Source organism: Scatophagus argus, chromosome 4 (assembly GCF_020382885.2).
Source record: "Scatophagus argus isolate fScaArg1 chromosome 4, fScaArg1.pri, whole genome shotgun sequence".
Lineage (NCBI taxonomy): Eukaryota > Metazoa > Chordata > Actinopteri > Scatophagidae > Scatophagus > Scatophagus argus.
In genome coordinates this window covers 6049135-6336877 of record NC_058496.1, presented here as the reverse complement: position 1 = coordinate 6336877, position 287743 = coordinate 6049135, and the positions used below count along the sequence as shown (strand labels likewise).

The window sequence follows — 287743 nt, the reverse complement described above, 5'->3', positions numbered from 1 at the left end:
AAAATAAAAGGGAATGTCAGTGTCACGTAGGATTTTTATGAGTATCTTCAGTTGCATATTGGCCGTGGGATGGCTGGGTTCAGTTTCACTCAGCCCGAGTCTCCTCTTTCAGCTGCTATCAGCCTCCTATTTTGCTCTATGATGAATTAGGGGTATTTAGTGGTAAACTGTACTTAGCCTGCTTCTTATGTTTCAGTGCGAGACAAATGGTGAAATCGGTGGGAGAGGCTTTGATTTTAAGGAAGAGGAGACACAGAAAGCCAAAGAGAGCATTGCTTCGAGCCTTTGGAGGACCCTGCCGTAGCGATTAAGTCATTTACCCATCAAATGGGACACCCTGAAATCCCCAAGGTGTGGAGCAATTCACAGCTGGCTTCCCTGAGTTTCCCCTCCACTTTTTAGGTTCAGGTTTCTTGGTTTGTCGTGTAAGGTGTGTGTGTTTCAAGGAGTGTCAGTATTGAGAACTTAAGTACGGCAATCAGTTTTATGGGTTTGTTTGACATTATCTATAAGACAAAACTTTGCTCTCACTGACATATCAGGTCCAGGAAGCAGTTCATTCAGTTTCAAAAACAATGGTCCATAGCCTTTAATAAGCCAACCATATTCACCCACACACAGGGGAAACAACGGAATATCATGCCGTGTTTTCATTTTATATTTTAAATTGCTAGATTATTTTCTCTTATTAATGAATAAAGAATCCATTACTTTTTACCTGAATGATTATTTTAATATGTAAGACCTGGAGCTGTACTAAACTATTATGCTTATGATGAGAACTCAGAAGCATTATGAGTGGTCTTTAATTTAGTTGCAGGTTGTTTGTAACATCAAAGGCTCCAAGTTAAGTCATTTATGTGAATAACATTTAATTGTGTCCCAGAAAGTACACACAATTCCAAATGACAAAAACAAGACACCCATATTTGTTCTTCAAGGGGCACATGTTTTGAAAATAAATTTTGGTGGGTATTTAAAAATAAAAGGAAAATATGCTGATATTATCTTATTACAGAATACACAATTCATATCTTTATATTTATTTATTTATTTATGCATTTCTGATTTTCTAGATTTGGTTCACCAGACTACAACAAAGATGGCAGTGAGGCCCTGTGGGAGTGTCAGCTGTGGCCCCATACACAATACTGACCACCCCCAACACACACTGAAAAGCAAGATACTGTTAATGTGTCCCAGCGCCTTAACAGTCTGCAGGGAAGCAACCCCTCACTCAGGATGACTGGCCTCCCTGACACACTCGCTCCAAGATCTCCTGAGCAAAAAAAATAGAAGAAACAATGTGTAAATCGACAAACTAAATTGTAGCAAATGGCAAAAGATTTCAGGTTTTTAAGATGAATATGATTGTTGTATTATGTCTGTCCTCTGAAGTCCAGAGCTCAGACCTCCGTTAGATCATGTCTACTGCAGGTTTGATTTAAACCTCAGAAACAGTGACCTCTAGTGGCCGGCAGGCGAGCACTGCAGGACCCACCGACTGGGTTCAGGTTTACCAATGTGGGAAGCCTAAAGAATGATATCCACTGCCATGAGATATCACAATTAAAGCATCGGCGTCTCATACCAAAACAAATGCACGGGTCTTTTGCTCAATAAAGCTGAGCGGGAAAAAGAAAGCAGCATCTGAATCTGAACGTTTCTTAACTGGCCACTATGTTGAAAACAAACATGGAGAGGACGAGGAGGGACTCACATGCATGCAGTTCTTCTCTTCTCCTCTGCTCTATGAGCAAAGTGCCCGCAGAGCTTCTCACAAATTTAAGCAGAGCAGAGGTCTACCTGGCCAGTGTTCCGTATCCGGTCCAGCCTCTCACTTGCTCATGGGCGAAGATGGAAAGTCAGCAGGTGGCGGTGCTGCTGTGGCGCTTTGAGCACCACGGGCAAAGTGAGCTTTGATTTTCGGGTGAATTGCCCCTTTAAAATTGACCAGCAAATCAGTTATGAGGCATGCGATCGTGGCGATTTGATAATTCCCAAATATAGATAAGCAGCAATGGCGCTAAATGCTGCAGTTCGTGCATTAAATCATCATGAGCTCTGCAACAGTTTGATAAGATTGTGGTTTGTGTCTTTTACTGTGTCATCTGTTATGAAGCCCACTCCACTTGTCCAAAATAAAGGATCTATCAACGATCAGAGCTCTAAGTGGCCTCAGCATCCCCCCACCCCACACCCCTGTACCCGGACTGCGTCTGTCCCTGTTCCTGTCTGCGTGGACGCGCGTCTCGGCCTCAGTCAAGCATCGCAGGCTGGCGCCGCCGCCCCTCCACTTCCACAACATCAGGTATAAAGTTACTGTTTGTTGTGGCCTCAGAACACTAATAACGCGGCAGGAAAACAATGTTGATGGTAAAGCTGTTCAACATCACCTAAGATCACTCAACCCCCGAGGACCTGCAGGCTGATTAAGTGGCTTTACTTGGCTGACCTGAAGCGTGCTTCGGGGATATTTACCCGCTTTTAAAACAGGCTAATTAAACAGGGAGAGTTTCACTTGTTTTTAATGATGCAAAAGTGTTTTTTTGTTTTTTGTTTGTTTCATTCGGTCACAAACAGATTTTTCCTACCGGCAGCATGTCTGCAAATCTATGAAAAATGACAAATGAATTAAATCTAAATTAAACACCTTTCTTTCGCGTAATTATTTAAATAATAATAAACACATTTTCAAATGTTTCCAAACGTTTATGACCCCAGCAGTCCTGTAAGAGGTCCATACAGTAATTAAAAACTCGCTCAGTCTCATTTCTTAATTAAGGCTCTTGATTGGAGACCGGAGAGCAGGCCGGACGGTGCGAGGTGTTCCTGTGTAAGGTGAGAAGAAAAGCGGTTGTGTGCGCAGGCTGGGTGTGGGCCATTCTTCTGGAGAGGGGCTACTGATACACCCCTACCTCCCTCTTCAGCTGGACCCTTGAATGATTTCAATCTCCTCGGGCCCTCACTCATCAGCCACTCATCGGTCAGCTAAGAGAGGCGTCCGGAAGCGTCCCCAGCCGCCGGAGCAAAGAGCGTCAAAAACGGACCCACATCGTTGTGCAGCTCTGACTCGAAATGGTGGGGATGCATCCCAGCTCAGCGAGCACGACGCCCTTTTCAGTCAAGGATATTCTGAAGCTGGAGCACCACCACGACTTTGAAAATGAATTCTTGACGACCAATCAAGTCGCGCCCGTGCATTATCAGCACGTGCGCGCTGCGTCCCGGAGCGGGGGACACGTCCAGGACTGCCAGCCCGAGCCGTGCATCTCCGGGATGGAGGAGAAGAGGCTCGATGCCCGCAGCTCAGCAGCAGAAGAGGAGATGAATGAGCAGGGTGAGGTGACACAGACTTGACTTTAGTGATGCTTTGTCACGTTCAGGCCCACCGACGGGCCTCGCGTGGCACACGGCGACCTGCAACATTTTCCTTTTTAGTAAAAAAAAGGTCTAAATTTGAAAGCCAAAAAAAAAATAAAAACAAATATTAACAAGAACGAATCTTTGGTAATGCAGAAGCCACCACTCACTCAACAGCAATCAACTAAACTATCAGTGATCAAGATTTCTAATTATTAATGTTCAGATCAATTATTACAACCACGAAAAGGGGCGCAGTCCAGTTCTACAATTTACCTCGCCGATAGATCAAATTTTAACTCAGGTAAAAGTGTGAAAAATAACTTTAACACTGTAATCAGGTTTTGATTTAAATCTGATTAAACTATGTCGTTTTTAAAACATCAAAAATAATCAAATTAATCTTCAAACTCAGTTCTATTGAGTGCTTCTTCTTTTGATTTCATTTTCTCAAATAAGCGGCAGAAGTGTGAAGGGTTTTGTCTTTCTTTTGTCTTAGTTTTAAAACTATAACATAAAATATATAAATGTGCTATAAAATGTACTGCAGAAATAATGTTACCTGTCAGTAACTTAAAAAGATAAATAAAAGAAAAGAAAGCTGAATTTCATTTCGATTCTGCTGTGAAAACACATGACGTCCATTTCCATCAACAGATTTATAATTTTATTATTTATTATATTTGAATGTTGGTCTCAGAAGTCAAATTGTTTACATTTTTTAAATTCAGTTGACGACGTAAGTTTGAATTTATTTGTTTGTTTTGTTTTCTTTCTCTTTTTCGTGTACAGAGATAGGAAGTCTTGACGGTTCACCTGACTGTGACAAAACCTCTAAAGGCAGACCCAGGCTGCGCAGGAAGCCCCGGGTCCTCTTCTCCCAGTCCCAAGTGTCCGAGCTGGAGAGGCGCTTCAGACAGCAGCGCTACCTGTCGGCCCCGGAGAGAGATCACCTGGCCCACATCCTCAAACTCACCTCCACGCAGGTCAAAATCTGGTTTCAGAACAGGAGGTACAAATGCAAGCGCCAAAGTCAGGACAAGTCTCTGGAGCTGGCGGGGTATCCGGCCGCACCGAGGAGGGTGGCGGTGCCGGTGCTGGTGCGGGACGGGAAGCTCTGCGGCGCGGGTTCACAGTCAGCACCTTACAATGTGACTCTTGGACATTACAACAGCGTGTTGGGATATGGAAACAGCAGCGTGTATGGCTGCAGTTACCACAGCGCGTCTCCTTCAGCCGCTGTGTCCAACAGCCAGCTGGTTGAGCTGGCAGGAAGCAGCGAGGGGCCTTTCAGCCACGGACTCTTCCAGGCTTCGTTACAGGCTGTAAGAGGCTGGTGATTGAAGCAAAGCTGTCAAATGTTTTATTCTTTATTTTGGATGGGTTTTGTATCTGTTGCCAGTTTTCTTTTGTTGGAAAAAGTCAGAGGCAAATTAAAAATCAGGTTAATAACTACAGAAGAGCAGACTCGTTATTATCTTTGTTTAACACTTTAAACTCTGAATTTTGTATTAAATTAGATTTTGGTTATCCAACTTGCATGTCAACTAGTCAACAAAAATTGAAAGGTGAAATCCTGTGGTGATTTTCCTTTTGTGGCAGTAATTATATTTTATATTTTTTTTACATGGCATCAAGGAAGATTTCCTACTTCTACAAATGTTAAACTTATCTTTTAAAAAGGTATTAATGCAGGCTATAAACCTATTAAAATGATCAAATCTGACAAAATCACTTAATGACTTGGTATTCAGTTAAAACCTGATTAGAAACCCTCTGCCTGGTCATAGAGCTGTTTATCAAAGAGGGCCATCAAAAAGCTAATGGCTGAAGTGACATCTGACCTGACAGGGCTACTCTATCAAACTGAGCTCATTATTGTCCCATTCACAAATCCGCTGATAAGGCTGGAGAGCTTGTCCCTGCCGGAGCTTTGCTTGGTAAACAAACCCGCAGACAGAGTGGCTCTTTAACTTTTTCTAACTTTCAATCAAACGGGAAACAGTTCCAGTTTGACCTGCTGCTCGCCGATGAGCCACAGATAGGACTGAACTCAGCTGCGCTGCAGGACGAATATTTCTCAGTTTCACTTCATTCTGTGCTGATGAGCTGTCTCACTAATGGTAGACTAAACCGAGCCGGTTTAATACACAAGAGAAATGAGGAGGGAACTGAAAAATGGCATCAAAAGGTGATGATAAAGCAGGGTTTAAAAAGCCCTGCATATTAAATTAACGAGCTGAGTTGACATGGAGAGCCTCACGGCCTGAGGAGGAGAAACACGACCAGGAGGAGAGAGAGAGAGGAGCTGAAGGAGCATCTCAGATAAACATGAAGCTGCAGACAGAGAGGAGACCAGAGACACGTCAAGAGATCAGATAATAGTGTGTGTGTGTGTGTGTGTGTGAGAGAGAGAGAGAGAGAGAGAGAGACCTGAGAGACTGGGTGTGTTCTGAAAAATTCATGGTTTTAATGCTAATTGTTGATTGTGCAGAAATAAGAAAGTCATCAAACTAAATAAATTCTTTTGCAAACTGCAGAGGCAAGTCAAGGCACTTTGGTGAAAAAAAAGTAAGCAAGTAGTTCACCTTAACTCTTTCACTAAAACATTACCGAATCTACTTGTGTGTGTGTGTCTATTTGTATGTGTGTGTGTGTGAAAAGGGAACTTTCACATAGTAGTTTTACTCTGTGATTTTTGATCCAGCTTCAGGATTTGGTCAGATATTCAGAGTGGGTAATTGAGGTGCTAATGGGGCAGAAAGTGGGCTGAGGTGTGTGTGGGTGTGTGTGTGTGTGTGAGAGAGAGAGAGAGAGAGACATGAATGAAAGCAGGATTCCAAAGTAAAGATGCCTGATTACAGTGTTGTGATGAGGGTCACTTTAAACAGAGGATGAGGTTTACTCAGAAAGGTTTTAACTCTGTGGTTACGTCAGCTGTAGTAAGCTGTAGGCACTTGTTAAAGCCAGACTGATAACCTGGTGTTTATGATTGGTGCTGATGATGATTCACAAAACTCAGGGATCCACCCTGTAACAACCAAACGGTGTAGATAACCACTGAGGGCGCACAATCAGACTCTCTGCAATGTAATCATTCACTCACATTGTCCTTTGTGTGGTTGTTCCTGCAGTTTGAAGGAGCTGCACGCCTGATTACTCTGCAAAATGTGGCTTTAAAGCTCCCTCTAGTGGAAGACATTATGTGGAGTCAAATACGAGGCAAAAGTAGTGGTGGGTTGTTGTTGTTGTTGTTGTATGAAGGAAGAAGACGGAGGAAGAAACCAACAGCGAGGACAAGAAAAAAATTGAATGAGGAGGAAAGGAGGTGAATGAGTAGAGAGAAAAGTAAAACAAAGACAGAGAAGAATTCAAAGTAGACAAAGAAGGACAGAAGCAGCGAGAAGAATGAATGAACAAAGAACAAGAAAAGAGGTCAAAGACTAAGGAGAAAAGTAAAAGAAAGACAGAAATAAAAACTCAGAAGTAGACAACAAAAGGAGGAGACAGCAGAACCAAGAACAAGGAAGAATAAATAAAGAACAAAGACGTAAGGATGAAGAAAGGAGGTAAAAGAAAGAAGAACGATAAACAAGAAGCTGAAAGAAAAAGCTGAGGAAGTTGAAAGAAGACGACGTGTCAAACAGCAGTGTGAAAACGGAGAGCGGCAAAGCTCGGTGTGCTGGAAAAAAACTTAGCTTGTAGAAGTGAAGAGGTGATGTTCTGCTCCTCAGTGAAACTCGTCCGAGTCTGGATGGTCCGGAAGACGTGAAACTCTTAAAGCTTCGGGTTTGAAGTGAGGCCTGTGCCTAAAATGGCCGACAGTGCAACAAGTCGGTTTAAATAGCCCGCCTTGAAAAAAAGGTGCGTTTGTTACACCCACCAGCCAGAAGAGGATCTCCTGTGGAATTCTAGCTAACAAGTTGTCTACCTGAACCAGCCTGCAGGTTGAAAAAGCTTGCAATTTGTACCCCATTTGTGTTTAGCCTATTTAGGCTTTTTCTAACCATAAGATTATGGGTCGTCTACAACCGCATTAGAAACTGACAGTCTGACCGTGTAACATATAAGATTAATATAAACACACTGCCTCTCTCGGAAAACAATGGTATGATGCTTTGGTATGAGGCTTCAGTCCAGGCTAAAATAACTCTGCAACTATTTGATGGATTGCCGTAAACCTTTGCACAGATGTCGTAAGTGCCCAGGAAATAAAGCCTAATGACTGTGGTGGTCTAGTTACACACTGTGACCCAGGTATGTTTGTGCTACTTAGCTAATGTTAGCATGCTAACATGGTAAAGGTGTGCTCATAGCAAACATACTAAACCACATGCTGTCAGTATTTATGTGAAAGCAAACTGCAGCCTCACAGAACAGCTAGTATGGCTGTAGACTCTTGGCCTTGTTTAAGTATTCTTGTGCATTTTTAGAGCTTCATTAGATGAAGTTAAAGGTATGAAAATGCTGTAGAGGTTTGACAGAGGGGTGGGCTGAAGGGCTGTCTTGGTCATGTGAAACAAACATCCCCAGCTGGAACCAGGAAGACTTCAATTACACAATCAGCAAACCACCAGACCTAAAGGATATTCCACACAAATATCAGCAGGAGCAACAGGAGTGTGATGCAAAAAAGCAGAAAAACATTGCAAGTGAGAAGGTTTAAGAGAAACCAGTAATTCAGTCGTGAATGAGAGGACTTTTGTCATGCAATCCTCAAGTAAAGTAAAGTGAAAGTGTTGCATTGTCTTAATTATGTTTAAAACAATTTTTAAAAAACTAAATTAAGCTAACATTAAAGTGTTGCAGCCTCTGACATCACTCAATTTATCATTTATTATTTATCTGTCCTCCTTTCCTTTATAATACTTGTTTCACATAGGCTACACAGCAGCATCGCAGCAGACATGATTTCTGTGTTTACTTAATGAGATTCTGAAAACCACATGCCCCTTAAAGTTAGTTCTGTGTTACTGAACTTTCCATCCATTTTTTTTTAAATAAGAAAGAATGGCTCCCTTGCTAAAGACTCCAGTGAAAAAAAAAACTTTTCAGGATGTCTTACTGGAGGTACATATGATAAGAAGGATCACTAAAAGCATAGTGCCATTGTAAAAATAAAATTTAAAAACTGACATTTCTGTGAAAATGCTGTCAATCCTAATTCAGGAGAAGATGTCTTTTTGTAAAACGTCTCATCTACTTCAATCTGTTTTGTAAGACTGAAGTATTCACTGTGCTGTGGTTATGGGTCATCCCCCGTCACTCCTTTTAGATATTTTACAGTGTCAAGAGAAAAATGATGGGCCTCAGACACATTTTACTACTTTCATTTATGCTGTGCAATGAGCAGAACCTCGAGAGGGACGAATTGAAGTGATAGCCATTCCATTTTACCTTTAGTCCAGCAGATACAAATGAAAAGCACAGAAAGCAGAATGACTAAGCTGACAGGATATGAGACTCTCAGAGAGTAGGCTTACCATGTAAAGGTTTATATTCTTGAAGCAGTTTTCCTGTGTTCATTATGCGGTGATCATAACCAAATGAGGGGTTGTATAAGCCATATTTCAATCTGGCCCTCTCTCACACATACATTCCTCTCTCACTTTAATGTATTTTTATTCTTAATCCTACATGTTTTTATTGTCATATTCATATATTTTTATATTCTTACATTTTCACTCTCATAATTACATATTTTCACTCTGCTTAACTGCCAGCCTTAGCCAATTCCCCTGACGGTATGTCCCTATGTTACAAAAAATCATTATAACACCTGGATAATTTCTCAGAGTATTTATTCAATAAATAACCGGCATTTCGTCGCACTGACATTTTAACCTGCCGGCTGTTCTGGTGGCGTCGACATCACTGAAACGTCAAACGTCATTCGTGTGGTTGTTGAACGTCACAATCAGGCATAGTTTGTTGCTCTTATACCGCAAGTGCAAGTGCGGTTTAAAACGGCTTGCTAAACAGAACCTTATCAATGTCGTCAGATTTTTCACTGCCCATAAAGTGAATATGGTGAACAGAAAGCGTGCAATCATACTTCTCACAGTACCGATGTTCCCTGAAGGCAACGTGATAGAGGAAGATCCTCAACATTCTTTGTTATGCTGTCACTCATGATTACCACGCCCCTCTACGCTGATGCCACGCCCCCAGACCAGGATCCGGGCCAAAGGTTTGAAACTGATAAGATCGGTTCCGAAATTGAACAATAAGGTTTGAAACTATAAATAAAGAAGGTGAATCTGAAAACACAAAATCTGCAACTGAACAAAATAAGACCGTACAGACTGAAATGTATATGTTATGTATAGTTAATATAAGCTAGTTCAACATGCATTGTCATACAGCAATTGATTAAAAAATACCAAAGTACAGTTTTCCCTGCTAATTTGAATCAGTATGAATGTTATGCGAACCATTTCATATTCATATTCAATAAACACAATCCAGAGATGAAGTTAATGTCTGCGGACCAGGCTACTTTGGCTAAACTTTCCACCTAAAAATTTCTTCAGATTAAAAGAGATTAATAAAGAAGGACTGGCTAGATTTGAATTAGGAGACGCTGAGGGTTTGGAATCTGAATCCGAATCCGACACTGAATTGTGTTTATTCCAAAATATGTTTTCACATAGAGCGAATTTGCTTTGGTGTGTCAGAGCCTAACAACAAAAATATTGAAATAAGAAATAAGAAATATAAAACAATAAAAGGCTTTGTTTAAATCAAGAAGAATTAATAGAAAAAAAAAGAAAAACAGAGCATGAAAATTATTTTAATATTAACAAAACCAATGATAAATACAATACAACATAATGTGACTATTAAATAAGTAGAGTTAAATAATAAGGGAGTTTTGTATACTGCTGCTCTGCTCAGATTTATGAGACAAAAGATTGACTTAGTTCTAACTCAGGTCTGTCTGTAAACCTCAAACTGACCCGTTCAGTCTGATGACATATTTGTTATGCCATACAGTACACAGAGCGAAGAACTTGTGCAATAACGCAGGTGTAGCTTACAGTATAATGCAACACCGATGATACAAATCTACAGCAGTTAAGTCTCGCCGCTCGTCATCTCAGACAAAGAAACAGCAGGAAAACAACAGAAGATTGATGGCACAACAACTTTCTGTGGCTCAAAGAAAACATCGTCAGCGCATAGCACGTAATGTGGAAGACAAATGCCTTCCTGGGCTCAAAGGTCAGAGGTTCTACTGTGTCACATCTGATGCAGAACTATGTAGCCAAATATCTGTGCAATGAATGCGTAGGACACAACAGATAGAAAAGAAATAGTGTTTTCAGCCAAGAGCAATCATGTGGATTGTCTCAGAATGAGGGCAGAGGATGACAGCATGGTTTGGTAGAGTCTCAAAAAGGCTGCTGTCATCCAACTGAGCACATGTGTTTTCTTACTCGTCCAGGTGAATATGCTTTTGATGAAGCCAAACCTGCGTTCAATGAAGTTTGAAATAAACTTTCAGTGAAATCAAAAAGTTGTTCAGTACTGTATGATCCAAAAATACACATGAGGGCTTTAAAAACAGAAAATAGACCTGCGTCTAGACTGGGGGATAAAAGCTTCCTGTGCTTACAGTTCAACATACTTTCACAGTCAGACGGTCGCAGACAAAGAACTCAAGGTGAAACATATCACACTGATGATCTTAATACTGTGTTGACAAGACAGCAGCTGGTGCTTAAGAGGAACCTCAGTAAAACAGATGGCTTTTAGAAATGATGATCATAACACAGGACAGAGGCCTATAGAGCTGTCACGTCGCTAACACAGCACTTAACATTAATGAAAATACGATCTAATTGTTGTACTTTCACAACGCAAGCGCTCATCAGTGTGACGTTGCAGCGTTGGCGACTTCTCGGTGTGTGGTTGGTTGGTGCCACAGGAGCTGGAGGAGTCAGCAGGGCCAGGGGCCACGGGCAGGATCATGTTTATCATACCTGCATTCATGTGTTTCCAAATGAAGCATGAAGTCCCAGAGGAGCTCAGACATTGCTTGTAAAGAAAGGCAGCCCTGAGCCATGGGGAACAACAAATAAACAGCCACAGAGCAATGGCTGCGTCCGTTCAGGAGCCGGCCTCAATGTGTCCAAGTCATTAGCGCTCCAGTAGGTATGACCACCCATCCTGAACCCCCACCCCTCTCCGTCCTGTGGTCTTCCTGCAGCCACACAAACAACTGGGTTACTGCACTGAGCTGATGGAGGCATGAAGACAGAAATCCTTTTAAATATCCGCCAAACATGTAGTATAAATAAACATAATATTTCACCATACAGACTTTCTAATATTTTGGACGAAATATCAGAAACTCCTCTCTGTAATTCAGTATAATGAGTGCATTTATACTTTGCACAGACAACTGAGAAAGGGTATACAGTGTTGTACAAAAACTGTATAAAAAGGGACTAAAATTTATACAACAAACTGAGTTTTATTGAGATATGAAGTATACGGTTTAAGGGATGTAAACTCTGCATTTTACAACAAATATGCGTTTCTGTGGGCATGTTATGTTCCTAGAATGATTCCAAAATAAATTTCAATATTGTTTAACATTTTAATATGATAAAGCACTTTTTGTTGAGGCACTGTTGTTTGATTTTAGAAGCTCCCATTCAACAAATGAAAGTTACTAGAAGTAAAAGTGAAGTTGGCTCTACTCGTCCCGCCTCCTTCACTTGTCGGTGCAGTCGGACTAAAACCCGCCCCTGCTCGTGTATAAATTCACACTGTGGGAGTGTGTGAGGAGACACAACGCTTCAACCACGTCTGCAGCCCCGTGGCTCCGAGAGGCCTCTGATTTGTGGATTACTCGATGGAAATGTCTGACGCAGTCAAACCTCTGACTTCCTTCCTCATAGAGGACATCCTCTCCATCAAGGACAGCACGAGACTTAGTGGGAAATGCTGCTCTCAGAAGATGGAGAGATGGAAAGAAGAATCTGAAACGTTGTCGGAGGAGCTCTGCCCTCAGGAGACGCCGTTTGGAGTGCAGACAGGTGAGCTCCTGCAGGTTTTCAACAACAGGAAATGTGATAGATAGATAGATAACACACTGAATTCTGTTCTTTTGACTTTTGATTTGCAGAATAAGGTTTTAGAAGATGGGTTAAATCTTTGTAAGATTAGTTATAGGTCTGTGTTGTAACAAGTTGCAATGTGATATAAAACGTAGTTTTAAGGTTAAAAAAGTTTTTCTGAGAGTATTTTTTGCTCATAGTGGTGGGTTGTTCACATTATGATGATCATGATCCTCTTTTGAAACCATCACTTCACAGCCTGATATGCACATTGCACCATACTGACTGTCACAGAGTAGGTCGCCTCCCCTGACTGATCACATCTGTCCTTCACAGAGTCTCTGGACTCATCATGTCCCAGCACCTCGGAGTCCAGCAGCTTTTCCTCCACAGGAAAACAGAAGCGCTCCAGAGCCGCGTTCACACACCTGCAAGTGCTTGAGCTGGAGAAGAAATTTAGCCACCAGAAATACCTGTCCGCCCCCGAGAGAGCTCACCTGGCCAGCACCTTAAGACTAACCGAGACCCAGGTGAAAATCTGGTTTCAGAACAGGAGGTACAAGACGAAACGAAAGCAGCAAACATCAGAGCTGTGTAAGGACGCGTACAAAGCAGAGAGGCTGGGCCTGAGAGACGATTTTGTCCGATCATCACTAATCACCTCCTTCTGTAAAGCCTATCAATACAGACCCTACCTGTGGGACTACAGTGGCCCCTGGGGGCCAACGTTATGGTGAAGCTGAAATGGTGTATGGTGCTGTGATTTGTTTTCATGAATCTACATTTAGTATCCCTGATATTTAGGCTCTGTGTTGATTCCATGTTGTTAGATTTTGAACCCGTGTGTTACCAAACGTTTTTGTTCATCAACACATGCTGTATTTTTTCACGCTTTAAGTCAGAAGACGTTGTGGTAATGGATACGATGTTGGTTTGCACAATGAAACTTGTCACCGAAGCTGTAACTTTTTATTCATTATTAAATTAATGTTGATTCACTTGTCTTTAAAGCTCCGTGTTAGAGATAATACATCAACTGAGGTTGTGGGGAACACAGAAGCTCAGTTAAGACACGAGTCAACCCGAAGGTTTGTCACATCCAGTCAGCAAACAAAGAAAATTCACTGTGAAGATTTAACTGCACCATAACGCAGAAAAAGTGGGAAAACTCATTTAAGTTGTTAAATTATTTGTCCAGTAAATGAACAGGTCCATTGTATATCAGTAAGTTCATAAGGTAAAAGCGTCCCTCATGTTTTCACTGCAGACATTTAAACTATCTGTGTGAGGAGTTAAACTCTGATAATGCTGCATAAGAAGATGAGACACGACAGAGATGAAGGTGATTTTGTAAGTGAGGGCCAGAGAATGAGATCTGATTCCCATAAAGAGCTCCCGACCTGATGAAAACATGGAGATAAACTGCTCTTAAACTTTCCTGAGGTGACGTCATCAGAAACAGCAATTTCTTATCTGAGTCATTTTGGGGGGTTTAGCTTAAAGTGAGTTAGTGTGGCAGTCAAACAAAAATGACTGTGAGTCCATAGAGATAAAAGGGTTTTAGACAAATCTTGACTTGAATGGGAAAACTGGATGAGTCAAATGTGCCACTGTGGAACAAACAAAAACTAACAAACAGTAACAGAGATTCAACAAAAACAGATTCAGATACTTAGAAATTTACATTTTTTTCCCCCATATAAAATGTAGAAATACCAATAAACAAAAAAAAATACGTCATTACAAGAAAAACTGCTTGTAATGAAGGTTTGGTTTGCATGCTCTGATTATTAAATATGATACCATTAAACTGATACATGTAACCGGCCTGTTACTGTTACTGAAGTACTTTTTATACAGGAACACCAGCTGAGTGGTTGTGAGATGCTTAATAGGAGAAACAAATCAGTTTTCAGGATTTGTGCTTTTTCTCTGGTCTTTTTGGGAAGATGCTGGAACTTTGTTGGAACAGTTACTGACATGAAAGCAAGTTTAGTAAGAAAAATCACTATTCAGCAGAATTTGTAACAACTCATGGACATCTGAGAAATACAGAGTGCTCTTTGTAAGACGTCAGAAGCCAAAAAGCTCAGAAAACACAGATTTAGTCTCTGATAATGTGCTGTATTTTAAAAGCTTGAAATATAACATGTAACTGAAGCTGTCGGCTGAATGTCAGTGGTTTGAAGGTGTAAAGTAACTTAAAATAGAAGCAAAACTTTACTTAAGTACAGTACTTGAGTACAATGATGCATCCATCCATTTTCTATACCGCTTATCCTTCAGGGTCACGGGGGGGTTGGAGCCTATCCAGCTAACTACGGGCGAGAGGCGGGGTTCGTCCTGGTCCGCTCGCCAATCTATTGCAGGGCTGACACACACAAAGACAGACAACCACTCACACACACACTCATACCTAGGGGCAATGTAGAGTAGCTGGTATCAGCTGGTATTGTGGGAGGAAGCCAGAGTACCTGCAGAAAAGGCACAGGGAGAACATGCAAACTCCACATAGAAGGGCCCAGACTGGGATTCGAACCTGGAACCCTCTTGCTAACCACTGCACCACGGTGCCACCCTGAGAAACTTCTTTGAGTAAACATGTCAGCGTTACTGTGTACATGTCATCCTTGATCTAATGCACATGTAAAACTCTCTCTGTCGAAAAATAAAAAATACAAAGTCATGTTGTCAGAGTTGCAGTCTTTCTGAATTAACTACCACTGATATACTGCGTTCTTCAGTATAACCGTTTGTGAAATCAAATAAATCAATAATAAAAACATGTAGGTCTCTTGTGTTTGCAGGACACAAAGTACATCTTTGTGAGTAAGCAGAGAAGACGGGGATGTGCACAAGCCTGATTAAAGCACTTGTATCTTCATTGTTCCCCCCCATACATTACTGCATGGGGGGGAAACTAAAACACATTTGTACACCATGTCTACACCTGATGCATGACAGAAAACCACTGCATTAGAGTGAATCAGGGTCCACTGACCAAAGCAGACGTGTATGCTGTTTTGTTATTGACGTCAATATGAAGTTTTGAATTTATGGAACGAAACCCTTTACTGAATCATGAGGTCAGACAGCATTTGAAAATGAGAAAAAAAAATTTCAACACATATTTGACATTTGCATTGTTGTCAGAACCTGACATCTCATCAAGATGGAGAGAATCTATTGATGATCAACTTGGACACCAACACCAGAAGTCATAATCTCAGACTAACTTTGAGCTATTTATGTCAAAGATGAACACCGACCGCGTGGCCCCAGCGGCGGCGTCACGCAGGTCGGCATGCTGAGCTGACTCAGTACAGTGCCGATAAGATGGCGTGCAGGATTTAGAGCTTTACATATTTAAGAAGGATAAGTTTGTAGTAACATAACCAAAGTGTGAGCAGAGGACTTGATGGAATTGATAGAAGGGATACTTCAGAAACCTGTCTGACTTGTGCCAAGTGTCAAAAGATTATAATCTTATTTCTCTTATTTTCTTATCCTTACTGAGGAGTAAGTTGTTTGTCACATTCACATTCTTCTGCTTTTGAATGCTAATCATTCCTCTAACTTTTAAAATCTTGCTGAGCTCTCACCCTGCCGTAGTGATACGAGCCTGAACTGTACTTTCCTACTCAGTTTATTTGTAAATTCTCGGAAATATGAACTTATGTAACGCTAACAGAGTTGAGTAAACTGTGGAATATCTTAGAACGCAAAAGCTAAGAAGTTATCAAATGTGGATATTAAATCTTAACGATTTCCTTCAACTAAAGTGAGTTCTTATCAACAGCACCATTCACTGGAGGCCCTCGGAGTAAACAGGTAATTAGACATGAAGAGGGCAGATAGCATCTGTTTTGACGGCACTGAAAATCTGACAGCGTCTCCCAGGTTCTCTCGGAGTCTCCTATACGAAGTCGCTCATCAGATAAAGGAGCTTGTTGAAGGGTGAAACTGAAGGTTAGAAGGGCTATTATTTTCTGCACTTGGCCATTGTCATAGCTGCACTTCCGCAGGCTCAAAGAGACACGGTACATTGATTCACAAACACAGAAGGGTCAGAAACAACATCCTCTCATCTGTTCCCTTCTCTGTCAGTCTTGAGGCTTGGTGAGTGAGTCTAAATCTGTCTCTGCACCACCTGGATTAACTGGATTTGTAATGAAAAGCAGAGAGGAGGAGTTCACAGCATTACAAGCTCTTATCTCATCCTTTATATATTGGATCATGGATTCTGTCATCATATGGCTGCATGAACATTTTCTGGGATGTGGAGTAAAGCAGCTTTAAATGCAATGTTAAGTCTTAGGAGTTTATCTTCCTTGTCTATACATTTAGGGATCTGATTGTGAGATGCAGTGAACGGTGTGGTCGTGGAGCCGTCGTCGGGCTCTTCAAGGTGGCCAATGATCCTTTGAAAAACAAGCAGATCTTCATAACAGATGAGGAGAAAACCAAACGTCGACCACAAAGACGTCCTTTGTCGGTGCTCCAATATGCCGTGACTGTCTGACAAACTTGTTGTAGTTGATAAGGAGGCTAAAAACAGCCCCGATCCTTTCACATGGGAACACTCGTAAACTTCCTAGCATAGTGTAACTGGATCCCACATGTTACGGTACCAGTAGAGCAGCTGCCTTTCTTCTCCCATCAGCAGATACACTGCAGCATCTAAATTCACCCGATGGTTAACATTGATTGTGTTTGTGTGTGTGTGTGTGAGAAAGAGAGAGAGAGAAGCAAGGCAGGCAGACAGAGAGAGAAGAAGAGTAATTTTCCAGTGTTCTTATCTGTGGGACAAAGATATAAAGTAGTGGGACAGTTTACTGCAGATTAAAGTGATTGTGACAAGGACAGAGGACATGGGCTGAGGGGGGCGTTCATTGTGAGCTTCAGATAAACAACCTGCCTCACGGACAAGGGCGAAAACTAAACACACCAGGGACAGCGGCGCTGCAGCACAGGTGTACGTGTCCTGAGGCATGTTGGTTTGGAATAAAGCTCAGCACTGTCTGCATCTCAATACAAAATCAGATGAGTCTCGTTTTCCTGTCATTACGTACCGTATTGTGTGCGGGACACACTTTTGAAATACACTACTTATCTTTATATAAACAGCACAATAGATAAAAACTTTATAATTACTACGTGGATAACAAGGAGAACAATATGGGGTCAATGAGGACATGCAAACACTCAGATATGCATGCATCTAGTGCTGTACTTTTAATGCAGTCTTGATGTGATGTTCACGCTGCTCTTGTGTGACCACTAAGTTGCAAGATTGATCCATAAACACTACATAGACAAAAGTACTATAATGGGGCTGTTTTTCACTTTACTTCCAGTGAAGGGAAATCTTAATGCTTCAGCATACCAAGACATTTTGGACAATGCTATACTTCCAACTTTGTGGCAACAGTTTGTTGAAGGCCCTTTTCTATTCCAGCATGACTGTGCCCCAGTGCACAAAGCAAAGCTCCATAAAGACATGGTTGGATGAGTTTGATGTGGAAGAACTTGACTGGCCCACACAGAGTCCTGACCTCAACCCCATCCAACACCTTTGGGATGAACTGGAACGGAGATTGTGAGTCAGGACTTTTGGTCCAACATCAGTGTTTGACCTCACAAATGCTCTACTGCATGAATGGACAAAAACTCCCCCAGAAACAACCCAAAATGTTGTGGAAAGCCTTCACAGAAGAGGGGAAGCTGTTATAGCTGCAAAGTTGTCTGTTGTGTGTTTAGAATCCAATGTCATTAAAGTCCATTAAAGATTTTTTTTTTTTTTTTTGGACACTTTTTCATCTTTTTGCACAATGTTGACTGTCTCTTTTCAATTAACCAACATGCTGACTTCACAACTGTCTGATGTGTTTGGCCACATAAATTTACATCCATGTACAAAGCTGTTTGTTGATGTTTCTCTCTTTGAGGTAAAACTCAGGACATTATGACATCATCATGTACTCCTATGAACTGCATGGCCCATCCAAACGCAGTGGCATGTCAACATCATCTCTATCTTCAAGGACTAATGTGTCTGTCATGACAACTTTTGAACGATACTATGCTGCCCTCTACTGGAACTGACCAGCCCCTGCAGATGCATACTTTAAAGGGTTAGTTCACTCAAATTTCAAATACATATATTTTCTTCTAATAGCTGCTGCCAATTACATCTGTAGAATCTTAATTGTTTTTAGACTCAGGCCTCTGTGATGTCTCTGTGGTCTCAACTCCAAATGAGCTGAGTGAATTGTGACTTTGCACTGCAACATACTTCTCTTTCCCATAGGTTCTATAGGTTGTATGTGTAGCAGTACTGTAACTCTGGATAATCCGTGCCTTACAGTTTTCATCTGAGCTACTTACTACTGCTGTAAAACGTTATGTTTTGTTTGTTTGTTTTTTACTTTAAAAGTTGTGTTCAAAATGAACATGAACGTTATGGCGCTGATCCCAACTGTCATTTCTTTGTATGAAAAACTAATTTATGTTAAGAGCAGTTAGATTACTAACGCCTCATTTATTTTAACACTGAACAAATTAAAATAAACAAACCAAAAATCAAAAAAAAAACCAACTCTCATCCACAGTATCAAAGCAAATATTTAATTCTATTTAAGAAAACAAGAACACAGCATTCCTCACTTGCATGTTTATTTCAGCTCCAGTGTTACATACTGTAGCAGCATTATCACAATCAGTTCATATTTGCATGGTGAACCTTTCTAGCGTTCTTCTTCTTGGGAGATGGCACAACAAAAAAAAGTCATCCCGACTCCAGTTTCAATCATTTGTGCGTAAATAGCGGAAAAATATTTACATCAACCCCCACACAGAGAACATCATCTCTCTGTATTAGAAACGCTACTTCGATATGTTTAATGTACTTGGACGTGTTTGGGAATTATGATTCACTATCATGAATCGACAAATCAAAGGAATGATGGTGGAGTGCAGGCAGTGTTGCATCGCTTCAATGCAATAAATCAAAAACTACTCTGACTGGCTTCATTTTGCATTAGAATAAAACATCTATATATTACTTTTATATTCAAGCAGACAAAACATCTTATCTGGTCATGTGAAATCCATGATGCATTTAATACAACTAGTTTATGTAGTATAAACCATCTGATCAGTGAATAACAATTAGGCATCCAAATATATTTATAATAACATAAAATTGCCAATATTTGCTGAATTGGTTGATGAAGCTTGTCAGAGAAGCGAACGGAAATGCTGAAGCAGCAACCAGTGAGGTCCAAACACATACAGGAAATAAACCCCAAGAAATACATGAGGGATAATGAAGAATTCAAGTGATTAGGCAAATTAACATGCGGAAACTGTGGGGCAAAAAGGTGGAGCAATAATTCATAGCAGGCAGGCAAATAACATCACAATTACAGGTTAAAAGTAATGCACAGAGTATAATTGCATGTCTTTGGTATATTAACAATTACTCTCATGTACACATCATGTGTTGCTTAAGGAGTTGTGAGACCACTGGAATCTGACGAACTCTCTGAACTTCACCAAAAGGAAGAAAACTCCATAATTAAAAACAAATAAATCTGGCTGCTTGCGGGATTACATCAATATCTGGAGGAATGTCTTGACTCCTGAGTGGAAAATAGTCAAGAGGCCGGAGAGAGCGGCGAGCACACAGGAAACGTGTAACTACAACAGGACAAGTGAAAATAAAAGTGACACTGCCTGCTCACCAGCTGCATTGATCGGGCTTTCACTTGCCTCATGGTAACAAAGAGTAGCCAAGGCCATTGGTCAGTTTGAGAATAAAGTTAACGTGTTATATTTTTGCATCACAGAAAGTCTGCAGCTAAGGTCTCAGTCAAAATTATGCTTTGAAAATACTTTACATACATGTACACAATCTACAACCTTTAGGTTCAAGGTCAACATGATGCACATTAACAAAAGGCCAGTATGACAGCAGTACAAATGCACATGGAGATGGAGATATGGCCGCCATGTCAGGTAACAGCTTTATCTGATCCATCGCTGTACCTGCATCACAACGTTTGTAAGAACCGGTCACCTTCAAAACTCATATTCATGTTTTTGAATGCATATAGACAAGCTGCCTTCTTTCTGCAGCAGGTGTGATTCTTTGAATTGGAACTGAATTAACAATTAGCATATTGTTTTTGTGCGTGATTCAGGAGAATTGTAGTGCTGAGCTTTGAGAATGCAAATAACTGGACCACACCTCACTGCTGAGAGAGAAAGCGGATCTCTCAGAGAACAAAAACATAGTATCTTGCACTTAAAGCAAAAAAATACAAAATAAATTAAAAAAATAAATACATTATTAAAAGCTGCTGCAATTGACCTTTTGGTGCAGACATAATGGAAAAAAAAAACATTCAGTTTAGTAAGTTCAAATTTGATTATTGCAGCAAGTAATGACATAAGGAGCCACAGTGAGATTTAAGCTTAGAATAGTGCACTTCAAAAATTAAATGTGGAAAAAAAAAAAAAACAAGATTTTTTTTTTTGTCTAACACCAGGGGGCCAAAAGGAAGGAAACGTGAAGCGACATTTAATATTTATGAGGCACTTGGAAAGCACGAGTGTTCGTCTGTGGAGTGAAAAGAAGGAATGTGTTATGATGTTTTTTTTCATAAATACACAACGAAATAAAACTAACAAACAGCATTGTGTTTCTTTCATATCCGTAAAATGGAAGGCTCGAAAAGCTAACAAAATAAATAAGAAGTTCTAATATTAAGAACGATAAACATCATTAGACGACTTCTTTTTACGATCACCACGTTGCAGAAGAGAGAGTTTGGAGGGATGTGGATGATGATGAAGTGCATGTGAGGAAGAAGACGACCTTTCAGCTCTTCTAAGTGTATCTGCCCTTTGAGGAACTGTCACCCCGGGTTGCACAACATCATCTTAATTTGAAAACACAGAGACAAAAGCGAGTGAACAATAAGGAGCGTCACTACGGGCCACTCCTGCAACATGACAACTTCCCTGTGAGACAATAACTGATGTCATTTCCTCTCACAGTTTCAGGCTGGAGTCTTGGTTCTTCAGTTCCAGTCAAGGTGTGGTTTGCTCTGCATGCTTTCTATTACATGGCTCCGGGTCCCGCCTCCGATTCCAGCTGCTGCTTTGTCAGGAAGTACTTGAAGAACTCATACACTGACCAGGCAATAGCAGTGGAGGGCATCTGGTATATAACCCGAGCTTGGACCCCTTTGAAGAAGGCTGCCAGACCACCAAGCCGGTACACTGTCCTGAAGGCATTAGCCATTCCTGTTAAGTGGCCGCTGATGTTCATGGAGCACAGTGCTTCATTCTCTTGCGTGTTGAGCAGAGTTTTACAAACGTCAAGCGGAGTGGTTATTGCTGCCGACACGGCTCCTGCTGCTGCTCCCGACACTATGTGGCTGCCGGGGTGGTAATGTCTGTGGGGGTTTAGCTGTTCCTGCATCAGCTCGTAGGTGATGAAGTGAACGGCCTGGAAAGGGATGTTCATGGTCAGCTGGGTGCTGTAGCTGCGGTAGAAGGCCCCCATGCCCTCAGTACGCGTCACTTTTTGAACACAGTCCCAGAGTCCTCGATATGGCGAGTTGTACATTTGCATCCTCTGCTTTATCACTGGGCCACAAAGGGAGACAAGGAGTCATGTTAGCATCTTCTGTAACATATAGTTTATATGGGCTCTATAACGTTTTATACGAAAGACAAATATACCCCAGAAATCATGACAAGGGCAGATTTTTAAAAAGTTTGTTCCATTAACAAAAAGACAATTATGTTTTATTTTAAGTTGTCTTTAAATTGGTTGTGTTAATACGGAAGCAAGACAGTTCGATATACGTGACGAAAGACAGAACAAACTGGCAGGTTGTTTTTTGAACAATGCCAAGGTTCATCTAAATGGCAGGTTACAACCAAATCACTCATTACATTACGTTACACTTCATTTAGCAGACGCTTTTATCCAAAGCGACTTACAGAATCACAAGTTTCAGTACAACAGAATTAGACTAAAGAAATAAGAGCTAAAACATTATTTTAAAAAAACCCCCCACTAATTGCATTAATTATAATGTACTGACCAGTACAGTCCAAGAACACTGCTAATATCTGCTGTTTTAATAAGGATAAGGACATATGGAAAAACAGACAACTTTGTCCTTTAAAAGGGAAAGGAATTTTTTTTTTCTTACCGTCAGCCGGGTTCATGACTGCATCGTGGAGAACAGTAGCCACACTACCTGCTATACCTGTTAAAACATAAACAAGTCTCGTCAAGTTTTGTCAAATCTTGTTGAGTCTAAATTAATCACTGAGTCTTATCTTAGTTGAAGCTGGGCTGAATTACCAGTTAAGTTGTTGTGTTTACATACTAAAAATTCACTGGTTTATATCGACATATCCCAGAGAGCATGTCTGAAATATGGTTTTATGCCATTGTAAACAGGATACGGGATTAAAATGACTCATCCCAGCTACATTCCTCCAGACCATGTTGCTTAGCCCAGTGCAAGAGCAGTTGTGTGACAATCAAGTGATTTGTGTCGAGACGTGGAAGCTTGTACCATTGGCTAAATGGCTGTTGCCTCCGCTCTGAATGATGTCACTAAGTGAGCGTTTGGCCTTTTCGTAGCAGGCGAAGTAGAGCGCATGGGCTGGTCCTGCTCCCATCATGGTGATGTTGAGGCCCCTCAGCGGTCTGAAGATCCCCTCCGTCCGAATGATCCTTTTCAGAGCTTCATACACACCCCTGTACTGTGCATTTGGGTCTGGCTGCAGGCTCTGCATCCTCGTCTGAAAAAACAAAGACATGCATTTAAACTCTTGACTCTTGAGAGTGGCTTTAAAGGGGGCACCTGGTGGGAGCTGAATCATGATTTTTTTGATGTACTGTTCCCTGTGACAGTGTCACATTGTTCTGACATTAAGCGTACTTGGCAGCAGTGAGGGTCTGACTGAGTGATGTGTGTGTGGCTCTCCCGTGGCAGCTCTTTGTTTTACTCCACCATGCCAAGTTATCTGGACATCACAAAGCATGTTTTTATTTGTGATGAGATCTGGGGCTGGTTCAGGAGATAGGCCAAGTCTATCTTCCTCGCCATGTTCCCATGTGTTTCCTTCCTCTGGCTTAACAATAAAATATCAATTACATTTCCGTTTGATACAGTTTTGGGAACTTGGGGCACACAGAACTTGGTAGCACAGTTTATATTTTAAGTTCGTGTGGCTGAATTTGTGCACAATAAGTCACATTGTGCTGTTGAAGACAGAAGCAATTTCAGCCCAGTTGATAAAACTGCCTAACTACTTGCACTATCAGTTTGCTCTATAGATAATCTGAAGGGTAAAATATGGTGGGTAACAAGCAACCCAGTGACAATACAGAGTATATTCTCAGACTGTGGGCCTTTCTGAGTGACAATTTTCTGAATGTCTGATCATAAAAGACATCTCATGAACTTAAGATGCAACATATGTACGTCTTCAGTAACCAAAAGCCAAGTACTTCCTTTAGCCATTTAGCCATATCTACTACATTACACTGTGGGACATCTTTCCAATTTGTGTGCATCAGTTCAGTGTTTTGGCAATTTGGCTCCGTGGCAGTTGACTAATCAACACCGCAGAAGAACAATTGCATACACACACCCTTTTCTGCATGAAGCTGATTTCAAACGTGTGCAACATCGATAAGGTCCCCCTCCTCGCCTGAACACAGGCTAGGAGGGGTTTGTTACCACCACCCACTGAAGTCTGAAATTCAAAATGAAAACAAATCTTATTAAAAGCCATCGTGCTAAACTGATCCCAAGTTTGCAGTGAGAAATTCTGAATCCTAGACTGGAAATAAACTCAGTGTGTCTCTGATATCTTAGGTGCACTGTTTTCTATACTGGCTCTTTCATGAGTTTAGATCAGTAAAATTTTAAAACAGGTTCTTTGTCAGCTTCAAACACACACTTAACAAAGTGAATGGAGACCACATCCACAGAAGGTGCTTGAAAACTTCTCAAGAGGAAGTGGCAACAGGGGTTTGTGTAATGAAGGCTCGTGTGGTAATGTGGAAACACGTCAAGGCTACGACACTGAAGCAAAAAGGGATATAATGACATTTATTTTCTCGCAGCATGTTAATGAAGTTGTCTGTTTCACATCAGGATTATCGTTAGGGCAGAGCTGCAAGCCAAATAATCAAAACAAGGCCACATTGTTAGAAAACAATAGCCGCGCCAAAGAGAAGGATTGCAGTGGCAAAGTTCACCATCAAATAAACCTTTTGCAGTTCGCTGTTTAGACACAAGCTAATTTTAACAAGCTTAAAACCAGGCAATAATCTTATTCGGTTACTCAACACAGGATTTAACTACAAGATGACACTCATTAGCAAAAACAAATCTGTTTTTCGTCGAGGCAAACACCCGTCACACGAAGTCAGGCTAAAGTCAGGAGGATTTTCTCAGTTTGTGAAATCATCTGCAGTGTTTGCATTATCAAGGCTGCTCCGACTGTTTGAAACTCTTTTCAGACCAAGTTTCAGTGAACAACAAAGGTGGAAGAAGTACTCAGATGTTGCACTGAAGTGAAAGTATAAATACCCTAAAAAGTGTTGCATTTTTCTTTTAACTGAGTAAAGAGCACATAAGTATTAGCATAAAAATATACTTAAAGTGCCAAAAGCAAAAGTACTCATTAAGCAGATCTGCATATGTGAGAATAACATTTACCAAATTATAATTTTTGATGCATTCATATGTTCATGTCTTTGATGTTAAGGCTGGTAAAGCAAGTTTAACTACTTTATGTTTTATCTGCTGGGCTGTTTGTGAATTTTGTGTCAGGGATCAGTACATTTATTTTTATTATATTTTGTATTACTGAACTAAATTATGCAAAGTGATTAGTTATTTGAACGTAGTGAGAACAAAAAGTACAATATTTACCTGAATTCTTAGTGACGTAGAAGAAAGTAAGTAGCAGAAAATGGAAATACTCAAGCAAAGTACCTCAAAAGTGTACTTCAGTAGTGCACTTGAGTAAATTTAGTCATAAAATGATCATGCACTCACTAGTTTGCTACTTTCAAAATATTTAGGAAACGCATAACATTTGAATAAACAAGAAAGACTCAATAATAAACTGAAATCTGAATCACATTTTCTCTTTACTGTTTGCAGCACCTGGTTAGATGCTAAGCCGCATTTTGCTGTGCTGGCACTTACTGTGGGCATTGACAGCACAGTTACATTTAATCTGATAAGTAAACAACTGATCATTTTAGTGATCACACAGAGATGATTTGAACCTAGTGCTGATTTAATCCTGTAACATGGACGTTTCAAGTTCTTCTGCTCAAACCAATAGTCCAACAGTTATTAACCACAAATGTATACTCTGTTACTGCACTTCAGAGTTAAGCAATACTGTTTACATTTTAAAAACTCCTTAAGATGTCTAAGGTTCGTTTTGGATTTCGGGTCAGTTTTGACATCTTTCACGGTAAAGCCAAGCACTTGACCTTCACTTATCCTACGAGTGTAACAGGGCAAGTGTGGATAGCTTGTTTCGTTTCACTGAACAGAGGAAAAAACTTTCGGGACAGGATGGAAACGTGTTTACACGCAGTAAAACGAGCTCCTGATTAAAATGAGGGTAACTTTGAACTTTACCAACTGCTGAGATGTGACTTAGTTAAATTAAGGTTACACTGGGCGATCAGTAAGTTTGCTAGCAAAGTTAATAATTATATCGAGAAAGAAGCAACAAATAGTTAAACTGCTACTACTGGCTCCTCGGTTTAGCTAACGTGGTATTTTTTTTTATTGGTATTTAATTTATGTTCGCCCACTTTAGTTATTTGCTCAGACCAGCAAGCAAGCAAGCAGGCTGTCGTGCTTGAATTAGCTAACGCAGCTAACCAAGGATGTCAAGCTTTAACATTTTACAGCTAGCGTTCGTTAGCAACCGATAGCAAGCTGTCTGTGCGGTTAGCAGCGTTTTGCAGCTAGTTTGAGCTGTGGTGGCAAAACAAGTTTGGTTTGCTGCTGATGTGCCTCTATGTGCGTTACCTTGACAGAGTCCACGGGGTACATCACCGTGTGCTCCAGTATGCCAGCCACGGCTCCTGCTGTCATGTGGGTCAGCACTGAGACATGAGGTGGCAAGCTCTCGTAGTCCCCGTCAACATTCAGAGGCTCATCGTCTTTGCTTTTGACCTGCGACATCTCCAGTGTTGCCACCACACGGTCCGAGCTCAACGCCATGCGTGGTGAGCTCTCCCCGTTGGTCTTCTGTACAAGATAACGCTCAGAGAGGCGTCGGCGGCATGTACAACCACAACACCATCGCTACTTAGTGGAGTTCCAGCGCCCGTGTGACGTTGACAGTTAGAGGCGTGGCTTACAGGGTCGTGGACCAATCATTTCCCGATGCTGAACAATTGGGCAGGCTCTTGGTCGGGGGTGACCAATGAGAAGTTTCCATGGTAGAGCTCTCTGACACTTGGATGCCCTGTTGTGCATGATTGTCTATGGGACTTTTTGAATGGGTTTGACTCAACTGTAATCGCCCAGACCTCCTTGAGCAGATAAGTAGGTTTGGTCTCCTTATCAGCTTGCATCTGGTCATTAACACTGCATAGAAACTCTTTCACAAGGATATATAGTACAATGAATAATGTTCAACCAACCATATTAAAATCTTTACACTTTTGAGCAAAAATGGTAATAACCTATTTACGTAAGTCCTTCAAAGTTTTAAGTTTCAAGTAAGAGTACAAAAATATTGACCATAAGAAAAGTACTCGTATAGAAAGGTCCATTCTAGAGAAATGAATTGAAAAATATATTGGCTTTTTATATTTGATGCCTGACTGATTATGATAAAATCTCAAAGAACTGCAAAGTAACTAACAGGCTAACTGAAGCAGTGAACTACATGAGGGGAGCAGAAACGATATTTCCCTTTGGAATGTAGTACAGCGGAAACATAGAAGAAATACTCGACTAGGGTATGAGTTACTTTCCACCACTGGGGGTAATAAAACAAAGTATTTAGGTGGGGTATACTCAAATATTTAGGTTTGTGCAAAACAGAGCCATATTACATTTAAAATCAAAGGGAAAATGTCCAATTACTATTGTTGTAGTACTAGTAAATTGTTCAAGTGCTTTAACTAAATCCGCTGGAGATCACGATTTTTGAAAGGTGCTGGGGAACCTCACAAAAAAAGCTGCAGTGAAAGATTTTACTGTCTAAATGACAAATCAGAAGGAAAAAAAAAGTTTAAAAGGTTTTTAAAATGAAGTGAGCTTCACAACACCCTCATAACACCCTCTCTCTTGTGTCCAACCTGTCAGTCCTGCAGTCCTTCATACCATGAAATAGTGAACACAGCTGCTGAATAAGAGCACCAGTCATCTTAATGAGGCTAATTGCATGCCTACACATTTTTCTCATCACATCTCTCATTCTTAATAATTTATCATTTGCTTTTTGGCTGTGTCATCCAGTCTCTTGTTGCAGGCCAGAAGTTTGAATTTCACCTTGTTATCCAACTGGATGCCAGTTTGTGTTTAAGATCTCATCTGATTCAACAGAACACACTAAAGATTTTGTCAAGTCACTTTCTTTTTTGAGAGATCTGAACTTTCTTTTTCTGTTGGTGAAAAATATTTTACTTGCAAATTTTATAAAGAAAAAAAAATCACTGTATTTATGTTCATTCATGTTAATATCATTAACTGTTCTATTGCTGAGCTCATTTGGATTATCCATTTTGAGTGAAAACCAACTGAGAATACTTTCATATACAGTATTTGTATGTTAAATATTTGTAAAGAAACTGTGAAACAAAGGTGGAGAGCAGTACAAGTTGAACTAGATTCTGTAAATATGTAGGTATATTCACAAACTCCCACGTGTAGTCAATAGATAATCTGCAAAACGTCCACAGGCAAAGAAGTTGAATTGTGATGTTAGAAATATGTGAACTCTCTGTAGGTGGACTTCACAAGCAAAGTGCTACCGATAAGGTGGACTTGATTAATTAGCCATTCAGTGTCACTCAACATTGGCTGAAACATAAGCTGTACACGCAAAGCACACTGCAGTAACTGTGGGTGTGTCGGTGAAGCAGTGTGACATATCAGTGACTCAGCATTATAGAAGCTCAGCACGTTAAAGAAGAGCGAATCAGCGTTGTTACAGCTGGTTTTCACCTGTTCAGGTGAAAAACTACACTCAGAGCTGAGACTAATTCCACCTTTTTAAAGGGGGAAAAGCACTGCAGTACAGCAACCGCCACTTTCTCATGTACAATTTCACATCCTTTATGTATTAATTGCTGTTCTTTACTGTTACTTTCATGGCTCAATATGTGCGATATATTACCTTTAATTGGATCATTCAGTCACACTTTGTATTACAAGACAGGCATGCATGTTTACAATATAAAAATATCCTCCCATTCAGGCACCAATCTGGAGGAGCAATTACGCACTGATTTAAAACGGACCAAAGTTCTTTTATTGTTAGAGGCACAATGTATGATGGTTACCAACAGCGCCTTGTGCAGACCACACAGGAGGGTCTAGTGTGTCCCACATGCAGAACGCATCAAGTATTAACACGTCTCACACTCAGAGCTCAAGTGCTGGTTGACTGAAAACTGTCCTTGATCATTTCCTATTGCACATTTGTAATTTTCTCAGCAGTTTTGACGAATCTGAATACTGTAAGAGCTTAGAGGAAGACATTCATTCATTTTTTCCCACACTCATGACTCTCACGCTATGTAGTTTAAATTATTACAATCTCATTTGCCCAATTTCCATTACCAGCAGCCTCGCCTTGGGTTACATGTGCAAATGAAAACACTTTTACAGGCGGTGATCTAACAATTATCTCAGGATGCCTCTGCACAGCTGTGACACACCATCCAAATGTGACAGCACCTGTGCAGTCTGCGTGATCATGAGAGGCTGCATGTAGATTATCACAACTGACGGAAGCACTCATGCAATGCTTCAAACCAACTTCTCAGAGACAGAGAGGTTGGTGCTTTTGTTATACTTTAAGAACAAGACAAAGACACCATGTGTTCAGTCTAATCTCCCCAGTAAATAAAGAGCCAGACACGTATACCATAAAACCTTTATTACTGAATTGCAATGTGATAACATGTATTTCACATTGATCTGTGCAAACATTTCACAGGACCATTTTCATATAAATAATGGGGCTTCTCATTTACAATCCCCTCACAGCAGTGATATGACGGCTTCCAAAAATGAAGCCCAACGTAAATATATGCAACGGTATCCAACTTAAAAGTCAGATGACCCAACACAAGACTGTCAGCAGGGCTTTAAGAGAAACTGATACCCTTGTCAAAAGAGCAGATGTGTTCTGGAGACTTGCCCCAACAGTGACAAGACATGTATTGCACTGGTATTGCCTTTAAAAGGCTACTTGTCTTGTTGAGGCATAACAATTTGATAAAGACACACACAAACACGCACACAGAAAAACAAAAAAGAAAGACAATTCCAGCTGGGAAAAGCATTTTGACTGCATTACAAAGTGCTCTGTCCACTACTTAAAAATCGTATTGCATTTGAGGTTTCTTTAGAAATGGAGAGTGCTTGTACCATTTGACAACTATAAAATCAAAACAAAAAAAAAAAACCCCAAAAATGATCATATACTTAGAAAAGGCATAAAGAAAGGGAGAAAAATCAAAGTACGGACTACATATTCATTTGAGTACAGAAGATTAGCTAGCAAGCAAAGTACCTTTGTGTTTGGCAAGAACATGAGTTAAGGAAAATAAAGACACGTCAGTCCTGAACAAAAACATTTTCATGAGCTCAGGTGAGCCTGCAGACTCAACATAAGATCAATCTTCCAATTCTCACTACTGTACTTGTTGTAGGGAGGAGCTCCGCTTTTGTGGTAGCAGCCTTCAAAAGCCCCCTGAAAAAGCAGATGAGCCTCTGAAAGAAAAGGAGTGAACACTGGCACTGGAAACGTCCAGACGTGCTGTCCAGACTTTATGCTCTACAAAGTTTAGAGGTTGATAGGGAGTGTGGGTGAGTCAAGGCCCTCCTCCAGCCACGGTACAGAGGAGGGGGAGCAGCGCTGGGCTGAGCGCCGATGAATGCGGCGGAGTCGCAGTAAGTACAACATAATGGACAACAACACAATGAAGAAACAAGCCAGAAATAAGTAGTGGTTGTTGACAAAGGAGAAACTGTGACGCCAGTGAGAGTGTGCTCCTTTCAGACTTTCCTGCTGGATGTCCCTGGAAGAGGTAACAAAAAAAGCCCCACACATATTACACCGGCTTTGAACAAAGAGATAAAATGTACACAGCAAATCAGTTCAGAGCCCGGTTCATCACGTGTTAAGATATAAGGAAGTTTGGTCTAACAAGAATCCCGATCTTTCAGTTCTTGGAAGGCTTAACTCTGTGCAGCAGAAAGGAGGAATTTCTCGTCTAAGCAACGTGTCATTCAGCTCAAACCTGCCCAACTGCAATCTTATACAAACTAAACTGGTCAGGAACACGTCTTTGTTTTCCACCTTTAACGCCACATATGAACTTATCTTGACATATGAATCCTTTTTCCAAGTGTAGTCCATTAATCACCACGATCAAGAGCTTGAAAAATTGGTAAAATGTTCGAGACCAGTTACATTGCTCAGCTTTACTTTATCTCTGGCTGCTAAATGCAACAAAAAGCCACTGGCTCTGCTTCAACTCTTCACTGGTGTTCAGAATGAGAAAGTGTTGTTAACGATAGCTATGAGGATTAATCAATCATTCCTGCACTTATACTGAGGAACAGAGATTTCACCGTCTAACATTACTTGAGGCTTAATTAGTAAAGTGACATGTGTGAGAGGAAATCTAACTTACCTCAAAGGCAGAAATCGTGTTCTATAAAGAATAGCTCCAAGAGTCCATTGGACCTCCTTATCATAGACCAGCAGAGCAGTCTTTAGGTTTTTGTAATTGGTTGGGAAAGAGAAGCCCGAGTGCAGTACTTCATACATCCATGCTGATTTAAAACACTGGTACCTGCAGACGTAAACATAAAGCCATTGATAAATGGATCATTTTTTTTAGAATGTGACCAACTCATTAGAGGACCTTAAACAGCAGTTTGTTGATCCTGCGTGACGTACTTCAGTCTGTGTAGATCAGCATGTGAGGCATACAGGCCGGAGTCAAAGCGTTCCCTCAGTGTCTTCCACTGGGTCAAACAGTAACTCTGTAAATGACAACGATGGCATTAGTAATGTTTCCAATAGTAAAACACCAATAAATAGTGCATTAAACTGTTTATCTCAAATAACTATACTGTTAAAACTACAGTAGCTTTCAAAGGTTTAGAACCATCCTGAATCAACTGCTGTCTGCCTTTTACATCAACACACAAGGTGGGGTTGTTTTAAAATCCTTATTTCAAATGGTACGTTAAACAGTTTGACAAAGAAAACACCGTGTTCAAAACTCTGAAATAAAACTAGCCAGTGTGATGATTAGCTGTTTGACAGCATTTTAACTGCACATGGAAGTTAGATGCAGCTTTCTGAAAGATGTAGTCTATAATGAGTTACTTATTGAGGATGTATCTGACATGCTTCAACAAGCAGATGTGATTTCTCTATGCAGCAGTTACCTTGGCAGCCCGGGCATATTTAGAAGCGTTATAATCCCCGCCCATGCGCAGCACATCCTCTGTGCAGTAGTAGAACTCAGAGAAGCCGTAGAACTGACTGTTGCTGTAGTCAATAGCCGGCTGGTAGACCCCACTGAGGGATGTTTGGGTCTCGTTGGTGCGGTTGAGGAACGGCTGGAGAACCTCTCTACACCGGTCAAAGTCTCCTGTGCCTCGCAGATGGAGCTTCTGTGTGGGTGGACCGATCTCATCCTGCAGGTCTGAGGGCAGACAAGGGTCCAGGAGAGGGGACTCTGCCGTCTCACCGGTATGCTGATCGAAGAGCCTGGAGAAATCAGCAATGCAGTGTAAATAAAAAGCGCAAAACAAAATGAGACTCAAGCAAATCGTTCTGGCTGCCACTCTCACTTGTTTCGAGTGGCAGTATTTCTGATGAGGCTCTCCTCGTATCTTTGGCGTGCTGCATTTCCTCCAAAACCCAGGAAAGTGGACACATAAACACGATAAACATGCTCTGTGCGATGTGCATCACATCCAAGGTTGAACTCGGCCAGTAAGTTCTTGGCAACCTCCTCCTAGGGAACAAACAAAAAAAAATCAGCCTGGGAACGATGACAAGCTTCTGTTATGGTGGCCGAGAGAACTCAACGCACTGCTTCTTAAGAAAACGCCTTCAATAGCGCACAGGTGGGTGTGGCAGTCACTTCACACACATGTGCACAGTACAGCAGCAGTGTGATGTCAGCGGGCAACATAAATGGATGATACACGGACCAGACTTCAGTCACATCATGAGTCACGAACCTTTTGAAACAAACTCAAGCTCAAGCCATTTTCAGCACTAATGTCCTCATGATGAAAAAGAACCTCCATTGTCTTCATCTGCAACGTTTATGTAATATGTTATGCTGCAGTATTTGCAGTGCGTTTGTGTATTTGTGTCGTATGCATGTCAGGTTTCTAAAATTTGGCTCATGCGTTGTAAAAATCATCAGGAATTTTTTCTTAACTTGCAGTGCGCTGAGCTCTCTCAGCCACCATACCATGGGTTTGACATTTGCAGATGGCAGCAGTGGTGACATAAAAAATATCACTATAGATTATTATAGCAGGTCGTCTGTTATGTCCAGTTTTATGTGTTTCAAAACATCAAAGAACAAAAGCTGAAACATTTAGCAAGATGACAGTGGAAATTCAAGTGAACATCATGTGGTGGGAAGAAAAAAACAATTAGAACTAAGATGACAAGCTGTGTATGTCAAACCTGTCACTTTACATGAAATCACTACAAAACAAACAGAATTCTTGACATGGACAACTCCCATTGTACTTGGCTTTGTCTGCATAAATGACTTCTGATGTTCTCACTCCAAAAATCCTGCTATGGAGTCATGCAGCAGGCTTACAGTGTGCCTTCAATAGTGATGAATGGAGAGTAGATCATCTCCACCGGACAAAAATGGTGGATACAGGTTTAACCAGGGAATGACAGAGGTTGGAAGAAGGGAGAAGAACAAAGGGTGAGTGACAAAAAAAAAACAAAGACAGCACAAAAACAGAATTGGTTGTGGATAATAACCTGCTGTGGAGAAGCAAAGCTTACAGTTTTGGGCACTTCGTATGCGATCTGCGTGGAGACGCCGCCCATGTCCAGGACACCGGCAGTCCTCTTCCTCACCAGCGCCTCCTGCTGATCGCTGCCTGGGACATGTACCTCCACTACAGCTTCCCCATCTTGGAAGGTTGAGTGATAGAGTCAGGCAGGGAGCCTTGTCATTATTCATGTTATTATTGTGTGACTACATAGTTGTTTTTGTGGCAGAGTGGAACTGGTTGATTGATTAGTCAAAACGTATCGTATTAACCATTTATTGGCAAAAAACAAAACCAAAATTTGCTTTTTAAAATGACACACTGTTGAAATACTGTTGCTTGGGGCTTACCATTGTGCACGTGGTTAAACCGTCCGAGGACAAAGTTTATCCCAATCCATGCATAGACACCTAAAGCCAACGATGAAAATAGTTAATATATCAACTTTTACCACCTTCTGCAGTCTTGCACAAATTTTAAATTAGAGTCCGCAATACAGAAGAGATTCTACTCTGCAACTTAGCAAATGCAAATTTGTTAGAAATGATGATTCACTTTTTGCACTAAATATATTATAATCAAAATGTTCTATAAAGTCATGAATTCTAATAAAGCTGCAATGCATTTTAGTCGAGCAAACTAACTGTCATTCCCATCTATTTTCATTACTCCTTTTATTCACCTTCCTGTTTTCCAGAAATCACTTCTACGTGGGAATCAGAGAAGAGGAAGTTGAAGTGGACTGGGATGTCGGTTCGCAGATCCTCCAGAAGTGCTTCTTGTTGACTGAGATCAAACAAAAAAATGTCTGGCATATTAAACATCAAAGCTTTTTAGCTTTCAGTGTAACTTTGTGCTGTTTGAATATTACCTGCAGTTATTTACATCTGGGGCCTCTGAAGGTACTGCAAGTTTGCATGAGAAGCTAAATACGATGCTCATTAAGCCCAACTGTACCTTTCAGGAAGGATTCTCATTCCAGCTGTGCACAGGATGTACAGGGGTGTTTCTTGGTGCTTATTTTTGGGGATGTGTTGGGCAGCAAAGCTCAGCAGTGGATAGATATAATCACTGGCTTTCTCAGGTGTTTTAGCCAATTCAGAGATTCCTACAAGGGAAAAATATTCAAACCAAACACATTGTTTTATAGTGAGCAAATTTAGCTTACATTACATTTAATTCAGAGTCAATAAAGAAACAGCCGTAATTCTTCTTCTTCTTACCTGGTTTGATCTTCATGACAACTGGCTTGCTGTGTTGATCCCTCATTTGCTGTATATCCAGCAATTCATGAGGATTACCATTATGCCGGGGCCAGCAGTACACAAACACCCTGGAGCCACTGCTGCCACAGTCCACCACCAGGCCGTAGTTGAGGTTGGGATTGCTTATATCTGTCGCATCCACATCAGTCACCCTTGCCAAGTGCCTTTTGGACAACAAATAATTGTTCAGAACATCGCTTGTGCCCATTTTAACATAAGCACTGGGAGAGAGGTTGTTAAGTTTACCTGTGGAAGTGATTTTCTTTTCTGATCCAGCTGGCGTGTCCCTTCCCAGTGATGAGCAGTAGGTAGAGCAGTCCTATGAGGCAGAGCACCAGGCCGATGAAGAGCAGCTGTCTGAGGGAAGGGATCAGGAGCCGAGGAAGAACCTGGGATGGCAGGCTGAAATGCCATGAGGCTGGGAAAAGGCATGAAAAGCTGATCCTGTCAACAGATTAAAGAAAGGGGAGTCTGAGCAGATATGTCACACTTATGAGTTCACAAATCAGTCAACAGATCCACAAGTGGCAGTAAACAAACCTTCCCATGATGCAGACTGTCTTCTATTTATTGGTGTGCTTATTATGAAACAAGAATCAGTCTGCTGAAGGGCTTGTTCCGAGTCTCCATCCCGTTTTCTTCACTTATCAGCATGATCTTTCGGGAGAAAATATCGGACATTTTAACATTATTTGAGTAAGGCCTCACATTGGAAGAAGTGTTCTGACTTGTGAACATGGATAGAACATTTGTGTCATAACTGTCATCTACAGACGGCGTAAGGGGCAATTTTAACATATTTAAAATGTAAACAGAAAAGAGACAGACTGGAAGGCCGGCAGAGAAACATTAATATTAAGAATGCAGCAGGTATCTTAGCTAACGTGAGTGTTTTGACACGTCTGTGTGTGTGTGTGTATGTGTATGGGGGGGGCTATCGTAACGTTAGACGTTTGGTTGTAGCAGCAAGCTAAAAGATCTAAATTTGACATATTTTGCTCAACGTCATGATAAACACATCGAGGTTATACGTTCGTAGCATTAAAATACGCCCATACTTACTTACAAAACAGTGGCGCCTCCATCATTTCTGGAAAAAACGCATTTCAGGGCAGCCAGATGCTAACCGCTGGCTAACAGGCGAGTATGTGGCACGTCTCCGGCGAGTGACGTGAGGGGCCCGGCCAGAGTGTGTTTGCTTTGCACCTCCGCGTTGGCCGGACGGCAAGCAACAAAACAGGAGAACCGCCCAGCGCTACTCTTCTTCTTTTTCATTTAACAGTGAGTTGTAACCAAGATTAAGGTCACATTAACGCCATCTGGTGGCTGGAATGTGGGCCGGGCTCAAACAACACGACAATCCACCAGTTTCTCTCAAGTAACCTAATAAACTGCTGTAGATCATATATATCCGCCTTTTCTGCACTTTTACTCTTCCTGTTGTGCGTCTTAAGAGTCCAAAGTATTGTTTTATGTATTACCGATATTAATTTATGTCTCAAATTATCACATAGATTGTCTTATTATATATTTTTATTTGTATACATTGGTTTATCTTACATTACATTTTACTACAGTGGTGTGATGCATAGCGATGCAGCTCTATGGCATGATGTGAATTTCAGATTAGATGCAGTTTTGTTCAGTCTGCTGTGCTTCGGCCTAATCTTACGATGTTCTCTTCTTTGGTGCTGCAATGGCACAATCACTATCAATACACCAAACTACTGAAATAGCACTTAAACAGAAAGCAATTTGCCTTCTTTTCAGTCAGTTTTGAAATCAAAACTCTACAAATGCACTCCTTATAATATCCTAGGTGAATTATGCTGAAAGGACAAGATATAAACACCAGAGTGTTCCTCAAACCTAAGTTACATGTTATCTATTCAATTCATCAATGCCTTAGAAAAACATGACAGTAAAAAGATTCATTTAAAATAGTACAGAGGACACAATCTGCAATTCATTCAAGGCACTAGAGGAGCATGTCATTTTGATACAAGATAAGTATGAAGAACATAGTGCAATTTGTTAGTGCAAAAACAGTCTATAATATCAGCCTGTGTCAGGTTATGAGAGATATGAATGCAATGCACAATGTAAAAAAGTGTGTAGTGTATATTTATTTTCATTAGTATTGCTTCTGGACCGGAAGCAGTCCATCTCCTCACTACAGCCAGACAACCTTGACTTTACTGAACGTCTTGAAGTCCAGCCACTCATGCTGACTGATTTGCCAGCAGTAACACACGTCGACGTATTGGAGTCTTTTGCTCCGCTCGATTATACTTTTCACTGTCTTCGTATTCACATCTGTCCGCGGAAGTTCAATGTGTTGTATCCGTCCAAGCGGCTTGGGTAGCAAGTCTTTATACCAGTCCTGGTTCGCTACGCGCAGTACATCCTGTAAAACACCGTTCAGAGGGCATGGCAGGGAAACCAGAGACACTTCCTCCAGAAAAGGAGAACCAGCCAGGAGACACTTGAGCACCCTCCTCAGGGACATCCAGGACATGACAGGCTTCATTTGGCTGTGCTCGTAGGAGAATCTACAGACACAAAGATGAAGAAGATTAGGAAGTGAAAGGAAAACACACACATTAGTGCTCATCCCCTTTTCAATATGCTTTGGAAAAAATTACATTTGAGTTGCTAAGAAATAAAAAAACATATATTCATACATTATTAGTGCTGCTGACAAATGGCACAAAGACAGCCATGAAAAGAAACAATAACAGCTGCAGGTCAGTAGTTCCTTATTTACAACCACTTCCGTTTGCTCTTATGAACAGATTAGATTCTCTTTATTTTAGTACTAACAATAAACAGTAATGGTCTCTGATTCTTACTTCCCTTTCCAACCACCCAAGCGAGGCCAGGGATCAGGGTCAAATGTATGACAGTTTCTGTGGGGCTTGTTCAGTAGGGTCGATGTTTGTACACAAACTGTTTGCATTTAAACTGTATTTTACTGATTGTGTATTCGCTAAAAGACAAAGTTCCCTTGCAAAGCACGCACAGCGGCATCAAATACACGACTACATCTGCAGGTAACAGTAAATCCACCACGTTGGCCATTTTTTGATCAAGACTCACAAATAAAGGCTCAACAGTAGCCTTACTTGAGTGTGAGAGAGCAGAGGTAAGGCAGTCGTGGAAGATCCAAATCATCCCGCTGATTCTCCTCGTCTTGCTCTTCCTCTGCGTCCTCTACCTGTGCCGTGGTAGGAGGCTCAGCAGAGATGAGCAGGTCTCTGAGCCTGGGACAGGCCTTGATGACCTCCAGTAGAGGAGAGTAAGGGCTGGTTTTCACCCCCTCCAGGGTGAGAGAGAGTAAAGACGGGCCTGCAACTTGCAGGGCAGGAAGGACATCCACCAGGGGGCCCATGTGGTGTACTGAGAGGCTCCGCAGCTGGCCTGACCACGCCTGGAGGTCTGCAGCTAACAGAGACATCTGACTTCTTCCTCTGGCATCTTCATAATCATCGACGCTGACAGATATGTAGTGGATGTCGGGACATAAACAACTTAAACTGTACAGGGAGTCACATGATAAGGCCTTGACGTCCTTTAGGTGCAAGACCAGGCCTTCATCACCCGACTGAGATGAATCTTTTCTCCTCCTTTGTTCCCCTGCTTGGTTCTGAGAGCAACTAGGCCCTTCATCTCTACTCCCATCTTCCTCACTCTCACTACCATGACACTCAAACAATATGCTCTCATCCTCCTCATCTGCTGATGCACCTTCTCCTTTTTTCCTAAAACTGTCCATGCCCTTCCTGCGCTTCCACTCCCCCCACACCTCTGCCAGCCTGGGAACTCCTTCTCGGTCAGTGAACTCCTCTGTCTGGTCAAACTCTTTGTGAAGGATGAGACGGCAGGCTTGAGTAAGGCCATCCAGGGCCACCCTCTCCAGGTGGGGCAGAGAGAGGAGGAGGTAAGCTGCTGCCGCCACAGGGTCTCCCTCTTGTTCCCCAAATCCAATATCCAGAGCGAGCAGACTGCAGAGGGGGGACACAGACAGAGGTGCAGAGCAAGAAGGAGAAGGGGAAGATGACCCAGAAGGACAGCCAGAGGACGAAAGGGAAGCCCCACCTCCAAGAAGAAGTAATGCAGCAGGGGAAAGGAAATGACAGCGGGATACATCCAGATGGCGCAGCAAACGACAACGATGGACAATTGTCTTGATTACACTTCTGTCACAAGGTGTGCCAGCCAGAGACAGCGAGCGCAGTTCAGGTAGACTGCAGAGGGTCTCAGACAGGACCTTTGAAGGCAGCTGCTGCGCTCCAGACAGGTCCAGACTCCACAGACCCTGAGATGAAAAGTAGGAAATATAAAGACACTGAGGAGTAATTGGCTGCACACAAAATATCAAAAGAAACAAATCAACTCTTACAATCAGATTTTAAAACTGTATCTGCCACTGCTGTTTACAGTGAGTTTGTGTGACACACCATCATCAGGGAAATATCCTGAATATAATATAAATGAGACGTGGAGACCGTTCCCTGTCTGACCTGACAACGTGCAGCAATGTGGGGACAGAGGGCGGAGGTGACCAAACCGGGACACCTTTTCAGAGACAGGCCACGCAGCTGGGGGACCAGAAGGAGATGAAGGGCTGCCCGGGACAGCTGCTTTCTGGCACACAGCAGACATGTCAGCTCCTCAACCAGCTCACCCGCTACACGGAGAGCAAAAGACAGAAAGAGAGACAGACGAGGACACGTTAGAACTGGATTAGAAGTGATTGATTACAGTGTAAATATGTAGATTAAGGCACATGTCAAGCACACCTGTGAGTGTACGTGAGCAAACAGTTCAAGAAAAACATCTGCAGACAATTTCTAACTTGTTCAGTTGTTACCTGCACGATGGGAACAGAACACATGATCATTATCTGTTAAATCAGCTCTCACAAACTCACGCAGCAAGCTGAAAGGCCCCATTATGTGTCTGAAGGAATAATGATCCAGGTAGTTGTCAGCATAGTCTTTCACCCACACTTCCTTCATGTTGTCGGCGAGGCTCAGCAGACACAGCCGTTTCAATGAGAGGACATCGCCGTCTTCATTTGTCCTCCCACAGCTCCCCTTAATTTTCATTTTCCTCACCCTGCTCTGGCCAGGCCGAGCCTTCGCCCCACCGCCACCCAAAGCCCGAAAGAGAGGCATCGCTAGGCGGGCAGCTGGCTCTGTGTGATGACGAGGCTTCTCCCTGCTGCTGGGTACCAAAAATCTGATGATTGACAGGAAGGAGAAGGAAAAGAGAGAGAGAGAGAGAGAGAGAGAGAGAGAGAGAGAGAGAGAGAGAGAGAAGGGAGAAAAAAAGAAAGTATGGCTTTTAATTTTTCTTTCAAAGGGAGACAAGCCAAAAATAAAAGACTCACTGGCACAGACTATTATACATATAATGGAATTGACATGCTGTGATCACCATCTTCTTCAAATATATCATAAAAGTAAATTATCAAAGTCCCAAGGAGTTCATAAAGACCAGTTTTCCCCTCCTTTCATTGTTTCAGTTTTTGAGGCAGCAGACCATGCTACCTAACTTTTATATTTACTATTCACAACTACAACTTGGCCCATATCGAGTCAGTTCGACAGAGAGACAGGCCAAAAGAGCGAAACATAAATTAACGTGCATCGTGTGTAATATCTGATAAAGAAGGAATATGCTGTGACCTACCTGCCAAATCAATTAAATGTTTTAATGCTCAATAAGAAATAAAACAGCGGTGTGAAAAAGAAATCTGTAACAACCTTTGCTCTACGTTGAAGCAGCACTTCCTGGTTGTCTAGTGGACATTACCGCCCTGGGTTTGGTCTCTCAGGCACGACTTCCTCTCAGGCTGTGCTGGCTGTTGACTGTAACCAAGGGAAGGGCAACCTCGAACCCCAAACGTGATCTCAAACCCAATTCAAGCAATACCAGAATTTACAAATGCCTATTGGCAGTTTGATTGCTTACTCCGTAAACAGCCTGAGGGGGTAAAGTGTTCCTTAAATAAATCTATCTGGGGAAAAATGTGCTTCCTTAAAGGCTGATATGAAGTTCAAACACGGTTTATACTAACAGTTTGCTTAATGATCCACAGCGACTTTGAATGTTCATTGTTTTTTATATAATGATTATACATATTTTCTCACTTACCTTCAACGGTATGAAGCCATACTTTGGTTTTATGCAAAATGAAAACAAAAGACAACAGACTTGGTTACCAGGGGAAGTTCATAGGCTATTTTTATAGCTACTCCACGAGGATCAAAGAGTAAAGTCTTAGTGGATTTTATAGGTTTCTCTCCCATTTTCAGAAAAATGGATGAGACCACTACTTGAGATCACTGTGTCAACGTACAATCAACATAAAGTCTCTTCTTTTAACCACAAATACATGTAAACTATCACACGGGAAATGGAAATTTAAAATTTTTGAGTTCAAGAATACAAAGTGACTTAGCCATTTCCCTATAGGCCAAATTTTAATTAGAAGAAATAAATCCAAATCTCAAATTCAGTTTCTGCAGTATTTACGGCTACACAGAGTGTAAAAACACCACGCCCACACACAAGCCATTAGTCCTTGTTAAATAGTTTTTCTATCATTTGAAAAAGAAGAGAAATATGAAAGCATGTGGACTGGAAATAAATATGAACAAATTAGATAGATGCTGTCTTATTTCCTAGTTTTGCTGCAGGTTTGAGAGGATAGTTTTCCTGTGCTCTAAGTCCGGCTGGCAAACTACCTTTGCCGAAGCTACAGTCAGTCTTTATCCTGGGTGGCTTTATTTTTACTTCTACCCACTGAGGTTGGTTGAAGATGGTATGCTGTAGGACTTTTTATAGGGCAATTCCAAAGAAAGTTTCCTCACATCACATGCTGTAATGGTCTGTTTGAAGTGGAGCAGAGGCCTCCCTGTCAGGAGGACATGGCAATAGCTGTCTCTCCCTGTCTCACCCTGTCTCAGAGCTGTCTGGCCCAGATGGTGAAGACTGCCTATTAAAGAAGCTGTAGGTGTGTGGTGTGTTGGTGGAAGGGTCAATGGGCCTTTTGCAAATACTTATATTTTGATCAGTAGCTACACGTTAAACGACTCCACACGAGAGATAAACGGCACAAACAAATCAAAACAGGCGTGGTGATGTTCTTTATTTCAAGCATCCATGATGGGACAGATCGGTGAGTTCGGCAGCCTTAAGCATAAACAGTCTGGTATCATAGAGGGATATATTGTCATAGAAATTGGCTATATTTCAGTTAAAAAAGTAAACTTGTCTTTTACATACATTATAAAGACAAACATTTTCTGCAAAGAGTCCATTTGATTTCCCTTAATTTCCCAAAATCTTGTAAGGCAGTTTGTAATGTTATTTAATTTGAGTGAATATTAAAAAGCAACTGTCTGAATAGCAAAACAGTTTAAATTGATGAATAACTGATTTGGATAATAAGACATCAGGTTAAGTACAATTTAACTTTCCACTCTGTTTGAGTTTGTGTCATGAGTCTCCAGTTTCACCACAGTGAGGACTGCAATTTGACCTTCTGAAACAAAATAAAAACGGAATGAGTCAAATCAACTCAAGTGAATACTATAAAATACTATAATCATGTACTAGTATCATTTTAAACACCTCAGTGGAGTGTGCAGTGTAAAAACTGAACTGACTATAACTGATTATAACTCAAGTCACGCATTTTATAGTTACACAAGCACTGAAAATGAGATCGTCAAGCTGTTCTCAGACCAGAAACTGCGGCTACACTGAGCATCAAACGTCTTTATGCCTTCAGCACAGTGTGCTATGTTAATATGTCACTTAACTTTATGGATGATTGTCTGCTTTAAATTTCTTGAGGTAGCGCAACGTGATATGAACACATTCCAATGGAGGAGACTTTCGGGACGCCTGATGGAAGCATGCAACCATAACCCGAACATCTAAAGTAAAAACTGCAGTCACGTCTCCGCTACAGTATTTTGTACAAAGGTGAGTTCGACTGGAGGTGTATTTTCAGCAGCACAGACGCCACAGAATGATCACAAAAATATAATAGGAATACTACAGAACTTCTACTGGGAGCTTTGTGTATACAATTATCACTTTGATTGTGAAGATGCCAAAACTATATGGACTAGAAAGGCTACAATATAGTATAGAATTGAGTATTTATAGTACATATGGTTCCCAACCTTCCCGACCCTCCTGTCTGATCAGCTTGAGTACCCGTTCATCAACATCATCAGTTACGCTCCAGATCGGTGCATTTGAATTAACTTTAAACTGGATGTTATTCTACATTTAATCAGATTAACTGTTCAGGCCAGTCTGGTCAAACTTGCTGTCATTCCTGTCATACCATTTAACCATGTCTTTTAGATTCATGTCCTCTGCTTGCTTGATAACCTTTAGTTGCAAGAACAACTAAATCAACTGTTATAGCTGACTCAATATGTAGTTCTGCTTTTTTAAAATCAAAGCATAAATTCTGTTTTGTTTTTTTAAAGTCTTTCCAGGCAGCTCTTGGCAAGTGATTCCCCTGGTGGGGAAATCACTGGTTTAGAGGATATTATAAAGGCACAATTAGAAATCCATCTGATACTTTAGCACCACAGACAGCACCACTGACTTATCAATACACAACACAGTTAGCAAGTTAACAAGGAAGGTGTCATCACCCATAAGCCCTTAAATCCCCTACTGGTTGTGACTGGCAAACTCCAGAGGCTACCATCACCCATACGACTTAATAAAACAAACAAACAGACGAAAACTACAACAATGTGCATCCAAGCAAAGAGAGCATTAAAAAATAACTTGTCAATTAGCAAGCGCTGGTGCATGAATATGCAAACACACACACACAAAAACATAACATGCTCCTTATTTCCTGTTTTGAAGCCCAGTAATCTTCATGAGAGAGTTAAAAAAAGAAGACTGATTCAGCTGACAGAAGTCACGCATGACAATCATCGCCTGTTCTGTCCACTGAATTTCACGATGATAATTCATTTTCAACATATTTGTCTTAGCTTCAAAGCAAAACGGTGCAGCAAAAGGGGTGTTTCCAGCCGATCATTCATGTGCTGCACGTATTGCATCTCTCAGATGGTCTGGAAGAGATGAAGAGTTTAGAGCGTTGGTTCTGCGAATGGCACCACCTTCCGACCGGCAACAAACACCTCAACTATGTTCCGATCATCGCCTGTCAAAGAGGAAGTGACACAGACAAACATTAAGTAAACGGTGAACGGCACATTAGAGTCTGAAAGGTTTGGACAGATAAACTGAAATCGACACTCACCCAAATTCAAGAATTTTTCCACAAGAATCTGAAATTGAAATGATGATAAATTAGCATTTCACTGACATGAAATATTGTGTGACAGACAGAAACAGAAGCCCACTGCCAACCTTTGGTCCGTCACACTGGATCAGGTCGATGGGTCCATCGGGAGCAGCTACATTCACCCTCAGGGCATCGAAGTCTTTGCCCACTTCAAAGTTCCCTATTTGGTCATCCAGGGACAAGACTATAGACAAAACACACCATAAAAGAAGCTGTTGTATTCCCTCCCCTCATGTGATATTCACATCAGTCATCATTAAAAATATCTTCCCATAGCTACTTCAGTACTGAATCAAGGTTTTCTGCTGCAGAGCTCTGAAGACTTCGACTGGGCAAAGGCACTTCAACAAGACGTGTTGGTGGAGAATAAAAAGAGACCCAACACTTGATATCTCATACACAATACGACCTCTGTTTCGCAGTGACGGCTGAGTTGTGTGTCTGACCTTGGCTGCCTCCCAGTGTGGCCAGTCTGAACACCTCCTCGAAGGTGAGTGTGTCGTGTTCTGGGTCCTGGATGGTCAAGACTTTGGACGTGTCCAGAGCTCTCCTCACAGCATCAAGCATCGAGGCCGAGTAGCCGCCCGCCACATCTAATGCAGCACGACAAGCACAGACGAGGTGGGTCAAATGAATACAAGCATGCAAGCACAAGCACTCATAAACATGTACTGTGGTTTTGATGCCAAGTCAAGCATTTCAAATTGACAGATTTCTGTGACTCTGAGGCGTGAAATTGAAAGCCCCTTGACCTCAATGGACTTCTATCCAGCAAAATCCAAAGGAAGCGATCACCTGATGGTCAGACATCGTCTCTCTGCTGACTGCACTCTCTAAAGCACTAAAACAATAAAATGACCTACTGCTGTGAAACATGCATATAACAGCAGGCCCCACTCAAGATACCAAATAACAAACTTGGTCAGAGGTGGTCTGACGACACACAGAGGTGAAAACGTGCAGAGAGATGCTCTGCTCCCACCTGTTCCCAGCCCCAGCTTCACTTTGTGCTTCAGGACATTGCGGACGTTCAGCACTCCACTGCACAACCTGGGCAGACGGGGAGGGACGGGTGATTAATGCAGTGAAACAATGGTCACAATTACTGTTTTATTTTTCTGTTAAGCGACTGTTTACTCAAATCTTCATGGGATTTGCCTTGAGAAAAAGAACCAGACACTTACGAAATGTTGGAATTGGGACAATGAGACAAAGAGGCTCCTGTCTCTCGGAACAGATCCAGCTCTTCATCACTGAGGTGGCAGCCATGGGCCATCACTGTCTGTGAATCATTGTCGTCATCACAGATAACTTCAACCATGTTCAGGATTTTTATCCACATTTGTATTTTTCAACAATGTGTGTGTGTGTGTGTGTGTGTGTGAGAGAGAGAGAGAGACTGCATCCTTACCTTGTCAGTAAGCAGGTTGTATTTGTGATAGATGTCTGTGTAAGACTCTGATTCAGGGAACAGCTCCTTTACCAGCTTCACTTCCTCCACATTCTCACTGATATGACTCTGTGAAGAGTTAAAAAAAAAAAAAAAAAAAGAAAGTACAGACATTCAACCATTAAGAAAATATGAGACGGCTGACAAAAACTGTAGACAGCCTGAGGTGTGGCAGCACAATTAAAAGTTAACTAAGACCAATACTTATTTTTCATCCTTCTCTGACAGCTGAAGTCTTTGAAAACTGTGCGAGAGTCTGTTTGTGTATATTAATTTCAGTGTTCAAAACCCCACGGGGCCAGCACCAGACGATCTCTATGGCAACAGTACCCTGTAGAGACAGGCTTGTTTGGTTGCCACAGTGAGCTCACCTGAATGTGCAGGTTGTTATTCTTAGCGATTGCTCCCAGCTGTCCTAGCAAGGCTCCTGAGCAGGATGGAGCGAAGCGGGGGGTCACCACTGGCTTCACGAGCGGGTACTACCCAAAAAAATAAATGAAAAGAAAAAGGGAAAAAAAGAAAAAAGGATTATGGGATGGAGGATATAAAATCGAGAAAAAAAACAGACCTTACAAAGTTTAATTTAGAATCTTACCTTTCTGTTCAAGAGCTCTGCAATGAACCTTGAGGATACAAAACAGTGGATGTTATTCACTTTGGTGGCAGTTGCATTTACAAATTTCAAAAGGCCCAAAATTGTGGCTGCAAATGTTTCTCTAAATGTATTTGTAGCAACAAAAAGAGAGAAGTTTATGAGGCAGTTATCACTTCAGAATCAGATGCACATTCTCTGTATGTCGCATATGCGTGTTTAGAAGTTAATACCTAAGGGGAAGAGTCAAACAGAGAAGTCAAGACATGCACAGACAAGGGTTATGGCATATTCCTCATTCAGAGAGATATATATGACTCCCTAGAAGCCTCATACCCGGTTTGAATATACAGTCGATTTGAATGTAATTTCAACAAATCTACTGCACAAAGTTTAGCTAAAGGAAACACATGCATGAAAGCCTTCCAGCACACGTGCTCGATACCATACTAAACAGCTGATACCCACCGACGGGTTTCCTCTTGAGACTCCTGATTGGTCTCTTTGTAATGTTTCACCGAGTTGTTCCTGTCCATGCACACCTTGCCCACCAAGGCACGCTGTCCAAAGTCATCTGCATTAAAAAAGATGGCTGAGTAACAAGAATATGAGCCAACATTACTCCATTAAGTCAGTTTGTTTTACTGATTCCACCTCATGTACTTGGCTTATGTAGGAAGATCTGTTAGAAAACTGTAGCCTAATTGGTTAACTGGGTTTTGAGCTTACGCCAAAAAAAATACAACACAATTAGACATTAACTGATAAGCTGACTCAAACCTAACTTTTGAAAAGCACATCCGTGAGGTCATACAGACTTGCTGCTGCCCTCTCAGAAATATTGCAAGAATACAACTAATGCTGAACTGTTGCAACGGAGGTATAAATCAGAGATCAACAAATAGAATCCAAAAAGCAGCAGCAAGACCCCCCCAAAAAATCAAAAACACATAGCTTCAATTATAATGTCCTTACATTGACTGATCTGTTTGTGCTATCCCCTTCCTTCCTTCAAAGGCCCTGCATGGACATGCATGTAAACTTCAGTGACAGCAGTGACTTTGAAGGTCCCACACACCCATGGCAAACCCACACAGGTGATTTCACTTAGCTTGGGCTGATTAAAGGGCTCCTCAGGACAGTGTGGGCGAACACAGACAGTCCTCTACTGTTTGCTTTGTTTCCCCTCTTTATGCTTGGACAAATTACACCTTTATCATAATTAGACTGCATGAAGGGGGGACTTGAGAGAGATCACACTCACCCATGTCATATGCAGTAATAGAATGTAAATTTACTCCTCAAGTACTGTACTAAGTACAAACTCAAGGTGCTTTTACTTTGCTTGAGTATTTTGCTTCTTATGCAGCTTCATACATGCACATCACCACATCTCAAAGGCAGATACTGCACTTTTTACTCCTACATCTGTCCTACAGTTTTAGTTAGATGACACTGACATTTTTTCATACCCGTTTCCAAATTTGGTGTTTACAGTATTTATATATATATGAAGTAGTTAAAATGAGGTTGACCATAAACAAGTACAGCAGTAAAATGTGTAGATTTGAACGCAGCAGGAATATTAATCCAAAAACATCACATATAACAGTAAGACAGCAACTCTTTTCTGCAGAATGAATACTGTGGGAGCTCTGTGCCACTGTGACCAAACAATTTCCAGTGACATCAGGCAGCAAATATGCACCTTGAACTTTGGATCTTATGTTACTACGCCTCTGCTGAGAAAATACAGGACACTGGAGTGTGTGTGCATTCGTTATTCTTTAAATAAATCCTGCAAACTGATAAATTCAACACACTACAGATAATTAAGCATGAGGGTGTGTGCATGTGCATACACTTGCATCAAATAACATTTTGTTTTGGTTTTTTTAATGAAATGAAACTGCTGCTCAGAGGACAAATTTGAGGGTTCAACAACCCTGACAGGACAAAATTACTGGGTGAAACTGCCAATTCCAGGGCTCTAGTCAGCATGACTGAATCAGTCATGATGTGTGTGCGCACATGTTCAGTATTACATAACATCACCACCAAGAGATGATAAGGACGAGCCATAAAGGTGAACAAAATAAGTGTGTTTCTATCAGGAAACCAGGAATGTTCTGTCTTTACAGAATTTAGACAAACACATCATCAGTTATTGGGCTTAATCTGAGGGATTAATTTGTCTCATTGTATTCTGTACCACAGTCAAACAAGGCAACAGTGATTATACGGTCTGAATAAGTCAGACAAGACAGCGTCGACTCAACTTCTCTGTCTTTGTGCGCCACATCACTGTGAATATAATGTGACTTTGTTAGTGGGGTGACGTACACAGAATTTTCCCATATTTTTGCTGACTTTTCTTTTGCAGTAACTTCTACATTTATCATCAGGGTGGAGCCTTCAGTCACCTCCAACAACCACTGACCTCAGGTGATTGTTGTGAGCTGGATATTTTACATTATTATTGCCTATACTAAGACTGTGTTGCCTCAGGACACTCTCTACATTCTGACTTTTTGATCTGCAGTTTATAATACAGATTGCTATGAAGACCAGAATATACGGGTTGTTTGAGTGTAGGACTTCTTACTTGCAGTCTGGCCCAACAGAAGAGAGGCATCCGTGTGTATAGTAGCAAAGTAGCATGCGGTGGTTGTTCCATTTCTCAGGGTCCTTTTCTGTGAGGGACAGAGTTCATGTTACAGGATTTAGAGCACATTTGTGTCCACACCCTTCTCTAAAGCTGTGTGACAATGGAGGAGACGTCAAACCTTTCAGTGTGTCACAGAGGTCGTGTTTTTAGTTCACAAGGCACACCTTGTGACTGACAGCAACTGTACAGATTTTGACGGCCACTAGCAAACTCACCACCACCCGAGTGTAGACCCTGTGGGCAAACTCTAAGTCCTTGAAGCGCGACTCCACAGGAAACGTGTAGGTGTTGAGCCACTGCAGCAAGGGCATGTCCAGGGCTGTGCCAGCGTAGCTGTACTGTGACGCGTGGATGTGGGTGTCCACCATTCCGGGCATGAAGAACTCACTGCCAGGAAGATGATTTAAATACACAGTTCTGTCTTTATGGCCCATCCAAGAAATTATGAAATGATGCACACTCATGGTTTACATTAAGATGGTTTAAAGAGTTTAATGTACCAAGTCATTTAATATCCAACCCTGTAATACTCTTGCAAAATGTTATAAACACACATATTCAGCTTACTGTTGTGCCAGTTGAGTGATTTCAGATGGACTGAATCCAAAGGTCTGAGACAGTCTGTCTAGCTCTGCACCTTCCCCAATGAAAGCAATCTGATGACAGAATGGAAATCAGTCATTGGAATAAAACATGACTCCAGACAAGTGTTTGCACGTGCAAGACTGAGATGAGATGAATATAAGCTCAATTCTAGCTCTTCGGGTTCTCCTCCTCGTCATCTACAGCTTCTCCAATAGCAGTCATGCATTCAGCAGCCTTTCTGTGCACATATGCAGACTTGAGTCATGCCTCTAAGTTGCACAATATCAACATGATGTATTTCCTTTCTGCTTACAGCAGAGTAGGAGAGACTGTTTTTCTCCGGATGTTTGAAGGATGTCCTATGAATTCTAGTCCCACTTCCTGTATTTAGAGAGGCTACTTCAGACTCTCTACTCATCACACTCGGGTTTTTGTGTGTAAAAGCTTATTGGGGGCCAAACTGTTAAAGTTGTTCAGCAACAGCTCACTGTAGGAGGTCAAAGTAAGTGTCAAATTCACACATTATCGGTTTACAAGATATCTTTTATACCAAGGTGCCCCAAATTTAACCTTTTCCCGCAAGGATCAGGGTTAAAGATACTCTTTAACCTATAAATTCCTCGGTAACAAACAATCCATACGCAAACGCATGAGTCAGATGTTTTGTTTTAAAAAACATAAATAGCTTTTTTATAATGCTTCTAAATCAAAACCAAAAGCTGTTTTACATATTTTGGCAAACCTTTCCACGTGTATCAACTCCCAGCAGCGCATCCTCCAGGACCTGCAGCGCTGTTTCCTGGGTCGAGTGAATAAATGTTCCTCTGAAGACGTGTCTAATTTCGGTGGTGGGTCTGTTAGAGTTTGCCATCCCTTCCACGGATCGGTCGGCGTCGAGCAGTGAGGTACACGCAGCAGCAGCAGCAGCAGCAGCAGCAGCGCACTCGAGTTTTCAGAGTCCCTTGATCACCAAATACGCACCAGGACTCACGTCTCCACCTGACCGCAACTCTGCAGCCAATGAGAAGATCGGGAGAAGGGAGTTGTCAAGCTGGTATAAGTACAGTTACAGAGTCCGCAAAACTGGATGAGGAAGCTGTAGAAGACGTTTCCGGTTTTGTTTAAAGTTAACTCCCACTGAAAGTGTCTTTGAACTATACCCTTTCGGTTCATCATCAGATAACATCAGACGTTACGCGTTAACGCAACATATGTTAATTAATTTTATTGCGCAGTTATTTATATATATTTTTTTTAATAATAATTATTCCGTTGCTATGACTGCTATAAGTCCGTTGCTCACTAGCTATCTAACTGTTGCTCACTAAAAGAAAGCTGCGTTAATTAATTACCGTTTAACGCGTTGACGCTTTGACAGCCCTAATATGGATACCTTGAAAGAGGACACTGCGCACCATCTGTCTGTGAAGAGTGACTGCAACAGACCCTACAAGAGGTTACGCAAAATAATAAGAACATTTTGTCCTGAGAGTTGCCTTGAATTTTAAGTAACACTAATGTAAATTGGGCCTGTGAGGCAATCTGCCAGTCAGCACATATTAACACTCCTGTTGGGTAACTTCTTCAGTTTGGCAGTGCACTTTGTTCATGTTTTTCAATATGGTGCCATGTTGAGAGAGATGGTTCATCTCAGTTCAGAATGGAAATCCTTCTACTGCTTTATCACAACAACAAGGCCGAGAATTTACAAAGGGAGAATTACAACAATACATGATAAATAAATTTAGTAAATTCCAGTACAGAAATAATCTAAATCTAAATGAGCAGGGTTGGTCCAGGTCAATCTTTAGGGTCTAACAGATGTGTATCAAAACAAGGGGACAGGTGATGGTGGTAATACATGTAATATATTAGCTATAATACATCAATACCTACACAGGTGAAATTTGTCTACACTTACCTTTCCAAACATTCCCTCCTTAAAGCTATCAAATTCATTTTGGACAAACCACCCATTTCTTCTTCATTGCTCTTTTTACATTCACTCAACAGACACCAAAAGGTCTGGCTCACAGTCTCCGTTCCAGTTCATCCCAAAGATGTTGGATGGGGTTGAGGTCAGGACTCTGTGTGGGCCAGTCAAGTTCTTCCACATCAAACTCATCCAACCATGTCTTTATGGAGCTTGCTTTGTTTACTGGGGCTCAGTCATGCTGGAATAGGAAAGGGCCTTCAACAAACTGTTGCCACAAAGTTGGAAGCACAGCATTCGTGGATCAGCGGTTAGGGTGTCGGACCCGTAACCGGTGGATCGCTGGTTCGATTCCCCGTCCCGGTGTCCATGGCTGAGGTACCCTTGAGCAAGGTACCTAACCCCCACTGCTCCCCGGGCGCTGCACGCGGTCGCCCACTGCCCCGGGTTTGCTGTGTGTGTGTGTGCACGTCACTTGGGTGGGTTAAATGCAGAGAACAAATTTCGTTGGAGTGAGTTCCCTCCAATGACAAAATATGTCACTTTAATCTTTAATCTTTAATCTTGTCCAAGATGTCTTGGTATGCTGAGGCATTAAGCGGAAGTCTGTCCTTACCCTGCAGTCAAATGAGAAACTAATATGTGTAACAATAATCATTTTGTGGTGTTGCTGATCTTGTCCCCACACCAAACAGAACATCCAAAGTGTGACAGTAATAAAGGTTTCTTGTGATATACCCCATGTAGACTCATATAGTTTATTACTTTATAATTTAAAAGAAACAAAATAGAGAGTACAGTACAGTGTTGTGCCTCATAGCACTACTGCGCCGTAGAAACTACTGCACACAAAACATTTTACGTTACATCATAAATTCTTTGAGTTTCAAGACATTTATGTTCACAGAACTTTATTTTAACATTTTGATTTGAAATTACGGGTTTGTTTGCGCTTCCTACAAAGACAATTGTATGTATTGGAGAAACTGTAGACAGAAACTGGCACAGCTGTTTCCAGATAATCACTGTGTCTCTTATGTTTGTTGAAATGAAGTGGAAACAGGTCATCGTTTTGGCAGGCTGACTCGTGGTTATTACACAGAAACTACTACAAGTGTGGTGAATTTTCAGTATTAAATTATGGTAATTCCCAATTTTGGCTTCCCAGAATTGTCACGGTTTTTGAAGGTATTACGCTAATGCATAGTTGCCAGTAATATTCTGAAAACATCCACCTGTACTACCTCATTATTATCAGGTTTTTACCCCATCATTGTCCATGTGTGGGAGGTGAGGAGGTCCGTTCAACGCTGCTTGCAGCTTTAATTGTAGTTATATTGCTTCCTGTCACTGCCTAATGTTATCTTCTGATCACTGCTTTAATTTACTGTATAAAAGTGCTTACATTTAAGTCATTGTGGGTCAATTCACCAAATCAGGTCTGTGTCTACAAGCTGTGCCCTGTTTCAATAAACTCATATCACAACAGCAAACCTCTGAACAGGACTTGAATGATTTTTCTTCAACACAAGTTGCCCGGATCGTTCAGGAAACCAATTAGATGTGACAGACTCCGAGTTAACATCAGGAGAAAATGCTGAACTCCCAGTCATGAGTGTGTAAGCAGAACAAAGCCATGTGAGAAATACATCACACGCTAAATACATGGGAATCCTCATGGATTAATCCATCTACATGACATGACATCTGATGTTCTAATGAGGAAGTGAAGCCTGAAATATTGCCACATTCATATAAATTTCACAAGCCCACATGATGAATGAAAACATGTGTTCACTTCAGAGGGAAGCACTCTTTTCGATGTAACTCTCGGTTATTCTGGGATGGGACGCGTGACAAGCTGCAAAGGAGAACTTAATGTACAGTCATTTTCTGCAGGAAAAATAATCTGGTATATTTACTATCTCAACGCACTTAAATGACTAACCACAGAATACATTTTTTGTTATATTAATATGTTTCCAATATTTAGCCTTTCTGTAATCACTCATATAAATGCAGTCCAAAAATATTTCTCATCATCACACAATACAATTCAACATCATCACAAGCTCCAAAGCCTCCAAAATGACATTACAGTTCAATGAACAGTTTCAGCAAAAACTGAACATTATAACCTTCCTGAAGGCTGGATTTATTGCAGGGCTGATCTGTGCAGACTGCATTCGTTTTATTTAGGTGCACCTAATAAACTGGCAATTGAGTATAAATGCACTTGACAGGGTCAATATTTTAGAATTGCTGCCTGATATCCTGGCAAAGACTCCACTTTTGCTTTTAGTGTAGCTGGCAGGCCTCTCTTAGCTCAATTATCATAAAAGGAAATGATAGCCGGGATTATGAATTTAAAATAAAGATACACCATGTAAAATCTTTTTAATACATCACACACAGACACACACGTATGCACAGTATATTTCAAAGCACTTATTCATCTTACTTGTTTTGCACATGTTTAAAAAAAAAAAAAGTCAATTTGTAAAAAGAGTCCATTCATTGTCTTTAGTCCTTAACGTTGACTCGAGAGACATCTGGGAGCACATCAGACTTGTTCTTTGGTTCTGGGTCATCATCAAAATCCTCTCCTTCATCATCATCGTCTCCAACGTCACTTAAGTCATCATCATCATCATCACTGTCCAAGTCATCCACGTTCTTCCTCTCCCCCAGCCCATGTCCTTTATTTCTTTGTCCACCGTCTTCTTCTTTCTGTTTCTGATCCACTTGTGAGTTTACTCTGTAAAGTAAGCGTAAAACAAAATGAGGTGGCGCCATCAAGGGGAAGCAAAATAACAAAACGCATAGCCGGCAAGTTGCCTCTGAGCACCCATCACTGTTGTTTTGATGTGGCGCTGCAAGATTTTCAATGGCGCCATTCAGCTACCCCTCAGGCCTCGTTTTTTATGTCATAATGTAACTAAAGAAATACATGAAATGTAAAAGACAGAAGCTAAAGTGCTGTCAGTAATTTAAGTGATTTCTATGAAATGAGTTGTAATGTATCTTGTTGTCCACAAGAGGGCAGAGTTGCAGCAGACTTGCATACTTAACCGTCAATGCCTGACTATGATGAAAAATATAAATCTTGTAAACCCCATGAAAAGATTTGATCCTGCCTCCAGATAAAAAGCACATGTATCACAGTTCTTGCAATCATTTCCTTCACAATGAGAGGGAAGACTTCATATGAATGGATTCTTAACGAGTCACTAATGACAATGTGGGCAAAAAAAACCCCGTAAAATTGGCTGCATTAAAAGCAGATTTTCTCAGTATTAAAGAGAAAGGTTAATGATTGAAGTATTATGCATGTATGAATCAACACAAATCACACACTCACGGGATAACGATGTCCTCTTTCTTCCCACACTTGCAGCAGATCTGTAGCTGAAGAGAACAGGGCTTGCAAATGATGTGATACGCATCCTTCACAGCCTTTTGAGAGCACTTGACACTGAAAGAAAAAGAATGTATGCACGAATGTCATCAGCTGCTTTTGTCCCCGCATTAATTAAAACAGAAATAACACATGCAAAAAATTTCACTTTACTGCACATACAGTGTAATACACCTGCAAAGCCTGAATGACTCTGTACTCTTGCTCCTTTTAATCAGAGTCTGCCTCACTGAGAAATTCTGGGAGCATAAAGCAATACCTTAAATCTTATAGCCCATAATAATTTTATAATGATATAAATGGGGGAAATAAAGCAAATCTTAGCTGTTGCAAAATTGTAACTTGCAGGTGTCCTGGCTGAATTACAAACAGGCTGCCAAACTATCTGAAAAGTGTGATTGTAACGCATGCTGATTCTCCTGCTTTGTCGATTACTCATTGATCACTTGCTGAGATGAAATTCATGTTTGCTGTACCCAACAGAACTCACCATTTTCTGGGCTGTGTGAGTGACTTGTATTTGTTGTACTTCACTTTCCACTCAAGAACATCCTTACAGTGTTGACAGAGCCCATCATGGGTCAGCGATTTGGCCTTCTGCAGTTAGGATCGCATAATGAGAGACATGGTGGAAATAGTAAACCTTAACGTGAACACACGGCTTTGACAAAACAGCAAGTTGTGAGGGCATTATCACGGACAATGGTGATGACAAACTGCTTGAATTAGAAATGGTGTCCTTTTAGAATTGCTATGGACACAGAAAAGTTAAAAACCTGCTTTTTTTCTCTCCACACAACTCTATGGCTATATGCAACGTCACATTAATTCAGTTAAGTTCTTCATCTACGCAGGCTAACGTTAAGCTAATAAAAGTTTCACACACACCTTCACTTGAGCAGTCGCTCCGTACTTGTCGTTTTTGAAGGCAACGGTGTTTTGATGCCTCTGGCCTCGCGACCGAGATATATTACCTTTCTGAGAGCTCATCTTATTTTCCAGTCTTTAGTTGGCCTCCACATATCATGTGGGTACACAAATCCAAAAGCATGCCTGAGAAAGAGCGAGGATACTAACCCGGAAGAAGTACGAGCACGCCAGCCAACGTCATTGACGTCAAAACAGACACACTCCACTTTGAAAAAAAATAGTTATAATAAATCAAGACAAAGAGTTGTTTGTTGAAATAAACATATGAAAACGGATCTCAACATTTTAACACATTGACAAACACGCTTAATAACAGTTAAAGGTCAATGACGTCACCTGATTGGACTTTAGAAATACCTTGATCGTTTCTGATTGGACTGAGTCTCTCAATAGTAATTTTTCATTGGTTCTTCTAAGCGTCAATCAAAACATTAGGTCACCACTCTCAGGCGCGTACAGCAACCACCCACAAATTTCCACACTTTGTGCCATTGGTTGACTCGTTTCAGCAGTCTGTTTTCTATTGGCCCACACAGCTGTCAATCACACCCTATCCGTCTTCAGGAGTTAAGATAGCAAGCAGAGCGATATTCACAACGAAAGCGGTGATGTTTGGGAGGTTGGAGACACTGCCGTGAACTGTTTGGCACCGCCACGGACGTGTGACAAGAATTAAGTTAATTTTATACCTTTATTGAATTTTTCCATGTCGCTGCTGAGCCGCATAGGCTTGAGTGTTTTGCATGAATCGATCTCGTTATCATTCAGGACCATATGTTGAGACAACCGAGAGAAGGAAAAGAAACAACAGTTTCGGAGGGTGTCTGGACCGGAGGACGAAGCGGCTAGCTAATAGTAACTCACAGCTGTGGTGCCAAGAGGGATATGCACACGCAAAGTGACATCGCTTACTAATAGGACACGGAACAGAGGATAATCTGGCCAAGGATAGCTTTGTCAATCTCCTGGCGTCGAGAAGAAGATAAATTAGTTGTCTTGGTGCGAAGATAACGCCTAACTACGGCGACGGTGGCCAGTACTGTCGCCTCAAAATAGAAAGAAAACAAAACAACCGTCCAGGTAATGTTGAGATCATTTCTCCGTTCAGTGTTCAGTGTTGATAAGGAACATCCGTGTGTTGCTGGCTAATTGGCCGGTAACACTTGGCAATAAAGTGTGTCTCGCCACTGGATGTTAAATCTCCACAAACCAGATTCATTGTAATTTCGCTGAACACATTTCTGCCTCCACCATTTTACAGTAAATCGCTGCTGGGCTCCATTCTGTCTCCGTGGCTAGAGATTATGGACTATTTCGGGGAATATGGGAAGCAAATACCCTCTACTGTGTATTTTGCTGTTGCGTGCTCCTTTGGGATGCCACAGCATCCTGCAAAAGTGGCAATCATAGATTACAAGTGGATATATAAAGTGTTCACCCAAGATCATCTTTAGATGAGTGACACACACAGGTAATTAAGCTGATGTGACTGTGTAATCAAGAAGTGATTTTTGGATTCACGTGTGTGTTGAAGTGGCCAGCCACTTTTATTGTAAAACTGTTTCTCATCAAGACAAAGGACCATTCATAACAAAGTTGTTGAAAGTTGCTAATCAGGTAGGAGGCTAAAGTATGGACCAAGAGGCGGTTGCAAAGCCGTACCTCATTTTGAGTTGGTATAGATGGCATTAGAGGCTGTCAACGTTTGCTACCTATGTGCTTCATTGTTCATAGTTCATTAGAGGCTTTTAAGTCACATCCCAACAGCATAAAACTGTCATAACTTGACCGTGATCTGCTTCCATCTGTTAAGAAGTAAACGTGTAGCTACACGGACTCAAATTCCAAAGCCACCCATCATGAGAGCTGGCCACTGTGATTCAAAAGCCACTGGAATATCTAAAAGGTAACCTCAGGTGGGGCTCCAGGTGCAGGGTGAAACCAGAAAGCCTTTTAAGTCAATATGTCTGAGTGCTGGTGGAGCCAGTCAGGGTAAGGGCTTTTTTTTCGCTCTTGTTTTATAAATCTCGCTGAAGAGAGCAATCCATTATGGAGTGAAATTGTGATAGTGTATTTTAAAAAAGGAACGCAGCCTGGCTATAGCCCTCAGTCTTGGAAACTCCCTGTTTTGAGCTTAACATAGACAAGTGTTTATATTCTTGAAGAGAACATGATTCATTCAAGACTTCTGTGGCATCAATTTGCTCTTGTGGTATTTTCCTTGTGATCAGTCTGCAGGGGATGCTGTGGCAGATTAGTTTGAGTTGTGTGAGAGGAAAAAAAGAGATGTAGCCTTTCAAACAGCATCTGCACTCTCTTATTCGTAGTTTTCAAAGGGATTTCTTACATCTGATATGCTGTTGAAATGTGTTTCTTTCTTTTTTGACCATCGTCACTCTATCTGTCACAGTGTTTTGAGGATGAACCACTTATCCCTCAGCGAGCTATGTTGCCTGTTCTGCTGTCCACCGTGCCCCAGCAAGATCGCCTCTAAGCTGGCCTTCCTGCCCCCAGAGCCCACCTACAGCCTCATGTGTGATGAGAGCGGCAGCCGATGGACGCTGCACCTCTCTGAGCGGGCCGACTGGCAGTACTCTTCCCGTGAGAAGGACGCCATTGAGTGTTTCATGACACGTACGTCAAGAGGGAACCGCATTGCCTGCATGTTTGTCCGCTGCTCGCCCAACGCCCGCTACACACTATTATTCTCCCATGGAAATGCAGTGGACTTGGGCCAGATGAGCAGCTTCTACATTGGCCTTGGATCACGTATCAACTGCAACGTCTTCTCTTACGACTACTCGGGTTACGGGGCCAGTTCTGGGAAACCCTCTGAGAAGAACCTGTACGCTGATGTAGACGCTGCCTGGCAGGCACTCCGGTCACGGTAAGGACAGATGATGATGATGGAGGGAAGAAGGGAGAACCTGTACACAGCTGTTGCCATAGGCTGTAGAGAAAGGATGCAGCGATCGATAAGTGATGATCTATGCATTGATATTAGATTAACTGAATAGCAGAACCTACGCTGAATACTGGTTGCAAAATAAAGCCTAAATGTAAGTCCTTTAGGCAAAAAGGAAAGTAAAAACCTTCCGGGACAGTGCACAAGAATAGTTCTAGTCGGAGTAGTTTTTGTAATTTTTCCTCTACATGTTGCAAGTCATAAATTAAGCTGTCAGCTGTGTACACACTGAGGACAGTAGTATTAATAGCAGCTATCTGTGCACGTCATTCTTGTTAACAGCTTTGCATTTGCAGTTAGATATGATGTAGTAACGACAACATCAACCCTCCTTTGTTTTCTTATGCTGTGAATGTCTACAGCTGTGGGGGGATTTGGCAAAGTGCACATGGACAGTTGAAATACAGCCTAAAGAAACCAGGCTGATGTTGGTTGATGTGGAAAATCACAGACATGAAGGGATAACAAAAAGAGCTGGGAGAGGTGAAGATGTGAAGAGCCTCCTGAAGGAGCTGGGCGGAGGAACAGATTGACTGGGCCTGATTTAAAATCTTGGGTGGAGATGAGGAATAGTGGGATGACATGATGTTCTCGTAGGCGATAATAAGGAGCGTGGTTTCTATGATTATGTTGGCCAGCCATATGTAGGTGTGAGTGGGTGCTCTTCTGCATCTTTTTGCTCTGCAGGCTGTGAATAGCCTGATATTTATTGGCCGATATTCAACCTCAGCTGATCTACAATCTATATCTGTGATTGCCCAGCTGATAAAATGTTCATATTCAGTGTTGACGATGTTTTAACCAAATATATAGATATTATAACCAAACGTTTGTTACATTGATAAATAAATAACAAATAAATCTCTTAGTATTTGGCAGTATATCACAGTTTTTAAGTCCTTGTGATGCCTTTTTCATAACTGGTATCTGTCCAAAATCCAATATCATTTATCACAACTTAGTGCAGGCAAGAACTCTCGGCGTCAGTCTCTCCCCACGGATGTTCATCAGTCTGTCTGTTTAACCCCATGTCTCTCTCTCTCACTTCCTTCTGTCCGTGTTTAACCTTAGCGTCATCTCCTTCTTTTGTCTTTTTGCAACACCATCGTCATTGTATCCCACGTCTTGACAGCTGGTTTTCCAGGAGACAGGCCGCAGATGTCGGCCACATACATTTAATGCACATATGTGGAGCTGGAGCATTTAGTTAAGTAAATTAAATAATCGCTAATTTGAATGTGTGATTTGAAGACGACACCTTGGGTTTTGGGAAATTGTGATAGACGTTTTGACAGTTTTCTCTCATAGATTTAATTGAGGAAATATTTTATGAAATTAAATTAAATTATTGAAAAGAACTGTTACTTAAACACGTACTGTTCATACATGTAAGATCATTTTTCTCTGCACAGAAGACACACATCCACACACACCGATTCTTACTGAGAGCAGGACGTGGAGTGTACAATGTTTATGTGTGTGTGTGTGAGTGGGAAATGATGTGACCGTCATATATGTGCCTTCTTATTTATGGAAATAGGGGTGGGGGGAGGGTGAATAAAAGTTCATCCAGTAGGCCTGGTTGTTTTTATATACTTCCTGTTAGAGGACAAACAAATGACTGAGAGAGGAGATGGGAAGCGGTGGCTCGGGAAAACTAAAAAGGCTGGAGCAGAAGAGCCAAACGGGTGTAAATCCACCACAGAAAGAGAAAAGAACCAGACTTCTAGTGTGGAGTGCTCCTCCTGTGTCTGCGCTGATGTGGGTGTTTTGTATGTTCCTTCGGAGGTAAATGAGGGTGTTGGCACTGCATAACTGCTGATGAATAACACTGGTAGGGCCACTTACAGCAAAATGTTAATGTTTCTTAGCTGCCGACCCTCGCTGTGAACCTCTCTCAGCACTTCTTTTACATTTTACACCGTCCACCAGCTCACAGAACGTACTGAACAGCTTTCTCTAAATAAGGGCCTTTATATAAGGAAGCTGGCAAGTTAAACAGGAAACTCTTGATCATAAAGGTTCTGCACACAGGAAATAGGCCACTGCTGCAAAGAAGAACCTGCTTTTCTGGTGGCTTGTTGTGTGTGTGTGTGTGTGTGTGTGTGTTGGATAAAATACATTCCATTGCTGTAGTGTTTCTGTCACTTGTGTTTCTAGTTTAGCATATTTCATCGCCATGCAAACAGTTTTACCGAAGCTTTAGTCGTGATGTCAAATGTGACTGGAAAGAAAAGAATCATTTCTTCTGAAATCCGCTCTTTCTGTTTTCTCTCTCATACACAGCGCCAGACTGCTTGAAAGAAAAGGGAGAACTTATTGCTTCTGTGTTGTCCTGTTCTTAATGTGCTTTTTGTCCCCCTTTTTGTTCTTATTTTCCCACTCACTCACAGTATTTTTGTTAATACACCAGGGAATCTTCTGCTCCCACACAAAATCGTGACCAGTGCAGAAATTAGCTATGACAATCTGATTGCGACAAAACTTAACAAATTACAATTGCTAATATGTGTGTGGGGCAGTTGGTGGTGTTCTTGACTTAAATGCAAAACCTAACTGTTCGTGACATCTCTTTATGTGCGCTCAGATAAAACAATTTGCATGGTGTAACTTATTCCTGCATACTGCGTGGCCCAGGATCGGTCTTTGCTGTGTGTAGAGATGCATGAGTTTGAAAATCTTTTACCTCTAACTCATCTATGATCTTTTGACTTTATTACAGTACAACTCTTCTAGTTTAATAATTCATACTCTAGCTGTAATGGTATGTAGATCTAAAAAACACAGATTTATTTATGCAATGAGTCTTGATCACAGTGTGATGCATGTTGCGTCCTGCATGTGATCACATGTGACTCAAGTGGGCAGACTATTAGTGGATTGTCTGAATAACTGAGGTCATGGTCCAAATCCTCATTCTAACCACCTAATTTGTTTAGACCAACTTAACTTTTGCGCCTCACTCAGATGGATATTTGCTTACTAGATTTACTGAAGGCAAGCAAGCAAACTGTTTTCGTACATGATGTTAATCAGCTGTTTGGCAAAAAAGGGAAGAGCAGACCTTTTCGGGATCAGCTTGGCGCATACAGGGTGATTGGTATAACTTGGTATTCAAGAGGACTCAGCTTGCGTGCCTTGTGGGCGAGACTGAGTTCCATCCATCAGATGAATGAGTGCTGGTTGTTTCTTTTGTTGTTGTCTCTGCTTCGCCCTGTTGTGCTTTCACACAGCTGCAATTACGCTGTCTATCAGCTTTAATAATGCACAAATACACACAGTGACCACAACGCACACTACGGTTTGGGAGCAGGTCATGAGACACTGACACAATAAAGGGTTTCTGTTCAGTTTTTTGTGTGTGATTCTTCATACTGGAGTCAGTTTTGCGATGTGATGGGGAATGTGTGAATGTTTCGACACTGTGTGCCACGGAGAGGAGTTGTTCTCATTCATGTCAAAAAGGCAATAATAGACATGGAATACACACACTGTCATCTCAGCTGTGCTGCCCTGTGTTGTCGCCAGCACATCACTAATAAAGTGTTAGTGAGGCTAAATCATCACACATAATAACACGCTCAGAAGCTGTAAGTCCGAATGCCAGTTCGTCGAGCTGTTTCTTCTTCTGCTGGTGCCACAGAAGCTTAAAACAAAACATATCTGCGTAGTGCTATGTGGGGATCTCATTTTCATAAAAGGGTAACGTTAGAAGATGTTATGACGATTAAAAAAAATGACACTCTGAAGGAAATTGAATAATTAAAATAGAAGTACAGTTTAGTTTCTCTGGATCCACTTTGCACACTTTTATGGCTTTAAGCAAATGACGAGCTTCAATGTAAAACTTGTAATATCACCACGTTGGAGTTGCTCTTTGTGTCTGCGAGGGCTCAGCTGCCCTCCCGTTACGGTATGTACTAATCTTCCCACTTTCAGGACCGTTAACACACTGCTTACGTTGCCACACATCAGACTTTCTTTGTCGGCAATACTCTGCAACTTCCACCAAACCGATGGCTTCATACCACCCCAACAGACACTTCAGTTTCAAATTAATCCTGTACTTCTTTACAGCCATTCAGGGCTAATTGCAAGCTAATAACTAGAGTTAAAATGTGGGACTTGAAGGCACAAAATTACAAGTTATGGGGGCTTTATTAACAGAAAATAGGGTTGGGGGAGTCTCATGCATATTAATATTTTTGTCCTTGCATGCTTTTCTGCTTTTGTATGTTCATAAGCTTTTTAGTGTTGGATCCTCAAAGCTTAGTGTAAATGAGTTTCTTATTATCTTCCTTTTTGACTCAGCCTTCTGCGTTTGATGGTTTGAGGGCTGTGCCAGATTCATAATTGACTGTCTGTGATGTGACAGAGAGAGGGTACAGCCCAGCTTTTTGACCCCGCAGAACATGAATCAACTACACCGTGTTTATCACATCAAAAGCCCGCTCTGCATGGCCTCACATCAGTCCGGTGCGCACATCCCTCATACACATCGCTCGTCTTAGATCAGGCGCACAGCCTGAAGAAGGCCTCCAAACCATTTCACTTTCTCTTGCTTGTTGCGCTGTGCCTTTTTTTCCTGATTATTTGATATTTTGAACGCACCAGATCCTGTCCTTTTCTGCTCGTGATTCAGCAGTCAGCAAATTCAGCTTCTCCCGAGTGTTGACACGCTTGCGTAGGCTGTGGTCACTCAACTCCCCTGTCATATGACAGAGGGCAGCCACCTGTCACTGCGCTGACAGTCTCACCACCAAATAGCTCGACTGCTCCTGCGTTGTTCCGGCTCCCATGGATGGGGCACTCCTTTCACCTGAGTCCGGAAGTGGGCCAGAGGGTTTAGTAATTGTATGAGTCAGCAGGTTTACACACTCACGCGGCCTCCCTTATCATACTAAGGATTACTCATGCTAATAGAAGAATGGGTCAGGTGTGCTGTTTGTTGCTCTGCGTTAGAAGAAATGAGACGCCATGAGGAAAATGTGGTGGGTTTTGAGTGAAGAGTGACCAAGCTGACAAAAGCCATCAGCCCACTTTCTCGCTCTCTCTCTTATGTGTGTGTGTGTGTGTGTTTTCACTACAGAATGGCACTGTATTATTTTCCTTTCCCTCTGAGGTGGAGGCGGGCCAGCAGTCAATCCTGCTAGTCTAATATTGAGTGGTAGCCTAGCAACCAATTTCCAATGAGCTTTCAGATCGTGGTCTATCCGCACAATGGCCAATGAAAACAAAAAGGAAAATCTCACTTCCTGGTCAATCATCTTGTATTGATCTGAGTCAAAAGCACTCTGTCTTCTTAGAAGTTCAATAGTGGGGAGAAATTCTCACAAACACGGACACAGGGAGGCAACCGACCGTGTCCATGAACTGTTTACTTTCTCTTCGCTTCAGTGGCAGTTATGCCGATGGGACCTGTAGACAAAGGCTGCTGTGTCTGTTAAGTCAGTAGGGTGGACTGCAATCACTCACCTGACTTTCCTTAGCACAGAGCAACTGTAGCAGCACTTAGTGATGGTACTTGTTGATTATATAATTAGACCCCAACATGTATTTATTTCCGGACATATCTGAAGTATACAATGGAAGGAGATGAGTAAGAAGGTGCTAAGCATGATAATGGATCATTGGAAAGCTTCAGTGAAGGATCCCCCTGCTGTAGTGCAGATGGTAGCCTAATCGGTTGAAAATGCCTCTACATATGTTCAGGATATCCTAAAATATCTGTTAGTCATAGTGACTGTTATGGGATGAGAATATTTTTGGTCTTCAGGGAGCAAAAGGTGGGCAGCCAAGAGGGAGCGAGAGACGGAGAAGGGGAACGAGGGAGGATGTGATGCATAATAGATTGGATTTGTGTCAGGACACTAAATTGATGAAGGTCTGGGGGAGGGGTGTAACCATGGAGCATGGCTGGCTACTTCTATTCAAGCTGAAATGAAATGGAGTAAATTGTAGGCTAGTGTTGTAGGCCGGTCAGAAGGGGGTTGCATCTTGTGTACATCTGGGTTGGTCGAAGCCTGTCGTAAGGTCGTTTTAAGCCTAGTGCAGCTGTATATCTGCACTGCAATTGTTGTCCTCTTTGCACTGCCTTTCCTGAATGTGTCAGCAAAGCCCCAGCAGTGCATCTCACAGTGCCAAGGTAGTGGGGTGGGTTGGTGGTTAACGACCTTGTTGTAAGTGGAAGGTCACAGAGTCAAACGTTGCATTATTCATTGTGTTTATATGTGTGTCCTTGAGCAAGACACTCCTACTTCTACAATGTTGCTATAAAGATGTAAACAAGGGCTGGATGACATGATAACATTTTCCAGCTGTCCACCTTCTGACCCTTTTGTTTCGGGATTTTTTTTAATACATTTCACAGACTCTTAGCTCTTTTTGGTCTAATAAACAAACAAAATAAAGTCACGACATGTCAAGAAATGGAATATTCTTACATTACACCCTGTGAAATTTTAGGGTTCTCTGTTGTACCAAACTAAGAAGAGCTGACTTGCCTTGTAAACACATCATAAAACACTGATTGTACCAGATTATTGTCTCAAACTCATCTCTATTCCCCGTACAGGGCAGGCCAGAGCAAAGAAACAGCAACTACATCAAACAACACAAAGTAAAAACATGCAGTTAGACAAGTTGTACAAAAAAAGGACATACAAAACACACACACAAACAACACCTACACACCTACCTACCGGTCAGTGCAGAGCTGGGCAGTATTTAACATTTTAATTTGGTTTTTCAAGTGCTGGGTGAAATGGGATGGTACAGCCTTGCGTAGGGGATATTCTGGATGATCTAATAGAATTTAGTCGGCTACCTGGTTAGCTTGCTGGACCAGAGTCTGTTGCAAGCAGCCACTTTCATCGTTCTTCAGATTCATTCCATTGATTTACCAAAATAAAATGATAAAAAATGACCCACCCAATAAATTAAAAACCAAGGACAACTGGAAATGGATTCAGCCAATCACATAATCAGTCTGTTTGTCCAATCAGCCTTAATGTGGTTAAGTCTGGGGAAAACCCTGCTGTATTTATTTTCATATATCCATTCACGTGATGACCAAACTGTCGGATGGTTTCGGTTTACCTTCCTTGTATTGACAGTAACATCAATGTGTGGTGAGTGTTTATGCGTCTAAGATTGGCCAGGCTTTAGTGGCCTGATATGTTCAAGTACACTGACTAGATAAGCATGAACAAAAGGAGATAAGCCCAAGCAAATGGTAACAGCAGATTAAGGATTACACTGAAAAACCATAAACAGCAGATTGTTGTGACAACAAACCTTCAGGCACTGCTTTGCATTATTCGACAATTTGGTGGAGTTTTAAGATCTAATTAAACACTCATTCACATACGTAATCGAACAACCCTCTTGCAGTTTATGGTAATGCCTCCTGGGTGGAGTTAATATTGAACAGCTAAGTGGCAGTCATCTCACAGATCAGCTGACATCTGCTGTCAAGCACGAGTGGAACTTCAGTATTGGAGGGCATATCTGTCACTTCTGCTTCAGGCACTTGAGGAAATTCCCATGTCTCTCCTGAAACACACACACACACACACAAATAAACCTGATGGATTGATTACCGTCGGTCTTCCTTTTCAGATAGACTCTACTGCTCGTGAGGGAGAAAATTGGGTTTGATTTTTACAATTTGTTGCCCTCAGCCTCCGTTATTACCTACTTTATATACATTACATTGCCTGTTAACTGAGCTTAAGCATGGCAACTGAAAGGTTCTAGACAGGTCGCCTATTTTTTTTTTCTTTCCGTCACTGTTTTTTGTCAATATAGCAAGGAACCAGGAAGAGGTAGGACTCTTGCTTGTACACTCGTGATTGGGAGTGTAGATCGTCGTTGGGCGTCGTGCAGCCGTTAAGCGATGACGCTTTTTGTTTTAGACGTCAAAACCCTTGAGGCTTTTAAGGTTCTGGGAAAAGGGCTGGACTGAACCAAAGTGGATTCTCGATAACTGTGTGTTTTTTGTTTTTTTTATTTATTCTGATGACACATCATTGGGACTGAACACGCAGATGACATTTGCAAATTGTGAAAACAGCCAGTTTTTTTTCTGGTCTAATTGGACACTTCAGAAAGGTCGTTGTCACTTTTAGTGCAGTTTGTAGCAAGTTTGAAATTCTGGCTTCCTCCTCGTCCTCACTGTCCTTCATCTCCCTTAAATAGCTATGTTATGTTGTATAATTAAGATAAGCTTTCAGTCCACGAATTGTCATGCTCAGCCAGCCTTGAGCGTTAACGGTGCTCTTAACACCAAAGAACAATCTGCATTAACACTTTCCCTTTCCGTGCCAGTATTTTCACCCCTATTTTTACTCAAAGGCCAGCTGACACACCAACAATAAACAGTTCCTGAATTCCCGCTAATGACCGTCTCTGCAAACCAGGCTGTGTGTGTTCATGTACATTTCCTGGTGCTGTCCGAAGTGAATGTTCCTGCACTTAAGCCCGTTGCGCTTTCAGTGCAGTAGGACTACGTTAATGCAGGCTGTTCCTCTGCAAAGGTTGTGTTCGACTTGTGTCTGTGGACCTCCTTAATTGTACCCATCCATCCCAGCAGCGCAGAGTTGTGTCAGACTTTGGGGTTCATCTATTGTTCCTCACTGTGTATAACAGCAGTGCAGTGGCAGAGGCTGTAATGTTGAGCCTCTAGTTTTAGTGCAGCTAATTTTCATTATGGAGTAGAGTGGAGATTTTGTCAGGCTGGTCGTGGCTGTTTTACTACTTGCTGTCCAGCAGTAGAGACAGTGATGCAGTGTTCTCACAGTAGGCTTCAGGTGGTCAGCTGACTGCCTGTGTGCTGCTACAGTGGGTCACGTTCTCCATAATCAGCTGTGGAATGTCCTCTCTTCCCATTTTTTCTTTATTTCCCTTCCTCTGCTGGTTTCTCCCTCACCCTCAGTCCAGTATCAGTGTCTCTTCTGCTCTCTTTCTGCTCGTTTTGCTCTCGCTCCCCCGCCTCCCCTATGAATCACGAGACTACGGTGGTGGTCCTCTCTGCTCAGCTGCTTCGACAAGCTATGGAAAGCCACTGAACCCTGGCTGTTTCCCATCTTTGTGTGCTTGTTTTAGAGGACCGTATAATCACTGACTCACTGTGGCATGACGTTTCAGCTGATAATAGAGTATGAGTAAGCCTCGGTTAACACACAGGTGTGCTTGTGGAGCAGCGTGTGGGGCAAATGAGAGCGTGATAGGAGAGTAATTGCCTGTGTGAGTGTATTTATTGTGTGGTGTGTAAAAACCAGACCTCATGCGGTGAACCGTGATGATTAAGTTCATCTTTTACTACGAAAAGCACTTTGATCAACTTTAACACTAAGCAGCAAATGTTTTATTTAGCAATCAGCTGTTTTGCTGGCCAAGCTGCTGTTTTTTGTAATTAACAAAAGGCCTAACTGGAAGCCTGCCAGTGCCTGGAAAAGCTCGCAGAATTCACCCAAATATCTCTGGCTGCTAGCCCTGTTAGTAGTCCTATTTGAGATTAGGATATTCAGATATTTTATTCAGATATTCCGTGTCCTTCTTGCAGATATGGGATTCGGCCAGAGAATGTGATCGTGTATGGCCAGAGCATTGGCACCGTGCCCTCTGTGGACCTGGCTTCTCGCTATGAGAGCGCTGCTGTCATCCTGCACTCCCCGCTCACGTCAGGCATGAGAGTGGCCTTCCCCGACACCAAGAAGACCTACTGCTTTGACGCCTTCCCCAAGTGAGTGCGCCGCACGGACAGATGGCGTGTGTGAAAGCCGAGGCTAAAGGCATCACAAACATCCACAGAAGGGCACACAGCCTCCCTGCACAGACGTTCACATGCTTTCACAAGCAGCATTGCATGATTGAGTTTGCATCAGGGAAACACACACACAGAAAAGAAATTGTTAAATATGAACTTTAGATGTATCAGATCAATTCAAGGTGTTTTTCTCTCCTTAATGCTTGGAATATGCTCAGCAGCTCCCTCTGGTGGTCAGTTGACAAACCAGCTTTGCTCCATTTCTCTTTTAGTTTTTTCATGTTTATGATTACATTAACTCGAGCTCAAGTCTCATTTTTCACTTTGTCTGTATCACACAGCTCTACCTAATTGTCTGTATTCTTATCTTCTTATTCCAAAGCATCGACAAGATTTCGAAGGTAACGTCACCGGTCCTGGTGATCCACGGTACGGAGGACGAGGTCATTGACTTCTCCCATGGCCTGGCGCTGTATGAACGCTGTCAGCGTCCCGTGGAGCCGCTCTGGGTCGAGGGGGCCGGACACAACGATGTGGAGCTCTATGGACAATACCTGGAGAGACTCAAACAGTTCGTTGCACATGAGCTGGTCAATTTGTAGAGGAGCTGCGGGGGTGGGGGGGCACGGAGAGGGAAGAAGAGAAGAAAGCAGTGGTTTTCAGGAGAGGTTGAATGATGGAGAACAACTTAATCTTTTTTTTCTTGTGAAGTGATGCAGGTAGAAAGTGGTGTTTGTCTGTTCAGTGCTGACGTTTTGGTGGCAGGCTTCTCTCGTTGTGGAGCACCTCTCCCCCTCCACACCACCCATCCTTCGCCTCGGCCGTCCGCTCCACACGCTGCAGCTGTGAACTTTAAAGTACCCGTGGTTTTGTTTTGCTTTCAGGTTTTCTTTTTATCATGTTGAAAATTGCACATTGTGAAAGTGGGCGGATGAAAGAGGAATTAGACAAATGCACAGAAAACATACCTTACGTGCAAGCAGTATACCTGAGAGTGTGTGAGTGTGTCACATTTTTGCTGCCTTTTGACGTGGTCCATGGTACCAAACGGAGACCTCTGGTCAGATCCTGAAGCTTTTGAGAAACAGCCTTCCTACAAACTGGACCAGAGGTGGACCAGACTTTCTCTAATCCACCTGATCTCCATATGACTTTGAGGTCAGGTTTGGTCCCTCACACTGCAGTCACCATGAATCTTTTTTTTTCTTTTTTGATTACTGTTTATTATATTTTTTATATTATACATGATATTTGCACGAATCAGCTGTCACTGAAGAACTATACAAGAAAAACTGACATATTATCTAGCTGTGCCAGTGTTGCCAAATGTTTAGTACAATATATTGCAGAGACTTAGACAAAGAACAGAAAGAACACTGTACTACAAATAACATCTAGGAACATCTCCAAAGCTCTGTTAGCTGTATTTATTCTCTAATTCTCAGTTTAGTCTTAAAATGGTACAACTTAATGTTACAATCGAAGAGAATATGATGCAAGATGGGGATCAGTCAGCAGTTCAGGCAGTTCCAGCAGTGCCGGTTTAAAAGGCTGGGCCTGTGCATCGTTTGATCCTGACCTTGACAAAGGTGTGGATTATTTCTTCACAATATGTCTTTTGAAAATGTTAAAATGTTTCCCCAGCTCTTGCTTCAGAGTTCACCTCTTAAGTATTCTTGCTGTTGAGATCAGTATCACAGAGCTGCAGTCAGTGAAATGCTGGGACAAAATACCTGGCGCCTCTTTGGAGGTGACAGGTGTTCAGCTCGGTACAGCGACTCTTTGGATCCCAGTGCTGACAGTGTTTTCTTCTGTCTTTGGGTGTGACGATGTCAAGTTAAATAATGTAGTTAGTTGTTGCAGATCTCCTTATGTACCTGAATCAGATCTTTCTAGATGCATCTTTTTATACATGATACAAATTAAACTACTGTGACAGCAGCTGACGGTCTGTGCTCTGATGAGGACTTATACCACTAATGCCAATCTGGACTGAATGGAGACATTATTAACACAGCTGATGTCGACTCATTTTCAGTTCGGGAAGTTGTAGAGACAAAAAGTGAAGATGTTGTATTTTTTTAAGTTATTGAGAAGCATTTACTCCAGTACATTTGAGCTGAAGAATGACTCCAGCCTTCTTAGTACGTGCGCTGGGACTGTGGGTTTTGTTGGCGTTAAGTGGCTCAGCATTAAAGGCCTCCATCACGGACAGATTGTTTTGGTTTTATTATATCTTTTTTCCTGCATGGTATTTTTAGATCCATTGTTGTCTGTTGATTTGCCCTTTAATGCTGAGTGAGGCAAAACAAAACATTAGCCGACTGATGACTCCATTAAGGCACTGTTGGAGCCCTGGAAAGCAAATGTCAAAGTGCTACTGCATGCCATGAATGGCTACTTTCTCTTATGTTTTATGCCTGTATAACGAACACAGAAACAAATAAGAAATCTCAATGACTCATTTTCTTGTGGGCATTTTTAATGCCCGTATTACACTTGAGCCTGTGTTCACAAAAGGGGTCAAATACTGTTGGTAAGTAACAATTAACCAATAAGCCAATAGGTGCTACTGTAAACTTTCAGGTTGAGAGGAAGCAACGACACCTTGAACTGACCAAGATCCAGATCAGGACTGGTAGCTGTTTGGCAGGTGATGGTCTATTATGAAAAACAACATTTTTTTTTTCCACAACTCATTTGTCTTACAAAACAAGGTTTGCTTTGTTTCATTTTCACTTTGTAAATAATATTTGTACCAATTTCATGTACTGTTGTCATTTTTTCTTTTACAAGCTTTTGTCATCATCTCTCAGCTCTCACTTCTCTACATCTTGATATGACAGCTGTTGGACCACGGTAGACCATCGTCTTGTCTTTTCAGATGATCTTTGTACCATTCACTTTGACTAATGTCATCTCTCTGATTTGATTAGATTCATTTTGTATAGCATATTTCAATACAGAAGAAACTTATATGTAATAACAATATTAATATAGTAATTCTAACATGGATAGAGAAAATAAAATGGTATTTGAGAAGCAACCCAACTTGTGACTTTTTTTTTTTTGCTTCATTTTTGTTTTGTGTTATAACTTTAAATTGTCTAAAGGGAGGGGACACATTATCAAACAACAGCCCTGCACCAAATATTATCTTTGCATTATCTTTGCGGGTCAGATGTATTTAAGAGGATGTGTTGTAGTATTACTGCATGTTGTTCATAATACTTCACCATCTTGGTCAGGGTAATATGGCTGAGATTTCACTATTCTGTGCCTCCTTGAGTGCCTCTTCAGTCACAGCTGGAATACGTACCATGTCAGGACCTTCCCTCCTCTGCTCTCATCTGAGGAGGGAGGGACTAATACGTGAGAAGAGGAGGCAAGGAAAGGGACTGAGGGTGTACAAACAGAAATCAAAAGAAGGATACAACTCTGTGGTGATGAGGCACACAGTTTGTTCCTTTTACCAAGTTGAATTGAAGTGATATGTCAAAGGAGGCTCCACTGAAAGGAGAAAAAGGTCAGCTTGATACTGATGGAGGTCAAGAGGTCAAATCTGCTGTTATAGGGGCAGTAACTGAATATGGATGAAGACATTAAAGGTTAAGGGTGTGTTGGGAAATCCTGCTAAGTGACTGCAGTGAAAATGTTAAATAAAAGAAAGTTAGCAGAGTTATACTCTTCATGTCTCTGACACAATACCTGCTGTATTTGTAATGGTACTGGTGTTTATAGAACTTGGAACATAAAGGTAAAACTTCTGTTAAAGCTGCCTGGTTTGGCCACCTGTCTGCCTCCATGAGACAGTTGTAATTTCTTACCAGCAGGTGGCGGTATGACCCAGGTTTAAGCCCCTCCCCTCGCCTCATGCTGCTTCAGGCGCTTCTTGGTCTCCTTGGAATTTCCTAGTTCGTTTCATTAAGTCTTAGTTGTGGGCCATGAAAGTTTTCGGGCACCTTTTTTAGACTTACAAGCGCGCTTGTGCAGGCGTGTTTCTGTCGCACTGTTTTCACTCTTTTCAATGTCACAGGGCCCTTTAAACAGAACGAAAACTATCAAATTGTAAATCAAAACATGTGGTAACATAAACATTTGCTCTATACAAACTCACTCAAAAGACATACTAAATACGAGGACACTCTGGCACAGGACTCTGCCTGCAGTATTATTGCAGGTGCATTCTTAAAGCACAAGCAGACTCCTGCACCAAAGTCACCACGTTTCATATACAGCTTTCGGTAAGTTTGTATTAATTCAGTCACCCCATATAATACACATCGACTTATATTATTTATATAAAATGACAAACAGTAAGATATATCAGCCACTATATCTAAAATTTCGCTTAGGAGAAGGCTTCATAACTCAAATCAAACGAACAATTATTTAAATTAAACAATTTATACTTTTTCGTGCTGTGTGATCAAAGTTTTCTGAAGGTGGGCGAGATAACATTTTAAGAGACAAGGATTCATCACCTCACTACTTCTCAAATCCTGGATACGGCCTTGAACTAATGCCAGTACGAGTGCAAATTCCTTGCGATAAATCTGATCAGTCTCCATTTTACGGACGGCGTGCGAATGCATCACAATTTCCTCCCTTACAAGCCGCGCCTGGTTTCCTCTCCGTGGGACAGGGAGGCTGAGCGACGGACGGACGACAGCCCACCAGCAGAAAAAAACACCATGTGAAGAAAAAGTATATAAAAAGGGTCACGGAAAGCAAACTTGCAAGGGTGAGAGCTTAATCATTTGTCTCGCCACCACCGGGCCAGCGTGTTTAACGGCTCGGCAGAGAGCGAATGGACAGAGCGGGAGAGGAGCAGGACAGTCTCATCAGTGGTACGAGCTCACCGTCCGTCCGACTGTGTTCGCTGTTTCTGGCTGTCAGCCGTTGGGGTGATAGAGGACTGACCGGGTGAAGCTTTGAGTCGGGGGGTCGTGTTGTTGTGAAGCCGCTTGGCTAATACGACACAAAAAAGTGTCATTGAACTAGTGCTTTCTGTGTGTCCAAGCTAACGGTTGTGAACGTCTGTGCGCGGTGTGTAGCTACGCGTCTCACCCGTACCTTTAACTTGACTATCAAAGTGGAGGAAAGCAAAGCGGAAAATGAAGACAGAAAATCAGTTTTCACTGTATCCATTTAACCTACTGCGTAACTTTTGTTATGTCTTACTTTTGTGGTGATGTGTCCATAGTTAGACTACCCGGCGCCCCTTTGAGTAACTTAAGCTAGTGCTTCTTTATGGTGTGGACGGGGTCACTTTGGCCAAAACAAGCCTATAAATTATCATAAGTGATGAAATCCTCCCATACATCACACCGCCTGCAACCTCGATATGGCTCGATGTGGGCAAGCTCACTCACCACATGTAGGCCTGCTATCGGCGTGGTTGTGACAGCGAAATTTCGGCTTGTAGTTTTGAATTAACACACGCAACATGTGGCTTACTGTTTGTCAGAGAGCCGCTGAGGATGATTTTACAGCTGATGAGTGCGCGGTAGTCTGCCCCGCTTTGACTGCAGAGTTTCCCCCTCCGCATGTGTTTGACAACCAGTAGCTCTGAAATCGGGGAAGTAATGAGTAAAGTAAAGTGAGTATGAGGGAGGGGATAAGGCTATGAGGAAATGCATGAGGTTCATGAGAAGGAGCAGTGCAGCCTTGTGATGAGCGTGTATCACAGAAGTTGAGTAGCCCCAAGGTGTGTCCACAACACTTTATGGCAGGTCAGTTAGTAGCAGGAGATGGCCCTTTTATGGTGAGGAATGTGAATAAAAAATAGCCTGAGATAGGGTTATAAAGACAGATGCCTTAGGGGGGCGGAGGGGGATCATCCTCCATCACAGGGCTCCCACTGGGTCTGTCTAACACAGGGCACAGGCTGTGAGAATATGAAGATCCAAAACAAAGTGGAATCAGCGTGTCGGGCTTGATGATGTTCCAACTTTAGATTTAGAGGGAGAATTATTCACTAAAGTCTAAAGACAACTGGTTGTGAGACACTGTAATGGGCTAATTCAATTTGAAGTGGGTGAAATAGCTGCTCTTAGGCCTGGCTCTCATGAATGACTGAGCTTTTGTCGGGCGGTCTGTGATTGTGCGTTGCTTTGTTTTAAAGTTGAGGACGTCTGTTGTGCTCTGGACTGAAGTGATGACTAATTGGCTTGGCAGGACAATGTTCGGTTGTGTGCGTCTGTTGGTTGTTTGTGGGAGTGTGTGTGTGTTTGTTTCTCTGTCTGTGTTCACGTATTTGTATTTGTATGTGTGTGTGTGGAAGCCGTGATACACCCTGGGCTGATTTCGAGACTGACAATCATCATGTTCAGGGTGTCTTTGGTTTGATTGAGCCCATCTTGGACAGCTGTTGCAGTTTTTCACCTTTAACAACCTTTTAAATAAGTCTGGGTCTTTCATCAAGTCATTCGGTCAGACTGTGATGTGTGAAAGCTCAAAGTTGCTGATGTTTTACATATAGTAGCAAGCCGTGATGTCATTACGGTGGTACAGGGTGTTTGTGTTAAAGAAAAGTGCCACTGAAGCCATTTTCCTGCAGTGTCATTTCCTTTACCCTTGTGTGTTTGTGTGTGCAGGTGTGTGTCCATATGACCTTTCTATGTTTGTGTGTGTGTGTGCGCACAATCATGGCTACTTTCTACATTTGTGTGAAATAAAGTGAGCGCAGACTCAAACTGGAGCGCTCGCCTCCCTTTCCTACTGTAATTGGTGCCATCTGTTTTGACTGTGTTAACATAGTCTTAGGAATGCTGCAATCCATTATTCACGACCTCCTTCGTTACTGTGGACAAGAACAGTCAATGTCACTGTGAGCCAGACGAGCCCAGGGATAAGCTGGCTGTTTTTGAAAAATAGATTTTTAGCCCTTTTTAGCACCCAGGATCTTTACCTGGACGTCCCTGAGTGAGACGCTCTGAAGGTTGTTGCCGGTTTTCCCGAGCATCAGCCCTTTTTCTTTCTTTGCCTTCTACTGCTTTTACTCTCGTTTTATGTGCCTTTTTAGTGTCTTCATCCTCCTTCTTGACCTTTTCTGTTTGACCTCTGTTTTTACTAACTCCTTTTTGTCTCATCCTTTAACACTTTTTTTCACTATTTAGCCAGCTTCTTTCATTATTTTACCAAACTTTTGATGCCACTGTGTTTCCAATTTAGGGATCTTAACAAGATGGTACCAATGCTTTAAACTAATAATTAATTAAAATAATTTCTGACAGCAAACTCTCAGTGGACAAACACAAGTCCAACAACTTCACCTCGAGAGCAAGAATCCGCTTAATAGACTCTCTTCAAAGTAACATGTAATTTTCTCAAGCTACTGTTTATCCAAAACTGTGTGTGATAGTCAGTGGGAAGGTAAATCTGTTTGAAATAATGAGTCTGGCACATTTTGACAGTGTTTCTCTCTCTCTCTGTTTTTCCATTTTTCTTTTCTCAGGTAGCAGACACGTATACAATGCCGACAAGTGATGGCCCCAGCCGCTTTCCGGTCTTTGTGGCTCCGGCCCATGCTAACCACCAGAGGTCTCCAGGTTATGTCCCCGGGCGGGTGGCTCCGGTGCGTTCGCCACCACCTGCCAAAGCTCCGCCGCCTCCACCGATAAAACCTCACGGCCCCCCTCCGGAGCGACAAGCTGCTTTCAGCCTGTCAGAGGAGAGCCAGCGAAGGGAGCGTGCTCAGAACCTCCAGCAAAGAAAGAACACGTATATCTGTTTTGGAGTGTCCACTGCAGCTTTTTTCCTCACCCTCATTCTTGTCTTTAGTCTCAAGAGTGGACATGTGTTAGATGGTCAGTATTAAAAACATACTTTTTCAAACATTAAGATAGGATATATCTTTTTATCAAATCTGTGGCTTCTCATTCCTGTCTAATGAGAAGTATGAGTTTCTTCGATTTGTTACTGATTGAGGACGTTTTGCAGAGAATTGTCCGGACCACAATCCATCCCTCAGTAGCTGGAACCCAGGCCACCATCCAGAGAAGGCAGTTGTTGTCGGGATGGGACAGCTGTTTCGACTGGATGCTTCTGCTACCTTACATTCACTGACCATCCAGTCAGGAGGTAAGCACATCAAGGTGCATGACTGAGTTGTTACACTGATGGATATGAAATAGTTTCAGTGATATCATTCAGCAGATCAGCTTCAGTTTGTGGATGTGCATGCAGCACCTAAGAACTCATGTTGGTCACATGTTTTTACAGGTCGGGTAGTTTTTGCAGACAATGCTGACGGCTCCAAGAACATAACCCTGAGAACACATCACATCCTCATAGAAGATGGTGCAGCCCTTCATATCGGTGCTCCCAAATGTCGCTACCGTTCTCGTGCCACTATTGCCCTTTTGGGCCGCTCTGACAATAAGGTAGTCCCTGAAGTGCCCGGCCTGGGCCGCAAGTTCATAGGCGTCATGCCTGGTGGGACTCTTGAGCTACATGGCACTGAGAGGGTTTCCTGGTCTCTGCTGACGCGAAGTGTTCTGGCCTCAGGTCTGGCCACAAGAGATTATGCCTTCCAGCGGAACTTCAGCCGAGGTATCAACCTGCGCGTGGTGGACCAAGACACAGCTGCTGTGCTGGTCTCTGAACGCTACGACACACACGACTCTCGTAATGACAGTCGACGGCTCACGCAGCTGCTGCGGTCCCTGCCAGCAGGCCGCATTGTCACACTGGCTGTAGGAGACTCAGCTGTCAAAAGTCTTCTGGATGAAACCAAGAAGGCCATTGAGGAGAAGCTCGGCAGTAGCTTTGTCTATGATCTCAAATACAGGTAAACAGGGCCAATGAGCCAGTGTGAATGTGAGAAATGTTGTGCACACACTAAGTGTTTGTGTGTTTTTCAAATCAAATCCAAATGAAAATACACAAAGGTTGTTTCCTGATGTTGCCCTGGTGAGTGTAACCATTGTCTAACTGAATGAAAATATGTGTCAGGGGCTTTTTGTCTGTCTGTGTTGCAGAATACGCCAGCTCTGGGAGAGGTTGTGTTTGTTCTCCATGGTGTGTAGTCTTTGCAAGTCTGAAAGTGTTTTGTTTATTCTTGGTCTCCAGGGGCTGATAAAGAAGGTTAATGTGTTTTTGTTTGATCACTAAAGTAAAACCTCTCACCCTTGAAGCCTCAATACTTGCACTGACAATATTAGACTTTTGTTCCAGGTCCATCCCCACGGGAAAAATGTCCTCTTTCATGTGTCTTTCTTTTCATTGGGGATGTTCCATTGAATTATCCCTAGTTTTTCCTCATCCTGTTTCCCCAGTATTTCCGCTATATCGTGCTCTGCCAGAAAAGGAAACGCGTACCGGATAATGGGGTTATGGTTAGAGACTTTCCAGAATTTAAGCAAAATGTGACGATTCAGGAAATTTGATGTCCATTATGCTCATTCCTGCAAAAGGCTGCATACTGGAAATTTGATATAGAGTTTGGTCCCGTCCATGACGGTTAATGGTTTCTTTAAGCTCAGTAAGCGAGAGAATTGGATTTTGGCCTTACGTGACATTTAAATCCTCTGTTAGTGTCACTCAGACAAACATTTGCGCGTATGTTTCTTTCAGTGGAAAGTCCAAGTACAGCAGCTCACTCTGAGTTATTTGTAGCTTGGCCTGGTTTGGTTCTTAGTTGGCTGAAAAGCCAAGTGCTACGCCAGATTCTCCAGTGTCATATTTCGCCTGTGGGGTACATGCCAAGTCAGCACAGAGTCTTCAAACAAACCCCCCTCAAATCCACAGCACAGTAGTTTAAATGGATCAGACACTAGAGCCATGTGTATGTACAGAGGTGCTTGTGTGTGTGTACCATGAAGTTAACGGTGTGCTCTGTCTGAATGCTCTCACCACCTATTGGAATGGGGCTTTTTGTCTTAGCTTTTTTGTGGATTTGCTTGTGTCAAAAGGAAATGTATGGCACATGTTTACAAGAGATGCATGGAGTTTAATGTCTCGTTAAAGTCACACTACATTAGGCTCAGTGATTTTAGAGTTGGGTGGGAAAGGCCTATGACCTATTTGATTGAGCATAACAGTGAAGTGTTGATCAGTTTATGACATGTCATGGTATTGTGAAGAAACAACCAGGATTGGAGATGGTGGGTGGAGGCATCATTGCTGCAACACCATGCATACCTGGGGCTTTTGTCATGAACCTCTTTAAACCTTTGTGATCTCTGTTTACAAGACATAATAACAAATAGCCTTTGAATGTCTGTAGGTCGAGCTCAGTCGCGTCAGCCATCCTTCCTGACACAGATACGTGAAATGGGTCGCTTTGCCCGCTGACCCCTCTGTCTTTAATCTTTGTCTGTCAGCACACGTAAACACATGTTCATGGCGGTCTCCAGTGAAATCACTTCTGGCCTCTGCACATTCACCATTTCCAGTCAAACAATGAGGTTGTTAAAACACTGATGAACATCAAATCAAGGTTGTGGCAGAAGGAAACGGTGAAAAAAAGGCCTTTTTTATTCTTATTCCCTCATCTCTGCGTGATTTATTAAGTCCACGCTCACAGCATAACAGCCTCAGACTTCCTTGATTTTCTTCAGCTGCAGAACCCAGAGAAAGCCACACACTGGGGCTGCAGGGACAGAACAAAGTGGATCCCCAGATGGATTCTGTTAATGTATCACAGGGGGTGCACTGTGACACACGGGGCCTCTTTCATCTACAAGGAGATGTGTTAAGTTCTGATTGTGCCAGTGGGAACTCTTATTATGAACAGAAACGGTTATTATCACAGAACCATGTTGGAGTTGATAGCATCACAAACTGCGGCTGACATTCAGGGAGGCTTTGAAGGTAAACATAGCCATTCTAAACACACCTCAGCTCATTTTTTTTTTTTTTTTACGATTTAATTATTCCAGAGATGGTCCACAGAGGAGTAGGTTGAGCATTTTGCTGCTTTTGTATGTGCAGTGGGTTGCAGACTTTACTGCAAATCCATCACAGTCCTGATGATATCGAGCTGGGTGGGTGCGTGGAACAGGCCAAGCAGTATCTCAGTGGAAAGAGAGTCGTACATTCTTCTGTCACAACATGCAACGGCAAGATATGATTCTATAGGTTTAAAATGGGCCTCTGAATGGTTAAGTCGTGTGGGAAGGTCATGCTTTTCAGAGTCTGTTTGTGTTTAAAGGTCATGCCACAGTTTAGAACAGTGGTCAATGGTCTTTCCATATTATTACATTCACCATTAGCAAAAAATGCTGGCAGCTTGTTTGGACAGCTAATGTTGGGCGGTAGAAAATGAAGCACAAAGTTAGAAGCTTTAGAAGCTAAGAGCGTGACATTTAAAACATCCAAGTTTCCAAATCCATCAGACTGCATTGTTTTAGGTCATAGCTTACGCCCTCAAAAACGCCCAATCCCTTTCGTCCCTCCACACCCACAAGCTCCTGCGCTCAAATGATCAGCCTCTCCTTCTTTATTTAATCACAGTAATCTCATTTAAAAATAATGTCCTTGAGATTCCTGCTTTATAAGATAGTGTGTACTGGAGTGAGAAGGGAGGACTTGGAGCAAAAATAAAAAGTTGGATTTGAATGAAGGTTTCGATGTGGCAGGTACACCCATTATTCCTCTGAGCCACATGAACACACTTCATGAAATCCTCTGTCCTCATTTTAATAATCCCATGACTTTTCTGATATCCTTTCTTTAGTTTTGTACAGTCTTTTTATTACATTCACTCTCATATTCATTCGCCTGCTCCTCCTCTCCTGCTTTAGGCTGATCACAGGTTTTTTCTCTGTTTTCAGGGCATTACACTAGCGTCTACTCTAATCTCCTTGTCAGATTTCCTCTGTAAGTGTCTGTCTGTTATGCTTTGTAGATACAGATATAATCAGGAAGATGTCTCTGAGTGTGAATGACACACGCACTCAAACACAGATAAACATTGTTTTGCAGTTTAGTTCAGCGGCTTAACATGTTGGATCAGTCACAAATAATACATCATGAACGGTGCAAGTTTATGTTCTTACTAATGGCATAAAATTGCAAAAGACTGAAGAGGCTATTCTTATGTGTATGTTATTTGTGTGTGTTTGTGTGAGTGTGTGAATGCACAAATGGGCCACAAGTAAAACATGTGACAATTGACATAATAATGAATCATTGATGAGTGTTGACCGTGACAGTGCAGAAACTTTCAGCGGTGCTTCAAGGTCGAAAGTCTGGAAGACTAAGGTCCAGAACTCGTCCATTGGTTGGTTATGTATGTGTGAAACTCACTTGTGCTCTGTCCCAATAAATGACTCCCTCTGCTCTCTGTCTCTTCATCCCTTTCCTTTCTCCAGACAGGCCTGGGCTTTAGTCTCAGTGGTAGGCGGCGGTAACGTGTCATGCTCAGAGGATGTTCGCGAACATGAAAACCACAACACAGGAGGGAGAGCTCTGGCAAGACAGAACTTCACCACCGTGGATGGAGTGGGCTTCTCAGTCACCGCCTACAGCGAGTGGAAGAATGGTAAGAAACGACTCGAAAACCTGCTGATCAGGTGTGGTTCAGTGTTGTCAGCAAATTATATCTTGATCAGCCGTTTATTACTGGGCGTAGTTGTGTTGTGTCTATATCTGATGCTACCTGCCTGTAGTTATTCACAACAGCACACTTCAGTGTCGTGGAAGCTGTTCAGGTGAAATGGAGCAGCTTCTCTAGCTTTGAAGAGGTGAAAATGTTTGGAGAAAGCTGACAGGGTGAGGGATGTGGTTTACCACCACCGCCAAGTGCTTTACAGCTCCATCATCTGAGCATGAAAGGCATTCTTTGTGACTCTGTTTTGTGACCATGCCATTATGACAAATGCCAGGTCTTAAGGGAGATGTAATGTGGTGAGGTGCTAACACACCTGCTGTCTTTATTTATTGCGTCTGTGTGTGCCCACACCTTGTATATTACATTTTGACAGCAGCTCAGTTGTACTGTGGAACATGAAAAGAAGTTTTCTGGGTTGTTAATTCCTGCAAGTCATTCAGAATTTGGAGTGCTTCACAATATCTCAGTGGTCAGTGAGCTTTTCAGAAGGATTTTTTTTTTGTTATTATTTTTGCTTGACAGCCCCCCCGCGACCCTGACGGATAAGCGGTATAGAAAATGGATGGATGGATTTTTGCTTGAAGGGAATCTTTGTAAAATCCTTCATGGCTAACTCTGGGAAAAAATCCTCCACAGTGTCTTCAATCTGTAACATCATGGTCATCTTTATTTAGAATTTTAAAAAACGTGTAATACATCTGTATTAATAAAAAGACATCTGTATGTGGTGTTATATTTTGTACTGTTTCTTTGAAATAAGGTGTGTCCCCCCCCCCCCCCAGGTTTCCCCATCTCAGGCTTTCAGGTGGACGCTGTGGACCAGGTGGTGCTCAACCTCCAGGATGAAGTGCAGCAGACCTGGCATCCCGGGGATCATATTGTAATGGCCAGCACAGACTACTCCATGCACCAGGCTGAAGAGTTCACCTTGTTGCCCTGCCCTCACTGCACCAGCAGGCAGGTCAGGATACAAGGTGAGAGAGATAGGACAGCGGTGTGTGTGTGTGTTTGTCTTCCGAGCGCTTCACTTCTTTCATGTGCCTGGTTTGTAGTGTGACTCCAGGGTTGCTCCATTTCGAGCTGTACTGTTCCTGTGTTGAAGGACACAAAGGAAAACGGAAGGAAGAGATATGGGAAGTACAGACATATTTCATTTCAGAAAGCTTATAAAAGAACTAAGAAGACATAGAATGTCTCAAATTCATCAATAAAGTCAATAAATATGATCAGCAGATGTGGTGCTGCTGATCCTGAGGTCCAGAGAGATCTAATTTCCTGTTCAGCTGTTTACAGTTATGCAAGATTATTGGCTAAAATCTCTAAAGAGAGATTGTGATCTTGTGTTTTGATAGGAACATTTTATAATAACCACACTGGCTGTATGGATTTACATACATCACCTCTGCTTCACATTCTCCTACCTTCTTCTGCTTCTGCTAGTGCTGTTTTCTAACAGTCTGTTTTGTTTTGTTGTTGTTTTTTTTTAATATTTATCCATCAGATGTGTTTCCTGATCTCATTTCTCTGTTTTCAACAACGTCAACTCCCTTCCTGGAGAGAAGGGTGTATTAGTGTGTGTGTGTATGTCTGTTTTTTGTGTTGCTGCCTTGAGGAAGGGCTGAGCAGCTGGAGTGCTGCTGTGTGTTATCACTAGCAGCTATACCTCATGGGCGAGGGTACTTTCCGTGTAGTCAAAGAGTTAATTATGTTATATTGTTTCATATGAATCTTATTATTTTTCTTTATTATTTTGGTTGGTTGGTTTTGGGGTGTGGGTAGTCGTTCAAATTTGATGCTGCAAGGCATACTTCCTGTGGTTGAAAGAAGAAAATAATGACTTGCTTTTGTACAATACTTTGCATTCAAATCCTTTGACCATGAACCTCCATGTTTATTCTGTTCTGCCCAGGGAAGCCTCAGTATAACCACGTTGGGGAGATCATAGATGGGGTCGACATGCGTGCTGAGGTGGCCCTGCTCTCCAGGAACATTCTCATCTACGGAGAAATGGAAACCTCTTGTTATGGAAACAACTTGTGCGAGTTCTACAGCCACGACACCTATGGAGGCCACATCAAGGTCCGATTGAGTTGGTTTGTTCGTTTAAGCTGTGCTTCACGTCTGTATTTGCTGATGTATGTGTCTGCAGTAATCTGCGTGACTGTTTCCATACCGCAGAGCTGCAGCGTTCGCACAGTCTGTATTTATAATGTCCTCCTAAGTAGGAGTAGTCATTCATGTTCTCAGTTTGTTCTGTGGAGCAGTGCTGTACCTCTCAAACCCATTCTACATGTCAAAGTTTTAGTTTTTTTATGACTGACACGTAAGAAAGTAACTTATAAGCTCAGTGACCTCCATGACATTGCTCTCTCTGCAGACACTGAGTTCACTCTAATTTGGTTAATAATGGTGCGATTTCATTCACTTCCATGGCAAATACACAATAACATTCCTCAAGCTCTAAGTAACTAACCCCCTTGTGCTAAGGAAAATAAACACTTTCCTAAAGTTATTTTTTTTCTAACACAGACGCTCTCCAACAAAGAAATATTCTCTTACATTACACAATCTGCCTGACCTCCCTATGATACCACAATAACAGGGCCATCTTGACATTTAGCACTTGTCTATTATTCTCAATCCACTTTTCATACTACTCATCTCATTTAACTCTTTTGACAGTCTTGTCAGTCTTTTTAAATTAATACGTATGTATATATGAAAGCAAGAACTCATCCATATGTGTTCTTTGCGTTGATTTATACAGCAAATATTTAGGTCCTGAAGCTTCATGTGTTGTGTACATTCTGTAGAAATAATTAGTTTGGTATCTAAGTGTGTGTGTCTGTGTGTGTGTGTTACCGTTAGCTGGAAGGATTGGCCAATACCCCCTTAACAGGAACCAGACTTTATAGGTTATGCCATACCCACAAAAAGACCTCCTACGAAGCGTTATGCAGCATATTTGTATTGGATTATTCGTTGATGTTCTCTTTTCACTGTATTTGGTCCCCGGCCCATTTGTGTGTTGCGTGTGTGTACTTTTGTGATTTTAATTTGTCCTTCTACAACTCGCATCTCTTATTCATCAAGAAGATCAGCAATTTTGGCACAGTTTGACTAACTGGAACACGATGCCAACTGAGCTATAATTCAATCCACAATCCTGGTGGGATCATAGACAAACACAAAAAAATCACACTGTCGACCTAAACCTTTAATTGGACCAGAGAGGAAAAATGGTTAGCCTCTTTTGTGGTACGAATCTTATGTCCACAAGGCCTGTGTAATTTTACTTTAGCAGTGTGTAATGGCTAATTGTTACTGCTTGGTCAATCTTAAAATCACCCCCTCTATGTCACTTATCCTCCACTGTCTTTCTCCCACGCCGGCAGATCTTTGGTAACTTCTCATCAGTGCATCTGTCCCACGTGGAGCTGAAGAGCATGGGCCAGCAGGGGGAGAATGGCCGTTACCCAGTCCACTTCCACATGTGCGGTGATGTGGACCAGAGGGGAGGCTACAGGGAGCCCACCTATGTGGACGGACTCTCTATACACCACTCCTTCTCCCGCTGTCTCAGCATCCATGCCACCAATGGCTTGCTGGTTAGTAAAGAGTGTGTGTGATGAATAAGTCTGTAATGTATGTGAGGACAATGTAAAAAGTTTACATGCAGCATGCATGTATGCTTTGGGGGATGTGACTGACTAATAAGTACCATGTGATGTTAGCTGTTGAATACTCATCAATTAAAGCTTCCGTCTCCGGATTACCAAAACAGCTTGTTTTCTTTCTTTTTCTTCCTTTCCATCTTATCTTTAATCTCTCTCTTCAGACGCTCCAAACCTGTCCCAAATCTTTCTCTGACATCAAATGATGTGTCTAGAAGTCTCTTTCCAAAGAGGTATTATAGTTTACAGCTTGTCCACTGTAATTATTCCCTTAAATTTGGACAAATGTAAATGTTTTTTATACTCACTGGATGAGTCAGATCACATGACGTGTGTTTCTGTGTTATGATCCCTCATGATGTCAAATGGTGATGGGTCAGCTTTTGTCCCTGAGGCCATAGGTTTGAAAGCATTCTTCCTGACTGCGTTGAGGAAATGGAATTTACTAAACTTTGGATAACATTGTTTGAGTCTGCTGTCTGTTTTTCCTGTCTGTCTCCCTTCTGACACAAAGACCATGTCAATATTCTCTTGTTGTGTCTTATTCAACAGCTCCCTTGATCATTCTCTACATAGCCTCAAAAGGGTTTAATTTTAAAAAAAAACACGTCCTAGTAGGATTTTTTTTCAAGAATTTGAGGTATTTCAGGAGGCAGGCACATTTAGCAGTTGGAACATACTGTATTTTCCTGTGGGTTGTTGATGATTCCAAGAAGGACCAATAAATGTTCTTAGTCCTCTTGTTTACCAGGAGTTTCTGCATATTTCCATCAGGTGTAAACTACCCATTCCTTGGTAAGGGAATGTTTGCCATGAATGAATTATTGTGCAGATTTATTTTTCCCGTCTGTTGGGAACAGCAGTAGCTCTGAAAAAATCCTCATTTTTCTTTTCATCTTTTTTCTTAACATTTCCTGGTGTTGGTTCTTTGACCCAGGTGAAGAACACGGTAGGCTATGACACCTTGGGTCACTGTTTCTTCCTTGAGGACGGCATTGAGCAGCGCAACACTTTCTACCGCAACCTTGGCCTGCTGACTCGACCTGGGACTCTGCTGCCCACTGACCGCAATGAAACCCTCTGCACCAGCATCAAGGACAAAGTCTACAAGGGCTACACTCCCTCCCCCAGCACAGAGTGCAAGTAAGAGATTAAAATGATGACCCTGCATGTCTCTGGTTAGAGAAATGAAGACACGGCAAACTGATTAAGAAATTTCTGTCTTTCTGTGAATAGTAGCAGTTCAGTGCTCAACAACCACAACAAGCCAAGGGCCTATGTTTTATTAACAAAACTGGATGGTTACGTGATTGGTGCTATCAAAGTTTGTGTGTAGAAATCATATCAAGGCATTACACAGTTCAGACTGTGGTTTATGTCTTTGTCACAGGTTATCCTGTTCCTGCAGTGATATACACAGTGCAGACTTTCTGAACAAGCATATACACTTGGAGGTCCATTTTCCTCTTTAGCACTGAACAGAGGTTATTTCTAAGTATCCTTTTTAATATAAAATGTCTAAACCGTCCACCAGCAACAGCTGCAATTCAGAGTGTGTCTTGTTAAGCATAAGACTGAGGATAATTGTAGTGGTAGATAATAATAGTGACACTGCAAAGGCACTTGCCAAGCCCTGATAGCTGCAAATAAGCCAATATTTTGGCTCTACAGTAAGTTGATGTTTTGTAATGGAAATATAATAGACAGTGAACAAACTACTTCATCTTTGAAATTATTTAACAGTCGGGCCAAATTATCACAAATGATCTGTGGTACTTCTAAATCTCCCATCAACGTCAGGAAACCTGGTTAGATAGTGCAGACATTCCCAGAGAAAAGACCATGTCCATGTGAAAGAGATACTGTAGTCAGTAATGGTGTGTGAAAGAGATATTGGCAGGAGGGTTTTTTCCCTGCAATAACAACCCCTACTCTCAACGGGATGTTTTTATTTCGTAGCAAGAACGAGAAAAGTTCCTCTTAGAGAAACGCAGCCAGGCCTGCTTCCAAGAGACTCTGTGTGTGTCTGAGTGTTGGCAGAGCTATCCCTGTCCAGGGTTTATGTTGGAGAGATAGATTATTGAGGCAGCTTCGAGAGAACCCGTGATTCTTTGATCTCTGTTTTCTGCTTGTTGGTCATAGCCTTTATAATATCGTCTTCTCTGCATGCACGTCTGTGTGAACACGTCTCTGTCTTCTCCAGGGCAGTTTCAACATTCTGGATAGCCAACCCCAACAACAATCTCATCAGCAATGCAGCTGCTGGTTCTCAGGTAATAACATCAGAGTTATATAAGAAAACAGGTCCCAAATAAGGTTTTACAGAAGATTAATTTAAAAAAAGGAGTGTCCAACAAGAACAGCCTCTTCTTGATATATTAACTGCAGTATATTACCTGAAGCTTTAGTGTTCCTTTTAACTTCACGCAATAAAAGTGGATCACTTTCATAACAAAGTGATCCGTCAATAAAACAGGATTTAAAAGGCTAATATAAGAAAGCAGAAGACGATCTCTTTTTCATTTTGGCAGTGCGGAGGTCCACTGCGGAGGCCTGTGTAAAGAACTACATGCTGGTGGGAGGATATGCATGTGATATTTAGGTTGTCTGTCTATGTCTGTTGAACTGTAAACTTTAATGAGCTTCAGAGCTCATGTGAACTCCTACAACTGTTTTTTTTTTTTCTTTCTGTGGGGCATCTGACAACTTGCCTGGTTCTGCTCTTGTTTTGTGTTTTGTGTGTTACTTCAACCCTCCATCTATGGATGATGTGTGTATGAGCTTATATGAGGATAATAAAATCGCTGCTGTTGTGCAGCTGGTGGACCATGAACATGGTTTGTCCCACCTCATTTCTCTGCTCTTCCTTCCTGTTTTCCAGGATGCTGGCATATGGTTTGTGTTCCACAGCTCATCCACCGGCGACTCTCTTGGGCTGGTGCCCGAGACCAAGGCAGAGCTCACTCCCCTGGGGATATTTTACAACAACCGTGTGCATTCCAACTTTAAGGTATCACTGGTGATGTTTATCTTTAAACCCTATTTAGTTTCTGTGTAAGTTAAAGTCAGTGTGTGATTTGTCTTGTGCATACAGTACAGAATACCAGGTTGTGCCAAACCTCATTCTAGGCCATGTGTTTTATAGACCCTGTTGACACATGGCTTTAAAATGCATTTTTTTTGGTGTAAACCCTGATGCGTGTCCGACAGAGACATAACAGGGGAATATGACATCGATGCAGGATATGATGGTTGTTTTGGTGACAGGGAGGCAACAATGAATATAAAAGAGAATCACTGATGTATGTGCATGGAGCGAAACCTGATGCCTAATCTAATATTCGTCCTGGAAACATTTTTGTTTTCTTAGCTAACCTGCGCGAAACTGATCTGGTGTTTGTCTGGCGACAGACTGATGTAATAACTGTGCACGGAGCCTTTTGACAATGACAGAAATGACGCTAGTAGTATTTCTTAACGTGTGGTCAGCTGGATACCTTGGAGAAGCCTGATAGACTCAGGTATGAGCAGCGATGTGTCTCACCTGCCCAGTTGTGTTCAAATCACCAAATGTTTTTTAAAGCCAACTGCAAACAGGGTCACAGGGGCAAGAGAAATACAGTGTTTGTAACTTGTAAAAAAAGGGATTGCACATAATCCTCTGCTTACTCACTCGGTCCTTGCCAAAAAGAGGCATGAACGCACACACGCACGAGTAGGCTCTACAATAGTCCTCTGTTGTGTAGTGACAGAAGCCGGGCAGGTGAACTGTGAGTTCTTTGTTCAGACTGACCACAGCAGCCTCACTTATAGGGGAAGGAGCCGAGAGGTTTCAGACTATACCTCGCTTATAGCACAGGACCAACTCAGAGCCCAGGTTTCCATATACGTAAGGCAAACAAACAGACATATTACATTTTTCTTGCTAGTTATTTTATAATTAATTATTTAAACATACAAAAATAAGCTATACTGTATGCTGAAGTGCATTAATACATTACAGATTCATATACATCATAAATAATTCATAGGAATTCTTTTCCTACTTTCTGCAGGAGGAAAAGTGCTGTAATTCCCAGCCTAGGATTTAAATTTAGAGCATGTATTATTGCCTGAGGTCCAACATTGTAAAATCTACCAGTAGTTTTGTTTATGTCAGTCCAACAGAAATAGACCTGTGTGGGGTCCATCCCCAATCATAGCTTTAGAGAAGGCTTTACATTTGACTGTAATCATTCTCTCATCTTCCTAGGCAGGACTGTTCATTGATAAAGGAGTGAAGACCACCAACGCTAGCGCCACAGACCCCCGGGAGTACCTGTGTCTAGATAACAGTGCCAGGTGTGTATTTTACATGTTGTGTAAAGAAATGTGAATTACTCAAAAGTTGTGGGTTTTTTTTATTATTATTATTTTGAGTAGTCAGCTGAGCATATATGGATAGTTTTCATGTATATGTTTCTGCACAAAGCATGTGACTATGTGCTGTCAGAGGGGCTGTGGTGATCATATGCATCATGGTGTATGGTTTCACTGTGTAAATATTAAGACATTTGTGGTTTACAAATGTGTTTTTTTTTATGTCCCCGCCAATAACTGTTTGTGAATTAAGTTATTTGTAGTTATATCTAGCAGGATATGACCATTGACTGGGATAGATAGCTGACTTTATACTCTATCGCTTCATTTAGTGGAAGGTCTGTCAGGTTTGTGTTGACAGAGAAAACAAGCCTTCACAGATAGAGTTTCCTCTCTGCAGCTCCCTACCCAAATACAGCCCTTGGCTAGACGGAAAAAATCTTACGTGTCCTATGAGTGTGTGAGTGTGTGTGTGTGCTGAGGGTTGAGGGGGAGGATGTTAAAATGTCCTAAGTATTAATCTCACATGAGTAAGAGGGATATTTGCGTGATTGTAAGAAACTCCAGTAAGGAGACATTAGAAGCTAAAGAACGATTAGGTTAACACTTTGGACTGCCAGAAGGTATTTTAAAATCTAACAGCCAGATTTGCATAATTTTTATAGATAGTCATGATATCCAGAGCATGAATGTTGAAGGTGAGCTTTGATCTGAATTGATCGGTGCCATTAAAATGAGCCCTGTCCATTTTTGAGGACTACAAATAATTCATTGTAGCACTTTTGCTTTTGCGTTTTGGAATTAAATGTGCAGATGGGCATAAAATCTTACTTGGCACATTCGTGCTCTGAGGGAGACAAACTGTTTTGTATTTAGTGACACAATATCCTCCCCTGCAATAGTTTGTACACTTTGTGGGAGGCAATGAGCATCAACGCCTTCAGTCTCTAGAGTTCAACGGGGGGCTGTAGACTTCTAGCATAGTATAGTAATGAATTATGTGTGTGTTGTCTTGTGCATTGACCTACATGAGGAACGCACGAACATGCAGATAGACTTTGGCACTGTGGTAAGGGTGAAAGCTTGAGAGATAAGGGATGTAGTCAGTGAAATTCAAGATAATACCAGAAACAAGCTTTTATCCACATGCATGTTTTTGTTTGTTTTTTCCCAGATTCCGACCACACCAGGATGCCGACCCCAGCCGCCCTCGGGTGGCGGCAGTCATCGATACTCTGATCTCCTACAAGAACAACGACTTAGGAGCCTGGATACGCGGAGGTGACATCGTCATCCAGAACTCCGGGTGAGACGGCTCTCAAACTCTGATGTTGATCAATCAAACATCTTTGTTAGAACTGAGTGTCAGAAATTAAAAATTCATTTAAAATTTAAAACCAACTTAATGTTCAACTCTTTCTCTCTGAACAGCTTTGCAGACAATGGAGTCGGATTATCTTTTGCCAGGTGTGTATTTATCTAAATCACTCTGCTCATACAGTATCATGGTTTTATTCATCCGTATTTGCCTGTCTTCTCTCCATGCCAGATGAACTTGCCAGAAACCTTTCATGATTAATAAATCCTGAGCAAAAGGCAGATACTTTAAAGCTCCTCTGTGGTCACAAGCCTCTTTTTTATGTTTAACACAATGCAGTTATTGTCTTCTGCTTTCTTCTCTAAATTTGCATAGGTCATGCTTACACAATATGTTAATATTTTTAATTACCACATGCCCTTATCTTCATTTTGTTCTGAAGCGATGGCAGCTACCCTAAGGATGAAGGTTCCAGCCAGGAGGTGACACAGTCTCTGTTTGTGGGTGAAAGCCGAAACAGAGGGACCATTGGAGGACAGAATAAATACTGGGGCCTTGGAGGGGCTGATGCAAAGATGAGGACGCTGCCTAGAAACAGGTGAGAGGGAGCAAACAGAGATGGATGATAAGGTGGTGAAAGGAAGATATATGTGAGTTGGCAAGGAAAAAAAAAAAGCTAACACTTCCACTGACCAAAAGTGTGTCTGCCTCGCATGACGTTGCCTCTCTCATGATGTCCTAGAAAGAACCTTCATTATGAGGAAGTTTATGGAGTCTGCAGGCTGCAGTGCCTTGTCTAACTAAGTGGACAGTCCTAATGAGAGCAGAATTTTGAGTTTTATGTCCCCTCAGGGTCTCCTTACCGTGTTCTCTCCCATTCTTTCTGAGTTTCTCTCTCATTATGGAGATTGTTATTCCAGAGGAGAGCAGCATAAACATGAGGCTGGCAAACAGCTACCTTCTTTAGTTTCAATAACTGAGGCCTGTGTCAGTTTGTGACCACTGTCACCACTGTGTACGACTTTATGGCCATTTTACAGGCTTCCTGACCGCACTGTGACTTCAGGCTCTGTCAGTTTGTCTGTCGTCATCCTGGTTTACGGCGAGACCTGCTAACACTTTTTTGTTCTTTGCCAAAGAGTTGACAGTCCCACTATAATGTGGGCATAATTTGATGATTTAATTGAAACCCTAATTCAGAAGAGCAATTAGATAAGATTACCAAGTCTGCCAAATTTTTATTTGTGTGACCTTTGCAGCACCCACATTTTAAAAAATGTAAACTGTTTAATCATCAACTAATGAAAACCCCTTCAGGAAAAAAAATAGTAAATTCATTGTTATAAAATTAGAAAATCAGTCTTATTGATTTAACCAGTAAAACTTTTTTTTCCAATATATACGGTTATTATTATGGTGTGACGCACTATATGCATTGAGACAAGATACGATTTTAAAATGTAGTTTCTGCCTCTAGGAGTCTCTCAGTAAAAACAAAACAGAAGATGTGAGTGGTGTAGTATCATCGTCACTGTTTAACAGCTGCTGTTGCTGATGATAACTATTTGACTTAACTTCAGCAGAAATGTTCACAGTCTGGGTAGTGTTTTAAAGTTTTATTTATGTTGTGTTTAGTCATGTTATTGACTTCCTTCCTCACTCTCTGACTCTCAAGGAAGATAAAGTGACAGGCGACCAAATGAAACATATCATAACTGTGATGAAAATATGGTAAATGTAGAATTTGAACATTGTTGGAAACGTTTGGGATAATACAAGTACATAATTCAACACAATATAAAGCAAAGGTCTAGTGTTTTTTAGGAAATGCTATCTATCATGTCTTATACTATTATTTATTTACGCAGCTTTAACAAACATGTTAAAGTAGCATTGACCACTGTCCTACATAACACAGACCAGTTGGAGTCATTTGGGGGGGGGACTCTTAGAACTGTAAAATTGACTCAGGGCTCAAGAATGACATGTCATGTCTGAGGCGTTTGATGTCTTGCTCCCTCGTGAGCTCATGGCCTGACTGAAACATGTTGGAGTTTTCTCTAACAAATTCTCTGAAACTCCTTTGGATTTTGAATTTTAGCCAGTTTGTGACTAAACCCTGCAGTGGGTCATTTGAATGATGGTCTCTTTATTCTGTTTGCATCATCTGTATTCTTTCTCCCATTTAATTATTGCGTGTTGTCAGTTTTCTTGCCTAATCGTGGCTTTTTCCTACTGCCTCTCCAACGTAGGACGTTCCCAATCCGTGGTTTCCAGATCTATGATGGTCCGGTGCGGCTTACAAAGAGCACATTTCGTGGATTCATCCCCACACCGGAGCGTTACACCAGCGCAGTGGGATTCAGCCTGAAGAACACTTGGCAGCTCAACCCCCGCAACAACCTGTCCCAGCTCAGCTTCCACTCCACTGTGAGTCAACCTTTAGCTTTGATAAGAAACCAAACTGTAAGCACACAGTACAGTTATTGTTCTAATAACAATGTAGTGCATGAACCTGCTGAGCAGTCAGTACTTCCATGTGACTCCTGTCGTCCTGTTTTCAACCAGTTGCTCAGCATTCTCCCTTCCTTCCTCTTTATCCCTCTGTTTCTGCATATGTCTGCATATTCACTGTTGTCACGGACACAGCAGTCGTGACCACTCCTTGGATTGAGAGATCTTCTATTAATTTTCGTCTTAACATTTCTGTCTACCTCCTTTTGTGTAAATCCTCTTGGTACACTGGCTATGGCGGTTTGCTCTCACAACTCAGGTCACAGTGTCAGAGTTGACAGCTGACACGTCAGTTAGGTAGAAGAACAGAAAGGAAGGGGGGGACCCCTGTCAGAGTCAAGCCTCAAACAGTTATAAAGCACTGGTGCCCTCTTGTGGTGGCATAGTGCCCAATTTACTGCTTATTTTCTTTTCGTATATTCATCTAATCTGATCTCTCTATGATTACAACGTACTGTAAACATTTCCAATCCTATAAATACATCCCGCTATAAAGTGTAGTTCCCCAGCTCCTTCAATTTTCTACCTAGCAAGCAGTCAAGAAAAAATGCAGTCAATAGATAGATGAAATGAGCCTTATTCTTTTAAAATGTAAGTAAAGAGCCATCAGAGACCAGTGACCTGTTATTCTGTTGTTTGTGAAAAACTGAAATGAAAAGACTGCATTTAATATTAAATATCTCACCCAGAAAAGTAAATAGCCACCGCGTCGGACTTCCAGACAAACATTCACAAGAGGTGGCACTTAAGCAAAGCAGTAATACCCTGAATTGACACACGGTGCTTACATGTATATGGTGGCCTTTACAGATCTCTTTTTAAACAATATCCTCAGGTGGGGCTGCGGACGTTCTTTGGTCGCCCCGGGCAGTGGTTTGAAGAGAACGACCTGGACGGTGACAAAAACTCCATGTTTCACGACATGGACGGATCAGTAACAGGCTACAGAGACACCTACGTCGGCAGAGTGGACAATTACCTGATCCAACATCCTGGCTGTGTGAATGTGTCCCAGTGGAGCGGCGTGATCTGCAGTGGCCGCTACTCTCAGGTAGAGCATGACACTAGTCAACACCTCATGCTTTTTGTTCTGTCCTTCTAATATTAAATGTGCACTCTTCCCTGACTCTTGCAATTCACCACATCCTCCTCCTTTCTCTCAGGTGTACATTCAGACCCAGGGAGCCCCCAGCCTCAGTTTATCCATCAGCAGAGATGAGTACCCTGATGCTCCTCTGGTACTGAGAGGGATTAACAGCCAGGGGGCGCTGTCTCAGCAGTACCAGCCCATCCTAATGATGAGCAAGAGCTACACTCTGCACTGGAGTGGACCTGCGCCCAGAGAGGTTGTCCTCTCTCTTATAAACTTTGACAAGTGAGTAACAAGAGTCAGCAGCATGAGGATATTTGTAACTCAGAGGCACAGAAGATTGTTTTGGTTCTTTGACATTAAAATAAACTGGTGTTTTTCAGCAATTCTCTGTGTTGTGTTGATAATATCAGCATAATTCTTGAGGGAAGTCCCGTGTGATGCAGTCGCTCTCACTTTTTCCTCTTTCTCCCACTCAGAGATGACTGGGTGCTGGTGGGACTCTGTTACCCGTCAGACACCACATTTCAGATCATGGCCGACATCAACGACAGACAAAGCAACACCTTTGACGACATTGTAGACTATGGCACCATGTCGTCCCTCGCAGAGCTGCAGAAGAGGCCGTTGGAGAGGAAGTACTTCTTTGACCGAACTGTTGGGTGAGAGAACAGAGTCCAGTCTTTTATCATTCATCCTTTTCTGAATGTTTATTGAACTCTGGATAACTCTGGATCTGGCTCTCCTCTCATCACACCCAGCTTGTTGTGGCTCTACCTTCGGGCCCGGCATAGTCGGGACGGTCACAGTTACTGTTCAGTAAAAGGCTGCGAAAGAGTGAAGATCATGGCCACCACGTCGTCCACACAGATCTGTAACTGCTCAGCCAAGGCCTACCCCAAATACTCCAAGACGCCCTCAGCGGTGGTGCCTATGCCGCCTTTAAACACACAGGCCTGCAAAGGCTGCGGTGCTAAACAGGTTTGCGTTGCTACGTTTAAGATGACTTCCATTCGGCCGCATAAAATACATCCTAACCCTGCTGACCAATGTGTTTCTATCTCAGCTTGTGTTTTCTAGTGAGCCATGGACCTCCTACCTCCAAACACAAGTCAAGTCTCTCTGCAACAAAGAGCAGCAGAGAGGAGATAACAGCTCCTTCATCACTGTGAGCATGCCAGGCCTCGACTACAAATCCAAACACACAATCTGATCTGTATGACCTGAAACATGAATGAGAGTTTATGTCATCTGTTTTGTTACTGTGTCACCTGCCAGGTGAATGAAGTGACCATGCCCTTCTCTCAGCCTGGGTACTTCGTTGTCACAGTGGATGCCTGCTCTGGCAAAGTCACCAAGAAAACCTCATTTGCCAAGGTGGATGCCAAGATGGAACAGTACCTAAAATCTGGAATACCAAAGGGGTGAGTCAGTCAGTGTTACATGGTGGGCGTGGTGCTCTCGTACTGTATTTAATATTCAACAAGTTTGTGAGACAAGCAAATCACGGATTCAAATACGTCGTGAACGGAGTCTTGTGATTGGGTCACTCGTTCCGTGTGAAAGCTTCATTCTTCAGACAGATGTAACCCTTTAAGTTCTTCTCCCTCCCTGCAGCGTTACTGCTTTCTTTCACACCGCACCTGTACCTGCATTTCCATGAATATTGATCCCTGCTCCTTTTCTGACATTACACCATGCAGTAAATGTTCTTGAACATTTCATTCTTGCTTAATTTTGCTGACATGTTTCGTCAACAGGTCAATAGTGCTCATGGCAACACGAGGTCGTCCTGAAGGCCTGGTTGGTGTAGCACCATATCTGGTCTCCTTTGGCTTGGCCAAAGCTGCTGATCTGCACAGTAAAGGTTAGTGATATCCTTCAGAATACTTTTCATCCGGTTTAAGGTGTTTAAATCCTTTTCTCATACACTGTTACTGCCGCCTTTCACAACAGAGAGTCTGGCACTTTGGGGGTTCCTGGGTGGGTCGCCGCCTCCTCCATGGGTTTCGCTGCAAGCAGGGCAGGCAGATGAGTTCCTGGGGCTGCAGGAGCGATACTTGCCGCTGGGTTTGGAGGCATATGGCTGTACGGCACCCGCAGTGCAAACACGCAAAGACCTGGAGCTGCTCAGAAAAGCCACAGGACTACAGTGACCAATGTGAACTCCACAGTTTAACTACCCAAAAACACTCTTGCACACAGATACACAAACACACACAACCAGCTGATGAATGTGAACTGCTGAACCTTTAATTTATTAACAGTGGCAAAGATGTTTACCAATTTCAAGTGGAGAGAAGGTATTTTAATATGGGGGTGAGTATTTTTGTGATTTGTGTGTGTGTGTGTGTATGTGTAAGCATGCGTTGGGGCCGTTGAGTCAATGCACTTTCCTTTTAAAGACACAACTTGCCTTATCAGCCAAAGTGATCAATAGGAGCTTTATAATAACTCAGTTATTTATCCTGGATAACAACAACAACAACAAAACAAACCCAAAGCAGCCTTTAACATCTACCTACCAATCCTATTATTTGTTATGGAGTAGATGAAAACTGAATGAATTGAATTTAAGCCTGAAAACAAAACACAAATCATTAGATACACACAGGCAAGGAGGAAATTATGAAAATAAATTGCATTGTCCCCGAAATGAGACCATGTTCGATTAGGAGAGTGAAGCAAGATGGATGAGATGAGCTCAGGTCAAAGGGAAATAATGAAAATAAATGCCAATCGCATCTGAGAATTAAATAACAATATTAAGCCAAGTCTTGGACATATAGTGTAAAAACAGAGCAGGGTTACGTGTGTTAGCTATTAAGATTATTTGATGCAAAACCAAACAAGCCATATTCGTATAATATTTAAATGGTTATATAGACATATGGTAGCTTGCAGTAAAAAGAATCTGGATATCTTGCCATTTTAACATAGAGAAATTATGTTAAATAGATAAGTTTCTACTATAAAAGCCATTAGTCTTTTTCCACCAGTCCTCACTCACATCTTATATCTTTGTAGTTGATGTCTAACAACTGAATCTTTGACTGGAAAACCTCTGAACATCGTGCAGCTGTGCAACTAAATACTTTAAGCACCTTTTTATGGATTCCTACATGGACTTACTGGATCTTTTATCTCATATTTTTATTTATCTCTTCACAGTGATGGCGTCTCAAGTGCTGGTCACATGTGCAGCACAAGTATACATATATATTACCTTTTCTTGTTTGTTTCTTTGCTCAAATGGACTTGAATGTTTTGCCTTTCATCTGCCTCATACGTTAACTTTTCATGTGCATTATGGCCAAAACTGTGTTTAGATACAATACAGGGTGCCTTTTGGAGCTTGTGCCCTGACTAGCCGCAAAATGTACTCAGATGATATACCAGCTACAAGGTGCAAGGCTTCATGTTGAGAAAAAGGGTTTTTGGATGTGAGCAGGGCTCCCCCACTGAGCGATACCGATCTGTGACTGTGTGTGTGACTGTGTGACCAGGTGACTGTCCATGTGAGACAGAGACTGAGAGATCCTCTGGAGGGCAATTACCTTGTTGCCTTTTAACCACTCTACTGTTAAAAAGAGCAAAAGAACGAGACAAAAAAAACCCCTTGCCTTTTGTTCAGTTGATGCTTTGAAGATGCACAGCCAGAGAGTTCTTAATGTTTTAATTAGAAGTGAGCTTTGTAAATATGTCGTTTAATGTTATAGCTCAAACTGTACATGTAATGGAAATATCAAACAGGTTGTCCTTAGTGTGTGTATTTACTGTGTTTTTGTTTTTTATCATTTGGGGAAAAAATTAAGCAGGTTTCTTTCAAATTGGAAACTTGATAACTGTTATGAGATTGCTGGTTAAATAAACATTTATGCTTTGTGATAAAATCACATTTTATCATTTGCTTTACAACAGTAGCAGGAAGAGCCTGGCTTCTTCTGTGGGGATCTGACAAGTGCAAAGTCTCTGTATTCAATGTGTTTTACACCTGTTACACTATTTCACCACATGGGGGCAGCATTGTATTTTTGAGAAATGACTGCCTTTTACTCTCAAATTCATCTCGACACAAATCCACATTTACATCTGAGGTACTGAAATCAAGTCAGTTGGGGGGGGGAAAATATGATGTTTGTAGTATGTCATTTTTGAAATGATATTTAACTCATCTTTTCCAGCTATGGTATCTCTGAATACACAGGGTCTCCATCGAACTGCCGACTGAAAATAATCATCACTGTGACCACACCGGTTGCCAACAGAAGGGATGATGCAGAGTTTTAATGAGCTGTAGAAAATCAAAGTTAACATCCTCTATCAGACATGTGAAGCTATTAGATGTAAAACATAAGGCATGATGCAGCAGTTGCTTTTATGACTACCAATTATGGATGAGGGACAACTTATAGAAAATTATCAATTCATCATGTGGAAGAAGCAGCTTGTACTAAAGTCAGCAGCTAAATCTAAACACAAACTGCAACAAATGCAACATAAATGGATAAATAAAAGTCAACAGATTCAGCGACTTGCCTCATCAAATCTGACCACACGTCACGCTGCAGCTGCCACTATGCTCATGAAACTGATTCCTTCTGTGTGTGTGTGAAGATCTTTGACAGGAAAAGGGTCCAGCACAGCCCTACAGAAATACAATGCAGTCCTAACAGACCTCCATATGACTCACAGTGGATTTACCTGTCCGTAAAGTGGTCTCTGATCATGAAGGCTGCAGTGTTGCCACCAATTAAACACCACTCTGGAAATGAGAGTTGACATGTTGGTGTGGCACAGTTTGCTGGTAAAACAGTGCACATGAGGACACCAGGGGAATAAAACAAAAACACACTCACAGTTCATCTTCCCAATTGTTTCATACAGATTGGCTCTGCAGAACTCAGTGTTTTAGGTAGACCTGAGCATATTTAAACTTTCATATTGAGACATTATTAGTGCAAGCAGGGAGAACATTTCCATCAGCCCTGCACAGCATATTTCAAAAGCTTTGATGATTATGTTTCTGTGTCCCATGGATGGACTGAGTGTTCTTTACAGCTGACTTTTAATTATGTAACACTCAGGCTTTTGAACTGTGCAAATACAATTAGAGAAATGCCAACGCTAAAAATATGGCACTACAGAGTCTCCTGTGTGTGCTGGAGTGTGGGCGGTTGCCTTTAGCGAAATACTGTATATTGTTGTCATGAGAAGCGTATAGCTACAGCAGCACACACTCTACATTGTAACAGACTGATACTCACTGTATCTTTTGCTTTTTTTGTGTTTGTATAGTTTCTAACAGTACCAGAAAACAACTACTGAATGTTTTTTCTAACCCTTCTGAAGGTTAAATAAGGAGACTAAACCTGAAGACAAATCTGCCCCACAGACAGATCATGAGTACAGATAAGATTAAGTTGAAAATGTAAGTTTAAAATTTCTCGATTGCTTGGATAAACATATGAATATGATTTAAAATCTTGATGTCTTTCAATCTGATTTATTATTTTGCAACAAAAATCATGCAGACCAATAAAATGAACTCTGTCTCTGGAAAAACTAAATGGGGGAAGGGAAACAAAGGGAAGGGAAACTAAATTAACAAATAAAATATTTGTTTATTTAATTCTTTTATATATATGATTTTATAGGATTTAGTAGCTAACCACTCCAAACTATGAACGATTTGTGAGGCAGAAGCTGAGATAGCATTAAACTAGCTAGACTTAAGTTAGCTTGGCTAGCTTTAGCACTGTTGATATTAATGACCAGCTGCTACCTTATTTATGGAAAAACATATGAAATGTTTTTGATAGCTGTGGCTATCTGATCAGCTAGCTTTAACAGCTTTTCTAGCTGCATTTTGTAGCAACTGCAAACTTCTTAACATGCTGTTTTCTAACAGATATATTAAAACAAATGTCACCAAGTCAGATTTTCATCTTAATTAAAATTTGTTTAAATATACATTTTGTCTGTTGCATTTTGGTTTTGCATTGCAGAGGGCATGTGTATCTGTTTCATGGGAGGGTACACCTTGGCTACAGGTATATTTTCCTGTAGGTATATTACTTTTTACATGCCTGAGCAAATTGATATTCAATATAAGCCTATAGCAAAAACTGGCATGACTACTGATATTGGAATGAATGGCTTCCGGTCTGCATTAGATTAGTGGATTACTGGTGTATGCATGTGCATGTTTGCATAGAAATTAACTGTGTGTGCAGAGCAGCAAATACTCATTTGCAGAGTCCACCCAGGAGCTTTTGTAGCTCACCAGTTTAGTATATTCAAAGTAAGTTTATCTGGATTCCCCAACTCTACCACATCATATAATTTTTTAATCTCACCATTCAATTGGTTCAGCAGTTCCAGTTGATTCCCCGCTGATACTCAGTGATGGCGGTCCTGAATAATTAAACAATTCTGACAGCCATGTAGGGGTCCGTTTCCATGACAACCCCTCTTCCAGTGTCCTTGCTGCCCTGAGGAGTAATGTAAATCTCCTGTCTTCCTAATGTCACACTAACAACAGCAAAGTGGCACACAAAGACACTCAGCTCGGGGTCAGTGGGAGCTTTTGATTATATGTCAGGCCTTGGTTCCCTCTCTGCTCGGTGTCGTCACTCAGGGAAGGTGTGGCGGACCTCCTCTGAGCATGTGAGGAAGAGGCTCCTGTGTTATTGTGGCTCTAAAAAGTGCTTTTCCAGAGGCCTTGTGAGTCAAGATGCACAGCTTTATGCAGATTTGATAATGCAGTTGTAAGAGACCAAAAACAGATTTTGTTTGGCCTTCTCCGGCATTACTGCATATGGCAATTCAGGAAGCATACAAACTGACCACACACAGCTTCAGGATGTAAATGATGAGTCAGTGCAGAGGTGGGTGGGATCGCTTTAAGGTCACAGAGGGAACATTTTAATGATGTCTGTAATCTTTTCTGACAGTATGTTGACACATCTATGCTTCTGAGAGTGATACTCCCTCCGCACACACACACAAAGTCTCCTGATCTCCCTCACACACAACACTACTCAGACATAGTCAATTACCCTTTAACATCAAATGCTTCGTCAGTTCCCCAGGCCATTAGACAGTGAATTAACCTTATCTACCTGTAGATGAAGAGGTATGGGTGTGACGGTTATAGACTTGTTCCAGTCAGAGCTATTACGAGAAAATGTGCCATGTACTTTCCACGCAGCACGATACCGGCTAATCAGTCCCTGAGAAATGCAATAAAAAAAGGATTATGATGCATTGTGAAAAAGTGCTTATACCTGGTTTTAATCATCCACTCAATTAATATGTGGCTCCGTGTTGTGTTTGGGGACTCAAATGGGTTGTGAGATCTTTAAATGCAAAAAACCAGCATGGAGCCTTTCAAAGCCAACCTTCCAAATTCAGTGAGTCTCAGCTGATTTGTGCACATGTGGCATGTGAGTCAGAAGAGGATTCGGACCACCAGAAATTGCTCCATGTGTATGGCAAACATTAAAAGATGCTCTCATTTGATCAAATGTGTTATCATTTTGCTGAACTGCAAAGAGACCTTGTGGCAGCCGTTAACACTCAAATGTGTTGCTTTCATCAGAATCGTGCTGTCAAGCCTGAGGACTTACCGAAGGCTTTTTCCAGCTGACGTTTATTAGAATGAAGAAAATCTGCACTTACTGAAGCCACCGTAATGTTTTCAGAAATGTGAGGTCATTAGTGTTCAGCAGTCATGACAATGATGATGACAAAAATCACTCCTGGTGCTGCCAGTCCCAATCTCCAACTAAACTAACTGTTGCTGTGAAACTTGTTTTCTTTTGAAGCTAAATCAAGCTGAGCTGTTAAGTGTGGTTACCAATCCAAGATAATCGCTGTTCCCTAGAGAAATGGTACCAGATTTGAGTCTGCTGTGACTGGCGAAACACCAAAGGTCTGCTGCTCTGCTGAGAGCTTCTGCTCCAGGCTGTCGCTGATACATCTGATCCTGTAACTGAGCTAAAAACCAACTTCTGTCAACCCACGCAGGCCCAGACTCAAACACAGAGGGATCACAGTGTAAATCCTCTGAGACGCTGTAAGTCAGAAGACGGCCTAAAGACATACAGTTAGTGAGCAGGAACCTACTTTCTCTGATAACCTTGAGTGGCTTAGTTTGTTATACAGTTGCTCAATATATGTGTGACCTGACAACACCGAGTTTTTTGTATTTGGGATTGTGTGATTTCTGTGTCTGCATGTTTTCTGATTAGATATAGATTTTGTGTGTCCTTGGGTGCGACTCCGAAGCTGTAATATTTTCTGCTTTTGCACACAGTTGATGGACTGTCTAGTGTTCCTTGTCCTTGAATCACATATGAAACCTTGAACAATATAAACATCTATTTAAACCACATTGATACAGCTGACTGTGTGTGCTTCATCACCTGCCTTGAATTGTGTTGTGGACCAGAAATGGAGCATAGAAATACATGTGAGGGCAAAGTTTCTGCTGCTGCTTAGAAAACTTCTCTGCTGTCTCATGTGCTGCACTTTTTCTTGCTCTTTTTCAGTGTTAAGAAGGTGGCCATTATCTACAGAGGTGAAAGTAAAGATGAAAATGGTTTTTTGTTCTTCGAGTTTAGTAACTTTAATTGTCTCCAGTTAGAGTTAAATGTCCACAGGAGAACTAATGTGAAACACTCAGTCCTTAGTTTTCAACTTAAGGTCAACTGAGCCTTTATATTCTCTTTGTTCCTCCACTCGACCGTCCACACTGTTCAGCGTCCTCCTCCTCAGCCTCCTCCTCACCATGCAGCTCCTTTCCCACAATTATTGTCTCTTCTTATTTGTGCCCTACGTGGCATATTTGAGAACCACCCACTCGCTGTAACACACAGTCAGGTAAATGATTGCTAATTGCTATGTTGTTATGAGGACCTATTGTCAAAGTTACACCTCCCTGCTACTCCCTTTATTGCTTTATCTTGTTCACAAGCTCTGTTCTTAGAAGTGTCTCTCCCCTCCGATTTGAATATGTTTAAGGTTTATGTAAGGGTGTAAAGCTTGAGGAGACATTTGTTTATGTGTGTGTGTGTGCGTGTGTGTGTGTATGTGGCAGGTGTGTGCGGGTTCATGATGGAAAGGTGTGGAAATGAATGAGGCCCTGATTAGTACCAATTTGTACCTGATGTGACAAACCACAATTGGATGAGCCATTTCATAATCTCACTGCTACATTGGCACAGATGGAGGAGGGGCTGGAGCTGGAGCTGGAGGTGGAGGTGTGGAGGAACATGAGGATGGATGGAAGGGACGAAGCATGACAAAGAGAAAGGGAGAAACCAAGATTTCAAGAACCAAGAACAAAGAAGAACCAAGAACAAGAGACTGAACAGTGAAATAAAAGCTGGAAAGTAGATTTGCAATGAGCCAGGTGAGACATTATGTCATGCTCATGTTTCCAGACAACAGAGAGGAATCTCATGGCCCTAAAATGATCAGCAGCTTGACGGGGGCCCCACAAGACAACTCCTCCCCTCTGTTGCTGTGGCATCCGAGTGATCTCTTTATTAATTCATAGCAGAGCGCCCAACTAAATCAGCACTCGTTAGCCACCCGCTGTTTACTTTTCTTTATTTGCTATCATTAACCCTCCTCCCTTCAAACTGTGCAGTATGAGTGTGTGTGGTCATGTGTGTGCATATGTGTGTGTGTGCAGGGTGGGGCAGGGGGGTGATGGGATTCAAGGTGGGCATCATAACAGCCTCACCTAGCAACCTGTCCCGGGGAGATGCTCAAAGGGTCCGGATCACTGGGGGCGACACACACACACTGAGTCTCCCACCCTGCAGCCCTCAGAGTGACTGTGACTCAGGTGCTTTTGTTGATGATGTTCCATCTGCCAGATGCTCATCAGGCCCAGACAGCAACCAGATCTGCAGGAACAGGTCTTCCATGACACCCCAGTTTTCATTCCCATTCCCTCGCCTCCGCTGAACACCAGGCCTCTCCAGCTTATGACAGGAAACAAGGCACAGAGTGATCGGCCGACGAGGAAACGCAGAGGAGACGTGCAGCATCACGGGAGAAGAAAGGACGGCGTTGATTCACCTCCATCACCTTGGACATTTATTCAATCTTCATCGCTGTCAGATGAGAGTTTTGTGTAGAGGCGCAACACAAGAGGAAGACCTCTTTTTCTTCTTAATCTTCATCCTCCTCCTGACATTTCAGGCTCAAACACAGACAAGGACTGACATGACAAGCGTTTAAACAAATCAGCAAATTTTAGATTATTACAATACCTGTAGTGATTGTGGAATATCTGGATCCAAGGCCCAGCTTTTCTTGTGGACATACAGATGTGTTTTAATAGAGACTGACAGCATCACACACTCACAGGCTCACACACATGTGCAGAGGCTGCGTCATGCCCTGTCCTCCAACACGCCTCCGCTAGCAGAGGGACATCTTGCCCACCTGTGGCTTCTGACTCCTGGAGCCAGCCATCTTCTCTCAGCCATCACTCCTCTATCCTTCCAATCATCTGGCTTTTACCCCCTTCCTTTCCTCATCTGATTGTGAAACTACTCAGCTTTACAACTTTCAGTGTTTTTGTTTTTGTTTTGTTTTCGTAAGAAAGAAGAACCCTTGCTCAGAAGAGGATTCAGAAGTTCCAGATTCCAGTGAAGTAAAGGTGCGAGGGAAGCAACCGGCCTCAGAGACCTTCAGAGTGGTAAGACATCGGGTCCTTTCAAGCTTGACTGCTGTGTTGGAGATTGAGTTTGGGCCAATGATGATGATGACACACACATACAGAAAGTTTAATGAAATCAAACCTGGAGGGGGGGAGTAGTAGAAACAAGGTGGTAACTTAATCTTCCTTTTGAGATCCCTCTTGTCTGGAGTCATGTGTTGAAATATTTTTATTGGGTTATGATAAGAAATGCATTATGTAAGCTGTAGTGACAGATCAGTGCTGAGAAGTCGTCGGCTGCTGGTGTGCTGAATAAATGATAGTCGTCTCCCCACATTCCTGCTCTTTCTTGCTTTGCGCCTCCATCTGTTGGCTGTTGGACACTGAAGCAACCATATGCTCTCTATGTATAAATCATCCACAATAGCCTGCTCCCTGTTAGTCTGATAAAACATGGATTTAGCACATTTAGAACAAGCCTTTGAGGGATTCTCTGTCCCCTAAACAGAGTGATCATCTTTTGATTTTTATCTATCTTTAAATCCTTTTTCCCCCCTTTGGCCTTTCATGTAATCATGTGTCACATGAGATGTTTGAGTTGAGTTTTGAGTTTTATCCCTGCAATTCAAAAACGACTGAGGACGATCAGAGCAGCTCTCCCCCTGCAGACTCGTCATTACAGAGGGAAGCTGTGTGTGTGTGTGTGTGTGTGTGCGTGTTTTGTGTGTGAGCGCACACACGCTGTGGTCTCTTCTCCATGATTCAGTGATTAGCAACTTGTCTCCAAGCTGGTCGGTGGCTGTCATTGAGACACAGATGAGCTGGCCCTCATTAGTGTGTGTGCGTGCGGCTCGGACGGAAAGCCAGCGCAAGTGAGTCATTCAAACCCACGCACACGCAAAAAATTACAAATGCGTCGTTTAGCGAGCATATTGAGAATATGATGAGTTTTCTGACTGTTGTCAAACAGCCTGCGAGTTGTGTAGGAGTTTCAGCAGCAGTTTTGGTGAGACTTCTCTACAGGAGGCTGCATCTTCTCTTGGCTCATCAAATATTATGGCTTGACAGCTTGCTGACTCTTTCCCAGCTGAGTTACACAGAGCTGCAGGAAGGCTGAAACAACGGAAGAAATAATATTGTCCTAATCTAATCATGTGTGGCTTTTTTTGGTATTGATTTTTGTAGTTGTCCTTCTGTTGCTGGGTGGTCACACAGTACATGTTGTAGCTGCAGTGTTTGTTTTGCTGATCTCTTCCTCTTTGGGCCAGAAATGTTAATTATCTGTAAATATGCACCTGACGCACAAAGCAGCCAGGCTTAAGAGACATTCACAAATTCTGGCAAACAGAAACACACATATTGTCTGTGGATGGTGTGTGTGAATTATTGATGACATCAGCCTGCTTAAAAATGCATCCCCAACCTTTCTGTCGCACAGAGAGGAAGCAGTAATTAGTGTAAGGATATGAGAGGACACATAGGCTAATTATCAATCGGGTAAACACAGCAGTGCTGGACCTTTCTTTTTTTTTTTGGATTAAACTTCATGTTTATTTTCCAACAGATGTATAAATTCTGAATTTGCATGTAATATTTTTGATTATAGTCCCCAGTTTTCATCATATGACCCAACTTGTTTGGTTTGAAATGGTACAAGAATGAGGGAAGAAGAGTGGAGGACAGGGACGACTTCTCCTTATGCATAAAATATACAGTGAAGTAAAAAAAAAAAAAAAAAACAACAGGTGGTATCTGGTTATGAAAAGGTAAATGCAGAGTTGGAGGAAAGCCACTTATCACAGATCGTCCCGCTTTCAAGGACAAGACCATCCTGAATTCATAACACCAATTTTCTCCATTGATTTGCTCATTTGAGTGAGGTGGCTATGTGCCAGACTGTGAGTATAGCACTCAGAGCAGAATGAATAAAAATACAATGGATGGATGGACGGATGGATGGACGGATGGATGGATGGATGGATGGATGGACGGATGGGAACCACTGCAGGAGTAGGTGGAGAAAGTGAAGTCAGAGGGACGGCTGTAATGAAGTGGGAGAAGCTGATGGTCAGAAGTGACAGGTGAGAGCCGAAGCTGTGCTGCAGTGTGTCACACCTGCCTCCTGCCATTAAGACGATTGATTATTTCGTATTCTGTATGGAGCCGCTGGATTTCTCAAAGGTTTAGTCTCACTCACTGGACAGTGGGGGCTCAGTTTCAAATCACAAGTCAGCATATTAATTCATCTCATCTCTCTTTTGTGTACAGTAACACAGTGATATTTGTAGTAGTAAATCAGGATATTCCCCACTGTGCTCCCAGTATGTATGTATGTGGTCAGCATAAAGATGAGAATAGAGTCTTATAGCAGCAGAAATCAGGATCATAGGCACCAAAGAAATGAATGAGAATCATATTAGAAAAAATCTGATGAGAGATCATACTAGAAAAGATAGATATTAATTCATTTTTTTACAATATTTTTATCCCAGGACTTACTTCTGTTAACTGTCCCTAAAATCTGTTTGCTGCTCTCTCTGCTTGGAATCTGGTATGAATCTGTCTGAACTGGTCTCACTGGACGCATTCAAAGGGATAGCTGGCTGTGGATGTTTTAAATGTGGATGGATGTTTCTGTCGATGTTTTTATTTTATGACTCTGTTATTCGTTCCTGTCTTCACTTTAATTGCTTTGTGTTTCTGTTATGTCTGCAGCTGATCTGCTGCCTGTCTTGGCCGAGACTTTATTGAAAAAAGAGATTTTTAATCAATCAGACTTGACTCCTTTTTAAATAAAGATCTAATAACAATAAAAACCTTTGCCAGTATGACTCTTAAATCCACATTCTGCAGTTTACCTCCTGGTGTTATCTTTCTTGGCAATTAGGGACAGTAATTCAGTGTTTCTTCGTAGCACTTTCAGCTACCTCAGATTGGAATACCTGAACCAATAACATCCTGAAAGCTAATTCTCATGTCAATTCCTTTTGTTTCAGTCAGTGCAGTTTGATAAAAATGAAAAACACTGGAGGAAAGTTCAGGATGAGAATTCATCTGGTTCTAAAATCCTGCTGCAGACCAACAAAACAGGACTTTACTGTAGCCTGGAAGACATTGTACACAACAGTTTCTATTTTCATATGGTCTGAACTTTCACGATCTTTTATAAAACATAACAATAATTAATGCAATCAATATAGAACAACTGTGATTAGATCACTTTGAGAAAGGCAACAGACTGAAAGAGCAATAAAGGAGCTCCCTTTATGAAGGAGGGAATGCGTCAGCTCAGTGTTCATCCAGCTGCCAAGAGGAGTCTGAGTAACCACACTCACTGTGCATGTTTTCAACATATTGCATCATGCTTACAGTATGGCGGCTGTAGAATAAACAGATCCTTTGTAAGAGAAGCACATATGACGGCACTAATCGATTTCAGTTTGGCATAAAAAATAGTACCAGTGTCGGAAAACAGCAAGTTTAAAAGTTACTACACTACTATTATGTCAGAAATGCCGCATAAGAAAATCTAAGAACTGAATGTATCAGACAATCTTAAAGTAGTTGCACAGAGATAAGGTAGTTAATTTGACCTCATTCACCCATTTGTAACATTGTGAAGTGCACCACATTTTCTTTTTCTGTCTCTCTGACTCTCCCTTCGATTTTGTCCTTCAAAGGAAAATGACGAGGAAATCTCACACCAGAAGAGTTCTGACGCCGCTGTGCACGGAGATTAAGGTAGGAAACACACTTCCTGTTCAGAATCTTCAACCCTAATGGATCACAAAAAAAGTGGATGACTTAATAAATGTGCATGTATTGACTGTATGTTAGTATTTGCATTAATTCTGCACACAATGAGCTGATTATGATCTGACGACTTTTAAAGCTCATATGCAAAGCTGTTTGAACAACTGCTTTTATTGCTGCTTACTAATTTCAGAAGGATGCTTAGTCATGTTACCAACATTGTGATGCGAGCCCACATTGAGGTCCATGAGATGCTAAAGTAAAAAAAAAAAAACATAACTACAAATTCTATAAAGAGCATTTAGAAACTTTTAATGATTTATGGTCTGAAAACATTTCAGTCATTTTCTTCATTTCACATTAAAGCCAGACTTTGGTTACATCCTGGAGCGCAAAGATTTCTCATTCTCGTTCTCATCTCTCGTTCTCATGTTCTGTCAAAGTCGGATTCTGTCCAGAATATCAGAAAAGTGGCTTCTTTGTGGCTGATGCAGCAATGATTTCAAAGCTCAGGTTTAGACAAAAACCAAAGCTCTGATGGATGAAAGTTGGAGAAACTGTTTTTCAGCAGCAGCTGAGTAGTTTCAAGCTCAATTTGTGTTTTTAAATATGGTTGAAACACGAGCAGAAGTTCCTCTAATGTGGTTTTCTCTGTGGTTTCGGTGATATACAGCACTTCAGTTTATTTATTTATTTTTTGGTGGTTTTGGGAAATAGATGCACTTCATCAGTAACAAGATCAGAAAGTAATGTCTTGTTAAGAAAGTTTTACAGCTATTAAATTTGTTTTGGAGATTAAAAACTAACCAACCAATTTTCTCAAGTATTTTGTTATTCCTTTAGCTAATGGCAAGTCATTTTTCAGAGGCATCCTTTGCTCTTTTCTTTCTTCTTGCTGTCACTTGTTAGAGTTGGAACTTGACACTTAACACAACCCCTGAAAAATATTCCGCTAATCAGACAGTCAATTAAAAAACTTCCTCTCCCCCCCAAAAAAAGTCACTCGTTTAATGAAACGACCTGGAATTAATGGGCATATTTTTTATCAGGAGAGCAGCTCTGTAGGTGTTGTTTTAAATATTTATTTAATATACTTGATGTTGGGTCATGTCAGTTTCACACTGGGTGAAATTGAAGAAAAATCTCCTCTTATCCTTTTTATTTATTTATTTATTTATGTTTTTTAAACAAAGTCCTCTCCGTGCTATGTGTGAGCTACTGTGGTCAACTGCTAATTTCTGGCAAAACAGGAGCTCAGCGACTGATCCTGCGATGTGGTTTGGTATCCTTGTGCACTTTGTGTGTTTGAGTATTTATAAGAGACAGAAAAACATGAATATTTTTGCAGCTCATTGGTTGTGTTTCTGTTGCTGTTGTGGCGGAATGAGTGTTTTCATGCATGTGATGGTGTGAAATTGGACACGAGCTACACATTATAATGAAGCACTGATGATGCAAGATCGAAGTTTTTCAGGTTGGAAACCATGGCAACCACATGACCCTGCGTGGGTGGGTTTGAGGTTAAAGAAAGGGGGTGTCGCCAGGAGACAACAGGAAAGCAGATGCCAACGAGTACACGTTAAGTCCAAACTTTAAACGCCACATATGAAATTTCCTAAAGGCTCCTTGGGTGAAATCTACAGCTCTTCCCCTATCACAGGGTGTCCCAATCTTTTTGACCAAAATCTCACTGTCTGAATAAATAAATAAATAAAACTTTTTTTTTTTTAAAAAAAGCATCAAAGCACAAGCTTCGGGAAAGTTGTCAAAACTTCTATGCAATTGTACGAGTGTGTGTGTTTGTGTTATGTTAATCTAGGTTTAAGTGAAGGAGGTTTTAGACCTTTCGGAGGTGAAAGCCAACTGCAATTCATACATACCCTGCAAAAATTCATGTTAATATCGGTTATGACGTATTTTAGTTAAGGCAAGTCTAGATTTTGTTTTTACACTTTGGCGACCCCTTGTGGTCGTATCAACAATTGACACCATGTCAGACTGCGCTGTTCAGGGAGGACACGCAGTCGTGTACGTGTAGCCATGTCAGGTAAGAGAAAGTCAACAATAAAGTAACTTCCTGTGTTGTTATGTGTAAGCAAAGTATTCATTGTTGTTATGTGTGATTTTGCGGTAGAGCTGCGAAGCCTTTTGCCAAAAGCAACAATTAGCATGCTAGCTAGCGATGCCAAACGCGCTAATGACGATACTAAAGACACCTGTGACGGTGAGCCACGGAGCAAAAGAGTTTCATGAACCTGTTTTTCCAAAATGTCTCCAAAATGTCTCCCAAATTTCTTTTCATATTAGTTGTTACAGCTCAGCAAAAACAATTATGTAGCATTACAAGGTTACATACCGTAGTTTAACGGTTTATGCAGGTGCGTGGCTAAGTTATAATGGGAGCTTATTGCTCCTAGCGCACGTTTACGTCACAGTCAATTTTCTTTTTAAATTTATTTTTAACTTAAGAATATGATATTGACTGTTGACATGTTTTGCTGCTTTATTTATGTACTTATGAAAAAGGATCAGAACGGTCAAATGTCAGCATTAATTATTGGTTTTGCTCCTTTTCACCATGGGAGCTGAGCTATTTTCTTTCGTAAGAAGATGTACACTTCTAGGCTCCAGCTCCCCGTGACCCTGACGGATAAGCGGTGTAGAAAATGGATGGATGGATGGATGTACATTTCTATTTTAAAATTACTTCTACAGAGCAAACTTGCACATAGGACAGACCACTGTTTGTGCTAAGTCCTAACAATTTACAACACCCTCCTCCTGGGATGCAAAAAGCACCTGATTTCATTATTATTTATTGTTTAATAATCTGAATATTTAATTATTGACAAATACTTATAAGAAATATAATTTCCCAGAGCCCAAGATGATGACGACTTTAAACGCTTTGTCTTTTATTCACGTTTCACATCATTCTCCAACTTGGGCTATAGTGTAGCACTTAATACACTTAACATTTTGCCCTTTTCCTCCTCCATTTGATATTCTTATCATATACGTTATAATGGCTAAAAGGTTAATTCCTGTATGTGTGATTCAGTACAGTAGTGAGGGCTGACTTTGAAGTCCCTGTGGTGTCGCTCTGTGTTTGATCAAAAGTTGGGATTATGTGTTTTTTACTCCCCTGCCTCTTCGTCTCCCTCCTCCTCAGCCTTCAGGGAATATCTGTCTTGCTTTTTCACTTTCCCTGTCTCTTTCACTTGCTCAGTAATACAATCTCTCTCTCTCTCTCTCTCTCTCTCTCTCTCTCACACACACACACACACACTTATGTATATATATACACATAAACATGCAGGAGCTACTCCTTCGTGTATTTGGTGAGTGGTTGCTGGGAGCGAAGACAACAATGTCCCTGGTGTTCAGACACTGTCACCTCTCCTTACTTTGTCTCCCCGTCTCCATGCCGCTATTTGTCTTGCTTTCTCTCTCTCTCTCTCTCTCTCTGTTTCTCACTCTGTCTCGCTCATCTTGTTTTATTGTCCCAGAATATTTCTCTCATCTACTTTGGCCAAAACAGAGCAAGAAGCATTTTAGATTGGCATTGAATAACAGGCATTTTTCTATCTCACAGCTGCACCTGAAGAAATTACTCACCTTGTGTCAACTCCACAACTCCATAGCATGGAGACATGACATGCATTTCAGCACAGCTGAAGGCTTTGAAGTTGAGAGCGAAAGGAGAAGATGACAAGAATCAGGAGGCTGAAACAGAAGAGAAGACCCCCATCTGCCTATTTTATTTGATATCACTCTTTATTCTTCAATTGCAACAGAGAAACTGAGGCTCAGGTGGCTTAACTCGTGAACTGTGAACCATGAACCTTGTACATCAAAGAAGAAGAAGACGAGACAGAGGAGGAGGAGGAGGAAGAAGAAGAAGAAGAAGAGACTTGTACCCGCACAGAAAAGAGCAAGCGAGTGAGACTGTGAATGAAAGCTCGGGGAGCAAGAGGAAGAGGAGAGGGAGGAGGTGCAGGTTTAGAAGCTGTGGGTATTCAAAGCAGAGTGTTCGTAGTGAAAGAGTGACTTACTGAACAGGGTGTCTGTCTCTGTGTCTCTCAGTCAGCTTAAAGCAGCTCTGCACAAAGCTCAACAGGAACTGCACTCCAGAGACTCTTGCTTGTCTCTCCGTTTTGCTTGTCTGCTAACCTTTTTTGTTTTCCTCTCTCAACCTGTCTCGCTCCTTCCTGTCATTTTTCTGCCCACTCTGTGAGCTCCTTGTTATTATTTTTCCACTGTCTTGAAACCCCCTTTCACCCGGATCTGAATATTATACATTCCAACTGCCTCCACCCTCTCGTCCTCCCTCCCTCTCTCTCTCTCTCTCTCTCTCCCTCTCTTTCACTTGCCTTGTTTCCCTGTTTCTCTCCCTCTCTCTCTCTCTCTCTCTCTCTCTCTCTCTCTCTCTCACACTCTCTCTGTGAGGAGGGAAAACGGCATCCACGGCCGAGCCACAGTAACAGCACATGCAACAGGGTGCAGACAGCACCTTCTGTTTCGCCATCTCTGCTCTCCTGACTCTCATCCCTCCCAGAGGAAGGCTGCAGGGAAGAAAAGAAGAGCCGGCGAGCGCAGCCGAGCAGGTGAGGATCTGCTGTCCCGCTCCTTTTGATCAAGAGATCAGAAGAGAGAAAAAGTGAAAGAAACGGGGAGTGAGGAGGTGAAAATTTCTCGTCCACAATCTTTCGAAGTTGAAAAAGAAGAGTTGACGAAAGAGAAGAGACAGACACTGAGCAAATCAGCGTAGTTCAGTAGCAGAGTTCAGAATTAATTGAAGATGCCACCTGTGGCACTAGTTTGATCAAACAACAGCCTCCTCGACTCAAAGTTCTGCCCAGCCTCCCATCTCTTTGACCAAATTTTCAACCACAATGGCTTCCAAGAAGAAGTGGGCTGAGCGGAGGGAGTTGCGGAGGGACCGGCCGTTCTCCACCCGGGATGATTCATCTGTTGCGTCCGGAACATCTGGGCCAGGGCGTTCCACCACCAGGGGGCGTTTCTCAGAGTCATGGAAGAGGCTCAGCTCCAGGGGGGGGTCCACCAAGAGGGGGGTGCTCAACTCTCAGCAGCCACCGGTAAGATGTTTCGAGGACACACGGCCCCCTCTACGTGTTCCCCCAAAGATTAATCAATGACTTGGGTGCTGGGAGGGAAGTGGGACAGGAAAGGCTGCTGTCAAGGTAGCGCCTTTACCTGTGAGGGAGTTGAGCTTAAACTTAACTACATAAACATACAAGCTTACAATTTTGATTCAAAGCTGTTCTCGTTTTCTAACTTTTGAACTGATGCTAGGTAATCAATTCTCATCACCTTCTGCCGGGCCACAACATGTTATCTACCAAAGGCTGTTGTTGATTGTGATGTCTGTGCTCCCTCTACAAATGAGTAAATTGACCAAAGGTCCAGTTCGTCAAAAACCCTCAGCACCCAGCTGATAAGTGGGAAAAGGAAGGTGCAGCTGTAACGTGCACTAGTGATTCAACCTATGAAGTAACCTACCTGATGTATGAACCAGAGAGAAGTGTGTGCCATTTGTGAGTTAGTCACCTTTTGAAACGCAGCTGTGTTATGATCAAAAGCGTGTAGTGTTTGAGTCATTCAGGTGTGGCCGAATTTAGAGAGGCTTGACGATCAACTTGGATTCTGTCGTCACAGAATTCGCAAAAGGTACTCGACTAAAGAGGGGGCACGTTTTTTTGTGCCGGCTGGCTTCAGCGGCATCATCAAGTGACTGGCAGCAGTGCACTGTGAAATGTGGTGTAAGAACAAAGTTGAGGCCACTATCAAGAAATATTGGATTCTTGAGAATTATTACAGTCAAATAAACATTACCTGCTGGTGAGGGCTAATTAAGGAACATAATTAAATAGCAGACAGCTGGGAGGCTTTCATCAGCTAATTTTGCCAGTGATGCTATTGTGCAGGGTGTAAAATCCCATTTGTAGAGTAGTCTAACAGTTTGAAGACAGCTGAAAATCTTGGGGAGAGACTCTACACATGTAAAACTTGTCACCTGAAGACACAGCACAACTGATAGTATTTGTGAAGTTACATTTTAAGATTTGCTGTCAAGAACTTTTATTGAGAGAAATGTGAAAGAGGAATCTCTTGACTCTTTGGGAAACTGGCTGCAGACATACACTCAGACTCTGTCACGCTAGCCTCTTCTCTTTGTTATTTCACCCCATTGCCATCTTTTTGCTTCGTCCTTGCACCTGCTTCAAGGTAAAGGGAAGCTTGTAGTGCTTCAAAATTGATGTATTCCCTTTGGCAGCATATGTCAGGGCAGTAGTGGGAGGGACGTGTCCATAGTCTTTGTGGTGATGATGAAACTTCTGTGAGTGATGTAGACCCGGGGTCCATCCCACTCTATTTTTGAAATGTAGAACTTTACTGATGTTCATGGATCAAGGTCAGAATAACTAAAGATGGCTGCTAGCTGCTCGTGGACTATCACACTTAGCCAATCTGTGGGGTGATATTTGGCAGCCATATCTCAGCTGGGAGATGTGTGGGAGACAGAAATATGCACGGTTGGAGATACAGGATCCATTTCTGGTTTTTCAGTTGTGTGTCCCAGTAACCGGTCTATTTTGTATTGCACACACATTCTGAAATAAAAAAATCTTTGAGGAACTGTGGTTCTTAAGCAAAACGTACCGTGAGGTAGTTGGCTGTCAGCCAGTTTTCTCACCAGTGTGATTAGAGATTCTGTAAATATTAAGAGATGTTGATTTTTAAAAACTGAATCAGTATATTTTAGAAAAGCAGAACAAGTGTGTATGTGTGTGTGTACTCCTGTCTCTAGCAACGTTCGTTTTTTTTAAGTGTGTGCACAAAGAGAAGCTAAGCTCGTTCCTTTGGGATTTGTGTTGCTTGGATATGAACCGCTGAGTGATACTACCACAACACCACTGCTACCCTCAAATCTCAAATTAGACACTTTGAATCATTAGTCATTTATAATGGCCAGGTGTGTGTGTGTCAGATCATGTGTTTATTTACTGAGTGAGTCTGTGACAGACTGACTGAGAAAGCGAGGGATAGAAATTAGAAGAGTGAATGAGAGATGGAGAATTACTCCACAGGCTATTTGAAAATCTAATACTCCGTTATAGTGCTGAATGGATGAGAGATGAGGAGAATTAGAGGCCAAGACAGATAGGGAGAGTGAGGGGGAACAGCTTTAAGATAATTCAGTACTGTGGATTAAAGTTGGTCTCTTTAAATCCACACTGGAAGTCTGTATGCTGCTGTAGGTGTGTGAACCTGTTCTCCACAGATAAATCCCAGAACAAATACAGTTATCCGCAAGACAAACGAATAATACAATGAGATGGAGAAACTTGTATCCTATGAGTTAAGACTGAATTTTTAAAATTTATTTTTGCAAATGAATTAAAGTTGTTGGATTTTGGGCGGTAGAAGCTACATGAAACTTTGTAGGGATGAGTAATTACTGTGAAATGCGGCACACACCCTGATTAAACTTCTGCCCTTTGTGTGGAGCCATTTATTCAATGCTACTGGCGCCGCAGAGCCAAATGAAGAGTCAGAAATGTCAGTCAGCGAACTGACCATGAACATTAATGCTTCAAATTAATGCTGTCACATGCAACTGATAACAACAATAATTATGACTCGGCTACGTAAGATCTCGGTGAGCCATTCCATTGAGCAAGTAAGCGACTGGAAACTGGGACATGTTAACAACATGCAGTTACAGTAACTAACTGTATCGAATGTGTGTTTATCCTGCTGTTACACGTTGAAATGTCTGCATTGAAAACATCTGGACAGTAACGCACAGTGCAGTCTCCACAGATGCTGTTATCACTCGCTCAACGCTGCAGACTGTGTTTTGCACTGCAGTTCTGGCATCGGTATCATCCATGTAGTGACCTTTCAAATGAGCTAGTGGAGCTTACTTTACCAGTTCTTCTTTTGACTGTAGGGGGAGTAGGGCTCATGAATGCTGGTGTCACTTGCTTCAGTGCTCATTCAGGAAACCTTAACTGGCACTTTATAACATGAGTGTCTGACTCCTCAAAAAAAGTCTTTAATTATCAGCATGTTAGGCCTTAAAATCTCTTACAGATTTTGACAGGTCTTAAAAATGTATTATATAGTAGGTTACTTTTATAATTATTAACATTATAATGTATTATCAACCAACCAATTGTTTCTGGTAATGTCTTCTAATGCGCATTGGTGCAATTTCAGCAAAATCTGGCTCCAGAACAGCATTTTTAGTGCTTGGCTGAAGCCTGCTGAAAGTAATGAATTTGGAGCCCTAATTTGGATATAATTTGGAAATTGGGATATATATATATATATATATATATACACACACACAACGTAAAGGCATGAGAGTCACATGAGAAGTTAGAAAAACATAAAGCCATATTCTTAATACTTCTTGAATGTGGAATCTCATAAATCTTAGGTCTTAAAAATGTAACCTCTTTGTTGAGATTTTTCTTATTGATTTTGTCCAAAGTTGGACATGAACTTTAGTCTGGCTGGGTAAAGGCTGATTTAAATCTGGTTTTGAATCAATGCAGTAATACGTCCGACTCTTGTATTTGTTTTGCAGTGTTAGTTCTTTACAAACCTACGGTGTGGTGCTTCACGCTTGCTGGACTTCTTGTCTGTGAGAGTCAGTAGAGATCAAGTGTGTGATAAAGCATGTGTCTGAGTTTGTTTCGTCCTTCTTTCTTCACTGCCATGTAAATGCCCTGCAGTTCAAGCCATCTGTGGATCACGGAGGCCTTCTGCTCAGTGCAGCCAGAGAAATCCCCCAGACGAAAAGGTTTTTCTTGTTTAAATTGAGTGTGTGATGTCTGTTTTGGTGGGTTTCGTGTTATTGGCTGGTTGTGTATTTTTGTGTGTGGACCAGTATGCCATGAGTACTCTCCCATGGAGAATATGGCGATTTGAGATCGGATGGTGGTGTCAGGGCCTTTCAGCTCACACCATCACCCTTATGCTTTTGGCTGTAATGAGCCTCATCTCATGTCCCCGTGGGACCACAATAGTCTTGAAAACAGACATTTTACCTACTGCGATCACCCCTGGCTTCAGAGCACAACTTCAAAAGCTCCCAGAGCCCATTTGTTCCCTTCCCTCAGTGGTCTTTAGTTGCTCTGATTAGACTCATCTGTGCTCCCTACGTGTTTCTTGAAGTTTCTTTTATGTTAAGAAAAAAAGAGCCCTTAAAGTTAGATCTAACTGCATAGAATCTTCTATTAATTAATTCCCCTGCATCCCGCAGATTCTCGATTAGGATGGGATCTGGGCAGGCAGGGGGTTCGGAGAACATCCATGTGATTGCCAGAACCCAAGGTTTTCCCGTAGAACATTGCAATGTAAACATATGATTGATGTTATTCATTTCGCCTGTCTGTGGTTTTAATATCGTGACTGATTAGTGTATATACACTGTATAGACAGAAGTATTAGGATGGGGCTGTTTTTCATGGGTTTGGCTCAGTCCCTTACTTCCAGTGAAGGGAAATCTTAGTGCTTCAGCATACTAATACATTGTGGACAATGCTATGCTTCCAACTTTGTGACAACAGTTTGTTGAAGGCCCTTTTCTATTCCAGCATGACTGTGCCCCAGTGCACAACATCAGTGCCTGACCTCACTGTTGCTCTACTGCATGAATGGGAAAAATTCCCATAGAAATGCTCCAAAATCTTATGGAAAGCCTTCACAGAAGAGTAGAAGCTGTTATAGCTGCAAGAGCAGCTCTGACTCTACTCTCAGTTCTTTCCCAATACTTTTGTCTGAATTAATAATAAACAACACTCAGAAAGCTTTATGATAAAAGTTGATATCCTGTACTTAGAGTACAAATATAACAAGCTGTCTGACCTCTGACCTCATGCTTTACGCAGAATACATGCATGCTTACATGATAAGGCATTAAGTACTACTGACTTTTCACTGCTTTTTGGCAAGAGGAAGGACATGTTTTGTTATTGAAAATTCAGTTTGTTCTTTTTAGATCTGCTGCACTCAGGGGAAAACAAAACTGAAAATGTGTGAATACTTGTATTGGATTCTCATTACAATGAACCCAAGTGTGATATTACTTCATAAGGCAGAGTTCGGAAAGGAGCAAAGCGTTTTGTCGGTTCCTATGGAAACGAGGCATGGATCAGTGATTTGTGTTGTTTTTAAAAGGGATGCTTTTGGAGCAAAGATCAGAAGTGCACAAACTTAAAAGTGCTTTCTGAAATCTGGCCTTTTTTCTTTCACTGCTTGGTAACACAATCAGCCAACTGACAACTTCTCGGCCCATATTAGTTCTGAAAAACACTAATAATAGGTACAGAGCTCTGTTGGGTGCCAGGAAATGATCTCTCAGACCGCATAGCTCAGATTTAAGCCATTTGAACGTGACAGCAATATATTTTCAAAATCAGAATCAGGTTTATTAGGATTCTCATTGATGCGAGGAAATCGGCTCTGGTTGTCAGTAGTTATGTGCTCACATGTAGCACCAGCAGTAAACATACAGAAATGAGACAGCTGTTTCTACAATTATACAACCCCAGATGCAGCCGATCATCATCAAGGCATCTGAAAATTCTGACAGAGGGGTCTTTGGAGATGCATTCACAGGTGGAGAGTGATTGTAGCTGGAAGGGGACACATTCCTGAGGTTTTTCAAGCCTCATACTGCTTCCTGTCTGTCAAAAAGTTCAGTGACAGGTGAAGTCAGGCAGTTTCTTGCAGCCCTGAAGAAATTTCCACAAGGCATTCCCCAGTTGAAGTGTTGTAGAATGTAACGTTGTTCCACGTTGGCTGGTTGATCTGTTTCTATGTAGCTGAATAGAAATACCCAAAATTAGGAAAAAAAATTGTCTGAGGACAAGAAGTTGATAGAAGCAAAATGTGACAAAGTGCAATGGAAACAGACTCAGTGAATAATAAAGGTTTTACGTAAATGAAGCATATGAATTAAACGTCCACTGAAGCGTCTGCTCCAGCGAGGATGCTAAAAATAGTGGCAGACGAAAAATACCAGACCGGTGCAGAAAGATGAGGGGATTGTATTGTTCCTCAATTTAATACATGAAACAAACGTCAAGCCATATTCCTGTGTTGTTGTTGTTTCTTTTTTGTGTGTGTCTACATCTGTAGACTGTATTGACAGATAGAGTTAAAATGAGCCAGTCAACATGGTGAGTCCAATATTGTGTTCACTGCAGACAGAAAAGATATTTCTAGTATGCGGTGTGTCAGACAACAGAACATTACAGATATCAAGTCTGGATGAAAGAGAGGTGTGAACAAAGATCTCTGCCTCTCAGTGAGCAGGAAAAATTTAATGTTAGCTGTTTTGTAAAAGTGAGAAAAAAGAATCAGTTTTGGAAATTTCTTTAATGTGCTGATCAAAACACGTAATTTGAGAATGACTGTCTGCTTTTATGTACATGTATATAGTCAGTGTAGCAATGAAAATTTATTACCAGACTGCATATGACTTGGCCAATACTTAGCACTGAAGGTTCCAGAGATCCTGTAACACTCTGGCTGGCAGGGGGTCTGGGATGAAGCTGAAACCAGATCAGACGATACATCACTCTGCTAAGTTTATTAAATCTATTGCCTCTGTGAGCATTCAATTTGCATTTATTAGTAATTTGTGTCAGCTGTATATCTTTGAGTAAAAGCACAATTTAATTATTTTATTTTTGCCTTTTACTTTTTTAAATGCACATACATTGAAGTAACTGAGAAAGAACATGTCTGCTCACAGTAAATGATTCCCCTCATCCCATGAATAAAATCCAGTACGTGAGTGAGACTGAAAGAAGAAAAGAGAAAGCTTTCCCAGCCATTATCTACTCCACTTACTGTATTTCCTTTCACCAGTAAATCTGCACCTGTAAATCTGCATCTGTACTTTCGTCCAATTTCATGCAAATTATGGCTTGTCTCTCACCTGCATCAGCACAGAAACTGAAAGAGTGGTGCTGTACCGAGTCTCCCAGCAGCCTCATCATCCTCCACATTGTGTGTGTGTGTGTTTGGCAACATGTAGTAAATGACAGTCTGGTCCCTTTGCAAAGACAGTATGATATGAGGATGAAAAAGAGGCCCTCAGGGCTCCTTTTGCTGCCTGAATACAGTTGAGAGCCTCCGTAGGCTTCTCCCTGTAGCTCTGCTTTGTCAGTGCTGTGCTGAAGTTGATGTGAAGCAGCTGGATTCGTACTTGTGAGTCTTAAGGCTGTTAAGACGTGCATTTTGCTACTCGGTCATGGTCCTTTGTTATGAAACTATGAAGGCCATGGAGAATACATTTTACAACTTAATTTAACACATTCTTTGCTGCCATGCTGACATGGGGCTTGTAGTGCCCCCTTGTGGCTCCCGCTGTGAAAGACTAAGAGTTAAGAGAGCATTGAGCACACAGTTTCTAACATGAAAATGAAATTGTGTTAGATATCAGTTTATTAGAAAGACTAACAATAGACTAACAATAGCTGTTTTGCTGACATACGTGGGTAGTGTGGCTAGCCACTGCAAGGTGGTGCTAAAACCAAGTGTGAACAAAGATGGACTGTGCAGATGGACTGGTAATGGCATTTGTTCGAATGAATCCTGCTAACACTATAGTTGTCTCAGGAAAACTTTGTGTTGTTTCTCTTCAACATTTTTTTTTTATTTATTTATTTTTGCTGACCTTTTCCTCTAGGTCTGCTAGCCGCATTCTTACTTTCATTGAGATAGTATTATTCACAGTGAGAAGCCTATTGATGATCAGCATCCAAGGATGGTTGGGTCATGTTGTAAATATTTTTACTTGGAACCAAAGATGAAGCAGTTTCGGTAGTCAACGGGCAAAGGTCACTTTGACCTCACAAAATACATATTTAACTGAAGAATTCATGTAATAATTATGGCACATTTTAAACAAACCTCTAATTGGCTAGAATGATGAAGTGATAACATTTTATATTCAAAAGGTCAATATCCAACTTCAGAAGGTCTCCAGAATCACATTTGATCGGACACTGAATTGGTAACACTGGCCTTGAAACCAAGCATTGCATAGATCTTCTGTGCCGCTGGGTTCAAGATGTTGTGAAGCATCCATGTTTTAGAATTTGTAACTTTTATGCCACAACATCTGTATTAGAAGCATTTCAGTGCACCACAAGCTCACTGGTTTTGATGAAATTCCATCGCCATTGTGTGTGTGGCTGCAAAGTTTCATAAAATTCATCTCCAGTACAACACAGTGAAATGTCTTGCCTCTCCCCTTTTGCTTTAATTAGATGCCATATAGAGATATCTGTTAGCGGATATACATACATGAAAGGAGCAGCATCAGCTAAGTTTCTGGACCTTTGTTTACATTTCTCTACTGTGTTTCGTTCACCTCAGCCAGCAGTCTGCTCTCCTGTGCAGCCAACACAGTGGGTGAATTGGACCCACAGCACATTTGTAAATAGTAAGATACCTCGTACTAATTAAAGAGAGATTAAGTAGCAATGGGAAGTGAAGCGGAAAGATGAGCAAGCCATCTGGAGAAAGGCTAGTGGGTGGGAGACAGACAGAAGGAGACAGATGTGTGGACATGTGAACACATCAGTCCCACGCCACTCTGTAACCACAGCCAGCAAAACAAAAAGCCAGAGTGACAGCAAGTTATTTTTCCTTCATTGCAGAGCAGTAAAAGAAGTAGTTGTGATGACAATTGCGTGATTGTGGGATGCATACTGTGGCTTGAACAGTTGGAGTTAGATCTTAACTACGAGTGCTTATAGTGACTGTACTTCCCTGTGGTAATGACCATAGCTGCAGCTGAAGCTGGTCAGTTGACATTATTCAGTTCCTCCACATGAAAACACTTGTCCAAACTACAGCTTTGGGCGCTTGCAGTAGCTCCACTTTTGACATAATTTTGTGTTGGGTACTTTCATTAATTAAGATGACTACTGCAAGCATGTTTTATGATTTTTATTGGACAGCACTTGAGAGCATTTAGCAGTAGGCTAACTTATCAAACACTTTTGAGCCCAGGTGCCCAGTGAGACCTTAATGCGGAAGTGTTTTGACCTCTGCTTTCTGTATCAGCTTTGAGCAACAACATGTGTAGGGTACCCCAGAGGATTGCTGGTATACATCCATACTGCAGGGGAACATTGCTTTTTCACAGGGATAAGGAAAAATCCATAGTGTCACAGCCCTAGTAGTAATTGGTCTCTCTCAATCACGCCACACTCGACACTTACACTTCACTTTTCGGTGGGGCTGAGTCATGACAAACCTGAGCCTGGCATGCCAACACAGCTAAGTCCTCAACATTTTAATCTGCTTAACACACATTTCAGTGGCAGACAGGTTGTACAAATAAGCCGGTTATTTTATGGCAGTGATGGTGGGAGAGAGTGTGTGTGTGTGGAGGGTTGACTGACATCCGTAGCAACAGTAGCTTGGAAACAGACCGAAGTATCATGTAGAGTTTTCTTAAGCAGTGAACGCAGTGGGAGGTGTTAGGTAGTGGGAGAAAACGTGCTGAAGAAACAAAGCATCTTTGGGGTGCCTGAAAGAACTTAATTGTTGTATGCGATTGTGTTTGCGTGTGTATGTGAGACAGAGGAGGAGAACGAGCGTGGAGCGTGAAGTGTGGCATGGCGATTTTCAGATGTCTAAGGATGTTACAGATGAAAGCGGCGCACTTCTACTCTGTCACACACAACCCTTTTTTTTTGTTGTTCAAGCCTAACTGAGGAGATCTTCTCACTAGATACCATTCAGAGAGATGGTGCGGATGGTGAACTTTTTGGGCAGGGGAATGAATAGAAAGGGCAAACTGAACTCTGGCCGTGAAAAGGAAAAGGGAGGGGAAAGGGAAGAAAGAGGACAGGGTTTGATAAGGTCGCATGGCAAACTTTTGTCGCTGTGGCAATGATTCCTCTACTCTGCTGAAGTAATGACCACAGTTGACCTGGCAGACATTATCTGTGTGTGTGTGATGTGATTATCTGTGTGGAAACATGGCCTGCGTGATGGAAGGTGTATTCTGACCTTAAAAACACTCATCACCATCACTGCAGTTTGACTCCATTTGACTCTCTGTGCTGCAGCCTGCCAAGTTTTTCTGAACTGTAAGTGAGTTTGCCTACACTGTCTGCCTTTGTCTGGTTGAATTACTAAAAACAGCAAAAAAAAGGAGCTGGCAGATTTTCGTTGATGAAATACCACATCATATACCACCAAGGTCTCTTCGCTTTCCTCGCGGTCTTGAAAATGGCATGCAGATGAAAACATATGTATGGCTGCCAGAAAATATGTGATCAAGCCTCATTGAAATTGTATATTTAATTGGGCTTTTATTTATAGGTTTTTTCTCTCTGTCTGTTTCATCGTTCCAATCTACAGATCCATTCACCCATGCCCCCCTTTTCTCTTTCCTCTCCATGTGATTTAAGAGAAGGAAAGGTATTATGACAGCTCTGTAATCCTTTCTTTCTGAAAGGCTTTCTGATTATTTGTTGAAGTTCTATAAGAGAACACTATGAGGGGCTAATGAATTACACTGAGAGGCTGTTTTTCATTGTATCACAGTGATGTCTTCTTGCTCTCCAGGCCAGTGCTCTGAATCTGAGTGGCAGAGATACAAAAGTGAATTTTTTTGTGCCAAAGTCAACGACTCGATGAAATCCACTCCACTCGCAGTGTGGGATTAAAACTAGTGTCTCACTGGGTTTTTTTATCTACAGTTTGCATGACACGCATACACATGCAAGCTCTAGACACACAGAGAAACATGAACGTGTAGAGGACACCAAATCACCGAATTAAAAGTGTCCAGAAGGTAATTAATCTTCTAAGATTCCTAAATAACTAAAAGAATTAATTAGAGATGTGTTCGGCGTGTTCATATTCATAAACACAGGGCACGTTGACTTACCAAAGCAATATATAGCCTCTTACAAAAGGACATGATTTGAGTTGCTCCCCTTATGGATTTGTCAGATTACTGGCATGGGTTTTGATCAAAGCTTTTTTAAACCCTCCTCTAAGCAGCCTTGCTCTGAATTCCTTCTGCTAATTTATCCTCGCTCAGACAGAGGAGGAGAGGAGCAGGAGTGGAGAGAGAGAGAGAGAGAGACGCAGACAGAAATGTTTCTGAGATGCTCAGTCATGCCTTCCATTAGAGAGATCACATTAGATTACAGCTTTTTGGTGCGCATAAAGAAATGACAAGTATTACTTTTTCTTTTCCCCTTATTCATTTCAGAAACATCTATAGCTTTGTTTCACTGTTTCTCCTGCTCTCTGTAGACGTGATGAACGAGGCTTCGTCGTCAGATCTCTGCTGGCTGCAGACTACCTTCATCTCATCTGAGCTTTAGGGTTTTATTTTTTGCCTATGTATTTTGGTACTGACTGTTACTGTTCAGAGTTTCTCCCAAGAATTGTTTACTTTGGATGCCTTGGAGAAAATACATTGATGCACACAAAACATGGAGCTACTGATACAAGTCTGTTCTTGCTACTCTTCCCTACATTTAACATTGGGTTTATAACAACTGTCAGAATTTCCTCTGACATTAGCGTAGACGCTCTTTATTTGAGGTCAGCTGTCCTACCTCCACTAAACTATGCTGTGGCCCTGGTATTTTTAGTGTGACACAATTATCAAAAATTAATGAGTAAAAAGCAGTAAGTTGTCATCCAGTCCGTGTTCACTCCTGGACCTCTAACCCTGTTGCCAAACCTAGAAGTAGTAAACCATATGATAGAGCGCTCTGTCTTTTTATGTAAATGTAGATATTCTTATTTATGTAAATGTAGACATCTCTGAATAGAGATCTGTTGATCTGAAACCTGTGTTCCACCCTCTCTTTGAACTGTGGCTTTGAAGCTCTTCTGTCTGAAGACATGAGCTTTGAGGCTAAGCCTGGTCTCCTATGTGTTTCCTGGTGTAGCGGTGTGGCAGTAATGGTTGCCATAAAAGCCATTATCAGGGGCCCCGGGGCCACTGGGCTGTGGGTCTAGCTTTATTACACCGACCTGCGAGATGGTAATAACACTATATCTTTGTTGCTACGGCAACATGATGGTGCTCAACGGCTAATGCAGAATTTATGTCAGGGGGAGTTTGGCATTTTGTTTTTATACACAGTATAGCGGGCAGGCATGCAGCGTGTGTGTGTGTGTGTGTGTGTGTGTGTGTGTGTGTGTGCACATCAGTTTTTGTAGCTGTATATTTGTGTTTGTGTGCTGCCTTCTCAGCGGGGGCTCATTTTAAAGACGGAGACAGAGGGATAAAATGGAGGAGGTCGACCCATTAGTTGTGCTATCTGCTGTTTCACCTGACTGATTCCGTCCACACAGCTGAGCACAGAGGCCTGATTTTTAGGACAACCCGGAAACCTCCTGTGCACAGGGTACGTCAAACACCCAGGAGCGTTCAGATACAACTAACCTGAACCAGACTGATCCAAACTCTTTGCCAGAGGGAAATTATCTCATCAAAATCGCAGGATCCTGATGGCTTGTGTTTGTCTTACATAAGCTAATATGTGCATGTTTATGATTAGTTTAGTAAGGTGGGGCTTTTCTCAAGATAGAAATGTGAATAAAGTGAGAATAATGTTTAATTTTCAAGTCTCTTACAGTCTGCTTCACTTTGTTCCATTTTGTTTGTCAACTTCTTAGACTGAATTAATGAATCAAAAGTCAAGCCACACAGCATGCGAATGAGACTTTGGGCTCGAAGACAGCATTTTACTCTGCAGTATTTGGGGTGAAATGAGTGACTGTTCATTATAGTGGCTTCTGACTCTAAGCCGTGTCTGCATTGCTCTGTTGACTCAGAAGATTAAATCGGCGAGCACTAAAGCTAATCTGGCATTTATAGATTTGTGTGTGTGTGTGTGTGTGTGTGTGTGTGTGTGTTTGAGAGTGTCGATTTCTCCACTGAGCACTGGACTGACAGGGACTTGGGGGCTTCAGGTATTACCAGATGGGTCTTGCACTGATCTCCTGCCTCCAGAGAGAGAGTGTCACTCTGAAGAGAGGGAGGCACCTTCTGCATGACATGCAGATGGATCATCCTCTTCTCTGACTCAAACAGAAGTGTTTGCGTGAACTCCTCAACCACCCCCCCCAGGGCATGAAACCATACCAATGCATCGTGGACCAAAAGTGAGGATTTGTTTTTAAATACTACCAAGCAAATTTAAAGTAAATGTGATCGAACAAATGCCATGAACAAAAATTTGATTGAATTAATGATCAGATGTTGTCGGTGGTGCAGTGGTTAGCACTGTCGCTTCATAGCAAGAGAGTCCCAGGTTCGAATCCCGGTCTAGAGTTTGCATGTTCTCCCTGTGCCTGCGTGGGTTTTCTCCTCCCTAATGCACATTAGGTTAATTGGCTACTCTAAATTGCCCCTAGGTGTGAGTGTGAGAGTGTGTGGTTGTCTGTCTTTGTGTGTTGGCCCTGCAAGTGACTGGCGACCAGTCCAGGGTGTACCCCGCCTCTCGCCCGTAGTCAGCTGGGATAGGCTCCAGCTCCCCCGCGAGCCTGACGGATAAGCGGTATAGAAAATGGATGGATGGATGTTGTCTTCAGTATTATACGCAAATGAAAACCTGTCGGCTTTTGTCTTCAGCATCACCTCATGTAAGCTGAAACTTTGAATCCTAACTTGAAGAGCACCTTTTCACACAGTTTGCAGAGGTGTTCTGATAAATTAAGCGATGGTTCGGCATATTTGATACAGCTTCTAAATGGTTTTCTTATCTCCTGGAAAGAATTTCATCTCCTTGCAACAATGACTACACCACAGTGCTTATATATTATAACTTCTGGAGTGCAGCAGTTTTTGAGCCAATCTTACATCCCAGCAACCACAATAACCTGTCTTCTTTAGTTAAATGTCTAGTACTGTAGATTTGACTGCACTGAAGAAGCAAATGGCTTTGTATTTGGTTTTTGCAAACAGCTTTCTTGTTATTCCTCTGAAGATTCATAAAATATTATCAAATCATATCAGTACTTACACTGTATAGACAAAAGTATTGGGAAAGAGTCAAGAATCGAGTTGGTTCCCCCGTTTGCAGCTGTAACAGCTTCCACTCTTCTGCAAAGGCTTTTCACAGGAGTGGAAACTGTGTTTTTGTGTGAGTTTTTGCCCATTCATGCAGTACAGCATTTGTGAGATCAGACACTGATGTTGAACCAAAAGTCCTGGCTCATAATCTCCGTTCCAGTTCATCCCAAAGGTGTTGGATGGGGTTGAGGTCAGGACTCTGTGTGGGCCAGTCAAGTTCTTTCACACCAAACTCATCCAACCATGTCTTTATGGAGCTTTGCTTTGTGCACTGGAGCACAGTCATGCTGGAATAGAAAAGGGCCTTCAGTAAACTGTTGCCACAAAGTTGGAAGCTTAGCATTGTTCAAAATGTCTTGGTATGCTGAAGCATTAAGATTTCCCTTCACAGAAAGTCATGGGCTGAACCGAACTCATGAAAAACAGCCCCATACCACACCTGAACTCAATAATAAAGTCCTGTCCCAGTACTTTTGTCATTTGTATGATGAACCTGTGCACATAGGCTCGACCAACTAGCTTCTGATGAATTAGCATGAGTTCTGTAATTTATTACTATTATGTCAGTATGTAATTGAAATTTCTACTGTAGCTGCTAAGACTAAACTTAAAGCCACTGAGGGACTGCATAGACAGGCTAATAACTGGTGTGCTTACAGTGGCACTCCGACAAGTGGATGGAATATTTATTGCCTGCCGTTAATATTCTTCAGCATGTCACATGTAAGAATACATAACCATTTTCTGTAAACCTCCATACAGTCAAACATTTCACCAATACAGCAAGAAGTGTTAGCCCTGCTTGACGACATTGTTTCAAAATATCCATTTTATTTAAAATATCCATCCAGTTTTAGATATGATCCAAATTGTTCTGGTAGACAATTAACGTCGCTAAACACAAACAAAACAATCTCTTCCTCAGCCTCATTTCCGAGGCTGAAGAGAGATTCAGATAGAAAATTTAATGCGAGAGTTTCAATCGCTTCAGCTGCTTTAATGCGGCCACATTATGCAAAAGAGCAATTTAGTGCTGGCATCCAAAAGTGATAGATATGAAATGAGTAAGCCACAACTTAAGTTAAATGGTTGTGTCATTTCATTTCACTCTGTCGTGCCTTGTCTGCTTCCCTCTTTTCTCTCTAATTTTCTCCCCAGTCCACTCCCCCGTCTTCACCCTTTGTCCCTTCAGACTGGTGTGTCTCAGAGGGACTGCAGAGATGTTCTCTTGCCGTGGTTCTTAGTCACACTTCTCCGCTTCATCGGTGAGAAGATGGAAATGCTAAAAACTGTTCTCTAAATGTCCTTCCTGTTAAACTTGAACATTTTAGACATGGACTTTATTTTATTTTATTTTTTTTAAGAGATTCTTGACAGTTTATTTAATAAAGCGATCTCCACCATATTTTTACAGCTCTGTAGATTAGTCTGATAGAGTCAACTCTTAAACTACAAAAGGCACAAAACAAAAGCAGCTGGCAGATGGTTTGCTAAATCACTTTCTATTTTGGATATGATATTGTACAAAAGTTTGTGCTGAATCTAATGACAGAAAAAGATTGTATCAAAACCTCATACAAACACACACAAACACTGGATGCCTGTGTCTCCAGGGTTAATTTTATTTATTATATTATTATTATTATTATTACATTTATATTATATATTTATGTTATAATATATTTTTATAATACAAATTCACAATTGTACAGAAAAGAGTAGAAACAAGTGTGTGCCAGTGCACCCTCAGTGCCGGCAGCCTGATTATTAAACGACTGCATGCACAGTATCAGTCAAGCTAAGTTACTAGTGGATGTTTTACTTGCATCTATGCAAATAGTTCACAGGCTACGTGGCACATAACTACAACACGACTCTTCTCTGAGGACCAGCAGTAGTCCGTGTACACAATTCATTTCCAATTACAGGGACAGAGTTGCCATAATTGCACCATGTGGGGTGCTGTTAATGGCTTTCTCAGTTCTGGGTGAGTTTGAAGATGCTTTTCAGTTATGGCTGCGCGCGCACACACACACACACACACACACTGTGCACTTTACTGTAATCTTATCTCTTGTGAGTGCTGTTTTGACCTTCACACATTTGAAATGTTTGGGTTGCTAAAAGAGATTAGTTTGCTTCCTTTTGGTGTATGATTTGCTTTTTTTTTATACAGAGCAGGGTTTCAGGGGGGACAGTGTCACCTTTCGCCTTATGGTTTACATCCCGGTATAACTGTTTATTCTGAGCATTTAATGTAAACTGCATTCATCTGTTCGTCTGATGTCTGTCAGGCGTATGACAAGACAAAGATATGACATGCAGTCAAAAAGTCATTCGGTTTAATCTCGTGGACAGGAACAAATGCCTTAAAGTCAGACATGAAAATAAGAGAAGCATTTACTGTGGTTATATTGAGAGTGAGATCCTTTATCTCATAATAACAGTAAACATAATGGTGCTTGTTCTCGTTCTGCTGCAATTATGCAGTCTTGACATATTTGTGGTTTTACTACTTTCTGTTATGGGGAATGCCAAATGCCACATAAATAATTTCTACTGTGGAGAAAAGAGGATTGACTCTTGCTGTTCCTTTGCCAGCCCATCTCACAGCATGAAATAATATGAGCTAAACTAAAAGGTTGAATTTCTCTGGAGGGAAGACTCCAGACTTTCAGTGTTACATTTTCAATTTCTCCTACTGTCCTTTGCCTCATTGTTAGCCTTTTTGTCCTACTTAGTATATGTGTAAATCACATGTTTAATCACAACACAGTATTATATTGATTGTTTGCAGAGCAGTGCGATATTTGTTGATGTTACAGTCTGCCTCAATATCAATTTTGTTAAATTCAGAGGCCTGCGTTTGATATGAGATGATATCATCCGTCCATGTAACACAGACATTTACAGAAGCAGCTGTCTCCTCTTTCTTTTCTACTTTTGACCTTAAAATAACAACCAATTAAGGGCAGTAAAGCTTACTTTAAACTGACTCCTCTAACAAACATAAAACATACAAGAAAGTTCATGCAAAATATAAAGTTTGGCTCTTGGCCTTTGTTAGCTTAAGCATATGGCTTTTTACCTTGCATCAGTTTTGTTGCATGCTGCAAGTTTTGCTCTACTCTTAGCTAAACAAATTACATTAATCCTTCATACGTTTGCCCTTACAGAACAGCTCGGTTGACTTTCAGCCTGCACGCGTATTGAAACACAGTAGCCAATACTGCCACAGCGAGAGCAAAAAGTTAGCAGACTAAGACGCCCCAGCCAGGTTTGTTATGTTTCCTGAGTATTTTATTTCGTAAGTGCATTGTTTGCATGTGGAACGTGTTTGAAATCCAAAACATTTCCACAGGACTGATTTTTTTTTCCTGAGATTGATGTAAATATTTCTGCTATTTTCTGATTTGCTATGGGAATATAAAAATGAAGACATACTGTATCTTAGAGGATATGGATAGACGTTTTCACTTTGCATCATTTATATTGGATTGTTGATCATTTAATTGACACATCGTTCCAGAACGATGGATCGTTCCACCCAATCTTTCACCCAATATTCAACAACCCGACTTTATTCTATCAAGTTATTATCTACTCTGTCTGCCCTCGCTCTCTTCACCCACCTACAATTGTTGCCATCCATCCTTCCTGCAGTCCTCTTACTTGCCTACCTTCCACCCACCCCTGTCTTATTAGTGTCACTTGTGTGTCTCTTACCAAACATTTAACTCTTGGCTCGAGCTCTCCGGCATGATTGATAGACAGTAATACAAAGAAATGCAGAAAGCACATGTAGGTGGAGGAAAATAAGGGCTGCTGGTTGGACAGTGAGAAATGGTGCTGGTGATGCCACAGAATGTTTTCACTGGTAACACAACCTCTTGATCACGCTGTACGTTGCTGTAGTGACACACTGATTGTGTACTGGTGTATTATAAAACACAAAATGGGAGAGCGGAGACATTTTTAATATTTTTGAGAAGATACTTTGCCCTCCACCGATGAGGCTGTATGCTCAGTTTTGTTTTGGCGGGTAAATTTAATGGTATCCGGAGGCTGACGGATCTAAATAGTAAACTTTACTGATCTGAAATAACATCGTGTTAAGCTGTAATAGCTTTAGTGGGCAGCCACTGCGGGTCATTATTTTTAATTAGTACTATCTTCTCAGTCTGTTACCTCTGTCCTAACTGATAACGCTGCTGTTTGTCAGCAGTCCTGTGAACCTAATGATAACATTTAGCCTTCCTGCAAGAGGCCTAAATGTTACAGCTGATAAATATGGGCTTCACTGCATGTGTGTGAAGACTACGTGACAGCTTGCGGTACATTTGTAACAAATTAGAGTTTATTCAGGTGAATGCTAGGAAGCATGAAATTGCAAGGAGGTATTGGTATATTAACTATCACTGAACATACAGCTCGGTGATGGATGGTGTACGCTTGTGAGTAGCAAAAAATGTGGAGAAAACAACACATTTTGAAACCCTCTGTGTGTGTGTGTGTGTGTGTGTGTGTGTCTGCGCGTGAGGTTCCATCCCGCAGGCTAATAATCATTGCCTCTCTCCAGATGGAAGAGTGTTCCCGACTCAGCAGAGGTCTTCCTGCTTCCTCAGGGCAAGAAACGTAGGGGGTTAGTAGAGAGTGTGTGTGTGTGTGTGTGTGTGTGTGTGTGCTTGTGTGTGCATGCAGAGAGAGCTATTGAACTGTCACGTACTGAGAATCCTCCCGGGGATGAGCGTCACACAGAGAAGAGAGGGAGGAAGCCAAATTAGATAGAGACTTTTGGCACCGTCGGTCTACAAGGAACAACTTTATCACATACCTTCAGTCACTTGTTTTACGGAAACAGCTGACAGTGCTGTTTTCTGCGTGTAACTGTGCATGTCTGTTTGTCAGACGTTGCCAGACGCTGCTACAACAAGAAGTTGAAGTAGAAGAAGTGGATGCGAACCCTGGAGGAAATGCCATCACAGTTATTGTATATTAATTGTTCTGCATCACAACAAGTAGGAACTGAATCAGCAGCAAACTCTATATCAACTGAATCAAAACTTTCTAAGAGGAATTTAAATGCCTGCCTTTCTACACATGCAAAAGCTTCAATTCAAGCAAAACATATAACAAGAAACAATTTCAAGCATCTTGGAACATAAATTATTCAGGAAAGATTTGTTGTGTTGAAAAAGCCTGACACATAGACCCATACGAGTTTCAAGGCACCTGTGCTAATGTTTTGCTTTTTTATTCTTCACATAGTATTTATCTTTTTCCATCTTCTATCTCTCGTGGTTTGTCATCGCACAGTCTAAAATCAAACCAAAATCACATTTATTCATCTCTTTTTGCAGTAAAAAAAATCATGTTTTTATATGGATTTTTAACTGGTTTCATATATTTCAGAAGGAAGAAGAAGGGTATTTGGAAAAATCTTTCTGTCCCAGCCAGCTGGAGTTGCTATAAGTGGTTATCTGACAGCATGTTGTTAGTGATATTTAAAAGTAAGGACCACGCCAGCATCTAACTGGACCAAAGTAACATTTTCAGGTGCGTTTACGTGCTGTTGAGTGTTGTGCACCTGAGCAGCCAATTGGCTTTCTGTTCTGTAAACTGACTTTAGCAGGGCACTTTTCCCAAGAGAACATTTGTTTGCTTGCTTGTTCATTCATGTTTGTAAGTAAGATAAGGAGATTTTAGCAGGAAATTTGATTGGTTGTTGTTCTCGTGTGTGATTGATTGCTGATTTAATTTGCTGTACCAGACTAAAGTCTCCATCTATGTAGATGCATAACTAGGAGACCCCATAGTGAAACTAAAAAATGTTTGTTCATTTCAGTTCATTATTTGACAATTTTGTCAGGACTAAAATGATTAAAATGTCCTGTTGAAAGAATAACAATAATATTCCATGAATTCTTGTGGATTTCCACTTTTTCCACAAGGCTTTTTCACATGAATACCAGCAGAGGGGATTTTCGGTGAGAGAGCAGCTTCCCAGCAGCTCTGGTTTTGCTTGAATGACAGGTGGAAATGGGCTTTCTCACTTCTGTCACAGTGCAGATGTCACAGGGTCCATCTTTAGCAGAGAAATCTCGAAGAAGCAATGGGTGATAGAGAACAACCACTCAGTGCTGTTGCACATAGATATCCTCAAACGCACACACACTCACTCACTTTTACGCACAGGAGATGATGAAATGTATTTTCCCCTCGACTACTCGTGGGTTGGCACTAAATTATTCACATATTCAGTGATACACACACACAGGCATATACATACACGTATTCTTCCATCTAAATAGTACTGCATAAATCCACATCCTTAGGCTCCACAGCAAAGTCACTATAGTTGGCACAGGGAGGTATCTGTTCAAGTTGACACCATGTTCTGTTGTGATTCATGTCACCTCGATCTCAGCTTGCTCCGAGGTAGATTACCATGTAACAATCACTTCATCTGAAAACTTACGTGACAAAACATTTTGGGGTATTTATTGTTTTGCCTTCACCATCTGACACAAGCTCTCAGTGCAGAAGTACTTTAGTAATTCACAGTAAATTGCCTCCCCTCATCCGCCAAGTTAGGCTCCCATGGGGAGAAATGAATCACTCTGAGAGAATTAAATCTCATCGTGTCTGGTCTTGTTCTTTGCCAGGGCTTTAATAACTTTTAACATTGTGATAATTAGTGTAGCCAAGAAGAGTGAGAGGATAAAACACACAGGACCCTCTCTGTTTTCAGGAGTTGTGTTGAACTGGTGCCCCCTGGTGGTTGAAGTGCATATGTTATTATGTTTTTTATTTTTGGCATAAAGACACTGCAGATTGTCTGCTCAGTATCCTGATTTAGTTGTAAAAAAACATCACTCTGGTTCTCTTGTTGTAAAGTAACTAGTAGTGTGATAATGATTCAACATGCTCACTATAGCATCATATCGGATTTGAATTTGAGTGAAGAGGTCGAGGCTGAGATGGGTATTGTGCATTAGAAGGTTGCCATCTAGAGTCATGATTCAGACAGTGCAAAGTGATGCACGCAGTTGGATATGCTTGATGCCGATGTGTGGGGTGAGATGGAAAAGTGTGAAGCAACGGGGGTTAGAGGGTGAAAGGCACAATCTCATGCTGCTCCCCTCCTACCTCCCTCTCTCACACACAATCTCACACACACACACACACACACACACATCCCGTCTCCACAGTGACTAACTGTATGGTTGACAGGCATGTCGCCCAGAGGTCTCCAAAGTCCCCAGGGGAGCCGGTGGTCAGTGAGGTGGATATTCTTAATGTCAGTCCCCGGCTGTCAGACCAGAACACCTACTTACTGTGAGGTGGTGACTCAAGAGAGCAATCAGGGTATTTACCAAATATAAATGACATATTAGAAGCCAGCATGCTGCAGTGTGAGAGCAGTGTGGCAGTGTATCACTGATGCTTTGCCATATTGTGCTGCCCTGCAGCAGCTATTGTTTTACCTTTAATTTAAGGGAGAAAAGCAGCCAGTATTTATGTGTTACAGTTTGTTCTTTATTTTGCTTCCAGGATAACACTTACAGCCTTACTTCACTGAGGTGACGTTAGCTAAGTTTGAGCTCAGTTTTCCTCAAGGTTGTCTTGAATGAAAGCTCAGACAATACTCCTTTGGTAATCTGTGTCCATGTTAAAAACTTTCCTTTTATGTGCACAGATTTAATGACTCACTGAAGCTTCACAGGTCTAATCAGGTATTTTGATGCTTAATACGGCTACATTCATAGCACCTCTAACACGAGGCATTATGTGCTGTCATCAACACTTGCGAGCCTTCATCGTTTTTATCTGCACACCGGAGAATCACATCACACTGAATCACTCCTCAGCCTGTCCGAACACGCCAAATCTATCACAGAGAGAGTTGTTAATTTGTGTTTTTCATATCTTTTGTTCTGACAAGCTTTTCGGTGTTTGGCTATTTTGAATCAGCAACTCACTGGAGACAAACAGCCTGAATGGCTAGAAATAGAAACAAAGGCTCAACAAATTCAGAACACCAATAAAGATGAAGCAAAAATAGCTGGCTCATTTTAGCTGCCCCCCTCCCCATTCCTACAGCTCTGTGGATGACTGTAACATGTGAACACTACAAAATCCACTTCTCCTTCTGCCCTAAGACAGCGAGAACAATGATCTACCCTTTAATCAAACCTGATAATCCCAGTCTTGTATAGAAATATTACCCAACTGTTACGTGTAGTTAGATGAAAATATTTGTTTCTCACAGTTGTTAATAAGTGGTGGGAAGAACCTGCTTAGATGGAATTCATTTAATAAATAATGTATAAAAACAAATTTTTATACTGTTTATTAACACCTGACTTTGAAGACATCTCTATGGGGAATGATGAACAAGAGTTAACTGATTGATTTGGCTTAAGAATCCTGTTGTCAGCTTAACATCTATGCTGATACAACAAACTGAATTGTCACTAATAGTAGAGGCAGAGGTGGAGATGCTGAGGGGCATTAAAATGACTTAATGCAATACGACAGTCACATCAACACCCATGTTTTGTTTTTTTAGTGTTCTTCTTTAACTACTTCAAAGCTTTGTATGAATATGTCTTAACAGGTGCAAATCAGTAAGTAGGTCGTACTCCTCTGTGCCGCCATGGTATCAATTTATTTCATGTGCTTCCATGTTTATCTGAATCCGCTCCTTAAGACAGGATTGACTCCACTTCACCCATTTCCCTTTTGACCACCCTACGGTGCCTCATCCCATCTCTTCTCATCCTCTCTGTCTTGCACTCTTTTCTCTGCCTCGCTCTCTCTCTCTCTCTCTCTCTCTCTCCATCACTCTTCTTTTTCCTCTTGCATCCATCCCCATAGTTTCAATCACAGCTTGTTCATCAGTTGCATTGCATCTTATTTTGTCTCCCCATTTACTCTGTCTCTTTCCATCTCTCTCTTTCCATCTCTCTCTCTCCATCTCCATCTCTCTCTCTCTCTCTCCATCTCCATCTCTCTCTCTCTCTCTCTCTCTCTCTCTCTCTCTCTCCATCTCCATCTCTCTCTCCCACCCTCCCTCTCTCTCTGTCTCTCATCTTGGAGACAGTAGTGTGCATGCAGCCTAAAATCTAAGCTGCTGCCTGTCGGGCTGCTCCGTTTATGCGCTCTGCGCTACTCTGCTCTGCTCTGCTCTGCTCTGCTCTGCACGTCTCTCTGCTCCACACATCTCCATCTCTCCTCCTTCTTTTTTCTCTCTTTTCTCTCTTTCTATACCTGCAACCCTCTCACACTACACACTCCTTTCTCTGTTGTGCATTGCTGCGCTCTTCTCCGTTGATTGGGAAAATACTGTACACTCTTGTTTTTTGTTTTTTTGTTTGTTTTTTTTTGCGCCAGAGCTGAGTGCACTTCAGCTACTGGTAGAAGAGGATTCAGATGCTCCTGGTGCTTCAGGTTTGGCTTGCCTCAGACTCTTTGGATCTGAAGGAGGGGGCAGGGAGGAAGGGGAGAGTGGGCAGAGAGCTGCCCAGGTGAGAGCTTCACCCGCTTGAGGAAGTACAGGCTTCAAGGTGGTGGCGGTAGTAGTTGAGGGTTTTCCGTCGAGGGTCATGCCCTGGGACTTGCGTGCTTTTCGGCAGTTGGAGTTGGAGACCCTCTCCCATTTTTGCCCCCCTAGTGGGGCAGCATTGATCCTGGTGCCGGGAAAAGCCACCGGGCACCAGTGGCTCCACCGTGAAGAGTGGGCAACATGAACCAGCTGGATGCACCACGGCCACTCAACTGGACCATCAGAAAACTGTGCCATGCAGCCTTCCTGCCATCTGTACGCCTACTGAAGGTAAAAGAAAACGGGGGAAGGGAGAGTGGGAACGAACTGAAAACGAGATGCCCAGGGAGATGTGTAGTAAAATATGTCAGGCAGCAGTTCTGCTGTCCAGCTACTTTTCAGGGGAACATAAGTAGAAAGAGATGTATCTTGTATGCGAGGATACAAAATGAATACTTGAATACTTGAAGAGCTGCTATTCCACATCTCTGGATGTACTTAGTACATAACCCAGTGGATGTTAAGGCAGGCACAAAGAAGGAACAGAGGAACTCTTAATGCCTGCTTTAACAAGCAAGGGAAGGGAAGCAAGGGAAGCACAACGGTTTGGAAGTATGGGAATGCGCAAAGAGGATAAAAATGGAGACGGAGGGAAAGCAGGAGCTTGTTAAGAGAGATGCACATAGACCGGGAGATATAGAAAAGGGAGAAGCAGTGCCAAAGAAAGTGTGTTGAAAGAGGAACAGGCAAAGATTAATAAATGATTGAGGGCACAGAAAATAAAGAAAGGGAAAGAACAAGAGACTGACAACAAGAGAGGGTGAAAGTAGATTGCAGGGGTCCAGTGTTGGAAATAGCAGGAGGGTTACACAAGCAGGCAATGTGAAAAGACCAAGCAAATGGAATGGGAGAATGGGGAAGGAAAGGTAGATGGCAAATGAAAGAGGCAGAATATGAAAGAAGAGAGGATTTTGTAGGGATGGGTGAGGAGAAATGTTGAATTGGAGATGACAGCAACGACTGAGGAGATTTAGGGAAGAGGTGGCTGTGCAGTATCAAATCCCAGTAGACAGGTGTTAGGCTGAATCCAACAGTGCAGCGCCTCAGCGTGGAGCCTCGTGTTGGACTGTGTGCATTTGGTTAGAGTTCACCACGTTTAGTTGGCAAACCACACCTTTTTCACGTGATCACCTGAGCAGAGGTGTGTAACGTAATGTGTCTAAATGAGCGTACGTTCATGTGTGCATCCGAGCACGTTTGGGTGCATGTGTGTTTTATAACCTCTGTAAATAAAATCTAATCTTTATTCATTCATGTGCTTTTTAAGCCAGTTACAGGCATTCTGTGAGGAGGGCTTTTGTTGGAGGTCTTGAATGCCTGTTCTTCACTCTCCTTTGATCTGGCTTTATCAAAGTGTCTCACAGCACAGTGTCGCTGTGATGTTGAACCACACAACCAGAGTGCCTGGGCTCACATGTCAGGCATTTGCATTTGTATAGCCTGGTTAAATGAATATCATTGTAATCCCTGATTGGATCTGCACAGGGTCTGTTTATATGTGTGTGTGTGTGTGTGTGTTTGAGAATGTATATTGTGCAGTTGTTAATGTGCTTTACTGTGGAACTTACAGATGTGGTTATGTTCGAGTTGTCCCATGTAGCTTCTAAATTGCACTAGGGAACGGTGAACATTTTTGTAAATAAATCTGTTAAATACATTCAGTTGATTTTTTTTTTTCGTTATAATCTGCAAGACCTCATTAGATCATGTAATAAAGTGAAACTTTTTTTGTTTCAGTGCTTTGACTGAATAAACGATTCTCTCTGCAGACTCATGGCTGCACCAAAATAACTTTTATTTGAATTTAGGGCTCTCAGATGTGAAAATCTTCCCATATTCCCTCTTTGTATCCAATAGCAGTTTACAAAGCAGCTGCAGAATTTAATAGTATCATTACCACAGTGTTGTTTTTGCCGTTTTACTCTGGAGTACTACTGGAATACTCAAATTAATTAAAACTTATTTGTAAAATATTATAAAAGAGAATTTCCAATCTGATTTTTCAATTTGAGCTCAAAGTCTACTTTTAGAGTCAGCAGCAGCTGAACCTGTGGAAGCTTCAGAGAATTATGGTGCATGAAACTGTGTTTACTGTGTATGAATCGTCCTCAGGAGACATCAGGCTGTCAGTGTGAAATTAACCTAATAGGCCCGTCATTATTGTTGGAAATTTCTGCACGACAAGCACTTTCCTCCCATGTCCCTCTGACTTAATACCTGCCCACTGCAGCCAACTGCATACTTATGCCTGAGTGTGCATGCAAGTGTAACTACAATTTATAGGCTATCAGAGATGTTTCCTGTCTTCTCTGGGCAGGTAAATATGTCTGAACAAATTGCGTGTGCGTGTGTCCTTGTGTCTGTGCACACACTTGTGTATGAGTATGTGTATTTATAATGCAGTGCTACAGGCAGCCTGCAGCAAATATCTACTAAGCGCCACAGTTTTCGCTTATGTGATCTGTACAGAGTTGGAGAAACAGGACATTTAATTAGAACTAAAACCTTTATGTTTAATTTTAAATTGGCATTGCAAACATGGATAACACACTGAGAAATGTTTGTGTCAAGGCTATCTAAAAACTATCACTATATCTCATCAAAGCTTGCCAGTAAGGCAGTCTAATCTCACGTCTTATACAAATGCACATAACCAGCCTAACCTGCTGATTCAGCCTCAGGCAGTGTGTCTAATATGATTTGATGCAGTTAATCAAAAACACACACAGACACACACACACACACATACCTGTATTACCCTTAAGGTAACCACATAAAGAGTGGAAGTGTCTGTTTGCACATGTGTGTGTGTGTGTGTGTGCCTGAGACAGAGCTACAGCATGCTCAGGTATCGATCATGTGAAGATATTATTTTCACTGTGACAAGACCCCGGAGCCCATAGTGCTGATGTGCAATAGACTCTGCTTGACATCTTATCCATCAGAGAACCGCTGCTTACAATGTGCACAGTTTTGCGTGTCTTCGAGCACAAAACTGATGTGGATTCATTTGTGTTTTTCCATTTATGATTATGAGTATGTGTGTCAAGTTCTGTGTCAGTGTGATCGGACTTTAACGTTAAAGTTAAAGATATCCTCGCTGTTTGTGTTTTTGCTTGGATGGGCAGCAGCACAACACTGTATCAGTTTTATTAATGATCCCAAACTGACGATGAATCAAGTGTAAGTACTGACATGAGTGTTCAAGTAATTAAATTCATTACAACAGCTTCCTGTTGACCTTTAAAATGGCAACCAATTGGTCAAGTGCCACTTCACTGAAGAGTAATGCCCCTATGAGACATGGGGCGACTGAGGTGTTTCCTGAACTGGGACACCTCAGAAACAAAGAGAAAGCACACCTGGGGTTTCACTCTGCTCCATGTGTTCTCATCCTGCCTGTCTAGTAAGAAAGCTCAACAGAAACAAGCCTTACAGTTTTGCAACTGCTGAAACGGTTGTATGAAACATCGACAGCTGTGAATTTTTACAAGTTTAAGCCTGAGATTTTGTGTGGACTCGGTGCAAAAATATGTAAAACAAGGAAACAGTGTCAGAGAATCCTTTCATTCTTTCATCCTGTCATGGCAGCTTAAGATAACTTCTTGCATATTCAAACAAATTCAGTTTCTTTTAGACAAGTACTTCTCTTATATTCCACATTTTGATTACTTACTTATTAGATGGAACATACTACATTAAGTTGTCTTTTGTGCCTCTTTGCTAGCAGTTAGAGTTTAATTTCACACCTGCTCACCCGATCACCCAATCACCCAATCAGACAATGTTAACACCTCTGCAGTGCTGTGAAGCAATTGAATAAAACAAACTGCTGCATACAGTAAACAGTAAAAAACAAAAACTTTTTATTCATTCCTGTCGTGAAGTTGTTCATTTTCTGCCGTTTCTTGCACTTTTCTCTGCCGAGTCCTGCTTGTCTTTTTCTCTTCCATCTTCTTTTGCGGCTCTTCCTCTTTTTGTTACAGCCTGCTCTCTCTGCTGTTTTTGTTTTTTCTTTCTCAAAATCATAAACCAGAGATACCACTCCGTCTTATGCAAAATGCATGGGGGATGGGATGCTGCTGCTGAATAAAGCAATACATCTCACTAATGCTAAAAATGCATTTGTGTTACATAAAAAGACTCTTGCAGTGTTGTATATCATCTTGTTTAGCTGTGGGGAGTGAATACACATGGGAGTTCAACTTACGCAGTCGACTAAACTGATGTTTATATATAAAAAGCAGTCCTATTGTGAATGTGAATTCTGACACCTACAGTAGACAGTATCACTAAGGAGCAAAGTACAGTTTCTCACCTACAGGTGGCACCACTCATTTTTGTATGTACAGTAGGTACAGTAAGGTAGATAGACACAGCAGATGTCCTGCCAACTCGTCTTAAAAGCCCCGGCATTTTAAAGTTTGGTGTAGATGAATGTTTCTCGTACCCAAACATCTGCATTCTGTCAATGCGTATCATATTTAAGAGTGGCATACATGAGAACAAAACAAAACTGTGTTTTCTATATGTGTCTGATCTATATTGGGGAGTGGAGGTGTGGCCTATTAAATGATGAGATATTGCAGCAGTGCAGCAGCCAACACTACAGCTTCTGCTAAAGAGTGTAATACTGGTTTGATAGCTTCGTCTGTTTAACTTCAGTTTGATATGACAGCGTGCATAAAACGTCCTATTACTGTTTTGAACTGGTAATCAGATGCAATTGATTGTTGGAGCAGCTCAAGTGTAGTAGATTTTTTTTTGCCTTTGCAAAAGATATTCTGTGCTTCATTTACACATTCTGATAAATCATTGAGACTGGGACAGCAGGGATTATTCCAATTACTGAGCTCTGAGAAACCACCGCTTATCTGATTAAATTTGCCGTGATGCATGATAATGATACTCGTATTACAAACTTTAGGATCTTGTTGCGAATTTTGTTGTTATTGAATTTAAGTGTACGTGACACAAATGACTGATGTGTTGCTCTGAGTGTTTTTCCTTCAGATGAACACAGCCACTGTCCAACGTTATTTTGTAGTATCTCTGCAGGTAAACATAAAAACATAGTTACATAATATTACAAAAACGAAAGGGCCACAAATAAAACAGTTCAGCGTGTGTGCAACACATGCACAAATAAAACTATCCGTGCTGTGTGTGTTTCACAGACACAGTACAGTGGAGGTCCATCTTGTTTCTCCCAAATTCCCCACACTCTTTTTCTCTCTCTCTTACTTCCACACTTGCTGACAGATCCCAAAGTGTTGAGAACAAATGCTCTGTGAGTGTTGAATGAATCTGGAGGAAGCAACGTGTTGTCACACACACAAACACACACACACACGCCTAAGGGAGGGTCCTTTCCCCTTTCTCTCACTCTTCCACTTGTTTTTCCTTCTTTGTTGTCTAAATAGGCCTCAAAGTCACAGGTTGTGTCAAAGCTTGCCTGTTGATGTCTCAATTAAACAGCAAATACAGCATTTATGATATTTCAATTAAAACAGTATCTCATTAATGAGCCAAAACGAGAGCATAAGCTGCCAATTAACACCTAATTCCTTTATTCTGGCACACAAAGACGTTATATTTCCTATTTGGCAGGCTTCCACACAACATCATAGGAAGTGAAACAAGCTGTTTGCAAATTTGTCTTTTATGCTTTCTGAAATATCTGGATCTTTGAACAAGAAGCCAGCTTGAGGAAACAATGTGTCACACTGTTTGTACTCTTTGTTTCTAAATGCATTTGTTCTGAATTGATGTAGCAGGTAGTACAGAATCCAGTCAGGTGCTGAATCATTTATGAGAATCAATGCAGAAAGGACCTGCACTTTCAGAATAAATGTACAATTCGGCAAACGCTTCTAGCTGTAAATTTCTTGCAAGCTAGCACACAAACATCAGTGGCGCACACACACACACACACACACACACACACACACACACACACACCGGTCCACCCACAGATCCTGCCTTGTAGCAGTAGAGTTATGAACTTTGAACGCTGACCCTTGACCTGTGAACTGTCAGGGGGAATTATCTGCTAGTGATGGAAGGCTCTTCCATTATGTATAAGGATAGTAAATCATGAATCCTCCTGATATGCTGTGTGAACACTATATACTGATGTAAGGGATGCAACACTGGTGGAGAATGTGTGCAGTACGTTTCTTGGCTTTTCTGTGTGTGAATTGCTTTGTAGCTGCTGGATTTTATGTGCAGCTTTATTCTATTGCATTTTTCACCAGACTCCTGTTACTCCTGTCCTGGTTTGAATGCACTCTTGCAGAACCTAACTTTTGAAGTATTTCACTATCACCAATCCTCAGCTTGTATGTGTGGTTGATAAAAACAACAGTGTGAAACTTACTTGAATTTAGAGGAACAGTATTAAAAAAACACAGCAATGTCTCTGTGACTGGTGAGAACACGATGAGGGAAACCATTATGAATAAGCTTAATTGTAAACAAACAAACAAAAAAATGCTTATTCACTTTTCTTTCTAAGAATTAGAAGAGAGGATCAATATGACTCTCATTTCTGTCAGTTCAGTAAGAAGCTGTAGTCGGGGTGGGGGAACAGCTAGCCTGGCTCTGTCCATATTCATTGTATGTACGCTGCAGTGTATTGTTTTTACACTTCTGTAAAGATTTTATCCCAACATGTCGAGCTGTTCCTTAAACACGTCATGAAGTTTAAAAGTCTTACATTCGAAGTATAGAAGTGGTATGGATTCAGGACCAACGTAATCAATCACATTAATTAGTTTATTTACTGCTACAGTGTGGGACTGCATAGAATTAGGAATAAAACTGTTTCATATGTGCTGGTTGTGTCTGTATATACCAGGACTCACTGTTCGTGGTTATCTTTAATGTATTATGGCACATTCATATATGCATTGATCCTTGAAGGTAATAGAGGTGGTTTAGAGCTAATCAATAGGCCAAAAATGAATCAATAAATCCATTAATCAACACATTTTTGTTTAATGACTCCCATATGTCCAAAATGACGTTAAATAAGTGCATGCACCCACGTTGAGACAGCCCAGAAATCATCATATTATCAGCTTCATTAGATGTGCTGAACTGCTAGTGCTACATTTAGAAACAATAAGACACAGAGATCTTTTTCTTTTATGGGCCAAGGTTCAGTGTGAACAGATGAGTTTCAGTCTGTGTAGAGTCTCTGCCATCCTGATGCCCACTGTGGAGCCAGGACAGCGGCCTTGGGTTTGTTGAATTGTAGCTAGGCCTCCCTCGTAGAGAGGGAGTAGGAAGCCTGTCTGCAGCAGCGGTGGTCTGACAGGGGTGTATGGTCCGTCTGTGTTTTCCTAGCCATTTGCAGCACAGCAGGTATTTACCGTTTTCACTGAATCACAGTGCAGAGGAGCGGTGTCGTGTGGGAAAACTTGTGTAGGTAGTTGACCAGGTGGGCTGCAGCATTCTGAATGAGCTGCAGAAGCTGGGCGGCACATGCAGGCACACCGACTGGTTTCCAAGTTGACATGAACCTGGACCAGAACCAAGAATATAACTGTCAAGGCTGTTAGGATAATGAAAAGACATGCAGAGGTATGAGGGGAGGATGGAAAAAGTATTGAAATTGCATCCCGAGCTCAGGAGACTGAAATAGAGGCTGTCTAATAACCAGAGAGCAGAAGCCATATTGTTACTGAAGCGTGTGTAATCAATCAAACTGTTGCTCATGTTGAACTGAAGCCAGCCAATCAGTGGCACTCTGACAGTGTGGTGAAATGCAGCCAGCACAGCTGAAGTTTCACATCCAGCACCATGGACAGCGACTGCACAGCATCTCAAAGTTCTCATACAGAGGACATAGTGAATGTGTGGTCAACACACTCAGTGTTTTCAGAAGGACTTCAGCCACAAATTATTTCCATTATTGATTAATGCACCAAGTATTTCTCTTTTAAATGTTTTGTTTATTTAATGTGGGAAAAATTCAATTCGCCACAGATGTAAGAGCCACATTCAGATGGTTTTCTGTCCAATGAGCAATCAGAAACCTAAACATATTCATCATTTTTATCATTTAAGCCAAAGAAAAGAATGTCTCATCTGCCAGTTGACGAATGACATAGTAAATGATCAAGTGATCAAAATCATTTCTTTATTATTCATAAGTGCACTGTACCTTTGATACAAAAAAAAACTTCAGCTCCACAGTATTTTAGTAATTTATCCCATGATGTTTCGTAACCAGAATATGTCTTAAAGACTGCATAGGTGGTGAGAATAATCTTTGTTTCTTTGCTCAGATGTTATTTTAAAATTCTGTAATTAATAGCTGTGACACAGTAGCCTTACAATTAAATAAAATAGTCTTGCCCAGAAGCGAGATGGGACTTTGACTGGCTATAGAAGAGTTTTTTTTTGGGGGGGGTCTTTCGGTGTGTGTAACGTGAAATTACACACTTGGCCTTATTAGAATCTGCACTGATACTGCGTCACCTGTTTAAACCTCAGTTATACTCATGGGAATGGACGCGTAGGCAGCCCGTCTGCGGATGTCTGAGCATGTGGTAGTGTGTAAATAATTCATATGGCCTTGGTAATTGTGGTGTGTCTTTGTGTGTGTCTGCATGAAAGGCTGATTCATGATATACCATCGATTTGAACCTATTATAAACACCATGCAAGCTTCTGGCTGACTGTAGTTTTTTACCCTGCAGTGTTTGTTAATGGAATTCAATGCCCAAAAAAGTGTTTTTCACATTCATTTGCCATTTATCACGTGAAGAAGACAGACCGAGAAGAGTGAACATTACTGTTTATTTAGTTGCTCTTCACATGTTGCTGATTTAATATTTTTCCCAGCGCTGAAGGAGATGAAACGCTCGGAGCTGCACACAGTTGGATCTGTTGCACGAACATTTAAAGTAGTTTGGCCTTTATCATTTTAAAACATCAAATAAAGAGAGAAATTGTTTTTTTTAAGTCTTTATTCCTTCATTTTAGGATTTTCTGCACACATGGTTGTTTCTTCCTGGCAGATATGTGGAGTGCACATTAATCATTGTTACCAGTACAGTGAAAAAAATCCTAATGTTTAAGTGTTTTTGCAAAAAGATACATAGTGAGCTTTGTGTTTTGTTGGTAATGATCCATTCTCCATGAAACGATAGCATATCTGGCACCTTATCTGTTGTGTTGGAGGACTCGTGCTACAGCGTGGCAGCCAAACGAACAGGAGTGAATAAAAGATTTTTTTTTCCAAACATGAATAGTGCTGAAAGGAAATGGGATTCTTTATGACAGGAAGAGTCTTTTAACAAAATGCTTTGATCTGAGTGTGCATTGGAACAGTACGCGCTGTCTGTCTCCATCCCGCCTTATGTAATGTCTCATTTCACTCTCTCGAGCTGTGTCTTTCTGTCTGTCCCCCCGCAGTGTCTCCCTCCCTGCTTCAACATCCATGACTATCAATGTCTCTGTGATAAGTACCCTCTTCAACTCCGTTTCATTTTCTCTCTATTGATCAAGAGAAACCATTCCATCGGAATCTACTGCATATTCATACAAAAAGCAGTTTTCATCTGAGTCAGTCACATTGACATTATTCTGTCTGTTCTCATTTAAGGTGTCTTGTTTAGACGTCTAGACTTCCTGAGTGCAGCTGGCGTATTCGAAGGAGTTGTTTAACATTTTTGGAATAATGGAGCTCTGCCACCCTCTGTCTTTCTGGCAAGAGTCAGTGCCCTCATTCAAGGGAATTTTATTTGTCCTCGTGGAACACAGGGTTGCCCAACAAAATGAAAGTTTGAAGTCGCCTTCATGCTACGCAAACAGAACATGATGAGCAGATGATAACATTTAGAATAAAATAGGATAGAAAATTAAGCAGAGCACATATAGTTACTCATATACATGTGTAGGGCGGCACAGTGGTGAAGTGGTTAGCACTGTCGCCTCATAGCAAGAGGTTTCCAGGTTCGAATCCCGGTCTGGGCCCTTCTATGTGGAGTTTGCATGTTCTCCCTGTGCCTGCGTGGGTTTTCTCCGGGTACTCCGGCTTCCTCCCACAATACCAAAAACATGCACATTAGGTTAATTGGCTACTCTAAATTTCCCCTAGGTGTGACTGTGAGGGTGTGTGGTTGTTTGTCTTTGTGTGTTGGCCCTGCGATTGACTGGCGACCAGTCCAGGGTTAGGGTTAGGGGTTAGATACCCCGCCTCTCGCCCGTAGTCAGCTGGGATAGGCTCCAGCTCCCCCTGCGACCCTGACGGATAAGCGGTATAGAAAATGGATGGATGGATATACATGTGTCTCTGTCTGTGTTTTTCTGCGACTTGGCCAGTCTGAGTCCCATTTCGTCCATTTCATTTTCCTTATGTCCAAGCTGGGCTAGTGTGGCTCCCATTCTGGTTCTCTTTGCTCTCCTCCCGGGGTGTTTTGGCTGGTCTGGTTGAACGGTGCTGTGGGCAGTGATTGTTCCAAAAAACCTGCTACTCTCAGCCCAAACCTTGCACCTCTTTCTTCAGTGCTGATGAGGTTGTTTCTCTCATAGATAATATGCAATAAAGTGGAAAAAAATACAGATTAAAACAAAAATGTAGGAAATGAAGGCGTTGCCAGCCATCGAATATGCACACACCCGCCGGCTGCCACTTAACAGCTCCGGTACGTAAATCCCTGTACAGCCACAACTAAAGCCAATGGTCGTTTTTACATTCTGTTGTGTTAAGCAAACAAGGTGAGCTTGCTGTTTCCTACTGCTTCCAGCCTTTTTGCGAAGATAAACTAATCCTCCTACTTTCTCTTGCTTTATGTTGGTATCAGTTTTCTCAAGAACCCCAATTCGCATACTTCTCAAAATGTCAAACTGTTCCTTTATTAATTTAATTCACCGTGGCAGTGATTGAAACAGGACATACACACACATACGAACACACACGCGCACGTTTTTGTCAATACTGTAATGATCTCCTCTGTCTACATAAATAATGTTTTATTTAAGGCCTTTAACACTTTTTACTGACAATCAATATGTGGTCTTCAATAAGAGTCTGGAAGACTTAGCCTCCTCATAAGTGCGCTGAGCAGTGGGAGTATTTTCCCACTCCTCTCTGTTCTTTTTTCTTCACAACTACAGTATGTGATCTTTGCTCAGGGGGAGCTCACACCTGGCTGTTGACGTTTCCTCTCTGTAAAAGGGTAGTTCATTTCTTTCTCTGTCATTTCCCACCGTCTGTATAAATTTATTTGCCTCCCTTTCCCCCTCTGTTGTTAGCTCCTTGCTCACACGGTGTGCTGTTTCAGCGATAGTGATCTCAGTCAGGTCATTAGCTGTGAGTGGTGGCATCTTCAATCATGCTGGGACAGCTTTAGTTCTCCCGAATGCCTCCTCCACAATGTTTCCCTGTGCTTGTACTTATTCAGCACACACATTAGAACCTCCAAACAAAAACACACATGCTGCCACTCAACACTCTCATTTGCGAACCAGAAACGATGTTGTTTTATTGCACCACTATGATTGGCCTGCTTTCTGTTAGGCTCAGAGTTGTAATGGTACTTTTGAATTAAGCATATTCCCTGTCCAGCATATGGATAAGCAGTCTGCACCAAGTACAGACATTCAGGATGAAATTATACACTCATGGGCACACACACACACACACACGCATACATGCATGTGAAGAGCGTGAAGGGTCTTTGAAGATCAGCTGTAACTTTAAGCCTCACTTTTTAAATCTGGTGGAAAAATAGCCTGGATTCCTGTGTGTGTCACTGAGGGCCTCTCAGGAATTAAGACCTCATGTATGCAAACTGTCCTCTCCATTTCCGTTTCCGTCTTAGTCCTCCCTTCTCTGCATCTCGGCCTTTATCTCTATGCCTCTGTTCTCCTTTCTGCATGTCCTCCCAACCCCTTACCATCTATCACTCCAACTTTTGTCCCCTTTAAATGTAATGAGCGGCTCTAAATCTCGTGGCACAGCTATAGGACAGCACCCAGGGGAGCTCTACCAGCCTCAGTCAGCGTGTATGCATCTCTCTCTCTCTGTGTGCATGTACATGGGTATGCATAAGTCAGCCTGTATGTTTCAATATAAATTTTGTTGCCAGTGCATAGCGAGGTAAAACTTGCTGTCTGGTGGAAATATAAAGGATGGAGGTGGGAACAGGACTGAGAAAAAAAGTGAGTGTGGAGGTGTAAAAGAATGTGAGAATAGACCAGTTTTATTATGTTTATGCGTGTATGTGTGTGTGTGTGCGCGCGCATGTGTGTGCTTTTATATGTACATTTGTGCATCTGTGTGTGTGTACTTTGGGGTAACACTGAATATGTGAGAGACATCAGAGGGAGCTGTGTGAGTGTGTGTGCATATGTGCCTGGGTGCGTGTCTGTAAATTGGATATTGGGACATGGAAAATGAAAGTGAACAGCATGGCCACACAGGGCTATTTTTGTCCCTCCATCCATCTCTCAGTCCTTCTCATGCTCTCTCAGTTCTGGATCCCCCTCACCCCCACCCGCCTTCTCCCTAACTTTCCTCCCTTTTTTTTCCTCCCCCTTCATTTCTCCCTTTCTTTTCCACTCCATTATATCTCATCTATCTGTGGCCATATCAGCCCAGTCAAACCAGTCCCCCCTTCTCAATACTAATATCTCTTATGGAACAGCGACACTTCCATATGAGACTGTGGTTACAGCCTCTACCCCGAAGGGATGACTGTCATTTTACATCTAAGAGGTTATTATAGCAGTGCTCCACTTTGGCTTCCAAAGTGCAGTTTTTACAACAGTCAGTCTAAAATTATCCCTGCAATCCTCTCATAAATCATTTCCACATACAGCCTTTTAAATGCCCTGCACAATTCTGCATCAAAAAGTCAAGATTTTCAATCTTTACCATATTTCTTGCATAATATCAAGTTATGTAGTCTCTATCTTTTTTTTTTAACATACTTCAGTGCTGCGTCACTACACTGAAGTAGCACTGCTACTATTCCCCTGAGGAGAATTCTTCGGGAAATTCTGCAATAGTTATGCAGGATTTACCTCCGCTTCCTTTCATCTTTTCCTTACTCACTTCTACAGTGGACGGCTCAGCTATGGTACATTAATCTGTATCTATAAAAATTGAATTTCTGCCTGTAAAAGATGATTTTCATGCATGGAGAAATTGGGGTCTTTCAGGTTGACCGGGCAGCTAGCAGGTTGTTGGTTTATTGGACAGGAATGATAAAGAGTTTGATTAAATATATTCAGAAGGTCATTTCTAGAAACAGTTGCTATTGTTGAAGATGTTTTCATAGAGCAGCTTGTTGGCATTTCAGCATAATATTTAGTGAATGGTTGTTCCCATGTGTCAACAGAAGGCACAGAAATGTAATACAAAACAGGAATTGTCATTTGTGCAAACAATCTTGTGCAAGCTCAACATTATTTTATTTACCTGTACAGCTGTACGCCTTCAACTGTGATATTTCAGAAAATTCATGCACGCTGCTTCTGTCTGTTCTTAGATACTTTGAGCGGCACATACATACAGTATGGATGTTCTAACACTGCCTCCCTCTAGAGTGTGTAACAACAGTGGCAGAACATCAAGAGGATTATACACTCTATGAGAACAACTAGAGACTTAGACAGCGCTGCTCTCTCTGCTTGCCTTTCAGCCTGATCCCAAAAGGAGGAAAGTAGGATGCATCACTTTCCCAGAAAGAAAGAAAGAGAGGGAGGAGGGGAGGCTATGATAAAGGGAAAACAAAGAAAGTAGCTAAGTGAGGAGAAATGAATGAATGAGCAGACGGAAAGAAGTAGAGAAAATAGGATGCGGTAAGTCTGTGAAATGATGAGTGTGTGCCCAGCGCACTGTGGGACTGCTGGCAGGACCTGAGCTGTGCCACCGAGCACAGCTCAGGTCCTGCCAGCAACCTTATGTAATGAAGCTTTATCCCTGCCACTCCATGAGAGTGAGAGGTGCAGCAGCACACTGGCTCCCTTCTGTGCAAGTGCCATAAAGAAATATTGAGCTGGAGATCATTAATGGAGAACATGAATGAGACTTGCTCAGCTACTCATTTTTGGCTCTCAGTAGATTGTATCTTGCGCTGTGACTCAATCAATTGTCTTAAAATGGGTTCGCTTTAGAAAAAATAACTTCAGATGTGACATTGGCGCTGCTCATTTGACTTTAAAGGTCATTTCAGTTTTAGCTGCAATTAGATTGGCTGTTGAATCATTAATATGCTAATCAGGGCAAAGTGCTGACCACTTTGACTTTTACAGATTGGGTATGGAATTACACAGTTCATATGCAGTATCTTAGCAAGTAAATTGGTGTCCTTGGCTGTTACTTACCAGATGCTTCACATGACAGACAGTTGCTGCTTAGGGTCCTACAGTGAAACTGAAATCACAACAGTAATTATTTGATATTTTTGATCTGGTTTGTATCTAAACTTTCCACAACAGCTATCAAATGTACAAAACCAAACAAAAGAAATTCTGGTAACTGGATTAGTTGTTGAAAGATCAGCAGAATTTGATTTCAGCTATATAAATCTACTGATTAACTGTGAGGCTACAGACAGTGATTTGCTTTGAAAACATGCATCAGGCTGTTCTGGAAAGGGTGAAGTGCTCTTGCTAGTTCAGCATTCTCACTTCATATTTGCACATCGTGTGCAACTGTGTATTAATCGTCTACACAAATCACTTGTAAGTGGTGTATTATTTCAGGATTTCTGCTTGCTCTCTCGCATCTGTAGTTTTGTCCTCCCTGCTTCGTATATAGGATCACCACCATTCTCACACACATCAGCACATCAGTAGTCCTCTTTGAGTCCTATTTCAGGTCAAAGACACAGGGTCAGGAGGACAGGCAAACACTGCATGGTTGAGTGGAAATGGGTTGAAACAGAAAAAACAACCCTCGTTTTTAGTTGTCGATCAGGAGAGGTCACATTTGGTTCAGCAATGTGTAACACATACTGAGGCATGTGGAAAGCCAGTAATGCACTGTGCTGGTCCATTTCCTGCTGTCCCTTATGGCAACTCACGTATGCTTTTATCTTGGCTTACTCAGTGCTCCATGAGAGCGTATCCATATTAACCCATGACCTTGGCCTTTTTCATGACATACAGAACTCAAGTTTACAAGCTCTGCAAACCCAGCTTTCTTGTCCTGAAGTCTATGTGTATTACACGTTGGTATGTATGTGTGTGAGTGTGCGTCTGGCAAAGAGGGTCAGGTGCTTCACAGTAGCTGATGCCAAGGGAGGCAGACAAAGAAAGCCTAGACCACAGAGAGGCTGGAAATGAGAGTATCTATTTGGGGAAACCTCACACACTCCCCAGCTCTGCACCACGGGCACAGAGAGAGACACACATGAGTCATTTCATTGGCAGACACCAGCTCATGAGTACGCATAAGGATACAGCGTACACATCCACTGGGACATGGGCATACATTAACGTGTGTTTGTGTGTGTGATAGTATATGTGAGGTTTCAGTTGTGTGAATTCACTCAGTTGCTCAAACATGCATGGGCACACTGACATTCACACACACACACGCACACACACACACTATCTCTCTGTCGCTCCCATATTTGCATGTTTGTATGGAGGCATTTTCCCCGCTGGAATTGGATAGATTGATAGAACGGGGCAGGTGAGCGAGGCGGGAATAGGGGAAAGAAAAGCAATTAAATTGGCAGTCAAATGGTAGTGGTGCAGCGGAGCATTGGATGGAGTCAGTCCCTGGCTTAATTACGCTTAGCCTTCACCACGAGATGTGTTGTGACGACACGCCAGAAGAGCCGGGAACATGTGGTCGGGTTTCATATTAATGTGCGAGCTGACTCCGCTGTCACCCATCTGATATGGTCAGGAAGGAGGGGGGCTGTCAGAATTATAAATGTTGGGGGTGATTTCAAAGCTGCTGAATGAGAGGAGACTAAAAGCACACCATGTGAGGTGCTGCCTGACAGATATGGCAAAGAACAGGTGACTCAACAGTTTTAGCAGCTGCTAATTGTTTGTAATCTGGTGCAGACTCTCTCAAAATCCATTATTTTTTGTTTATTGAAGTCACTTCCTTTGCGCTTGCAGTTGAATGTGAGTTTCCAGGTTCGCACCTTACAATCCCAATCAAGTGACACCACCCCGAAGTCCTCCAGGTTCCTCAGATGTTGTACCCTGCGTTTCAGCGTTTGTCTTACAGGAACACGTCTGTGGGCTGACAGCCTGACAGCTAGGGATGAGTGGAAAAAGAAAGCTAAAGAGATGTAAAAGGGAAGAGTTGAGTGCTGGGAGGTGATGAGGTGTTTCAACAGAGAAAAGAGAGGGGGAAAAAAATCCCATTTTCAGTGAGAAAGAGAAATAGAGGGGAGCTGTGGATTGAAGGTTTTAATGACTTGCTGAGAGAATGAGACAATAATGCTGGAAGGGGGAAACCAGTGAAGAGGTGAAATGTAAGGCAAAGAAAAACACCCGTGGAAGAGTAAGACAGCCTGAGAGCAAGAGCCGGCAGCGAATAAGAGAGCAGACATGTCAGAAATCGAATGTGAAAACCTGGTAATGAATGAGGGTGTGAAAGAGACGGGCTGTGAAAAAGAGAGAGGGAAAGACAGAGGTTTCACTCGCACTGATCCTTAGCCAGCTCTTTTTGCCTTATCAGGCTAGTCCAGACATGAGAGAAAAACATGTACCCACAATGCACTGTGGCTCTTGCCCATCCGCCTGGAATGAACCCCTAACCCCATCCTATCAGCTCAGAGGTCGGTTGCCAGTGCCAGTGGCTCTTCATCTCTGGATTTGGGGAATGGTTTGTGTGCAGAGCTTTCTCATATACACGCTCTCTCTCTCTCTCTCTCTCTCTCTCTCTCTCTCTCTCTCACACACACACACACACACACACACATACACACAGTAACACATATGCACCAGACTCAGCCATTGGCATTCGAAAGTTGAGTCCAGGTCACATCACTGTCTCCATCCTTGTCCATGTTGACAGGTCAGACATGAGACAAACATAACATACAAATATGCATAAACACAACACAAATACAAGGACATACTGACACACGCTTACAAAAAACATGTAACCAAACATGCAGACCAAGTAGTAGGGTGATGTTTTACTGTATGTGAATTCACTGATAAATGAGTTCCCTCTTTGTTTCACACTAATAATTATCACCTTAAATCAATTTCAGGCTGAATGGAAAAACTACAGAATGTTGCCCAGTGGTGGAAATGGAGGTTTTTAAAGAACCTAAATTGCTTTTAAAATGCTCTTTCGTTTGCTTGAATGGACACTCATAGAAATGAGCGCACATATGCACCAGTTAGTCAGGAGCAGAACTCAGCTGCAATGAGATACAACCTCTGGCAATATTGAGGGAAGCTGTTGAGAATGCTCTCTAAATGCACACATCGCTTAGTGCCACTACATTTATCACAAGGCTTATTTAGTGACATGTAATTTGAAATGAAATGTCCACACTTGTGTGCATTAGACTAGTCAGACGTGTGGTTTCCACTATGGGTCATGTCTGAAGGCCATTTAGTGTACGTGTGTGTGTGTTTCCTATGTGAACAAAACCCTTTGTGTGGCATCAAGGTATGTCTTAGTAAGTGTGACTCTCACTGATAGACATTGATGAGGTGGCTGATGAGTTCGCGAAGCCATTTCCTCAGCCGGTGGGTAAAAGCCAGTGGACTGTGTGATGTCATTTCAACTTGACACAGGCGTGAAAAATCAACATAAAAGCCTTTCGAATCATTCGTCTTCCATTTGAAATTACATATTGTGCACGGTATGAGAGCGGGAAACAGAGGGAGATGGGACACTAACTTATGCGCTGTGTGTGCAAGGGTGTGAATCCAGTGTCTTAAAACTCCCCATGGAAATTACATTGAGATGAGATGAGATTCTCCATCCGCAGCACACACACACACACACACACACACACACACACACACACACACACACACACACACACAAAATGTATTGCAAAAGTGAAATATCTAATGCAAACAGGTAACAGGAGGAGCAATGTGACTCTTTGCTTTTGCATTCTCATTATCCATCAAGATATACATTGTTTTGCTTATCATACCATCACATATTGTCAGGACAGATGCAGCATGTACAAAAAATTGGAAGCTCAAGTGTTTCAGGGTGACATTGTGAGTATTTGTGGTGCGAGTTTTCCTTTTTTCCTGTTGTTTCTGTCCATCTGTTTTAGATTAACCTGCCTGTCTTCCTGCCAACCACATGTTGCTGTGTTCCCAAGGTGCCAACCCAAGCACACCTGTTTGATACACCAGTATATGACAAATAGAGAACAAATATATCAAAGGTAACAATTGTGGACATACGAAAAGTTGCAATTATATTCCTTTATTGGTTATTTGAAGAGGATTTGCTCTTTGTAAAGACACCATTCACAGGTGCCGTAAGTGATTTGGACAAAGACAGTTGATTGTTGAGTCTCATTTGTCACATGCTGACACTTTGGTTTTGTGGAAGCTCAAAGCTCATCCAAAAGTACTTTGTCATTTGCCTACTTTTAAGAGACTTAATCGTTACTTATATGCTATGCTATACTTTTAATAAGAAAGCCAGTGTTTCTTTTAATTTGTCTGTGGAGACATGGTCTTCCATGAAAATGCAGGAGCAAAAGTTCCTGAACATTCGACTGATTTAGTTGAAATGCATGAAGTTTAAACTAATCTGACAAGACAACATGGAAAAATGCCAATCCCTTTGGGGATGGAACCAAATGGCGAGGCTGTGATGATTTGTTAATTTGATTATAGCATGATTATGGATGAAACACTTGAAAATAAATGTGTAAATAGTTTTTGACATTGGTTTTCTTGGCATTAAAAGTGAGGCTCATCCGAGCTTTCTGTGTGACACCACAGTCCAGAGCGATTTTGTATCTGTATGACTGCCTTTTATTTATTGCTGGTATTTCAGCAGTAAGTAAAGTAGAGCCGATTGTCAACCAAACATATCTTCTGTAGCTTTGGACCTCAAAAGGCAATCAGTATGAGTTAATTACATTTATTTCTTTCTGTTTTTTTTTAATTAAAACAGCCAAATGTTTGGTTTTTTTAAATTGTGCTGGGTTACACAGCATGTGAGATCACATTCATGGATCTGGATCTGAGCTGTGTCAAAGGTATTATTGTGAGTCCTGTTTGACAATGAGATGTTTTATGTGAAAAGAACTCTGTTGTCGGTGAAAGATAAATCTGTATGTATGAGACTGGATGTCAGTGGGTTCATGTGTGTCTGTGTGTGGACTTGCAGGTAAACTCTACTGCCATTTAGCTCCCACCGTGAGCGTGAGCACTTTAATAATTCTGCGTCTGCTGACCTAAAATGTAAAGTCAAGTTGTTTAATATGAAATCAGACTGTGATGTGCCCCTGCTTTTTGACACGGACCAGGTGAGGTCCACGGCAAAGCAAGACAGAGAGAGAGAGAGAGAGAGAGAGAGAGAGAGAGAGAGAGAGAGATAATACCCTCGCTGCAGTCATTGCTATGCTGAGTGTGTGTGTGTGTGTGTGTGTGTGAGATTGGGGGCAGTGCTGATTGGCTCATTATGTAGGTGATTGTGCTGTCCTCCGACACCCAGCTGGCCTGACAGTTCATTTCGCTGGGCAGTGTGAACTTGACAGTATTAATCTCACCAAATCAACATGTGTGCATTCTACACAAACTGCAGACTGCCGCTAAACGGGGGCCTCCTTTATTTTAGCCTACTTTACAAACAGCATACTTTTATTCTGTGTTTCTCATTACAACTTGAACTGAGTTTTAATAATAAGAATGGGTCCATCAGTGCTGTATCATACACCCTGTTAATTTACTATTGCTAAAACTGCGATGGTTATTCTTGTTTAATTTGTCACTGGATAGCACTCGTTCATTCATGTTGCACAACTATACAGCCAGAAACCTACTAGGTATTATGCAACTGATTACATAATACAGCCTTATACTTCTGTGTGATTACATGGCTAATTCTCTGTTTGACACTTCATCCATTGGACTGCACCCGTACTTATTTGAGTTCCCTGAGATTATTATGTTGCAACTGCAGATGGAGTCTTTGTAAGTGTATGTGAATCAGAGTTTCAAAAATACTGAATATCTGTTAGTTAATTGTCGAGCTTTCTCAGTCTGAGCTGAAGTCAGTGTTATTTCTGTCTCTCCCTCTCTCTCTTTGTCCTTTGCATCACTAATTAATAAGCGTTTGTATGTTTTCACTGCAGGAGAGTTTTCCATCTGAAGTAATGATGTGTAAATACAGGCCATTTACTGTACAACCCACTTTTTCGTTGTCCGTTTAGAGGGCATGACATAAATCCCAGCTGAGCAAGGACAAATAGCACACAAACGGGTAATTATCTGCGAGAACAGGCGAGATGCTGTTGGCTGAGATGTCATGATTGTTTGAAGAAGACCGAGATAAGGCCGGACAACAAATGTCAAAACCATGGACCCTTTCCCCTCGGTCCTCCTTTCCTGCCCCTCATGCTCAAACACAAACATAAATACATACGTAGAGATGTTGTGAAGCACATGATACTTTTTCAGAAATAAATAAGAGATGAGAGGAGGCCAAGGCAGGGAAATATTCATGTATGTGTATAATTTCAACTTCTGAAACTCACAAAAAAATGAAAATGGTCAGAGCTTTGTTTGCATCATCTGTGTGTGTGTCAGACTGTGTCAAGACCGTTGACTGATTGATGAGATGCGTGAGAAAAGACAAAAAGACAGGCTATGAAAGTGTGCGTGTGCATGTTTATGTGTCACAGACAAGGTGCAGGGTCATTCTGTGCCAGGGTTTTTGTCATTGTTATCTCGTCATGTCTGTGGTTAAGCAAATCATTACCCCTGCCCATCCAATTAGACTCAAACTGCACACCACCAATGAAACACGAACAAACACTCCATTAACAGAGATGAGGGAGGGAGCGAAGACAGCAGAAAGGCTAGATGTTCGTCCTTCCTCTAGCTTTTTTTGTATTTTTTTTTTGCAAACAGCCGCCTTTCAAGGCATCATTAGCAGGCACAAAGTTGATCAAGTCATGAATCTGCTGAGAGCAGAGATCTGAGTACCACCTCAAGGGTTTAGCCGAGGCCTGCCTGCCGTTTTCCGTAATGTTTCAAGTCTCACTTGATTGGTTTTTATGCTTGCTTGTAATAAGTAGCCTACAGGAGCTGCAAAGCAATAATATGAGCACACAAACATGCACTCCCTTTCACGGTCCCTATCTTACACACACACACACATAAACAGCCAATATGATTCATAATAGAGATAGCAAATTCTATTTGCAGTGCAATTATAACTCATTTCTTAGATGCAGTTGATACTGAAGCTGTTGTGGCAAGTCTGTTTGCAAGGTTTAAAACACTAACTTCTAATTTTGTGTCAATTTCCACCTAATTAACATGATGCTGTACTGACATAATTGCTTTATAACAGATTGTCTGTGTGGACGGACAATCGCAAATCCGATGAGTTGGATTTGAGGTTCTTTATTGTTGTGGTTAGGTGGTGGTTAAGCCTCCAGGAAATGAATGTAAGCTTAAGTAATGTCCCCAAAAGTGATTTAAACACAACTATGTGTGTGTGTGTGTATCCATGTGTTGTGACGTTGATATATTCATTCAGAAAACCTACAATGCAGGTGTTACAAGATTGCATTTCATTTACTTATTTTGCATAAAATGAAGAAGGCACTGAGTAAAACCAGTGCAGTGTTCTTCTGTTCAGGTTGGTCTGGATTGTTTAGGTGTGTTGAGCTTCTAACTGAATGTGATTTTGTGAAAATGGGAAGGTCATGTTTTGCATAAGGGACCTGAACTGGTAAAAGAATGACAAGTCAGAAAGAGAGGAGGTATGTTTTAGTTTTTTCTCCCCTTTTATTTATTCGAGTTAACTTCCCCCTTTATCTCATTTCCAAACATATTGCACCCCAATTTCCTTAAATGACTTTGTGCTGAAAGTGTAGGGGGACAAATCATTTTAATGAGCCTTGCTGTTCCTCCTCCTACTACTACTAAGCCTGTCTTTGAGGCCAAGGTTCATCTTGATTTAGCTGACAGACTCTTGTCGTGAGTGTGTGTGGGAAAAGCTGCAGAGCGATTGATTCACTGCTTCACACAGGAAGAGGAAATCCGCCTCCAGTTTGAAAAGTGTGCGCTGGACTGAGCTTGTAAACCTGCTAATGTGGGTTTTGACTGCTGATGTTCTTTAATGAAACATATGTCGCAGCAAAGCAGAGGTGAATGATACTAAAATTATCCTGAAAGCAGTTTAACTTCTACGCACACACGCACATACACAGTGTTACCCACAAGTCAAAGTACCTTACTGTGCTGAACGTTACATTGTGGGAGGATTTATTGTAGAACTGTTATATTATACTGCATAAGATTTTACCCAATTAACCAGTAAGAATTAAGTGACGGATCACGGATCTTTCAAACCTACATATTTATTTGGCAAATTGGTCACATCGTTGTCCAGTCTGAAATCAAAACCCACCAAGCACCAAAGATTTTCTGTTGGACGAGTAAACCTCAGAAGGCTGTCGTGTAATTAAAAACTAGTCTCAGCTGTGTTTTGGTGTTATTTACAGGCGAACAGCTTCTTTCCTCGCCTGTCTGTCTCGAAGTGTGTATCTTTACATGCTGTGAAATTGACACTCTCAAGCGCTCCCGGTTTTGCTGCACTGTTTTCTGTACAGGACATCAGTCTGCCTTTCTCTCTCTCTCTCTCCATGGACTATTTTGTAACTGTTGAACATTTCCCCCCATGCGTTGACTGGTCTGCACACACACACGCACACACACACACAGTGCATCAGTCATTTCTGTCCCTCTCTCACATTATCATGAGCTTAAAAGAATTGGTCTCATGTAGGCACAACAGCCCATGCACACTCTCTGTCTTTCTGCAGTCTCCCCCTCTTCTCACTGCTTGCTTGTTATTGGAGATTTTTCTCGTTAGTTTGAATCTGCTTCAGAAACTCAGTGTTTCGAGTTTTCCACCAACACCATCCTCCGCTGCAGACATTTCGGCTCCACCTCCCATGGGCTGTGTTTCTCACAGTGGTCAGTTTAGTATTTTGGCTGCTAAAAACTATGGTTGGTTGGATATTTTTACCGACCTGTCCCCTTGGCCAGCGAGTCAGAGTGTGGCAGAAGGAATAACTTGACTGGGTTTACCAGAAATCTGGCAGGTGTGGCTGAATTGGCAAAATCTGGATATGGTTGTGAACCAAATTCAGCAATAGAAGATGATGTGTCAGATTCAACTATTTGTCACACTGGATAATATTTCTTTCCAGTTTTGGAGAGAGGTAACAGGATGAGTGGTGTGGTGAAGTATGCATAAAATGCTTATTTTAATGCAAGGCAACGGGATCTAACATCTGTGAGAGTGTCTTGCATCAGTATCGTTCTGTAATTTCCCAGTTATGGGACTAATAAAGGATTATCTTATCTTATCTTCAATGGGGTCCCAGTCGTGACTCTGTCTTACTTATGAGTTGAGGAGGCAGGTCCTTTTGGTGGAAAATGGTCTAAAGCATCTTACAGTTTGCTGTCAGATGCAGGCACATGATCTAGTTGAACAGTGTCAGACTTATTTTGGAAAAGACTAGCAGTAAATAGGCTTGGAATCTTTAGACTGCCTTGTTTTTTTTACTTGATGGATGAACAAGCATCATTGAAGTGGGCAGGCTAATGAGTTGTTTTCTGACAGCTCCTTTTTGAGTCCATTGAAGAATTACCTTTTAGTGCTACTCAGACACTGTGACCTCACTGGTTTGTGACTCCACCTGTCAGAATACACACAGTGTTCCTGTTCTTTCTCCACATACTGTCACACACACACGGTTCAGGCTCATGCATTGAAATTCTTTGGAGTAAAGCAGCCACCCTCCTGATAAATCTTGAGCTCCATCAGAGCTGTCTAAAAAATTATTTCAGAAGGGAACTTCCTCCAGGGAGTTTCTCCTGTCCCATCAGGTTTAGAACTTTTTTGTGTTTGTTGCACAAATGTCCCACAATATTTGCTGCAGTGACATTGCTGTGTGCCTGGAAATGATTAAAATTACTCATAGAAAACACTCATATATCAAAACAGCACACAGTAAAGAATTTACCTGGAAAGCTGGTGCTGCTGCATATCATTTAAAAGACAGTGTAGCTTAAATGAATGGGTAGAGTGGAGTGAAAAGTCTTTGGGTGCAGGTCTGTAAACTGGAGATGAGGTGGGTGGCAGGTGGATGATTTGTGCGCATTCTACATGTGGATTTGGATGAACTCGATCACTACTTCCTCAGTTTTCTGCTCATAATTTGCTCATATACTTGGCAGGTGTTGTAATTATGAGCTGAATGAGACAGGAGGACAGTGGTGGAGACATCAGCCACTGTCCCCACCCTCCTCCCTGGACTGCATCTGTGCATGTAGTGCAGAAGCGATTGCAGATGGTCTTTGTGTTTGTATTGTGTTCGCATGCTCAGTTTTTTTCGTTTTTATTGCCTTTTCGCCTTGGTTTCGGTGCAGTTGATGCAACGTCTCATTCCTTTCAGAAAAAATCAATGAACACAGGTTTGGATGGTTTAACATGGCGGCGGTTGAAGCTCTGAAGCATTCGAGTCACTCCTAGCCCACAGCTCACGTTGCATTAGCCTGAATATTCATAAATTAGATTATACCATTACTACTCACTACTGCTTACTAAAACTGTATCATATAGAGCCTCCACGTCAGCCATTTTGGTCTTTAAACAAGATTAACTGAAACTCCTGTTGTCGCATCTTCAAAGTCAACAGAGGGTGTGTGTTTGAATGTACTCAATTGTTAGGTGTTAGCTAAGGTAAGGGAATTCGTCATCTAGAAACAGTTGTTGAAGAGGAGCCTGTCTGGCATTGCATGTGCACTGCAGGAGGTGACAGGCCCTCAGCACAGGTTTATTGATTCTTCAGTTATTTATGTTGCTTAGTCCCTGCTGTTTCTTGGATAAAAGCTGACTGTTCCAGCCTCATATCTGTATGATATTGAATGCAAAGGTTTTTGTGCTGCCTGGAGTCAGAAACCTTAACCCCTCTCTCCAGGTTACTGAAGCTTAACTTCCCTCCTGCCGTGGCATATACTGCAAACAATAGCTGTGTGCAGTCATTGATGCCTTGACCCAAAGTCCGTCTGTTTCTGGATTAGTGCCAGAAAGCCGCCACAGGGCTGAGTATCACCTGGAGATGTAAGAGCCACAAAACGACTCAGTCATCAATTGTGACAGCTGAGGGAGCAAACGCTGCTGCTCTGACAGTAAAGCCTCAGTTCCCTATGATGCACCCTCCACATCCCAGAGACCCATCTTTCTGAGCTCAGGTATAGCCCTATCAATCTGAGCCTCATCTCAGCTGCACATATCCCCTCTTCTCCCTCATTAGACACAGCAGTGGTGACGCAGGTGGAGAGCTGACCTGAAAGTGGGATGCCCTAACTCCCTCTTCACTGCAACCATCCATCCCCATACACGTATTGTCTCAAAAGTGTCAGACAACATTTCTACGGATTACATTCTCATAAAAAGTCATAAATGCATTCATGCCATTCAGTAGTGTTAGGATCTCAGTATGGGGCTGTTCAGCTGAACAAAATCTCTCCCCAGCTTTGTTTGGAGCTTTTGTTAAACAGAACAGACTGCCCTAATATTTGATGTCATAAATAAATGATATCTAACTTGTATTCTTCTTTTACAAGGGACAAATTAAGGAGGGAAGGATATTAGCCTCAAATACAAGAGAGAGCAAATTTTTCAGAAAAGATTGGTGCATCCATTGCAACTTTACTTGTATTTCATACATTTTAGCCAAGGGGTTTGACCTCCCACTTTGTACTGCATAAAGTAAGAGCCGTGTTTCCAACGGGGTGCGATTTAAAAAAAAAAAAAAAGATAGATAGATGGAACCTCACATTTGAGACATACGAGACTCTTTGGTCACTTGGACCTGAAGGTGAGACCAGGACCCCCCAGGAATACTCTGTCAGCTTTCATGGAATAGGGAAAGAGGCATGTAGATAGGGAGGCAGAGTAACAGAATGATATGGACTGTATGTGTGTGTGTGTGTGTGTGCATACATGCATAGTGTGTCTTTACATGTTTTTTTTAGTGGACCCTGGAGAATCATGTGCAGGATTTCCGTGGAGCAGGGACACCTGCCACATGCTGGTCCGTGAGCAGTTGTTATCAGCGGTCAGGATGCAGGCATGGCACTAGCACACAACAAAAACTAAGTTCAGAAAGATCATTTTACATGCCTGATGAACTTAATGTTGATCTATTAAGTTGTAAATACAATTTCTGTACTGCAATGTGTGTTTAGAATTTATTCTGTACAACGCTGTTACGCAGACTATATATATATATATATATATATATATATATATATATATATATATATATATACCCACACACAATTAGATGCAGAGGTTAGACAAGGGGCAATGTACACTCAGAGATATAGAGAGATTGGGAGAGGGACAATAGGATTAAGGCTCAGGTCCCAGTAAAGAGCTTTGTGACAGAGTAGCTTTTACCACAGATACACAGACAAAGTAGATCTGATTCACATGGATGAGTTTCTGGCCACAAGCCCTGTGCGGGAAGATATTTCAGTGTCCTCTATATCCCCAGACAACATGTATTGTTGGAAATACATGCATTAGTGAATAGGTTGTCCATAAATCATGTGTGCGATAAGGCCTTGTGAGGCCAAAAAAAAAGGGTTTTTAATAATACAACATTCCAATCAATTCAGAGAAAGCAAACCAAAAAAGTGGACAGACTGCGCTTATTCCTTTGAAAGGTTTTTGTAAAGATCATCTCACATGAGATCTGTGATGTTAAATAGAGTCATATTTACTCTGAACTGTTCGCACTTGTGACAGACAGCACCATTAATGGTCAGACAGCTTAACCAACAGACTGATAACAAATCACCATACTGTGCCATTTCCATGGAAAAGAGCATGTCTAGGAAATGTCAGCATGAGGGCCTGCAATGTCCTTTTTTCTGTGATATATATTACGCTATGAAAAAATACAGGGATTTTCACCAGATATATGTAGTCTGTCATACATGTACAGATAGAACAGATATGCAACAAGCAATCATTTTTATCATTTGGTTAGACTTTAAAAGTCTAAAGTTCAAAAGTCTTTTAATATCACAAGTTTTCCTCCTACTTCTACCACACTTGGTTCAGATTCTCTACCACCCCTTCAGAGATCAGCTTGAACTCCTCCACTTTTGGTTTCACGTATATGACACCTACATGGACAAAGCTGGGAGGGAATGGGTGGAGAGGCAAGAACACAACAACACAATGTTTTTCATAAAGCGGCACAAAAAAATTGCAGTTATGTTAGTTACATGTAATCTATCATTTCAAATAACGCTCAGATAGACAAGACAAGCAATAAATAGATTTATCTGTATGCCAACAAGATGTAAGCACATGCATATCCGGATACTGCAGGTTTTGTGTATGTTGTTGCATGTGTTCTTATATGATGGCACGAATCTGCCCCATGACAGTAACGTTTTAACTTTTAACCAGGACTGGGACAACATGATGCTGATAATAGGAATATATGCACAATCAAATAATGCATTATTATTATCTGTGACAGTAACTACACTGCATGCATGTTTACAGGCAGGTGCTATGGACATAGCTTTATTATACAGCACTTTTAAGGTGGTAGTATAGCAGAAACAAAAAGAGTTGCACACAGTGTCTTTACTGGACCTGCTTGTACAGCAAACTTTGCAAATCCTCCCACAACTTAAGCAAGTCTAGCCTACATGATTAATCTTTGAAAAGAGCAGGAGAACGAGAAAATAAACTGGAAAGATGAGACTTAAGAGACATAGTTACTTGTTCTTCATACAGCTCCCTGCTGATAACAGGATGTTTGTCCATCATTAAAATACCCCGTGTGAGTTAATTGTTTTAACCATTTTAGCGCCCCCTCGCTTGACGCCAATCAGTGTCATTGTATAAATGCTGGGATACAGTGTGATGGGATGCTGTCCCTGCCGGGCTTGTCAGATATCACCTGACATACCGAATTATAATTGATGGGCAGAAGAGGAGATAAATAGTAAAGGTCTCATCTATTGTCCCAACTTCTCATTTCCTCTCATTAATATTCACTTTTTTTCTTTACGATTTATATATTTCCATAAGCCTGTCAGAGAAATATTGTTAGGCAAATATGTAATTATTCTTTGTAACATTTTTCTGTGTGTGTGCTCTCGCTGCCGTGTCAGTGCGCTAACGCACATGGGTATGCTCCAGAGATCACCACGCCAGTTCTCAGCAATGCCGGAGGGGCTACGAGATGGGGGCACAGGAAGCACGGAGGGAGGGAGGAGGATGGGGGTGGGGTTCCTCCTAGTTTTCAGTATCCATGGTAACACCATCCTGCCCTGCCAGGATCTGTGTCAGTGGTGCTGAGCTGGGCTGCAGAGACAGGAGATGACTAGAGGGAGAGGAAAGGAAAGAAAGGGTGAAGGGAAAACATAAATAAAAGAAAATAGTGGTGGAGGGTGTAGTGAGTGAGGGGGATTGAAAGGATGTGTGAAAAGGAGGGAAAAGAAGGGTCAGGTTATGGAGTTCACAGGGATGTGACCATTGGATAAGTAGACGAATAAATAGAGAGAGGTGAGAGCGAAGAGTGGATGAAGTGAAGGAGAAAAACTGCCAAGGATCAGTGACTTGCTTGTACCTGCTATTTCAATGCACAGTAATATAGTGCCTTTTACATCCCCACATCCGACTCCCACACCCAGCACACACCCCTCTCTCTGTGACAGCAGGGCCAGCACTGGCACTACGCATTTTGGCCAGGGGGGGAGGAGCTGCCACTTCCTTCCTCTCCCCACCTCTCTTCCTGTCTACCTCTCTGTGGAGTCAGTCTCTTCTGTCTCTTTCAATTGTGGGAGTCAGATTGAGTTTACCGAGATGCCAAACAGCTTATCGATTGAGAAAAAAATCCAGTGGGAGGCAGGTGAAGGAGGAGATCTACAATTCAATACAGGCATAATGATTTGAATTTGTGTTGGTGTTATAGGGAGGCGTGGGTATGCTATAGATTTGGCCAAGTGTTTTTTTTTTTTTCCGTATGTGTGTATGTTTTGTTCCCATGTGTGTATAATACTTATGGTGTGCCAGAAGAGGAAACTTGTCAGCTGTTCCCGCTGTGCTGAGAACAACAGGGAGACAGACAGAGAGAGAAAGAGAGACAGATACTGTGTGTGTGGGTCTTGTATATTTGTGTGACCACGCTGTTTATGCCTGTCTGTGATTGTGATAAATGGATTTAGCTGCTTGTTTCTGCTTCAGCTCAGTAACCATAAATACTAGTTCTGTTATGTCGGAAAAACACTGAGACTCATATTCCACTTGTGCTGCCAAAATGAGATGTTGAAGGGATGAAATGATGTGTCTTTTGGGTGGTTAGACACAGACACGATCTGCTGCTCTTGAAGTAATTTCTCCTTCATTTATTTCAAAACAGAGCTTGTTGTCTTTTCCTTTGCTGCATTCATTTATTCCTATTACATTAAAAAAATTCAATAGAGCTATAGATCATGTGACTAAAAGTTTCTGTGCGTCACAACACATCCAAAAGCCGTTTGACATGTCTGACTGCTGCCTGGACATTGGACTTTGTCACAGCGAGGGTGTGAGCTGCGCTAATGGGAGCACATATGAATCACTGCATGACTGCTGTGCCGGTTGTCATGTTAAAAATGAATTATTGGCCATGTACACTTGACCTGATAAATGCATCCATCGTAAATTGATCAAAAAGAGACGACAAGAATGAGTGAGGGAGGACAAAGCGAGATTTGAAGGCGAACGGACCAGCCGATACGATCGTCCCTGTCAGAGATCGTCTTATTGCAGCTTTTTCCAGAATCAGCAGAATGACCCTTTTCTTTTCTCTCTTTCTCTATCTGTCTTTTCCACATAGACACACATTCAAACTCCCTATCAGCTGGAGTGTGGTGGTCACACGAGAAGCAATTTCACAGCCCTTGGCCTGAACCGCCTCTGCACCTGCAATTTTATTACATTACACTAGCACTGGTCTGCTGCACACAAAGACACACACAACTCAGCACAGTGTAGTGCAACAGCTCTGGATGTGGTCTTGAATGTGGCACTTTATGATAATGGAGGTGACATGCCAAGCCATATCGTCACTGGTCTGACAAACTGCAAATCATTCTGTGGAACAGCAAAAGCTGCAAAATAATGAGTTATACAACATGGACTGGTCTGGACAGGTGGAGATACTGTTAGAAGGGACAACCCCCCTCCCCAAAATGTCACGGATCTCTTCCCAGATCTAACCAAGCAGTTACTGTGCTAAACTTTTGTGCTGTTTCACACACAGACGCTGATGTGTGCGTCTGTATCCGACAACCTGATGAGAAAGCATTGGATTGTCAGGTTGTGGGTCACACACTGTTCACAACATGACCTTCAACACAATATGACGACAAAACAACAGTGCAACATGCCCCAACAATAAATAATGGAAACCGGTATGGCACAACAGAAAACAAGCCAACATAATAAGCAAAGTAAAGCCTGTGTGTTCTTATTTCTTTACTTCTTCTGGGCCCTCACGGTCCACCATCACTTCTTACAGGCTACTTGACAGGCTAAAACACAGCGTGATCATTAGATTGACTGCAGTTCACTGGCTGGTCGCTGCTCTTGTCATTCAGTGCGGCTCGTTGGCCCTCACTCTCTCTCTTTCATCAGTCCTCATTCTCTGCTGGCTTCTCATCTCTTCTGATAGAAGGTTTCTCACTTCTCTGCCCTCATCTTGACACAGACAAAATGGATACAGCTTATCTCTTCCTACCGTCAGTCTATTTCTTTCTCCTCTCTCTCTCTCTTTCAGCTGCTTTTCTGTCACTGTGTGCTTTTTTTTTTAAATTCCCAATCTGTTTTGACCTGAAACCTGATTTACAACAGATAGGTTCTTCTTTTTCCTCTCTCTTCAGCCATGTCTACTTCGTCTAGACCTGTGAGGTTCTGTCAGTTCCCTGAACTCTTTCCTGCCTTTCTTTCTCTTCGCCCCCCTCTACACATTTCTCTCTTTCTCAGGTATATATCATATCTCTCATGCAGCTTCAGATCGAACACAATTTATGTCACATCTGGCCACTCTCTCCCCTTTCTCGTGCTCTCTCCCCCTCCTTTCTTTCTTCCCACCTTGACCTTGCCCACCTTTACCTGTCCCTCACCTCTTATCTCCCCCACCACCTACCACCATCTCCATCTTCTCCACTCCCTACCTAACCCTTTTTTCTCCTCCTTATCTCATGTCACGCTGACGCCAGTCCCCCCCCCCTCCTCCCCCAGTTGGGAACCTGTCCCCCCCCCTCTGTCACAGACAGAATGGCCATGCCAGTGTTGATTAGAGCCTGCATGGCCAGATGCTCAGCTAGGCTTAGCGGAGGCCTGTGGGAAAGAGAGCTGCTTATTCTACCCTCGAGAGATGGATTGAAAACGACGGGAGCTAAAACAAGCAAGCATTCTCTCATTACGCTCGCACATTGAGCACAACCGCACATGCGCAGCGGCACACAAGTAAGCACGTCTACTCAAGAAGAAGACAGATGCATGGGCACGTTGTAAAATCACACACTTAAACACATCCTTCCTCGTGCATTTTGCAGTTGGTGGTGTGTTGTGAATTAAAAGTTGGCAGGTTAATAGCCGGTTTATTGCAGAGGATTCACATTTGTTTGCATGTACAATGGAAATACCTGCATAAATACATATGTTTAATGTGACGAACTTCATTGTTTTCTGGAACATTTTTTACACCAGTGTCGGCAATTTTTTTCCATTATTTAATATTCAGCCTTCGTGTCAAACAACTCATTACATATTGCTGTCCATGCAACACATTGCTCTGCATGCATATTATATTATTGTAAAAACAGTGCAAAGTACAAATTTCTTCCCCCATTACAGAATTCTGAACCTTTACTTTTCCAGATTTAACAATCTGTTTACCCAACTGCATGGAACTCACTGGGATAATCTGAGCAAGACAGTAGTAACACTAAAGACAGTTGGCGCCATAAATTAATGAATGTAACTGATAGTTAAAATTAAAATCAGTATTGGCACTGACAGTGATTTTGTGAATCAGATTGGTGGATCTCTGAGCACAGCTGATATGATAGCAGCATATGCCTCTATGGTCATGTATTTTTCTTTTCACTTTTTAATTTCATTTGGAGTTCAACTTGTGCACTTTTCTAAGTTGTTTTTTTTCTCTCCCTGTCACCGTTGAGCTCCCTTTCTCTCTTAGGTTTCTATCCACCGTTCGACTTAGCTTTACCACAGGATTTCTGTCAGTCTCTGTTCATCCCCTTTATATTGCACTCTGATTTACAGTCACTTGGCGATGCCTCAGAGCGACAAAGTGCGCTTACTTACTTACTTACTCCACAGAAAGCCATTAATGTGTGAAATTCTGAAGAGGATGATTTATTTTTTTGAGGCTTATGTAGGATTTCAATTAAATTTTACGTAAATCAAACAGTGTATACAGAGCTGAATGAAACAGAAAAGCTACTTAAAGGGTTTCGCTCCATCTACACTCCTCTGTTTTATAGGACGTTATATAGCTGCAGGCTAATCGATATATTGCATTTAAGTCACTTCATAAACCTGAGTGCAACCTGCAGTAAAGGCTGCCATCAGGATAATAGAAAACTCATTCCAGAAAAAAGGTCACCTCAAGGCCATTGAGTCGAAGGGTCGGGCACTAGTCACTGATCTGGTTATTGATGTTGTGTATGATTAGAAATCACCAAACAGACCTGAAAGACCTTATGAAATTGAGGTATAGACTCAATATAGCATCTTATGTTACCCAGTCTTCAGTTATTAAAACTAAAATTGTTGGAAATCCCTTTAAATATTAATGCAATCTGTGCCTACCTAAATGAATTTGTTTGAACCTAACCACAAAGGAGGAAAGAGTAGCCCATCTTTTAAGTGTAAAGCGCTTTGTTTTCCATTTTTTGGCAGGTGGATGACACAATGTGTGCAGTTAAGCACTAAAGAAAAACACTGAGAAGCTTGTTATTCAGCAGCGCAAGTTTTCACGGGGTCAATTTGTTTATTGTGCAGGACTTAAACAGAAACTCCCAGTGGCACTTAACAAATTACACCATTCAAGTAAGTGTTCCACATGCATCTTTAGTGCCTATTAGTGCTTGAAATATAACAATGCTGTTTTTTAAAATGTGGCTGTTGCGTGGTTCTAATTGGACGACAGAGTGAGCATGATGAAATGGTGGGCAATCGCCTCAGCAGGAACAAGTCTTCACTCTCAGTCCTGTGTTTACTGGTGTCATGAGTATCTGGTTGAAAAGTGTTGCTGACCTTCAATTTTGCACTTCTTGGGAATTAGAGGGTTGACAAAACTTGGTTTGGATTGCTCCTGGTTGTTTTTTTGTGTTGACCAATTTGCTGGCATCCTCTAGTGCAGCAGACTGGAGGAGAGCTGCTGAGTCAAGGTGGAAAAAGTTGGTTTGGATTGAGGCTTTTCTCCCAGTGTGACACCCCAGAACAGAACCTCCAGTCTGCATCGGGTTATCCTGCATATGGGCCATTTAGCAATTTACTGGTGGAAAAAGCATAGTTTAGGCTGTTAAGGCAGTCTGCACTCATCTGTATTGTGTGCTTGGTCCTTTTGCAACTCCACTCCACACCAGAGAAGAGCTGCTAACTGGAAAATGTTGGTGTGGACCGAGGCTCAGTGTGCACCTTGTCATATGAGACTTACAGGGAGCCTCCAGTCTGCAGTTATGTGTTGGCCATTTTGTAAGAATGTGACTCAACTACTGATTGATAGAGTCAAAGTTAACACGCCATTTTGACCCTTGAGGAGCCCCCACCACATCACCATCACACACACACACACACACACACAGTCACACACACAAATAAAGTTGCTTCTGTATTTCACCTCTGTTGCCGTTTTTTGGTTTATACTATTAAGTCACTCTTAAGCCACAAAATGTTGAAACCAGTGGGTGTGTGTGTGTGTGTGTGTGTCTGTGTGTGTGTGGCCCATACTCCTGCGTGCTGGCTACCCTCCAGGAACATAAACCCAGTGTTCACGTGTGCGTTCAGGTCAGTGAATGCTATTCCACTTGCATAAGTGGTTCCTCTCCTTGACAGGATTTCATTTAAAGGCAGTGACCTCATCCTTAATGCATGCAGTAACTACATCTTGCTGGCACTTTTATTTGTGGGCCAAGATCAAACACTGAGCCACAATCTAGTGGTGTTTACCAATGCACTGACCTGCCCAAGATGGAAGCCTTGTGAAGGTCATTGGATCTAATGTTGTTCATGGTTTGCTCCTGGACGCTGTTGCATGGGATTACAAATGGACTTGATAGAAGGCAAAGTCTGAGAGGAGATAAGCAGAGAGAGACAGAGGCACTCACAGTACCATTAAGAGAAGATGAATGTGTTGGAAGGTGAAAATGGCTGTGCTGAATGTATTTTAACTACAGTTCAGTTCAAGTGTTTTGGCCAGCTTGGGTCGAAAAGTAAGTCAGAAACAAAACTGCTAAACCATGTTCTGCATACCAATCTTAGAAACCTTTAAACACTCAAAGAAAAATGCTTGGCTGTCATTAGAAAGACAAACGGAGGGCTGTGGCTTGACTGTCCACACTTAGTGCTTCCGAATATTGATGATTGTTATTACAATGCCAATATATTCCCTAAAACTGCTTGACCTGTGTGTTTTGACACATGTGGGTGAGTGTCCTGGATGGCAAACATAATCTTACACCTGGAACACAGCATAGTTCGTGTGTCATTTCTAATTTCTGAACTTGCCATTTCTTCAACCCACATTGTGTAGGCAGGACGTGTACTTGCACCCATCTGGGTGCCAAAGGGCGTGTTGGTCTTACAATGAGATGTGGGAGATGACACTGATTAATTTAATTCACGTTCAGCCCAAAACACACGTTTGGTTAATTAAGAGACAACCTTTTTGCTGCCAAATAATGTGCCACTTAACTAGCCAACGTGGAGTTGGACATGCCCAAAATGCACTTGTGTATGTAAGCCGAGAATTATGCCCTTAGCCATCCTCACTGCTTTCACATAGGTGTTTTTATATGCATGCAGAGACTTGCACACACACACGCACACACACACACACACACACGCGCACACACACACACTCCTGCCTCTGGTGCCTTGTAGCATCTGGACTTTCTGGACTCAGGTGTGCTCCTCCAAGCATTCTGAGTCTGTCATGACACTGAATACATTATGCTTTCATTTACACGGGATCTGTAGAAGCATTTTTATTTCTGATGATTTTTGCTTACATTCACATTTTGTCGGTGGTGTGCTTGTGTGTGTGTGTGTGTTTTACGTTAAGTAGGATTACAGTTTTTGGAAAGAACATTCTTTTTCCTTTCTGTGTTTTTCCTGCTCTTGTGCCCATTTCCCCCCACTGCTCCTTCTAATTAAACCTGGTCTCTATTATATACAAGCCTGTTAATCCCTTTGATGAAAACAGCAAGGAAACTGTACTTGTGCTGTAAAAACGAAAAAACAGCAGGAAAATCTAACGACAAAATCTCACCCACTCAAGTGTGGGTGCTCGTGTGCATATGTGTGTACATGTGCATGCGTACGTGCGCGCACATCATTTAGGACGGGGTAGGATGGTGAGTAGGCTAGACGAATGTCATATTGCCTCACCTAATAGGCTCTCTTGCCATTCAGACTCCCCCTTTGTTCTTGATCCCTGACAGAAAAGTGGCTGAGGGAGATGACACACAGTTCACCAGCCCCTCCCCTGCTTCTCACACACACACACACACACACACACACACACACATATACAGCCTGACAGCCCAACTTTAATTTGAATCCAAAACAGGTGAGGTGCTTGTGGCAGCAGGTAATTCTCTCACTGTTCCTGGAAAATGCTGCTGACTTTTGAATATTTTGGAGGGGTCAGACACTATTGTCTCATTACGAAGATAGTTAAAGATACTTAATCAAGATGTGAGGATTTTTTACATCTGTATTTTATTTTTGGGCTCATGTATGTGCTGACAGCTGTTTGGATCTGGGAACGAGGAGGAGACTGTGTGAGATGGGGAAAGACTAGTTTTGTGGTGTTTCAGGGCCTTCTCGTTCTGCACACACACACACACACACACACACACACACACACACACACACATATACCAGCCATGCTAATAGTCCCAGAGTAGATCAGTTGGCAGTGGACTGAGAGGCGGTCTGATCAGTTTTGCTCTTCATCCAGTGATCTCAGTTTTGAGTTAGAATCATTTCTACCTTTTAAATTCTACCTTCAGCCATGCTTATGAAGAGAAGGACACCACGATGCAGCCCATCACGTAATACAGGTGAGGCAATTTTGATAGTTGTTTAACTGGACAAGCTACAATCTTCTCTACATTTTACAGAATATCTCTTAATTTGTGGACACTAACGCTGTTGTTTATTGTTTTTTTTATTTATTGTTTTATTCTTGATTGAAGAATTTGATCAAAAAATTTGATGTTATGCAGTGTTCTTCAGTGTCTTCAGTCCGATAGTATGCCTACACTCTCATGTATGTGTGTGCTCCATCCATTTTTGAGGGTAACTCTGTTTGCTTTCCATGAAAAAGCAATGCTGTCTTCTTCTACCACACAAAAAACAAAGATTTTTTTTATATGGAAATATCACTGTTTTTAGCTCTATGCTTAATTTTATTTTTACCCTAAAGGAACATCAAGTGTGTCATTAGAAGACTTTTGTAATATTCATCTTCAAATGTTGAACCATCTCAGTTTGTCTTGAGTTGTCTACTGACATGAGTTGTTTAAAAATCTTTTTCTGAGTTACGTTCTCATCCCTGATACGAGTGAAATCAAGGTGCAGAAGCAGCAGCATTTTCTTTTTCCCTTTTGTCACTGTGATGGCAGTAAAAGCAAATTTAGTGTAAAGCAATTGAAGTTGTACAGAGAGGGGAAAATAAAGACTTAATGCAACACAAGAGGAAAGGTGATTTAGCTTTTATTGCTTCTTGGATTTGATGCACCAGAAATCAAAAGAAGAGTGTTTGGGTATCTTGACTAATACGCACTGTCAAGATACCCTTGTTTCATATCCCTCTTGTTTCAGTTTTTAATAAAGTCTTAAAGATAAGACAAGCTCTATGTAAAAAGTCTACAGGCTACCTATATGCCCAAATGTATGCTGATGTATGAAAGCTGAATCATTTTTGTGAAAAGGTGGAAAAAAGGGTGAGGAAAAGAAGAGAAAGCAAAGAGATTAGGTTGTTGATTGCATATGGTTCCCAATTCAGCCCCCTGCCAGTGCCAATAAGAAAGAGGAGATACAATAGTAAAGCGAGAGAGCACAGGGAGGAGAGGGTGGAGGTGGAAGAGTTTGAGCATAATGAAGTCAAGACCCCTAACAGGCTGTCAGATGCTGCTCACTTGCTGCACAGTCACTTCTCCCACACAAACACACACGCACACACGGCTGGTATGTTTGCGTGTATGTGTGCATGCGAGTGCGCCCCGGTGATAAATCTTAATTACACAATGGAGTGCAGGCCATGTGCCATCTCATCATACCATGTCAAATCTCATAAGCAACAGCAAGAGCGTGAGAGCGAGCGTGAGAGAAAGAGATGCAACAGTATGAGGCAAAGTGAGAAGATGTGCAAACCATATCTATACAGAAAGGAAGTAGAAGCAGCATTGGAAGCTGTAGAGGAAAGAAGGATGTTGTGCAGGAGGAAGTAATTTTTTTGTCTGGGATGCTTTGGGATGAAACTGCTGTTGTCCCTCTTTGAAGGGTTTACTCGCAGGACATAAAAGGCTTTTTGTGTGTAGCATGCATGTGATTTCGCCATGAGCCCTGTCAATACCAATTCAGTTTAAAAATCTCTTCTGCTGCTGCTGCTCCCATTGAGTGGATCTACTTTGTCCCAGGATGAACTGGCGGATGGATACACAGTTCTAGCATGTCAGGGAAAGAATGGGGCTGGGGGTGTTGTTGTGGCCCGCTGAGTCATCGTGGCCAGGGTGATCTCTAAAAGCAGCCCCCCCCCCCCAGCCCCCCAGAGTAATGGTTAATCGTGGGAAGTCTGGTGTTAGGGTAAGTGTGCCAGCGTTTAGGCCGAGCCTGTTTGTGGCCGGTTGCGGTGGGTTTTGGCGTGCCGTGGTGTGACAGGGCCAGTCAGGCGGATGGGGCGTGTGTTGTTGTAGCCGTGGCAGTGGGGAAAGCCCTGTACAAGCAGCTCTCGGCTCTGCTGGCTGGGAGACGAGCTGGGGCAGCTCTCCCAGAATAAAAAAGCTAAAAAAAAAGAAGCTCTTTCCTTTTGTTTTTGCTGCTGTTGTGTTCTCTCCGCTGTGGGTTTGGGAGTCTGGTCTTGCCGGTTGTCTGTGACTGTCTCGCTGTGACATTCAGGTCCTATTCTGGACCTCTGGTGTTGTGCTCTGTCGCCACAAAACCTCACACAGACATAGTCCACTTCCTGAAAGCGTGGACTCAACCCAGGAAGTGCAACCTTTCACCCACAAAGTGCTGACTAGGAAGTAAATTTAAATGGCAGACGGTAACATTCTCATCATCACAGAGACAGAACATGTAGTGTCCAATACACCGCTGTTTTCAATGGCTTGGATTTTATTTACACAATGGATCAACATTCAGCAACTCATGAAAACATTTACTGAAAGAGGAGAATAAAAAACAGAAAGATATTGAGCTCTTAAGGCGGGAACACACATAACAAAAAATATTTAGGCGTGACAAAGTCTGTTCCAGTCAGAGTTAGTTGGCAGTAGGGAGATAAAATCGTACAGTGATTGATGTTGTGTTGTTGTCACTTAGTGGCATTTTAAACCTGTTTCATATTTATGGCTGGGATCTTTGAAGTCACCTGTAAGAGCAGGAGAAATAAAACTGTGAAAACAGTATTAGTGTAGCGCCACAACTCCATCCACCGTCTCGTCTGAATTTAGATTCTTTCTCTTTTCAGGGTTGATTGCAGTATCAATGACCAAGGCAAACTAGTTTTGATTAATCGGTCCTGTTTCAGTAAATAAACACGACAGTTTGTGCTCTCACAGGATTTTGGTTGTAGCCTATCAGGTGTTATATGCTTCTTCTGGCTTTCATGACTATAAAACTGTATATGTTGGAAGAAATAGTCATTAGCTTAAATGTATCTACAATCTATGTATTTGCTAAGCTTTAAGCTTTTTTTTGATTGCAATAGGCAACATTTTAAAACTCACTTTGCATCACTCTGCTTTCTTTTCTTTGAACAGCAACCAATGCTCTTACCCCATTTGTACTCCCATTTTCAGCTGCATAATACAGGAGAAAATTGGACAAGCATCGACAACTAAAATATATGTAGATAACAAATCAAGGAAGGGACATTTAAACTGTCAGGTCCTCTGCCATTAGTAGTATGATGCCTTTGTTAATAAAGCAAGCAGACTTCATATCATACAGCTCTGGATACAGTGCGCCTTCTTATAACGTCAAAATAGGGTTTCCTACTGTAGATGCAACAGACTGCTGTACATTGATTCTTGTTTGCATGTAACAAATATTCATGCATGCAGTGACATACAGATGTGCATTAGTCTATAACTCTGTGCTGCATGTGTATTCCAGGCTTGTTCTTTGGCTCTACGGTGTCTTTCTGCTTCGTGTCTCTAACAGGATAATTGGCTACGGTCAGTTTCTGTCACTCCAGACCAGCTGCAGATGCGACTGCAGAGCATCACACTGTTGCACAGACACTATTCCACTAGCTGAACTATGCTGGGAAGGTCTTTCCATACTGTATACAATATAGGAACACCAACTACATAAAATACCTATGCACACATTACTCATATTAATGCACATAGCTGGCTGCACATAAAAATATCTAAGGAGTGGAACTATGACGTAATTTATTGCCTCACTGCACTTAACATCCACTTTCTCTTTCCCAGAGCTTCATCTCGTTCAGTTTGGGCTGGAGTCACTGAATAGCATTAAACATTTTCTGTCTCTAGCATTTGATTTATGTGTGAGCGTCCAAGCATCTAGTTTGCGTTGGCGTGTGTGTATGCATGCAGTTTGAAAAGTGCAGTGATTTCTGTTTTTCAGACCAGGTTTGGATGTTAAACTGCTCATTTGTCTTTAAATTTTTAAGTTTGTACTTTTGGGTGATCGGGTCAAACATTTCGTTGTGTGTTCTCTGTTTGCCATACCGAGAAATGTGGAAGATAAAGTCTTTGTGCAACAGAGCTCAGACTGTATCATTTTACACTTTTATAGGTGAATTCCTCAGCCTCACGCAAGTCTGTTCATGATCTGAGCCTGTTTCTGCGGACTGTCTGCGGTCTCTCCTGCATGTTCAGGTCACAGCGGCTCCGTTTCCTCACAAAAACTGATGAGAATTTTTCTGTCTTCGTTTCTGCAGGCACAGAAATCGTGGATAGAAAGAGCGTTCAGCAAGAGAGAATGTGTTCATATCATAGTGAGCGCCAAAGACCCCCATAGGTGAGTAAGAATGAGTGTGAAGGCAAAGGAAAAAGTGCACTATATTATTCTATATACATGTAAATTACGTTTTCCTTAATTGCAGCCAGTTATTTTTGTTTAGCGATAAAGAGATGTTTTTATATTTAGGACTCAGCTGCTTGCCATAAAAGCTGCAACTTGCTCTAATGAGCGAGTTTGCTAATGTGAAAGCCCAAACATATAGCAGATGACGATCCCTGTTTCACTGCTGACCTTTTAAAACATGCCTCACAGTAATATCACGCTGGCCTCTATTTGCATCACAGGTAGATGCTCCACGCTAATGAGCCAGACACTGACATTATACATTTTGAATCCACAAATATGAAACTCAGGGCCAGACAAGTTCATGAAGACAGTAAAATATTCCATATCAGTATAAAAGGTTATTAATTTAAACCGACAGGAGCGCACTGCTAAGTATAGCCAAGTGTAACTCTGAAAGCGTGTTTGTAATGGCTATGATCAGACTCTTTACTGCAGCTGATGTTGTTGCTTAGAGCGACAAACTCAGAGAGGCAAGTCTGATTCCTGCAGTACCGGCTCTCGCACACACACACACACACACACACACAGGAAATGCCACTGTTTTTTAGATAAACTGAATTAATATTATTAAGTGGGTGGAAGCCTGATGTTCCTCAAGATCAAATCAACTTTGCTCTTTTTAGTCAAAAGCACTTGTGTTAATGCATAAGGCAGAGAGAGTACCTTTGGTAAGTGATGACATAAACATGAAGTGATCATCAAAGCCTCCTGACTTCCTTTCCTCCCAGAGCAGCCACTTCATCCTGCAATGTTAAAACACAGCACATGAAAGCTGCATTCAGTAATCTCTGTAAGCATGTGCTCTTGTAGGAATACAACAATTCGTATAACTGTCATTCTAAAAACTTAGCAGAGGAGAGCAAAGGGAAGAAAAGGACAGATGTTTATGAGGAGCAGAAAACAAAAAGCGACAGAGTCAATAAAGGATTGCATGGGCCTACGGATCCTTCCTCCTCCTCTCCTCCCAATCAGGAGATGAAAGTCAGATGACAAGCTGTCACTTCAGCCATGCCCTCCTCTTCCTTCTAGGCACATAACTGTGGCAGCTCTCACGCTCACACACTCCCCCTCCCCTTTCTTCTTGATGCTACAGTAGTTTCTCTTGGGGTTCTTGCTTCTCACGATCTCAGTTATTCTATGTAAAGGACTATGTAATAAACCAATCCTACACTGACTTTTACATTCCCCTGTCATCCAGGTGCTGTTGCGGTCGTCTGATAGGTCAGCATGTGGGCCTGCCCCCAGGCATCTCATCCAGTCAGAATGATAAGGCAGAGCGTGTGGCCAAGAATGACAGCCTGTCAGAGAAGTGGTCGATCAGCAAACACACACAGCTCAGCCCCACTGATGCCTTCGGCACCATTGAGTTCCAGGGAGGAGGACACTCCAACAAAGCCATGGTGACTCCTGTAACAAATCTACTGTGTTGTGTCATCAAATATTTTCAGGGTCCAAAAACACACATTAAAACACCTCAAGGGAGCAAGCAGAAAATATGCTACACCTGATTTTAACCTGCTGTGGAAGCACTCAGTTTTGAAATGTTGTAATTCGTTATTGAGATGCATCATTCCCCCAAATTCAGTCTCAGTCTGACGTTCAGCGTTTGAACTCTCATAAAAGATGGACAATTAGGGATTTATACATGCATGTCAGGGAGACAAGTAGCATGAGATGTGGTATTGATGTGAGTTGTCAAAGAGAGCCGACTGAGTGGTTCTCGCTGAATATATTGTAAGAAGAGGATTACAAAAGACTGAAAGCAGATAATTGAATGTGATTTGCAACTATTTTCCACAGCTGCAGTAAACTGCACACAGTTAAAGCACACAGGTACAGCGGAGGAAGGTGTTAGATGCCTGACCTGAATTCACCTCTTGATCTGGATCACCCAGTTACACCAGTAACAAAATGTTTGAATTGCCTAATAATTGCCAAGTTTTGTGAATTAATACATTTCATTCATATTCTGATTACAAGTGACATGTGTTATGGCCCCTTTGTGAAAACACAGGGAAAGAAACATGACAACAGAAGAGCTTAAAGGAGTCAAAGTGGAATAGAAAAACAAATGTTTTCTTATTATCACAAGACTCCTTTATCTAAAAAAACAGCAGGACACCAACCAATAGTCCAAGTGATTCTAAACAAAAAAAACACTGCATGAAAGTGTAAAGGGTATCTCTACTTACCTGTTGTCTTCTAACATCCCACCTCATACTTTTTTTAGTATACTTAACAAGTTTGGGTAAAACAGTACAACAAACACTCAGAGTTAAGAGCAGGAGAACAAAAAGACTGAACTCCCAAGACGGGTTTCTTTTATTGAGTGATCTGAGTGATGACTGGCCAGCTTGACATCCATCTGAGGGGACCAATGAGCAGCATGAAATGTGATGTTGTTGGCACCTGGACAGAAAACAGAGGAGGAGAAGAGAAATAAAAACACAGCAGATACTTTGTTCCTGCCTGGCACATAACAACATGTAATGAGGGCTCATCTACAGTCCTTGTGTGCCTTCCTCAATCCAGCTTGTCTTCATAACCACCGTTTGGCTATCTAGATAATCAAACTTACAGGCATCATACATGCAGAATGAGAAAACTCATCACATCAGCATGCCTGAGAACAGCAGCAGAATCAGTCAGATGAGTATAATTATATGTAATTACATATAATAATTCATTTAGAGACTTAAGTGTCGCCTGATTAATCGATCCTTCCCAAAAGAAGACTGATTGTACATGTTATTCACACTAACCATCTACAACGTGGTGACAGAATCACAAACACTGCAGCTTTTTTGGGCAATTCAGAGAATTAAGACTGAATTGTGACTGACTTATTCTCATTGTTGAATCATTAATGCAGACATATGTCAGTTTGGGTGTCTGAGGGTGAATTAGGTAGATAAACAGATGTTCTATAATGCATGCAGCTCTCCAATCATTGCAAACATCTGTTCAGTACTGTTGCGGCTTGACAGATGAATATTATACACTTAGGCAGGTCTGCAACACTCATCCATGTGATAGTTTTCCATTTCACTTTGCCTTAACAGCTTTGTTTCACACCGAATGCTTCCTGCATATGCATATGTTTATCCATGCATTATGTGTTCCTGTTTGTGAGTTTATGTCTCAGGCACTTGCAGACTTTCAGTCATCATGTGCCTGAGGGTGATGCAGATGTGCTACACCACTGACACATGTCCCCACTGTTTTCAGTATGTGCGAGTGTCTTATGACACCAAGCCTGACCTGCTGCTCCACCTGATGACCAAGGAGTGGCAGCTGGATCTGCCAAAGCTGCTCATCTCAGTCCATGGGGGCCTGCAGAACTTTGAATTACAGCCCAAGCTCAAACAGGTCTTTGGCAAAGGGCTCATCAAGGCTGCCATGACGACAGGAGCCTGGATCTTCACAGGAGGGGTCAACACAGGTGACGCACAGCACACACAGCGACGGATGTAAAGTAATATTTTACTATCGTGAAATACTCAAAAATCATTGCCTTGAACGTCAGTGTAAATATTTCCGTGCAGTGTGAAAAAATATTTCATTAATCTCACCTTTTATACAAATCCAGTGGTCATGTGCTTGTGCTAAGAGTTTGATGTGTGTGTTCAAATGTTCTTGTAAGTTAAACAGCCATTTATTAAGCCCCTCAGGGGCTGTAAAGACGTTGAACCACTGGATCACTGTGAAAGGGTTCTTTTGAAGTGCATTATGAGCACTCAGCTATACTAAGAGACACTCACAGTCAGACCAGACAGGTGAAGTGATAGCTTTCAATTATTATTTTGTGAATCTAACTGGACATAAAACGGCTTCTTATTTTTGTCGCTGAAATTCAATGAAACGGTGTAAAGTTTAAACCAAAATGTGTATTTAACTGTGCAAACTGTGTGACATAAATGTGACACAAATGACAGGGCAGGCAATTATGGTTATCATTGACTGGTATTCCATTAAAAGCAATACAGGGATTTTTTTCCCCATTAGAAACTAGAACAATCAAGGATGTGGAGACGATGGGAAATGAGAGATCTCTTTCTGGAGGAGCTGAATGAATTTGGTCTGGAGTGGGATTTTATGAAGAGCTCAGTGGACTGGATTGTGAACATACAGTGGGTGAGGTGGAAGGCTAGAAGTGTAAAAACAGCCCAGAAAGAAGAGTCTGACAGCAACAAGATGATTAGGTAACAGACAAAATGAGATGCCCACAACTCATTTTGTCACAAGCATGAAATGGTTGAAATGAATATGGGGAAAAGTCATCTGGCAGATTGACAGAGCATGAATTATGCATAACTATGGAGCATCATACATATGGAAAGCAGTCTCTGTGAGTGAAGCTCTGCTATGTTTCTGATGTTGGTAAACTATGGATAGTGGTGTTAAAGTTTCAAATTGGTAAGAGCTTTGACATGTTGCTGAAAGGAAAAAAATGCTGTGAACACCACTTGAAACTTAATATCAGTGATTACCTTGCATTGAGATTATTGTTAATTGCTATACTGGGCTGGTATAGAACACATGTTTGTTTGTGGGCTTTACCCTCATGTTTCACTTTGTCTTCAGTATAGGAGTTAACTGTTCATATTTCCCCTGTATTGCTTCACAGGTCCACAAAAAGAGAAGCAGTTTTAGCAACTTGGATTAAATTTAGCATGCTTGAAATAAGAAAAAGAGACAGTAGTGTTTAATACCAGAGATAAGAACAGACGGAAAGAGGAGATGCTGCACTGGATGCTGTGGAGTGACCACACTTGAATACAGAAAGAAGTAGAAAGTAAGATTTAGTGACAGAATGGGTGCAGAGGCAAGAGAGAGGAAGAGAAAGGCCTGAATAATGGATGGAGGGATGGATCGGAGGGATAGCTGAGGGTGGAGGTGGAGAAAGAATGAATGTCAGCAGGAGAGATGGGATAAGATGGCCTCCAGGTCTGACTGCTGCTCCCCTGAGGATGATAACAAGAGGCCTGGAGCTACATCCTGTGTGTGTGTGTGTGTGTGTGTGTGTGTGTGTGTGTGTGTGTGTGTGTGTGTGTGTGTGTGTGTGTGTGTGTGTGTGTGTGTGTGTGTGTGTGTGCGTGCGTGCGTGCGCGTGTGTGTGTGTGTTCACACTACTTACCACACTGTTATCTTCTACACCTAACAGATTCTGTTTATCTTTCACAGCAGAGTGTATCATTATCTAAGTTTAGCCTGTGAATTGATTGTGACAAAACTGATTGTGTTATCTGTTTCTCTGTCCTTCCCTCAAACATTCCTCTATATTTATGCACAAACACACCCATAAACACGCACAGGGGTGATCCGCCATGTGGGTGATGCACTGAAAGACCACGCCTCTAAGTCAAGAGGAAAGATCTGCACCATTGGCATTGCTCCATGGGGGATTGTAGAAAATCAAGAGGATCTTGTTGGCAAAGATGTAAGGACAACAAACAGAACAATATCAAACAGTTACAGAGTGGCCATTTGCACACTTTATCCCTGGTTTATGTGCATATGCATATGTGAAAAACGCCATGTGTAGTCTGCTGTTGCCAAAGCATGTAAATTGCAGTTGACACTTTGTTAACCGAGATGCTGAGTAAGCCAATCCAGTCCGTAATAAACAGACCTTCAAAGGGACTTGGACAGCTGGCAGAATCTCATGAGACTGTGGAGCACATGCTGACTCGTTCAAATCTCTGGAATCAATGTTACGTTATAGTTAAAAATTCATCAGAATGTGCTGCACTCTGTCCTACTGAGCAAGTGAAGCAGAGCCGATTAATGTTGGTGGCTGAAATGAGATTATTAAGTGCTGAAGCTCTTTTCTCATGCTCGACTGGTCTCAACGGTACGCCTGACGACCAGAGGAGTTTACCCCAGCTTGTCAGCAGATCAAATTAGCAGTGAGCAATCTGACAGTTTTATACATACACCAATCTTGAATGGGTCCACCGTCTACTTTTCAGGCAAATCGCAGAGATCGCGATGTTTAATGTGTTGTAAATAATGCAATGTTGGTTACATAGCATGAGATGACAAGCTTGATGAGATGAACTGTCTTTCATGAAATATTGTGTTGTAATGATAAAAACTGAGAAGTTTATGGGTTATTTCAAGTCTACAGCCCATTTCAAAATGTAGAAAGAAGAATGTTGATCATAATCACAATTAAATACATTTTGAACTAGCCCACCCCTAGACCAAATCCTCTTCTGAGAAACTGGCATTCATGTTGTGTGATATTTTATGAATATCGCTAACCATACTGTAACTTGGGATTGAATTAACTGGTTATCATTAAAACAAACATTTTTCCTGTGTTAAGTTGTTTTATGCCCCCATCAGCTGCAAGCTTCTCAGTTGTTTGCCCAGTTGTTGACCGTTATCTCCTCTTGGCTAGGTGGTGCGCCCGTACCAGACCATGTCCAACCCTATGAGCAAGCTGACGGTCCTAAACAGTCTCCACTCCCACTTCATCCTGGCAGACAACGGCACCACAGGAAAGTACGGCGCTGAAGTCAAACTGCGACGTCAGCTGGAGAAACACATCTCCCTGCAGAAGATCAACACACGTGAGTGGAATTTACTGTGTCCGTCCGTTATGGATCCTGCCAGGCTGACCTACTTGCCTTAAATTAGAGGAGTGGTTTTTAAATGACACAGCGAGCGATAACAGCATAATGAAACTGTAATCCTCGTTTTATCAACGACACCACTGTGGGTTAATTGGGTTCAGACTCTGTTTTATAGCTGCAACAAGCCTAAAATTATCATTACCTTTTTTATCCTGAACACATGCTGTCAGATAGTGTATTTTTAGGCAGGTGTGATATAACTCAATGAGCCTGAATGAGCTTCTCTGCGGGGGTTATTTTTTCTTTAAAAGCTTCCTGACAGCTTTGACAAACTCCTCAGATGAACTTTCATGATAGTCATTGTGCTCATGTTCTTTGATGCTACACAGAGCAAGCAAACCCGTTAACAAACACTAACATGCACATAATGTACAAGCTGTACTTTTACAGACACATAAATGAGTGAAAGCTACATTACAAGTGTGAGTATTTTTAAGGTACAGGGTGTTATAACACACTGCTGTTGAAAGGATCTCACTCTATTCCGTATTCTCATGCAGCTCTCCATGTCTTCATTTTAAAATCTGTTGCATCTAAAGTACATTATGCACACGCAAGGGCAGCAAGAGTGTATTTCAGTTCTTGTTTGTGTATCTAAAGACATAGGTGTTTATGTCCTGTGTGCATATTAATGTGTATTTGCGTCCGTACATGCACATATTAGCTGTTGTGTGGAGTGTTCATCCACCATTGAGCTCTTGTCACATTGCATTTCTCCATTTTCAGTTTCCACATTATACCTTAGCTAGAAGCCAAATGGATTTGCATGAATACAAAATGTATTTCTCCGTCTTTTTCTCTCTCTCATTCTCTTACTCTCGCCCTCCCTCACAAACACAAAGACACGAGTTCACACACAGACCTTCCTGATACCCTTTTAAACACATTTCACAATTGCCTCTCGGAGTATTGTTTAGAACGTGTCAGGGCTGGGAACAAACCTGTGATTTAGTGATTTATTTGTTATTACCTTCTTTTGTTGTCATCATAAAGCCGTTTTGTAATAGTTTCCTCAGAGTCTGGGTGACGTTCTTATATCATTGCTTATTTAATAACTGAGGGATTAGATGTAACCAAATGGATATAAGGTTGCAGTGTCAAGAACAATAACATGACTCAGACTTTGACTTTGTCAGCACCTTTTCTGATAACTGATGTTTGCTGATAGGGACTTCATGAGGGTATGTTGAACATCATTCAGAAACGACCTGGTTTTTTTTCCTTTAGTGTAACACCTGTCATTGACCTCCTGTCCCCATGACCCCATGGATGCAAGAAATGTCCCTTGGGCTTACAAGGTACCTGAATGTTCATCATCCAGTCATGTGACCTATGGACTTCCCTTTGTCATCCTATGCCTGGACTCATACAAAAGGGGCTGGGAAGGCAAAGGGACGCCCAGTCGTCATACAAGCATCTGGCTGTCGATGGTAATGTACTGTGCTATCCCTATTATCCATCATCTGACTGGCTTTTACATACATCTGAATCCTGTCTGGGATCTACTGATGAAACAATGGGACAATAGGGGACAATACTGAATACCTGCTACTGACCATCCATACTGCAAAGCTATCACACAGAGACTTTTTCACACCAACCTCAACATGTGCAGAATATGAAATATTAAATATGGTGCAAATATTTAACATGCAGAAGAACTATGGTGGTTGATGATGGTTGTCAGCAGCGTCAGAGTTGTAGTCTGTCAGGAGTCCTGGCAGTGGCCTTGCCCAGGGTTCTGCCAGCCTGAAGGAAGTAGCTCCTCTTTAACCTCTCATTTCTGGCCCTTTGATAGCCGTAGTGCTCCCCTGACCGCAACAGCTGGAAAAAGGCCAGTTTTCAGATTGTTCGAATCCTTAATGATTCTGCTGTCCTTGGTTCTGCATCGCCGGGTGTGAATATCTTCTAGGCTTGGGACTGCATCTCATTGGTATGTTCTGCCGACCTTACTGCTCTCTGCATGGCCTTGCGGTCCCGCTGGGTGCTGTGGCCACATCAGGCAGTGATGTTCCTTAACAGTATACTCTCAACAGTGCAGGTGTTGAATGTTTTGAGCATCCTGAATTTCCGCAGCCGTCTGTGGTGATAAAGGTTGCACTGCTGTGTCTTGTTTGATCAGGCTGTTCTTGTATACAGACTACTTCAAGTCCTCTGTGATGTGAACCCCAAGCTACCTGAAGTAGTTGACCCAGCGCTTTTGTTTTGCTGGGATAGGGGCAAGAAAAGACTGGGAAGGTTGTGCACTACTTAGAAAACCCCAGTTTGGATCATGTAAAAAGGTAACAGGTGTTGGTATCATTGGATGTTGAATTGGATGTTGTTCTAATTCAAATTTCACTGCTCTCTAAATAAAGGTGCGCCCCCCTTCTGTCTGTATAATGTATTGCACCTTGTTGTGCGTGTGTTTCCTTTCCTTTCAGAGCTGAAGGGTTGGCAGACAAGGGCCATTTCTTTATTTGATTACCCGTCCATGGTCAATCAAGGAGAGCATCAGTTTTCCTCATAGAAGGGCTCCTGTGGGATCCAACTATAGCCTGAGGTCCTGTCAGGGAAAGGAGGATAAGTGAAGTAAAGAAAGCAGTTTAGTTTGAGTGGCCTAACGTGTGGGTTGTGGACCACACATAACCACAAGCTCTTTTTTTACCCTTTTTCTCTTAACAAACAGTCACACACAGTGCGCACAAACACAAGATGAAAGAAGTGCAGTGGATAGATATGCGTAATCTTCCCCTGTGGTATTTTGTGATGTCTGGGCAATCCTGTAGCTAATCCTACTGTGTCTGTGTGCAATTTTCCATGCAACGGCTATCACTATGTGACTGCAGGAAATGCTGTAGCAATCAAATTGGCTCCACGATATTATAACACAGTTTTCATGCTTCTGCGCCAGTTACAGCAGACTGTTTTTGGGTCGTCCGTCTGTCTGTCTGGTTCATTCTCATGGACATGATATCTCAGGAACACCTTGAGGGGATTTCTTCACACAAACATCCACTTGGACTCATGGATGAACTGATTAGATTTAGGTGATCAAAGTCCAAGTTCACTGAACTCACATGTGTCTCAGTGTCTGCGAACGATCAGGAATTCCTGAAGGGAATTTTATTACGTCCAGTTTGACTCGAGGGTGACGTGATTAGAGTGATTATGTTTTTACATCCACCACACTACTACTGATATTGAGCTGCAGGTGCTTGTTGTTGGACCGTGTGTGGAAGTTCCTTTGTACTTTTCTGTAAAACTAGTCTCTAATATAGGCCAATGAGTGTGGACGGACAGGGATGTAAACTGAACTTGACTGGTTGGCAGAAGCACACAACCATGAGGTGATAATTCCGGTAAAATATAGCAGTTGATGTTATACAACCACACAGTGGTCTAACTGCACTCCAGAAAAAAATCATTTTGTGATATACTGAAATATATTGAAAGATTTATGTTGTATTTATGTATGTAACAAAGCTTCTATGGCAAAGCTTCTGAAACAAGACATTTGTGGTCATTTTGCACATTGTACACCATTGGCACGTGTCAAAACTAATCACTGGAACACAGTTGTGCAGTCCTGAAACCTAATAACACCAAAATTTATGATTTGATGCATGCATTTCCTCTGCATACACTCTCCTCCAGTCTCTGCTGCTGTATACTTAATGTGGTCAAAGGTGTTGCACCTTGTACTTTTGAACCCTCATCAATGGAAAGTGGACAAGAATATCTGGACAGCTCTGGTTGAGCGTAAACAAAATAAATGTTTTATGACAGGAGACTGAAGTCAGGAGGCTGGCGATTGGAGCCAGCACATTCACACGCTAGAGTAAATGCTCAGCGGTGTGCCCTGCTGTATGTGCACGGCTCTCTCGTGACTTGTTCAGCTGAACATGGTTTAGCTTGATAGAACACGGACAGAGATGCAGATGCACATGAGCCTGGATTACCGTGACAAGGATTCAGCTTAGGCAGCACAGTATGCTTCACGTGCAAACAGAGGGACAGAGCTGATGACCAGAGCTCACAAGCAGACATTTCATTATCATGTACAGACTGTGATGTGACTGTGATATTTCTCATTCAAGCGCACTCTCATTTTTACCATCTCCAGTTACTGTCAAACTCAAAAATAGAGAAAAATCAATAAAATGATTGGCACCGTTCAGCGCAGCTCACTCAACCATTGCACAGCTCTTCTGACACGTCTCCAGCAGTGGCCGTAATGTGTTTTAATCACGCACCTGCCTCAGAGAGATGGCAAGTAAAAGAGGGAATGGAGAAGAGTGAGAAAATGACGACAGAGAAAAGGGACTGAGCGTGAGCAGAGAGGGAAGAGAATTATGTAAAGAGCAAAGGACGTGTGGAGCAGCTGAGGAGCATGCAGGCGGTGAGATGAAGTATTACCTTGAGGTGTCTTCGCTGAAAAGGCAGGATGATGTGGCAGCAAGAGAAAGGACATAATAGGCTTTGTCCATGAATGTTTTCTAATTTCCTCCTTAAAATTGAGCAAGGAAAAAGATAGGAAAACACTGCATCTTATTTACTCATGCTTTTGTGTTTTTGCACATGTGAACATTGTATATTGAATGCACAATCCAGGCTCAAAGAGGAATAAAAGTTTTTGAATGAATGAGGCACCTTGAGTGTGCCCTCTTCCATTTCGTCTAAATTACTTGGAGTATTAAAATGGTTGCACAAGTACTTTATATTGAATGTGTGCAGGGGTGTGGGCATGTGTGTCTTTTAGCATCTGTGTCTGCTGTGTGACCTTCACTGACCTCCCACAGCAGTGTTTTCATTAATCACAGTATAGGTAAAAGATGAAGTAGCTGGCCTGGGGTAATTGAATCAAGAAGCCATAAGGCCTTGCGTGGTAGATTAGTTTTGACATTGTGACCTCCACCATAGAGCAGCACGCACACAAGAGATTATAGTTAAACCGTGGTTCATGGGAAGTCAACAGGGTTGTAATGCTATTCTTTCAAGTACCATAAGTGCCTGGACAAACCCCTGATTTTTCAGATAAGTTTGCCCCCTTTTATGCCGTCCAACTGTGTGACCAACTGGATTACTTGGTGGTTCTTGTTCTTTGACACATATCACACAGCTGCAGTGTTACAGTATGAATCTGTCTTACAAATGTCACCCTCTGCTGAATGTGGCTGTAACCAGTGAAGTAAAAATAGCAGGGAAATAATTTGGAGTAAAGCTGAAAAGTTCTGCTGTGCAAAAGTTAATTGACATCTCAAGACGATCGATACTTACGTAAATGAATATTAGTTTTTCATGAGCTGTCAGGTCAGTGGTCGTGCTCCCTGTGGTGGTGCTACATTGATGACTGGTTAAATTAGTGGGACTGAACTGGCACTGTGGCTGGATCTGTAGATAAAATATTTGCGGGCATGTGAAAGTTGGTGCACAGAGACAAATGTGGGGACGGTTAATGTCATTGTGGGTAAAGTGTGTTCATGCAAGAATGGAGGTAGAAAACGTGTCAAAATGATAAACGTGAACTCGCCAGAGTGTTCAACCCTGTGGTGAAGAGATAACAGAGCCGGTAGTGGGTACGCTTGGATACAAGACTTGCTCCAGATATTGTCCAAGGTTGAGGATGCGCATGGATGACAATGTGATAAGTGGTGTGGAAAGAAACTGATTGCATGATCAGTAGTGTGAACTGTGGTAAATGTCTTGGGAAAGTCAGAGTGGTTAAAAAAGCGATGAGAAGGTCAGAAATTTCCTGAGAGATAACTTATGCACACTCCTGAACACATCCTTATGAGACAAAGATCAAACAACTAAGAGAACAATTAAATTTCCATTTTTCTGTTTCCTCCTGTCATATAAATGGATTGGTTTTAATTGTTTCATTGGGCTTACGTTGACGTGACTTACTGCATTCCAGCATTTCTGATACTTGATAGATTGGATGGAGTGAGATGACACAATGTGACATTATTTATGACTACCCAGCCTGTAATGCTTGTTTTGTGATGACATGTTTACTGTTGCTTTCATGAATAATTTAATTGCATTGCAGAGCCGACATATGCATTATACAATATATCATATCTGATCAGTAGTTTTGTTACTACTGATCAGAAGAATAGTAACTATTTATAATTACTAGTTATCTCATTAAGTTGCTTTGCTACTTCCAAAAAGTAAGTTTTGAATTACTTTTAAATGCACTTAGAGATGGTTTTATTTCAGCTTTTGTTCTGGACACACCAAATGTGTGCAGTGGAGGTGATGTACTTAAGCCCCTGAAAGTTTTTCTTTAGCTCACTTTACATTTCTGCAAATTCACAGGTTTTTCCATGTCCATTAACTGGTATCTTGCTAACCAACACTCTACTCCACTGAAAGCAGTAGAGAAAAGCTGTATATTATCGACAACATAATATAAAGTTAAGAGCCTAGTGATTAGAAAGCGGCCTCGGTTGCTTGGGTAGATTGGCTTGAAAGGCTTCAAATGTGTCCTGGTCAACCACGAGGTTGCAACAAGGATCCTCGGGTACATCCCTTTAAATTTCCTTAAACTGCATCCAAGTTTCACTTTTTGTGTGTTTTAGTTCCTCCCATTGAGGGTAAATGAAGCATCACATGAAGAAATGTCCATTTCTGATGATGATCACAGCCGTCAGTTGGCTCTAACAGCTGTAGAGACTTTAATGGAGTTTGTGTCTGCACGTGTGCACTTTGTTAATAGCTTACGATTAAGATGTTCAGATCTCACGAGCAGCAGTGCTTCCACTGTCTTCCCATTTCTGCTGGGGAAAGTGTTATTATTTATTCATTATTTGTGTCTCCATTTATTGATATTCTGATTGTCGATTCATTATTTAACAACAGAGAACATGGTTATGGAGTCATTTGAATAGTTTAAATTATTTATTAAGCTTAATGTTTCAGGGAAAATTGAAATTGTGTAACATATCAAATCCAGTGCTCAGGGAAATGTCATGACAAATGATCTCAGAAGTCTTTCTTGCTGACAGACTTCATGTATCCATGAATCCATTTTAAACAGCTTAAACTGTCTTCACTGTGTGATGCAATTTCAATGACGCTTTGACGTATCAAATCAGTCCGATCAGCTGCAGCATCCAAACAATAGCTGATATCCAGTAAGGTTAAAAAAGGCTTCCTTGAAGGTGTGTATCCTCATACATGGCTCCTCAGAGATCCCTCCTTGTTCCCCATTGCTGTGATCTCCGAACAGAAATAAGAGCTTTTTGGTGACTGACCAGAACGACTTCCAGTTCAAGCAAGGACTGAGGAGAGTGGGATGGTTTCCAAGACAGCCAGCTCACATTGCCTGGGCTGTCGGCCATTGTGTGCGGTCTAACGCTGATTGATCCAGGTGACATGACACAGTGAAAATTACTTAAATCATTTGAGCTGAATCCTCCAGATTGAATCAAACTTAATCAAAATTATATAACATTTTTTGTCGTGTAAACTGTAAGTGTTGTTTCTCTATCAAAGAAGCCATTCATGTTTGATGCCCTCTGGCTCATTCGGTAAGACCAAAACTTGACTCAAATTACTGATGAAAAGGTGGCACAGACCATCAGGCTGACTCTGAAATATTTTTGATGTCAGAACAAAACCAAAAATGTAAAGTTTGAGAGAAGCTTTGCCCTTTTAGTGTACCATACCCCCTGACCTTTTGTTCTGTAGCCTGTCGAGTCATGTTGCCTTCACAGATCTGATGTTTCCTGTCTGCTTTGGTTGTTCCGAGGATAAGCATGTTCATATGTGTGTGTGTGTGTGTGTGACTGAGGGAGTTTTTATTTTTTTTTCACTTGTCGTGTGGCGGGTGCGAAGACAACGACCCACATACTGTAGCACACCTCCTCCAGTCATGCTGATACTAATTTGACACATACAAGGACAAACTCGCAGACACTCGCACACGCCCACGCACACACACACAAACACACACACACACAGGATGAGTCATTGCTGGATCCTTAATTAGGACCATTTAAGCATGTTATGTGTGTCTTGCTTACACGCTCCTCTTTCCCTCCCTAATTCCTTCTCCTCCTCGTTACTTCCTCGTCTCCCAGGCTGGATAAATATAGAAATTTGTGGCCTTAAAGCCTCATCGACCACCTCTCTCTCTCTCTCTCTCTTTCTCTCTCTCTCTCTCTCTCTCTTTCGCTCGCTCTCCTTTTCTTCTGCGTCGGCTTTTTTGCACTTATTCAGGGTAGTTTCCGTCCCAAGAGATCCGGTGTGGGCACACTGGGTTAAAACTATGTATGAGGTACAGAGATGCAAGGGAGAGAATGAGAGAGTAGGGCTTTGACAATTGTGTTATCTGATGCGTTGGAGGGTGTGAATTGTGCATGGATACAGTCAATGCAAGAATAAGGGGTGGAAAGGCTGAATGTGTTGAGCGAGTCAGAAGAAGTAGTGCAAGTGCAAAGATCAGCACAAAGTGCTTGTTCTTGAGTGCTCAGACTGACGTCCCTGTTTTAAACAAAACACATTTTGTTTTTCTGATTTTAAAAAGTCTGCTAGCTGGGGACTGTTAATTAGTTTATTTTCAAGTATTTTTTGCATTACTTTTAATGTCAATGTCAATTCACCCAAGTGGCAGCAAACTGATGTCGTGCCAGAAACAGATGTGTTCAGGTTCTGAGACGTCTGTTTGTAGTACAAAGTACAAAGACACGGTTTTGTCTACCCAAATATTAGCAACTCGCTTTGCTCTGCCTCATTTGAGCGAACCTCCCACCTGTTTGTGCCTCTCCTCCCACCTGTGCGCCATGTGCCGGGAATCAAAATACCACATGGACATGCAAAGTGAATTTCAAGGTCAGGAAAAATAAAATAAAAAACAGGCGGTTGTAGCATTGTGTGTACTGGTTGTGACGCTACCAATAAAATATGGCTCACAATCTCAAAATCCATGGTTTGTCTGTTTAACATTATACAATTATAATTTATTGTATAGTATTATATATCGTACTTTTTGTAGAGAACAGTAGAGATGAGGATATCACAAAGAACAACAGCTTCTCTCTCCCACCCACACCAAGAGAATTTATGTTCCTCCTTTATTTATGGAGAGCAGAGTCCCTCCTCACCAGTGGATTCGTAAATCTAAAGAAACAGCAGTAGAAAATGAAGTAATGTGAGAAATGGGGAGATTTAAACACAGACAGTCCACTGCAGTGTATACTCCATAACAGCTTAGCTCTACTGAAACGGGTTTACATTTGCTTTTAGAACGAAAGGCATTTTTCTGAAAGTGCCGACTCGCGTATCAACACTGCACTTAGTGTTGTGTTTGATTAAAAAGGCAGCGTTCAGACCACAAAATACACCTGCATATATCATCCAAAGGGCTCTCAGCTTTCTTACAATCACAAGATTTAAATAAAAAAAAAAAAAAAGTTTGGTTGAAGCAGCAGATTGCAGAGCTCATTTTAGGACTTAAGTTCCCATTCAAACTTCCAGGAACATCGACTGTGTGGCAGTTTTTCTGTGTCGTCTGAATTCAAGTCACATCATGTCTGTAGATCCAGAAATGGCTTCCATACATCATTATAATGCAAATGTCTATAAAACCAGAAAGAGCATTCCCTGGGAAGCTTGCACACTGAAATGACACCATTATAGCAATTACACTGCATGGACAAAAGTACTGGGACACCTGATCATTACACCAACAAGGACTTTAATGACATTGCATTCTAAATACATGGACAGCTTTGCAGCTACAACAGCTTCCACTCTTCTGGGAAGGCTTTCCACAAGATTTTTGCCCATTCATGCAGTGATGTGAAAATGCATTTGTGAAAAAGGCCTGGTTCGCATTCTCCGTTCAAGTTCATCACCAAGATGTGCGTCCCAATACTTTTGTCTATATGGTGTAAGTCCCATAACATTTTAAGGTAATTTGGTGCCAAAATATTATTTGGTCCCACAGTGGGAAGCAGGAGAAACTTTTTCGGCATGGCAATTTTAACTAGAATGAATGGGCCGCCATCTTCCTCGTCCATGTTTAATCCATCCAAGTTCCCTCAGGAATGAGTACTGTTTAGTCTTTAGTTAATTAGAAAAACTAACTGTGAATGGGAGGTCAAAAGCCATCCTAAAACGCACCCGCTGTTTTAGAGTAGGACTAGTTAGGTAAAAGAGAATTTGACTTCATTTGTGGCTTGTTTTTGTGGTAGTGTGTGTGTATCTATCTGTATTTGTGTGAGCGTATGTGTGCACAGGCAGAATTTTCTTCTACCAATTAGCCATGACACAGCTGTGCTTTCCCCTCCTCATCTGCTCCTCAGTGGGTTTCACTTGGACAATAATCTGCTTTAGATACTGCCGCGCTGCCTCCAAAGCTCACTAGTCATCAATATCAATGCTTGATTCCGACACAACTGCAAGTTCAATCACACATGCACGCACGCAGGTAACAGCAAAAATAGACATCCGACCGAAATGGAAGAATCAGATTCAAAATACGGGTCATTAGCCTGCTTCCCTCTCACATTCAGCTCTGTTGATGTATGGTAGTGTGATGTGTTGTGGCACAGTGACGTTTTACCTCTTTGAAGTAGGCGAGGCCCCGAAAATATTCTCCTTATGTAACTGTCCCTGTTGCAAGGCCGCACGAGGCTGTGTGAGGCAAAGCGTAATGGTGGTGGGTACGTTTCTGAATGTGTGCGTGCACTTGTGTTTGTGTGTGTGTGTGTGTGCATGTCTGTGCATACAGTATGTAAGCACTTATCTGTATGTGCCTGTATGCCTGAATGTTTGAGAGACAGACTATGCTTTCTTCTCCGTGAATTATGCAGACCGGGATGAGGGCACGGGGCGGGGAAGATCCAGCAGTTACACAGCTTTTGAATTAGACGAGTCAAAACACCCAACTGAAAACACAACCACATGAAAGAGAATGGGCGGGAGAAGATGAAAATGGAGTGGCTATAGAAAGAGAAACTGGAGAGAGGAAGACAAGAAGTGAGACAGAGAGCTCTAAAGGGCAGGATGGGAAGAGGAGGGTTTAGGGACTGGATTGCACTCAAACCTCTAAAAGGGACAAGAACACAGGGGGACTAAGAGAGAATGGGACTCCTGGGGTTTTACGGGGGTCATGGTGTCTTAAAGGTGACATTCAGTGGCATAATGAGAAATAGAATACAGAAAGGAAACCAGAAGCAGAAAAGGGAGCAATACGACTAAGAAAGAGGCAGGAAAGTCCTTTCATAGCTACACTACCTTCTTCTGTATGTAGTCTCACTGTGTGCAAAAAAAAACCCACCTGCTAATTATGCATAATTACCCTAAATAGCTTGTGATTAGCAGGCAAGGAGCCATTTTTGTGCAGAGCGGTAGGAGGTTTATCAGTGAACCTCTCTCTCTCTCTCAGACACACACACACACACACACACACACACACACACACACACACACGCACACGCACACGTCCATGCCACAGGAACAGAGCACCGAGCACAAAGTGGGCTGCCTATTTTTGGTACAGGCACTTTTTCAAAAGAAAAAAGAACTCTGTCTACTATAATTAGCGTACAGTCTTGACAGTAAAATCAGGAGATGCCACAGGTGCCATATTTGCACCTTCTTAACAAATTTGGATTTAGTTTTACTATTTACAGATCAAATGTTGCTGATGTAATGAAGCCTGTTTATTGACTATTCCTCTGTTTTTTTTCTCTCCTTAACTTCCCTCTTCCCTTTTCACATTTCTGTCCTTTTTCCTGTATTGTTCATTCCTGTTTCCCTCTGTCCAATCACTGTCCACCCTCTCTGCGTCTCCTGCTCCCACTCGTTGTCTTGCACAGGCATTGGACAGGGTGTGCCGGTGGTGGCTCTCATTGTAGAAGGAGGCCCTAATGTGATCTCCATTGTGCTGGAGTACCTCAGGGACACACCTCCCGTTCCTGTGGTGGTGTGTGATGGCAGCGGCAGGGCTTCAGACATACTGGCCTTCGGACACAAATACTCTGAGGAAGGCGGGTAGGCACTCTGCTGTAATCCAAGGGCGAACACATACTAATACAAATTTTGTCCAGTGTAGAAAATCAGTTACTCTGTAGAAATTGTCTTCCTGAGATTTTTTGTAATCAGAATTTCTCATCATTTCAGATTTTTCTTGAACAACATCCCTTATATCAAACATAACAAGCATACAGTTTCATATATACTGTATTGTATATGGCAGCGACAGTTTAATTCTGCCCTTTGCCTTTTTTTGGAAAAAGATGTGGTGATGCTGTCAAGGCAAAAACGTTTTTCTTAAATATGCTGACACATTACTTTAATAACACAGCGAACAGTTACATCCCTCATGATTCACACACACTAAGTTCAGGCTTGTTTTTACAGCCATCCAGTTTCATCCAGTTACTGATGAAAGTAAACGTGCAGAATCACATTTCACCAAGGACACCAAGCAGACAGCAGTGCTGAGAGCCGCAGTCATCTGTGGTTTCACTTACTGACAAACAAATCTGATGTGCCCGCTTTTCCTCTAAGCTTTTTCCCTTTCGTACCTCTGTCTGACCCCCCACACTAACACACTTATTTGTTTCACACCTCTCCGCCTGTTTGTTCTGCAGCATAATTAACGAGTCTCTAAGAGACCAGTTGCTGGTGACCATCCAGAAGACTTTCACCTACAGCCGCACGCAGGCCCAACATCTGTTCATCATTCTCATGGAGTGCATGAAAAAGAAAGAGCTGGTGAGTATCACAGACATGTGCACATACACATGCCAGCAAACACACCTGCACATGTATATTTGTGAGTATATTTGCAGATGCAGAAACAGAAAACATAGGAGCAGCATATACTGTACATATGGGCGTATCCTCTCTGAAGCAGAGAAGACTCGCAGACACACACAGTGTCTCTCTCTCTCTCTCTCTCTCTCTCTCCCTCTCCCCCCAATCACACACACACACACAGTTTAACCACTAATAACACCAATATCACCATTCACTTAAGCTTTGATGTCTCTCCTGTATAAATTAGCCCAAAAATGAAAAATATGTGACGGGGGGACAAAATGGATTTGTCAAATGAAGCTTGCTCATCATGAAACTTTTATTGAAGCAATTATTACCCCATCTTTTATGCATGACATGTAATGTTAAGTGGATGTAAATGTATTCAGATGACGTTCGGGACCAAATGGCCTCCACCTTGAGAGTCTGTACCCCTTTGGCTGTGTTTAAGTCCGTGCACATGTCTTGGAAGTGGGGCTGTCACACACATCCCTCTCCCCTGGGAGGGACTTGCAGTCTCGTTCGAGTGCTGTCAGTCACATGAAGGCAACCTTTTCTTAAAGCCTTCTGTGGAGAGGTGATGTGTATTTAAGTTATGCTGTGTGTGAAAGTGTGTGCTGCAGCAGTGCATGCAGCGCACATGCAAAAAACCACACACAACCTCGCATTCATTCACAAGATAAAAGTCTAACACATCCCCTATGATGCAAATGATACAGCTAACAACCTTTACTGTACCTTAGCAATGCGACTTATTTACCACTTGCTTGCTCTCACCTCAACAACAGGAACAATCTCTTTAGTAATGGAGGGCAATATCTGCCCCATAAGTGAAAGTGGAATTGTTTGCATACACACACCGAAGCCTGACACTTTGAAGTAAAAGAACTGAACTAAAATCAAGTTTATCATCATGAGAGTCTGTTGTTTGAGATGTCGAGGTACTTCTCATGCAATAGTCTTCCCTGTTTGTAAAAATTATTTACAATTTACAATTATAAAATATTCTAGGTTAATAGTTTTCATAAGCATGTGCCCATATAAAGCACACACACAGTAAAAAGCACACACATGCTGCTCATAGTATTTTGCAGCCAGCCCGGCATTGGTCATGGCTGTGCAGCATGAAAGTGGATTGATTGCATCCTCAGTGGGGTTGCAGTGGCTGACTGATGCTCACACTGATGGATCTTCTGAACACAATACAGCAGAGCACAACAATGGGGTGTGAATCATTCAGCAGGAGCAGCTGTAAAGGCCAGATAATCAGATGCTGCCTCTCTCTTTGAAAACTGTTGCGGCTACGTACTGAAACTGAGCGCTCAAAGTGTATTTTGGCAGAATTACAAAAGTCCAACAGCCGTGCTTCATCTTTGAATTCATATTTGTGCATTTTACAAGCCAGTTGGATATTTTTCTGATTGTCCATTTTTGCCAAAGGAAGAAATTACCTTTTTGTATACCTTCATGTAGTATGTATGAATGTCACCATGGCGATGTCACGGGACTGCGTATGTATGAGCAGCATGCCACTTTTAAGGACATTCTGCTTGTCGTTTCTCTCATTTTAAGTTTTTGCATCTCATTTAATGCTGTTTGATGACTTTTAGACATACAAGAAAGGACAAAGTCAATTGACGTTAATCATGTGACCTTTGCTGTCTTACCTACATTGTCTGTGGTCACGATTTGGTTAGGATTATGAGAAAAAGAGTTAAAATATGTTTACTTACTTATGCACCTCACTTTGTTAAAATAGGTCTCTGTTTCCCTTTAGTTTCACATGGCATTCAAACGCTGGTCTGCTGGGTGAACCCATCTACCTCCTCATATTGCCAACATATTGTGCTACTTTTTTTTTCTCTATGACACTTGATGCTACAATGAGAGAAGAGCTTAATGCAGATGGTGTTAAATGACAGGCAAAAAGGCATGTGAACTAACTTGAAGAAACTGATGTGTTATTCATACACTATTTGGTGAGACCGGGCTGGATAAGACAGAATGTCATCTTTGGCCTATAACCTCAACCATAAAACATTTACCATTGACATAAAACTTTAATAGCTGATCATGTGTCCAGTAGAAGCAGTCCTCTGCCCTGTACACTATACCTTCCATAAAAACTCAGTGGACAGTGGATACTGCAAACATCAGGGCTCATGCACCTCACAGTGAATCTCAGACAACCAGAGTTAATCATGTTTGTCGGAAAGAAAGAGTGATAGATATCTCACCTATTTATCAGGCTGATAAGCATCACAGGGGTTCCCTTCTAATTGCACTCCATAATCAGCCATGCATTGGAGTGTGTGTGTGAGATTAGAGGTGAGTAACTGCAAGGGAGGAAGGGAAAAAAAGAAAATGAGGGCAAAAATGAGCAAAATACAGAGTTACCATGCAAAGCCTGAAACATTCAGTCCGAAAACAAAAGTGGACCAAACACACTTCCCTATGTGGTTAAATGACACCAAAGGATCACTGTAGAGTCAGTGGTCGGTTTGTCTATTCTGGGCTGCTGGAGAAACATGGTAACATACAGTATACAGACAAAAATATGGGGACACACATCTTTGTTATTCAAATCAGGTGTGGTATTGGACTTTTTTTCAAGGGTTGGGCTCGGCCCCTTACTTCCAGTGAAGGGAAATCTTAATGCTTTAGCATGCCAAGGCATTTTGGACAATGCTATGCTTCCACCTTTGTGGCAACAGTTTGTTGAAGGCCCTTTTTCTATTCCAATAGCAATTCCTATTTTCGGATTATTATGAATAGAATGAAAATATAACTCTAAATATTATATTTCATTTCTGCCAAGAGATCTCAGCTAATACCTGCTGTAGAGCAAAACTATGTTAGATCTAGTGCCTGTACCATAATCCAGCAGCAACAAAAGAACTCTGGGTTTTCTCTTGTAAACTAAGCCAAGTAGTGTCAAACCCATGTTAACACCCGGGTCAGGAGCAGGGTCATGAATCCGTTGTGTTGAGTCACTCACACTGGCAGCAGAAGCAGGTTTGTCCTGTGTCAGTGCAGTGGTCTGAAACTGGAAAAGTGTGTGTTACAGGGCGAGAGAGAGGGAGAGAGAGAGAGGCATGATGAGAGTGTGTGTCTGTCCGTGGTCTGGTTTAATTTTTTCTGGCTCCGTCGCAGGAAAGTCGAAGAGTAGGAGGAAAAGAAAAAGACTAAAGGTGACTGCCTGGGAAAATGGAAGAGAAGGGGAGAGTGTGTGTCTGCTTTAGAGGGCCAGTGAAGGGAAGGAGGAAGACTAAAGAAAGGCCGTGTCTTCCTTTTATCCCTTATTTTCAGCTTGTTGGTTTATTCATGTAGACATTTTGTGCTTCAGTTATTTCCCTGTTGCCTCTGTTTTGTTTATCATTCTCAGGACTGTTTATACTTTATATCAAGAGGCAATGAACAATGTTTGTGCTTTACCAAGTGGAACAACCCTCACAGCCATTTTTATTTTTGTTTCAGTGTTTTAGGTTGCGACATGATGAATTTTATCATTAACACTTTGCTATGAAGTTAGTTAGGAATTAAACAGCAGCAGTAGCCCCACTTATCTGCTTTATGCTATCATTTGATCTAATTTAAGAGTGTGCTGGCTCATCTCCCTGTGAACAAAAAAAAAAATCTGTTCTGATGCATGATAGATTATTAGGTTCAAAGGAGGAAGGACAGGAAATAATTGTGAAGCTAACCAGGGAATAATGTGCCAGTTCTTGAGTTTTACAGAGCGGTAACAGATGTAAAGTACATAGATAATGCGTTATATAAGTGCAGTGAAAGAGAATGCTAAAAGAAAGGCCAGATTTTTATCAATTTGCCTGCATGATAAGGGAAATTATCTTCCTATATGTGAACCACTTTTCTTGTTTCTTTTATCTTCTCGACACAAAGGTGGAATAACTTCGTATGAAAGTCAAACAAGCATGCTGAAAGGGCTACAGGCTACGTGTGAGCGCTTTCAAATGTTATCCAGGCCTGTTGTCACAAATCTTTTTTTTTTTTTTTTGGGCTAAAATTTATGAATCCAGCTCTTGGTCTAATTAAAACAGATATGCCTTTCTCTTCCTCCCCCTCTTCTTCTGTGTGTGTGTGTGTGTGGGTGGGGGGTTCGGGTGCAAGATGACTGTCCTGGTATCTCCCAGCTTGGTATGAATAATTGAGCGTAGAATAGTCCTTATATGTTTAATTCGGATTAAATATTGAGGAGGAACCACCAACCCGCAATTTCCCTACGCCTCCCTGACAAGACTAAGAACGAGTGGGAGGAAGAAGAGGAGAGGAGCAAAAGAGTGACTTAAATGTACCATGAGAGAGAGGTAAGGGAGGATGTTAGGGACAGATGGAGGGAGAGAGGGGTGGTGATGGGAGGAAATAAGACAGGAAGTAAGAGAAAGGAAAACAAATGCGGTTTGGGTGAAGAGCAAATGTGTAAATGAGGTACAGTCGAGAGTCTGAGGTACAAGCGCATCAATATGCTGGAAGAGAGACAATTCCTTGGTTGAGCTTTCCATACTTTCGCTAGCTTTTGTCAGATATCAACTGCTGCCACTGCTAATGTACTGCAGATGCTGTGAACATCTCTAGACTCTGTGTGTGTGTAGTGTTTGCCACGTGTCTTGTATGTACTTGTATGTACATGCAGCAGCATCAGCAGGGTCTTTGCCTGTTTAATGAAGACAAATGTTTTCCAATCAGCGAGGGTCACTGCAGCGTGAAGAGCAGTTTTCTGATCCTCTAAGCATGAGGCCCAGCAACACTGAAGATGCAGGAATCCTCCGACAGAACCCAGTCACACTGGGAAACATTGCACTCCCTCCCCCTTTTTCATATCTCATATCCGTCTTCAATTTCCCAACACTAAATCACCCTCCTTCAGTCTTTGCACACGCTTCCTCTTTCCCACCGTCTCATCTTGCCTCTGCTCGTCTCCTTCTTTTTACCGCTCTTTTCCTCTCTCCGCTTTTTTGTGTCATTGAAGATATGGAGTGCGGCACAAACACAAGTCAGTCATCACGAGGTGGTGTATGTCAGTGTAGAGGCAGAGAAAGGTCACATTCAGCCTTTAAAGATAGTATAAGCAACAGTATTGCCCACAGCTGTCATCTGCACATCGAGGGAATCATGTACAATAGATGTGTAACTGTATGCATGACTTATAAAAAAAAAAAAAGAATTAAATATTAAACGTTTGCTCACAGTAGGTACTCGAGAACTCCTTTGCGTATTTGTGATGATGGAAATAGATGGGGCAGGTGCTGTCTGTTTACCTTTACACACACTTATTGATGGCTCTGGGGGATCGTTGGGATTAAATTAGCAACCTTGTGTTGACATAGCAGTTGGGTTGCTTAGCCTTTCTAATGCAGAGCTTCCATGATAATAGGTAGGGCATATCCACAGGGTCACCTTGGGGGAAGAGGGAGGAAGAAGTAAGGAGGCAGTGGGAAAAGATGAGTGGGGGGAGGGAGAGTCGCATGCCAGTGGGAGGTTGTTGAAAGATTAGTGGTTGTAGGTGGGAGGGGAGGGCAAAAAGATGATGGGAAATGGAGCAGAGGTATGGATGGAGAGGCCTGGGGGGTGGGAGAATAGCAACAATAGTAAACCTCTTCTGTAATCATCATTTTTCCTCGAGCACGCTGTCATCCATCTTTAGTCCTTATGACAGCAGAGAGTCGTGTGTGGCTCCATTATGCTCTAATGATACAAGATATAATGAACAAGTGGTCAGAATATGAATCTGCACTGCTTGGGTGAAATTAGCCTTACACGTGAGTGCGTTCTTAAAAACTATTTGCCCACTCTTTGTCTCTGTATCTAAAAAAAACCCCCCAAAAAACATTATCTTGATCTTGTAAGAGAGCTTTGCATGGATATTGTTTGACCTTTTATAGTCACTGTGTAAGAGCACACGCCCATACTTGGTTAGGTCAGTTGTTACAAAACTGTCAGATTAACACCGACAAATCCCAAGCAGAGAGGCCAACAACAGCAGCCCTTACTCCAGAAGTCTCTCCACTACAAATGCTGGCAAAGGTGCTTGCACAAACACTTCCTCCAGGCCAGGTGCACCTCACTGAGCAATCAGGATGTGGAACACCTCATCAAAAGCTGAGAAGACAGGAGGAGAGAAGGGACAAACGGTGCAAGGGAGCAAAAAAATTGTGTGGAAAAAATGCACAAAAAATTCATCACAAATTCCCGGAGCCCAACGTCCCGTCTTTAAATTGTTGTTTTTTGAGGGGTTTTTTTGTCCATTCAACTGAAAAATGACTGAAACAAATAATTGCTTATTAAAATAGTTGACAGCTAACTTTCTTTCGATCAACTATGCAATTAATCATCTAATTGTTGTGGTTATGCCACAATGTTATGCCATGTTATGCATTATTGTGTTACTTATGGATGGAATTATGGCAAAAATAAATGAGTCCCCTTTTTGCTGGGGGCTCCCTCAAGGACCCTCAGGAGTCCCTGGACCTCACTTTGAAAACCACTGGGTTAGATCATAGTATTGTGTGTGTGTCCAACAGATGGTTCTTTAAATGGGTTGTTAACATCTATTAAAGTAAGGGCAAAGATGCATTCTAGCAAATAATAATCTAGCCACTGGCTGGCTGCACTATCCAAACATACACAACCACGCACAGTGTATAAAGAACCACACACTATAACTTAACTCAGAGAAGCACATGAAATTACACACTGCACCAGCGACTCATCTGTGTCCTCACTCGTGAAGACCTCGATCGATACCCTCACATCCCATCGCACTCCTGTCTCCCCCGGAGAAAGACCTTTTGATTACACAGGCCGATTGTGACCGCCGCACACACATAACACACTCACACTTAGATGCTTTTGTTATTAGTGATTACATCTACAATGCATGGCTGAGGAGCCGTCGCATGATGTCTCGCTCCTCCTTTCTCTGTCAGGGAGGCGCCAACATGTTATCTGCATGTGGTGTGCAAATGATGCGCAAGCCAACTCAGTAGTTACTGTAAATCATCAATGCAATTTGAATTACTTTTATGCCTTGAAGATTGTGTGAAAAGAGAGAGAGAGAGAGAGAGAGAGAGAGAGAGCGAGAGAGAGGAGGGTTAGCCTACAACATTGCAGCATTGCCCAAGGGAAAGCAGCAGCAGCAGCAGCAGCAACAAAGCCCACAGATTCCCGTAGCTCCATGAAATGAAGCCATTTAGAGGAGGAGATGGGAAGAGAGATGGGCTGCAGGGTGGAGAGGGAGGTGGGAGGAGATGGATGGGTGGATGGAGGGATTAGAGGAATTGCTCGTCAGGCATTCAGAACACGCTTTCTCTCAGCTCCCACAAGGTGCCCTTCACACATGCACACATACGAGTATAAATGCCCACACACGGCAACATTTGTTATGTGTACATGCTTATTGTACTTGGCAAAAAAAAAAAAACAAAACAGAAAAATGGTCCAATTTCTCAGATATCCTTCTCAGTGGAGTTTGGCTTTCATCCAACGCACCATTAGTTTAGCTCACACAGGATATAAAAAATACAGCTAAAAGACATGTCAGACCACACACACAAAGGCCTAAACTGGCCTGACAGTAAAATATTTTCCTTAAATCCTCACCTGAAAAATGTTTTACACAGCAAAACTAAAAGAACAAAATGTTCTCCTGTCACGGAGCGCACCCTTACTTCATAGTCATGTGATCTCTCACTCTGTTGTATTTTTGTTCTGGTTCTCCTCTGTTGTCTTCTCAGAGAAACCCCTCATTCCCTCCTTAACAACCAACATGTTGTATGCGAGGGCTTTGTGGTGTTCAGTGCACAACAGACCAGAGAGAGAGTGAGACAGTCTGGAGAGGAGATACAGTACACTACGGTACACTACATCACATACCTCAACTCTCCTTCAGCAGCAGCGTTTTTTAATCCAGCAAACAAGAACACTCTCACTCTGGGTGTGACCGATTTTTTAAAAATACTATAAGCCCTGATACATTCAATCAAACAACAACAGAAGTAATAAAATTACTTTTAAACAGTTTGGCTTGTGTAAATTTCATGCACCTGTCTCTCACTCTTTTCCTCTGTGTCTGTCTGCCTGTCTCTCTCTGTCTCTCCCTCTCATTGTCTCTCAGATAACAGTTTTCCGGATGGGGTCAGAGGGTCACCAGGATATTGACCTTGCCATCCTCACTGCTTTACTGAAAGGTGGGTGTGGGCTTTTGTGTGTGTGTGTGTGTGTGTGTGTGTGTGTGTGTGTGTGTGTGCATGCTGGAGCATGAATGTACAGTAAGTGGCCTCCATTTCTCTGACGCCCTCCGGGAATGTTGTTATTCGAAAGTTTCTGTACATAAAAGGAGGATGATAGCGTTTCAGAAAGCACTGCTCTCACTGTCCCAGTTTAGGTGTATGTTCATAGCACAGAGGTATGTTTTTACTTTTGCAGTTAATAGCTCAGGAATAAAACATCTGTGCTTATTTTTTTTCCTCCATCTTGAAGCTCCATTAAGCGATTTTTGATCACTGCGAGGCAGGAAGACTCCAAAGTCTACTTGTAGCTTTAAGTCTTGGTATTATCTTAGCTTATCAAACAATTGCTTTCTTCCAGTATGTGCAGAAACACAGCGCTGTAGGCACATAATACTCCTCTTATCACTGCCTGTCCTATATAAGCCAGTATCTACTGGCTTGGTCCACTAATTCCTAACGAAAATGTGTCTCTTTTTGGCATGCTAAATATTTTACCACCCATAAATCCACAACATGTTGTTTTTGCACCACAGATTTGTATGGATTAATGGAGATGTGATATTTTAATTAGTGAGCTTTAGAGGTGCTGGTTTGGTAGATTCTGTTTGGACAAAGTAATGCTAGCTGTTTCACTCTGTCTCCACTTACTGTGCTAAGCTAAACTAACTGGCTGCTGGCTCCAGCTTTGTATTTATTGTGCATCTAATTCTTGAAGAGTGCATAAGCGACTTCAGAAAATGTAGAACTGTACCTTTAAATGTGAGCAGGTTGTGGCCCGTGTGGAACTCCTACTTATTAAAGTCGTTTTAGACAACCTTGCAGAGAGTTCAGGTTTCCTATTTTATATGCTAATAAAGCCCTGATATCATAACAACACCTGCAGACTAATGAATTACCGTAACATGAACACAGCTGCTCATTAAATGTTTGGCCAGAGACAAATAATTACAGGACTACACTTACTACAGTCACCAGTGTATTATGTTAAGTGTTTTTTTCTTTTAAATCATCTCTTTTGAAGTATAAATTTCAATTTTAATTTGCTATTTTTCAAATGGATTCCCTTTGAGGTCAATAATCACTTTTAAAAGGGACACGTGGCCTCACTGTGTGCTGTTAGGCCATAAGAGCTTCTCATTTCTCAGAGTTACGCTGAAGCTTACAGTGTCGCATCTGTACAGGTTACGCTACACAGCCGTAGCTACACACAAGCAAGAGGTGATTTAAAGGCCGTTTGGCTCTAGATTTCCCTTTCCAAATATCACATTGCAAACATGTAGAATATTCAATCAGCGCAATAACAGCAGCACAGACAAGGCATGCCACAGTAAGATATACAGTTAGCAGAAGCCGCAGTCTCTGTAACAAATTGTTATGCAATTACAAATAAGGCCAATGAATTGGACCAAATTGGATTACAAAATTGAAAATTTGTCAAGTGCAGACATAGCAATTAAACCTAACCACCATTGTTCCCCATCCTCTACCCTATTTCACACTTCAGAGCTCTACACACACACACACACACACACACATACACACAGAGGATTCACAGATCCATACTTTCGATTGGTTGTTCAGTAGCTTGTATTGATCATTTTTTGCTCCTGCCTCTTCAAGGAATGCGACGCTAACCAGGCCCGATGGAGTTTGCACGCATGCTCCCTCTCTCTAACACACACCTATACATGTGAACAACACAGAAGGTACACACCCGTGCACACGTACAAACAGGAGTCCTGCGGGACTGCTCAGCAATTCAGAGCATATGATTGACTGTCTCAGGAATTGTTCCTCAGAGAAACATTTCATTCCACAGAGAGAACCACTAGTGAGTTTGGAGAGGGCGCGAGTGGAAGGGAAACGTGTTTTACATAATTTATGTGTAGAGTCGAGATGTACGATTTCTCTGGCACATGCTTCACTCCCTGATCTCTGTCTTTATCTGAGACTCATGCTCTCTTGCCCCATTGCTTTGCCTACGTATACATGTCTCACGCATTTATTCTGTCGACTCCATCTGTTAACCTATCTTTCATTTCTGTTCGGCCCTTTTCTGTTCATTTCACGTTGTGATCGAAGTGGCATGTAGATAAACGAGTGAAGGGAGTGAAGTGACATCAAAGAAAAGAGAAGACGAAATGCGTAAAAGGAAATGAAAAGGAACGGATCAGAGAAGTGAAAGGATTGGGGAGTGGGGAACACTGAGAAAAGGGGCAACAAAAATAATGCTTTATGATAAACAGCACGAGGGTCATTTTATATGCAAGTCTCATTCTGCGGGCTGAGTGAATGAGACGCGTTAAGGCTTTTAGCGTGAAACGAAATCAGTCACATCCTGCCCGAGAGCTTTTTAAAACACTGGATTAGACTCCTTCGCTAAAGAACTAAGCTGCAGCCTGAAGCTCAACAAGGCAGAGCATTCAGGAGTACAAGGTGAAGGGGGAACAGAGCACGAGGATGAGTATTGAGTGTGTGAGCGAAAGAGAGTGAGATGTGGAGAAGTGGGCTCAGAGAGAGCAGGAAGGAAACCGCTGCTACAGACACATGGTGTAACAGAGGGTAGTTCAGAGTAATTGATGGTCTGCTGTCTGAGGTAGTCAATATCCTGAAGATTGGGTCCATAAAATCAGCTGGCTGCAGTTCAACCTCCCTGCAGGCAGACAAAGTGAACCCACGGGCCTTTGATAAAGCAAGGCCATCCTGCCTTTTCATAGACACATATCTTCACTAAAGCTCTTATTAGCAGAGCTCTCTCTGAACATTTAGCTCCGGTAATGCTGTAAAAACCTTTAAGATGGAGAGAGAGAGCTGTGCAAAGTGACGAGACGGAGCTGCTTGTTCAAAATTACACACAAGGGATTATTGTTTTACTTTATGCTATTCCGGATTTCTCTGAAGGCTGAGATTAATTGTTGCTTTATCTTTCTCATTCTGGCCACATCCCCCCAGTGCTCTGGTAAATTATTGATGTAAAACAGCGGGCTGCGGTTTTATGTTAGATCTCACTGGTCAACACTCACTACAACGATGAGCAGCTACAAATGCTTTTTTTTTGGTAGCATATTTACAGTGAAGTAGTGAGCTTTGATTTCACAGTTGCCCTCTGCCCCCGTTTCATTTAATGTTGCACCTGAATATGAAATGAACTGTTTAAGATCTATTCACAACAGCATCTCTTAAAGTAATAGAATACAGTAGAAATGATTACTACACCTACCTGGGCTCCATTTTATGACTATCTTTAGGCTAAGATGATCCTAAAACCCAAGAAATAATAACAGTTGACAGCTAAAATCATTTACTTATGTAAACATGGACGAGATGTCTCTACTTCTTCCTCCTGTACAAACATGAAGCCAAAATATCCCAGAGTCTGCGCAGTAGTGATCGGGTGGTGTGCTGTGGTTTGGGCAGGGTGCCTGTACACCAGCAGGGCTCAGCTGTCAATCAACCACTTCTAATAGCATACAATAACTAATAGTCAGAATATTGAATCTGGATGCAGGGTTTAAGTCCTGTACTGCAGCCTGCCTCTCATGTTGTCCGTCTTAATTTTACAGGAAATGCATGAAAGCTTTTAAAGGAAAACAAACAAACCAGTACTGCATTGCAAGTATCGCAGCAGAATTACATCCACCATTCTGTCCTTTACCAAACAGCAATGACACACAGCAAAGCTATCAAAGCAATGCCATCCAATACTTTCATTTCATCCATATTTGTCAGTGTGCCCTTGAATCTTGTAAACAGGTTGTTTTTATCATTTCCTCTACTTTATCCAGTTTTATAGGATGCAAATCAGATCTGCCACTTTTTTCATCTTTTGCTTTCAGTTTTAATGGTTTTTTTTGTCCTGTGTGTATATGTACATATGTGTACTTTTTCCTCCACTAATTAAGGTTCACCCATGTTACCTGAGGACCCAAGCACTGTAAATGATGTTTCACTGACACAGCAGATCAAAGGAACACAGTTGGATTCCAGTTATTATGCAGGGATGAGGTGGAGCGTTAAAATAAGTGATACATCAGAAACCAAGCTGTCATTCTTGTCAATGGGAAGACATCTTCTTCTCTACAGACACACAGAAAAAGGAAACATTGTAAAGCAAAGCAAATTTCCACAAAGCCTGAAGTCAGATGAAGCCTGTGCAACTCACAAAAGAAGATCTCAGCCCTCAATAAAGGGAGGTATCGGCTGTTAGTCGGCACAAAGACTACCGAAAAGAGGTCACAACTTTCTCCAAGACACTCTGCTAACCATCTTTTTCACTTCCTCCCTTCATTTAAAAGACTGAAACCTGTTAGAACCATGACAGCCAGGTTCTGTGACAGCAACCTCGCAGTCAAGACTGAACATTACTAGCATTAACAAAGCAAAGTAGATCTAATAACTAAACGACTACAACAAACTGGTATGTTGTGTGTATCTGTGTTTTTCCAGAAATATGACATTGTCTCCCGACTCGTTTGTGTCCTCTCTCAGGTGCCAACGCTTCAGCTCCTGACCAGCTGAGTTTGGCTCTGGCGTGGAACAGAGTGGACATCGCCCGCAGTCAGATCTTCATCTACGGACAGCAGTGGCCTGTAAGAATCATTAGGACTACAAACAGGAGTATCCCTGCTGTAGCAGAAATATTGACTGTATTTACAGGCCTTGTTTGTTCTTTGTGCATTGTCACTGAGAATAACGAAGAAGAAGTACTGCACTGCCTAAAAATGTGTTTTTAACACATAATGACTTTGGCATTCAGTCTTGAATTGTACCTGATATTTGTTTATAGTCTTCAAATATCCAGTATCTTATATGAGAAATGCAGCTTACAGGCTATATTCATATAGCGCTTTTATCCAAAATGCTTTATAAGATTTTTGCCACTCATTTACACACACACAAAATGTGAGCAAGCTACTGCCGTCAGGAGCAATTTGGGGTTCAGTGTCTTCTCCGGGGACACTTTGACATGTGGACAGGAGGAGGTGGGGACCAAACCGACAACCCTGGGATTAGCAGACAACCCGATCGACCTCCTGAGCTACAGAGTAGCTGTCTGTAAAAGTAATCAAAAAGAGAAAGATGATAACTTGAAGCTTCAAAAAGGAAATCTGAATGCAGAAAACAGCTCAGGATCAGTCGAGGGTGAAAGGTTCAGCAGCTGGCTAGTGGTTGATAATCAATATTCATTATCATTCATTGTCAGCATTCCCTGCAGTTTTCAAACTGTGTAATTCGAAGCTGTCTTAAAATGTCTGAAGTATTTCATTTTAACTCACTTTAGTTTGGATGGGAACTGTATAACAGAAAAGAAAAGAAAAAATAAATATGAGTGTGTAGTATGAGTTTAAACTTTATTTCCATGCAGTGCTTCTACGTAGTTTATAGTTTGTATTTCCCATCCTGTGCACTTCAGGTTGGTTCCCTGGAACAGGCGATGCTGGATGCCTTAGTTCTGGACAGAGTGGACTTTGTGAAGTTGCTGATTGAAAATGGAGTCAGCATGCATCGTTTCCTCACGCTGTCCAGACTGGAGGAGCTCTACAACACGGTAACAACAAATCACATCAATAACAGAAGTTAAATTACCTCTCCACAACACGCCAGGCAGCAGCCTCTTTTGGCAAATAGTTACTGCAGTGAGTTTCAAGGTAAAATGTTGATTGAAAGAGCATTTGCACGAAAAAAATATGGTGCAGCTAGTCAAACAGTCTAGCAGGCAGGATAATTTTTTTTCTGAGGGACTTCAGATGCTGTCAGTACTGGTAATAATGCCCCTATGTTTTGTGTTTGTTTTTTCAACAGAGACATGGACCATCCAACACGCTTTACCACCTTGTCAGAGATGTCAAAAAGGTATGAGCCTCGCTGGCGTCCTTTTAGCTCTGTGGCTGTTCAGGCACATTGTAGGGGAATGTTGGCTTGAATGTGCATATTAAAGAAGATGTTTGACTACATAGACTTTAAGTTGCTCTTTTATTTTTTTTTTTGCGGTTTGTGCTGTTACTCTGTTTGCATCAATTTTTGTGTCTACATTTTGGTAGCCCTACTTGCTGTTAACTGCGAATAGAGGCCGGCTTTTCTCTTTCAGCTGGAGTTGCGGGCTGCAGCGGCTTTGTAGAGCTATTCACGACTCGCATCCCTCTCATGATTTTTCAGCAATTTACTCTGTTCTTTCTCTCAGGCACACACTGCCATGGTAAACAAACACTGCATGTATTAAACATTGCTTTATCCACAGAGTTTGAGCAGACTGGGTCCGCAGTAGAACATCTGTGAGGCTGAGGAGGAGGAACTCAGTAAACGGCTTCAATTTATCCATTTATTTTTTTATTCGGGTGACTAACAACACTATAAAGTGTATTCTTACTGATATCCAGAATCATCTGGTTCCCTCACATACGATGGAATGGTGGAATCATCATGTAGAACAAGTTGGAGCTGCGCTTAAGCCAAAAACTGTCAGCACTTTGCAGCGTTCATTATTTTTGCTGCATATCTCCACCTTGATGATTACTGCGATAAAAAAATAGAATTTTACAGTCAGTACATGCCTGCACGCCAATTAGGAGCGATCCCACTCTTGAGAGGTAATGGACAGGTCACCATTAGCATTTAACAGTGTTCATTAATTAAAGTGTTGATGATTACGGTAATGCTGTATGCTCATCTAGGAGTCCCTGAAGAGGCTCGATATTGTAATCACTCCTCCTTTACCTCCTCTCTGTCTTTAAACACCACTCTGATCTCAAGTTGGTGCAGAGAGAATATGTAGTTTGTATTCAGCAACACCTCACCGTGCCACTTCACAAACATGCAGAACAAACACTGTAGTGCATGGCATAACACCCCCCATCTCCTTTTTTGCCGAGCTGTGTGTGATAGTTGAGTGTTCGTGTGTCACTGTTGTATCATAGTGTGATGCTAATTAGATTTAACTGCTATCCCTCAGGTATAGTTAGCCACCATGTCATTGCTGTTTTCTTTCTTTCGCATTCGTCTCTCTAGATTATTTGGTTGTATTGTTACATGTAGCAATCAAAAGGTCTTATTTGGATTTTAAGATGTAGCTGCTGTGCTAACAGCGGTAGGTGAAGGTTGCTCTCAGGTTCAGCCTGGACCTTTTTGTTAGATTGTGTTGAAACTGAGTCATAAAACAGGAACTGTCAGATTCGCTGGTGGACTGCAGCTGTCAAAGCAGAAATTGGTTTTCCTACAGCGCAAATGAACAATGCAGTTTTATGGAGGTTGGTAGCAATACACCTTGTGCCCTGAGTCTTGAATATCAGAAACGGTTTGGAGAAAATCCAGATGTAACCAAGCGGTTTTACCTCTCAGTTTTTGGTAATTAAAAGTATGAATGGAACAGAGTCATGGTTGATTTGTGTTCTTGGCAATAAGCTCACTATCTGGATTGCATGACATGATGACTGGGTTAGGGAACAGTTTTTGTGTGCTTATATTCTATCATACCTTTCAGTTTCATTATACTATGTTATAATAAAATAAAAAAAAAATAAAAAAATAAAAAAAGCAGCTTTTAAACTTGCAGTGAATGTCTGGCTATGATGTATGGAGGCAGTAAAGAGAAACTTTCAGGAGAGCAGCTTCCCCATTAAAAACTGCAGCGCTCAAAGCTCTCAGGGTGTATTCACACAAGGTGTAAACAAACAGTGATTAGCTTGAGCTTAAAACACCACAGGGAATTAAAAGAGGGCCCGGCTGACCGCTGACTGGTGCGTTTGAACTATATATATCCGTATCATGTGGAGGTGAAGCTTTGTGTGCTCACTTTGAACAGCAGATGTATGAAAAGACGAGCAGTATCTGTGGCTCTCTGTTCTTCAAAATGTTTTAGTTGGCCTGCAGGGGTTTGCCAGGATTTACAACCAGTGAAATTGAATCTTTGGATGTAAGGACGGGTTAGGGATGAGTAGTATGGAGAGAATTTGTACTATCTGTTATCTATTTCTTTCTATGTACGCTTTATTAAATCAGGAAGTCACGGTGTGATCGAGATCTCATTTACAAGCCCGAATCAAAATGTCCACCCTCTGGACTTAAACGTACATACCATGACCTGTTCACTGTCGTCACATCAGGTGAGAGTAAAAATAAGTAAATGAAATATCAGTGGCCTGGTAGCTCACCTGGCAGAGTGTGAACCCAATGCGCAGTGTCCTCCGCAGTGACCCAGATTCAATTCGCTGCATGTCCTTCTCTACAAACTCTAGTATAAAATTTAAGTAGAGTATTTATAATGAGGACTTGAGTAAAACGTAAACTTTGTTTAATCTGCCTTTAAAACAAGCTTAAGGTTAAGTATTAAAGTAGCAGTAAAGTATTAAATGAGAGCTGCAGATTATCAGTGGATGACTGAATAGAGTTTGCTGTAGAAGACAGTATTATCTGCATAAAAAAGTAAATTGCATTTATTTATGAACATCATCAATAAGATTATGAATAATAGCGTCCCTAAGATGGAACCCTGTGCAACGCCTTTAGTCATAGAAGAAGCTCAGATTTAACATCGCCCACTTTTGTACACTGCTGTCTGTCTGAAACCACCTGTAGCTGCTAAACCACCTCAGAGTGTCCATGCCACTATCTGATCATCTCTTTGGGAGTGTGACGTGATCAACCATGTCAAAAGCCTCTGACAGAGCTACATGGCGCATCTGATTGCACAGTGGGCACGGTATCATTCAAGACAAGGGCAGCAGCGGAGTTTGTGCTATGATCTGTTGTAAATCCAGACTGATATCCTGATATGTCTCTACACTTTCTCTGATACCATCTTCAGTCCCCTGGGCTCGGAGTGCAGAGGAGTGGGGATGGCATCATGGAAGGCGTAGAGATACGTAAAGTAATTTGTGTAGCTCAAAGGAACAGTGGGGGTCAGGATAATGACTGCAGGATCTGGGGTTGATGCTGAGGGCACGATGAGGAGCAGCAAGTGTTGATACGGTTTTAATTCTCACGTGAAAGGACTTCTGTTTCATTACTGATTATCTCCTCCAGCATTAATAGCTATCTGTCATGCTATTGCCCCTCTCTTCCAGGCTAATGAGACATCACCACTTTCTCTTTATTTTCCTCTTTCCAAGACTACATTGAACCTCACTGAGAAGATCTTATTACTTTCCTAAATGCAAATTATGATAAATCATTCAATTTTTTTTATATCCTGTGTAACTGTCCTCAGACAGTACGTTCTCTCTGTGAATCGTACTGCACCTTAGTTTTCATTCTCTCCTCGTTTTCTGCCCCTCAGGAAGAGCACATGTTACAGCTTGGGGCTCTGGTTTACTATCTGAAACCGGAAACTCTTAGCAGTGTTTGGTTCAGCTGATTAGAAGATGGGAGGAATGGCTCCAGATTCAAACAAAGATCGGCATAGTTTTAAAGAATTCAGAATACAAAAACATGAGCTGAACCACAGTCTGATTGAGTTTACGATTTATGTAAGAGGCTGGAAGAGAGATTGTGCCTGAGAGCTTCTCTGTATCTCGTTTCCCCTGCTCTTGCTTATCGTGATGTTTACTCACTGACATTGTGTGTTCTTTCCAAGCGAGAATATCCAGGGTTCAGTTGGATCTACTTCAAGGTGAATCCGATAATCACGTTTTCTTTCATAGCCAAAAAAAAAACAGTCTGATATGGATTTTTGTGAAGTGGGTGTATATGACTGTGTGATTTGTTTTATACTCTTTGTTTCCCTCTTGTTTACCCTCCATTATTAATCAGCTGGCATGAGTTCTTGCCTGTTAACACTGTCTGGTTTTCTAGGGAAACCTGCCCCCGGACTACCGCATCAGCCTCATTGACATTGGTCTGGTCATTGAATACCTCATGGGCGGGGCGTATCGATGTAACTACACAAGAAAGAGATTCAGAACGCTATACCACAACCTCTTTGGACCCAAGAGGGTGAGTGAATGATTCTCACCTGCATTAGCGTCCCACAATTTAATGCACTTGAACATGTAACGTCTGGAAATTTTTAATGCTACTAATCAAATATATATAATAAACATATATATATGTAAATATATCAATATCAGCAAAATGAGCCTTGTGATCAGATTAGCCCTGATAAGGCCAAGATGAATAATCTAGTAAATTTTTTTGTTTTAATAAAATGTTAATTAGGTATTGTGTATTCAAGGGCAAACTTCACCTGCTGATGCAAGTAATAAATTTGCATGTACATATAAATGTTATTAGTTGAGACCATAGCAAGTGCTGGAGCTAGCTTGACAGAACTGACTTAGAAGACACTGTATTGTGTGTTGTTTCTGCACTGCATTTGGATTCAGATTTTTCCTTTGTTGATAAGAGAAAGTTTAGAAAAATTGGGAAAATGTTTGACTGAAATGGCAGGACAGAAATCTTTTTTCCTGTCAATAAATGGAAATCAGCTGACTGCTATTTTGATTGGCTAATCTAGGAGCCCTGAGCAGTTTGTCTTCAAGGCTCAGCTTCTAGCTACTAGGATGGAATCTCCGTGTCTGACAGCCCAAACAAACACCCGCCACAAAAACACACGACTGATTTCATGCAAATCACAGTCTCCTACAGTCAGTGTGGTGTTCATCAGCAGAGGTCAAACATAAGAGTTGTCCTCCTGTTATTCTTCATTTCCACATCAGGTAGAGACCACACACACTATTATTAGCTTAATGCGGCAAATCATCCATCTATAGCAGGGGGGTCTTCATCATGTGCCATCATAACGCCAATGGTATACAGTACATAGTTAAGTAAACACTACAGAAACCCATCTCACTGATTAGCGTACCTTCAGTCAAAGTGGAAAAACTGATGATTGAAATCATGTGCTATAGTGTTTCCTGGTTGTGTACTACAAACCACACATATTGCACATTATATGGTCTATGTTCTTGTCCTGTTTTTGTAATTCTCTCATTCTCCATCTCAGAAATACTAATTTTTTTTCACTTAACTGTAGTGATGTGTATCCATCTAGATTGTTATGGTGTGAGTTGCTAAGTTTTGAAGATATCTGCTGTAGGGATGTTTGCTTTCTCTCCAGTATAATGGAACTAGGTGGCACTTGACCTGTGGTGTTGAAAAACTCAAAGGCAATTTGGAAAGTGTACATCTACTCATGAACAAGAGGCTCGAGTCGATGCGTGGTAGCATGATTGGCGTTATTGTGTGATATAAAGTTCCTACATGAGACTGCTCATAACAAGGTCTGTGGATTGTCTTGAGTTATGAAAAGAGACATTACTGTTAACTTTTACTACTGCATTTTTTTTTATTTGGGCACTTTGAGGGCTGGATGCAAAGGGCCATCCAGTTCCATTATATTCTAGAGAAGGCAGACATCTCTATGGTCTATGTTTCCAAAACTTGCATCTAAATAATCTAAATGAATAAATAGCACTACAGGAAAGAGAAAAAATACGTACTTATGATTTTGAGATTAACTGTTCCTTTAGCACCGCCACAGGTGTGATGGAAATAGACATACACACAGCCGTGTCTGAAGCACCATATTTCTGCTTGATTGTGTACCTTTGTGTTTATACTGTGTGTGTGTGTGTGTGTGTGTGTGTGTGTGTGTGTGAGAGAGAGAGAGAGAGAGAGAGAGAGTTTGAGTCCTCATATGCCTGTTTATCTCATTGTATGTCTGCCATGGCAGCAACAAAGCAGCTGAAAAGACGCAGATAAAGCTAAAGCAAAGAAACAGGGCAGAGACGAAGCAAAGAGGCAAAATGAGAGAGGAAGAGAGAGAGCGACCGAGTGTCAGTCAGATCCAATTTTACTGTGATATTCACGATGCAATAAGCGAGGGATCACATTTTCACGTGTGCGCACACACACGCACACACACAAACACATGTTAACTAAGAACAAAGCCTCGAAATAGATGCAGATATCAAAATCCCCACAGGAGACCTGAGCTATTTTTACCAACTCAGATGATGGCTCATGAATGCATAATTCATACATGCCCTGCTTTAATACAGATACACAGTACTGTACCAAACGCACAAATACTCTGTTTTAATACATGCAAACACCCAACCGCAAAAGATTGTTGCTGCATGTGTAGTATACTGTCAATCACACCAGCACAAAATGCTACCCGTCATTGTAGTTGACGTTTAATGCATTAAACTGAAAGTGAATGACTTAACACATTAAAGGATATTTCTGGTTGCATGTGAGTGAGTCTGTCTGCCTGTCAGTCCACGCTGTGCTGTGCTTATAGAGTATATTACTCTATAAAATACATCCGACAAGGTCTTGTTCTGTTTGTTTATGTTTTTGTTGCTTTTCTAGCCCAAAGCCCTGAAACTGCTGGGGATGGAGGTGAGTGTTGATCTCATCGAGGTTGTTATTCAGTCATTCCTTCACTGTTCCCCTCTCTTGTCTAAAGCACTTCTCTCTCACACACGTGTTGAGTGTATAGTAAGACCACAGAATCTCTTCAGCAAAAAAGTCCTTAAAAGTGAGCCGCGTGCCTCACAGTTTTTCAGAAGAATTTGGAGGCATATTTAATTCCTTTTGCTGGCAATCTGTATACGCTTTTGAGCCAGTTGCAGGCTTGGTGTCAAATACAGTTATTAATACATTTCACACTAACTTGTATATTATGAGTTATTTTCAGTTTACAGATTTATGAAATGAAAAAAACATGTCTACATAATTGACTTCGAACAGTAACTCGTGTACATGTCAGAGCAGTCCAGTTAAATTTAACAGAATAGGTCATAACAGATGGGATTACATGATACATGCTTTGTGTACTCACATACATCCATGCTGTACACATTATAAAGCTTTTATCACAGCATGTGTCCACAGTTTTCTCTGAGGTATTTATATCTAACGTGCATGACTGTCCATTCCTTTGTGAGTCTGCCTGTTTGAAATCCGTCTTCCTCTCGGTGTGTGTCCTCCCTTTGTTTGTGCCTGTTTAAGTCTTTATGTCTTGCTCTCTTTTTGTCCAGTTTATCTTTCAGTATGTAACCTGGCAACCTGGCCATGAAGCACATAAATTTACTGATTTTAAAAGATAAAAATTTACAATGCTGAAATCATGTCTAAATCTCAATAAAATCACAAACCTATTCTTACTCAATATAAATGACATGTCAGTGCTTAGTATTGCTGAGTGATTTACTGCCATGCCAGTATCAATATCTTTTTACATCCAGGTAATCTGTCACAAAGCAAGCAGCAATTCTGCAACCACCGAATGCCATTTCTCGCATCTCTGTCATTGATCAGCTGTCATTAATGCTCAATTCTTAAAATGAGAAATTATTGGAAATCAATGCCACTCTGCTGCCATGCCATTTAAACATTAACTGGCAGTGTCAGTCTCTCCAGAGACAGTGAGGACTTCACCTGTTCTGGAGTTATTTCTTCACTCAAAATTAAAGGACAAGCATTAAAAGAGAGAAAAAAGTGAAATCCTCTCAGAGGATTTTATTGAAACATGTATGAGATCAAGCCTCTTCTGTGTGTTTTGTGTGTAGCACTTTGTCCTTCCACCCGTGTCCTCCAAAGTCTGATTTTGCCTCTGCATTCAGCTAACTTTCATTATATGGAGGGTGAGCACTTTTAGAAAATACATTATGAAAATCTTCGCTCTGCAGCATGACCCCTCCAAACACAGTCAGTCCTTCACAGATAAAGTGATGGGTATGATTCAGATTCTTTAGTTTCACTTTTATTTTCTATTTAAATGTTTTGATTTCGTATATTCGTAAACCTGAAGATTATAACGTGGTACTGTTGTGCTGTTTTTATGGTAATAAATGTCACCCATTAAACAAGTGACAGCAAGATTGATTGATTGATTGATTGACTGATTGGTTGATTGATTTTGGTGTATTACAAATATAAGTCAACACAACAAAGGAAAGAAATCACTTAAATGCACCCATAAATGCACTCACAATTTCTAACTGATGACATGTAGTACAGTCAAGTGCTTTTACACAAGCAAAAAAACCAAAAAAATGAGCAAACCATAATAATAATAATAACAATAATAACAATATGTCTATATATATAGCTGTCTCTGTCTTTCCACCCCACTCACTTGTTATGGATCCCAACCAGGATGACATGCCCATCCGCAGAGGCCGCCAGAAGACGACACGTAAACGAGAGGAGGAGGTGGACATCGATTTGGACGACCCCGAAATCAACCACTTCCCATTCCCCTTCCATGAGCTTATGGTGTGGGCTGTGCTTATGAAACGTCAGAAGATGGCGCTGTTCTTCTGGCAGCATGGCGAGGAAGCCATGGCCAAGGCCTTGGTAGCATGTAAGCTTTGTAAGGCCATGGCACACGAAGCCTCCGAGAACGACATGGTGGATGACATCTCCCAGGAACTGAACCACAACTCCAGGTGGGTTACAAGAATTATGTACACACACACAAACACACACACACACTTTAAACATGATATTTCAATATAGCATGATTCTGCAATCCAGTGCGAGACTTATGTTGTAGAAATGCTTCTGCACTAAATGATTAATGCAAAATTGAGTGGCGAGTCTAGACAGGAACGTCTGCGTCCACAGCACATATGGGCGGATACACACACAAACCGTAGTCTGAAACTGACCTGTTTCAGGCTACTCGAGGCTCCCACGGGATGAAAGCGACATAGATAAGGAAATCTAATAATGTGCATCATCGTTAGTTAAGCATAAGCATTTGGGATGAAGGTAATCACCAAGAGATGGAAATGCTGGCGATGGAAACGACTGTTAATTAGGGGGAAATTTTTCAGATACTACAAATGCAACACAGCCACGCCAATCCCACGTCCCCACACGCACACTTACACATGGCTTCAAAGAACAGCCTTAGAGCTGGCATATTATGTGTTCACTCTCCACAGAGAGTTTGGCCGGCTTCCTTCGAAGACTCATTTAACTATATAACATTTTTATATCTTCATGTAATCTTTTATGTAATCTATGGTTGCTGTGTTTGTTAGTGCTTGTGTGTGTGTGCCAGCCCCTATAGAAACAAAAACTTATTCATCTGAAAGTGCTGTGCATCTATGACATTGTGAGCCCTTGTTTTATAAATCATCCAAACTGCAGCAGTATTGGAGCCTTGTTATACACATTCAGCTACACAGAACAGATTGCTTTTAAGTGTAGTGTGCAATATTGTGCCATAATTTGTTAGCATATGTGTGTGTGTGTGTGTGGGGGGGGCAGGAGGCTGAAATTAGACTGAAACTTGATCCCAGAGTATTGATTTATGCTTTTATTGTCTTTTATTGTTTTCATAGTATGGCTTCACTTCTCAAAGGAATATTTCATATTAGTGGTGCTGTTCTCTAATCATAACTTTGAAATTGGAAAACAGCATTTCCTGTTCAGCATGCAGTATACATACATGATAAACTGGAACATTTCTCCTTGAAAAAAAAATACAGACATAATTACCAGTGAGAATTTTGTCTCCCTTTGCTGTATGTGTGTGTTCATCTAATAAAGAAATTAGATATGCTGGTCATGTAAGGCCTTGACCATCCGTGTGAGCTACGTTCATGTGCGAAGTGTTTGTATGCAAATTTAATCTCCTTCAGAAACTGATTAGATGGTCGTTGATTCCTTGACCAATTTAATTAGATTTTTACATGTTTGGACAAAGCATATTACTGTGTCTTTTCATGTCTCTGTCTGCCTGTATACGCCCTGCATACAATTTCCCAGAGAGTTTGGCCAGCTGGCAGTGGAACTCCTAGACCAGTCCTATAAACAGGACGAGCAGATGGCCATGAAGCTGCTGACGTACGAGCTGAAGAACTGGAGCAACGCCACCTGCCTGCAGCTGGCGGTAGCAGCCAAGCACAGAGACTTCATCGCTCACACCTGCAGTCAGATGCTGCTGACCGACATGTGGATGGGACGCCTGCGTATGCGCAAGAACTCAGGCCTGAAGGTAGTAGAAGCGGGACAGATGTTTGGGATAACCTGTGAGTCAAGAAAAACGTACTTACATTACAAAATGTGCACTTCATTGTGACTCCAGCCTTTGGGTGAATCCCGTCAGACTGCCTGAGCTAAGCTGGGCAGGGAAAGTAGTTGGAAACGGGCTCACCTCTCTGAGAAACTACCATCGACGTGGTCCAAATCACTCCTGTGGCTGCGCTAAGTGGAGAGTGGTTACATATATACATGACAGCTGCCAGATGTGATACAGAGATGTGAAGCAGAGAGAATTGTTGATAGCCTTTCCATTGAAAATGTAATTTTAAAAATCACAAGTTTGTTTGGATGTGATGAAATATAAGAAGCTTATTCACTTAAAAACAATGTTGTCATTGCTTGCTTTGCACATCAGTTTATTTTAGTTTACTTTCACTTCAAGTTACCCATCGACCATACGGTGTGTGTCTGTGTTTGTCGAATACATTTGACCCTCACTGTACAGTCGCAGAAGTTTATATCCAAAGTTCTAGTCATGAGGAATTAACAAGCTAAAGCTGGGAGCGTTTAAGTCTGGATAGTTAAACCTGTGGTTTGGCCGTGGTGACCTGGTCCTAATAATGTGGAGAGCAGTGGACTGTGAAAAACAAACAGGTCACTACTGACAGTTAAAGTACTTTATATTATAGTTTGTGGGAGCCCAGAACTCGTCTGGCCTGCCTCCTGATGCAGCAGAGTCGGTCTGTGTACAGTTATATCATATAACTAGAGTTGAGACAAATCTAATCGCGAGGTGGCCCTCGTGGTCCAGCTTCATTAGTATAAACTCACAAAGCCAGAGGAAACAGAAAACCTGACCTTAATTACTTAGAAACCTTAAAATGGTGCCCCACATATTTTATATCGAGACTTATGCGGTGAACATCCTTCTGAGTCAAGGGGAGAGGCTTCATTTAAGACCGGTGGTCGAGGTTTGAGCAGTTCTTGCTCATGTGGGTTTTCCAGACGTCTGGTGGTAAGGTGATAGGAGGCAGCTGCTCAGATCAGAGAGGTTAGAGTTATTTATAATGAAGTGTTGCCCTGGGAGTTGCTGAAAGGATGGCTGGGTTCACACTCGTTCAGACACGGAGTGAGACAGGATGATGGGTCTGGCCGGCTGGATTCTCAGAAAGCAGCAGACTGCAAGTGCTTTAAGTATGGTATGGCCTTTGCAGGAGGGAGGGAGGGAGAGAGAGAGAGAGAGAGAGGGCATTGCTAAAGCAAGCTCATTGAAGCAGAAAGACAGAAAAGAAACCACAAGTGGAACAAACAAGATTCGCTGCCGCCAGGAGTTCATGATATACAGCAAATAACACTGTCAAGATGTTGTCAAAATAATATGCGTGCACATTTTTGAGTTGCTACAGTTGTGAGGGCATTCAGCTTCCGCCCTTCAACACTCACATCAGTATATGGTTTCTGGAGGCTGCAAGCGGACTATGAATTGCAAAGATTAGTACATTGATTTCTCCACACATCAATAAGTCTGGCAAACTATTGACGTCTTGGCTTTCGACCCCTTGACATGAGAAGCTGAGACATCACTTTCTGCGCTGTCCTTATAATTGGATTTCTCAGTGGCCGCCACCTCCATTCTGTCACCCTGAAACTATTCTTTCATGTATTCACTCATTTTGTCAAGTCATCAGACTCCACCGACAGTTTTGTTATTAAATTATAACATGAATTGTCTACATTTTCGTGCCAGAAACTGATCAGAAATTAATGCAAAGTAAAGTTAAATTGATTACATTTCAGCTCACTTTTGATCCAGCAGTCAGTGCGATTAAAAAAGGTTCCACTCTTCAATTAGTTAAAGACAGATGTTTCCTGGGATAAGAAGCTTACACTGCTCTCCATCTTCTCTTTCCTTTGTTCCTTGCCTGCCCACTGTAGTAACAGCTTCACTCTTGCTCTTCCTGTTTAACTGGTTTGTATCTGAAATGTTTGCAGTACGCCTGCCTGCTTTACCAGCTGCAGGTGTTCCATCCTAAAGCAGCACTCTGTGCTTTCTGTCTGGACTAACGCTTTTGTAATTGACTGCCTCAGTGAGAACCCTCACCTTGGTGGCTGTAAATACCAAGTCTTTGTCATTCAGCCACGTGCAGGCGTGATGGTGAGGTGTTCGAGTGGGTTTCACCTGTGCATGTCGCAGCTCGATCGTGAAGCTTCTTTTGTTCCTGATCCTCTGTGTACTAGTTTCCAAAACACTGCTTGTGAAACTATCCATCTTTATCACATCTGTCACTTCTGCTTCTTTTCCCTAACATTCCTCCTCCACCTCCGTATCCCCTTCCTGTCTTCATCATCACCCAGGTAATCTTAGGCCTGCTTCTGCCACCGTCCATCCTGAGCCTGGAGTTCAAGAACAAGGATGAGATGTCCTACATGCCCCAGGATCAGGAGGCCTACCTGCAGGAGAAGGAGGAGGAGGAGCCTGAGAAACCGGTCAAGGAGAAGGAGGAGGAAGACATGGAGTTCACAGTAAGATCTTACTGTGAGACGCAGTACAACTCCGTGGTGAGAGAACCCACCTCAGCCCCGCATCTCAGAACTTATACACATATTCAAACTTTAGACAATATAGACACACTTTGTTGAGATTGTAAACCTGATCAGTGAACACATAGGCCAGATTCTGTGTCCTTTGTAAATATCTTTTGTGGACCAGATTGACACAGCGTTGTGTCTGTCCGCAGTGAGATGTCGATATGAACACACATACGCACACACACTTACTTGTTCCTCTATTCTGGCCAACTGGGTCCTTCCAGGCAAATCGGCCTTTCCTGTTTCTCGTCGTCTCAGCAAACACATGGTCTTGGAGTTGTAGCGTCTCAGTCTGTCGCCGCTTGTGGGTTCCCTCGTGTATGTTTCTTCTTCCATCTATCTCCCTCTCTGTTTCTCTCTGCTTCTCCTTTGGTCCTTCTTGTTCTCTGCACAGCTCTCTCTCTCTTTTTCTCTGGTTCTTTTATTTCTTTAGTTTCTTTTACCTTCCGCTTCCTCCCTTTCTCGAGCTCTTCCTCTCTTTTTCTCTCTGTCTCTCCGAGCTCAGTTCTGATTGAGGTACAGTACTGTATGCTGGCCGATTGCTGCCCCTCACTCTCTCCCATCATGATGGTGGCTTGCTGCAGCATACCACTCAGCATGTCGGCTGCTGAGCATGGGAGGCCCAGGCTTTTGCATTATATAACCGTGTCCGCCTGCTGCTGCAGAGCTTAAATCATGCAGAGTCTGTGCACCTTCTCCCGGCTCACAGTGGAAGAGTTGGTCCATCTGCATAGACATGGATGTACAGCAGGATTAGGACTCGTTCCATTTCAGTCCAGTCAGTCCTGGAGATCATACCAAGACCCAGTTTGTGTGTTGAAATTGCAACTTTATTTCCAAAGACAGTTTTAATACACAGGCTGAATCTAAGGTTGTCCCATTAAGTGACTGAACTGAAGTTGAACGTTTTTCAGCACCACTGTACATACTCTCCATCTGCATTGAGCACAGTCAGCAAGTCAGCACAAAGATTCACAGAACGGGCCATTCTGCACTTGCTGTCCTTGAAGCAGTGAGGTTGTTAAACAAAGAACCGTGCTGCCAAAGGATACATTTGCCATGAGTCCTTCCTATTGTCCTGGCTTCTGCGTGCACAAATGCACCCTCAGATACTTATGAATCACACAAAGATTCATACAGATAAACACAGACTGCTACACCACAGAGGGAGATTGTATTGTCCTTTCCTCAGATGCTTTAGATAAACCACACTGTGATCAATGTTACAGCTTGTGTGTTAGCTTGTCTCCACTTGCTGATTGAATAATGTGCATGTTCGGTACACTTAAGGCATGGTGTGCTTTACACACTGGCATCTGAATCTGTTCACCCCAAAGGCCCTGTCTGTGTGCGCCTTGGATGAAACTTTGGCTGTATACGTTTCACATATTTGAAAAAAAAAACAAAAACAAAACATAACTCTTCATTCCTTAATGGTAGTGATTCCTTCTATGATTTTTAGTGATGAATTGTTCACTATTGTACCTATTCAGTGGCATGGGAGCTTAAGCCAACTACTCTTTTTCAAATATTTGGACAGATCAAACATTTTATCTTTGCCCAGGCCTGCTGCCCGACAAAGACAGAGTGCAGTAACTACAGAAGAATGAGAAGACGTTTTCAGACTGGTTGTCAAACCATAAAACAGATGGAAAAATTGGGATTATTTCCATTTATGCCTTTTCAGATTTATTATTTTAGCATAGTACATGCAAAATGCACTGGAAAATCAATAACTAAACTTTAGCTCAGGCAAGTTACTAGCTACTTTGCAAAAATTACACATTTCTATGGCATAATTTTTATATTGTAAAGCAAATGACATTTCAAAGACCACACCTAGCTTACTTGGAGCCTCTTATTGAGTGTCCACAAAGATGACTTATTTGGAAAGAGAGTTTAGGGTTTTAAGAAGATTTAAGAAACTGAAATTTGTTGTTTATTGGCAACTCCCAGAGAGGTGTTATTTATTACTCAGCTACCCCTAACCTGCAAAAAAAAAAAAACAAACAAAAAAAACACCAGGATAAAGTCAAGCTGTTGCAATATACACCTATTGTTTTAAAGAAGAATTTGTAATTTTTTAAAGGTTGTCAGAGCATAAGACAAATTATATTTTGGTATTTTTAAATTCAGATACTGTGATAGTCATAACATTGCCTGGCATAGCTGTCAGTACTGAAAAAATAATGCTCAAATCAAAAATTAAATGAATGTTGGTTACTGCATTTTAGCTTTGTGAGGCAGTATGCTTGTTGAAATGCAATACAGTTCCTTGACTGAACTCCCTCAAAGGTCTGGTGTTGCTTTGACATTAAGCCCATGACCCATAAAAAAGTGGGCTCCGAACCCTCTCTCATGGATAAAGAAATGTGTCACAGATTGAAATGAGATATCTATGTCTTTTCTTCTTCCTTTTCTTTTTTCTGTCTTCTCCCTGTCATTGTCTTGTCTCTCTTCTGCCTCTTAATTGTTGTCTGAGACACAATCCATGAGTGTCCCTGTCTGCGTCATACTGTGTTACCAGCCTCCACCAAACACTCCACCTCAAACACACATTTCACATTTTGGAATGATGACATTGCCTGTGCTTGCTTCTTTGATTATGATATTAAAACTGTGCAGTAGCCGTAATGTAACCCCTCCCCCCTTCCTTTTTTCTTTCTTATTCTCCTTCTTTTCATCCCACCTTCTACCTTCCACATCCTTGTCTTCATCTCAATCCTCTTGCTGAATCTCCCTCACTTCCCCTCCTCCTCCTCCTCCTCCTTGGTCTTCCCTATCTCTCACACTTCCCTCTTCCCACTCTTTCCATCTTTTAATCCCTCACACCTTTCACTTCCTCCCTCGCTCCCTGTGGGATTTGCGTTTCCCTTTAGGCAATGCTGGGTAAGGTAACCACAGAGACATCCAGAAAGAAGGATGTCGAGGAGGTTCAGAACCGCCACCGCCTCATCCCCATGGGACGCAAGATATACGAGTTCTACAACGCTCCTATTGTCAAGTTCTGGTTCCATACGGTCAGTGTCAGCTTCAGCAACACCACCTACATACTCAGCTTCCTCCTGGCACCTGTCGGCACTGACTGTATTTCTGCAACAGCATCAATTCCTGGTTCCCTGCCATTAGTTTGTACTGCCACAGAGCCTGTATTGTCATTAACCTGCTGTTCCACCCTGTCATTACCCAGCTTTACTGGGATGGAAAAGTTTAGTGTGAAATAGAAGGGGAGAGTGATGGAAACAACATGCTGAGAAAAGTACAGGGGGGCGAGGGGGGCGAGGGGCACAGAGGGAGCGAAGATCAAACGAGGAGGTTGTGTGTGAACTGTGTAAAACTGAAACCTCTCATTCAGGGCATATCGCCACTGGATGAACTATTACATTAAGAGTGTTTACATGCCCGAGAATGTTTGTGTTTTTTAAGTGTGTCCTTACATCTTTCTATACAGCACTGTTCATCTAGGTTCTGTAACTCCAGATGTCTTTGAAGCCCGTGTACAGCTCGTGTTTTGTGAGCGTGTGCGCAGCGTTTAATGTAGGCTGATCTTTTGTTACCTGTACCCCATCTCGGGATCCTTTAATTTACTTTCCCAGTGAAAACATCTTTTTAGATCATCAGCAGGGATGTTGATTTATGCTGTGAAAATATTCTGACTGTGTTTTGTTTCGGTCTATTTCTTCTTCCCTTCCTCCTCCATCCCATGTCTCCTTCCTGCCCTTCAGGTTAAAGAAAAATATTCAACAGTGAATTTCATTATAGCTCTTGTAGAAAAGATCCTGGATTTTCTCAGGGTCAGGATGTGGTCTTTACCTCGTTACCACATTTGTGTACAGTCCGGTCACGCGTTGTAGAGCGCTACCCCATTTTATTTTACAAACCAACTCTGTGTGGGACTGAATGACAGCTGCAGTCACACATTATTAAAATCACTTTGCCTTCTTACTTCAGTGGAATGCTTGATTTAAGAATGAACTAAGCTGAACTAAATATGTTAACCTTTTTTATTATTATTATTAGTCCTAATTTAAAAGTAGAAACGAGATATTGAATCAATGATTGGTGACTCAGTAATGTCAACCCCTTTGGATGAGAACAACACATAGGTCCAGGTCTAATCTTTAGATGGTGAGGCTTGCATTGTGATCAAGGTCTCATAAAGTCTGGATCGTGATGAGCCATAGTGTGCAAACAAGTAGAGGAAAAATGAAAGTGGACAGCTGACATGTATTTTAAATAGACGCAACCACAGTAGACGCATAATGGATATTTTCAAGTCGAGTGCGGAGGTGCAGCAATCAAGTGTCTTAACATTGAATGTCTATTATCAGATCTGAAAACTGCAGAGGAGGCGCAATGAAGGTCAGCCATTCACTGAATAACCATTTGAGCTGTTAAACACTAGAAGCTTTTTCACAGAGCCCTCTGAGCCAGTTCAAAGACAACTTAACTTTATCGATGTAGTTTGCTAATGTGGGAAAAGCACATAACCAGAAATGTTCCCCGTGTTTTTTGTTTTTTTTGTGTAGATGGCGTATGTTGGCTATCTGATGCTGTTCAACTACATTGTCTTGGTCAAGATGGACCTGTGGCCCTCTCCCCAAGAGTGGATCGTCATCGCTTACATCTTCACCAACGGCATTGAGAAGATGAGAGAGGTACCATCGATCCTAGCAGTGGCTATATGCAAATATAGTGCATGCAGCCATGCATGCACAACTCTGTTGAACACACCATAATCAATTCTTCACCACTACCCAGTGACCTGAACACACAAAGCTTGTCAACATAATGTCACCTGCAGTTAAATGCAATGAGTTTAGCTTCTGGAGGCCAGAGGCTGAACATTATGTCCATATCACCAAACAGCTCATAATAAATAGGGAAAACTGTGATCACTGAAGGGAAAAGTAAAGACAGTGTCAAAGGGAAAGAGAGAGAGAGAAAGGGGAGACTGTTTGTTGAAAATGAAGACAACAGAGATGAGAAAACAAAGAAAGAAAGAGTAAATTGAAAATAAGGTACATGTCCTCATGAAACAAGCTCAGCCTCACTCTGTGGCTGTGTTTGTACTGTATGTGTATGAAATGCATTAATCATTATGTCACATCATTCTCAGCTGCACACCAATTCGCCCTCAGAAAGCTGTAAGATGCCCTGATTGGTTAACTCATACTGCCCTCTTATGGTGATCATGATATGATGCATTTCTTCATTTTTTTTCTTCACTTTCTTCGTTCCTGAAAACACCTTTCCAGCATTCATGCATTTGAGCTTCCTCACCTTCCTCTCCTCTGTCATTTTATTCCCCTCCAACACTCTTTCAGATCCTGATGTCAGAGCCAGGGAAGTTGTTACAGAAGGTGAAGGTGTGGCTCCAGGAGTACTGGAACATCACAGACCTCATGGCCATCCTCATATTCTCTGTCGGCATGGTACTGCGTCTCCAAGAACCGCCGCTCATGAGCTACGGACGCGTCATCTACTGCGTCAACATCATCTATTGGTACATCCGGCTGCTGGACATCTTTGGGGTCAACAAGTACCTCGGTCCCTACGTGATGATGATTGGCAAGATGGTGAGAAGAGGCAGGCGTTGTGTGTTCTTCATTTTTGTCTGACTTTTTCTTCCTTCTGCATGTACTCAGCAGGATTCACACTGATTGTCAGAGTTAATGGAATCCTTTGATTACAAAGGTTTCATCTGTATGTGTTGTGCGGGCTTGGTCCTAATAGAGATTCTGTGCCTTCCAAACCTAATTGTTTGATCTCTAAAAGCACAAGATCAGAGCCTCTGATACATACATGAAGGCAAAACTAGAGAAGGGATCAAAAGCCTAAATCTGTATGTGTCTGATGTTTGACTGTCTTTGACATGGACTGTGAACCACTGGACACAGGCTGTCTTTGATATGAAAATCAGCCAATAGTTAAAGAGAGAAAAAAAACTTAAAGTGTGACTGTGCTTTAGAAGAGTTTCAGTTTACTAAAAAGACAATGGATGACAGCCTTAATCAAAAAAAAAACACAGAGGCATACAATCAGCCGACAGGAAGTCAACACCCACACACACACACACACACACACACAGACACACTCACTTCAGCTAACTTCCTTAATCAATCTGCGATTAATATAAATTGAGTGTATTTTAAATATTGACTTTAGTTGCAGAACAAATTACCGTAAACTGAAGTTTCATTGACCAACCAAGACTCTGAGAATGACATCAATCAAAACATGCAAATACAGATCATTATTCATCACTTTATAAACTGCTTCTCCAGCTTTAACAGACCAGCAAGCTGCCCTCATGTTGCTTTCCTCATTTTATCCATTCCTTCTTTTTTGTCATCATTTTGTTATCCTTTCTATAAACATTCTTACCAACTGCTCCCTGTTCTTTCTTTCTCTTGTTAAACTACCCACCCCTTCCCTTCTCTCTTTGACAACCCTCCTCCTCCTCTACCCCTTTTTTCTGTCAGATGATCGACATGATGTATTTTGTGATCATCATGTTGGTGGTGCTGATGAGTTTTGGGGTGGCGCGTCAGGCCATCCTCAACCCTAATGAAGACCCGTCCTGGATGCTAGCTAGGAACATCTTCTTCATGCCTTACTGGATGATCTACGGAGAGGTGTTTGCCGACCAGATCGACCGTAAGTTCAGGGCCAGAGTTTTGGAATAAACTTATTACTTTTTTAAATGTCTAGTGTGTAGGATATAGGGGCAGAAATGGAATATAATGGCCATAAACCACCTTAAACTCATTGTGGTCTTGACACATTAGAATGAGCCTCGTGCATCTACAGAAGAAGCAGGTCCTTTTCATCATGTAACATAGATGCCGCACTCAAAGATGGCACCTATTTAGTCCAATGAAAATGACACATGCACCAAAAATGTTTTCTAGCTTCTTGACATTGTGACTTCAGAATTTTTTTAAGTCGCTTTTCTCAGCTCAAGGAAGGTTTTACAGATACCTTTACAAAATGTCCTTAGAGCAAAACCTCATAAGAGAAAGAGTTATAATTGACCTTGTTTGTAGTTCGAGACGTCCTGTCAACAATTTTAAAGACGTCAGTGGTCAAAATTTGGATACAAGGCTGAGCGGCGTATAAACAATAAATTAATAGCCCTCTTCCACAGAGTTCATCAGGTTGCACAACCATGTTCTATAGCAGTCCAGAACAGGGAAACCAAGCTCAGTAGATGCCACTAAATCCCACACACTGGACCTTTAATTAAAGGGAGAATTGTTCCTGTATCTGAAAGAAGATGCATCTATCTCAGTGCAGAATTGCATTTAATTTTCAGTCATTCCTCCACAGGCTAACGTATGACTGGGGGATGTCTTTTTATGACACATACATATTAAAAGGGTATTGCGCCAAATTGAGCGTAGGGAAATTCCTGTCTTGCATCAGGACATAATTTCACTGTCAGTTTGTCTGGATCTTTTGTGTCGCTACATTATTTTACACCATGTAGGCAAAGAGACTCAATAAATCAAACATAGACTGTGAGCAGTGTACGTGAGAAAATGTCTTGAGAGTGAGAGTGCGTCCGTGTGCTGTTCTGTTGTCTTTTATTGTATGGTAGTGTATGTGATGGTGTGTACAGAATGCGAGGAGTGGCCCAAAGAGAAGAGATCTGAAATAATGTTTTCATTCTTTGTTTCAGATATGCATAGTAGGAAGTTACAGCAAAGGCTGAATGAAAAACTCTGGCTGGTCGAAAATTACTTTCGAGCTCACGGAAGCTGCCGTAGTAATGGTCCATCCCACATTTCCCAGTGCAGTCAAAATTCCAGTAAATCAATAAATACAGATCTCAGTTTAACCACATGTACCTATCCCACCTCTCCTCCATCATCCTCACATTACCACCATGTCATGCCCACTCCTACCACTAGAGGCCACTTGAAACAAAAGTGTGCATGCAGTTCCATGCGCTCTAAGGTTAAAGTTGCCCTCAGGTGTTTCATATCTTGGGTCAGCTGCTGTACCTAATCTGCGTTTTCTCACCAGTAGCTTGTTTAGGAGAATTTAAAGAATACGACAGCCTGATTCAATGAGGCTGCCTGTTTTTTCCCAAACCTTTGACTGACTAACTATTGGCTTGACCCAAGGCTGTGTATTGTAAGCAACTTTACCCTTATTAATTTTGGCACTGGCTGGCAAATGGCACTGTTACATGGCAGTAGCACTTTTCAAATGTGTTCTAATATTATGGTTTTTGCTTTTTGGTCAGTTGTCACATCAAGAGGAACTATCAAACTTTAAAAGTTTCTCTTGATGTTTCTTCCACCCATTTTGTTCCTTGACTCTCAATCAGTTTCGTTTGAAGAGGTGACCCTGCCATGCCAACAACGTCTGTCACTTAAACCATATCACCCTCCCCTTAACCCCGGCTCAGCTTCTCACTGGAGCAATTGCCAAAATAATTCTACCCAATATAGTCAACACTTAAGCACTGAACTTTACATATGAATACCACACCATACAGGAATAAAACACACATACACACATCTACATCATAATATATTAATCAGCCACCTTCCATCATCTGCAATCTGTTTTTTCACGTGGTTCAGTTGTCAGAGTTTTTAATCCAAATTTTTTAAGGTAAAAATTAAAAAAAATAAAAATAATAGAAAAATTACTTCAGTTCTCTGTCTTTGGGCTGCATTGTGTGAAACAATTGAACATCAAGCAATGATGAGCATGAATAGAATGAATCTCAAAGGCAAACAAACCAAGAACAAATGCCGAATGTTCCCCAGATAAGCCACAGCAACTGAACCATCACAGATGGAAAAAACACACTATGTATCCTAATTACATTTCAAATGATTCAAAGCAATCAACCATTGCTGAATGAAGCTATGGCACACATATGTGACAATATATTTCAAACATCAACTACATGTTTAAATATATTGGGAGCACAAACTGTGACGAGATGTAAGAATGCATTTTCTCGTGTATTTTGTTTTCAGATGCACATTTCTGAACATGAGCCCCAGTCATTACAGTGTCCACTCCTTCCAGTCCCCTCTTTAAGAAGCATAAAGCAAATTATGCTTCTTGTTTGTTTGCAAATGTGTAGTTGTGCTTTTTGTTTGGTATTGTCAAGTCTGCTCGTCTCTTTTTTGTTATTGTTGTCCTTTCACTCCGTGTACAGTATGTCTTTGAATGTTTTTTTTTTTTCTTTATTTTATTTTGCTTTGGTTTCATTTTGGGATTTTTTTTTAATCTCCTGTATCCTCTGTTTGTGTCATGAGTCTGCATGTCTTTGTAATTTGTTGTGCGTCTACAAAGTTCCACTGAAGTATTAGTCATGATGGATTCAAGTTTCCATCACAGTTAGCCTTCTATTAACTTGTATGTGTGTCTGTTTGTTTTGTGGCGGTGTGCAGCCCCCTGTGGGCAGAACATCACCACAGAGGACGGGGTGGTGGTGGCCCTGCCTCCCTGTAAGACCGGCGCCTGGATAGTCCCAGCCATCATGGCCTGCTATCTGCTGGTGGCCAACATACTGCTGGTCAACCTCCTCATAGCTGTGTTCAAGTACGTAAACGCTTCAATAACGTAAGCTTTTCCCACCTGACATGGACACGTCGGGACTCGTGAATGTTACTCGTAGCAGTGTCTAATTACAACCGTTGTAGTCATGACTGTCTTTTAGACTTTTCTTGAGATTCACGTGTGTGTATGTGAAAAAGAAAAATAACAGGAGGTTGTGTACAGGCTGCTGACAAGCTGCTCTGATTAGAGGCTGGCAGGAAATTGTATTAACAGAATGCAATGGTGTTTCTTCCACAGAGACATTATCATGCTAATGATCTGTTATTGTGTCTCTGAATAATCCATGTGGCAGGAATGATCATCTTCTTCTTCACATTTGTCAGGGTAATTGGCAAAAACTGAAAAGTGGAAATTAATAATAGTTAAATTGGAGGTTTAATCACATTAGACTTTACAGCAAGCGTTTATTGTGTTGGCAGACATGTTTATTTTGTTTACTTATGCATAGCTGCAGCATGCTAAATGAAGGAAACTGTTCATCGGCCTATAAACTATCTGGGTTTATTGTAGCCTTCAGTGGATGTAATGTTTTTTGGCTGGTATGTCACTGTCCACCATCTTAGTAATACATTCTTCGAGGTGAAGTCCATCTCCAACCAGGTTTGGAAGTTCCAGCGCTACCAGCTCATTATGACCTTTCATGAGCGTCCAGTCCTTCCTCCACCCCTCATCATCTTCAGCCACATAACCATGGTCCTCAAGCATCTGTGTTGTCGCTGGCGCAAGCATGACGATGACGAGAGGGACTACGGACTGAGTGAGTGGCAGATAAATCAGCAAGTCTAATGAACTCAGGACAGACACATCACTATAAATTGTTTTCAGTATTCTGTTTTTAGTGCTATAACAGTGAGATGATTTTTTTCAACTTGAACTTTTGCTATTGTACCATCAATCAAATGGCTAAATGTGCGACATCATCACTCTCAAACTTTTTCATCTGCAGAACTTTTCATCACAGAGGATGAGCTGAAGAAAGTCCACGACTTTGAGGAGCAATGCATCGAGGAATACTTTAGAGAGAAAGATGACAGATTCCATTCCTCTAATGATGAGAGGATCAGAGTCACCTCTGAAAGGTTGGATATAGCAGAAAACCTCTGCGTCTGCATTCTGCCAAAAGCTTTCAGCCCATGGAGAACTGACGTATAAATAAGTCCCTGGCTCTGTCTGCCAGGTAGACAGAGGATATAAATGAACAGGGACATAGCTTGTTATTCATTATTTAATTCAGACCTATAACATATAAATCATATAATTTTCCTTCTTTTCTGGTGCTGCCTCGCTGCCACCACTTTCCCTCCTTCACTGTCCCCTGCTATTCTCCTCCCTCCAGTGCTTTTAATCTTTCTTTCCTTTCTTCTCTGCACTATCAGGGTGGAGAATATGGCAATGCGTCTGGAGGAAGTCAATGAACGGGAACACTTCATGAAGGCCTCACTGCAGACTGTTGACATTCGTCTGGCTCAAATGGAAGAGCTGATTGGACGAATTGCTGTAGCACTGGAGCGTGTGACAGGTGTTGAGCGTGGAGAGGTCAACAAGGTACGTTCCCGGACTTCATCTGACTGCACAGACTCAGCATACATACTCCGCCAGGGTGAGTGCCCAGACGCAGCGTACATCCTCCGTCAGAGCAGCTTTAACAGCACAGAAGGGAATGCCTACCGCCTGCAGGAGGCACTGGAGGGAACGGCGGAGGGCTCCATGTCCCCTCCTTCTCCTACCGGCATGGCTACACGGACAAGAAGCCACTCGTTTTATGTTGGAGGCGGCCGTGGTGGTGGTGGTGAACGTGCAAGCGGAGCCGAACGAGCTGAGAGCTTCTTCAAAGAACGTTCGCTCAGTCTCCACCGAGCCAACAGCTCACAATCAGTGTCCTCAGGTGCCGCCCCCAAGGAGTCTAAGCCCCTCCCCCTGGCGACGCTGTGTGTCTCCCAGCAGCACCGTCCGTCGTCATGCATTGATATCTATGTCTCAACTTCTGAGGAGGTGGGGCCTGCGGAGGTATTTTTGGATCCTCTCCGTGCGGTCCCACATCTCCAGAGAGACTCCTCGCTGCAGTCAGATATAATGGAGACGGTGCTGCCGGGAGGCCGGGACTTCAGCAGCGTTGCCACCAGCGGTATGGGCGACAGGCACTCGGAGGGCGGTGCAGGCAGCAGTGGAACAGCTGGAGCCATGTTTGACGACAGTGCAGCTGCTGATTTGTCACTGTGCTCAGCCCACCTACTACCAGACACCACTTTACCTCCTTGGGACATGGAACCATCCCCACCTCCTTCCGCAGGGCTGCTCGAGCGCTCTAAGAGCAGCCGATACCTCTCCACTGCAGGCACAGCATTCCTGGATGAGCCCCCTCTGGTCAAGTCCCACAGCCTCATGTTCACACCCCGAGGCTGCTATGGTGGACTGGGGGCAGGAGTCCAGGTGAAAGCTGCAGAGTACACCAGCATCACTGACTGCATCGATACGCGCTGTGTCTCAGCTCCATACACGCCTGTTGAACGCTCAAACTCCCCCGGAGGATCCACCTCCTTCCCCTTTGATAAGCCGTCAGACATTGGTTCCTCCTACCCAGAAAGAGAGGCAGAGCTAAGTCATACAGAGTCTGATCCAGAGGATCCTGAGGACCTGATATCGGCCCCGGGTACCCCTCGTCTAGGGGGCCTTAGCGGACCCAGTGGGGCCCCTCTCTGCTCCCCCTTCTCCAGGCTGGAGCGTGCAAACAGCTGCTCCTCAGATGACTCCCATCCTTCCCTCACGCTGGCCCCTCCACACCGGAAGAGCCTGTCAGTGAGTGAGAGGATGGAGAGGGGACAGGGTCTGGGGGCAGACAGGGGGCCTGGGCCGGGGGGCCGGGGTCTGGCAGGAACCAGAAACCCCTTCCTCAGGAGCAAGTCCGGAGCACGGCCTGAAACAGCCAAGACTGACAGCCTCTCTATGAGAAAGCTGGCCACTCCATCGGCTTTCCGCAGCTTTGATAGACAAAATTACACGTGACAAGAACACCAGTCAGCACACGCACGCACTGATAGGACCGGGGAGGAAAACTGAAAGGGCCATGAGCAAGTGAAAGCAGGATGAAGTTGCCCATAGTTGCTGATCTTGACCAGATCTACAATTTTTTTCCAGTTACATTTTAGGTTAGAAAAGGTGATAGAAGTTTGTTCATAGTCAGTGCTGGCAACTTTACCCTGGATTAGGAGTCAGGATGATAAGGATGGGGGATGTCAGGGTCCTACTGTACACCAGTCAAAAACCAAGAGCTATGAATCTAGAGTAGTTTTTACCTCCTCTTGTAGCTAAGTAACTCTCAGTGGGGTGTTATGGCAATGGAAGGTGTATTTGTACTTTATGTCTTCCACCCACCACCTTTACGTCAAATAGACATCTGTCACTGTGTTACATCACATATCAGCCACAGTAGTCAGAGAAAGTAAACTGTTGCTCCTGTCTGGTTTTTATGGTAGAAACTGTCAAGTGTGGGAGAGCGGAGAAAGTAAAAACAGCCACCTCATTTTGTCATTTTGTCTGTCCCAAAAGATTCGCTTTAAATACATTTTCATCCCCTCATACAATCCTAACTCCACTCTCTGTAAGACCGCAGAACTGGCAAACAGAAAGAGGCTAACATTTCTGACTGCTCCATGAAGGAATTGCCTGGAAGTGTCTGGAAGCATCGGGAACTATTTCCCCTCTTGGTTGCACTGGAGATGACTGCAGTAACGTGTCGAGAAGTTACCTCTGGATACACAAGTTTACCTTTCAAATATTCAATATTTAACTCTTTTTTTCAAAGGAGTGTCAAATTTGCCTTTAACTGCGTTTGCATCCTGTAGCATAATTTATCTATTTGTTGTCTCTTTTGTCAGTTCAGCTACAGAAAGAAAGGAGTGTTTGAACAGTCAGAATGGCATTACTCTTATCACGTCTTCAGTCATGGCTTCAGTCAAGTGAAACGGTAAAAACTGGCTTTAATCAGCCACGTGATCAGAGTGAAAACTTATCAGGAAGAGGCGAGAAAGGAAAGCGTTTAAACAAGTCCATGTTGACATTCACATGCATATTTACATGTCTGCACACGCACACACGTGCACACACACTGTTGCTGAAATCTCACTAAATGCTAAAATCAACTAGTTTTCAAACCTGATCCCTGAGAGCTTTAACAAGTGCAATTGCAAAAACACAGGGACAAGAGGGCGCTGTGAGCCCATTTGAGAAGCTGAGTGAACCTGATGTGAACCTTCTTTGCCTGCACCTGACACCAAAAATCCTTACACAAACAAATCGTTGTTGTCTTGTGGCCCAGCCCTCCTCCTTCAGGTTTTGGCAGTGGCATTATGTTGCAATGGTTTTACATCCACCTACACCTAATGGATCCGTCCTTCATCTGTTCCATGACTGTCATTCATTTGCTTTTTTTTTTTTTTTTCCTTTTTCACTCTTTAATTGCATTCAGAGCCCGCCACCGCAGAAGCAAACTTTAAAAGACGGCGGTTTCCCGATGACTAAGCCCATTAGAAATCACAACAGGTCAAGGAGAGTGGAAGAGGAATTCATTATATGAAAAAAAAAACACTTGAAATAAGCTGTCAAGTATATGCATTCTACCTGAGATTTAAAAAAGTGTGCGTTTTAAATGAGTGGAGGAGGCATTGGGTTATTATTATGATAATTATTATCAAAAGATGAAAGCCAGATCAGTGTTTTAAAATCTCTTTTTTTTAATTCGAATTGACACGTCTGGGTGAAGGAAGACGCTCTTCTCTGATAGCTTTGTAAAGATAAATGAAATCAATAGAATTCCTACTGATTTTTTTTTTAATGTTTGTTTTATACTTCCTCACTATTACAGTTCAGTTGAATCATGTTGCATTTATTTTGAGATTGATTCTGTTTATTGACATTTTCTTGCTCATTATTGATAATTACAGTAAATGCCTGTTTGAATTATGAAATCAATATTTATATCTCCTCAGTGATATTTTTGTCGAATTTTAAGTATTTTCTAATTAAGCTTTTAAATTTTAAATAAAAGATGACCATCGACATGCACTAAATGCTGATGTATTATATTATTTATTAAATATAGATTTGTCTGATATACTGTACATTTCAATCATATCTAAAGTATTTAAAGTAGTTTCTATTGTATGTTTTATCAAAACGCTTATGAGAATTTTCTAATGTAAAGTTGTAATGGCAATACGCAGTTGCCAGTTTACCAAACTTAGGGTGCCTTTTGGGCATGGATGGTGTATGTGAGGACTAAATGATTCAGAAATCTGTGAAATTTCTCTCTTTTTTTTGTTTTTGTTTTTTATTCTAATAATAGAGCTCAGATATGTGTGATTTTTTTTCAACATGTGGCTTTTGCATACACTCATAGACCTTTGTTGCTCTCTGTAAACACATCTGGTGGACAGAATGGGGGTGGGGTGTGTGTGTGTGTGTTGGGGGGGGAGTATTGTTGTAAGTTGAGTGTATCATCGTTTGTTTGAACAATTGTTTGAACTCACCGAAAAAGATCTCATTGAGAATAACAGTTTCATAGCTGAAGATCTAATCTTTGTGCACATGAAACTGAGTCATACGGCTGATGCCTTGACGTCACCACAGGGTTGCAATAACTAATATTGCTTGCTCAGTATGGAAAATGTGCGTTGGACGGATCGCAGAGTGACACACGTGAATTATCTGCAAGGTGACAAATGAAAGAACGCCGACAACATGCGAATGATCAGATTTGCAATTTCCTCAAACAATATGTAGGTTCCAGAACATCTTAGAGAGGAAAGGTTGACTCCAAGTCAATGCTCAGGGACAACATCACCACAGATGCAAGGTAGTAAGTTTCTCACGGTGGAAAGAAAGACGGCAATACGAAAACAAATAGCGAATTCATTTGGTCTTAGGCAGAAAGCTTCCAATATGATCACTGTGCTTTGAGTCTCACCCAGAATCACGGGGAAATTTTGCATTGTGTCTTCAGAACTCGCAATAGAATACGAGCGAATGACGTCATACCTGATAGGCTGACGTTGTTCCCCCACAGGAGTTTAAGTTCTTGCTGAACCAAACTTTTCCCAAACCAAATGGAAACGAGCTCAGCTGTGCTCTGCTGACCTGTTGTCTACGCAGCTGTGGCAGACGGGGGTTAACCAAGCAAAGGTCGTGCAGCTCAACTCAGGTCTAAGTGTGAAAACAGATGACTGTGTCAGAGTGAGCAATTAGACCCTCCTGTTTGACCCACAGTGACAGAGGTTTTTTCTTAATCCTTACACTAAGAAATGTGAGATGACATTTTGTGAGAACATGGGTCTAAAAATGGTCTCGGGGTATGTTGACGTGGCAGTGTACATGTGTGCGCGTGTGTGTGTACATTAGCTGTGTGAAACCGCACATGTAGACGAGACACAAATAACAGGGGAGGCATGGCAACACAACACAACCCACCTAGATTTCAGTGTACAGTATTTTTGAAATATTTTCCTATACTGTATCTTACAGTTTTGTGGAATCATGAGCATATGATGATAATCAACACATCTGCTTCCCTCCTATGACGACCTGTGACTCGTACGCTGAAGAGAGTTTCACGCACATGTTTTCTCTGCAATAATTGCTGATGTTGTGCTTCTACAACTGAAAGGGACTCACCCCAAACCCCCCTTACTGGTCACACTTTATTTAATGTCCTTCAAATGCATGCAGTTCTTCCACTCACAGTGTACAGAGACGACCTGTAAAGATGATGAAGAGAAAGATAGAGAGAGATTATAATATGAAATCAAAGTAGTGAGTATTTGGAAGCAAATACAAACCTGTATTCTTCAATGTGAATAGGATCATGTCTGGCATGCATCGTTAAATAAAAACTTAAATAGATTGGTACTTCGTGTCTCGCCTGTTTTTACTTCACCGGGATCTTTAACCAGTCAGTGACAAGAACACACAAGCTTACACTGGGGAGGAGGCAAAGAGAAAAAGGCCCACCTTGTTTAAAGCCTATTGGACTAAAACATCAGGAACATCTGCATTTCTTTGACCCCCTTTACATGAGCTACAAATTGGGGCTGAGAGCTGTTAACTTCATTGCTGTGGAACTCATAAAACATGAAAAGCACACAGCGTGTAAATCATCAACTAATAAGGCACATCACACATGTTGTTCTGCGGGTAAGTCAGGACATCCTCTCCCTGCCTCCCCCCTGGCTGCTGGGGAGATGAGTGGGACAGGTGCTGCTTGGCTAAAACTTTAGCCAAAAAATTAATGTCATGTATTTTAAATGTGTACTTTGTAGAATTTATATATGAACAGTTTTAGAAGACAATTCACATGTGTCACTTCTTCACGGCATAGCGCTGGTCCTGGTCTGAGATTGACTGTGTGGCTTTTAATATGTGTGTAAAACCACCAGCAAACACCCATGAGTTAGTGTACTAAATTTAAATAAAGTGCAGAAACAGAAAGTCACCACTTCTGCATTTGTGTACGGGTTGCTGTGCACAGGCCTGGTTTCATCCTGCTTCATGGACACAATAGCACCAGTACCTGTTCCTGTACCACATGCATTACAATACAATCAGTGCAATGGCCCTGTGATTGATGTCTTCTTTGTAAAGCTTCACACTGAAGTAAATAGTTTGTCGTGTGTGAGCAGACTGATAGGATTGCATTGCACAGTGAGAACAATGGCCTTAGGGGTTGAATCCACACCTTTCTCACCCCCATCACAGCTGGAATGCTTCATATTTATATTTTTTGTTGATTTGCACCATCTTTAATGCATGATTTCACCTAAAAGTTTTGCCTTTAGGTTAAGGTTCATTGGTATTATAAACTAAATGCACCTAAAATATCTAAAGACAAAGTACTAATGACAGAGAATACTTAGAGAATAGTATTACAATATCATATTCCACACCAAAAACCGACCACATTATTCCACTTGATTCTTGATGCCTTCACATTTAAGCCTAAGCAGCTACTGATGTTTCAGCTGCTGGGGCTAATTTAAACTTCTTAGCTCGTTTAATAGCAACGCATCATGTTACAAGATCATATAGTGTGTATCTGTGAAGCAACCCGCAAGTTTGGCTGTCATACAGGCCAAGGAAGAGGGGTCAGCGGTGTTGCGCACGTGCAAGGGAACGTTCTGTACCGAGATTACGCACGTGCCCGCCCCTCCGCCCTCATTCTGTTGCAGCACACACGCACGCGCGCGCCCGCACACAACTCTAACACAACTTCGTCTTTGACACAATCACCACATCATGTCAGCACAACAACATGACCCAGATGCGCTCTGCACTCTTGAACTCTGCTGAGAAGGGGAAGCGCGGAGCAGCGAGAGCAGCAGCCGCAGAAGCGCCTCCTCTTACGGGGAAATGTTTACAGCTCTGCTGCAGGAGGAGCTGGAGGGCGGGTGGACGCCGCAGGCCCACGCGTCCGGCCAAGAAACTTTTTTTTTCTTTTTTTCCTGGAAGTTTTGGGGTTCTGCCACCGAATCGTCATGGAGTACGATCTCTGTCGGATCGTCCTGTACCGACAGAGAAGTTCCCGCAGCGTTTGGGCTTACGCAGCATCCGTTGTGCGCAGAGAGGGCCTTTGTGTTATTTTCCCCTGCAGTGTTTTTGAACATTTCTTCCAGTACATTTTGTTTCTCACGTCGTGCGAACGTTGCACATACAAATGAAGCGATCACGACAGTTGCTTTTAGGCAGTGAGTCACTGCAGTGCAAACAGGGTTTTAGCCTCAGCTGATGAGGGTTTGTTTGCAGTTGGATTGTTGCATTCTGCCTGTTTAAAATGAAGCCCACGATATTGCGGACAGCGTGGCCACATCAACATACGCCATGATGTGCGTTTGAGTGAAGCACGGTGCTCCATAAAGACTCAACTTTGCTTGGGTCATGTGCTTCCAAAGCGTAGAAAAACACATCACCGTGTGCTGTGCCTAAGTCACTGTATTCTCCTATAAGCACAAACAGCCCCAGGGAAGAGAATGGGTGCAAGCGGTGTCTACACAGTTCAGTTCATGTCCAGAGGCAGCGTTGCTCAATCCCCTCACCCCGAACAGGATTTTCTAGGAACTTTACCCATGAATGAACCACCCACCCACTTTTTTTAACCAGAGGGTCTTGTTACACTGACTGGATGGATATTATACTCTCTCTCTTGTAGAGTGTGTGTGTCTGTGTGTGTGTGTACATATGTATGTATGTAGGCTATATATATATGTGTGTGTGTTCTTAAATGTTCATGTACTGCCTGTTGGACACAAGATCAGTACGTCCATTCAATACCGGGTATGATAATACATGCACCAGCATCATAAGAGCTGATCTACAGTATCTACTTATATGGACACATTTTCCATATTAGGCTATAAACCATTGCGAGCAAACATTTGCTTCTTGTAATTGTACTGAATGGACGGTAGCTTTTTGGCAGGTTGCTGTGTGTGAAGGAAGGCTGTACTGATAAACATCACAGGGTGCAGACAGACCGTCACGGTGTTTGTTGATCCTGACGCCGGACTCCATCTTAAAACAGCACTGCAGCGTTGTTGAAAGAACATGTTTGAGTGGGAATGCTTGGTGGGGCAGGATTAAGAAACACATTATGATCGGATGGCTCATACATTACAAAATGAAATAAGTGTGAGTCACTGCACAACTCATCAGACCTCTCTGCCTTTCTGCGCCACTCGAGCTCTACCCAAAACAAAAACCATGTTCACGAAGAGACTCTGTTGTGTCACTACATGCCTGTTCCCGTCTCACAAAACAGCCGTCGCTAAATATTTAAATCCTATAAAATACAACCTACACACCCCTGTAAACCTCTTATTTGTTACCGACCATCATGGTAGCTAATGGAGCCAGAACTGGTGGGGAGTGTGGTAGCATAGAAACTGTCAGTAACCGTGATACACGCCATTACATAGTCATGTGTGGTCATACAACATGATAAGAACTATAGTAAGACCTTGTAGAATGAGGATGCAGGTGTTATGATGTGTGACTGTGTCTTTACCAGTGAGGGAAATGGAAGAAAGGGATCACCTCACATACTGTTTCACTCTTACAAGGTCATTCGGCTAATTGTGCGTTTCATATTATGTAAACATCACAGATATGTTGCTCTTGTTCAGGTTGCACGACAGAACAAACACTGTTCTTCACTGACAGGACAGACTTACCTGACACGCGGTGTCAAGTGTGGTTGCATTGGCAGTGAGGAGTTCAAGTGTGACTTTGGGGACAGTTGAGGACTGCGCTAATTTAGGACCACAGCATGGTTGTGAAACTGGGACACAAAGTGGGTCCTGTCCACAACCTTGAAGCATTAAGAACCACGAAGAAAACAAAAACATCTTCTGGACTTCTGATGTACCAGCTGTGGCTTGATGGCACTACAGCTGCTAATATGTGGACGTAGCCGAGGCATAATCGGCCAGTATCAGTCATCAGCCTTTACCAGGCAGGATTGTACTCGATCAAGTCTCTATAAACGTATAGGCCATAAGCGCTGCTTAAAGTACATGTGCTGGTGTGAAGAACAGCTGCATTCCTCTGCCCTAAACGTGACCTGCTTGCATGTTTTGACCTTCACTGACTGATAACGACAGGGCAAATCGTTTTGCAGCTGTAGGCGGGACGTGGAGCAAACAAAAGCGACCACTGGCTTCTCAAGTCTGCTCCAAGCATTGAACTGCAGCTTCTACGGACAAACAAACAACGCATTTTACAGCAGGTGTGACCTATGGTGTGATGTTGTAATGCATCTAATTTCTCATCGTGGAAAATTCAAATGATGGCAACTTTCACGCGTTCACTGAGTGTCACGGATCTGGACATGTAGACCTGTTCCCGGGCAATCCCAAAGTCTATTGTTGTTTTCCTCTTTTTTGTTTTTTGTACTCGCGCACAAAGACTGTGCTTTTCCTATGGGGTCATCATGATCTTGCCTATGTTGGGTTAAACACAAATAAGGAACAATTGTGAAAACAAATATAGATCAATTAATTCACCCCTCATGATGCTGCTTCACAGATATGACAATAAAAACGTATATAATACACAGGCTTCCGCAATAAGCACTTTTCTCTAGCATGAGGCAACAGTGTGGGCTGAGGGGCGTGCCATGATGAGTTCATGTACCCCTGTTGTTGCGTTAACAGACCAGTGCCTCTTCAAAGTGTGTCGTAAATATGAAGCGTTTGGAAACGTCTCCCATCTTTTCAGCATTGTTCTCTTTAGCATCAAATTGCAAAAGGCTCGGTCAGTAAAGTAAATAAAGCTGTAAATTCACAACTGGAATTCAGCACACAGAATAAAATTAATACGTGCACAGACAAACTCTTAAATTATAATCACGAGCTGAAAACAATTTAATAAAGGAACAGACTATTATACTTTAGGTTTATAATTATATGGTATTGTATTGTGTACATTCTCCACTTCTTAGTACGTATTTGTGACCTCAAAATCAATTTTGAACAACGGTGTTCATATTCCCCTTTCACTTTAGGTACTTGAACGTCGCATCATTCTGGCCCTGCCCTCTTTCCCTGAATCCCTGCTTGTGATTGGTCTAGAGTTCCATCACTCATCATGTCAATAGGCGATTCCAAAAAGCTAGCCGTGTTTCTTTCCTCGGCCAATCACAGTCCCGTTTTCTCGTGACACCGTGGGATTCCGCGAAATTGTTTCTTGGAGTTGAGAGATGTGCTGCTCTCAGTAAAATAGGACAAGTTGACGCATGTGTGGCAGCGCGCAGAAGGGCGGAATAAGCGCAGACACAATAGCTCAGTCAGTAAAAGCCGTGTTTTATTGATCCGGCAGTTAGAAGAAGGGATCCGGGGGGGAGAAAGCGAGAGAGGAAGAGCCGGGGACGATTTGAACTGCTTTTCTTTCCTGTGGGGGTGTTTATTTATCCTCCCTGCAACCTCACCAGGAAAACGCAGCCTTTGCGGAATAGTCACATTGAAGACGACACGTGTGGATGGTTAACCACACGTTTCCTGGGAGGAGTGCGGTCTGATTACTTTATTGTATGTAATTTGACGGATTATTTTTGAACACGCAGCTACTTCAGATACGCTGCTTCTTTTTCTCCACCCGGATTTGCTGTAGTGATGTCGGAGGTTGATGTCCCTGCAGACCGTGTCCCCGGCCGACCACCGGGTCGGGCAGAGGACACGCTGAAAGAGAACCAGGAGAACAGGACTTTGCTGATGGTGGCTATGATTTTACTGGAGTTGAACAAATGCAACCCCAACGCTGGAGGCAGCAGATGTCTCACGGGCAGCGACGCCGGCGCACAGGAGAAGGTGGAGCGGGGGGGTTGCAGATTGACCGCCGGGGACAGCCGGGGCACGATGGTATCCAAACAGTCCCGGAACAAGAGGGCGGCGGCCGCGACCAGACAGGAGTCTCCCGAGAAGAGACACTGCTGTCCTTTCACGGGCTGTGGAAAGATGTATGGCAAGTCGTCCCACCTGAAAGCCCACCTAAGGGTCCACACCGGTGAGTGGAGGCTCTGCCGGAGGCTTGAGCGACCAATGAAACCGCTCTGCGTCACTGCTGCGCTTTTCTTTTTTAACTGCGGACGCGTGTCACTTTTAAAACTCCACTGGCTATTTCTAGGACGTGAAGCATGTAAGGAAAGATGGGCGACAGTTTAGAAATTACGCCCACATAAAACGACGACATTAAAGTTGTGATTTGAGACTTGATCACGTGATGTTGCTAATGTCACAGACTAGGCCTGCAGTCCATGTGTTCTGTGTGGACTGACATGCGGAGACTAAGTGAGAAACCACACGTTCTTGTAAATAAAAAAACAGATAAGAGATTATAGGAAAGGTGGTCCCATGAATTAGCCCCTGTTGGTTGGTGGGGGTGTGACTGACCGGCCCATAGCGGGCTTGGGGCTGGGAGGGGAGGGGAGGATGAGATAAAGGGGTGAGGGTGGGGAGGGTTTAATGTACTGTTGACACGCACCCACTGCGATCTGATCTGGGAACACCGCGTGCCGCCGCCCATATTTGCGAACGAGGCTAGATTGGTCAGGTGTGACAGGTCATGCGGGACCACCACGAGACATGATGTTATCTAAATAGCGAAAAAGAATAAGACACCACATAATTAACTTCTGTGGGGAGTTCAGGTATTTTTAACGCCTCAAATGACTGATTACGTGTTGTTAATGGCTTCACAGGAGCTCTGGCACCACACGTATCTCAGTGACAGCAGTAAATGTGGGCAGCTTGGCTTAGGATTCTCTTGCAGGTGACTGCGACACTGCTGTCGCCACATGTTCCCGTCCGGAGGTAACACTCCCTGCACCATTTATTTCCTCATACGTCATCCTTCTCCACTCCCCTCGCGCCGGGTTGTAAACAAGGACAGACATGTGGTTCAGTGGAGCACGTGCAGGAGGAGGAGGAGGAGGAGGAGGAGGAGGAGGCAGCCATTGGTGTTTTTTTTCTGTTTTCCTTTTTTTATTCACAGGGCTGTTATGATGACTCACCATTTAAAAAAATCGATAAGTTGTTGTTCCCCCAAATTGCATGTGCAACATTCAAAAAAGAAAACAGAATGTTTTTGTGAAGGTTGTACTTTCCTCTCACTCTGTAACATTTTGCTTCATATTTTTGGATTTTGTCGGCTTCGTCAAATGTCACAAATGAAAGGGTTTCCATTTTCATACTTTTCTGTACTGGTTTTCAATAAGGTCAGAAGAAAAGAAAGAAATATTTCAAGCAAATATTTGTTTTACACATACAGCTGGCATACAGTTTATTTAACAAATGCTGTCAAATCAAAGTCCTTAAAAGAACAGCAATAGAAAACTTTGTGTGTGTGTGTGTGTCTCCTCAGGTGAGCGCCCCTTCGAGTGTACCTGGCCAAACTGTGGCAAGAAGTTCTCCCGGTCAGACGAGCTGACGCGTCACTACCGCACACACACAGGCGAGAAGCGCTTCAACTGTCCGCTGTGCGACAAGTGCTTCATGAGGAGCGACCACCTGACTAAACACGCCCGGCGACACGCAGGCTTCCATCCCAGCATGCTCCAGGGCTCCAGTGCAGCCAAGAGACGCCGCTGCTCCCTGTCCATGTCCTCCTCTGACTCAGGAGACCAAAGCCCCGCTGGGGTGTGAGACACGCCCGCATACTGTACATATACACGTAGAGGTACAGGTAGCAGACACAGAGGCAAACACACATATGGACACACCCACATGTGTGGTGTGTACTTTTACGGAAAATCCCGTCAGGTCAGACAACTGAACCAGCCAGGCCACTATTAAAAAAGTTTTTCTGCGCATGTAACATTGTGCAACAGCAAACAGCAACATATCTTTGAACCTGACTGTCGTCAAACCAGAGCTTCCCCCTCTTTGCTCCCTGAGGTGATTGGTATTTATTAATTGTCATTCAGGGTCTGTCAGACAGCTTTTAGTTTCTTTGCCTTTTGTAATTATTTTACTTTGAGTTGCGCGAGTGGTTCCTTTTTTTGTTGTTGTTCTGGAACAAAACCTTAGAGGCATTCATGTACATATGTAGTATTCATCAACACTACACGTGTTCACAGATTGCAGTTGCAGGTGAACACAACAGCAAGAAAACAGATTATGAATGAGATACACCGAGTGAGTAAAGGAGTTTTGGGACTAGTCCTTTAAATATCATTATTATTATTATTATTATTCTTGCACACATACACTCATACTTGTGCAGTTACTCTCCAGTCCAGGACACAGTGAATGTACAGTATAGCAGTATTATCATGTAAATATATTAAAAAGACTTCTTTTCAGATGGATGATATGCTCAGTATACCGTAGTTATGTGTTATTAGAGAGTAATAAGACACGTCTATAATACAGAGAATTGCAGAGCTTGGGTGTTTAATTTTATATATTTGGCTTTGGACTTAGTAAATCAGGCATACTGTGAGCTTGTAGGTTTAGGCAGCATGTTTTCTGTATGGAAACATCAGTGTTGTCACATCATGATAAACCTGCAAACAACTGCGCCAACATACCTTCAGTGTATGTTGGCAAGACCACGATAACATAAGACAACCTCATGGGACAATAAACGTCAGCCTTTGTGTTGTTTTTTCAGGCTTGAATTGCGTCCACACAACAGGGTACAGCCTTTAAAACGTAAAGCTTGAGTCGGTGAGGATTCACGTTCGGTTAAAGCGTGTGTAAACTGTAACCAAGGAGGTCTGTGCCTTTCAAGGGTTTTGTAGTCGAGAGGAATTTCTACATTTTCAGACTCTGGAGATACTACCTGAACGAACACCATCAGATTCTTTTTGTTGATATTCAGTAGTTTGTTGAGTGTCAATGACTGTCTCTTAAGCCAACAGTGCCAGTTGCTGTACATTGAAACTTTTGTTTACTCTGTACCTGGACTGCATTTTTATCAGGGAATAATGTGACGCATGGTCATTTCAGTCGTTACTGCACCCCCTGGTGGTGATGCGGAAGCACAACATTTCTCGTAACACAAAAGTCATAGAACTTTAAATTTTCTGTCCGAGTATTTTGAGGCACACTCTGTTAATTAGTTAAACCATGTAGCATGTTTGTATGTATTTGTTTGGTACAGTGTATTTTTTAATTGTCAGGTAATCTTTTATAATATTACTAATGGGATGAGAGAGGTCTTATTCGTCCACTATACGAGCCAGAAACATTGTTGATGTCATAATTTTTTTTTTTTTTTACTTGCCACATGATGCATTAAAATACCCAGATAAAGTTAGGTGTAGTTAACCTCGTAGGACACAAGCTACATACACGTATAAAGCATTGGCATTATGACAACTGTGATTAGATGTTGGTGCCTTTCAGGTGAATGCCCTTACTTCTGATGCTACTGTACTGTAATCAGGGACTGTCAAGACAGACCCCAAGTTATCGCAATATACATAGCTGTGTAATAATTACTGCTCAAAAGTTTTAACATTAAAATTATTTTTCTTTCTAAACATTCGCTCATTGTTTCTGTCCCATAACAACAAACAAATGGAAGAGGTTGAAGGTCGAGGTCAAAGAAGGTGCGAGCACAGAAACAGGAAGCTAGAACACGGAGCGCTCCATTAGCTTTGTGTTTATTAACTGTTTTCATACACTGCACATAACAGTAACATTGTTAAATACTGTAATGGAAGTGTTTACAATACAACAAAATCATTAAAAAAAAAAAAGAAAGAAAAATCAAAGAAAAACAAGTACCACCCGTGACTAAATGTAAAAAAAGCAGAACATCATAGACAGCAAACGCTCTTCAAATAAACTAAATTATAAAGATGGCAATAAATACACACTTTTTTAACGTCTCTGTACTTAAGGCATACTCTAATTGCAAATAATCAACTGATTCAAGGGAGGGAGAGAATCATGAGTGGACAGGATATTAGTGCTCCAAGTCAACGGTCCTTCATGTTGCAGTTACAAAACAATTTCCAACCATTAGTAAAAGGAGACAAATAGATGCCATCCTACTTTTTCCACTGGCGCTGTATGTCGGTGTGCATGCATGCGCATTTGTGTGTGATCAGTGGTGTGAAAACAGAAATGGGAATGGAGTGTCTAGTGACAGTCAGGTTCTCTGACACTAGTGTGTATGTGTGTCGGAGGGGGGTAACACAACAGCGTGTGCACCACCGTCCCTTTGGCCTCGATACTATGTGAATCATGAGGGTCGGTGCAACGATATGTGATCTTCCCTTTTGACACAGTTCATTTCAGATAAGACACTGTCACTGCTATGCAGGAAAGAGTACACAGCTATGGGCCAAAAAAACAAAAAAAAACATGTGCAAATTCAAAACAGTACAAGTCAAGCTAGCGCCACAACAGTAGCATGTGATTGCACAAAAGAAACGGGGCAACAATCAAATGTGCAACAAGCTACTTGCACATCATTTTCCATTCAGTGACTCAGTTCAGTGCTCTTCATGCAGATCCTTCCTCAGCCATTCATGTTCGTACACTTAGTGTGTGAAAGGTGTTGTGGATGAGTGCAAGAAACTGGCCTGTGCTACATTACAACCCTGTACAGTACCATGAATACAGTATCAGATATCCTCGTTTTGTGGTACCACGACTATCATACGTGCTTCTAAAATATCATCTCCATATCAACACAATCATTCAGATCCCTCAGGTTTAAAAAAAGAGTTTGCTTTTGGATAAAAACTTAAATAAAAAAAGAAAAAAACAGAAAAATGCAAAAATGCAACCCACAATTCAGCCAAGCAGAACAGCTGAGTCAGCAGTTATGATAATGTTATTCTTCAGGGAAATGGAAATCACTTTACAGCATCAACTGGCCTTTTGTTCTCTGTCTGCCAACATCAGTGTGTTATGTTACATCATGTTTCACCAGGAGAAGGGCTCTCAAACACAACTGCACGTCCTACCATAGGAGGAAACCACCACTTTCACTCTTATTTTAAATACATATTGAATATTCTCACGTGTGTTCCTTCTTCTAGATTTTAAACCAAACTTTCTATATGTTAATTTGATTATTTCTCTTTGTCATTATCGTCATAGCACTTAGACTGTCATTACAATACTCTACCAATGCTTCACTGTCGCCACTCTGGCGGCGAAGTAAACTCACAGCAGATGAAGACTGGGGAGGTTATATTGTGTGGAAGGGTGGGGGAGGGGCAGAAGGCCAGTGGGGCGGGGTTACTGTATTTGACAGGTGGTGGAGGAGGTTGCCTGGCAGCACATGCAGGTCGGGTTGACTGACTTGGGAGGGATCAGATCCAGGTCCTCATCATCTGGGATCTCGTCGAGGCGGTAACCATCTTTCAGTAGCTGGATGTTCAGATCCTGGTTGATTTGCTGAAGAAGGGAGGATAGACACTGGAGTTTGACAGGTTGGAGCAACATTTCCCAAATCTCAAAGCTGCGACTGCAGAGCCTTTGCTGAAGTGGTTACGGAGGTAGTCGTCATAAGCTACTCAATCTACATGCGGTGTGTTAGATTTTTATATGTTTAATTTCTCTGTGCTGATTGTCTGCTTCCATGTCTGCCTTGTGTTGCCAGTAAATACACAACACCCAGTGGGAAGCGCTAAAGAGTGTCGCCAATGTGGGAATTGGCCTGGTGCGCTACCAGTCAATGAAGGATGAAAAGTAGCAAAAACGAAACTTTTAAGGGCTCTGCTGAAATTCAGGTCTCAAATTCGCCCCATACCAACCGTGTTTTATCAAATCTGGTACCAGTTTTAGACCTGAACTCTACAAGTGCAATCCTGTTGGTGTTACAACTGGCGAGCTCACATGGCTAAAAGCCAAACGCACTGTGGCACACTTTGAGAGAGCTTAAAGAAACCATCTGACCTTTTGGGGACTGTGCTTGATCAGTTTCTGTAAGAGAGTCAGATGAGAAGGTTGACACCGCTAACATGTCTGCACCATAAATACGAAGCTACAGCAAGCGGCTTTTAGCTTAGCACAAAGGCTGAAAGCAGGAGGGCACCAGCTAGCCTGGTTCACTCCAAACTCAAACTCACTAAATAACATGTCATATCTCGAGTGCTTCTGTCCAAAAACAGAAAAATATTTAGAAGGATTCACTGATTTGCAGGGCTTTTTGCCAATAAACACATCTTTTCTCCAACTTTATCAGATACAGATAATCTACAATGTAGAAATGTCTGGATTGTTTTGTCTTCATGACTCAGACTTGGTAAGATTTACTGTGGTAACCATGGCAAACTGAGCTAAGGCACTTTCACAGATGGCTGTTGGGATCACCACTTTGAGCTTTGCCTGAACGAGATGACGACTGTCCTGGTGTGATTTGTTTTTAGCGACACAATGTCTTTGTTTGCATGTAAAACAGAAGCAATGCCTCGATTCAAAATGACAGAATTTAGCATTTTATGTATTAACTGTGCACTCTACTGCAGATAAACTGTATTGTATAAACCATAGTTCCTAACTTTGTTAAGCTACAGTACAATCCTACTGTCGCTGCAGTGTATTTCTTACTCCTAACTTATTGTTGTCAACTAAAGAGGAGACAGGCTAAACGGGTTGCAACATTTACTGCTTATTAACTCATTACTTCTGACAACATGGTGGCCAATACCCACAATATATAAACAAGTCTGGCCTTGTCAGGCAGAAAATAGCAGTGGAGGGTGGGAACGAGGATTCCTCTGGGGACTAAATGCGATTATGTGTCTGTGATTTGCACTTATATTGGCAGCAGCCTTGAAAACAGGATTTTACAGCAGCAGGCACCCAGGGATGGCATTTCATTTGCTTCCCGCTTTGTGTCCCATGCACATTAGTGTGCAGGTGCGTCTGCAATGTAATCGCGCGCTTGTAGTGAGCGCACACATCTACGGAATAAACATGGATGAGCATGATGGATATAAATGGGTTTGCTTCTAGACTGGCTTATAAAAACCCAACTCTTGGCCTCTTGACAACAAGAGAAAATGGAGGAAAGAAAGCAAAAGAGTGAAGAAGTAGACATTTGCTCTGTCACATATCTCACCTCAGCAGAGGAGTATCCCGACGATGAGTATCTAGACATGTCAAAATCATCATCACTGAAACGAACCAAATAAAAAAAGGACAGGTTAGCTTATTATTCATACGTTTGCCATGTTTATGGGGCGAAGAAGTGTATTAATGTGTGTGTGTGTTCACCTGTCTGTGTCGAGGGCCACCAAAGGTTTCTCATCTGGGCTCTGGTCTAAAGAGGAATAGCCTTTATTGGGTACTACCAACCTGTATGTGTGTGGGGGGAGACAGAGAAGAGAGAAGAAATGATCAGAGGAGCAGAAAAAAGGGTGTAACAGAATATGACAGGAAGGGACGAGGAGGAGGAGGAGGAGGAGGATGGGTTAAAACAGGGGAAAATACACTCACAAACAGGAAGAGGTGAGTAAGAACAAGACTGGCAGAGATGCTGAAAGAAAACGAAGTTTGGCCTGGAGGCAGCATCACAGCTGAGCTACAGTAACAACAGAAGCATGAAAGGGTCTAATTTCTAACTCAGACGTCTTACAAGCCCTAAATCAATAAAACTATTCTCCAGTCTGACTCACTGACAGACAGGGAAAATGACAGGAGAATAAAATCCATTTTGTCAAGCCTCTGAAAGAATGTTTTTGATCTCACATATAGAATCTACAAATAGTACACTATGAGGAAAGCCACACACACAATTAGTGGACATTTTTTAATTGCTGATACTGCGTGCAAACCTAATGCTGAAATTAAAATACACCTGATTTCAAGTGGTTTTGTTTTGTGGCATTTGTATGCTGATTATCTGGCATTTTGAGATAATCTGCATCAGTTTATCGAGGCTGATAAACAACAACAACAACAACAACAAAAAAGAGGTCTGCAGGCACATCTGCAGGCACATCTGCAGGCAGCCTTGTCAGTGTGGCTGCTGTGGAACAATGTTAGCACTCCCACATGTGAGTTTTCCTGTATGCAGTCTGCTGTCAGTAGTTAATCACAACAGTGTGATACAACAAGGACTAAAATTGAGTCCATTACCGAAACAAAAGGCAATTTAATTACTGTAATCTATCAGAACTAACAGAAGAGGGACAAAGCCGAGAACCACAGCGTTCTTACCGTGTTCTGGCCATGACATTGTTCTTCTTAGGCTGCTGGTTGACTGGACTTCCTACAGTGTTGCTGTTCTTCAATGAGCCCTTTCTGGCCAACTCTCTCTGTTTCTCTGCACGAAAAACACACACACACACACACAACGGAGTACAGACACACACTGGATTAGCTAATAATCTGCTGATTTAAGCGCTGACAACCTTCACTTGCAAGTCATTTTGTCAATGCATCACTACAACGGTGCAAACTCTGTGGACGTCTCCTTGTTGCAAGTTGTTTACTTTAAAAAAAAATACAAAAAAAGGCACCAAGATTTGACAAAAAGAAACCAGTACATTTATGCACATGATCATTGAGAAGCTTGTGACCATCTATAGGCTTCTGCAGCACAGCGCATGACATCAGGCTGGATCAGTTTCTGTTCTCTGTTACTCAGCGATCAGCTGACCAGGAAGTGCTGATCACTGCTGTTGAAATGGGGTCGGGGGAGGGGGGTTTGATGTATTCAGAAACATCAAACTCATGTGACATCAAATCCTGTCGCCTCGTTTGATTCACGTCGCTGATAAGCTAACAAGTGACGAAACTAATGCTATTAGTCTTGTCTGAGGCAGCAATGAGCTAAAATAAAATAAATCAGCGACACGAGAAAATGTCTAATTTAGTTTGTGTCACCCCTTAATGGCTTTACATGTTTAATCCGGAGAAGAGTTTTTAAAAGCCATCAAATGGAGATTAGAGTCTTTTCCATCTCAAGGTCACAAAGCCAAAGGTACCAGATTAACAAGAATGAAATTTTAATAATATGAAGAGACTGTTGAACAGTGTTGACATGTCTCAAAAACACAAAACCACTAAGAATAAACGGACTAACATAACTGTGGTCTCACTTTCAGCATGCAGGACGGATGTCGAATGAAATCAGATTCTGCAATGGCTGTGGCTGTGCTGCACATCTGAGTGCTGGAGTGAATCCTTTTCAATATTCTCGGTTCCTAAAGGCTTTGGCGAAGACATTAATACAGTAGGAGTAAAGAAAAAAAGAAAATAAATTGGTGCTGCCGCTCACCACTGGACTCTGTCCAAGGTGCTGAAATGAGCCTTTAAGGACTGTGGCATTTCATAAACACAAGAGACTCCCAGACATTAAACAGGCCAGAGCGGTTAAAATCTTTTGCCATGGAATTTCATAAACCAAACAATAAAATTTCTTAGAGATGAAACACTTAGTCTGTTAATTGACAGCAACTTGATTCTCTGTTTAAGTTACTTTTCAAACAAAACGCCAAAGCCGTGCTACTTTTTCATGTGGGTGTAAATTTAATCCCTTCTGGCGTAGAGCTGAAGAAGCTTTCTGGATGAGAGTTGAAAGGCCTTCAAGAACCGAAAAGATGCCCTTTTGCCTTCGCTTCTAGCACTTCAACATTCTCGGTTTGCCTTGTGAAATCACAGGCTGACACATGGCCTACAAGTACTGCAGCTCTTACTCACCTATTTTAATCTGCAGGGGTGAGGGCTTGTAGTTGATAGTTACAGGTTCCCCCTCTCTGGTGTCTGAATCCGCCTCTGAGGCCGTGGACGACGCCGGGTCCTGGAGACGGCACGGACAGAAAGATAAGCAGAAATGTGCATCACAGAGGTGCTGATGAATATTTAATGCCCCTTTTTTAATGCACAATAGACCTTACTATGCCCAGACAATGTGAATTAAACAGTTCATAAATAGATAAAACACGTAAAGAAGAGTCCTTGTCTAAAGAGCATCAGTGTATGAACCATTATAAGGATAGCTGAAAATATTTAGACCTTCATACATGTGACTGTGAAGAACTGGAAAACATGAAGCAAACCCGGTTGTGTCAGAGGTTCCTCTAACTGGTCAAAACAGCAATTACTCTCTCATTTGAACACCTTTCACAGGAAAGCAAAACATTGTGTAACATATTTTTCAGGTTGCTCTGGGATCTTCTGGGAGGCTCCTCTAAGTCCCTGGATCCTAGTTTAGTAAACACTCCTAAAAAAATCACATCTTATATCCACAGGGCAAAGATATGGAGGAGAAAGACAGACGCTATCAATCAGTGGTCACATGAGAAATGAATGGAAGTCCAGAGGACGCCCGCGGATAAGCAGGTCAGACTGATTAGGGTCTAGTCTGGCTGACGAGCGTCCCCGGCCGTGGGCAGCAGAGGCCGCCCTGCAGGCTGCAGTAACCCAGGGCCCCGCTACAGGCCACGGAGCGCACCGCCAAATCATTCACACTGATGCTTTTTTATTCTTTATTTTATTTTTTTATCATGAGATACTGGTGTGACGGATACACAGGCACAAATCGCCAGTAGAGACTAACCACCGATCACGTCACGGCGTCGAAGCCGGAGCAACTTGCTGCATGGATGCTGAGGATGTAGCAGCAGTGTTGGGATGGGATGCTTGTTTTCGCCAGACATGACGGACGCTGCTCACTACGCAGCAGACCGGACGCTGCTTGCATTACACAACACCAAAAAAAGGCCAGCCTACGAGTTAAATCAATAATCCTCTGACATCTCATTTTAACATTTTACTGCTGCCGGGAGAAAAAAAAACTTGCCGAAAATGCTCTATTGGCACATCAGCCGATATTACGCCTGGCAGGTGATGGATGAGTCGGAGCACAACATTACGAACGGCAGGCCTCCCGGACAAAACATCCTGGTACAATAACGATATCTAAAATAACAAAACAAGTCCAAACACACTGAGTGATTATCTCAGCTCTGACTTACCAGCGGCTGCATCTCAGCCTGCATCTCCGCCTCCTGCACGGCGCTCGGCACTTGAAATCTGTCTATTTCTTCCATCATTTTGGCGACGCGCCTCTTTCCTCCTTTCTCCCCGGAACTGGCTGTTGGCAGCTGGTCGTGTCGACGACTTATCGCCGTGACTGTGAGCGATGTCAGATTTCTAACAGTCTCTGTTACTCTCCGGCGGCGAGCTTCATCCCAGCAGGCAGTATGTCGACGGTGGTGTGACCAGTTGGGTGACGGTGACTCCACCACCCACTTCCGGGTAGGGTATCCCAAGCTAGGGTTCGGGGACCCGCAAGGGGCCTTCAGAGGAGGACCTAGCTGGTCCCCAGTGAAGTGGATAATACATGAATGTGAGTGTAATTTAGTTTGAAGACATGATGTGAGTACCCCGCCTTTCGCCCGTAGTCAGCTGGGACAGGCTCCAGCTCCCCCGCGCGGTATAGAAAATGGATGGATGGATGGATGGACATGATGTGAGGGAATCACTATGATATCATTAAGACTATTTAAAGTTTGAATACGGAGTTTCTCTCAAAGTAAACCAGAAAGACTCAAACCAAATTAAAGTGGATCAGTGAAGCCTGGTGAGCAACCATCTCACTTACTATCTGTACTTAAAGGAGCCTCTTTTCTGGCTCTCTTGGCGTGAAATGCAAAGTTAAAGTTCAAAGTATTCTGACTGGGGCGTTTTCTGCTGCATAATGAGTGCCACACTTCAGTACTTTTACTCTAATAAAACTCACAGGGAGCATTTTTACGTTGTAGTATTGCATTTACTTGTGTAGCGGTGCTGAAAAGTTCTTCCACTGCTAAACTACAGCTCATCCTGGAGCCTGGAGCTGTGAAACAACTTCCACCCCAGGTAACAATTACCTTCTACACTGTGGTTCTGCAATCAGTTAATGTAAATTACAAAAGAAAATCAAACACAGTTATATGACTCTAACTAATATTGGATATCCACACATTTATGATGGTGAGAAGAACGAAAAGTTGCTCCCGTCATGGCAACTTTAAACAAACATCATCATCATCATCATCGTCATCATGGAGCACATTCATTATGCGTTCTCGAGACAATAACAACCTCTGGCTAATGACAGAAGAACATCCACCAAGATGTGACTCGCTGAAAGTCACTGACACGTCCGACTGCTCACTGCCCTTACCTGGAAACACCAGCAGAGGGCAGCAACAGCACGCTGTGCATGTCCTGAGCAGCCATCAGACAACCAGGCCAAACACAGGCGGATACCAACTTGAGCCAGCAGGTGGCAGTCTAATTCCACAGGAGAGGGAAGGACACAGGATGGATGGAGGATGAATGACAATGAGTTGTAGGGAGGGTCAAGTAGGTCATTGTGTTTCAGTCTGCTAAATGCAAACACTTGGAGGTCCATACGTCTGCTCATGCATATGCATCAGATATGATTACAGCAGCAAACCTGCGGGTTCAGCTTTATGCAGTTTTCTCAGTCCTGCTCCACGTCTCACACACACTGTTTTTCCTGCCATGTCTGGCATACTGATGCTTTTCTTCTCCCACCATCATTATTTCAGTTTGTTTCGCGCTGTAATTGGACCTCTGTTGACATAATAAACATTCATACTGAATAAATTATGCTGAATTACAATGAGTTGTGATATCAGAGTCCCACTGTTGTCAAAATCCATTTAATGACTGTCTGTGTGCGCGTAATTATTATGGGTGTTCAGGACTCTATAGGGGTCCTGTTATGAAGAACTGATGAAGTGTGATTAGAATTTTATCATTAATTATTCATACACGAGGACAGTAAGGTATGAGCACACACACACACACAAACACACACACACACATATCCCGTCTCTGCACATTTTTGCATCACTCTGGAAATAAGGTACCTGCACAGTACTCAATATACTGCATTAACTCATACTTAACCTCAGACAGATTCACATGCTGGATCTCTCTATTTCACACACACACACACACACACACACACACACACACACACACACAAGAAAAGCTTTATTTTGAAGCCCCTAAATTAAATGATGGATTACACAAAATCCAGATATTAAAACAAATCACGCACATTTTTTGGAGCATGTAGTGTCCAAAACATAGATTAACATTTGATCCCTTGGTATTTGTGCAACAATACACACATACAAATGCGCGCGCACGCACACACACACACACACACACACACACAGATTGACACAAACAGTAGCCGTGACTCAGTCTGGGCTGATGTGGGTTATGCAACCCCTCCAGCGGTGCAGATGGAGCCGCAGATTACTGGCCTCTTGTACATTTATTAGTAATCTCCCTGTCTGTAATATTTGTCCTGATCATTATATAACACCACAATGAGGTCACTGACCCTCTTCCATCTCAACTACCATCGGACAACCCGGGAAATTGCTTTGCTGCAGGGAAATGCACTCCCTGATATGGAGGGCTGGAGCGAGTGATGCAGAGTTGATGTCTGTCTGATCTCAACTGGATGAACTCGCAGTAAACAACAAATCTGAGGTGGAGGCATCAATGGAAGCGTGATGGGCAGGAGAACAGATGGATAATCGATGCTTAGTCAATGCTTTCTTCCACTCAGGGAAGATCTCACTTGCGAGACAGGGGAGGCTAGTGCAGCCGTTCAAAAATCGCTCCGAGTCACACATCCAAACAGCTCACTGTGGAGTCGAACACTGGATGTGCGCTGGCCAGTTTGCACGGGTCTGGCACTGGTCTGGTTAGATGGGAATAAAGGAACAAATAAGAGGATGACAGCCAAAGACAGAGAGAGAAACTGGCAGGCAGATAAATAGAAGGGAAGCAGGTAAACAGCAGACAGCTGTAGATCACTTTCAAATCAGCGGCTCAACAAAGGCCCAAACCATCTGCCTCGTACGTGTTACCACTGTTTTACACACATGCATACATGTATTCGTACTTCCACACACATATCAGACACACACCTGATACATCTCTACTGTAAACAAATAATAATGCACAATTCTTTATCTCATCTCATATCTGTGATAAATCCAGGACTCAGATAAAGCTGACTGTTGACCACCAACAGGATGTGGGTCACTGTGGAGGTCAGTACATTCCACACTGACAACTTCAGCGCAGGAGGCTGAAGTCAGTTGTTAATTTAATTCAAGCTCTTATGTTTAAAAAAACTGGCAGGACATTAACACTAATGCACATCAAAGAGGCCTGCCAGTATTGATCATAGCTCACATTAGTAAAAAAAATTACCGTGTGTCAAGAAAAGGTCAATGGTCATCTGTAGCACAGTGAAATCAATAACTATTCTGTAAAGTTTAGAGCTGAAACAAATTTTTCAACTGATTATTTAATCCATAAAAAATTTGAAAAAAAAAATGACCACTGGAAGTTCTAGTCCGAAATTATTCAATTCGTGATGACATGAAGGACTGCACTGCAGGCATGACATACCAAATGTCTTAAATTAATTTTATTTCAATTAAACAGCTAGTTATTTCAGCACAAATTATTGTTGATCATTATACATATATATACATTATATATACCATGTAAGTTACACAGAAAATTATCCCATAAATTAAGTAGAACAGAAAGTGCTGCACAGAAAATCAAATCATCACGTGTTTTTTCTCATATCTTGACCTCTTCCATCTTTTAGACAGTAGTCATACTGCTGCAGTACACTGACTACAACACAATACAAAATTCACTCTGTGAACGCTGTGACACTGTGAGTGTTCAGTCTGTCATTTCGGGTGAAGGCTGTCTAGAAATATCTTATTCACTCTTTACAGCAACTCACAAAATGAAAGAGAGGCACACCAGGACACGGGTAACATTTTTCTCTTAATCCCAGGGGAGTCTGATTGGTGGAAGCGGAGACTTGTGTGCCAAATCAGGAGACTGTCAAACAGGGGCCTCGAGGCTCCCACTCTGTAAACAACACATCAAAGCACACTTCTTCCCCAGCACCTTATCCCCCCCACCAAAACATCTGCCCTTTATCTCCGTCTGTCTCCCTCTCCGAACTGTCTTGACTCATACGCACTTTCTCCAGCAGCATCTCCCTCCTTGTGGATTCTTTCAGGCTTTTGGTTTCTACCTGCCGTGTGTCTGCAGCTCTGTTGTTGCCATCATTAGCGCTGCAGCTGGCAAACGTCGAGCTGCTTGTGAGCGACAGAGCTGCTGTTTCTCTTTACCTTCAACGTGTCACTGTGACTCTCAACCGAACCTGTCACCCCGTGCTTCTCTGTTACAATCCGTTGTGTTTTTGCTGTTTCTTCTCCACATGCTGCCACTTATCTCAGATGGGTGGATGAAAAAGGATGGCATAGTGGAGGAGATCATGGTCTGCCTGTGCAGAGCAAAGCAAACAGACTGACAGATGGACAGTCCCAGCGACGCATAGCAGAGATAAGAGGATTGGGCCGGCTTGTCGTTGTTGTTGCTGGTGGTCTTGTCACAACTCTTAGCGCAGTTAGCTCACTCTGAGCTCCACTGAATGGCACAGATGAGCGGGGAGTGGGGGGAGAAAACAAAAGAAGTTACTGAGTGGAAATAATGAAAAGAATGGTTGAAGGGAAACACAGAATGAAGAGTCCAGCAGGTCTTCTCACACTCTGTAACTTCTGTTTGAGCTCTGCTTGAGTGAGCTGAAAGTTGAAAATTCTCTACACCTCGAGTCTGTGCCTTGGATTCATCATCAGGCTGCAGTCAGCAGGTACTTCTGCTCAGCCTTCTTCTGGCCCGGCCCAGCTGTGAAAACTGGCACTTTCTCTTGGTGTGAAGGAACCTTACAGGCCTTGTAGAGGATGGCAAAGAGGATGAGGATGAGGACGCCCACCGCAGAGTTACAAACGATGGCCACAATGGCCCATACAGACAGACCCATCCTCAGATCATGCTCCATGGTCGACTGCACGGGAGCCTCCAGATGCAATGTGGTCACATCAGAATCCAGAGTTTGGTCTGAGGCTGGTCTGCAAGCGGTGCCACGCTGGTCACTTCAGCTCCACAGACTCTCCCTGAAAGGAAAGAAAATGCATTACATGAATGCTGAATTTATTTACCCAGCACTTGTACACACACCCCATGCTCTCTCTCTCTCTCTCTCTCTCTCTCACACACACACACACACACACACATACACACCTGCTGGCAGATATGACCACAGTTAACCTTCCTGTCACGTGGGCCTCCTGAGACTACTAGTGAGGTCACCTCAGTAAAGATTACGTTCTCTGAGACAAGCTAGTCACTAGTTCAAGGTGGCTTTATCCCTGTAGACGCTATATATGGAACAAGCTGCGTACATCCAGTCCCTGCACGACGAAAGGGCTGCTGCAGTATCAAATACAGAATATTACAAGAGTTTCTAATGAAGCCACACCATGGAGTGTTATTATAATGTCTCAGTAATGTACGAGAAAAGTATCAGACAGGTGTAGAGGCAAATTTGTTTTCGAGACTTTGCTAAGTATCATAGTCTGTGGCCGATAGCAGAGTATTACAGGACAAGGAAGCGCCTTTCGCCTGAGACTTTTGTTTCTTCTTTTTTTAACTCTTGTTTCCTTTACACAGGCAGAGAGCGATGGAGTTATTAAAATGATAAAGAAGGTGCCAGCAAGCACTTTCTCTCGCTGAATTATTTTGAATGAGTTTCAGCGGTAATGTGTTTTCAGACGGGCCACGTGGAAATATAGTTGCCAGTTTTGTGGTTGATATTAAATGGGTCACTGAAGTGTACTGGTGTGTGCGTGTGTGTGTGTGTGTGTGTGTTTGGGGGAGGGGATAGACAGAGAAAGAGTGAGGGAGAGAAGTCGGTTCAAGCATGAGTTGGTGAGTGTTTATATTTTCGTTCTCAGAGTTTAAGAGATAAAAAACTTGAGCTCGGCTCCTCACTTCTGTACTTCTCCCTTCCCTCTAATGCATTTCTAATGAGACTACATATTTCCTCCTCTCTCCAACTGAGGGCAATGCTGCAACAGCCCACACTTGCTTTTGAGAACTAATTTCAAAGTTATCCTTCCCGTTATAGTTATTTTATGACTGAGACAAATAAAGATGGATAGCTCCTCGTCAGAGGAGGTGGCAGTGATGCATTTGGTCTGCTTCCCAAAACATGAAGTCGGTCTCTGCTTGTACCAGATGGGTCCCTCTTAGGATGCTGGTGGCATCACTGTGGGGAGAATTACCCTCATAATCACCAGCTGGGATTATTGTCAGTAGAACTGCCCTCATTGCCATGGAGAATATTTCCAAAACATCCCGAGGAAGTTTTTCTCAGAAATCAGGTGACACTAAATGTGCCGTATCTGGTTTGCAATTTCAATTAGAGCAAAAGTGAGGAATGTGGAGGCTGTTAGATGACAGAGAAGAGTTAGAACGTGTGTGTTTGTGTGCCATATCATATCATTCATGATATTATCAGTATAAGTTCTAGTGTGTATGTGGGTTTGTGTGTGTGTGTGTGCGCGCTAGAGAGAGCAATCAGTGTGAGCAATGTATTGGAAGAGAGGACTGCATGCTCGTATTGATTTCAGACAATCAGTCGTGCATGTAACAAGAAAACACAGCAGTCTCAGTAGTTATTCACGATCACCAATTATAAGCAGTGCGCATTTTCATAATTCATTCCCACAGTAGATGACTGTGGTGCACATTTTAATAACTACACGGATAATTTCTTCTTATTTGCCAGATAAATGTATTTCCTCCAAATACAAGGCTGCTCTGTTTTAGTGACCACACCAGAAGAGAGAAAATGGATTCCAGCAGGCTACAAAGAAACCCAAATTAACAGTTTGATGTGATACTTGGCCCTGTGATTCAGTCCCTGGCAGGTAAAACGTTTGGTAAAGGCTGCCATCCATCTTAGGAGTTAAAGGCCCAAGAAAAGGCCCAACCTCATTCACAACCTAACATGTCAAGTCACTGTTTCCTAAGTTTATTTAAAGGCTCAAAGGTCAGAACAGCACATGAATGACCCACCATAAACACACATACACAAACACACATGGACACAGGATCAATACACAAACAACTACAGCCTGACTCTTACGTAAAGGCTCCATGGCTGCAACAGGAAATCGTCGAGCTATTTTGCAGCAGCAAAATGTAGCATCAGGGTGTGCTTGTGCTTGCATTTGTGTGTTTATGAATGTCGCCATTGACTGGTATAAAGGACTTTTGTGTGCACACGCAGTCGAATGTAAATTGATGCAAATGCTCGCGTAAAATGCACCAAAGAATGCCTGGCTGCGGAGACTCCATGGAAAACAGGCAAATGAGTGTGCGTCATGATGCATCACCTTGCCGTATACTAACATGTGGCTGAACTTCTTCCTTTGCCCCCTCAGCTCATGAGAAAAGCGGAAGCTCCAGAGCCACAACTTCACTGTGAGTGTTGCTGACACTGTGTGGGGTTTGTCTAATCGGGCATATCACACGTTTAATTGTCGACTGTCCTGTTAATAACCTGTGACTTAATTGCTGAAGATGTATAACAAAGTCACTATGTAGTGCATGCAGTTTTAAAATACTTTCAAGCACTTTAAAATTGACTTCATAATAAAGTAAAATACGAGCTTAATGTGCCATGACGCACAAAACAAAAGTCACTCTCCACATCTTCCGTAAAAGATTTTGTGGAGACTTTAGATGAGTTGATAAAAACTCCAAAGTGATTTCAAACTGCAGTATTTTGCTTGCTGTTTATACCTGCAGTACCACCTAAACTTCATAAATGTTTCACGAAACAGCCTACCTAATCCTTCCCTCTGGTGTCCGGTGTCCATGCGCTCACACTCCTCCGCTGCGGTGGCTCAGCTTGAAAACGCGCTGATATCAATTTTAAAAGGAAAAGAGCTCCGATCTTCAGCAACTTCACCAAACTGTCTGTGAGGCGGTGAACTTTTTGTCTTTTTGTCTCGATGTAGGTCACTAAAGTCCGCCCGACCGTCCGGTAATGTGGCCCAGCAGCGCTGTTAATGAAGTCAAGTGGGTGAAGACGGTTCCCAGTGACTGCTGACAGGCGCAGGACGACAGAGCGGAGATGCTGCTGTCAGTGCGGGGCTGCTGCTGCTCTTAGTCCCACCCCCTTCCTCCACCCATCCCTCTCACACTCCTCCTTCTCTACTACTGAGCTATTTTTACTAGGAGTCTCGGAACATCCCGTCAAGAGCTTTTCCTCTCACACCTCTGGGAAGATCCTGTGGTCAAGGTGCTTAAAGTCATTACGACGACCCAAACAGTCAGTAAGAGATGCTGGGGGCTCCTCGTAGAGACAAACTGTGAAATTGTTGTTGAATCAAATGTTGAAGGACCCTTTTATATTTTATATTTTTCTTAAGTGTGCATTTTTAATTTTCTGCTGCTATTTATAAGTGTGCTTTTAAGCCGAGAATCTGCACAAAATTTCGTTATGCTTGCATAATTGGGGGCAGCCGTGGCCTAGAGGTTGGAGAAGGTCGCTGGTTCGATTCCCCCACCAGACAGGCAGGAAACATTAGAGTGTGGTGGAGTGATAATGTCCCCACCCCCTAGATGCTGATGTACCCTTGAGCAAGACACTTATCCCCCAATATGCTCCCCGGGCGCTTGATGCAGCCCACTGCTCCTGTGTGTTTCACTGCATGTTGCATGTGTGTGTGTGTGTTTCAGTCAGTGATGGGTTAAATGCAGAGAAGTAATTTCCCAGCTTGGGATTAATAAAGTAACTTTAAAAAAATAATGACAGTAAAGACTCTTGATTCTTGATTGATTCTTCAAAACGGCACTGTGCACTAAGAGTGATTTGGCCTCACAAGCAGAGCTGCAGTAGGTTACCAGCACCTTCTTCTTTGCCTTCAGACTTGAATCTTAAAACAGGTTGCAGGAAACTCAAGAGCAGCTGCACAAACTTAAAACTTGGTGCCCCCCATCTTCGCCTCATTGGTATTCAGCACAACAGCAGGATGTCCCTGGGGGTTTCTGCTCCTCTCTCTCTCTCTCTCTCTGCTTTGTCTGTGTGTGTGTGAGGTACCCTGACCCACAGATTTCAGGCAGAGACAAAGCATTCTTTTGAGGCCTCATTCTCACCCTCAGAGCTGGCTTTTCGTGGAGGTGGGGGGGAGCAGATCCAGCGAGCAGCAGTTTAAATCAAAACGCTGCACTGGTACACATCTTAGCAGTTCTTCAAGAAGCAGAGTGTTTAAATGAAGTATGAATGTTGTCACTTTACAATGCAATCACTGCCAGATGATGTGGTGGGCTGATAAATGTAACTAAATGCAACACTAAATGAGACAAAAATGTAATTAATCCCGAAACACTGGATCACAACAAGTTACTACCCGTCTGAGAACGTTTTATTGATAGCAGTGGTTATAATGCAATAACTTCAGTAATTGTATTCGTCTGATATTACGTTAGTAGTCAAAGTAATCATTTCATCACTGGGTAGAAAATGGCATGTTTTACTACTCCCTTATAGTTGGTAACACCACGACAAACTAAAAATTACAATTAATTAACTGACTGATTAATTACAACTTTAACCCGGTTATTTTACGTTGCGACGAACTGCTGCCCCAACTATTATTAGATTATTAGATTCCACACCCAGTCAGTGTTACATTATCAGTATTGTGCGCTGCAACAAATGAAAAGTGCTTGTATGAGTTTGTTTTTATGGATTCACTTCAAATGTAGCGGTATGTAGTGGACACCAAATCAGGGAGCAGTGCTCGTTTCTGTAGCCTGCATGAGAGCTTCGATGGGATAGTTATCACTGATCACAGGCTGATGCTCCAGAGTGGGCTGCTTCAGAGGAGTGATTCATCATATCAGAGAAATGCACTCAAATAGCCTGAGAAAATCACGGACACACGGCAAAACTCCCCTGTGTGTCCCCTCTGCCTGCTCTTAACACACACACACACACACACACACACACACGGTCATTATTACTTGCTCGTGAAAAGCGTGTCATGTCTGATCACTGCCTCTCGTGTCAGAAAAGACGCCGGCGCACCTCCGTTTCCCTGTCAAAACTTATCAGCGCGTGTGTCTGCGCGAGTCTTGCAAATGTGACAGAGAGAAAAGAGGAGTGAGATAAAAAGAAGAAGAAGAAGAAGAAGCAACTGAGCGCCAATTTAATTTCTTTCTTAATCCCCCCTCCTTCTCACTCTCTCAGCCGCTTCTCATCACAGCTGGGGGGGGGAAAGATGACTGAAGTGTTAATTTCAGTTTTTGCCATTGTAGCCTTCTTCATTATCAGAACAGATTTATTATGAGGAGATATGCCCCCCCCCCATGAGTATTATGGTCGTCATAAAGCCCTCCTGCAGCGACGGCACAGGGACAGACCAGGTCAGGTTCCAGTGCAGGGATATTAGATTCATATTTTATATGACAAGTCTATTTCTCAATGTTACACGCAGCATGCAACTTGGTGTAATTTTACATATTGTTGGTGGATAATTTAGTTGTTTTATGTGAATGTCACATCTGTTTTCTTTTTTTGATTGTTTTTGTCCTTCCTTTTTTCCTTTCCTTTTTTTGGTGCTGTTTTCCATGCAGGTAGAAATATCGGATCATTCTGCAGCTGTCAGATCCAATTTCTTATCATGAGTGTATGAGGACACCTGCTGGACGTTTGTTGACTTTGTTTCCATTGCTAGACAACCTCACAGGAAAGCAGAGACCAGCTAATGTGGCTTATTAAGCTTTAGGATTCATCCCCAGTTTGTAAATATAAAATGTGGTGGATATCCAAACACATGCATGGCACAGAAGACAAATGCAGTTTGCTGAGTCTTTTTTATTGACACTCCATCTTCTTTAGTTGTTCATCATAACCTGAAAGCACAAATATCAAGTCTGAGTTGGAAAATGAAATGAGGAAACACTGTGCTCCTTCACAGCAGGAAGAAATACTCTTGGTCAGTCATCTTCTTCAGTAAAAAGTTGCACTTTTTTTGCCTCACTGATCAAAATAAAAGCACAAACTGATTTGAAAGTGTTCAATGAAAAATAAAATAAAACTGGCTGAAACTAAAAGCAAACCTGTGATCACTGATCTCTAACTACGCACTAGTGACTGAAAGTGTAATGTGATGCAAATTTTGCCATTTTTACATAATCACATATATGAGAATTGTGACTGTTTTATGGAAACAAAATAGAAGAGGATCCTGTAAATGATTCTAATGAGACACTTAATCTCTAAATAATGACAGAGCATCTCAGTGCCCTGAGTTCACACCTTAATATAATGACTTAATATAATAGCAAACTCACTCAAAATAATGATTAGTATTTTATTTCGAGATACTCACTAAGGTTTCTAATTGTAATCACTTACAGAATCTTTTTCATGATGCTTCTTGCATGTTCCCTGACAAATAGACAATTAAATCAATCACATCTGTTCGTTCGCCTCCTTTACCTGGTCGATCCAGTCGTTGAAAGCGGAGACTCTGGTGAAGACGGTGGGCTTCTTCACGTAGTTGCAGCCGAGGCCGGAGACGAAGCTGGCAATGCCATGAACCTCCCAGGTGCCGCCGGAGTTCTTACAGTTCAGAGGGCCGCCGGAGTCGCCCTGGACACAGAAAGAGAGGAGGAGGAGGAAGAGGAGGAGGAGGGCTCATGTTTTATTCATTTGGTGGAGTTTCTGGTAGACTGGCAATGCACAACTCTGAGAATCCCAATCAGGATTGCTGTTTCACCAAGTGTAATGAGGACACAAGAAACATTTGCCATGTTTCTTGGCAGCTAGACATGAGTATGATGAGGGAAAAAAGGAAAAAATCTTTCCCTCAGATTGCTTCGATATTTTTTTTCATTGCATTCAAATTCAATTCAGATTTGCTTCTGTGGTATAATGAAGCACAGAATGCAAAAGCACAAGCTTTGCCATTTAAGTCTAATAATTTTAAATTTCTTTTTTTTTTTTGAGGAAACAGAAGAAACAGCAAAAACTAATTTTCTCTCTCTCTCTTTGTGCATGGACAAAGTAAAAACTTACGTTGCATCCAGCCACGATTCCATCCCCACCAGCACACACCATGGAGGTCCTGACAGCGCTGCCCCACCAGTCAGGCTGGGAGCAGGTGGCGTGGTCAGCCACAGGCATCAAAGCCTGCTGCAGCTTATCAGCAATGGGGCCTCCGGCTAAAACACACAGGCAGAGTCTATTACCGTCATCCACATACACTAGCCGTCTGTCAAATCTGCTTTACAGCATTTCCCCAAGCGTCAAATTCACAGTCCAACCCAAATTTTCAATTTAGGAGTAATCCTCCCCCCAAAAAAGTTTCAACCGAAATCTCATGCATTTCATTTCCATCCCAACTTCGGAGGTTTCTTTGGGTAACCCCAGTCACGCATATTCACACACAGCTGGTTATAAATCCAAACATCACACTTGCACACCAGCCGAACATCCTAATTCACAGTAGCATGAGGGCATTTCCAAGGTACAATTCTGAAAAAATATGCAGACACACAAACACAAACAGTGACTCACTGTACACCCTGCCCCAGCCGGTGATGTAGCAGGGGTAGAGGTTGGGCAGCACAGAGCCAGCAGGAGGGATGCATCCCAGCTGCACCTGGTTTGTCAAAGTCACATACTCTGACAGCTTGATCAGGGCAATATCGTTACTGTAAGAAAGACACAAAAAAAAAGAGAGACAGACTGAGGGAGGTGGTTGTTGTACTGACAAGCAATTTAAAAATTCCCTCCAGAGGAAGAAAGAAGGACAGAGAAACAAAGCTAAGATAAACAAGAAAGGGTGCAATCTGTATTTTTACATTCTTTCTTATTGTTCCCATGTCCATACAAGCAAATAAATCATCTCTAAGGCCGATCTTATCTCTCTGCTTTGTCCTGCTGCATATTTAAAGGTGAAGAATGCAGCAATATGCTTTAAGGAGTTGTGCCTAAGGTATGTGCTGGACCGGCGTGAAAAAAGCAGAATTTGAGCCTAGTTTTTCAACTCGACACAGAGCAGATTATGATGTGCTGCATATTGCAGGAAGTGACTGAGGCTGCTCTTTGTACTGTACACTACTGATGGTTGTCTTACCCGAGGGCCACAAAGATGGGGTTCCATTTCTCATGGACAATAATCTTCTCAGGCAGGATTGCCTTGGAGCCAGCCTCTTCCTCAACCAGGTTGTATTTGCCCACAAACACCCTGTAGGAGAAGTTGTTGCTGGGGGGGAGAGAATAGAACATTGAGTCCCATGCTAAACCAGACAGATTTAGTGCGCAGCTAAATGACCTGATGAGCTCAAATCGACGATTAAATGTGGTGGCAAGATGAAGATTTGAACTGGACAGGTATCCAGGTGCCCTTTGATACAGTTATTTATTTATTTATTTTTTTTATCAGTGTGACATTTGGGTTAGAAACCTTTGGACTTCATGAGTTGCCCAATCCTTCTATGAGAACTAAGTAGGGTTTAGGGTCCAGAATTAGGAGGGCATTGTGGCGTAGAATAAACCGAGAAGATCTGTGTGTGTGTGTGTGCCCGTGACTTCACAAAACCACTCAGGCGTAGTCGTAGGGCAGATCGTGGTTTTTAAATTGATTTTGCGTGCTGCCAAATAAAAGAAGAACGCCCCATGTACGAAACAAAATAAAAGAAAACAAAAAACAAGAATTTACAAATATTTACAAACTCACAAAAAAATATATTTTCAGCTTGGGCTGAGCTGCAGTGCTGCAGGTACTGCGCTAGCTCATGACAGAATGAGCTTCTACATTGCAACAAGTGTGAGGAAACAACAACTGACTCCTCGACTCCTGAGGAGGCCCTTAAATAATTATATAATTACAATAATAATTACAAGACCCCTCACAAAACATGTTTCTCGTTGTTCCAATCAACTCAAATATTTCTTAAAAAGGTACATTTTTATTTTACTTCCTCTTCTTGAAACTAAATTTGCCAGCAATACGTTCCACTATTTTTAACGGTTTCCTGGGGAAAGTAGTAGTCACTTGTGTGTGACGTAGTCTCCGCCCTCATGGCAAACCCTTTTTGGCTGCCGATTATTGGATCTGGGCTCTGTTTGAATCTGAGGCCAAGCATCCTATAGGTAGAAAACACTCTTGTACTCTTAGCACTCCCCTCAAACAATTGGTGTGGACCTTTGGACTTTTACTGCACTACACGTAAAAATGTGTGCGTATGTGAGTGAGTAGTCAAGGCTGCTTCGTCACAGCGACTCATACATATGAGTTTTGTTTGTGTGTTTAGGTACTTGATGCAGTGAGCAGCAGTCATGACCCAGTTGGCAGCAATCAGAGATCCCCCACAAGTGTGCCTCCACACACCATCCCTCTCATACTGCAGAGAGATCTGGAGACAAAAAAAAGACAACATAAAGAGATGGAATAAGAAGCAGGTTGTGAATGTGTAGATGGACAGCATAGTTTGTTGATTTAATAAAAAAAAACACAACATTTTTTCAATAACCACTAGATCTGGAATCTAATAAGCAGATGTTAGACGTATAAGGTTTGCCAGTAGGGGCTGCAGGGCGGTGCAGTGGTTAGCACAGTTGCCTCACAGCAAGAGGACACCTGGTCCAAATCCCTGTCTAGGCCCTTCTGTGTGGAGTTTGCATGTTCTCCCTGTGCCTGCGTGGGTTTTCTCCGGATACTCCGGCTTCTTTCCACAATCCCAAAGACATGCACATCAGGTTAATTGGCTACTCTGCATTGCCCCCTAGGTGTGAGTGTGAGAGTGTGTGGTTGTCTGTCTTTGTGTGTCGGCCCTGCGATTGACTGGCGACCAGTCCAGGGTGAACCCCGTCTCTCGCCCGTAGTCAGCTGGGACAGGCTCCACCCCCCACCCCCACCTCGACCCTGACGGATAAGTGGTATAGAAAATGGATGGATGGGTTTGCCAGTAAATACAAAAACATTGACAGATGTGTACATATTAAAATACCTGCCAGGGCCAGCTGTAGGGCTTGGCATCTACTCCATTGACCACACGAGAAGTCAGGGGCTCAATGGGTGGGTTGCCACACCCAAGAGCTGGGGGAGGAAGAAGTAAACATGAGTGCGATGGACAAAGGGAGCGTTCATGGAGTGGGAGAACAATGAAATTACTTTTAAATCCCAAGTCAAGCAAACACTGCATCATTTTTCTTTTCATTAAAGAACTGCTTCAGTGTGAGCTCCCCACGTGGAAATCTGCAGGCACTCACACACTCCCTCACGCAAACCTGAAACACACAGAGACAATTACACACAAAATTAGAGGATGCCAGATGTTCTTACCGCTAGCAATGAGCACTGAGGCCAGCACAATGGGGATCATGTTGATTGATGTTTCTGCTTAGGGACACAGGACACACACTTGCTTTTAAACTTTCCTCTAAAGGCAACACCCGCTCCAAAAGCACTAACACACACTCCTATTGGTTTAACAAGGCCTCCAGAGATGGAGCTGGACCAATGGCCGTGAGGGCCAGTGCGAGTGGGTGGTTGCTGAATCATACAGGTGCATCTTCTGGAACATTTCACATGACCTTCATGCAGAAGTAAGATGTATGTTTATTTACTATATTGGGTACATGTGTATTCATGAGCATTTACATGTATACACGCACGGCATGTGTGTGTGTGTGTGTGTGTGTAAATGCCGGAGACACATACCAGACATGTTCTCCACATGATATTGACTTTTACTCCTTTCCACGACAAATTCTCTTTGACTGGAATGTAATGCTTGCATAACAGCATGGGAAGCCAGCATCTGGATCACTGGTGCCTTCCTGTCCCTGAAATGTAAAACAAAAATCAAACTCGGAGGCATTACCATGATAAATAACCAGGACAATGCGAAACAGATGGTGTCACTGGTGCAGAAAATATCGACAGCTACACTACAATCATTTTGACATCTTACAACGTACACAATTTTGCAGTGAACGCAGCAGCGCCGGGAATGTGAGACATACTCAATGAGCGAACACATCACTCAGCATATTTCACATCCAAGGATTCTTGGTATGATTCTGCGCATTGAATTTGATGTTGCAAAGTAAAAAGTAGTGTTTAAAACATTGTCTCGTGAGGTTGTTATAATGACCTGAGTGAACAGATTGTTTTTTATGAGACTTGGAGGACACAGAAGCAACTCTTGGGGTATGAAAGTGTCAGAGTGTGCAGGCCTGAGGTGACTCAGCAGGCAGACAGTGTAAATCTGTCAAAGGCTGCTTGGGTAATGTCACAAGACACAATAAAGATTAGGTGTTATGATGAAGTAAACAGGTAGAGGCAGCGGAAAAGGAAGGAGGAATAGTCAGCTTTTTGAACACAAAATGCTTGTATGTACGACTGATGATCTTCAAGGTATTTTTTGACAAAAGAGTCTGACGTAAGCTTTGACAGAATCAGGCCGTTAAGGCCTAAAATATTGTTTAGGATGTTACAGGAGCTGTGATACAAAGTATTTCAGGAGTAAAAAAAAGTGTTTTCCTCAGACAACAGCCTTGACTTGTTGTTCATGAATCATTTAGTCTCCCCGTTCACCACTAGATGGGACACTTTATCTGTTTAGAAACCAAACTGAGTTATTTTCTTTTACAAAAGAGAAAAATGTAATGTTATTCTGTGTCTGTTTTGCTACAAGAAACTACATCCAAGTTTTGTAAAGTGAGTCATCTAGAAAATCAATCCTTACTCTAACTGGGTTTCAGCATCTGAAAAGGAGGTCAGACAAAACTTTGATGTTGAAAATGATACTAAGAGACCTTGGTACACAGCAGAGAGCACCTTACAACTTATGACAGCTGAATCTACAAACAGTGCTGTGTTTAAAGCTTTGATTCAAAGTTTGGTTAGACGTCTTTATTTTACAGACCAGAGGGGGAAAAAAATGATAGGATGAAAAATCACTTGAAGGCAACCACAGCAGCGAAATAAATCTTGGAAATACTCAAGCCTGTAGGTGTGTGTGTGTGTTTGTGTGTGTGTGTATGCTGGTGCACACGTCCCTGTCATGTGTGTATGAGCTTCTTCCAGTGCTGCGATATGCGATTAATTGAAAGCTAATTAAAATTACTCTTCAAACCTGTAAAACCCTGTTAAGCATATTACAGGCCAGTGTCCAGGTTAGAGGCGTCCCCTTTCTGATTAAACCTCTTGCATTGATTAATCTGATCCTGGCCAGATGACACTGCACTGATAATGAACTGAGCTGCACGCTGAAGTGGTTTGACCACATTAAACAGAAAAAAGAAGATAAAAATAGATTAAGTGAATGATCTCAGTTTATACCTTTTTTTTTCAACCAAATGCATTAACCTGATTTGAAATGTCAGCAACTCTTCAAACCTCAAAGTTCAAAACCTCTGATCTCCAGAGCCCAGAACCTCTGATCTCCTTAGCAGTCAGACATGTTTATAAGTAGTTAGATGCAGTCTGTCACGTTAGGAATGAGGCTCACTAGTTTCATGGCTGAGAAAAGCAGAACACCTCATTAACTGAAACTCCTGCAGGGGGGTTTGTAGCTAGTACATTTTTTTCCCTATCAGAACAGTAGCTGAACCTTGAATGACACTGTGTGCGAGGTGTATGCTTGGTTTATATCACTTTGGGGCTGTAAACACTGTACTGGTCATTGCCATTCCCCACATGGAGCAAAGGAGAGAGATTTTGCCATGAAGTATAAATATTGCCGTGGCAGGTCGGTGCCGTCGGCTGAGGTCAGCTGTGTGGTATTTAACTAATTTCCCTACAGAACCACCTCAAGTATGTACCTGTACACAGTGTGGTGCATCGTTGGGTTTGTTGCAATAGTTCAATGTTTATCCCGTCCTGAGCCCTCTAATGTCTGTATTATTGAGGCTTTTTGCCTTTAAAAATATACAGCTGTACTTTCCAGGGACTGCCTTATTTGCCACAGGCAGTGTGTTTCCAGCTGGAGGGCTGAAGTAAATCCAAACATCGGCTGTCAGCTGCTGATTTGCTTTTATCATTATCCCTCCTACTGATGTTAACAGAAGGCTTTCCCTGCCTTCGCTTTCCGATTGTTGGTGTATGTTTATTTTATTTTGATGCCTTTTTTTGCTGCAGTTTTAATTCTGTCTTTCCCAACATTTTGGCTTATTATTCCATAGAAATTCCCTGGTTGGGAGCTGCTGATTTAATTAAATCTCATAAGCACATCATGACCCAACTGGTCTTCCTACAGATCTTGCACACACTTGCCAGGTTTCCATTTCTTTCATGTTGAGTGGGAGAGTAGAAGGGGAGTAGTGGGACTGGGTGCTGCCTGCCTCACCACAAACAGCACTGTAGTGTTTAGAACTGCTTACTGCTCCAATGTATTATTTATTTGATTTGGTGTTTATTGCTCCTATGCTCATGTGCCAATAGTTTATAGTATAGTCACTCTCTTCTTTACAGACATATTCTTTCAGCCTTCTTTTGTGACAAATAACTATCACTTGCACATGTTCAGAAGGCTTGCAGTTGACTTCACATTCAGGCACAGCAGCTTTCTTCAGTTTCCAAGGACAGCATGTCAGAAGTCATTCAGCGACTTTGAGCATGCAACAGGATCATCTAGTTTGTCTGCCAATTCACTCCAATGAGTTTGATTAACATATTTGGTGGTAAAAGTGATCTTGCAGGCTGTGTAGGAGGTTATGTGCATCAATTTAAAATGTAAGAATACTGTCAATTTTTGAATAAGATGAGTGATTGTTTTAAAGAGCGTAATTTCACCAGATGTGGTTTTGGTTTATCAGACGGTGCCAGAAGGAGGTTATGTGTCATATTATAGTAAATTAGGATTATTTCAGTTCTAAAACTACAAACATGTAAAGTGTAAAGTGGCACAGCCTTACAAAAAACATGCGAAGTGTCTTCTGGTGTATTCTGACTGATACACCACTGGATATTACCTCCAAAATCACATTTGATATATTTGATATATTTAATAAGAGATCTCAAACAACCTGATTTTTGACTTTCCCTCTCTTATGTTTTTACCCTTGATTCTATGTATTGTTGCAGCCTGACTGTGTCTCAAATGTGAATTCCTCTACCAAACGTCATATTTATAAAACAGATTGATGTATAATAATCGCTGTCTTGTCCACATTTATCACTTTAATGTTTATCATTCTGCCTCTTTCTACATTTGAGTGTTCTCCCTTTGAGCATTCTTCCTCTGCGTTAACACATGTCTTGATGCACACAGATATGCAGAGTGATTTATATTATTGGGTTTTGGAACCACCACAGATATTTCATGTCTGAGAGACCTGCTTTTCCTACATGCTGAGCCACTCGGGAATTAGATACACTGAATGAATATTGCATGGCCAATTAACACTGAGTGGTCTCTGAAAAAAAATCCTCATTACCTTTTGTTTATGTGTATATATTTTTTAACAGCCATTATGTCTTTTGCAAAGCTCATCAGGCTAAATGATAAATTTCCAGACTGCACAGGGCTGCTGTTGTGTCTGGTACAAAGGCATGGAAACAGTTTTGGCACAAATACTACTAGTTTTGGTAATGTAATTGTAGGTATTTCAAGTAAAAAAAACTCTGATTGCAGTGTGACACTTGCAACCTTTAAATGAATGCAAATGGAAATGTATAACAAGATTAGATAAAAGCAGTGGACTGATGATGTGGTCTATGTGCTGTATGTAAACAAAAGCTCATTTGCACAGACATGATTGTATACAGTGTGTAACAACAGCTATAAAGATTACCACCACTACTACTACTACTACTACTATTGTTAATAATGACAGTTTAACAGACTGTGTGGCTCTTATGTGCAAACCATCATCACGATCAGTACGGTGTGTGTACTCGTACAATGAACTGGCTTTAAATTGCTCTGTGTTTACCAACACGCAGTTCTAAAAACAATTTAGAGAAAAGATAAATGCATACAGCTAAACAAGCTGAACAAAAGACAGAAAGCATTACCTACATACAACTAAGTGAAAAAAAAGTTGCAGATACACATAAATGCATATAAAAAGGAACATTGATCGACAACATACAACGTCGATGTTGTATGTTGAAGTCAGGTGAATTCAAAACAATACAGATAGAGCAATGAAAGAATATTTAAAGGATAAACATGAAGTGGGTGATTATTTACAACATGTTTATAATGCATGCAGGGTTTATATTTAATTGTGATTTTTTTTTATCAGAACAGATACAAGACGATGTACCAATTTTTTATTTTTTGTCTGTTATCACTGAGAAATGTTCCTTATTGTATTATGTCACAATGTGCAAACGGTGACCTGCATCATGCAGCCACGGACACTGCCTTTCTCGTCACTTTTATTACCGGTTTAATGATACAGTCAGTGCTGAACCGCGCTGTTGTTTAGTGCCTGGGATTACTTACTTAACATGGAAAGGCGCCAAAGGTTCAAAGGTTTTCCTCAGAGCTCGTATAAATTCCTCTGTGCTTGTCTGATCAAATTCACAGAGCGACCAGCCACGTCCAGTCCCTTGGAGGCCCCGACGCAAAGCAGTGAGTAGATGTTTTCAGACGAAGAGACAGATGAGCTATAGATTCAATATGTTACTCCAGCAGATTCATTCATCATTTATTTCACAATATGAACATGAAGCAAAGCTCGGCATGTTTGCTTTGTTGTATCTGGGATAAATGATGAATCATGTTTTAAAAAGAAACTGAAATGTATACATAACATTACTCTTTGTTGGTGCATATACTTTAAGAGCAGGGACAAACAATAGTATCTAGTGTAAAAACCCTTCTTTGGTTACACATGGGAATACACATTTTACACAGAGAGGTGGATTTAGATTATATGGTTTAGTCATAATGGTATTTTGTTGCATTTCAAAACCAGATCTGCATTAACAGACATTTTGGCATTTTCTATTGTTCCTGCTCCACAGTCTCCTGTTGAATCAGAGCCGGTGAGGGAATATGCACAATGTCTCATTAACAGCTTTTAGTCATTCTCAGCTGTAACTAATAGAAGAAAACTGGCTGAGAGGCCCTGCGCAGTAAAAATGAAAATAAGAGAAATTAAAAAGATGTGCAGGAATGTGACAGCTAAATCCAACAAGGTCATTTACTTTTACTCTGACATTCTGTTGGCGCTGTGAGAAAAACAACTGGTTACAGTAATAGCTGTTACAAATAAACTACTCTTGCAATTGTGATTATTCAAAAACGAAAGATAAAAAAGCAATACCTGAAGCTATTATCCACAACAGTTCAGGGCTCGTCAGTGTCGCAGCTTTATTTTCAAGAGACTCGATTTTGAATGCGGCGGTAGGAAACTACATGTAATGCCCCACTAAAAAAAAAAAAAAAAGGAAGGAAATGACAGCACACGTTCATCATTTGCAATGCTGCAGTAATCACAATCAAAACTCACAAAGTCAACACTGTAAGAGATTGTAAAAGCCTACAGCGGTTATCTCTCTATTGCACATTCTCCTTTTTTATTGTCTGTTGTACTGGTGTCATGGGAATGAACAGAATCCTGCCTCTGCCGATTGGCTGCAATAACAATTCACACCGTCCAAAAACTAACATATTGTAACGTAAGCTCAGCATGAGGCTCCGTATTGAACCGAGACGATATGCCTTTGCTAATCACGTAACCCTCGTGTGTATTTCGCACACTCCATTATATGTGAAGATGTGAGGTAATGAAAGGGAATCGGGTATTGGATAACAGATAAGATGTTAGATAGTGCAGATGTCATTCACAGGGCATGACCCCCAGAGAGCCATGTACAGCTACAGTACATAATGTGTACTTATTTTTTTTTTTTGATCATATGTTTTGAGTTTTTTTGGTGCGAATGCTGACAGCTTGCAGAGCTGTGAAGAAAAGGATATGCAGAAGGTGCAAAAATGTGACGTACTCTACTGTCTGTTTTTAACACAGCCGTCTCGAAATAAGATTACAGCTGCTATAGCTTTTCCTGTTCATGATGGTGTTGATACCACCAGGCTGCATACTGACAGGAGAAGGGCTTTAACTGGCAGCCGTTTACTTGAGAATTGGAAGAATCATTTGATCAACTGTTTGGTGCTGGCAAATAGTTTTTTTGTCCAGCAGGCAGCACAATAAAATTTGTGCACTTCAATCAAAAATCAGCCATTCAGTGACCCTCCTCCTCTCCTCTGTCAGTGTCCAGCAGGCAGCGATGTCCGCAGGCCGAAGGGCTGGAGAGCATGGCTCCTCTGGTGCGTTCTGCGGAGGAAACCCCTGATCCCATCCCCACCAGCGTCAAGGGAACTATTCCAGCCTGGATCAATGGGAGCTTCCTGAGGAATGGACCTGGGAAGTTTGAATTTGGGACAGACAGGTATTTGAGAAATCCAAGGAAAGAAAACAAATTTTTACAGTTCAGAAATTACTTAAATTAAACGAGCTTAAAACCTTTAAAAAGAAGGAAATGCAGAATAAAATATATCAGAAATTTACAGCATTCAGTAACAGTACTGCAAGCTGTTATTACTCCCACACTGGTTGACAGTTATGGTCACACAACCACTAAAAGAGTCAGACAAATATAACAAAAAACTGTAATTTAAATGACAACAGTAACAGTACATTAACATGACAGGGAACAGCAGAGCACCAAAGAAACAGTGTGAGTTAGCAGACTAAAAGCCAGTGGTTTTGAGATGTCTCTGATCTGTACCTGTATCTTTAAAGGATGGTTCAGGATAAACAGTTTGCAGATATTCAGTGAATTACCTGAAGAGGTAAACCATCCAGTTTAAGCTGTCACATACTGAGCCACAAAATGGGTTATTTTTCCTTCAGCCATGAAAATTCTCAATTCAGTCTCTCTGCTTTGTCTTACACCAATACCCCGGTGATAAATCAGCTCTTTTCTCTCAGTTACACCCACTGGTTTGATGGCATGGCCCTGATGCACCGGTTCCACATCTGCGAGGGAAATGTCACCTACAGTAGTCGATTCCTGCGCAGTGACTCATACGTCTTCAACTCGGAGAAGAACCGCATAGTGGTGTCAGAGTTCGGGACGTTAGCCATGCCCGATCCCTGCAAGAACATCTTTGCACGCTTCTTTTCGCGCTTTCAGATTCCCAGTATGTGTGTCTTCTTTACATATTGCATATTCCCATGTGTAATCTGCTTCAGCACAGCATAATGTAGCGCCAGCAGTGCCAAATGCATTATTAAACTATTCAATTCATCTGTGCATATAGGTAACAAGGCAGCTGTGCCAGATTACTGGAGGCAAAGTCAAACAAATAGTCATAGAGAAAAACATTTTTTTTCTTCAGCTTCCATGCTCTTGACTGTATGTGGTGTACTTTATATTGCTTTTGCAACCTGGTGAAAACTTGAGTTACATTATAATGTGTTTTTTATAGAGGTGAAGATAAAACATGTCAGTGTGTGTGTGTGTGTGTGTGTGGGTCTGTGAGGTAAACATTAATCTGAAGTATGACGTAAAGCTCCTGGAAACAAACTAAAGAGGAACAAATTGATGGGAAAAACAGTGACATCTGTGAGTATGATGACTTCCACTGAAGTACTATATTTAATACATTCCTGATATCTGTATATGTGAACAGAGGCCACGGATAACGCCAATGTGAACTTCGTCAAGTACAAGGGAGACTATTATGTCAGCACGGAAACCAACTACATGAGACGAGTGGATCCACAGAGCCTGGAGACAAAGGAGAAGGTGAGTCAGTATAACTAATACAAAAGTCTCTTGAATGAATGTTGTTGCTTTTAGGGGATGAAGACGATGAAGAAGCTGAGTGACTGCTGATGATGATAAAGTTGACGACTGTGTCCATTTAAGGTTGACTGGAGTCAGTACATTGCTGTCAACGCAGCTTCAGCTCACCCGCATTATGACCGTGAGGGAGCCACGTACAACATGGGCAACTCCTACGGCAAAAGCGGTAACCTTCCTTCCCTCCTTGTCACCTTGCCTCCCACCTGTTTACCTACCTAACCATGTGCAGTATGTAAACAAAAGTATTGGGACACGTGACAATTACACCTTTTGCATGTCACTTTTGTGACATGCATTCTAAATACACAGCCAGCTTTGCAGCAGTAACAGCTTCCACTCTGCTGGGAAGGCTTTCTGTGAGAATTTCTGCCTGTTCATACAGTAGAGCATTTGTGAATTCAGGACACAAAGGTGGGGCTTGTAATATCCATTCCAGTTCATCCCAAAAGTGCTGGATGGAGTTGAGGTCAGGGCTCTGTGTGGGCCAGTCAAGTTCTTCCACACCAAACTCATCCAACCATGTCTTTATGGAGCTTTGCTTTGTGCACTGGAGCACAGTCATGCTGGAATAGAAAAGGGCCTTCAACAAACTGTTGCCACAAAGTTGGAAACATAGCATTGTCCAAAATGTCTTGGTATGCTGAAGCATTAAGATTCCCCTTCACTGGAAGTAAGGGGTCAAGTCCAACCCTCACCATCCTCACAAATACTGCTGTCTGTTTCCTCAGGTTTCTTCTACAACATCATCCGTGTGCCACCTCCCGAGCAGAATGCAGCAGCGAAGGACAGTGCAGACCTGAGCGGAGCTGAAGTGATCTGCTCCATCCGTGCAGATGAAGCCAGGAAACCTTCCTATTATCACAGCTTTGGTGAGACAGTATATAACAGACTGGCTACAGCTTCCTAAAGTAATCTGCATGCTGGATGTAAACTAACTTGATAAATTAATGAATTCTATATGGGATTTTTGTTATTTATTTATTTATTTTGCCTACACTGACAGGGCGAGTCTACTTCACTGAAAGAGAGCATCACAGTCTTTTTCTGTGCTCTTATTAATTACTAATTTGAATTCACGTCTCGTCCTGCTTCTTTTTGTCAATCACAGCTCCTTTGTCTTTCTGTTCAGCTTTCACTATCTCTCCCTGTCTATAGCTCTGCCTCTGACTCACACACTTTCTCTTACACTGAAAAATATTAAATGTGTTAAAAGGACACTAAAACAACTTTTTACTGTGGTTTCTTCCATTGCTTAACTCTGAGATATGCCAAGGCAATTTGTGTAATATTGTTTGATGTTTTGTTGTGTCATTTATGTCATGTACAAGAACAGGCAGATTTGACAAAAAATCTGATGGTCTTTGAGTGAACTTCTAATGAACAAATACATGAATATTAGATATTAATAAAGGCAACAGAATCCAAAGTTTAGCACATGATGACCTGTACGAATATGACTGGATGTTGCTCGTAGGCAGACAATTGATGAAGACAACATTGATAATGACGTATTAAGCTGGTGCCAAACAGCTAATTCAAGCATTGTGCCTGATTTACCACAATGCTGCTCCATTGGTTTTGGTACAGCACTAGTTACTGATTACATCTCAGTTTAGATTTCTGCCAGACCACCCTTGCTCTGTCAGACAGTCTGGCACCAAGAAATCTCTCATGTGATGGAACACTGTATCGTTACACAAGGCACCACATAATTACTTTTGTCAGTCAGGTCACAGCAGATGGCGTTTAGCCCCCTATTTCATGTTGCTCGCAGAATATTTTTGTCTCCTGTCAGGAAACGTTGGCACTGAGGCAAGAAAGATTTACTTTGCAAACTGACCAGCCCTGAGCGGAGCAGTAGCGGATGTGGCCCACTGCAAAACAGCAAAAGACTTCAGCAAAACAGAGCATGTGATAATTTTTGCTGGTCCAAATAAGCAACACACAGGCATTTACAAATGTATTTTTCACACTCCTCGACATAAATGCCCTACCATTTTTGTAAAATCCAAATTCAGTTCACACCCAAGACACCACTGAGGTCATGTTGACATGTTACATTGAACTCATTTTATACAAGCTTAGAAAAACAGTTATGAGCCATATCAGTTGAGCATTGCAAAAACCAATGGACTCCTGAAACCAGGCTACACAATCGGCACTGTGCTGATGAGTTGCACTTTAACCAGACACAGCAGGTCTCCAATATGTGACCTTGAAAGTATGATGAAATATGAGCAATAAGCTTTGTCAGTCATGTGTTTACTAATGCGTACGTTTCCTCCTGTGTGTGTCCAGCCATGTCGGAGAACTACGTTGTGTTCATCGAGCAGCCAATCAAGCTGGACCTGCTGAAGTTCATGTTGTACAGAATCCAGGGGAAGAGCTTTCACAAAGTCATGTCCTGGGAGCCTCAGTATGACACCATCTTCCATTTGGTCAACAGGCACACTGGCAAGGTGGGTTAAGATTAGCTTGCAGCACAGTGGCAGAAGGAAACACACACCCATTTGCTGAATAGACAGAACAAAAAAAGGAAAACTGCAAGCTAATCTCTTCACGCATGGTGAAGTTTTTTCCTTATTTATTTTGATGAAGTCACACTCTGATGGTGTAGCCTTTTCTCATACATTGTTGCTCTCAATTTTCTCATCTCATTACACAGCATACCCATTAAGCATACAATATCAGACTTTTATAATGTGAAGGTACTACGCCATAACAGCAGAGCCAGTGACGGCACTTTTCCTAAAATGTTTAAATCAAAACAGAAACTCCTTCTTGTGTGTCCAAAAGCCTTTATAAACATGTATTGTTTTGTGAATGTTTTCCTGACCGGCTTGCTGTGATTGGTGCAACAGGAGAGCGAAGTGAAGTACCGTACAGCACCCATGTTCACACTGCATCAGATCAACGCATTTGAAGACAACGGATTCTTGGTTATGGACATGTGTTGTGGGGACGATGGTCAGGTCATTGGAGAGTTCACACTGGAGAACCTCCAGAGAGGCTCGGGAGAGGAAATGGACAAGGTAAAGGGATACCATGGACCAATAAAACATGGGCATAGTCTCCCATGTCACCCAGGTTTTAGTACCAGTACGATTGAGATAGCAATTTTAATATGAGGGTCAAGTGGCCATTCAACAAACTGCAGGTTTTGGGCGGTTTTAGCTCAGGTTTTAGCTCAGATTGAAATGCTGGATTTTACTGAACTATTTCAGCACGAGTGTTTGTTACATAATGTTGTTTCTGTTTCCATCATCAGTTCCACCACAATCAATCCATCAGCTCATTTTTGACTTATTTTAAATAATGTCCACAAAACATCAACTGGAAACGTAATAAAAAGTAGTAGCAAAGATGTCAAGAGGTTTTTGTGGTTTTCTGTGCCAGGCCCATTTTTATTCACCAAGGCCATCTCATCTTTCTCTTAGCGCAGTCAGTCTCTTAGAGACAGTTGAGTTGTATCTGTTATTCCCTTATTTTCTTTTTTTCTCTAGTCACTCATAAACTGTTCAATTTCTGATTCAATAAATCTCTGCGATTTCAAATGTGGTGAAGAGTGCATCTTTAATCAAAACATAATAACCTGAAAAATAACACATAAATGCCTCCAAACAATATTTCTGTCATGTAAGAACAAGGTTTTGTGTCAGTATTTTGTATCTGTTCAGATTTGTTCCTCAGGTCGCACTGCACCTTTCAGTCAAAGGAGCCGCGCTCACAGTTATTCATGTCTGTCTGATTTCTTTTGGCAGTTTTACAACTCTTTGTGCAGAAACCTTCCAAGGAGATACGTCCTACCCCTGACTGTGGACGAACAAACTCCTCTGGACCAAAACCTTGTCACTCTGCATAACTATAAAGCCACGGCAAAAAAGACAAAACCAGGAGAGGTAGGCTTAAAACTGAATGTAGTACTCTCATTCTGTATATAAAGTAATATGTTTAACTGTACAATCTGGTTTTACTGGAATCAAGTAGAGAATGAGACCTATAATCATGATGAATACAGCCAATTCACTCCCACACACTCGGCGCAATTATCCAGCATGATGAGGCACTCAAGGCACTTTCTGCAAGATAGTAATTTCTTGACTTACAGCAGATAAAAATGAAGTTAAACGAGAGTTCGCCATGGAGCTGAACAATAAAGAAAGCTGTTTTAGTTGTCATGCCTACCTGAGTGACACTGTGACCTCTCAGTTTTTAGCACTCAGTCAGAGTGATGTTATAACAGCTGGAAAACCAGCTGTGCTGCTGGCCACCGCTGTCGCTGCAGACAAATGGAAAAATATAGTTGAAAATGTAATGGAAGTGACATATATTTTTAAGGTAAAATTAAAAGAAATGGATTTATTCTAATTTCAAGTTTGAAATGAATGGCTCTTGTTCAGTTATCCATTTACCTGTTTTAAACAGTAATGCAGTATTGATTTCAACATTGTGCAGTAAATCAAGTCTGTTGGTTTGCATTAACAGGGCACACATTTTTTGGAGGCCAAAATGTAAAAATTGTTCTGATTTGAGGAAAATTCTGACATTCCCCTGTGACCGTTCAGGTTTACATGACCCACGAGGAACTTCATGACGATGAGCTGCTGCAATACGGCGGCCTTGAGTTCCCCCAGATCAACTATGCCCAGTACAATGGCAGACCTTATCGCTACTTCTACTCTTGTGGCTTTGGGCACGTCTTCAGTGACTCCCTGCTCAAGATTGATGTCCACACCAAGGAGCTTAAGGTCTCTATCAATCAAAGACTACTTAGGGAGACCTCATTGTTAACTGGGCTGAGTGTTATCACATCAAAGTTATTTCTACTTCTGTTTCTCTAACACTGAGGGTAGGGGGTTGGGAGCCGGTTTTATAACATGAAACAGCTCAGGGTAAAAGGGATGTTTATGTAATCTTCCCTGTCTAGGTGTGGCGTTATCCCGGCCTGTACCCGTCTGAGCCTGTCTTTGTTGCTTCGCCCAAAGCTACCGAGGAAGATGACGGAGTGGTCCTGTCAGTCATCATCACGCCCAGAAAAGTAAGTTCACAACTACAAAAAAATAAATAAATAAATAAATAAAATAACCCCCCACAAAAACAATTTACAACAGGCAGTATTAACTTCACCAGTGACAACGTTAGTTTGACTGATATCGACATGAACATTGTAACAGTGCACTTCGGCACTATATTGTAAGAAATATAAAGAAAAAAGATACACAAGCCAAGTCATATATATATACACATGCATAAACACAATATAGACAAAAGTATTGGGACATAGGGATAGCACTATTTTATGAATGGTAGAAATTTCCAAAGAAACGCTCCAAAAAGCCTTCCCAAAAGAATGGAAGCTGTTACCGCTGCAAAGCTATCTGTGAATTTAGAATGCACCAACTCATTAAAGTGTTGGTGTAAAGGTCAGGCATCCCAGTACTTTTGTCCATATAGTGTGTACTTTACAATGCATGGAGAAGACAAATGGTTTGATACTGTGACTGTTATTATTGTGGGAAAGAATGGACCTTTTCTTAATATAACATATTTAAACTCCTCTGTTTTTGCGTCCAGGAGAAAAGCACTTTCCTCCTTGTGCTGGATGCCAAGACCTTCACTGAGCTGGGCAGAGCAGAAGTCCCTGTCAATATCCCATGTGGGACCCATGGTGTGTTTAACGAGATGGGCTAGAAGTGCTGCTGTTTGCAGCTCTGTGGTAAATGGCTGAAATTGAACCAGCAACTTTATCCACAGAATAGAATATCTGTCTTGATGTCACTGACTGAAACTGTAAAAGAAATAAAAAGAAAAATAAGAGCGGGCAAAAAAACTGCAGACTCATGATATTTGTTTGTGATCCTTGAATAGGAATAGGTGCATGTCCTCGCTGTGTGCTATCATTACAGTCAGAAAGATGGCAATCTTTTGGAGACTAATAAGACAGAAAGCCCAGCATGACATCAGCACACTGATAAAGTTTGTCCTCTATGTATTCTTACCGTTTCTTGCAAGGTGATGTTTGAAAAAGTCTTCAGAGATTGGCCAGAGAACCATATAGACGATGCTTACTTGGGAAGACTAACAATTTATGTGGAAAGCATTACAAACAACAACATGAAAGGCAATACACACATTAAAATAAAATCCATTTCCCCTTTTTTTTTCTGTCCAACCCGTAGTGTCTTTGCACTCTCACGCCAGTGGAAACGGTATACTCCCAGTGAGAACAGAGCAGCACTTAGGATACATAAAAATGCATCAGAGGAAATTCAATTTCTGTCACAGTAATGTGATAGAAATGGACAATGTCTGAAATGCCTGGAAAACAAGTGAATGTGAAACTGGTCGATAGCCTCCAGAGAGTCTAGCAGAGGTCACATCAAAATCGTGAGGCTGTTTGTACGCTCAAAACAACCCAAAACAAAGTTGACATCCACATAAACACTGACATGTAGGACCTTGTGTGCCCAATGAGAGCGCTTTGTTGTTTCGTTGTGTTTAACTTCAAGCCGAACAGAACGGTGTAAAAGCACACAGGCCCTACCCAGTAAGTGAAGTAGCCTACAGCTGCACTTGTCACTCCACCAT

The 287743-nt window shown here is 42.0% G+C and overlaps 14 protein-coding genes across 26 annotated transcripts; 7 read left to right on the top strand and 7 right to left on the bottom strand.

Moving 5' to 3' along the window:
• Window positions 1-2833: 2833 nt before the first annotated feature.
• Window positions 2834-4799, top strand: nkx2.7 (NK2 transcription factor related 7). Its single transcript, XM_046386389.1, has 2 exons — window positions 2834-3340; window positions 4156-4799. The coding sequence occupies exons 1-2, from the start codon at window positions 3079-3081 to the stop codon at window positions 4701-4703; spliced, it is 810 nt and encodes a 269-aa protein (XP_046242345.1). The 5' UTR covers window positions 2834-3078; the 3' UTR covers window positions 4704-4799.
• A 7247-nt stretch (window positions 4800-12046) lies between these two features.
• Window positions 12047-15067, top strand: nkx3-1 (NK3 homeobox 1). The gene is made up of 2 exons (XM_046387988.1): window positions 12047-12410; window positions 12768-15067. Exons 1-2 carry the CDS (start codon window positions 12227-12229, stop codon window positions 13166-13168), a joined length of 585 nt encoding a protein of 194 aa, XP_046243944.1. The 5' UTR covers window positions 12047-12226; the 3' UTR covers window positions 13169-15067.
• A 3970-nt stretch (window positions 15068-19037) lies between these two features.
• slc25a37 (solute carrier family 25 member 37) lies at window positions 19038-26862 on the bottom strand. Its single transcript, XM_046387125.1, has 4 exons — window positions 26537-26862; window positions 23036-23264; window positions 22664-22720; window positions 19038-22088 (listed from the first exon to the last, which is right to left on the bottom strand). Exons 1-4 carry the CDS (start codon window positions 26729-26731, stop codon window positions 21559-21561), a joined length of 1011 nt encoding a protein of 336 aa, XP_046243081.1. The 5' UTR covers window positions 26732-26862; the 3' UTR covers window positions 19038-21558.
• Window positions 26863-29607: 2745 nt separating this feature from the next.
• On the bottom strand, window positions 29608-36276 carry entpd4 (ectonucleoside triphosphate diphosphohydrolase 4). 3 transcript variants are annotated; one of them, XM_046387122.1, is made up of 13 exons: window positions 36076-36276; window positions 35554-35670; window positions 35260-35457; window positions 34972-35177; window positions 34706-34856; window positions 34431-34534; window positions 34099-34158; window positions 33735-33889; window positions 32564-32730; window positions 32156-32480; window positions 31659-31744; window positions 31390-31551; window positions 29608-30771 (listed from the first exon to the last, which is right to left on the bottom strand). In XM_046387122.1, exons 2-13 carry the CDS (start codon window positions 35559-35561, stop codon window positions 30537-30539), a joined length of 1857 nt encoding a protein of 618 aa, XP_046243078.1. In that variant the 5' UTR covers window positions 35562-35670; window positions 36076-36276; the 3' UTR covers window positions 29608-30536. The 3 variants fall into 3 exon arrangements, with proteins under 3 accessions (XP_046243078.1, XP_046243080.1, XP_046243079.1); XM_046387124.1 differs by having other exon boundaries at window positions 33759-33889; XM_046387123.1 differs by having other exon boundaries at window positions 36080-36276.
• Window positions 36277-36528: 252 nt separating this feature from the next.
• On the bottom strand, window positions 36529-41399 carry si:ch211-214j8.12 (uncharacterized protein LOC100000539 homolog). Of its 4 annotated transcripts, none has more exons than XM_046387119.1 (5): window positions 40711-41399; window positions 39947-40239; window positions 39537-39703; window positions 38139-39331; window positions 36529-37565 (listed from the first exon to the last, which is right to left on the bottom strand). In XM_046387119.1, the coding sequence occupies exons 2-5, from the start codon at window positions 40191-40193 to the stop codon at window positions 37187-37189; spliced, it is 1986 nt and encodes a 661-aa protein (XP_046243075.1). In that variant the 5' UTR covers window positions 40194-40239; window positions 40711-41399; the 3' UTR covers window positions 36529-37186. The 4 variants fall into 4 exon arrangements, with proteins under 4 accessions (XP_046243075.1, XP_046243076.1, XP_046243074.1 ...); XM_046387120.1 differs by having other exon boundaries at window positions 40785-41399; XM_046387118.1 differs by having other exon boundaries at window positions 39947-40257; window positions 40711-41397.
• A 754-nt stretch (window positions 41400-42153) lies between these two features.
• Window positions 42154-50826, bottom strand: gda (guanine deaminase). Its single transcript, XM_046387121.1, has 14 exons — window positions 50412-50826; window positions 49652-49740; window positions 49300-49471; window positions 49022-49109; window positions 46885-46990; window positions 46420-46447; window positions 46196-46303; window positions 45786-45893; window positions 45559-45656; window positions 45357-45424; window positions 44821-44967; window positions 44440-44558; window positions 44330-44357; window positions 42154-44230 (listed from the first exon to the last, which is right to left on the bottom strand). Exons 1-14 carry the CDS (start codon window positions 50538-50540, stop codon window positions 44157-44159), a joined length of 1362 nt encoding a protein of 453 aa, XP_046243077.1. The 5' UTR covers window positions 50541-50826; the 3' UTR covers window positions 42154-44156.
• Window positions 50827-53983: 3157 nt separating this feature from the next.
• c4h9orf85 (chromosome 4 C9orf85 homolog) lies at window positions 53984-56293 on the bottom strand. Its single transcript, XM_046387116.1, has 4 exons — window positions 55909-56293; window positions 55511-55617; window positions 54964-55077; window positions 53984-54360 (listed from the first exon to the last, which is right to left on the bottom strand). The coding sequence occupies exons 1-4, from the start codon at window positions 56008-56010 to the stop codon at window positions 54126-54128; spliced, it is 558 nt and encodes a 185-aa protein (XP_046243072.1). The 5' UTR covers window positions 56011-56293; the 3' UTR covers window positions 53984-54125.
• A 220-nt stretch (window positions 56294-56513) lies between these two features.
• Window positions 56514-71730, top strand: abhd17b (abhydrolase domain containing 17B, depalmitoylase). The gene is made up of 4 exons (XM_046387115.1): window positions 56514-57030; window positions 58361-58837; window positions 68481-68660; window positions 69067-71730. Exons 2-4 carry the CDS (start codon window positions 58371-58373, stop codon window positions 69284-69286), a joined length of 867 nt encoding a protein of 288 aa, XP_046243071.1. The 5' UTR covers window positions 56514-57030; window positions 58361-58370; the 3' UTR covers window positions 69287-71730.
• Window positions 71731-73246: 1516 nt separating this feature from the next.
• On the top strand, window positions 73247-98091 carry cemip2 (cell migration inducing hyaluronidase 2). Of its 3 annotated transcripts, XR_006843219.1 has the most exons (25): window positions 73276-73428; window positions 76144-76495; window positions 76629-76769; window positions 76911-77478; window positions 81005-81174; window positions 82026-82217; window positions 83153-83322; window positions 84639-84851; window positions 85855-86060; window positions 87121-87190; window positions 87799-87927; window positions 89170-89258; window positions 90451-90582; window positions 90708-90743; window positions 91037-91192; window positions 92847-93024; window positions 93944-94159; window positions 94272-94483; window positions 94678-94860; window positions 94960-95179; window positions 95265-95366; window positions 95477-95622; window positions 95959-96065; window positions 96155-96517; window positions 97370-98091. XR_006843219.1 is itself a non-coding variant. In XM_046387114.1 (24 exons), exons 2-24 carry the CDS (start codon window positions 76162-76164, stop codon window positions 96352-96354), a joined length of 4170 nt encoding a protein of 1389 aa, XP_046243070.1. In that variant the 5' UTR covers window positions 73247-73534; window positions 76144-76161; the 3' UTR covers window positions 96355-98091. The 3 variants fall into 3 exon arrangements, 2 of the variants coding, with proteins under 2 accessions (XP_046243070.1, XP_046243068.1); XM_046387114.1 differs by having other exon boundaries at window positions 73247-73534; window positions 96155-98091; XM_046387112.1 differs by having other exon boundaries at window positions 96155-98091.
• Window positions 98092-110540: 12449 nt separating this feature from the next.
• trpm3 (transient receptor potential cation channel, subfamily M, member 3) lies at window positions 110541-240815 on the top strand. 6 transcript variants are annotated; one of them, XM_046387109.1, is made up of 28 exons: window positions 110541-110679; window positions 112228-113731; window positions 178003-178082; window positions 179350-179551; window positions 181380-181593; window positions 183467-183591; window positions 184558-184729; window positions 196609-196783; window positions 197386-197509; window positions 205689-205761; window positions 210292-210392; window positions 211217-211351; window positions 211606-211656; window positions 215372-215407; window positions 215590-215730; window positions 218116-218145; window positions 219907-220199; window positions 221530-221758; window positions 224101-224304; window positions 227214-227354; window positions 228864-228992; window positions 229662-229913; window positions 230820-230994; window positions 233757-233907; window positions 234489-234682; window positions 234872-235004; window positions 235302-235470; window positions 240442-240815. In XM_046387109.1, exons 2-28 carry the CDS (start codon window positions 113528-113530, stop codon window positions 240463-240465), a joined length of 3957 nt encoding a protein of 1318 aa, XP_046243065.1. In that variant the 5' UTR covers window positions 110541-110679; window positions 112228-113527; the 3' UTR covers window positions 240466-240815. The 6 variants fall into 6 exon arrangements, with proteins under 6 accessions (XP_046243065.1, XP_046243066.1, XP_046243061.1 ...); XM_046387110.1 differs by lacking the exon at window positions 240442-240815 and adding an exon at window positions 232019-232135 and having other exon boundaries at window positions 235302-237028; XM_046387105.1 differs by lacking the exon at window positions 240442-240815 and having other exon boundaries at window positions 235302-237028.
• Window positions 240816-245634: 4819 nt separating this feature from the next.
• On the top strand, window positions 245635-249949 carry klf9 (Kruppel-like factor 9). The gene is made up of 2 exons (XM_046387101.1): window positions 245635-246468; window positions 247825-249949. Exons 1-2 carry the CDS (start codon window positions 246078-246080, stop codon window positions 248103-248105), a joined length of 672 nt encoding a protein of 223 aa, XP_046243057.1. The 5' UTR covers window positions 245635-246077; the 3' UTR covers window positions 248106-249949.
• A 106-nt stretch (window positions 249950-250055) lies between these two features.
• Window positions 250056-257731, bottom strand: fam219ab (family with sequence similarity 219 member Ab). The gene is made up of 6 exons (XM_046387104.1): window positions 257354-257731; window positions 256077-256176; window positions 254592-254697; window positions 253647-253727; window positions 253492-253546; window positions 250056-251822 (listed from the first exon to the last, which is right to left on the bottom strand). The coding sequence occupies exons 1-6, from the start codon at window positions 257429-257431 to the stop codon at window positions 251664-251666; spliced, it is 579 nt and encodes a 192-aa protein (XP_046243060.1). The 5' UTR covers window positions 257432-257731; the 3' UTR covers window positions 250056-251663.
• A 10431-nt stretch (window positions 257732-268162) lies between these two features.
• On the bottom strand, window positions 268163-272770 carry ela3l (elastase 3 like). Its single transcript, XM_046387100.1, has 8 exons — window positions 272663-272770; window positions 272328-272416; window positions 271636-271733; window positions 270452-270580; window positions 269890-270026; window positions 269389-269534; window positions 268810-268962; window positions 268163-268220 (listed from the first exon to the last, which is right to left on the bottom strand). The coding sequence occupies exons 1-8, from the start codon at window positions 272700-272702 to the stop codon at window positions 268203-268205; spliced, it is 810 nt and encodes a 269-aa protein (XP_046243056.1). The 5' UTR covers window positions 272703-272770; the 3' UTR covers window positions 268163-268202.
• Window positions 272771-277628: 4858 nt separating this feature from the next.
• bco2l (beta-carotene 15, 15-dioxygenase 2, like) lies at window positions 277629-286985 on the top strand. Its single transcript, XM_046387098.1, has 12 exons — window positions 277629-277907; window positions 279556-279733; window positions 280276-280487; window positions 280980-281095; window positions 281219-281321; window positions 281884-282024; window positions 283454-283614; window positions 284017-284187; window positions 284917-285054; window positions 285721-285903; window positions 286083-286193; window positions 286730-286985. The coding sequence occupies exons 1-12, from the start codon at window positions 277784-277786 to the stop codon at window positions 286844-286846; spliced, it is 1755 nt and encodes a 584-aa protein (XP_046243054.1). The 5' UTR covers window positions 277629-277783; the 3' UTR covers window positions 286847-286985.
• Window positions 286986-287743: the final 758 nt, after the last annotated feature.

Coding starts and splice junctions, on each gene's coding strand:
- nkx2.7 (XM_046386389.1), top strand. CDS start 3,079: ATGGTGGGGATGCATCCCAGCTCAGCGAGCACGACGCCCTTTTCAGTC. Junction 3,341..4,155: donor AGAGGAGATGAATGAGCAGG/GTGAGGTGACAC, acceptor TTTCGTGTACAG/AGATAGGAAGTCTTGACGGT.
- nkx3-1 (XM_046387988.1), top strand. CDS start 12,227: ATGGAAATGTCTGACGCAGTCAAACCTCTGACTTCCTTCCTCATAGAG. Junction 12,411..12,767: donor GCCGTTTGGAGTGCAGACAG/GTGAGCTCCTGC, acceptor TGTCCTTCACAG/AGTCTCTGGACTCATCATGT.
- slc25a37 (XM_046387125.1), bottom strand. CDS start 26,731: ATGGCGTTGAGCTCGGACCGTGTGGTGGCAACACTGGAGATGTCGCAG. Junction 23,265..26,536: donor ACCCCGTGGACTCTGTCAAG/GTAACGCACATA, acceptor TTGTTTTTTCAG/ACGAGGATGCAGAGCCTGCA. Junction 22,089..22,663: donor AGTCATGAACCCGGCTGACG/GTAAGAAAAAAA, acceptor TTTGTGGCCCAG/TGATAAAGCAGAGGATGCAA.
- entpd4 (XM_046387122.1), bottom strand. Junction 35,178..35,259: donor AAAGAAAATCACTTCCACAG/GTAAACTTAACA, acceptor GTTGTCCAAAAG/GCACTTGGCAAGGGTGACTG. Junction 33,890..34,098: donor GTTTAACCACGTGCACAATG/GTAAGCCCCAAG, acceptor CAACCTTCCAAG/ATGGGGAAGCTGTAGTGGAG.
- si:ch211-214j8.12 (XM_046387119.1), bottom strand. CDS start 40,193: ATGCCTCTCTTTCGGGCTTTGGGTGGCGGTGGGGCGAAGGCTCGGCCT. Junction 39,704..39,946: donor GGGGCCTTTCAGCTTGCTGC/GTGAGTTTGTGA, acceptor CTCTCCGTGTAG/CGGGTGAGCTGGTTGAGGAG. Junction 39,332..39,536: donor ACATTGCTGCACGTTGTCAG/GTCAGACAGGGA, acceptor TTTTCATCTCAG/GGTCTGTGGAGTCTGGACCT.
- gda (XM_046387121.1), bottom strand. CDS start 50,540: ATGGCAAACTCTAACAGACCCACCACCGAAATTAGACACGTCTTCAGA. Junction 46,448..46,884: donor TCTCAAGAGGAAACCCGTCG/GTGGGTATCAGC, acceptor TGTATCCTCAAG/GTTCATTGCAGAGCTCTTGA. Junction 44,968..45,356: donor GAAGCTGGGGCTGGGAACAG/GTGGGAGCAGAG, acceptor GTGCTGCATTAG/ATGTGGCGGGCGGCTACTCG.
- c4h9orf85 (XM_046387116.1), bottom strand. CDS start 56,010: ATGAGCTCTCAGAAAGGTAATATATCTCGGTCGCGAGGCCAGAGGCAT. Junction 55,618..55,908: donor GAGCGACTGCTCAAGTGAAG/GTGTGTGTGAAA, acceptor TCCTAACTGCAG/AAGGCCAAATCGCTGACCCA. Junction 54,361..54,963: donor AAAGAGGACATCGTTATCCC/GTGAGTGTGTGA, acceptor CTTACTTTACAG/AGTAAACTCACAAGTGGATC.
- abhd17b (XM_046387115.1), top strand. CDS start 58,371: ATGAACCACTTATCCCTCAGCGAGCTATGTTGCCTGTTCTGCTGTCCA. Junction 58,838..68,480: donor TGGCAGGCACTCCGGTCACG/GTAAGGACAGAT, acceptor TCCTTCTTGCAG/ATATGGGATTCGGCCAGAGA. Junction 68,661..69,066: donor TGCTTTGACGCCTTCCCCAA/GTGAGTGCGCCG, acceptor CTTATTCCAAAG/CATCGACAAGATTTCGAAGG.
- cemip2 (XM_046387114.1), top strand. CDS start 76,162: ATGCCGACAAGTGATGGCCCCAGCCGCTTTCCGGTCTTTGTGGCTCCG. Junction 82,218..83,152: donor CAGGCAGGTCAGGATACAAG/GTGAGAGAGATA, acceptor TGTTCTGCCCAG/GGAAGCCTCAGTATAACCAC. Junction 94,160..94,271: donor GCAGTGGCCGCTACTCTCAG/GTAGAGCATGAC, acceptor CCTTTCTCTCAG/GTGTACATTCAGACCCAGGG.
- trpm3 (XM_046387110.1), top strand. CDS start 113,528: ATGGCTTCCAAGAAGAAGTGGGCTGAGCGGAGGGAGTTGCGGAGGGAC. Junction 181,594..183,466: donor CACAGGAGGGGTCAACACAG/GTGACGCACAGC, acceptor AAACACGCACAG/GGGTGATCCGCCATGTGGGT. Junction 220,200..221,529: donor GAACTGAACCACAACTCCAG/GTGGGTTACAAG, acceptor ACAATTTCCCAG/AGAGTTTGGCCAGCTGGCAG.
- klf9 (XM_046387101.1), top strand. CDS start 246,078: ATGTCGGAGGTTGATGTCCCTGCAGACCGTGTCCCCGGCCGACCACCG. Junction 246,469..247,824: donor CCACCTAAGGGTCCACACCG/GTGAGTGGAGGC, acceptor GTGTCTCCTCAG/GTGAGCGCCCCTTCGAGTGT.
- fam219ab (XM_046387104.1), bottom strand. CDS start 257,431: ATGATGGAAGAAATAGACAGATTTCAAGTGCCGAGCGCCGTGCAGGAG. Junction 253,547..253,646: donor GTGGCCCTCGACACAGACAG/GTGAACACACAC, acceptor GGTTCGTTTCAG/TGATGATGATTTTGACATGT. Junction 251,823..253,491: donor CGGGATACTCCTCTGCTGAG/GTGAGATATGTG, acceptor TCCCTTCTTCAG/CAAATCAACCAGGATCTGAA.
- ela3l (XM_046387100.1), bottom strand. CDS start 272,702: ATGATCCCCATTGTGCTGGCCTCAGTGCTCATTGCTAGCG. Junction 270,581..271,635: donor ACTGCTGCTCACTGCATCAA/GTACCTAAACAC, acceptor TCTCCCCCCCAG/CAACAACTTCTCCTACAGGG. Junction 270,027..270,451: donor CCCATCTTTGTGGCCCTCGG/GTAAGACAACCA, acceptor TCTTTCTTACAG/TAACGATATTGCCCTGATCA.
- bco2l (XM_046387098.1), top strand. CDS start 277,784: ATGGAAAGGCGCCAAAGGTTCAAAGGTTTTCCTCAGAGCTCGTATAAA. Junction 280,488..280,979: donor TTCGCGCTTTCAGATTCCCA/GTATGTGTGTCT, acceptor ATATGTGAACAG/AGGCCACGGATAACGCCAAT. Junction 281,322..281,883: donor CAACTCCTACGGCAAAAGCG/GTAACCTTCCTT, acceptor CTGTTTCCTCAG/GTTTCTTCTACAACATCATC.